Source organism: Dipteris shenzhenensis, chromosome 18, assembly GCF_047967505.1.
Source record: "Dipteris shenzhenensis isolate YYH24624 ecotype China chromosome 18, Dip_SZ_1.0, whole genome shotgun sequence".
In the NCBI taxonomy this organism is placed as follows: domain Eukaryota; kingdom Viridiplantae; phylum Streptophyta; class Polypodiopsida; order Gleicheniales; family Dipteridaceae; genus Dipteris; species Dipteris shenzhenensis.
The window spans coordinates 28,056,915-28,345,272 of NC_141613.1; the positions used below are offsets into that span (position 1 = coordinate 28,056,915).

Here is a 288,358-nt window from a genome sequence, read left to right on the forward strand (position 1 = left end):
CAAGATAGAAGAAAAAGGAACATAAACACAACAGAAATTGAAAGAGAAAGAAAGGCTAGAAGAAGTGAAAGAAAGCAGGAGGATAAAACATAGTAGTACAAGTCTATGAAGGACAACAACTAGGAACACAAAAAAAGTCACTGAAGACGAAGAGCAATGAAGGCGGGAGGGTAGAGGTAGATGAAGAGCATAGGAAGGCTATACATAGGCCGAGTAGAGATTTGTACAGATTGTATAGAATTGTACGGAGAAAATTTGTATAGTCACAGACATAAATCGGTGATGAAAAGCTCTAACGAGATAGCGAGAGACATCAGGAATGCAGATAACCAGTGGCAAACCCAAGCTATACAAAAACCTTAGGGGATCCTCCTGTGCAAGGTTGAAACCCTAGAACAGGCCAAGACAACATGAGGTTGCCATGTCTCGTTGCTCCCCCCCCGCCCCCCACACACACACACAATAATTTTGATTAGTAAATGTATCTCACACACAGACAATTATTTCTTCACACACGCGTGTGCGCGTGCACACACACACACACACACATCCTCACATTGGGAGGAGATATTAAGTAGGCACCTCATTTCTTATGGGGGCATTTCTCGATTAAATGCATTATTATATGACAATGATTGGATAAGTAATATCACATTGTTCATTTTATATGGATGGGGACATCTTGACGTGAGACTAAAACAAGCAGTTATAGCAGAATTTTTGATATATAAGGACATAAGAGAATGGATTATCCTTCCATTGATGAAGATGGAATTGAACATTAGTATGATATAGGAATTATGATCCCCATTAGATAACTAGGAAGATAATCCTAGGTCACCTAAATGAAACATTGACTACAATTAATGCAAAAGGATAGTGGATATATTTATGTCACAGAGAATAGAAATAATGGGGCCACGAGGACCATATATTAGGGACCTTGATTTCCAAATGTAATAGGAGAGTATTGATTAACTTGAAAAATTCCATTACTAAGAAATATAATGGAATTGCCTAGAGAAAAGGATTCATTTACCTTGTATTTACCGAATATGGCTATGGAATGGGAATGGGGTTCCAATAAACCAAGATGGTTATCTAATAATAATAAAAAAGATAGAAGGAAACATACCCGCTCGAGTGTATGAAGTGGGGTTATATTAGGGAGTTATAGATCTAGCTTTCGAGACACCTAGATAGGAGAGGTGAATGGAGACACAATGGGTGATACCATGGGATACCATGATGCATCTAGATATTCTATAAATAAAAAGGAGGGTTGAGGAGATATCTGCACCCAATGACTACGAGTAGAAGATCCATCCATAGGACTTATGGATTTATGAATGTGCGCACACCAAGATCTGAGTGGAGGACAAGGGAGGACCATTGCGGAGTAATACACAACTGAGAGTGGGATGGATGAAAGACTGAATTAAGTAAGAAACGGTGGAGGCCCTAACACAATATTCGGAGATAATGCATCACACTGACTATAGGGCTATGAGCCACAACCAAGAGCAACGGAGTCATGTACTGAGGACATCCTTGGAAAGAGAGTCTCCCTCGCCCCCAAATGAGACGTAGCACCCACAGGAGGTGCGGAGTAGAAGAGACCACGTAAAGCAAGCAACCTTCACATAATTGCACACATAATATGGGTTTCAAGGGAGAATCACGACAAGTAGTCCCACCAGACTTGTTCACAGGCTACGCAATCCAAGGGACGAGCAGAGAGCTCTAGAGACATGCTTGACTACACATGGACCTCCCCCAGGTACCGCTACTATAAGGAGGGGCTTAATGATTTGGGAGCTCAAGGAGGGAGAGGCGGTTATGCCCACCCCGGGAAGCTCTTTGTTAAAAACGTAGGATGATTGTTTGCATGAAGGTTTTGTCTCGTTATTTTTCACTACGCCCTGGTAGAGGAGCAAGGATAGACTAGCCTGATTAGACCAACGAGCTCCGCAGTCATGAACGCAAGGACAGACTGGCTGCATCTCTACCGTTTACGAAGGAGAGACTTCACTGATGGATATATTGGGTATAAGCGGTCTACTTGAGCAGGACATATTAGGGGTCGCCGACTGAGAGCTTTCAAGCATATCTCTCTCGCAAAAATTTCCATATATTCGATAGACATAGGAAGAAATGGTTACTTCACGTTTATTTCGTGGAAGTAATCTAATATATACGATCAAGATGATGAGCATCTTAAAACTGAGCGACGTTCTGAAAGCTAATCTTACGTTTGTTAATGTAGATGCAAGATATACTTTGATTACACTGGAGCAATGATATTGGAGCTACCTCCGTGAGCTCATTGTTTTTGTGAACAACGTACTTCTAACTATCATGAGCAGACTGCCATGAAGATGAAGGGCTCATGCACACGTAATGCGCCCTAGACGATTAGCTATATATATCCACCGAGAGATGGACCTTAGCTAATCGTGGAGAACTCACGGAAGGGCATATAGAGAAATAACGACGCCATTATCATAGATAGCACAATAGATATTCTCTGTCATGAATACACTCGGAGTGATGAGAGGTCATGATGAGAAACTTCTCTATTTACACACAGAACCATTCTTGTAATGTGTAAGATTACTTTCTATGCCTCTTAGCCTCTTTGTCTGGCCCTACACAGAAAGATGAACTCAGAGAATGACCTTTCTTACTCGTTTCCACTTTGTATAGTATACATTTTTCATGATATGTCGGACAACAATAGCATGTTTGGATTAGGAACGGACTCCAGTAGTCAAACGGTCAAGATAGCGATACGGTACCTCTACGGTACTTAATAAGCTAAGATTAACTTTGAGTTCTATATAGCAGATTCCATATACATCAACGGAGCGGTGAAAGGCTTGCTAGCCATAGAGCTCAGGTCGCGTCTTCTCACACCACAATGGATAATATAAATGCTCCAACTAAAAAACTCATGCACTCCGCATGCATGGAGAACTCCATGAAGACACGTGAGCTAGAGAGTCTCGGCTGGAACAATATCGAACCCACATGATTGAGAGCTTATGAAGTGATGGAGAGCTTACGAGACTACAGAGACGATATTATAGAGATCCCATATCCACCTTAGTGAATGCGACTTACACTTGGAAGTATGACATTATGTTCATGGTAATCGTTTGGATAAAGGAGAGGTCCACGACTATGGTAGTGCATAGTTACGAGGTCTCGCTATTGGGTCCATTTAAGGGCATCTCCAAGGAGACAGTAAGACCTTAGATGACACGAGGGGCGAAAGTTCCATGCCCTTACCGTGGCCTGCAATGGCAGTTATAAAGTTAAACTAGGAGCATAATGGATTAACACACATAAGTTAATGTCTACATAGATGCAAGAAGACATGAACCAGTAGAAGGAGACCGTTCATTCATAAGGTCCTTCTCATTGAGTCATATGGCTTTTTATTTAAACTGATTATTGCTATGTGAACATGGGAAGAAGGAATACGGGAGACTATGCTAATAGAGATTTTATCACCACTTGTATATGGGTAGAACCCAGAAAAAAGGACTCACAGGTTTCAATGGTGAGAATAATATATATGATTAGAAGGTTTACTGCCATTTACTGATTTTTTTACACCCTCGTACTATAGTTTCTCAGAGTCCAAGTGCCATAATTTTAATTTTTGCACCACTCAGGATATCTCTATCAATAAAGAAGCATTATTACCATGTACTGAAAATATTTATTATTTTTATTTATCTTTTATTATGTTTAAGAGGTTGAGTGCCAGAATTGAGAATATTGCAAATCAATTTGATGTACTGTAAGTCAAGAAAGAAGTTGTGTATCTCGTAAGGTGATATGGACCCTTTATAATGAATATAATGTTCAGTTGATTATTTTGACTGATATAAGATTTTCATTGTCATTTACATAATTTTTATGACCATTTACTGAAGCTTTTTACTGCCATTTACCTAGTATTCATAGTGACATATACTAAGTACTCTTAAAGTTCAAGTGCCATTATGAGAAGAAACGCAAAACAAGTTGGGTGATAGGGATAATTAACAGTCGTGTGCTGGCATGGAGGCCTGCAGTCCCACATTTAAGGGTCATTGTTCTAACTCTTTTTGTGGATGGATGCAGGTCAGTGGACACACTTCTCAACCAGATTTGTTGATGACGTTTGCTGAAGATGACACTGGCATACTTTATATTACCTGCGGAATGGATAGATGCATATGTTCATCCTATGATAATACTTGATATTTTGGTTACAACTTTTGGATAATACTTAGAATTTTGGGAGTAGATTGTCCGTTGCATGGGTATACTATAAACATGGAATTTTGAGTCAACTCAGTGATCTATAGCTACTGTTGTGACTTACAAGTTTTTGAGCAAGACAATAGTTTTTACCTTACAACCTTCCATTAGATTTGATGGTATGGGATTTTTGGAATGAAGGAGGACTAATAATGAAGAAATTGGAACACCTTGTATTCCCCTTTCAAAATTATATTCAGTTGCTACTAATATTACAGAATCTTTACTTTTAGCAATGCCAATCTATTGATCTATGATATTCTCTAATCCAGTTATATGGGGAACAATAGGACTTGAGATTTAAGGGAATTTGGAAAATTCCATGATAAAAAGGGAGTGTGATTTCTGCAATTAGAAATAGTAGAGTTGAAGTTGTTCAATGAAATAATGAATTGAATGATTCAAAGACATTAAAGTTATATGATTTTGAATGTATCAAGGATGTTGGAATGAGATGTGAAATAGAATAGTAGAAAGGTAGGTTGAAACACACACTAGCCTAACCATTGTGAGGTAAGAAAAATCTCATGACTAATGGTTGGACTTGGTTTTGGTTAGCACGCCTCTTTGTGGCACAAGGATTTGATGGCTCTTGGGTATGTGGATTTACTACATGCACCATCACTTGGATGCCAGGCCATTATGAATATGCTGAATAAAAGAGTCCATGATAGAATCGTTACCATAGATATTCAAGAAATCAAAGAGCACCCTGAATCAAATAAACTATTGGCTATGCAACTGTCCATCAATGATTGGTGCAGAATTTTAGTGATTGGAAAGGGCAATACAGAGAAAATTTTGGAGGTGATCAATCAGTTATCTTTGTCTTTGGACCAATTAATGGAGGAAGATAATATTGCTTTGGTGGATTTTGTAGAGAAGTCTCCTGAAACAATGAGGAACCTCTTCATGTATTCCAATCTCCCTCCTGCAGTGGGACCTTTGTCCCCGGATAGTTTGGGCCTGAAGTGCTTTTCTTTACCAGAAGGGTCCTCTTCCAGCACAACACAACATAGTTTTTGTGATCTTGAGGGTCTATCAAAAGATGTACAAGAGACAATATTCTCAAATCAACTCATGTCTACTGCAGTCACTCCAAAAAAGAGCTCTACATATACATATACTAATCCTTATTTCCCTCCATGAGTATTGGAAGATGAATTGTTGGCATATGATAATAAAGTTTGGGAACTACATGATATGAATTTATTAGCACCATTTGCACTAGAAATGTGGGTTTTCCAGGCTAATCTTGTTGAATCATCTAAAGCATTGAAAATGGAAGCAAAAAGGCAGGCGCAGAGCTTCAATATTAGCATCACACATAACCACCCTCTTTCCAACTTCTGCCCAATGTTAGCATTTGCTACAGGAAGATGCCCTTCCCCCGTGGGTGTTTTCGGGAGGTGTAAGAGCAAGATTTTAGAAACAGAAAGGAGGACTCCTAAGTACTTGAATGATATCTTCAATGTTGGGAGACCTTATATCAAGTGCAGATGTTTGGAAGAAAAGATGGATTGTAGAGCACAACCATTATGGTATGACCATGGGATTTGGTGTATGCTGCACAATTTACTAGCATTCTTTCCAAACAGGCCACTTAAAGCTGCTTTCAACTCCTTCCTTTTATTCATGAAGGCATGTATGATGCATTACCATTTATTGATGCATTTTAGTGCACATAACACAAGAAAATGAAGTTACTAATCATCTTGATTTCTTTATTTATGAAGGCTAGTGATATGGTTATATTCTGCAAAGCTTCTCTCACATTTCACTACATGAGGGAGCTGGTTTTATTAGGTGTGAAAAATCTGGAGAAGAACCCCCTTGCACCTTTGTTACCCCAACCATCACCACAAGTGATGTCATATGGGGAACTCATGCTACGGTCCTCGAAGACACTACTCTCTAGAGCATATGGATCTCGAGCTAGAGGGAGAGCAGTAGGACGCATCGGATATACGAGGGGACGGGGATGCACATCATACTACTCATGTAGAGACCACTATTCCAGTAAGTTAATTGAATGGCAACCCGCTACGGAGAGTTCAGTACATTTGGATAGCTCAGAATCCCAGGTATGGCCATCAAAGATCTTGAGAGGGGGTAAGACCATGTCATACACTGATACAAAGAACAAGAATCTTCCTGTACAGCATCTGCTCTATGATGACAAGGATTTATTGATGGCAGGTATGTGATGTTCAGTTGAGAAGTATCATGCTATTACCACATAATAGGAAAATTCTAATGAGTAAAGGAAAGAAATCTAGCATCTTCATACATGCATTGTTTGATAACCCTCTACTTGAAATGTTTTCAATTAAAAAACTCTTTATAGACTTTCTCTATCACCACCACAAGATGGATAATGTGATTTATTCTATAAAAGAAATTAACATTGCTTGGCAATTCTCTGGTAATTTAGCATCTTTACTTTGTAAACCTGGGACAGTATTCAGAGATGGGTCAGAGATTATGTGTCAGTGTGAAAATAGCACTTTTAGAAAGTTCATTAAAATGGAATGGGGACATGTGTGTACCATTGACAATGAAACTGTGAGGGAGAAGACATTAAAGGAATATTTGGGGAAGGGATTAGGACATATCCCTAGAAAACAGTTGAGCGTTGACATTGAATGTGTTATATATGATCTGGAACCAAATAATCACACTAAGTCCTGACTTGTTGGAAATATTCAACCCAATGGAGAAGGAATTTGGATTATTTTGCAGTAACTATTTGGAAAAACTAGCGGAGAAAAAGAAACTATACATTGAGAGAAGTTGGGATCCCTTAAGGACACCATCTATAACGAAGGAAGTGAGGAGATTAACAAGATCCCTCCTTATTACCTCTACAGATAAGTCAGCTTCGACTCTAGCATATATTTGTAAGAAGTTCATTTATGACCAAGCAATATTAAGGGTATCCAGTAGGGACTTCACGAGAGTGGACAACCCAGACATCTTAGACCGACTGGTCAAAGATATTCAAAACTTTAACTTGAAAATTACTCTAGATTCTCATACTTTGCCATATCTAATGGCTACTTTCAAAGCTCACAAAAACACTTTCAGATGGATTACTAATGCACACCTTTGTATATTCTCGGAATTGGCATCATTAATTACTTTTGCATTACAAGCATGCTTGGATCCCATCATGAAGTCATCTAGGGATCTCCAAGAGAAAATTGAATTGGAGGCCAACATGACAGTAAGTGCTTTTTGGATAGTTAGTTCCATTTACGAGGTGAAATTGAAATATCCAATCTGTCTTCATTGTAGATATAGGTAAATGTTATGAAAATATCCCTTTGGACAGGAAATATGGGTTGAAGAAAGTGATATCAGAAGTCATCAGTATGGCCTATGGAGGTAAGAGAAAGAGATATTTGAACCTAAACTGGAATAGGAAAAAAGCCTCATGGAGTGATAGACGAAGTAAAACTATGATATCCTGGTCAGAGCATGAGTGTATAATGATCAATGTGTGGCTCTTGGAAAACATGCACTTGAGATTGGCATAGCAAGTTTATAAACAAATCTGAGGCATACCCATGGGATTTTCCTGCTCACCCTTATGGTGTAATCTTTATCTATATTGGTTTGAACTTAACTTCATCAAGAAATTGTGGAAGAACAAAGATTGGGAGAGATTATCCCAATTTGAACACCCATTTCGATATATGGATGATATATTGTTAATCAATGTGGATTCCCCAAAGGAGTTTTTCAAATTACAAAAGAATGATGAGATAGACCCACTATGGATTTACCCCCTCCAATTCTTGGAGATAAAAGACACTACTATGGATGTACAAATTGGAGAGGATGGCATTGCTAGAGGAGTAAGAGCTAATTTTTTGAGCATGTCCATTACTGTTGTCAATAAAAGCAACGGGGTAGCAGTGACGAACAAATATGATAAAACTGAGTCCCTGGACTACCCGATATGTAAGTTCATCTGGGCTGATAGTAACCGACCCCTATCATTCTCCGAGAAAGTAATCCTTTCCAAAGTTATGCCCATACTTTATATGGAGAAAGAGGATTTCAATGCCTTTGGGCAGATTAACAAATTGATCGGGAACTTTGAAAGAAATGGGTTTAAGAGGGATAAAAGTAGAAGACTCGTGAGAAGATTTTTGCAGCAAGAGTTCCCTGGACGCGACTTGGACCTTCGAAAATTGAGGAAGTGGCTAGGTAAATACACTTCCACAAGCCACAATTTAATGAAATATTCAAATTGTATACGTACTAACTCATACAAATCTTTAAACTCTATGTATACTTCATGGGCAGTAGTCTGACCCAATCCATAGTGATGGGCGGTCTACTGCCCTCACTAGGATTGTGTTGGACCTACGGGAATATAGAAGGTGGGTCACACACACACACACACACACACACACACACACACACACACACATCCTCACATTGGGAGGAGATATTAAGTAGCACCTCAATTCTTATGGGGGTGTTTCTCAATTTAATGCATTATTATATGACAATGATTGGATAAGTAATATCCCATTGTCCATTTTATATGGATGGGGACATCTTGACATGAGAGTAAAACAAGCAGTTATAGTAGAATTTTTGATATATAAGGACATAAGAGAATGGAATATCCTTCCATTGATGAAGATGGAATTGAACATTTATGATATAGGAATTATGATCCCCATTAGATAACTAGGAAGATAATCCTAGGTCACCTAAATGAAACATTGACTACAGTTAATGTAATAGGATAGTGGATATATTTATGTCACAGAGAATAGGAATAATGGGGCCACGAGGACCATATATTAGGGACCTTGATTTCCAAATGTAATAGGAGAGTATTGATTAACTTGAAAAATTCCATTACTAAGGAATATAATGGAAAAGCCTAGAGAAAAGGATTTATTTACCCTGTGTTTACCAAATATGGCTATGGAATGGGGTTCCAATAAACCAAGATGGTTATCTAATAATAATAAAAAAGATAGAAGGAAATATACCCACTCGAGTGTATAGAGTGGGGTTATATGAGGGAGCTATAGATCTAGATTACGAGACACCTATAGGAGAGGTGAATGGAGACACAATGGGTGATACCATGGGATATCATGAAGCATCTAGATATTCTATGGATAAAAAGGAGGGTTGAGGAGATATCTGCACCCAATGACTACGAGTAGAAGATCCATCCATAGGACTTATGGATTTATGAATGTGCATGCGCCAAGATCTGAGTGGAGGACAAGGGAGGACCGTTGCGGAGTAATACACAACTGAGAGGGGGATGGATGAAAGACTAAATTAAGTAGGAAACGGTGGAGGCCCTGAAACGATATTCGGAGATAATGGATCACACTGACTATAGGGCTGTGAGCCGTAGCCAAGAGTAAAGGAGTCACGTACTGAGGACATCCTTGGATAGAGAGTCTCCCCAGCCCCCTAATGAAACGCAGCACCCACAGGAGGTGCAAAGTAGAAGAGACCAACTAAAGCAAGCAACCTTCACGTAGCTACACACAGAATACGGGTTTCAAGGGAGAATCGTGACAAATAGTCCCACCAGACCTGTCCACAGGCTACGCAATCCAAGGGATGAGCAGAGAGCTCTAGAGACATGCTTGACTACACATGGACCTCCCCAGGTACCACTACCGTAAGGAGGGGCTTAATGGTTTGGGAGCTCGAGGAGGGAGAGGCGGTTATGTCCACCCCGGGAAGCTCTTTGTTAAAATGTAGGATGATTGTTTGCATGAAGGTTTTGTCTCGTTATTTTTCACTATGCCCTGGTAGAGGAGCAAGGATAGACTGGCTTGATTAGACCAGCGAGCTCCTCAGTCGTGAACGCAAGGATAGATGGAACGTATGCGCAAACTAGCACCTTTCATCTTGCTGCACCTCTACCGTTTACGAAGGGGAGACTTCATTTACGGATATACTGGGTATAAGCGGTCTACTCGAGCAGGACATAGATGTGAAATAGAATAGTAGAAATGTAGGTTGAAACACACACACACACACGCACACGCATGCATGCATGCATGCATGCACGCACACGCACGCACACACATGCACACTTCCTATCCCTTTCCCCCTTTACTTTCACTTTGTCCTACCTTTCCCCCCCTCCCCATCTCCACTTATCATTTTCTTAAATTTTTTTTTTGGCTAACCTCCTTTCCCTAACTTCATTTTATTTTCCTAATTCTCTTAAAATTTTCCCACTTCTTTACATTTTTTCCTAATTTTTCCTTTTCCCTACCCATCTCTCCTCTTTTTCCTAATTCCCCCCGATAAAACCTCTCCCTTCCCAACTTCTCCCCGCTACTATCCTAATTTGTCCTAAAAATTTTACTATTTTAATTATCTTGATATCCCTAAATTTCCTAAATCTTCCTTACCTTTTTTCCCAAAATAAATTTCCTATTTTCCCTTGATTTACCTTGTCCCCACTTTTTTACTGTAAATTCCCCTATTATCTCCTATTTTCTCCTATTTTACCTTCCCCCCCCTTTTTTCCATCACCCTTGGATTTTTTCATTCTAATAATATTTCTTCTCTTTCTATTATAATTATCCCTAAATTTTGCCAATTTCTTTTGCTCGCTCCTGTTTTTTGAAAAAAACTTCGTTTTACATTGCTTCCTATTTTTTCCTAATTCTAAGTATTTTTTCATCTCCAAAATGCCCCCCCCGGCCCCTTTTTTCCTATTTTCCTATTTCTCCCCTTCTTACTTTTCCTATTTACCTTTTTCCCCTATTTTTCCTATTCTTTCTCATCCCTCTATTTTTTCTTTTTCCAAAACCTTACATTTCTCCCTCATAAGACTCTCCAAAAACCGCAAATTCTCATACTCTTTTAACACTATGCCTACATCACTAATTTAAGAAATCCCCTACATGTGCCCCCTTAAAAACCCCCCACCCGTGCACTCATTTTAATTGACTACACCATCCCATGCCCCTCCTCATCCTTTATGCCCTCCCTCTCCTTAGCTTCCCTTGACTGCCCACCTTCCAAAAAGTCCAAAAAAAAAACAAAAAAAACCCCACTTCCCTGACCATCCCTTCCCCGACTACCCCGCCCTCTCTCTATATAAATGACCCTCCTCTAAACTATCCTTCCCCACTGCATAACTCCACCGACGAATCCTCCCCTCCCCCTTCAAGTCTCATGCTTGCTACCCTCTATCGGGTTTGCCCAGTTCCCCTGCAATCTCCATCTTCTCCACTACTCCCAATACTTTGTACCCTCTGCGGCTCTGCCCTTGACTCCATGCGTCATGCTCACATTCACCTTTCTGCTATTTGCGACCATCTACCACAGTCCGCAGTCTGCCCAAGCTCTGCATGCTCGCGCACCTTGGTCCTTGCTCCAGTCACCTCTTTCCATACGTGTCCACTACTCTGCAAGATCGCATTCACTAACCCGCATGACTTGTACTTCTTACTGCCTGGTTCCCCCATCATTGCCATTTCGTTCCACCACCCATGTACAATGGACCCCCCCCCCCCCTTTCTTTTCCCTATTTTCTCTCCTTTTCCCTTCCCCCTCTCTTTTTTACATTATTTTCGCTCTATATATATTTCCCCCTTCTTTGTTTATATTTAATTTTACATTATCTTCTCCTCATAGTTAGAATGTTAAATTCCCCCTCTCTATTTACTTTACTTCCCTTCATAGTTAATTTTTAAAACTCCTTACTTTATTCCTCTTTGACTTCTTGTTAATCTATGGTACCTTTATTCCCATTATTTTCTTAAAATTTTTAAATCTAAGGTCCCTCATATGACTCCTCTTAGCTTACATTTATTCCTCTTAGCTTACATTTATTTAGAATTTTACCTCCTTTATTTCTAGCAATTTGTTTTAAAATTACCCCCTGCCTTTCTCTACTAAGATTCATTATTGTCACTCCTTAACCTTTAGACTGATCGTGTTAATTTTTCCCCAGTATTTCTATTAATGTGCATTAATAACTCCCCCCTTTTTTCTACAAAGGTTCATTACTTTTGCTGCTTAAGCTTGATAATCATTTGGCCAAGCATTAATTTTTATTATGACTCTGATAACAAGGGAGGGTTGTTGATGACACCTGTCTTCCCAACTAAAGTTAAAATTGGTTCTTAATATTTTGCTTGTTGGATGATGGCAGGTAGGCAGACTCCCCTCTGCAATAAAAGTGATGCTGTCAACGACTTATCAAAGCTCTACTACTCACATTTCCTCTTTTAGAAAAAACTATTCATCCTCTAGTGATGCTACTTCATTTTTAGTGGATGTTTCTTTCAAAGTTTATCTATTAAACATTTCTCATTCCTACTCTAAATTGTCTACTCTTCACTATGGAAGGGGGTGTTGTAAATGTCTTCTACACACACTCCTCCCCTTGGGGATCGCTGTGATCCTAGGGTGTACATGTCAAGAGCACAGGACTCACATACTATGGTTCCCCACATTGGGATGAGCAAGGAGTCTCTTATGCTTTTGATTATCTCATACACTTGTATTGATGTCTCTTAGGATAATTCTCGGAGGAATGCATGGAGATGTCCACATACTATAGAGAGTGCGTATTGAATGTGAGGCCACTAAAAGGCTTTAGTGCACCTTCCCTTCCCCACCGGCTCCTTGTTTTTAGGGGTGCCTTGGCATGACCGAGGAAAGGGTATAGTATGCTTTTAGTACCCCTATGGAAAGGGTATAGTATGTTTTATATTCTAACTTGATCCTTGCATTCATGTATTGAGGAGGCCAATTGGATGACTCTTGGAAGCATGTGATGACACCACTTCCTGGATTAATGAAATGTCAGATAGTAGACCATATGATAATTGCCACTCGAATGATAGTGGATAGGAGTTTTCTAGTAATGGGAGTATGTGATTCCTCATGATACTTATGGAAGTACTCATAGGTAGGCCCCCAACTTCCCTGAGATGGGATTGGGTTTAGCTACAGTGGACACTTGGATCGGATTACCATTGGGACTGATTACATGTTTATTATTTTAGGACAATATCGACTGCTAAGCCACCATGATATTGACTACTATGACCCATAAGGACCACCATGCTTGTTTGGTGATGAGTCATTTACATTGCATTATGCATATGGTAGGGCAACACTAATAGGAGGTGAGTGGCACCATTTATTCCCACAAGGCAAGGGTTCCACCCTCCGCCCTCGAGCCCTTCCCATTTTTTTAAACCAAGACCTAGATCTATACATTGGATCAACGCCCCTTGCACTGGGATATGAGCAAATTGGATGGCCCCCAAACTGACATACGACCATCGGTGGTGAAGTATTGGATGCGACTACAGACAAGGGGAGCGAGTATCGAGGCTTGATACACCAGCCTTGAAGCTCCGTGGAGGCACAGTTCTCCAGGCGCTAACAACGGGCCAAGGATTGCACAAAGAGAGACCACTTCAACATGTGACATTTGCAAAGTATTGCACAACAAGTAAGCCACTAATACCTGTATGAACTAGAACTCCCGGTGTTATGAAGAACCTCAACACGTTCGGGGCACCCCACTCTGCCATGCCCTTCTTGCATGCATATTCCATGGTGATCCTCTATATAACTAGGAGATGTCTGGCATTGAGAAGAATAGGCATAAGCGTAACATTCTACACTACACTGCCTTAGTCACGAGCATAACATTTTGGATTTCTAACATTACAATTTTCGAGTTCTACTTCGCTGCCGTGGTGCTGCACCCTGTGTGTGCATGTTTATTTGCTAGTGTATGAATGTGTATGTGTGTTGTTATAGCATCGTCACAATTACTATGTGATCTCTATGAAGGCAACCATCTGCCACTTTCACTATCGGCTATGCTTGCAGAAGGTAGTTTTGCATTAGCATAATGCATCAGCTACACGAGACTATTCGAGAGGATGCTCCTAGAGTCTATATCCCCTAGAATGTCATTGATTCGGCACTTGTAATATGTGCCTTAGTCTTTTTATGACAAGGTGCAGGTTAGTAGAGACCGCACAGACTTGAATATGAGAACCCTCTGAGTAATGGTAGAGCACAAGCGACTATTGATTGCCATTTTTCAACAAAAAGCATCTGGAAATATTCATGCTGAGATTCATAGCTCCTGAGTGAAAACTGGGAGGGTCTGAACTTGTTCCAAGTCTCATGCTGAGTGTGTGACCCGCTCCATAAATCTAATCATGGGATCTTCTCTTGGATTCTCGATTAGAGATGCAGCTAGAATTTATTCTCTTAGATTCTTGATTAGAAATGTAGCTACAGTAATTAGATCTCAGTGATTCTCTTTGCTTCACCCTTAAGCATTAACATAAATGTAAACATAGTCATGATGAAACAATGGCTGCGACGGGCCTTTCGAAGCTATGACTAAGAATGTTGAGTAGTGGAGATTTAGATTCCATAAAATAGTAGGTAACACACACACACACACACACACACACACACACACACACACACACACACACACACACACACACACACACACACACACACACACGTGCGTGCGCGCGCGCACACACACACACACACACACACACACATGTATACTTTCCTAACTATGAATTAATGTTTTATTTACCCCCTATGAAATATCCCTTGAGATGGAGACCGTGGACTTTACTTATAGGAGTCATTTTGTCTGCAAAAAGTTGATGTATGTTAGAGAGTCGATGGAGCCTTCATAGGTTTGGGACCTCTACCCTTTTGGGTTAGCATTGGATTTGTCCACTACTTGAGATGGAGACCATGGACTTTACTTAGAGAAGTCACTTTGTCTGCAATTGGTGTAGGTTAGAGAGTCGATGGAGCCTTTATAGGTTTGGGACCTTTGCCCTTTTGGGTTAGCAGAGTGTGGAGAGAGTTACTTTCACTTTTTTGAGTGCAGCCCGAGATTACTTTTTCAATGGATCCTTCCATGTAATACTTTCCATGGCTGGTTCTTTTGCAAAATTACTCTTTATTGAGCTCAGTGCATTGATGACCGATAAAGCTTTTTGCATTGATCATTAAAGTCATATAGATTGACGACCTTTGGTCTCATACCATTGAGCCCTCTAAGTTTGAGCAAATTCTTTCCTTCTGCAATTGGTAGCTATTGTAAGTTGCAGTATAGCCAATGGATAGTTGTAGTAGTAGTGGAAATTCATCTGTGCTTGGATCCTTGAGTTATATACTGCTGATTGACTTACTCATGGTTAGGTTTTTACTAGCATTATCCATTGATCACCATCATCAGATGGTATCTAGCATTGAGCTTGCAGAGACGTTCTCACTATTCTAAGAGATGCACTTATATTATATAAGCATGAGTAGCTAGCATCTACACACTCTCGAACATCCAGTGATCGTCTACCTTTTTTATTTTTCCATAGTTTAAGATATTCGGGGCCGTCCAATGGTGATGACCACCGTATGGGTAGCTTCATATGGTGAGACATGGTGGCCTAGGCAGATTCTTTGCTATGGTCTTATGAGACCCAGCCTATGAAAAATAGAGACCCAAAGAAGTCTCTTAACAGTGGCCTTCACTCCAAGGTAAGAAACTATTATGAAAAGGAGGTCTCTGCAGGTTTAGTAGCTTGCTTTCTCTCATTCCTGGTCTTGTCATTTACTCTAAGTGTGGTTTATAGGCAATGAGACTTTCTACTATCTCCCTTTAGAATGATTATCGATCACTATGCATTAAGAAGTTTGTTCAAAAGCATGGGCCTTCATATGGCTAGGAGAATTCCTCGTAGTGTGGTTCTCTTACAGTTGCATAAGCTTTAATGATTATTTTCATGAAGGATTCCTTTTCAAAATAGCTACTGTAAATTATAGAGTCATTCTATATGCAGTTCCCCATCCTTTTCTAGTCTATTAATCTATTAAGACATGCTATATACAAGGAGACATCCCATTTATCTTGGAAATTATTTTTGGGAGTACTGTCTTTCTTTCTAGATGCTTGAGGGTGCAGGAATAGATATATAACCTCTATCTTGCTCAGTTGATTAACATAGGGGAGTATATTTTAGACATGTTTTCACGTAGACCTTTGCTTATGCATTTATCAGTTTGGACATTACAGTTTTGATACTTTCAGTTATGGTAAATATGGTTGGATTTTGTTTAGAAAAAAAAAAAGGACTCTTGTATGACCATGTATTTGAAAAGCTTTCCTCTAACTTTGAATGAAAATGAATTGCCATTAGAGTCTCATCATATGTTCTTTAAGTGGGGACTTTTAAGCTACTTTCCATTGGGGTTCTACTAGTTTGGATGGCCTTGGGCAATCCCTTTATTTAGTTGGGATGCTGTACATTTTTTGCAGAATTTGACATGACCTTGGTCTAACAAAGCTTGGCAGGATGCAAGAAAAGAAAAATCATATGATTACTGTAGTTTACAAAACTTTTTGGCATATTTTATGTGACATGGCAAAAGAGAGCCTTTCTTGGACATAATTTTGTCCCTTTCAAGGATTCTATCTCACTTTGACTTGTGCATAAACCTTAACTCAATATTGAAAAGTGGAAAATGCCAATGCTTGATTTATTTTAGAATGATAAAATGCCAAGATTTGATTTTTGTTAGTCTAGCTTGTCACTTAACAATTGTGTGCCAGAGCATTGAAGCCTAGCTTCCATAACTCAAATGAATTGTTTTAACTTTTATTTGGTTGTGATGGTGCTAGGTGAGTTGGTATACTTCCCCATTGGATTTGCAAAGTAGAATCTTTGGCATGGTGATATGGGTCAAACAAATGTGGTGGCAACTTTGAGACTTACTTCTTTATGAAAATTTTAATACTATGGAGCTTTTGATCACAATTCATTTTCTTTATTCTAGGGATGCAAATAAATGTTTTGTTTACTTATGTTATCTCCATGCATACCTCCAAGGTTATGTAAATTAAAATACGATATGAAATTGAATCATCATGGCTTGTACTTTTACTTGCAATGAATGGATTGGTGTTGGAATGGGTTTACAATGAATGATGATTATTCTAAGTGGAAGTTGGGGTTAGTAGTTTTTTCTTGAAGTAGGCAATACACACCCTTGTATGATCATCATAAGGTGATAGATACCTTATTATTGATGATTGTACATGTTAGTCTAGGTTTCCACAACCCTCATAGACTTGATAGGGTTGGATATGGGAAACCATCACTAGCTCCATTCATGGCATGCTGGGCCGTAATGATCATTCGGAGAGACATCTGAGGCAATGAGGGGGTACTCTTTTACCCTTTGATTTCTTTGTATTTCTACTTGGATTTCTGGTATAGTTCATGCCTACCACTAGACATTGGTTCTCTATATACGAGACTCACTCATGGAAATTAAAGAATTTATGTCATTTTGGTCAGTAATTATTTTTTTGTTTTGGATGTCTGATACCAATTTATATTCGGAGCATGGTATGCTTGGATATCTTTGCGACCCATAGTAAAGTTGGAGGAATTATATCAGTTTTTATGCATCCATTTATAGAAAATGGAAAGCTGATCAGCTTGACTTAGAATATGGGCCCATAATTCCCTTACACTTCTACTAATGGAGCCTCATTGCCCTATAACAAGGGTTGGTGGACCCATTATACTTTCACACTCTTATACTTGTTTCAAATTTAAGACCTCAAGGGCCAACGATTGTGGTACAATTGGCCTACAACTTTGACACAACTTTAATGAGAATCTATCATTATACTTGACTACTATAGGGAAACACTTCCCACCCACACATGCCCTCCTTATGTGTTGGTGTGGATAGGCCTGTTGTTGAGGGTTGTGGTGTGGTGGGACACACACACACACACACACACACACATCCCCTTGGGGAGTCCTTGGGGTGTATCAATACTTTAATGATAATGATAGTAATGATAATGATGACAATTACTGACACACACGCTCATCCCCTTAGGGAGTGTTGTGTTTTCGAGATGTTGCTAAGACTATAAGAATTTAAACTTGAGTACACTAGATTATGGGACTTTTTTCTACTTATGATAGGTCAACCAAAAGATTTGGGATATACCCTTGATAGCTTTACCATGGTTTGAGATTTACCAAGACTAGTCCCTTGGATTTGTGGGAATCATGCCTCTAACTTTTCAAAGTTACTCTATATCTGAAGGAATCAAAGCTACAGTTAATGAGATGGATGACCACACCTATATTGCGTGGACAATATATGGATGACCATAACTATACAACAATTATACTCATGGCTTGGACAATATTTATTTTTCCACAATGGAATGAATTAATTGGGCGAAAACCTATATGCAAAGATCACATGTGGATATCTGCCATGAATTAGATTATTAGCATGCATTTTTTAAAAAGGTACTCTACATGAGACCAGAAGTGAGATAGATTTTTGTATATATATTTTTTGCACATTACTTGAAAAGGTTTAGATCACTACTTGGAGCTTAGGATTCTTTCTATATGCGTAGATCACGTGTGGATACTTATTTAATTTTTATGGAAGGACATATTGTACTCAAGGCCATTTACAATCCACTTGAAACACCCCATGTGACAATAGACACAAGGAAGTTATTAAGTAGAACATGACATTTGTCACTACTTTAGTAGCCAATTACTAGTGAAAAAAAAATGGAGAGTGGTACAATGGGTACATTTTCCCTCCCCTTCTAACCTTGGTAAACTAATGGTTTGGCGCGCTGTCCCAGTAAGGGAATCCAAGGACGTGAACTCTTTGTATTTCTCCCCTTGCAAGACCATAAAGAACTTAGCTTGAAGCACTATATGGTGTTCGTTCCAATTTCCTCACAAGACTGGCTGTTCACTACTCTGAACTTACTCAGGATCAGCGTCGTGGGTATAGTGTGAATGAATTCCATGGACATTCTTCGAAACTCACGGATCGTGTTGTTACTGCATCGCAGAGTCTCCAAGGTAGTCGTTTCACTTTGTCATTTCATATTGTCTACCACGTCGTTCTACTATGACCGCTCACGTAAATAGCAAACGCCATACCTCCGCCATACCTTCTACTGCCTATGTTTTCTTATCATATTGTCCACTTTGTGTGAGATTAAATGATAGTCTGTTCTCTGTTTTGAGCTAATCCAGCTCGTAGAGATCAAGGCTGCACGCAAGTGACTAGATGGGCTGCCTCTTAGAAGAGAGCTGAGTGAAAAAGAATGGCCATTTTCTGTATTTCACGCATATCCTATGTTTGGGACATATTTTACTATTACTATATCTATTGCCATGAGTGGAGGCCCTAACCGAGAGGTTATATGTCCTATTTCTTGGAAAAATCTAACTAGAAGAGATGCATAAGGATTCTAAGGGTCATATAACGTTTTTGATTCTTTCAGTACGGTTTTTCCTTAAGTATTTCGGAGCACCTAAGAAGGCCACGACCAAAAGGGAATGGAATTTCATATTTCATAGTTATTTCTAGAACTTATTTGTCTAGCCTATTCCAAGTGCATACCTTTTACATATGTCTATTAAATTTTTACTCTTTGTTCATGACTTATTTAGGTATGTCAATCTATATGCAGTTCTAAAGATAAGAAGATACTCTGACTCTTGTGTAATATATAGAGTTCAAGGGGCTCTCGATCATGAGGAGTCACTCATAGGGCCCAAGGGAATCATAGCACTTTACCACTCTTATCCATGCAAAGAAGACCTTTATGTGTGCATGTTGATGCCATAAAATGTTTCCATGGATTCAAATGCCTACTTAGTAGTCAAAGTTCATGTCATGACCATATTTGGGATCTTGGACTTACAGGGCTTACAGGGATCTGAATAGGATTTGAATTTGCTTAACAAGGTTTACTATTCATTTTTGGGATTTCCCTTTGATTGGACACTTTATTATATAAAGAGGAAAGAATGATTCATGACCATGATTGTGTAAATGGTAATTGCCAACATTGGATAGAGACATTGACATTGAAATTCATGACCTTGTGAACAAGGAAGATACCCATGAACCACTATACTATCACTCCTTTACTCCCAAAAAAAAAGAAAACTCTTCAGTAGACTCTTAATGATCATGGGGTACTATTGATCTTTCAAAGTAATGGATATGTTGTTAGTTTATCCTTTATCTTGAATATACTAAAATTTAATTGGATAGTGACTTATGAATATTAGGAAAAATTTTGTTTAATTTCATTATATTCATTCACATTTAGGATGTTCTTGGCATATTTGTATTTTATGAGCATTTCTTTGGATCAAAATAGAGTAGAAATGGTCAGCAGTGTTTTTTACATTGGGTTACATTTGTTGAGAACTTCTCCTAATGTGAATGGGGAGAGAATTACCATTGGAGTCTTCTTTTATCTTATGAGTTATATTATGGAGAGATTTCATATCTAACTGAATTAAGAAACATTCATAGTGTAATTATTAATAGAAGTCAAGAATATAGCATGATTTTAAGTGTGAAATGGTGAAAAGGCCATGTAGCATGAAGTCTGCCCTTCAATTTTGACATTCTTAAGGAACTTATCGCACTTTGATGTGTGCATAAATTTAATTGTGATACTGATAATTGGGAAGTGCCAACAGGAGATCGAGGAAAGGTATAAGTATATTGAGGTGATATTTGGATTTTTTGACCTTGGGAATTCCCTTGGACTTGGTTGGAATACCCAAATTTATGGTTTACTTGAGATTCCCACTTATTACTTGGATTTCACTAACATTTTATATGCATTTCTTCATATCTTTAATTTCCCACCTCTGATTACTATTGAATAGTAAAATGCCAAGATTTGATTATGCTAATCTAGATTGAGTGACACGGATAACAACTGTGTGCCGGCATTGAAGCCTGCAGTCCCACAATTCATAGTGTGCATGTTCTAACATGCTATGTTTGTGGATGGATGCAGGTGAGTTGGCATACCTCTCCATCAGATTTGCATTGAAAATTCAAAGGCATGAAGATGGTATTGGCAACTTCGAAGCGTATTCTACAGCGAATTATCTCCAAGTATTATTAAATAAGATTGAACATTCTATTAGAGACTAGCCATCAATACTGTTGTACTTTTTGCAATGTTCTGACATGAATGTGAGTATAAAAATTGACTTTCACTTTATAACTTTGTGAGAAGGAATAGTATGATATGAATTATTCTCACTTAGGAAGTATTAAGAGATTGGTTAACAATGGATTACTCTCATTAAGTGTTTGAAAAGGGCAAGAGCGCACTACAAGGCATAGGCCATTTTCCGACGAAAATACCGACGCTTTTTACATTAATTTTTTTTTTCACGGGCGCAAACGTTGCTATAAAAGTCGCTAAAAGCGTCGAAAAAAAACCGTCGCTATATAGCGACGATCATAAACGTCGCTATATAGCGACACTGGTAAACGTCGCTATATAGCAACGATTAACAGAACAAAAAAAAAAAAGGATTAGTGGGGCTAAACAAGGCTTGCTATGGCCCTGTTTAGCCCCACTAATCCTTTTTTTTTTTTGGTAATTACAAAACAAAGTTTTTTAATAACAAAAATTCCCTTGCGAAAAGTTTCTTGTAGCAGTTTATAGTTAATCATATAAATCATTGATGGTGTGGTACGGGTTCTACTCTATGCATGATCCATACACACATATGGATCTAGAGAATAATTCCTATCATGCAACTCAATTCTCAAGAGCTTGTCCCTTTCGATTGGAGCTGCTCTCAATAGGCTACTCAATGATCATATTACTATAGTGATGTGAAAGGTAGACAAATTAATCGATACTTCTTCCTTAAGAAATTATGGTGGAAATGTGTAATTAGAATATGCTTCATAGCAAAGCTCTCGGTGCCTCTAAAGAGTTTCTTAAGATGTGTTTTTCTAACCGTGGTCTATTATCTTTTTCTTCAAGCAGTAACATGGAAACCTTACTTGTATTTTTAAATCATTGGTTGATATAAAGAAAAGAAGATTTTTTTTACTTCTATCCTTGTCCTTGAGCCTTCCCAAGTCTCTATCCTACTTCGGTTTTTCTTGAACTGAAATTGCAAAAATTCCTAGACAGCTACTTTGCCTCTTGAATATCTCTTAATCCTTGAGGATTTGTAGGCTGAGTCCAACTGAGAAGTTGTAGATCTATGAACAAGCTACAACTTTTCTTTTGGAAGCAAACCCATCTAAGATCTATAATAAAAGTCATGGTATTGTCAAAATAGCCAAAAGTTTTTTTTGGTACAACCAAGAAAATGCCTTGAAATTGTGGAAATTTTTGGACAGCTAGCTTGCAGCCCGAATATCTCTCAATCTTTGAGGATTTGCAATATGAGTTCAACTTAGAAGTTGTAGATCTACAAATAAGATACAACTTTGCTTTTGGAAGCAAACCCGTCTGACATTTATAACAAAAGTTATGATGCTGCCAAAATAGCCAAATGTTGTTTTTGCTACAGCTATAAAAATTCCTCAAGCTATGCATTATGCTATAAACTCCATATGTCATAGATTAAGCTATGGAGACATTCTACTCATGTTGGATACAATGGATATGTTGAGGATTGCATTTTTAAACATGGGCTATAATTTATAAGGTCAAGCTATAAGTCACTGTTAGAGTTCTTTAATAAGTTTTATGTGAAAGGAGATTTTTTATATGCTTGAAAGAAGTAATATGGTACTAAGAGACTTGTACTTTTTACCTTTTTATGGTGTCGATTTATTTTACTAGCTCCTCATTGATTTGGCCAGGTAGGCCTAATGGTTCTTGTTTGCAGGCCTATCATGATGCAATATCATGATAGGTTGAGAAGTGATCAAAGGACAAGGGGGCCTTTGATTTGTTTATATACTCCTCTAGCAATTGCACTAACATTTTAGAAGCATTTTATTAAATTGTCTAAATGCCAACCTTTGATTATTTCCACATATTGAAATGCCAAGGTTTGATAATGCTAGTCTAGATAGAGTGACATGGATAACAACTGTGTGCCACCATTGAAACCTGGCTACCATAGCTTGAATGAATTTTTCTAACTTTCATTTGGTTGTGATGGTGCCAGGTGACTCAGTATACCTCTCCATCGGATTGGCATTATAAAATCTTTGGCATGATCTGATGGACGTAAAATGCGGCATTGGCAACTTTGAGCAGAACTTTGTGGCAAATTATCTCCATCTATTGTAATATGGGAATGAATTATTTGTTGGAGATTACTTTTTACTCCTTTTGTAGGTTAGAAATTTTATTAATATGAATGTGAGTATTATGATGACTCCCACTTCGATACTTTGTTTGAAAGGGTTGAATTTTAATGGATTACTCTCACTTGTTTTTTGAAAAAAGGACAATGGGGTTGATAATCTACAAAGAAGCCAATATTGATGAACATTAGTAACGTCTCAACAGTATCCAAATTGGTGAGAAAGTCATCTCTAGTACCTATGGCATTGTATACAAAGTGACTGATAGGGTCCAAAAAAACATATACAGGAAACATTGGAGTTCCCATGCGAGAGGCAAGGAAAGAAGCACTAATTAATGTGATTGCAAAAGCCTCAAAATATTGCTTGTGAACCCTCACGTTGTAGGTAGCAATTTGATGCAATTCTTCAAATCCTAAGAATGGCATTGGGTATGTGCTTATGAACCCTCATGTTGTAGGTAGCAATTTGATGCAATTCTTTCAAATCCTAAGAAAGGCATAGGGCATGTTCATGCATCACATCTAGCAAATTGTGAGGGGAGGGGAGCGGCATATTTCATGGCCATGGCACAAGGTAGGTTTTGAAATGCCCTCATGGAGGGATCTCTGCCAAGATCAATTCCTTTTGCCATAATGTGCACCATATTGTACACATTGGTTAGTGGATTAGCAAGGTTGCATCTGGTCCATGGGATGCACATAGACACCTTATAGACTTGCATCCCAACAATATTCTATTTGAACTTCACAAGAAAGTTTCCATGTTGAGAAGGCATCATATACTGGAGGATGGACATGGAGTTCTTAGAGACTCAAAAGCCATTAGAAAACCTGAAGAAGCGGTCTCTATAGCCAACCTCATAGAATGGGTTGGCAAGAAGTGGGAAATGGCTTACTTAGATCCCAAGCTGCAATGTATGGCATTGAATGGGGTCTACTTCTTTATTGATCTAATGTATTTGTGCTAGGATGAATCATGCTTGAGATGATATAATTTTTTGAAGATCCAATGGATTATTTTGATGCCTATCATCACATACTGCATCTGGCCCTCCTCTATCATCACATGCTTGATGGGGTCCTTCTCAAATCCATTCAAACTCATGCATATGAAAAGATGATGCACAAAAATGGTGAGGAGAGAAGATTTCTTGCAAAAATGTTTGACATTTTGAGGAGATCTAGATGCAATGAAATTATCACAATTAGACCCATGGAAGAGATGGAGCTTGCTCTTAGGTTAGCTCATAAATGCTTTTATACATGGTCCGTAAACACATTTTTGGGTAATCAGACATTTATGAAATGTAGTTCACTATTTGACATCTATCAAGATAGATTTATGGTCATGTAGTTCACTATTTGACATTTATCAGGATAGTTTTGTGGCCAATCTATACATTTTCCTAATCAATTCCAAAACAAGATTTTTTTTGGGATGAATGTAAAATTGTGATAGCATTGATTTTTTCCCCTTATTTGTTGTTGCCAAAAGGAGTGTTGGATAAGAGTGGTCCGGCACCCCCTAGTCATGAAAGCCTCCCACATTCTAAAAAGGTCGACAAGGTTGTGAGGACAGCCTACAAATGTTCATTATCTCCAAGACCATTTAAGCCACCACAATTAAAACTTATATGAGACAAAGGTCCCCAAACTTCCATGTGTCCACAAGCCCCTTTATTAGCCTTTTTACATTTCTTTTGACCCATAAGAACTTTTACATTTATTTGGACCCATAAGTCCCCCAAGTGCTTATGAGATGTGAGGCATATTTCAAAGACCCACTCATGTGAGGGACACCAAGGTATAAATGGCACACTGACGTAATCCACCAATGAGAGCTTGGACTTACACAAGCTGTTGAGTAAAAATCACAAGAAGGCTCCAAAAAATGCTACATGTCCATCAACACAAGAGTCCCCAAGTTGAACAATAGTAAATGCATACATGACTACCATGATAGACTATCAATAGGCAGCACCTGCCATGAGCACAATCAATGCATGGTTGTCAGCCAACATCAGCTATATCAAACCCCATGACAACAAACATCTAGAACATGGTGCTCAAAGTAAGGTAATCGACCACACATTGGTCCACAAGTAGGCATAGGTTCAAGATAGTTGCTACTTGTTTCCACAACACTTGTAGGCAAGGCTTTGATACCATGTGAGCACAAGAAGTGGCATGCCAAGAGGAGCCACACTTAGTACGAGGGGTCTCCCATGATCTCAAAAGAGCTGGCGCTATTGTGAGTAGGGTCTACAATATTCCATATATTTAGGTCCATTCAGGCCACCACAATGTATATCATGGGAAAATGTATCGAACACCCACATCTCTACAGGTTGAAATCACAAAACAAGACTGTGGGAATTAAGGGGAACTTGATTCCAGGGTGCTTTTGGCCTTGCTCCAACCTCTATATAATCATGTCCTATGAACTTGCACAACCATGGCCTAGCTAGACCCTATTAACAGACTCTAGGCCTTTGGATGAAAACTAAGTAATATGAACATTCATGACCCTCTTAGACTTAATTAAGGCACTCTAAACCATGCCTTTATGTGACGATAAATGCCTAATTTATGGTGAAAAATTCAAAATGAGACCATTCATAGAATTTAAAGGGGAAAATATACTCTGATGGTGATTTGTCCTTGCACCAATATCGATCCCAACATTTCTTAATTTGTTGCACATTTGTAGCCCAACCAAACTCATTGACCCACTCTATGTGGGGGTTAAAGGTCACTGTGCCTTTACCCCGGTTATGTACAATACTCAAACACATATATAAATGAATGAAAAAGAAGATTAGGGTGGTTCTGCACCCACCAAAACTTGTGTGGCTCTCTGTCTCCTCTCTCTCTCTCTCCTTCTTCCGTTCTTGCTTCCGTTGAGATCACTCTCAACTGGTATCAAAGCCCGGGTGATCTAGCTGAGCGTGCGTTTCTGTCCCATTGCGTTCGAACGCCCAAAAACCCCTACCTGTCAGTTCTTGCGTGATTCAGTGGAGGATTTTCAGAGTTATAGATCCCTGTGTATTCGATTTCGTCTCTCTGTTATGCATTTTTCATTCTAAGGTTTTGAAACCTTAGATTTATGCCACATGGCAGTGGATAAGTGTTGACTCCCATTTTGGTGCCCATGTTTTGAGGCATCTCAAGTTCTATTTTCAGTAGCGGTCATTACCGTGGGACTATGATTTCTTGACCATACCTTATGCAGATCACTCTGGTTGCAGTTTGAGCAGTGTGCGCTCATTCGTGGTATGCATTGGGTTGCAGTGGATGATTTATAGGCCATTTGGAGGCATTACGGTTCTTATTGGATGCGCTGATAGGCCCAAATTGCCTTGTGGGATGCTATTTTTTATGGACGCTTTGCACATGGATGCTATTTTATGCTGAGGGACAGCTTTGACACATTGCAGGTGATGCACTGATAGTGCTATGCTCTCTTGGATGAGATATTATTGATGCATATGCCAGTGGATAGTGTTTATGCTTGAGTCATTTGGCACTTATTGGCATTTTCTTTTGGGCCAGATTTGCTCATATGGATGCATAGTATATGCACATGAGTCAGATCCATCTTTTGATGCTTTGAGCTTTGAGTTTTGGTGATATTTCACTCTATTGTGGCATACACATTTGGGTGCACCTGGTATTTAGTGTGATTCTCTCATGCAGGCACTAGCATTTGGGATTTTGTTTCATTTGCATCATGGCATCCTCTTCCATGTCTGAAAAGGAGTTTTTCAGCATTAAAAAGTTTGATGGGACAAACTTTTCTTTGTGGAAAGAACAAATAAGGGATGTGCTTATTCAAAAGAAGCAGATTAACCCCTTGGCAGGGATTGAAGCTAAGCCTGCAAATATGTCTGAGGATGATTGGAATGAGTTGGATGCATTAGCAAAATCTACTATTAGACTTCATCTTGCAGAGTCAGTTTATTTCACAGTAGTAAATGAGCAGACTACATAAGATTTGTGGAAGAAACTGTGTGCCACTTATGAGAAGGAAACTGCCTCTAATAAAGTTTACCTCATGAAGAGGTTGTTTGAGCTGCAGATGAAGGAAGGGGTCTCCATTGCTTCTCACTTGAATGAATTCAATATTATTTTCAGCCAGCTTCAGGCTCAGAAAATGAATTTTGATGCAGAGACTAAGGCAATATTTCTCTTATGTTCATTGCCATCCTCATGGGATACCTTCCGTACAACTGTCAGTAACTCTGCACCTGGTGGAATACTGAAATTTGATGATGTTGTGGGTAGCTTGTTGGCCGAGGAGATTAGACGGAAGTCTATGGATGGCAACAAGCAGGATGCAGCCTTAAATGTGCAAAGGGGCAGATCACAATTCAGGGGGAAGTCCCAAGAAAGAGGGAAATCACGTAGCAAATCCAGGGCACGGAACATTGAGTGTTACCACTGTGGCAAGAAGGGCCATATGAAAAAGGATTGCTACAAGCTGAAAAGAGAGCAAAAGGATAAGAAAAAGAATGCAAATTGGGGTGCAAATCAAAAGGAAGAGAGTCCAAGGGAGGACAAAGGAAAAGTGAAGATCGAGGAGATCAATGCAGTCACACATGATAGTGACAATGACGTTCTGTTCATGTCTAGTTTATCTGCAGAGTTGCTTACCACTTCAGATGATGCATATTCCCAGGATTGGATTTTGGATTCTGGTGCTTCATTCCATGTTACTCCCCATAGGGAATGGTTCTCCAATTTTGCCCACTTTCAAGTTGTTTCTTTGACACAGATAAGCGCAGCTCGTTAGGGACTACCACACAAAAGGGCCGGTGAAAATTCTTTTTTGGGAGAGAGTAAAAGGGGTTACTTTATTCATAGACATTTGGAAGAATCTTTTGGAAAAAAGTTAAGGACTGTCCATGATGTCCTTTGACCATGGTCTTTGGTATATTCCATTTAACACTTTCCATATGATTATAGCCTATTTTACCATGGAATTTAGGGAGTTTTTTTTAATTTATTGTTTGAAATTTTATTATTGTATTCTATGATCATTGAATTGGATTAGACCTTGGTCTATTTGAAGATCCCTAAGGCTTGGTTGATTGGTGACTTGAATTTCATTATAGTAGCAGGGTCTGGCACCACCATTTTTATGTACTTAGAGCTCTTAGGTAATATTTTACCCTTAGGATGGTGTTGGGTTCCACTTTACACTTTATACTGTGATATGTTACACTTTACACTTTATACTTTGATAAATGGAAAAGACCATCATTTGTCATGAGTCGGTAAATTACCAATAGTGTTTTTAACATTATGTTGCATTTCTTGAGAACTCCTAATGTGACTGAGGAGAGAATTCCCATCGGAGTATTCTTTTATCTTATTAGTTATATTATGGAGAGATTTCCTATCTACTGAATTAAGAAACATTCAAGGTGTAAATATTAATAGAAGTCAAGAATTTAGCATGATTTTAAGTATGAAATGGTGAAAAGGCCATGTAGCATGGAGTCTGTCCTTCAATTTTGAAATTCTCAAGGACTTTATCACACTTTGATGTGTGCATAAATTTAATTGTGATACTGATACTTGGAAAGTGCCAACAGGAGATCGAGGAAAGGTATAAGTATATTGAGGCTATATTGACCTTGGGAATTCCCTTGGACTTGGCTGGAATACCCAAATTTATGGTTTACTTGAGATTCCCACTTATTACTTGGATTTCACTAACATTTTATATGCATTTATTCATATCTTAAATTGCCCACCTCTGATTACTATTGAATAGTAAAATGCCAAGATTTGATTATGCCAAGATTTGATTATGCTAATCTAGATCGAGTGACACAGATAACAACTGTGTGCCGGCATTAAAGCATGCATTCCCACAATTCATAGTGTGCATGTTCTAACGTGCTATGTTTGTGGATGGATGTAGGTGAGTCGGCTTACCTCTCCATCAGATTTGCATTGAAAATTCTAAGGCTTAAAGACGGTGTTGGCAACTTTGAAGTGTACTCTACAACGGATTATCTCCAAGTACTATTAAATAAGATTGAACATTCTATTGAAGACTAGCCATCAATAATGTTGTACTTTTTGCAATGTTCGGACATGAATGTGGGTATAAAAATTGACTTTCACTTTGTAACTTTGTCAAAAGGAATGGTATGATATGAATTATTCTCACTTAGGCAGTATTAAGAGATTGGTTAACAATGGATTACTCTCATTAAGTGTTTGAAAAGGGCAAGAGCGGATGTTTGCAATTGATTTATTTTGACATTGGAAACTCGTCTAGTAGTTTAGTAGGATAGTTGTTTGATAGGACACACACACACACACACACACACACGCACACACACCAAATGATCAATATAATGAATCATAGGATGCATGGCTATAGCATAAAGAATAGTTCTAAGAGGACAAGCCTGGCAAATTGAACAACAGAGTGTCTAAGTTTCAAAAATATCCCTCGACAAGATGCGTGTAGCTTTGCTATCACTATAGAGCCAAAAGATGATATGCTGTAATTTATGACTAAAACCCAAAGCTCATGTGGTCTGAGCTATAAAATTCCATTGGATAGTGTCAAGCTCCTTTGCATATCTACTTGCAATAAGAGAACATCTTGCTTTGCATACGTGGCATACTCAATCCCAACATAGGCATTTGCAATATTGTCAATGATATGCCTACGAGGAATAAAACCAATGGCGCTGGATAAAGGCCATCATGCAAATATTCTTTGATATGATCAACTACCGCCATTTCGGTGGACGATCTTATAAATGATAGGCATAAGAGTGACAGGCCTCCAATCAGCCAAAGAATTATAGATTGGCTTCTTAGGCAAAAGCTTTACAAGCCCTTTCTTCCAAGAATCCGGCATGTATTGATTTTGGCAAGCACTATTTATCATTTGCAGCAAAGGAGAGATAAGGAGATCCCAATATACTAAGAAGAATTCAACAATGAGACCATCCTAGCCGGGAGATTTCCATCTACCACATGATTTAACATCATCACTTAACTCTCTTTCAGTGAAAGGAGTTTCCAAGTCCAAATCTTGGGTTGGTGAGACATGTTGTGATAATTTTTGCCTTGCTGAAATAACCTCCTATGATGGAGAATCTGTGCTTGAGTACAAGTCCAAACACCGTCAGAAAGAAGAGCCCTACAAATACTTTGAGAGTGCCTCTTATAGTGTAAGCCTTTAAAAAAGGCTTTGGGTGAACATTCTTTATCTAAAAAATCCTGCTATCATGCCTGTGTCTCCCATTTAGAGATTTTTCTATTGTCATTGCGTTCAAGACAATGTTTAGCCTAGCATGAAATCTGATTTTCTTCCATAGAACGATTTCTAACATGACCAAGCTCAGTCAAAGATTGACATGTAACTTTAGCATGAGCAACATTCTTTCTCAAGGTCTTCATGTAGTTTTTTCCATAGTTACGTATAACTGCTTGCATCCTAGCAATAAAAGCTTCTCGAGCATAGGCAATGCCAAAGTGAGACTGTGGTGATAGGGGGTGGACTACTTCATAAACCATGGCCTTGTATGCATCATGCTCCAAATAGCTATTATTCACAATGAGTAGCCTTCTTGGTGTAAGTCGACATCAAGCATTTTATGAAGAGAGATCCTCAACCACAAAGGGGCATGATCAAAATGTATAAAGGCATAATCCACCCATAATTGAGCAATGAGATAATCATAGTGCTGAGGATTAACCCTGTACCAATGATCTAGATGGGCGTAATAAGAAGACTGAGTATTATGCTGAAAATAATGGCAACATTGGCTGTGATTCTTTCCAAAGGTCAACAAGACTGAGCTGGAGTAATAGATTTGACCAATGATGGTGCTTAGAAGCCAACATATGAGTATGGCCAGAAGTATTATCACTCTACTGAGGAGCATTATTAAAATCCCTACAAATAAAGGCATGTTGTCTCCAAGGTTAGCCTTGCACATCAGTCCAAATTAAACCTCTATTGCGAGAAGATTGAGGTGCATAAATTGAGGAAAATTCAAAAATTTCTCTCTGAATGAGACACTCTATAATCAACCATCTTCCTTGGCTCTCATTGAGGGCAACAACTGGTTGAAACTCATGTTTCACTAGAAAAACTACACCTGAAAAAGAATGCTCACCTACATAAAATATGTCATACCTAGCAAAATGTCCATAAAGACTAGCATACATATGTCATACCCAGCAAAATGTCCATAAAGACCAGCATACATATGGTTATGCTCTTGCAATGCCACTATGTTAGGCTACAATTGATTGAGATAGCCCCAGACAAGTTTCCATTTCCTCGGATCACATAACCCTTGTACATTGAGAGTCAAACATTTTATATGTGACAACATATGTACAGATGAGAACCAAAAGTATCAAGTCTATATTTCAATCTCAGGATTTGGCTCCCGACCCTTAGAAGATACAAGTGCCTATAGAGAAGACAAAAAGACCCATAATTTCCTCTTCAGGGAAGAGGGGGCAATGACTTGCTGTCACACTAGCCCAAGTAATACCAATTCCTATTTTTTCTTTAGGAGAATGACCATTTGAAGATGAACCATTCCATGTATGAGGAGGGAGAGGTCTTTGTGCTATCACAAATTTTCTTCGACTCTGCCAAGCTTCCTGCAGAGTCTTTCCCTTTACTTTCGATTGAGTGTAGAAGGCATCAAAGAAGAGGCATTTCCATTTGACATAACCAGAGCTTTCCCCTTATCTTGGGCTCCAGTAGCAGGTTTGTTTGGCTTATTTTCTCCTTATTTTTAACCAGCGAAGAGCCAAGAGAATCCTTAGGATGCATTTGAGTAGGCATAGCATCTAGAGGTATTTTGTGTAAAACCAGAGGGCATTGCGAGGCCATGTGCCCAAACTTCTTGCATTCAAAGCAAGCTCCTGCAAATAATCCCCATTTAAGCTTATAAAAAGCACTTCCCATAGCAACATAATTGACATTAACAATGTAAGATTCTGGAGTGGGGTTATCTATATCCCACAAAATAAAAAATCTATTAGAGTTTCCATTTGGCCCTAGTGGACACACCACCTTGCCCAAAGAAGCTGCAATTTTTGGCAACAGGGAAGTCCACTACTTCCACCCACATCAGACATCGATGTTTAATCAAACCTTCATAGTCTCTGGAAGGCAACCATGGGAGAACGCACACCATTTGCTGTCTATAAAAAAGAAGAGAATGTTCCAAGAGCATTTTGCTTATGCTGTTCATCCACCATAATAACTTCAAAGAAGAACCTGGTTGCATAATGCACTTTGTGTACAAGACAACCACCTAAAGTGCGTGTCAACTAGTTACCATCATTAGCTACAACTGGCATCTAGCCTAGAAAGAAAATAATGACTTCATGCTTGGCGTATTCACACACAGGATCCAAATATCATCTACCTCCACCATTATCCCAATAGTGGGAGCAGAGTCTTTCCAGTCCTTGCGAGTGTCTTCAAAACCCTCATGCATCACGCCATAGACCAATTGAGCCTCCACAGAGGCATGCCTAGGGTCATCCTAACCCAAATCCTACTTCTCTTTCTTATGCGTATAAGTTTTATGAAAGCCATTGATTTCATGTATAAACAAAGAATATAAACCCAAAACCCACCAACTAGCCAAGATAGAAGAAAAAGGAACATAAACACAACAGAAATTGAAAGAGAAAGAAAGGCTAGAAGAAGTGAAAGAAAGCAGGAGGATAAAACATAGTAGTACAAGTCTATGAAGGACAACAACTAGGAACACAAAAAAAGTCACTGAAGACGAAGAGCAATGAAGGCGGGAGGGTAGAGGTAGATGAAGAGCGTAGGAAGGCTATACATAGGCCGAGTAGAGATCTGTACAGATTGTATAGAATTGTACGGAGAAAATTTGTATAGTCACAGACATAAATCGGTGATGAAAAGCTCTAACGAGATAGCGAGAGGCATCAGGAATGCAGATAACCAGTGGCAAACCCAAGCTATACAAAAACCTTAGGGGATCCTCCTGTGCAAGGTTGAAACCCTAGAACAGGCCAAGACAACATGAGGTTGCCATGTCTCGTTGCTCCCCCCCCGCCCCCCACACACACACACAATAATTTTGATTAGTAAATGTATCTCACACACAGACAATTATTTCTTCACACACGCGTGTGCGCGTGCACACACACACACACACATCCTCACATTGGGAGGAGATATTAAGTAGGCACCTCATTTCTTATGGGGGCATTTCTCGATTAAATGCATTATTATATGACAATGATTGGATAAGTAATATCACATTGTTCATTTTATATGGATGGGGACATCTTGACGTGAGACTAAAACAAGCAGTTATAGCAGAATTTTTGATATATAAGGACATAAGAGAATGGATTATCCTTCCATTGATGAAGATGGAATTGAACATTAGTATGATATAGGAATTATGATCCCCATTAGATAACTAGGAAGATAATCCTAGGTCACCTAAATGAAACATTGACTACAATTAATGCAAAAGGATAGTGGATATATTTATGTCACAGAGAATAGAAATAATGGGGCCACGAGGACCATATATTAGGGACCTTGATTTCCAAATGTAATAGGAGAGTATTGATTAACTTGAAAAATTCCATTACTAAGAAATATAATGGAATTGCCTAGAGAAAAGGATTCATTTACCTTGTATTTACCGAATATGGCTATGGAATGGGAATGGGGTTCCAATAAACCAAGATGGTTATCTAATAATAATAAAAAAGATAGAAGGAAACATACCCGCTCGAGTGTATGAAGTGGGGTTATATTAGGGAGTTATAGATCTAGCTTTCGAGACACCTAGATAGGAGAGGTGAATGGAGACACAATGGGTGATACCATGGGATACCATGATGCATCTAGATATTCTATAAATAAAAAGGAGGGTTGAGGAGATATCTGCACCCAATGACTACGAGTAGAAGATCCATCCATAGGACTTATGGATTTATGAATGTGCGCACACCAAGATCTGAGTGGAGGACAAGGGAGGACCATTGCGGAGTAATACACAACTGAGAGTGGGATGGATGAAAGACTGAATTAAGTAAGAAACGGTGGAGGCCCTAACACAATATTCGGAGATAATGCATCACACTGACTATAGGGCTATGAGCCACAACCAAGAGCAACGGAGTCATGTACTGAGGACATCCTTGGAAAGAGAGTCTCCCTCGCCCCCAAATGAGACGTAGCACCCACAGGAGGTGCGGAGTAGAAGAGACCACGTAAAGCAAGCAACCTTCACATAATTGCACACATAATATGGGTTTCAAGGGAGAATCACGACAAGTAGTCCCACCAGACTTGTTCACAGGCTACGCAATCCAAGGGACGAGCAGAGAGCTCTAGAGACATGCTTGACTACACATGGACCTCCCCCAGGTACCGCTACTATAAGGAGGGGCTTAATGATTTGGGAGCTCAAGGAGGGAGAGGCGGTTATGCCCACCCCGGGAAGCTCTTTGTTAAAAACGTAGGATGATTGTTTGCATGAAGGTTTTGTCTCGTTATTTTTCACTACGCCCTGGTAGAGGAGCAAGGATAGACTAGCCTGATTAGACCAACGAGCTCCGCAGTCATGAACGCAAGGACAGACTGGCTGCATCTCTACCGTTTACGAAGGAGAGACTTCACTGATGGATATATTGGGTATAAGCGGTCTACTTGAGCAGGACATATTAGGGGTCGCCGACTGAGAGCTTTCAAGCATATCTCTCTCGCAAAAATTTCCATATATTCGATAGACATAGGAAGAAATGGTTACTTCACGTTTATTTCGTGGAAGTAATCTAATATATACGATCAAGATGATGAGCATCTTAAAACTGAGCGACGTTCTGAAAGCTAATCTTACGTTTGTTAATGTAGATGCAAGATATACTTTGATTACACTGGAGCAATGATATTGGAGCTACCTCCGTGAGCTCATTGTTTTTGTGAACAACGTACTTCTAACTATCATGAGCAGACTGCCATGAAGATGAAGGGCTCATGCACACGTAATGCGCCCTAGACGATTAGCTATATATATCCACCGAGAGATGGACCTTAGCTAATCGTGGAGAACTCACGGAAGGGCATATAGAGAAATAACGACGCCATTATCATAGATAGCACAATAGATATTCTCTGTCATGAATACACTCGGAGTGATGAGAGGTCATGATGAGAAACTTCTCTATTTACACACAGAACCATTCTTGTAATGTGTAAGATTACTTTCTATGCCTCTTAGCCTCTTTGTCTGGCCCTACACAGAAAGATGAACTCAGAGAATGACCTTTCTTACTCGTTTCCACTTTGTATAGTATACATTTTTCATGATATGTCGGACAACAATAGCATGTTTGGATTAGGAACGGACTCCAGTAGTCAAACGGTCAAGATAGCGATACGGTACCTCAGGGGGGTCACTCATCATATGTAACCCTGTCATGTGAGTTCAACAGAAGGACATTTTTAATATCTAAATTTTACAAAAGTTAATTTACATAAGGGAGTATTTAAAATAATTTTGGGAAAATTTTACAGATTTGTATAGAAAAAGGGTACATTTTATTAATGAAAATTTTACAAATAAGGGATTTTAGAAATAGGCCTTGAACGCACGTGATATAGAGGGTTTATACATAGTGACCCCCCCGAGTACGGTACTTAATAAGCTAAGATTAACTTTGAGTTCTATATAGCAGATTCCATATACATCAACGGAGCGGTGAAAGGCTTGCTAGCCATAGAGCTCAGGTCGCGTCTTCTCACACCACAATGGATAATATAAATGCTCCAACTAAAAAACTCATGCACTCCGCATGCATGGAGAACTCCATGAAGGCACGTGAGCTAGAGAGTCTCGGCTGGAACAATATCGAACCCACATGATTGAGAGCTTATGAAGTGATGGAGAGCTTACGAGACTACAGAGACGATATTATAGAGATCCCATATCCACCTTAGTGAATGCGACTTACACTTGGAAGTATGACATTATGTTCATGGTAATCGTTTGGATAAAGGAGAGGTCCACGACTATGGTAGTGCATAGTTACGAGGTCTCGCTATTGGGTCCATTTAAGGGCATTTCCAAGGAGACAGTAAGACCTTAGATGACACGAGGGGCGAAAGTTCCATGCCCTTACCGTGGCCTGCAATGGCAGTTATAAAGTTAAACTAGGAGCATAATGGATTAACACACATAAGTTAATGTCTACATAGATGCAAGAAGACATGAACCAGTAGAAGGAGACCGTTCATTCATAAGGTCCTTCTCATTGAGTCATATGGCTTTTTATTTAAACTGATTATTGCTATGTGAACATGGGAAGAAGGAATACGGGAGACTATGCTAATAGAGATTTTATCACCACTTGTATATGGGTAGAACCCAGAAAAAAGGACTCACAGGTTTCAATGGTGAGAATAATATATATGATTAGAAGGTTTACTGCCATTTACTGATTTTTTTACACCCTCGTACTATAGTTTCTCAGAGTCCAAGTGCCATAATTTTAATTTTTGCACCACTCAGGATATCTCTATCAATAAAGAAGCATTATTACCATGTACTGAAAATATTTATTATTTTTATTTATCTTTTATTATGTTTAAGAGGTTGAGTGCCAGAATTGAGAATATTGCAAATCAATTTGATGTCCTGTAAGTCAAGAAAGAAGTTGTGTATCTCGTAAGGTGATATGGACCCTTTATAATGAATATAATGTTCAGTTGATTATTTTGACTGATATAAGATTTTCATTGTCATTTACATAATTTTTATGACCATTTACTGAAGCTTTTTACTGCCATTTACCTAGTATTCATAGTGACATATACTAAGTACTCTTAAAGTTCAAGTGCCATTATGAGAAGAAACGCAAAACAAGTTGGGTGATAGGGATAATTAACAGTCGTGTGCTGGCATGGAGGCCTGCAGTCCCACATTTAAGGGTCATTGTTCTAACTCTTTTTGTGGATGGATGCAGGTCAGTGGACACACTTCTCAACCAGATTTGTTGATGACGTTTGCTGAAGATGACACTGGCATACTTTATATTACCTGCGGAATGGATAGATGCATATGTTCATCCTATGATAATACTTGATATTTTGGTTACAACTTTTGGATAATACTTAGAATTTTGGGAGTAGATTGTCCGTTGCATGGGTATACTATAAACATGGAATTTTGAGTCAACTCAGTGATCTATAGCTACTGCTGTGACTTACAAGTTTTTGAGCAAGACAATAGTTTTTACCTTACAACCTTCCATTAGATTTGATGGTATGGGATTTTTGGAATGAAGGAGGACTAATAATGAAGAAATTGGAACACCTTGTATTCCCCTTTCAAAATTATATTCAGTTGCTACTAATATTACAGAATCTTTACTTTTAGCAATGCCAATCTATTGATCTATGATATTCTCTAATCCAGTTATATGGGGAACAATAGGACTTGAGATTTAAGGGAATTTGGAAAATTCCATGATAAAAAGGGAGTGTGATTTCTACAATTAGAAATAGTAGAGTTGAAGTTGTTCAATGAAATAATGAATTGAATGATTCAAAGACATTAAAGTTATATGATTTTGAATGTATCAAGGATGTTGGAATGAGATGTGAAATAGAATAGTAGAAAGGTAGGTTGAAACACACACTAGCCTAACCATTGTGAGGTAAGAAAAATCTCATGACTAATGGTTGGACTTGGTTTTGGTTAGCACGCCTCTTTGTGGCACAAGGATTTGATGGCTCTTGGGTATGTGGATTTACTACATGCACCATCACTTGGATGCCAGGCCATTATGAATATGCTGAATAAAAGAGTCCATGATAGAATCGTTACCATAGATATTCAAGAAATCAAAGAGCACCCTGAATCAAATAAACTATTGGCTATGCAACTGTCCATCAATGATTGGTGCAGAATTTTAGTGATTGGAAAGGGCAATACAGAGAAAATTTTGGAGGTGATCAATCAGTTATCTTTGTCTTTGGACCAATTAATGGAGGAAGATAATATTGCTTTGGTGGATTTTGTAGAGAAGTCTCCTGAAACAATGAGGAACCTCTTCATGTATTCCAATCTCCCTCCTGCAGTGGGACCTTTGTCCCCGGATAGTTTGGGCCTGAAGTGCTTTTCTTTACCAGAAGGGTCCTCTTCCAGCACAACACAACATAGTTTTTGTGATCTTGAGGGTCTATCAAAAGATGTACAAGAGACAATATTCTCAAATCAACTCATGTCTACTGCAGTCACTCCAAAAAAGAGCTCTACATATACATATACTAATCCTTATTTCCCTCCATGAGTATTGGAAGATGAATTGTTGGCATATGATAATAAAGTTTGGGAACTACATGATATGAATTTATTAGCACCATTTGCACTAGAAATGTGGGTTTTCCAGGCTAATCTTGTTGAATCATCTAAAGCATTGAAAATGGAAGCAAAAAGGCAGGCGCAGAGCTTCAATATTAGCATCACACATAACCACCCTCTTTCCAACTTCTGCCCAATGTTAGCATTTGCTACAGGAAGATGCCCTTCCCCCGTGGGTGTTTTCGGGAGGTGTAAGAGCAAGATTTTAGAAACAGAAAGGAGGACTCCTAAGTACTTGAATGATATCTTCAATGTTGGGAGACCTTATATCAAGTGCAGATGTTTGGAAGAAAAGATGGATTGTAGAGCACAACCATTATGGTATGACCATGGGATTTGGTGTATGCTGCACAATTTACTAGCATTCTTTCCAAACAGGCCACTTAAAGCTGCTTTCAACTCCTTCCTTTTATTCATGAAGGCATGTATGATGGATTACCATTTATTGATGCATTTTAGTGCACATAACACAAGAAAATGAAGTTACTAATCATCTTGATTTCTTTATTTATGAAGGCTAGTGATATGGTTATATTCTGCAAAGCTTCTCTCACATTTCACTACATGAGGGAGCTGGTTTTATTAGGTGTGAAAAATCTGGAGAAGAACCCCCTTGCACCTTTGTTACCCCAACCATCACCACAAGTGATGTCATATGGGGAACTCATGCTACGGTCCTCGAAGACACTACTCTCTAGAGCATATGGATCTCGAGCTAGAGGGAGAGCAGTAGGACGCATCGGATATACGAGGGGACGGGGATGCACATCATACTACTCATGTAGAGACCACTATTCCAGTAAGTTAATTGAATGGCAACCCGCTACGGAGAGTTCAGGACATTTGGATAGCTCAGAATCCCAGGTATGGCCATCAAAGATCTTGAGAGGGGGTAAGACCATGTCATACACTGATACAAAGAACAAGAATCTTCCTGTACAGCATCTGCTCTATGATGACAAGGATTTATTGATGGCAGGTATGTGATGTTCAGTTGAGAAGTATCATGCTATTACCACATAATAGGAAAATTCTAATGAGTAAAGGAAAGAAATCTAGCATCTTCATACATGCATTGTTTGATAACCCTCTACTTGAAATGTTTTCAATTAAAAAACTCTTTATAGACTTTCTCTATCACCACCACAAGATGGATAATGTGATTTATTCTATAAAAGAAATTAACATTGCTTGGCAATTCTCTGGTAATTTAGCATCTTTACTTTGTAAACCTGGGACAGTATTCAGAGATGGGTCAGAGATTATGTGTCAGTGTGAAAATAGCACTTTTAGAAAGTTCATTAAAATGGAATGGGGACATGTGTGTACCATTGACAATGAAACTGTGAGGGAGAAGACATTAAAGGAATATTTGGGGAAGGGATTAGGACATATCCCTAGAAAACAGTTGAGCGTTGACATTGAATGTGTTATATATGATCTGGAACCAAATAATCACACTAAGTCCTGACTTGTTGGAAATATTAAACCCAATGGAGAAGGAATTTGGATTATTTTGCAGTAACTATTTGGAAAAACTAGCGGAGAAAAAGAAACTATACATTGAGAGAAGTTGGGATCCCTTAAGGACACCATCTATAACGAAGGAAGTGAGGAGATTAACAAGATCCCTCCTTATTACCTCTACAGATAAGTCAGCTTCGACTCTAGCATATATTTGTAAGAAGTTCATTTATGACCAAGCAATATTAAGGGTATCCAGTAGGGACTTCATGAGAGTGGACAACCCAGACATCTTAGACCGACTGGTCAAAGATATTCAAAACTTTAACTTGAAAATTACTCTAGATTCTCATACTTTGCCATATCTAATGGCTACTTTCAAAGCTCACAAAAACACTTTCAGATGGATTACTAATGCACACCTTTGTATATTCTCGGAATTGGCATCATTAATTACTTTTGCATTACAAGCATGCTTGGATCCCATCATGAAGTCATCTAGGGATCTCCAAGAGAAAATTGAATTGGAGGCCAACATGACAGTAAGTGCTTTTTGGATAGTTAGTTCCATTTACGAGGTGAAATTGAAATATCCAATCTGTCTTCATTGTAGATATAGGTAAATGTTATGAAAATATCCCTTTGGACAGGAAATATGGGTTGAAGAAAGTGATATCAGAAGTCATCAGTATGGCCTATGGAGGTAAGAGAAAGAGATATTTGAACCTAAACTGGAATAGGAAAAAAGCCTCATGGAGTGATAGACGAAGTAAAACTATGATATCCTGGTCAGAGCATGAGTGTATAATGATCAATGTGTGGCTCTTGGAAAACATGCACTTGAGATTGGCATAGCAAGTTTATAAACAAATCTGAGGCATACCCATGGGATTTTCCTGCTCACCCTTATGGTGTAATCTTTATCTATATTGGTTTGAACTTAACTTCATCAAGAAATTGTGGAAGAACAAAGATTGGGAGAGATTATCCCAATTTGAACACCCATTTCGATATATGGATGATATATTGTTAATCAATGTGGATTCCCCAAAGGAGTTTTTCAAATTACAAAAGAATGATGAGATAGACCCACTATGGATTTACCCCCTCCAATTTTTGGAGATAAAAGACACTACTATGGATGTACAAATTGGAGAGGATGGCATTGCTAGAGGAGTAAGAGCTAATTTTTTGAGCATGTCCATTACTGTTGTCAATAAAAGCAACGGGGTAGCAGTGACGAACAAATATGATAAAACTGAGTCCCTGGACTACCCGATATGTAAGTTCATCTGGGCTGATAGTAACCGACCCCTATCATTCTCCGAGAAAGTAATCCTTTCCAAAGTTATGCCCATACTTTATATGGAGAAAGAGGATTTCAATGCCTTTGGGCAGATTAAGAAATTGATCGGGAACTTTGAAAGAAATGGGTTTAAGAGGGATAAAAGTAGAAGACTTGTGAGAAGATTTTTGCAGCAAGAGTTCCCTGGACGCGACTTGGACCTTCGAAAATTGAGGAAGTGGCTAGGTAAATACACTTCCACAAGCCACAATTTAATGAAATATTCAAATTGTATACGTACTAACTCATACAAATCTTTAAACTCTATGTATACTTCATGGGCAGTAGTCTGACCCAATCCATAGTGATGGGCGGTCTACTGCCCTCACTAGGATTGTGTTGGACCTGCGGGAATATAGAAGGTGGGTCACACACACACACACACACACACACACACACACACACACACACATCCTCACATTGGGAGGAGATATTAAGTAGCACCTCAATTCTTATGGGGGCGTTTCTCAATTTAATGCATTATTATATGACAATGATTGGATAAGTAATATCCCATGGTCCATTTTATATGGATGGGGACATCTTGACATGAGAGTAAAACAAGCAGTTAAAAATGGAGCGATGTTTTGAGAGCTAATCTTACGTTTGTGAGATATACTTTGATTACACTGGAACAATGATATTGGAGCTACCTCCGTGAGCTCGTTGTTTTCATAACTAGACATATTTCTAACTATCATGAGTAGACCGCCATGAAGATGAAGGGCTCATGCGCACGTAATGCACCCTAGATGATTAGCTATATATATCCACCGAGAGATGGACGTTAGCTAATCGTGGAGAACTCGCGGAAGGGCATATAGAGAAATAGCGACGCCATTATCATAGATAGCACAATAGATATTCTCTGTCATGAATGCACTCAAAGTGATGAGAGGCCACGATGAGAAACTTCTCTATTTACACACAGAACCATTCCTTTAATGTGTGAGATTACTTTCTATGCCTCTTAGCCTCTTTGTTCGACCCTACATAGAAAGATCGAACTTAGAGAATGACCTTTCTTACTAGTTTCCACTTTGCATAGTATACATTTTTCACGATATGTCAGACAACAGTAGCATGTTTGGATTAGGAACGGACTCCAGTGGTCAAATGGTCAAGATAGCGATACGGTACTTGATAAGCTAAGATTAACTTTGAGTTCTATATAGCAGATTCCATATACGTCAACAGAGCGGTGAAAGGCTTGCCAGCCATGGAGCTCAGGTCGCGTCTTCTCACACCACAGTGAATAGTATAAATGCTCCAACTAAGAAACTCACGCACTCTGCATGCATGGAGAACTCCGTGAAGGCCCTTGAGCCAGAGAGTTCGAGATTCAGTTGGAACAATATCGAACCCACATGATTGAGGGCTTATGAAGTGACGGAGAGCTTACGAGACTACAGAGAGTCACGATATTATAGAGATCTCATATCCACCTTAGTGAATGAGACTTACACTTGGAAGTATGACATTATGTTCATGCATCTCCAAGGAGACAGTAAGAGCTTGGATGACACAGGGGGCAAAAGTTCCATGCTCTTACCATGGCCTGCAACGGCAGCTATAAAGTTAAACTAGGAGCATAATGGATTAACACACATAAGTTAATGTCTACATAGATGCAAGAAGACATGAACCAATAGGAGACCGTTTGCCCTTCTCATTGAGTCATATGGCTTTTTATTTAAACTGATTATTGCTACGTGGACATGGGAAGAAGGAATACGGGAACCTATGCTAATAGAGATTTTATCACCACTTGCATATGGGTAGAACCTGAAAAAAAGGACATAGGTTTCAGTGGTGTGAATAATATATATGATATTATTTCAGTGGTGTGAATAATATTCAGTGGTGTGAATAATATATATGATCAGAAGGTTTACTGCCATTTACTGATTTTTTTACACCCTCGTACTATAGTTTCTCACAGTTCAAGTGCCATAATTTTAATCTTTGCACCACTCCTATCTCTGTCAATAAAGAAGCATTATTACCATGTACTAAAAATATTTATTATTATTATTTATCTTTTATTATGTTTAAGAGGTTGAGTGCCAGAATTGAGAATATTGCAAGTCAATTTAAACTACTATAAGTCAAGAAAGAAGTTGTGGATCTTGTAAGGTGATATGGACCCTTTATATTGAATATGATGTTCAATTGATTATTTTGGCTGATATAAGATTTTACACTATCATTTATAGAAATTTTATGACCATTTAATAAAGCTTTTTATTGCCATTTACCTAGTATTCATAGTGACATATACTAAGTACTCTTGAAGTTTAAGTGCCATTATGAGAAACGCAAAACAAGTTGGGTGATAGGGATAACAACCGTGTGCTGGCATGGAGGCCTGCAGTCCCACATTTAAGGGTCATTGTTCTAACTTGCCCTTTTTGTGGATGGATGCAGGTGAGTTGGCACACTTCTCAACCAAATTTGTTGATGTCGTTTGCTGAAGATGACATTGGCACACTTTATACTACCGGCAAAATGGATAGATGCATATGTTCATCCTATGATAATACTTGATATTTTGGTTACAACTTTTGGCTAATACTGAGAATTTTGGGAGTAGATTGTCCTTTGTATGGGTATACCATAAACATGGAATTTTAAGTCAACTCAGTGATCTATAGCTACTGCTGTGACTTTACAAGTTTTTGGGCAGGAGAGTAGTTTTGCCCTTACAACCTTCCATTAGATTTGATGGTATGGGATTTTTGGAATGAAGGAGGACTGATAATGAAGGAATTGGGACACCTTGTATTCCCCTTTCGAAATTATATTCAGTTCTAATATTACAAAATTTTTACTTTCAGGAATGCCAATCTATTGATCTATGATATTCTCTGATCCAATTATATGGGGAACATTAGGACTTGAGATCTAAGGGAATTTGAAAAATTCCATGATAAAAAGGGAGTGTGATTCCTGCAATTAGAAACAATAGAGTTGAAGTTGCTCAATGAAATAATGAAATGAATGATTCAGAGACATTAAAGTTATACGATTCTGAATGTATCAAGGATGTTGGAATGAGATGTGAAATAGAATAGTAGAAATGTAGGTTGAAACACACACACACACGCACACGCATGCATGCATGCATGCATGCACGCACACGCACGCACACACATGCACACTTCCTATCCCTTTCCCCCTTTACTTTCACTTTGTCCTACCTTTCCCCCCCTCCCCATCTCCACTTATCATTTTCTTAAAGTTTTTTTTTGGCTAACCTCCTTTCCCTAACTTCATTTTATTTTCCTAATTCTCTTAAAATTTTCCCACTTCTTTACATTTTTTCCTAATTTTTCCTTTTCCCTACCCATCTCTCCTCTTTTTCCTAATTCCCCCCGATAAAACCTCTCCCTTCCCAACTTCTCCCCGCTACTATCCTAATTTGTCCTAAAAATTTTACTATTTTAATTATCTTGATATCCCTAAATTTCCTAAATCTTCCTTACCTTTTTTCCCAAAATAAATTTCCTATTTTCCCTTGATTTACCTTGTCCCCCCTTTTTTACTGTAAATTCCCCTATTATCTCCTATTTTCTCCTATTTTACCTTCCCCCCCCTTTTTTCCATCACCCTTGGATTTTTTCATTCTAATAATATTTCTTCTCTTTCTATTATAATTATCCCTAAATTTTGCCAATTTCTTTTGCTCGCTTCTGTTTTTTGAAAAAAACTTCGTTTTACATTGCTTCCTATTTTTTCCTAATTCTAAGTATTTTTTCATCTCCAAAATGCCCCCCCCGGCCCCTTTTTTCCTATTTTCCTATTTCTCCCCTTCTTACTTTTCCTATTTACCTTTTTCCCCTATTTTTCCTATTCTTTCTCATCCCTCTATTTTTTCTTTTTCCAAAACCTTACATTTCTCCCTCATAAGACTCTCCAAAAATCGCAAATTCTCATACTCTTTTAACACTATGCCTACATCACTAATTTAAGAAATCCCCTACATGTGCCCCCTTAAAAACCCCCCACCCGTGCACTCATTTTAATTGACTACACCATCCCATGCCCCTCCTCATCCTTTATGCCCTCCCTCTCCTTAGCTTCCCTTGACTGCCCACCTTCCAAAAAGTCCAAAAAAAAAACAAAAAAAACCCCACTTCCCTGACCATCCCTTCCCCGACTACCCCGCCCTCTCTCTATATAAATGACCCTCCTCTAAACTATCCTTCCCCACTGCATAACTCCACCGACGAATCCTCCCCTCCCCCTTCAAGTCTCATGCTTGCTACCCTCTATCGGGTTTGCCCAGTTCCCCTGCAATCTCCATCTTCTCCACTACTCCCAATACTTTGTACCCTCTGCGGCTCTGCCCTTGACTCCATGCGTCGTGCTCACATTCACCTTTCTGCTATTTGCGACCATCTACCATAGTCCGCAGTAGTCTGCCCAAGCTCTGCATGCTCGCGCACCTTGGTCCTTGCTCCAGTCACCTCTTTCCATACGTGTCCACTACTCTGCAAGATCGCATTCACTAACCCGCATGACTTGTACTTCTTACTGCCTGGTTCCCCCATCATTGCCATTTCGCTCCACCACCCATGTACAATGGACCCCCCCCCCCCCTTTCTTTTCCCTATTTTCTCTCCTTTTCCCTTCCCCCTCTCTTTTTTACATTATTTTCGCTCTATATATATTTCCCCCTTCTTTGTTTATATTTAATTTTACATTATCTTCTCCTCATAGTTAGAATGTTAAATTCCCCCTCTCTATTTACTTTACTTCCCTTCATAGTTAATTTTTAAAACTCCTTACTTTATTCCTCTTTGACTTCTTGTTAATCTATGGTACCTTTATTCCCATTATTTTCTTAAAATTTTTAAATCTAAGGTCCCTCATATGACTCCTCTTAGCTTACATTTATTCCTCTTAGCTTACATTTATTTAGAATTTTACCTCCTTTATTTCTAGCAATTTGTTTTAAAATTACCCCCTGCCTTTCTCTACTAAGATTCATTATTGTCACTCCTTAACCTTTAGACTGATCGTGTTAATTTTTCCCCAGTATTTCTATTAATGTGCATTAATAACTCCCCCCTTTTTTCTACAAAGGTTCATTACTTTTGCTGCTTAAGCTTGATAATCATTTGGCCAAGCATTAATTTTTATTATGACTCTGATAACAAGGGAGGGTTGTTGATGACACCTGTCTTCCCAACTAAAGTTAAAATTGGTTCTTAATATTTTGCTTGTTGGATGATGGCAGGTAGGCAGACTCCCCTCTGCAATAAAAGTGATGCTGTCAATGACTTATCAAAGCTCTACTACTCACATTTCCTCTTTTAGAAAAAACTATTCATCCTCTAGTGATGCTACTTCATTTTTAGTGGATGTTTCTTTCAAAGTTTATCTATTAAACATTTCTCATTCCTACTCTAAATTGTCTACTCTTCACTATGGAAGGGGGTGTTGTAAATGTCTTCTACACACACTCCTCCCCTTGGGGATCGCTGTGATCCTAGGGTGTACATGTCAAGAGCACAGGACTCACATACTATGGTTCCCCACATTGGGATGAGCAAGGAGTCTCTTATGCTTTTGATTATCTCATACACTTGTATTGATGTCTCTTAGGATAATTCTCGGAGGAATGCATGGAGATGTCCACATACTATAGAGAGTGCGTATTGAATGTGAGGCCACTAAAAGGCTTTAGTGCACCTTCCCTTCCCCACCGGCTCCTTGTTTTTAGGGGTGCCTTGGCATGACCGAGGAAAGGGTATAGTATGCTTTTAGTACCCCTATGGAAAGGGTATAGTATGTTTTATATTCTAACTTGATCCTTGCATTCATGTATTGAGGAGGCCAATTGGATGACTCTTGGAAGCATGTGATGACACCACTTCCTGGATTAATGAAATGTCAGATAGTAGACCATATGATAATTGCCACTCGAATGATAGTGGATAGGAGTTTTCTAGTAATGGGAGTATGTGATTCCTCATGATACTTATGGAAGTACTCATAGGTAGGCCCCCAACTTCCCTGAGATGGGATTGGGTTTAGCTACAGTGGACACTTGGATCGGATTACCATTGGGACTGATTACATGTTTATTATTTTAGGACAATATCGACTGCTAAGCCACCATGATATTGACTACTATGACCCATAAGGACCACCATGCTTGTTTGGTGATGAGTCATTTACATTGCATTATGCATATGGTAGGGCAACACTAATAGGAGGTGAGTGGCACCATTTATTCCCACAAGGCAAGGGTTCCACCCTCCGCCCTCGAGCCCTTCCCATTTTTTTAAACCAAGACCTAGATCTATACATTGGATCAACGCCCCTTGCACTGGGATATGAGCAAATTGGATGGCCCCCAAACTGACATACGACCATTGGTGGTGAAGTATTGGATGCGACTACAGACAAGGGGAGCGAGTATCGAGGCTTGATACACCAGCCTTGAAGCTCCGTGGAGGCACAGTTCTCCAGGCGCTAACAACGGGCCAAGGATTGCACAAAGAGAGACCACTTCAACATGTGACATTTGCAAAGTATTGCACAACAAGTAAGCCACTAATACCTGTATGAACTAGAACTCCCGGTGTTATGAAGAACCTCAACACGTTCGGGGCACCCCACTCTGCCATGCCCTTCTTGCATGCATATTCCATGGTGATCCTCTATATAACTAGGAGATGTCTGGCATTGAGAAGAATAGGCATAAGCGTAACATTCTACACTACACTGCCTTAGTCACGAGCATAACATTTTGGATTTCTAACATTACAATTTTCGAGTTCTACTTCGCTGCCGTGGTGCTGCACCCTGTGTGTGCATGTTTATTTGCTAGTGTATGAATGTGTATGTGTGTTGTTGTAGCATCGTCACAAACTTCTTACTATGTGATCTCTATGAAGGCAACCATCTGCCACTTTCACTATCGGCTATGCTTGCAGAAGGTAGTTCTGCATTAGCATAATGCATCAGCTACACGAGACTATTCGAGAGGATGCTCCTAGAGTCTATATCCCCTAGAATGTCATTGATTCGGCACTTGTAATATGTGCCTTAGTCTTTTTATGACAAGGTGCAGGTTAGTAGAGACCGCACAGACTTGAATATGAGAACCCTCTGAGTAATGGTAGAGCACAAGCGACTATTGATTGCCATTTTTCAACAAAAAGCATCTGGAAATATTCATGCTGAGATTCATAACTCCTGAGTGAAAACTGGGAGGGTCTGAACTTGTTCCAAGTCTCATGCTGAGTGTGTGACCCGCTCCATAAATCTAATCATGGGATCTTCTCTTGGATTCTCGATTAGAGATGCAGCTAGAATTTATTCTCTTAGATTCTTGATTAGAAATGTAGCTACAGTAATTAGATCTCAGTGATTCTCTTTGCTTCACCCTTAAGCATTAACATAAATGTAAACATAGTCATGATGAAACAATGGCTGCGACGGGCCTTTCGAAGCTATGACTAAGAATGTTGAGTAGTGGAGATTTAGATTCCATAAAATAGTAGGTAACACACACACACACACACACACACACACACACACACACACACACGTGCGTGCGCGCGCGCGCGCACACACACACACACACACACACACATGTATACTTCCCTATTTCACGCATATCCTATGTTTGGGACATATTTTACTATTACTATATCTATTGCCATGAGTGGAGGCCCTAACCGAGAGGTTATATGTCCTATTTCTTGGAAAAATCTAACTAGAAGAGATGCATAAGGATTCTAAGGGTCATATAACGTTTTTGATTCTTTCAGTACGGTTTTTCCTTAAGTATTTCGGAGCACCTAAGAAGGCCACGACCAAAAGGGAATGGAATTTCATATTTCATAGTTATTTCTAGAACTTATTTGTCTAGCCTATTCCAAGTGCATACCTTTTACATATGTCTATTAAATTTTTACTCTTTGTTCATGACTTATTTAGGTATGTCAATCTATATGCAGTTCTAAAGATAAGAAGATACTCTGACTCTTGTGTAATATATAGAGTTCAAGGGGCTCTCGATCATGAGGAGTCACTCATAGGGCCCAAGGGAATCATAGCACTTTACCACTCTTATCCATGCAAAGAAGACCTTTATGTGTGCATGTTGATGCCATAAAATGTTTCCATGGATTCAAATGCCTACTTAGTAGTCAAAGTTCATGTCATGACCATATTTGGGATCTTGGACTTACAGGGCTTACAGGGATCTGAATAGGATTTGAATTTGCTTAACAAGGTTTACTATTCATTTTTGGGATTTCCCTTTGATTGGACACTTTATTATATAAAGAGGAAAGAATGATTCATGACCATGATTGTGTAAATGGTAATTGCCAACATTGGATAGAGACATTGACATTGAAATTCATGACCTTGTTTAGAACAAGGAAGATACCCATGAACCACTATACTATCACTCCTTTACTCCCAAAAAAAAAGAAAACTCTTCAGTAGACTCTTAATGATCATGGGGTACTATTGATCTTTCAAAGTAATGGATATGTTGTTAGTTTATCCTTTATCTTGAATATACTAAAATTTAATTGGATAGTGACTTATGAATATTAGGAAAAATTTTGTTTAATTTCATTATATTCATTCACATTTAGGATGTTCTTGGCATATTTGTATTTTATGAGCATTTCTTTGGATCAAAATAGAGTAGAAATGGTCAGCAGTGTTTTTTACATTGGGTTACATTTGTTGAGAACTTCTCCTAATGTGAATGGGGAGAGAATTACCATTGGAGTCTTCTTTTATCTTATGAGTTATATTATGGAGAGATTTCATATCTAACTGAATTAAGAAACATTCATAGTGTAATTATTAATAGAAGTCAAGAATATAGCATGATTTTAAGTGTGAAATGGTGAAAAGGCCATGTAGCATGAAGTCTGTCCTTCAATTTTGACATTCTTAAGGAACTTATCGCACTTTGATGTGTGCATAAATTTAATTGTGATACTGATAATTGGAAAGTGCCAACAGGAGATCGAGGAAAGGTATAAGTATATTGAGGTGATATTTGGATTTTTTGACCTTGGGAATTCCCTTGGACTTGGTTGGAATACCCAAATTTATGGTTTACTTGAGATTCCCACTTATTACTTGGATTTCACTAACATTTTATATGCATTTCTTCATATCTTTAATTTCCCACCTCTGATTACTATTGAATAGTAAAATGCCAAGATTTGATTATGCTAATCTAGATTGAGTGACACGGATAACAACTGTGTGCCGGCATTGAAGCCTGCAGTCCCACAATTCATAGTGTGCATGTTCTAACATGCTATGTTTGTGGATGGATGCAGGTGAGTTGGCATACCTCTCCATTAGATTTGCATTGAAAATTCAAAGGCATGAAGATGGTATTGGCAACTTCGAAGCGTATTCTACAGCGAATTATCTCGAAGTATTATTAAATAAGATTGAACATTCTATTAGAGACTAGCCATCAATACTGTTGTACTTTTTGCAATGTTCTGACATGAATGTGAGTATAAAAATTGACTTTCACTTTATAACTTTGTGAGAAGGAATAGTATGATATGAATTATTCTCACTTAGGAAGTATTAAGAGATTGGTTAACAATGGATTACTCTCATTAAGTGTTTGAAAAGGACAAGAGCGCACTACAAGGCATAGGCCATTTTCCGACGAAAATACCGACGCTTTTTACATTAATTTTTTTTTTCACGGGCGCAAACGTTGCTATAAAAGTCGCTAAAAGCGTCGAAAAAAACCGTCGCTATATAGCGACGATCATAAACGTCGCTATATAGCGACACTGGTAAACGTCGCTATATAGCAACGATTAACAGAACAAAAAAAAAAAAGGATTAGTGGGGCTAAACAAGGCTTGCTATGGCCCTGTTTAGCCCCACTAATCCTTTTTTTTTTTTGGTAATTACAAAACAAAGTTTTTTAATAACAAAAATTCCCTTGCGAAAAGTTTCTTGTAGCAGTTTATAGTTAATCATATAAATCATTGATGGTGTGGTACGGGTTCTACTCTATGCATGATCCATACACACATATGGATCTAGAGAATAATTCCTATCATGCAACTCAATTCTCAAGAGCTTGTCCCTTTCGATTGGAGCTGCTCTCAATAGGCTACTCAATGATCATATTACTATAGTGATGTGAAAGGTAGACAAATTAATCGATACTTCTTCCTTAAGAAATTATGGTGGAAATGTGTAATTAGAATATGCTTCATAGCAAAGCTCTCGGTGCCTCTAAAGAGTTTCTTAAGATGTGTTTTTCTAACCGTGGTCTATTATCTTTTTCTTCAAGCAGTAACATGGAAACCTTACTTGTATTTTTAAATCATTGGTTGATATAAAGAAAAGAAGATTTTTTTTACTTCTATCCTTGTCCCTGAGCCTTCCCAAGTCTCTATCCTACTTCGGTTTTTCTTGAACTGAAATTGCAAAAATTCCTAGACAACTACTTTGCCTCTTGAATATCTCTTAATCCTTGAGGATTTGTAGGCTGAGTCCAACTGAGAAGTTGTAGATCTATGAACAAGCTACAACTTTTCTTTTGGAAGCAAACCCATCTAAGATCTATAATAAAAGTCATGGTATTGTCAAAATAGCCAAAAGTTTTTTTTGGTACAACCAAGAAAATGCCTTGAAATTGTGGAAATTTTTGGACAGCTAGCTTGCAGCCCGAATATCTCTCAATCTTTGAGGATTTGCAATATGAGTTCAACTTAGAAGTTGTAGATCTACAAATAAGATACAACTTTGCTTTTGGAAGCAAACCCGTCTGACATTTATAACAAAAGTTATGATGCTGCCAAAATAGCCAAATGTTGTTTTTGCTACAGCTATAAAAATTCCTCAAGCTATGCATTATGCTATAAACTCCATATGTCATAGATTAAGCTATGGAGACATTCTACTCATGTTGGATACAATGGATATGTTGAGGATTGCATTTTTAAACATGGGCTATAATTTATAAGGTCAAGCTATAAGTCACTGTTAGAGTTCTTTAATAAGTTTTATGTGAAAGGAGATTTTTTATATGCTTGAAAGAAGTAATATGGTACTAAGAGACTTGTACTTTTTACCTTTTTATGGTGTCGATTTATTTTACTAGCTCCTCATTGATTTGGCCAGGTAGGCCTAATGGTTCTTGTTTGCAGGCCTATCATGATGCAATATCATGATAGGTTGAGAAGTGATCAAAGGACAAGGGGGCCTTTGATTTGTTTATATACTCCTCTAGCAATTGCACTAACATTTTAGAAGCATTTTATTAAATTGTCTAAATGCCAACCTTTGATTATTTCCACATATTGAAATGCCAAGGTTTGATAATGCTAGTCTAGATAGAGTGACATGGATAACAACTGTGTGCCACCATTGAAACCTGGCTACCATAGCTTGAATGAATTTTTCTAACTTTCATTTGGTTGTGATGGTGCCAGGTGATTCAGTATACCTCTCCATCGGATTGGCATTATAAAATCTTTGGCATGATCTGATGGACGTAAAATGCGGCATTGGCAACTTTGAGCAGAACTTTGTGGCAAATTATCTCCATCTATTGTAATATGGGAATGAATTATTTGTTGGAGATTACTTTTTACTCTTTTTGTAGGTTAGAAATTTTATTAATATGAATGTGAGTATTATGATGACTCCCACTTCGATACTTTGTTTGAAAGGGTTGAATTTTAATGGATTACTCTCACTTGTTTTTTGAAAAAAGGACAATGGCATTTGTTTGCATTTGGTTTACTCAAACATTGAAGATTGGTCTAGTAGTGTAGTAGGTTAGATTTTTTGATAGGAAACACACAAAGAAAAAATAAAAATAAAAATAAATTTGACTAGTAAATGTATCTCACACACACAAACACTTATTTCTTTACACACACACACACACACACACACACACACACACACACACACACACACACACACACACACACACACACATGAATACTTCCCTAACTATGATTTATTCTTTTATGTGCCCCCGTGAAATCTTCCCTTTACAATTTCTTTTTAACCACCCCACATACCAAGCCCACTAATCATCCCATACCTCCTCTAATCCCTTTTAAATTCATGCACTCATTCACTCCTTACCCCACTTGTGACTTAAACTTCACTTGTGGCTAAACTGTTTTTTAATTATCTAAGAATCCATATGGTTGTATATATTCTGAGATAAAGCGATAACAAGCCGGGGAAAACATGCATTACCTATCTACCCAAACGTAGCTATGATGTTCTTACACCTAGTTTGTTTGGATGGTGGCAGGTAAGTGGACCCTGACCTCGAAACCTGGATTGCCTAAGGATTCGATATCTTTTCTCAATATTATGTTTGCCAAACTCAAAATTATTAAAAATTCTTAATTTTGATTGAAATTTTTGCAACTCTAGTTGCATTTTTCAACTTAGATGTCTCAAACATTTTTTCTTTATATGTTTCTCTTTTTTAACTTTTTATCCAATGGATGGAATTAATTGTGTGGCTCAATTATTGATGGGATTTTTAAATCTAAACACAAACTTTGATTTTCCCCAACTAGCCTTTGGTCGGCACTAGTGGCATACAATCCATTGGATAATTCTTTAGCATGGATAATCCCTAGTCATGCTGTGATCCACCACCTTATTTTTTACTAACTTTATATCTATTTTGTAGAAGTGGATTACGCATTTACTATTGGCATTATTTTTTCATTTTGACACTTATCATATAGTTCCACTTTTATTCACTTATTATCAGCAGGTGGGGAGTAAGTTCCACATGGTGGGCTTACTCCCCACCATGTGGTCTTAACCTTTGGGTTTGGGGTGGGACACACACACACACAAAATTTGATTAGTAAATGTATCTCACACACACAGAAACTTATTTCTTTACACACACACACACACACACACACTTGCCTCCCAAAACGGAAGGGACTAGATCCCAACTGAGACCCTATGGGTGAGACAACTCACCCACATGTGGAGGACCAAATGAAAAATACATACCTGCAAATATTAAAATGGGTTGGGCACGAGAGTTCAGGACTTTTGCAATACCCCATATGAAACCCCTCCGAAAAGAAAACATGAGGGGATAAGGGTTGCTAAGGGTAGGAGCACTTCACACCAAAGAGCACACCTTCCACCTCCTTGCCCACTTGCCTCTCAAAGAGGAAGGGACAGACCTCTCACTCGAAATCCCAAGGATGGAGCATTACATACCCATTTATATAGGATCAACTACAAGTATGTGCACCTATAATTACTGTGGGTGTTTGGCTAGATTATATGAAGCATTTACAAGCCATGTATATTTTCTTAAAGGGAATGAAAAGGTGGAAATATTCGACCTAAATTAAGGGGTGAAAAAGGAACTAAGATATAGGAAGAGCCGAAGAGCCCTTAGCATAGAACCCTCCGCTTGATTTTTTGAATACTAAGGGCCCCTAAATGAATGGGGTACCATTGAACCTTCAGGAAGTGTAGGGTACTAGATGACCCTGGCATGTGCAAACTTAATCTCCTGCCCTCCCACCCTTGGGTGTGGTCCACAACGGCCTCCTGAAGACATAGCTACACGGAGTATCCAAAGTGCATCGAGTCCAATGCCCAAGAGATGCAGCGAGACCTTGGCATTCACTCCCTAAAATATCTTTGACAACTCGATATTCAAGGTTTCTCAAGCTCTAGAGATAAGACAAAGTAGCCTGGCATGATGGCTTAACCCAGACAGAGCACTTGACAGCATCAAAGTAACCTTGAAGGACGTGCCTCCAATGCTACCCTAGACAATGGAGAACACACAGGTGAGTGATACATGATACTCACTCTCCCTCTCTAGCCCAGCCGTAGAATGGAAATGCCTCGTCCTCACCCAGTGCGAGCTGCTTATGCTCCCGCTCATCCAAGGGAGACCATGCAGCCTCAGAGTGCCACTGAAATTGCTCGCAAGAGCATGGTAAAGAAGAACTATGGTGGGTCAACCAGAAAGCTCCCCTCCCTTTGTTAGCAGTCGCTTCATGGTCATTTCCTACGTTTTCTACCCCCTAAGTTTCTATTCAATGGTCCCTTATATTCCAGTATAAGAGCTCCTTCCTGTTGTTGTGTCTCGCATGCGTCTCCACCTTACAAAACAAAAGAGCTACGAGATAAGCTCATGAGTCCCACAATAGGATCAGATAAGCACCAATCGACCATTCGCCATGCTCTCACCCCAGTGAGGGGCCCACGCGACGTGTGCAAATACACGTACTACAAGCCTTACGGGTGTAGGAGCTGAGGACCTACATGAGCCCGGTCAAGCAATGAACTACGACCTGCAGTTGGCTAGTATGCTCTAGCATCATTGTAGAACGAGACTTTTTGGGGCCATGGATCACGTATTGAAGCAGGACCAAAAAGGAATGGAAGCTGCTTCTCCATGCACTCGATGTCTCTCAGTCCAGGCACTCATAGCCCTTCCATTACATGCTTTTATCATTTCTAGTCCATGCCCATACATAGATATTGACCCCACACAGCCCATATAAGGAGAGAAAGAATTGCAGATCATAATATTTTAGAGACTGAGGGCACGCTTGAGCCCTAGAAAGCAATGAATAGCGAATCGTGGTCTGATAATATGCTCACAATCACCCTTTGGCTGGTCAAGCTTTTGGAGCACATAATGTCTAAGCACAGTACTTTAGACACAAATGCATGGCTGGAGTGCTCATAGAGCACAGGGAAAGCATGCAATGAGTAGACCTACACACACCTTAGTAGCTGCGTTAGAACTATGAAGGGAGTTGTTGCGACACAGGCAACAAATAACTTGTTCCTGTGGCTCGTAGCACGATAGGCATTTCAGCGTATTCTCTTGAAGCTGTACCCGTATATGGATAATGGAAGCCTTTTGCAGTTATGAGGAGGGGTGTAAGATTGGATATATCGGTATCATCTAGGCAATGGAAGGGGGATTCTTGTTCAATGAGTGTACCTCTCTCCCCTTGTGAGTTTTTATTGAAAATATTATGGGAGAAGGGCCGTAAAATCATGATTGTATTAGTGATACTTGACGTATATTTCCTAGAACATCTAGAATGCATATTTATGAAAGTGAGACCACTGGTCATAGATAATGGCTACAATAAAATATGCAAATGTTGGACAATAAGGCATGTTTCATTAGTTTTGCTCAGCCAATTTTTGAAAAAGGCAAGCTCTATACTATGGTTGATGAGTTAAACACTTAAACTCCCAGGTTTAACCTCACAGTTAGGATTATATATGTTGTTTTGGCGTGTTCAAACTGTTTGTAGTTCGCATCTTAGCCATAGCTCTTTGCATTTGCATCATAATCCCTCGGACTAAGCCCAAATAGTAGATAATGGTAACACTTTACATTTCTATGGAGAGCCATGTGGTTTGATAGTTTGCTAGGACCTGGCTAATGGCAAGATGATGTACTTGTACCCCTCTTTTCCCTCTTGAACTATCTAGAAAAATAATGATGGAATGGGGCCCCTATTCAAGATTGAAGTATTTATATCCGGCTTATGTTTCCCTCTTGGGCTACCTCCTGAGAAGAATACAGTTGAACTGGTGCTACTGACCATGGAAGGATGCTAGGATATTATGGGAAATTACTAGACTTTGAAACATTCTTGTACTTTACTAAGCTATCAAGGAATTTTATTAATGAGGTTTTCTGCAATTTCTGAGGCAAATTTATTTAATTATTTTTATGGCAATACTATCACCAACTTTCTTTATTGCAGTTGTAAGGAATAACATTGTTGTGAGCTTATGGCAACGTTTTTTAGGAGTCATTTAATGACAAATTGAAAATGTAATGATTATTAATGCCCCTTGAAAATCATCATCATTAGTGTCTCCTTCTTGATTAGAAAATTATTGGGGTTGACAAGGATAACAACTGTGGCTAGGCCGTGAAGGCTATAGTCCCACATAGCATTGTAGGTAACACACACTATTACAAGCTCATCGGGATGACAGAGATCCTAACTTGATGGGTTTGTTTCTGTCTTCCCCAGGCACCTACTTGGTTCACGGACCTTAACAAACTTGGGTATGAGAATCCACTTTCAACCCCCTCACAAGCATGGCAAGACATCATGACCATGTTTTCTCAAAGAGTCCATGAAACTATAATTAGCTTGGACACACAGGAGTTAAAAGAGTAGCCAGACTCCGGTCGGCTGTTAGTAATGCAATTATGTTTCAATGATTAGTGCAGAGTTCTGGTCCTCAGCAAAGGCAAGGTAGATGAGGCAATAACCCTCATTGGACAACTCCATGAATCCTTGGACCAGATTATTCATGAGGATAAAAAAGCTCTTTTGGAGTTTGTAGAATCTTCTCCAAGCACTATGAGGAATCAATTATGAACTTCAATCTTAACCCCCCAGTCAAAGTCTGGCATCCGCGGAGAACATGGGGCTGAAGTGTTTCATCCCCCTACAGAGTCCCCTCTCTCCCCCCAACACAACTTTTGCAATATGGAGGGATTATCTCAGGATGACCAAGACAAGATCTTTTCAGACTTAATGGTGACACCAGTGACCACTACCAAAAGGAGTTCATGCCCCACTTACACAAACCCCTTCTTCCCACCCAGAGTTCTGGAGGCAGAATTGATGGCACATGATAACAAGGTTTGGGGCTTGCATGATCTGAATTTGTTGGCTCCATTTCACATTGACACTTGGCTATTTCTCACTGATCTCCTACAATCTACTAAAAGCCTAAAATTGGAAGCAAAACAAGCAACTCAAAACTTTGACATCCCAATCATTTACAGCCATGCATTGGCTAGCTTTTTCCCCATGGCCATGTTTGCATCGGGCAGATGTGCATCCCCACTAGGGGTATTTGGCAGATGCAAGAGCAAGATCAGTGAGTCAGAAAGGAGGTCCCCAAAATATGTTAATGATATTTTTAATGTGGGGAGACCATATATTAAGTGCAGATGCAATGAAGAGAAAATGGGTTATAAAGCCCAGCCACTTTGGTTTGACCATGCCATATGGTTCATTGTTAACAATCTGATTACCTTCTTTCCAGGGAGACCTCTAAAAGCAGCCTTCAACTCATTCCTATTATTCATGAAGTCCCCCGATATGGTGCTATTTGGAAAGGCCTCTATCACCTTCATGTACATGAGGGAACTGATACTCACAGCAGTACAGAACTTGGAGAAAAGCCCATCTCTACCATTACTCCCATAACCGTCCCCTAGAATATGTTCATACGAAGAAATAATCATAAGAGGACATGATGGTAGCAGCCATAGAGCAGTCAACTCTTCAAAACGAGGTAGATTCCAATCACGTGGTGGAGCAAGATATGGGAGAACCAAAATGATACAACCGGCCCAATCATGCATGCCAAAGCAAATTGAGTGGTAGAATAGTGCAAAGAGCTCAATCCACTTAGACATGGGAGAATCTCAGGTAAGACCTTCGAAGATTATGAGAGGCGGCAAGACAATGTCCTTCACTCAAGATGCCAATAAAAAGCTACCAGTTAAGCACCTCTTGTATGACAACAAGGACTGATATTTTGCAGGTATGCAATGCCCCATCAAAAAACATTGTCTACCTCCCCCATGGGGAGCTTACCTTAACCACTCACCGCTTGAAGAACAATAAGAAAAGATTTATATCTTTAATGTTTAATAACCACCTTCTTCACTATTTCTACACTAAGAAGCTACTTTCACATTTTTGTTTGGTCCATAATTTACCACTAGCTAGTAAACATGTGAATGGCATCGTTATTAGTTGGTTCTTCAAGGATAACATGGGAGCTAAACTAATGAAACTGTGGCTAGTCTTTAGGGATGAAGGTAACATAGCCTGTCATTGCCTTGAACCCAACATGGCCAAGTTCATAGACAAAAATTGGAGCCATGTGATAACAATGGACACAAACATTATTCAGAGTGGACAGCTCCGTAATGAGGTACAAAAAGGCTTGAACCATATCCCAAGGGAGGGAATACAATAAGGAGACACACTCTCTACTTTAATGCAAGCCTGGCATCAATTGATAGGCTTGATGGATAAAATTGAGGGGGACGGCCTTTATAAAGTAAGTAAACACTTTGAAAATTTCACAAGAGATTTTTTGAAACACTTAATTGAATCCAAGACCCCCCCAAAGAGGGGAACCCTTACCCTTTTCCTACTCCTATGAAGTATAAAAGGAAATGGAACCCTGATTACATCTGTAGTCCTGGTCACCTCCATGTATAAATCAGCATCCACTCCGATTTTTATATGCATTGAACTCGCCTTCTCCTTAGCATTTGAGAGACTACAAAGCCCGGACTTCATTCGGATTAAGCATGGGGACTCCCTTGACCTACTAGCCAAGGACATTCTATCATTTCAACAATGTCCACTTATTGAGCACCTTTCATTACCCTACCTAATGTGCACATACAAAGCACACAAGAACTCCTTTAGGTGGATTACGAATGCCCATGCATGTGTATTCTCCGAAATAGTGAGATTCATCTCCTCAGCATTACAAGCATGCTTGGAACCCCTCATGATTGCTAGTGCAAGACTACAAGAATCCATTATGGATGACCTTGGGGTCCCATCGAAGGCCTTCTAGATAATCAAGTCAGTCTATGACGTAAAGATAAATTTACCAAATGCAATAACATGTGTATTCATAGTAGACATTGGCAAATGTTTTGAGAACATCCCTCTACAAGGGGAAATGGGTCTCATCCAAGTAATGGAACATGTGATCTCACTTGCCTTCTCATGTTCAGAGAAAAGTTTCATTGTCCCTCAAAAGCGAGGAGAAGACAAGTGGCGACAGGTGAAACCATGACATACCCCCTCAACATCAAAACAGGAATTGATTGAAATGAATACTTGGCTACTATGCAATATGCACCTATGTTTGGGAGGGGGAACCTATAGACAGGTCTCAGACATCCCCATGGGGTTCTCTTGTTCCCCTCTTTGGTGCAACCTTTACCTATTTTGGTTCGAGTACAACTTCACCTTAAGACTCTGGCACCTAAAGCAGGAGCAAACCTTAAGGAATTTCAGACATTTGGCAAGGTACATGGATGACATTCTCCTGATTAATGTACCAAACCCCAACAATCCATATTGGATTCACCCTCTGGAGTTTCTGGAAATCAAAGAAACAACAGAAGCACACTCCCCCACGATACACAAACAGAAGCCCAAGGTACCAAGGTTTCCTTTTTGAACATGACCATTATGGTCGTACACCCCAAAAATGGAGTGGCGGTTACCAGCAACTTTGATAAACTTGAAGAGCTTAATTACAAAGTATGCCAATACATTCGGCAAGATGGAAACATGCCAAAATAATTCTCAGGAAAAGTTATCATTTCACAAATAATGCCTATTCTCTACACAGAGTGTGGGAATTTCAATGCCTTGATATAGATTGAGAAATTGATCAAGAAGTTTGAAAAGAACGGATTCGATGGAGGTAGGAGCAAAGGGCTGATACTCAAATTCCTGAAAGGCAATTTCCCCAGATGCTCCCTGAATATACATACAATAACTCAATGGATAAATAAGCGCCTTAAACCTTTTTCACATCTCTAAGTATACCTCTATATATACCATATGTAGGGCAACGGTCCAACCCAGTCTATGAGGATGGGTGGACAGCTGCCCACGCATAGACTAATGGGTGGAGACTACTGTGGGAATAAGGCTTGGCGAGACACACACACACACACACACACACACACACACACACACACACACACACACACACACACACTTGCCTCCCAAGAGGGAAGGGACTAGATCCAACTGAGACCCTATGGGTGAGACAACTCACCCACATGTGGAGGACCAAATGAAAAATACATACCCCGCAAATATTAAAATGGGTTGGGCACGAGAGTTCAGGACTTTTGCAATACCCCATATGAAACCCCTCCGAAAAGAAAAAATGAGGGGATAAGGGTTTCTAAGGGGAGGAGCCCTTCACACCAAAGAGCACACCCCCGACCTCCTTGCCCACTTTCCTCTCAAAGAGGAAGGGATGACCTCTCACTCAAAATCCCAAGGATGGAGCATTACATACCCATTTATATAGGATCAACTACAAGTATGTGCACCTATAATTACTGTGGGTGTTTGGCTAGACTATATGAAGCATTTACAAGCCATGTATATTTGCTTAAAGGGAATGAAAAGGCAGAAATATTTGACCTAAATTAAGGGGTGAAAAAGGAACTAAGATATAGGAAGAGCCCAAGATCCCTTAGCATAGAACCCTCCGCTTGATTTTTTGAATACTAAGGGCCCCTAAATGAATGGGGTACTATTGAACCTTCAGGAAGTGCAGGGTACTGGATGACCCTGGCACGTGCGAACTTAATCTCCCACCCTGCCACCCTTGGGCATGGTCCACAATGGCCTCTTGAAGACATAGCTCCAAGGAGTATCCAAAGCACATTGAGCCCAATGCCCAAGAGATGCAACGAGACCCTGGCATTCACTCCCTGAAATAGCTCTGACATCCCAATATTCAAGGTTTCTCAAGCTCTAGAGATAAGACGAAGTAGCCTAGCATGACAGCTCAACCCAGATGGAGCCCTTGATAGCATCAAAGTATCCTTGAAGGACGTGCCTCCAATGCTACCCTAGACGACGGAGAACACACAGGTGAGTGATACATGATACTGACTCTCCCTCTCTAGCCCAGCTACAGAATGGCAATGCCCCATCCTCACCCAGTGCGAGCTGCTTACACTCCTGCTCAACCAAGGGAGACCTTGCAGCCTGAGAGTGCCGTCGAAATCGCTCGCAAGAGCATGGTGAAGAAGCACTATGGCGGGTCGACCAACAAGCTCCGCTCCCTTCATCAGCTTCACGGTCGTTTCTTGCATTTTTTGCCCCCTAAGTTTCTATTCAATTGTCCCTTACATTCTAGTATAGGAGCTCCTCCCTGTCGTTGTTTCCCGCATGCCTTTCCACCTTACGGAATGGAAGAGCTAACAGATAAGCTATTGAGTCTGACAATAGGATCAGACAAGCACCTGTGGACCATCCGCCACACTCTCACCCCACTGAGGAGCCCACGCGACGTGTGCAAATACACGTACTACAAACCTTACGGGCATAGGAGCTGAGGACTCACATGAGCCTGGTGAAGCAATGAACTGCGACCTACAACCGGCTAGTATGTGCTAGCATCATTATAGGAGACTTTTTGGGGCCATGGATCACGTATTGAAGTAGGACCAAAAAGGAATGGAAGTTGCTTCTCCATGCACTCGATGTCTCTCAGTCCAAGCACTCGTAGCTCTTCCATTACACGCTATAATCATTTCTAGTCCATGCCCATACACAGATATCGACCCCACACAGCCCATATAAGGAGAGAGAGAATTGCGGATCGTAATATTTCAAAGACTAAGGGCACGCTTGAGCCCCAGGAAGCAATGAATAGCGAATCGTGGTCTGATAATATGCTCGCAATCACCCTTACACCTATGTTGCATGGTTGGTCAAGCTTTTGGAGCACATAATGTCTAAGCACAGTACTTTAGACACAAATGCATGGCTAGAGTGCTCATAGAGCACGGGGAAAGCATGCAACGAGTAGACCTACACACACCTTAGTAGCCTAGTTAGAACTACAAAGGGAGTTGCTACGACACAGGCAACAAATAACTTGTTCCTGTGGCTCATAGCACGATAGGCATTTCATCGTATTCTCTTGAAGCTGTACCCATATATGGATAATGGAAGCCTTTTGCAGTTACGAGGAGGGGTGTAAGATTGGATATATCAGTATCATCCAGGCAATGGAAGGTGGATTCTTGTTCAATGAGTGTACCTCTCTCCCCTCATGAGTTTTTATTGAAAATATTACGGGAGAAGGGCCGTAAAATCACGACTATATTAGTGATACTTGACGTATATTTCCTAGAGCATCTAGAATGCATATTGATGAAAGTGAGAGCACTGGTCATAGTTAATGGCTACAATAAAATATGCAAATGTTGGACAATAAGGCATGTTTCATTAGTTTTGCTCAGCCAATTTTTTAAAAAGGCAGGCTCTATACTATGGTTGATGAGATAAACACTTAAATTCCCAAGTTTAACCTCGTAGTTAGGATTATATATGTTGTTTTGGCATGTTCAAATTGTATGCAGTTCGCGTCTTAGCCATAGCTCTTTGCATTTGCATCATAATCCCTCAGACTGAGCCCATATAGTAGATAATGGTAACCCTTTACATTTCTACGGAGAGCCATGTGGTTTGATAGTTTGCTGGGACCTGTGGCTGATGGCAAGATGATGTACTTGTACCCCTCTTTTCCCTCTTGAGCTATCTAGAAAAATAATGATGGAATGGGGCCCTTATTCAAGATTGAAGTACTTATATCCGACTTCTGTTTCCCTCTTGGGCTACCTGAGAAGAATACAGCTGAACTGGTGCTACTAAACATGGAAGGATGCTAGGATATTATGGGAAATTACTAGACTTTGAAACATTCTTGTGCTTTACTAAGCTATCAAGGAATTTTATTAATGAGGTTTTCTGCAATTTCTGAGGTAGATTTATTTAATTATTTTTATGGCAATACTATCACCAACTTTCTTTACTGCAGTTGTAAGGAATAACATTGTTGTGAGCTCATGGCAACGTCTTTTAGGAATATTTAATGACAAAATGAAAATGTAATGACAGTAAATAGTCACATGCTTTATGACCTTTAAGGAGTTTGGGTTTGGAAAAAGGTTTTCAATGCCCCTTGACAAGAGAAAGATGATTAATGCCCTTTGAAAATCATCATCATCAGTGTCTCCTTCTTGATCAAAAAATTATTGGGGTTGACAAGGATAACAACTATGGCTAGGCCATGAAGCCTGTAGTCCCACATAGCATTGTGTTCATGTTTTGACATGTTGTGCTTGTGGATGGATGCAGGTGAGTCCAACTACCTACCTCGAATTTCTGATAGAAGGGAAGGAAATTGAAGAGATGCATAAAAATGACTTAGACTAGTTGACAATGGTCTTGGGCTCAAGTACAATGGCCAATGAAGAACACTTTTTGATACCCACCAGGGTTTTTGATAGTTTCTTACAGTTTTTGATATTTAATTAGAGGTTCCATGAAAACAGTATTGATCTGGATAGTTAACTATTCACTGTAACTTGGTTGTTACACAAACTAGACCATTTCAATGGATGTTCATGTCCTTGATCAATCTATACTTTAGACAGATTGGAACTTAAGCTTGAGAAAAATGTAAGAGGGACAATATTTAAATTCTACATCATCATATATATAAATGGTATTAAGGTTTCAAACTATTGAACTGATAATAATGATGCCCCTGCAATAGAATGGTATATTTGCACCAACTTTAAATGTAGGATGCATCACCTTCATGCACCTATTGCAAGATGAAGAGCAATAAAAACATGGGAATGGGGAGGCATTTGGGAAAAAAGGTTTTTTCACATAAGAATCAAGAGGATGTAGTAGGAAAGAAGTAGATTATACTATTTTAGTAGGTAACACACACACACACATGAATACTTTCCTAACTATGACTTATTCTTTTATGTACCCTTGCGAAATGTTTCCTTTAAATTTCTTTTTAACCACCCCACATACCAAGCCCACTAATCATGCCATACCTCCTCTAATCCCTTCTAAACTCATGTACTCATTCGCTCCTTACTCCACTTGTGACTTAAACTTCACTTGTGGCTATACTATTTTTTAAATTATCTAAGAATCCATATGGTTGTCTACATTCCGAGGTAAAGTGATAAAAAGCTGGGGAAAACATGCATTAGCTATCTGCCCAAACATAACTATGATGCTCTAACACCTAGTTTGTTTGGATGGTGGCAGGTAAGTGGACCCCGACCTCGAAACTTGGACTGCCTGAGGATTTGACATCTTTTCTCAATATTATGTTTGCCGAACTCAAAATTATTAAAAATTCTTAATTTTGATCGAAAGTTTTGCAAACTCTAGTTGCATTTTTCAAATTAGATGTCTCAAACATTTTTTCCTTATATGTTTCTCTTTTTTAACTTTTTATGCAATTGATGGAATTAATTGTATCGCTCAATTATTGATGGGACTTTTTAATCTAAACACACACACATCCCACCCCCTTCTCCCTTTTTTCCTACTTGATGTTTCACACTTATAAAACTATAAAATCTCTCCCTCCTCTTTTCTTGTTATTTCGTGTCAATTACAACACAAATTCCCCATCTTTTTTTCCTACCTGGATTATATAATTTAGCCCCAATACACACACTTTTCCTTAAATAGTACTGGTAATATAGGTTTTAATAAATAACTCACCCCTCCTCTTGCCCTCCCCCCCCCTCCCCTATTCTTCTTAATTAGTGATAAAATTTCCCTTGTCAATGGCTGGGGTTGGTGAAAACATGATCCGAATCGTCCGATCTAACTACTTTCCTACCCATAATCCATGATGAAAAACATCACCAGATAAATTACACACTCATACAATTTTCAAACAATGATAAATTAAAAACGCCTTAAAAAGTAATTTCCCATACACAATAACAGAATGAAAGACAACCAAAAATACAAAAAGCGTGATATTTTATTCCATTTTATTAATATTTACAAGCAACCGTATCAATCATTGCACCCCATAGTTCGGAATCACTGGACACTTAAAAATATTTGGAAATTAGATGAGACCAAAAGAAAACATAGAATATTATTAATAAACTACAAGCAACAGTTGCTAAACACTGCTCCATAAAGCACAACGGCAGAACTCCTACCATAGCTCAATCCTAGAGAACAAGTAGCAACAAACAGGACTAATGTTAGATAGCTCCTCCAACAAACCATCATCATTGTTGCCATAGAGAGATCCAAAATCAGCATTAGACAAAGTTTTGTGAACACCACCCAATGTGAGAAGCTTCTACATCTGACAAACCATCACTACCACCCCCACCAACATCAACCAAACCAAGAGACATAATACCACTGGAATAGCATCCAAAATAACACCCATGGAAACACAAACTCCACCAAAAGCACTACCACTTTCATTAGCACCAAAGTTCCCCACACAATGAACAAAAGGAAATCCACCACTCGCAATGGCAGCAGCCATAACTGAGCCAGTACTAACATTGGAAGGTGATCCCTTACCAGCATCAAAAGCTCCTATGAAAACAATCACAATCCCAAAAATAATCAAACAACAATAAACAAAAACAACTAAAATTTAAGAAACAAAACACAATTCAATTAAAAAATCAGTAGACTAATCTATAGTAAGGACAATAGAATTTGAAATTATGGAGGACAGCCAACCATCATTCATAAAGTGAACCTATGCCATAAGGGTTTTCAATGATATACTGAGCATATTTCTCCTATCATATTTCCTATAATTGGAAACCCCCTTATGACCTGTCACAAGTTGTCCTACTTCCCTCGAGGCTTGAGATAAACTCAAGTGAGTGATTGTAGGTGACCGCACAATCTTGTTAGTCCTCCTCATAGCATTATAACACTTAATAGTACCCAACATCGAACAAATGAACTTGCTCAACCCCTTCTCACTGACACGGTTTGTGTTGAACCAAACCTACAAAACAAGAGTATTATCATTTCTTGCATATATGCTCACAACCACCGATACAAAAACATACAATACAAACAACCAAACATATCTCAGTAGAAAAGTTCTCAATTACTTGCAAAAAAAGATGCTTCAAATTAGGGACCCCATCTTGAATAGTAGGCAAATGTCGCACCAACTGCTCATCTCAAAATCACATCAGGCTCACGAACCCAAACTCCTGCATGGAAATCAGTCTTCTGATACCGGTTTATAATCCTCTTTTTGTACCTATAAAACAACACACACACATAAGTACAACAAAAAGACACAATAAACAATCACACAAACAAAAACACAAGCAACAACTTAACATAAGCTCTAAGCTCATCGGAATTGCAAATGAAGTCTGACCTTAGCACACAGTAAAGCTCTTTCCCCCCTCAATACAAAATCTCAAAAGGAAATAATAAGCAAACCTTTTTTGAACTCCAGTGGGTGATAGATACTAAAATCCAGGTCTTCCAAGATTCTCCATTCCTCCCCCACACCAACAACACACCCGCTATCTTTCTCCTCACCAGCACCCTGCTAAATAGATCGGTTCATTGTAGTTTCAAGAGAGACCTGGCTAGATTTGAAGATCGGATTCTTCCTGATATTAAATGGAACCTCAACCACCCCGAAACTGGCTGTTCCTACTCCCTCCTCAACATCCTACCAAAACCTTGGAACATTCCTACCAACATAGATGGCGGATACAACCTACCATCCACCTTAACTACTTGCACAAGAAAACGAGTACGCATGCTATTGAGCTCCTTGTAATCCAAACACTCAAACCTCACCTTTGTATCAAGCCCATTAACCCTCCTACATAGATCTAAACACCTACGAGCCCATTCATCTTTGACAACACTCTAGTTAGACCCCCCTCCTTGATGACCCTCTCCTCATTCTCATCGATAGGCAAAAAAGGCACAATAGAAGAAGAAATGGGAATCCCAACATCCATGCCATCAGAAGCTACAAACTCAAAACCCAAACAATCCTCCACAACCATCACATCGAAAGAACTAGAAACCCCAACTTGAGAAACACCAAAAGAAAAAAAAGGGCCACCCTCCATGCCACCACCACATAGACATCACAACGAACCATGGATATATAAAGACCACCCATCACATCTGCAACACAAGGACTCAACACCCCCTCCCCACATCACAAAGACTCAACCCCCCACCATCGCCAAGAATTCTGTCTACCAAAAGCAACCAAAATAGAACACAGCAACAAACACAAAAGATTCATGCCACCACAACATAGACATCACAACGAACCACTGATATATAAAGACCACCCATCACATCTGCAACACAAGGACTCAACACCAACTCCCCACATCGCAAAGACTCAACCCCCCACCATCGTCAAGAACTCTGTCTACCAAAAGCAACCAAAATAGAATGCAGCAACAAACACAAAAGATTTGAACCAAAACCCCATTCAAATCCAACCATAGATAACAAAAATCGAACGGTCAAAATTAAAAATCCAAAAAACACACCAACAAGCAACCACACATCAACACACACCCACATGCAACACGTGTCATAAAACACACAACCACCATTAAAAAAAAAAACCCGAATGAGCCAAAACCAAAATCCTAAAACCCAACAAACACACCAATAAAATAACTACATGTACCCCAATAAAAAATCAGTAAAAACCAAGCTACAAAACTATGAGTTCTCTGTCAGTCCCTATCCCGCCGACCCAGCAGCTACCCTAACCCTCCAACCAAAGGGATAGCCCCCTATCCCGCCAACTAACACATGTCAGTTACCTAACCCGTCGCCCTTATTAATTTCTGTCAACTAGCTATCCCACCAGTCTGGCGTTGACCTAGTGCAATAAGGCCTTAAGCCATCAACCCAGAGGCATAGCCACGTAACCGACCGACTGGCCCATCCATCTATCCCATTGAAAAAAGTCATACTAATCATCCCACCAACCTGCTATCCTGCCAGGTCGATGCTGTAGCTCTATTCCCTAGGGTCAGTGCTATAATGCTATCCCCCCATCGGTGCTTTAGCTCTATTGTATTGGGTCATTGATGTAGGCCTCTATCCCCCCATCCTGAGGGATAGCTCTGGGAATACAAAAATCAAGAAAAAGCAGCCCTTGACCCCATGTCGAGGTAGGCTCAACATGGAATTAGGAATCAATGGTGCAGATTAACACATGCACTTGAGATTAGTAGGAAGAATCCTGGGAGCTAACTCAAAGCATGAAGATAGTGCCTCAAACAATGTTCTATCTAGTTCCATGTTGAGTTTCACACTATTCAATTAGGATCCTCAATACTTAGTGCCCAGTTAGTGCATGGACCATCCCAAGATGAGTTGTCTAGCTCTGAAGATTCAATGAGCTTTGGGTGAAATTCCAACCTTAGGGGACTTATAGCTCCAAAATCTAGTTTAGTACATCCTCAATAACCTACTCCTTCCATATCATCTTGAATACAATACTCATTTGTAAACATGCTAGGAAGGTTTGGGCTGAGTGACCAACCTGTAGAAATGTTCAACCCATTTGTTGGGCAGAGTAGGGCAATGACAAAGTCTCAAATGCTGGCCCAACCACCAATATCACAAGAATACTTAGGAAAGCAAGTCCCATAATACCTACTAGCACTCAACCCCCATCATTTGAATTCTTTGATGATAGACAGTCCTAATATGGGGATGGATTTGGACCTAGATTCTCACAAGGGTTCCAAATGCTAGAACAAAGGGGGAAGAGTAGTAATCTCGAAGGCCCACAATTAAGACCCTCCACCTCTCCTCCTTGGCAAAAAAACATGGGGGATATTCCCTACCCAACAACTGCCCCTTATAGGCCTATGCCTGCAAGGAACATACCCCTCTCTAGAGGACCTCCAGTCCAATGTGTTAGGGCCAACCCGACCCAAGTTACAATGCAAATGCCTAATGGACCTAGATCCTCCCATCCCAACCTTGTGCCATCTAATCCATGGAGCCCTTCATTAGGAACACCAATGTATGCAACAGGGCCCACCGTTCCACAACCTCCTCTTGTATCTCAAACGGTCCTTATGGATGAAGCTGTGAGAATCCTAGTGCAAGCTCTAGGAAAGGGGGACACGACGCCACCTATAGCTTATCTAGGAAGGGATACCAACCCCTCAAGGAGCAAGCCTGTCACAATCTCCAAGCTAATCACCAAGTTTATAGGAGAAGTAGACCCAGTCTCCCATGTTGAGAGATTTGAAAAAATTTGTGAGACCTTTGGTGATATCAGGGATCTAGACAAGCTCAATGCTTTGGGATTGAGTCTTGATGGCAAGGGGGGACGAGCATTTTCCGAGCGAAATCTTCCGAGTGTCCGAGCGAAGGGAAATTTTTTTTTTTCCAACTATGCAAAAAAAAGGCAAAAATTGGATCGGAAGAAAACATAGTTTCACTTAGAAATATGCAAAGCATTATAGCAATGCCTATTTTATACACAAATATTTACGTGAATCTTTGGGCATGGTGAGAACATAATGGGATAGCTTTTGAAGAATCCCACATCTAGAGTAGACTGCCCTATGAAAATTCCCTTATGATCCTTCTTACAACTTTTACTTTTAATAGGAGGTGACATTGAAAAACCTCTCTCAACCTATCTTCATGAAAGGGTTTCTCCAAAGAAAACTCATTGAAGCACTTTTAAAAGTGACATAACTTTCACATCCAATGTCCAAATATAGTCATTCAACCACTCAAATTGATCGGAAAACCCCATTTGAGTACATCTATGGAGTTATATTTTGGAAAATATTCCATATATAGTATTAAAAATTACATGTATATTATGAGAGTGATATATAAGCCCAAGTTAATACTTACTTATAGTTACTTAAACTTCTTTAGAAACATGTCCATAAATATCTTGTTATTTATGCTTTGAAAACACTAGAAAGATATTGCCATATGATATAAATGTGTTTAATAAGTAATTATATATTATAATATTATTACATTGAGAGTGATTATGAGGGATTTTTCTTAAAGGAGTTATTTTTCAACACTTTTTTAAGGTAATAACAGGGGTACAAAAGGATGTCTATGAATAAGAAAATTTATGTTATGTAAAAATGAATGAGTGACTAGTCTATATATTTTTATGAAAAAGGGATCTATTTCTAGTGAAATAAAAGTGTAAAAACCATGTTTCCTAAAGAAATAAATTTTTTTAAATCTCTTGAAAAACACGCTCGGATAAACATGCTTCTTATATCCCAAACAACCACTGTGCTGGTTTTATTAAATTGTTTTTGTAAATCCCAAATGGTAAAACCCATGCTTGTTTTTAGTATATCCCAACAACCACCATGCTGGTTTCCCATAACGAATCCACACATCCTACTCGTAAAATTGACGCATCCATTGTGGGGTTTGTCCCAGTGGTCTCAAGTGGAGCCCAATTAACTAGCTCTATGAGGTGAAGATGTAGGAGACTGAGTCCTTAAGAGACTATATCAGCAGGATTAAACATCTTCCTTTAGTGGTACTTTCTCAAAAGGTAGCAGCAACAAGCACCTGCATAAGGCAAATGAGGGAACAAGAAGGGACTTAGCCCATGGCCAAGCCACAACACGTAAGGGTGGTCACGGTGAATATCCCAACCCATGGATGGAGAAACAATGTCTCACCAAGGCATAGAAATTGGTACACAAGTGTCAAGAGGAATGTGAGCAGAGGATCAGGAGTGTTGAAACAATTCATTCAAGACATGAGATAACCACTCAAGACATGAGATAACCACTAGAGTATGTTCTACATTGTAATAGTATGTGCTAGTCCTAGGGTGCCAACTCCCTTTAGTAAGAAAACCCATCAAAATATTGAGTATGAGATGAATTTAACAATATGCCATGAATAGAAATTATTCAAATTAATATGCTTCTGTCCTACACTAAAAGAGCTTCAAATATGTCTTTACACCTTGAAATTTGGGTACACATGAAAAAGTTACATTAATTTGAAAGGAGATGGGTTTTCTACCCTCAGTGCGGCCAGTCATGGGATGCCTTCCCGCACTTGCATATAGCCTAATTGGCTGTGTGCCAACTCTATCTGAAGTTGTCCAGCCATCAGGCCACACATGGCTCCCATCTGCTGGTGTCCAAACTAGGACCTACCGAATAACCGAGATACTCAAATGCCTTCTCCTCATATGGGGGGCTTATAAGTAGAGTTAGCTGGTTCCCGCATAGTTACTCGAGAGTGGAGCATTGATATCTAACACCCCCCCTCAATGTCCACCCGTAAGTGAACTACTTTTTCGGCCCAATGAAGATGCCTCTCTAGCAAGTCTCTTCCAAGAGCCTTCGTGAAGATGTCCGCAGCATTCTCTGTAGTTGGACAGTACACCAAGTCGACCTCTCCATCCATGATGAGCTCGCGTATAAAGAGATATTGAATCTCAATGTGTTTTGTGCGAGCATGGAACATAGGGTTCTTTGCAATCGCCATGCAACTCTGATTGTCACATGATAACTGCGTAGGCTTGTTCTGCACTGCACCCATGTCCCCTAAAATCCTCCTCAACCACACTGCCTCACAAGAGGCAAAACATGATGATTTGTACTCAACCTCAGTAGAAGAAAGAGCAACTATGGGTTGCTTCTTGCTGACCCATGACACAGCTCCAGATCCAAGTGAGAAACAGTAACCTATCACTGATCTCCTGCTGTCCACGTCTCCTGCCCAATCCGAGTCACAGAATCCGGTCAAGGTGTTGCCCTTGGTATAGGTGATGCCATAATCAAGTGTGCCTTTGATGTATTTTAGCACCTGCATCCCTGCCCTCCAATGGTTCTCCAAGGGCTTATTGGAAAACCTACTTAGTACACCAATCGCAAAACTGATGTCCGGCCGCATGTTGCACAAGTAAATCAAACTGCCCACAAGCCTTTTGTACTTCGCTTCATCCACAATGGTGATGAATCCTCCTTTGAGAGCTTCACATCAACCTCCATAGGGGTGCCAACTGTCTTGCACTCAGCCATGCCAAATGCCTTCAGTATCTCTCCAGCATACTTCAGCTGTGAGATGAAGATCTATTTTGGCTCTTGCCAAACTTCAATCCCCAAACAGAAATGCATTAGTCCGAGGTCTACTGTCATTTCAAACTCTCTTCCTAGCAACTGCTTTGTCTGCAAGATCTTTTCTTCATGGTTCCTAATTATGACAAGGTCATCCACATAAAGGACCACAATCATACACCTGCCTCCTTCTCTGTAAATATACAAATTTGCATCAGATGGGCTTCTCCTGAACCCATTTTACAGAAAGTAGGCATCAATTCATTGGTACCATGCTCGTGGGGCCTGTGAAGTGCCTTCTTTAGTTTACAGACTTTACCTTAGAAAGGCGGATTTTACATCCATCTGAAACACAGGCCAACTTTCCTGTGCTGCTAAAGCCAAAACACTGCGAATTGTGGTTAGTCGAGCTGTGGGAGCAAAAGTATCATGATAATCAAAACCATGTACCTGTGCGAATCCTTTTGTCATGAGCCGAGCCTTGTACTTATCCAACGTGCCGTCGGACTTATACTTGGTCTTGTATACCCACTTGGTGCTGATTACCTTGCGTTTTGGTGGTTGATCCACAAGGTCCCAGGTGTTGTTCTTCATTATGGAGCCATACTCTGACTGCATAGCCTCCATCCACCTATCATCACCCTGTGCCTCTTCAAGACACTTGGGTTCTTTAGCACGGATCACCTCTGTCATCAAAGCGTAGTTGACCAAGTGTTCCTGTGCCCTTCTTTGCTCCTCTAATCTCTTGGACCGCCGGCGGTGTTCGGATGGTTCCTCCTCAATGGTTGGACGTTCTCTACTGTCTAAAAGCTGCATTACCAACTTCGGGAATGGCCGTTGCCATTGTGGTTTTGCAGTCTCTTCTTCCTCTTCTTTATCTTGAATCCTCCCAAGCACCGTTGGGGGAGTTCAGTCTACTGTTGGTGGTTGTACTGGATGGATATCCTGGTCCTGGTTGTTTGGGAAGGAAGCATCCTCCTCCAATTGATGCGGCTGTTCTGAGAAGACCACATCGCGACTTACTATTACCTTATTGGTAGCAGGATTATAGAGATGGTAACCCTTCGCCTCTTCACTGTAGCCCAAGAAAATACACTTCCGACTCTTCGGTTCCCATTTGGTCCTGTTAGCATCAGGGACATGCACAAAATAGTCACATCCAAAAACTCTAAAATGTGCAGCTGAAGGTTTCTTACCAGAAAAGGCCTACAGTAGAGTCATCCCATTCACAGCCTTCGTGTAGCTACGATTCAGAATGTAAACTGCCGTGTTACATGCTTCAACCCAGAAAGACTTTGGCAAATCTTTCCCTTTCATCATACTCCTGCCCATTTCACAGATGATGGGCATCTTGTGCTCTGCTACTCCATTTTGCTGTGATGTATGTGGCGAGGGTTTCTGCCTCTTGATCCCATGACTTTTGTAGTAACTTTCGAATTCACTTGATGTGAACTCACCACCTCTGTCTGATCTCAACTTCTTCACCTTCCTCCCCGTTTCTTTCTCAACCATTACATGCCATTCTTTGAACTTACTAAAAGCCTCATCTTTAGTCTTTAGGAAGTATATCCATATCCTTCTACTGTAGTCATCGATCAGCGTCATGAAGTAGTAGGAACCACCCAAAGATTCCGTCTCCATCTTTCCGCAGAGGTCCGTGTGAACGAGCTCTAGAGGAGCCTTTGCGTTGTTGGCCTCTTTAGAAAAGGGTTGTCGATGCTGCTTGCCCATCATGCAAGCTTCACATACATCGGGCAGATCTGTAATTTCTGGTAGGTCTGCAATCATTCCACTTTTATGCATCTCTTTTAAAGAACTAAGGTTTAGATGACCAAACCTCTCATGCCACATCTTAGTGTTGCTCACATCGGCTCGAGCACTGAAAGCTGAGAGTTTGTAGATGTTGTTGCGCCGTGTACCTTTACCAATGACCTTCCCTTGAAGATCCTAAATCTGTGTGCCATTCTTATCGAAGTGAACTTTGAGGTCCCGATCCGTGATCGCAACAACGGACAACAAGTTCCTCTTGATATTTGGCACATAAAGAACATCGGATAACTATTTTACAACTCCATTTGACTTGAGAGCAACCGTACCTTTTCCTTTTGCTGGTTTTACCACAATAGTAGCATTCAACATTGCTGTTTGCATTTTGGCCTCTCTGCCATCCACCACGACCTCTTTGGCTCCCCCTGCCTCTAGAGTTACCATGTCCTCCTCCATAGGACTGGTCTTCTTGAGTTTGCTACATATTCTGATTTCTACCACGGCCTCCAGATTGGCCTGCTCTACCTCTGCCTCTACCTCTTCCAGCATTTGAGTAGAAGAGACAGTTTCTTTTGAAGCTCCTCCTGAAGAAGATGCACCACCATTTCTCTGCTCTTCAGAAATTAGAAGAGCAAACAACTCCTCAAAATCAGGAAATTTTTCACAGATGGCAATGGATGTCCGGAATTGTGCATAATCCTTTCCTAGACCATTCAAGGTCACAGAAACTAAATCATCATCTTCCACTGGCGACCCAATGGAAGCAAGTGCATCTGCAATTTTCTTCACCTTCATGTGGTAGTCATTGATGCTCATATTTTCTCTCTGCACATTGTGCAACTCCTGCTTGAGCTGCATTTTCTTGGCTTGCGTATTTGTGCTGTACATTTTTGCCAAAGTATCCCATGCCTCCTTTGGCGTACTTGCATCCTGAATATGCACAATCATAGAATCTGAAATACTGATAGACAACCAGTACATAGCTTTTCTAGCTCTCTCATGCCATCCTTTAAATGCTTGCATTTCCTGTTGATTGGGAACATTAGGAAGAACTGGTTCTTCTTCATTTCCTGTAATGAACTCCCAATAGCCTTTTCCCATAAGGAAATTCGTCATTCTAAACTTCCATGCCTGGAAGTTGTTCTTGTCAAGATTTTCAGTGACAATCTGTGAAAGAGAATCAGACGCCATTACAGAACACTGCAAAATATTCTGTCATTGCAAAAAACACAGTTTCTGCCTCACAAGGGCAAATCTGCAAAACTGACGAAAGTGGTATTTGACCACACAGTCACTTCCTAGTGAGGATTTTGCATGAACAGGCAACAAGGATGATTCTGTAACTCCCAATATCTATGCGCACAGGCATACGATGCAATTTCTACAGCAACTTTTCACCGACCTGCAGAACAGTGGTCGCACAGCAAAAACAGGGCCTTTTTCTCAGTGCTTGCAGAGAACTTCTGCCTCCAAAACGGGCCCCAAAATGGCCTCGAATTAGAAAAATAAAGTAACTGAGAGCTTCGCCTCTACCCGGAGCATGTACTGCCCTCTCGCCATACCGCGAAGGGTGTCTCAAACTAAGACAATGCACTCTTGCACTTTTCGGCTATGCTACCTGTAGAGATTTGCTCCCAAACTCGAAAAAGGAAAGCAACACTAGTCCTCTTACCAGGACACCGCGAACTTGGTTTGCTTTCTTGAGCTCCTTACCACGAACCAGGCTCTGATACCATGTGAAGATCGTGGGAGAGAGGGAAGGAGTCTCACTTACGGCTTTCTCACATACACAATGGGGGAATACACACAAAGGTGGAGGCTGAAAACAGTTTTCCTCTTCTTAGTTGTGAAAGCCAAAAGAAGTCTGATACAAAGAAATAGAAGAACCCTATATGTGGGTCTCAAACCAAACTGAGCTAACTAAGGTGGCATACTAACTGGGCCATGAACTAGAGTACATAAGGATAGCTATCATCTAGCTATTATTCATGGGCGGTGTACCAACTGCATCTGCAGCTAACAAGTCGGTGACATAAATGCACAACGGTCACCCTGGCATATCACGAGTGGAGCTCGATATCTCAGCAGTATGCGCTTAGGATGGTCTTCATCATGAAATTCTAGAGTGGATAGTTAGTGCCATCCAACTTTTCGCTTTCGCCGAATGGTGGGATTCGCAGTCTTGTGGGCTGGGCCATCTCTCACAATCTGCTCGCAAATGAAAACACACTACCAAATATTCTTGCTAGAGCCCAAGCTCTGATACCATGTAAGAAAACAATACAACGTCTGTGCTCAACAGATAACAGGATCTCGTATGCAAGAGAGAAAAGCAAATAGTATGGAGAATCAATAATTTGATTACTGTAAAACTGATACAATAGATGGCGCTGCCTCCCAGCCGTGCGCTCCTGTGAGAAGCTTTGATGGCGTGTTGAAAACAGTAGAGGACAGAGGCTAGATGCTAAGGAATCAGGGTTTCTGTAGCCAGTGATGATGATGGGCTTCACGGGCTTGCTCTTATATAGCCACCAGTCGTAATCGGTTAGACCCAATTGGGAGATCGACCCAGTCGGCCCAAAACAGCCGACTGGAGGTCGATCTCAAAATAGGCCACCGACCACACATTAGAACCGTGATGCAGAATAGAGCAACTAACCTACGGCCCTGTTCGGCCTATCTAGGATCATCTGGGGAAATGCTCTGTCTACCCTCAGTGCGGTCAGTCATGGGATGCCTTCCCGCACTTGCATGTAGCCTAGTCGGCAGTGTGCAACTCTATCTGAAGCCGTCCAAACCAAGACCTACCGGATAACTGAGCTACTCAAATGCCTTCTCCTCATATGGGGGGCTTACAAGTAGAGTTAGCTGGTTCCTGCGTAGTTACTCGAGAGTGGAGCATTGATAATCTAACAATGACTTACACTTTCAAAGTTTTCCTGTAAGGTGATTTTCTACTCATAGCATGAATTTTCCTACCTTTGAAAAAATATAACTACCAACCTTTGAATATTTTTAGAATGTAAGAATGCCAAGGTTTTATTATCGCCAATCTAGATAGAGTGACAAGGGTCACAATTGTGTGCTAGCATTGAAGCCTGGCTTCCACAACTTAAATCCAAATTATTCTAACTTTCATTTTGTTGTGATGGTGCCAGGTGACTTGGGACACTTCTCTATCAGATTTGCAAAGTAGAATAATGGTGTGGCATTGTGGATCATAGTAATGATGCTAGCAACTTGAACATTACACTTGGGTGACCTGCCATGAAGGACCTAATACTCTTAATGCAAATGTTGTGAGGCAAACATTGTCCATGTTTTGCCTCTTGCAGTACTTGTTGATTAGTGTTTGGCAAGAAATGTCAGTGGAGTCATCCTCTAGTTCAAGTAGTTTTTCTTTGCATTTCAAAATGTAGGCCCTCTTATGTTTCTCGTTCGTGTTGATAAATTGGAATCTCTTGTCGATCTGTGTACTAGTGTGGTAACGAGAGAGCAATGAATGATGCAAGTTGTGCGCTCATGTACTGAACGTGGAGAAATGAATTTCCCATTTTACGAAGCCTTTCCTACACCGTGTCCATGCCAAGCATGGGTGCTTTTTTCATATTAGTTTCATTAAGAAGAGAGACTTTTATATTGGTGTTCAAAGTTTGTATGCCTTGATAAAAATAAAGGTTTGAAAAATTTGCCAAAAATTGAAACTTTTATGAGAAAAAAATCAAAGTTTCGCCTGGATTTACAACTTTTTCTTAAAATTCAAAAGAAAATATATAAAATTGTAATATACTCTATAAATATTATGAAACTAAAAAAACTTGCTCGATAAACTTTCGCCAAGATTTTATACTAATATATAAGTATAGCTTCGATAAAAACATCCCTGATGCCAAGTGTTGGCCAAGTAGTTCTACTAGAAGTACAAACCAATCCTAACACAAGTACAAGATTTTAACAACTATAGGTAGAAGCTAATATTGGTATCGTCTAGTAAAAAGTGATTTTGTATAGATAGGATTGACTAAATTGGCTACTTGGACCATTTTTGTGAAAATTTGCTTAACAAAGCGATTTGTGCCATTGGTCCCATCCCCAACCCTCAAAATCGCTTTCTTAGGCATGTTTCTACATGTGTTACTATTTCTAGTTTTTGGATGTTGCTCTCCTCTACAAGGTTCTAAAGGACTGGGGTAGTTATTTGTTGTAAAAAGAGCACAAAATTCACCCAATGATGTATTTTCTTTACATTAATTGTGTGGACTAGTTCTAAGGAAGTGTGCTTAAGAAAGCCGTTTGGGCTATTGGGCCTATCTCCAACCCTCAAAATTGCTTTCTTTAGCACTTTTCTACATTTGTTATTGTTATTTGTTTTTTTTTTCTATTGTTCCTCTACAAGCTCTTGAAGGTAGTTATTTGTTGTAAAAAAAGGAGCAAAAAGTGCACTTATTGATGTATTTGGTTTAAGATTTTGAAATCTGGGAGACCAAATTGATTGTGTGGACTAGTTTTAAGAACATGTCATTAAGAAAGTAATTTGGGCTATTGGGTTAGGCCTCTCCCCAATCCTAAAAATTTCTTCTTAAGCACATTTCTTAATTTGTTGTCTTTTGCATGTTTTTGGGTGATGTTCATTCTCTACAGGTTTGGAATGCAGTAGCAAATTGTTGTTAAAGATGCACAGAATGCACTCATGGATCTATCTGGCTTTAGAATTCTCACACTTTTGATCTATTGGATGAAATTTGTACAAAAGTTGATTGTGTGGGCTTGCTTTGTGGAAGTGTTCTTAAGAAAGAGATTTGGCCTATTGGCCTTATCCCCAACCCTGAAAATTTCTTTCTTACGCATACTTTTATGTTTGTTCTTTCCATCATGTTTTTGGGTGTTATTCTTCCCCTATAGGGTTTGGAAGATAGTTATTGTGAAAGGAGCTCAAAATTCACTCATGGATGATTTTAGTTTAAAATTTTGTGCATTTTTTGTCTGTTGGATGAACTTTGGGTGATATAAATTGATTTTGTGAGCTAGTTATATGGAAATGTGCTCAAGAAAGTCATGTTTCCTATTGGTCTTTTCCTCAACCCACAAAATCTATTTCTTAATCAAATTTCTACATTTGTGGTCTTTTTTCTTGTTTATGGGTGCTATTCTTCCTTTATAGTGTTTGGAAGGTAGTTCATTGTTGTGAAAGGAGCACAAAATGCACTCATGGATGCTTTGGATTTAAGTTTTTTTGCATTTGTAGAAGATCTATTGGATGAAATTGGGGAGCACTTGTGTAATTTAGCTCTTGCTTGTTGCAAGCTAGAAGACAGTCTTGCTGAAGTCTTTCTCATGCATGGCAAGGACAAAATAAATAGCTAAGGTGGTTGCTGAGGGGCCTACCATTGCAAGCTACCACAGCAATGGCTTCCAGTGTCAAGGCTTCTCATAGGAGAAAAGGGAAGTCTATGTATATCCTCCAATAGGAAAAAAATAGAAGATTTACACAAAAGGTGACAATGATAAGGAATGCACAAAAGTCCATGGGATATGCAATTCCAAAGGCTCCCTTTCAAAGGCTTCTGAGGGAGGTCTATGGAAATTGGTATCTAGCATTTTGATGGCATAGGACTACATTATACGCCCCTCTTAGAGGCAGCTGAGGATTGGATGATAAAGTTTTTCCAATATAGCATGCTTGTCCACCATCAAAGAAGCCAAAGGATGAAGGGAAAAAATTACAGGATGCAACACAGCGGGGACGAGCATTTTTCGAGCAAAATCTTTTGAGCATCCGAGCGAAGGAAAAAAAAAGCTTCCAACTATGTAAAAATATGGCAAAAATGGATTGGAAGTAAACATAGTTTCACTTAGAAATATGCAAAGTATTATAGCAATGCCTATTTTATACATGAATCTTTGGGAATGATGAGAATAGAATGGGATGGCTTTTGAAGAAACCCACATGTAGAGTAGACTTCTCCATGAAAATTCCCTTATGATCCTTCTTACAACTTTTACTTAATAGGGGGTGACATTGAAAAACCTCTCTCAACCTATCTTCATGACTTCTCCAAAGAAAACTCATTGAAGCAAGCCATCAAGGTAGTTTCGCTGGTGAAACCCCTTTGAAGTAGTCTTCTAAGGTAGTTTTGCTGGCGAAACTACCTTAGACAGCACTTTTAAAAGTGACATAACTTTCACATCCAATGTCCAAATATAGTCATTCAGCCACTCAAATTGATCGAAAAGCCCCATTTAAGCACATCTATGGGGTTATATTTTGGAAAATATTGCATATATAGTATTAAATATTACATGTATTTTATGAAAGTGATATTTAAGCCCAAGTTAATACTTGTTTATAGTAATTTAAACTTCTTTAAATACATGTCCATAAATATCTTGTTATTAATACTATAAAAACACTAGAAAGATATTGCCATCTAATATAAATGTGTTTAATAAGTAATTATTTATGTATAATATTATTACATTGAGAATGATTATGAGGGATGTTTCTTAAAGGAATTATTTTTCAACACTTTTTTAAGGTAATAACAAGTGTACAAATGGATTTCTATGAATAAAAAGATTTATGTTATGTAAAAATGAATGAGTGACTAGTCTGTATAAAATAAAAGTGAAAATACCATGTTTCCTAAAGAACTATTTTTTAAATGTCTTGAAAAACACGCTCGGATAAACCTGCTCATAGGTTTTTGCTCGTAAAATTGACGCATCCCAACACAACAAAAAGACACAAGGGGCCTAGGTTGCTTGCAAAGAGGCCATAAGAGAGTAGAGGGAGGCTTCCAAGAGGAAATTCATTCAAGAGCTTGTGCTAAGGGATCTTAGCACTTTGCAAAGCCTAAGTCTGCTAGGGTCTCGCTAGGTTCAAGGATTGTCATCAAATTGAGAGATGCCACTCCTATAAGAGATACTCAATTGACCCAAGACTATTTAATAGCTTCCAAGTCACAAACACAGTGGGTTATAGATACAATTAGTTTGTATGTTCTCAAGTAAGCGGTCTTCTTGATTAAGTGATGATATGGGTTGAGTTTCTTGCTTGAGTGAGGATATGGACTAAGTTTCTTATTTAATGCACTGATAGCAATATTTTTACCAGCATATACAAAGCATAGTTAAAAGAGTAGTATCAACTCGAAGTTCATATACTTGATCCTTGGATCTCTCTCTTACTAAGAAATCCAAATATTTTTATAGAAGATCTTGTTAAGTGGTTTAAACACTATGACCTCCTCACCATAATAACTATCATCCTCTTACCTTATCACTCTTAGTAAGTGAATAAGGCATTTTACTTTGTTGTTGTAATATTGAATGTATCTATCTTTTTTTGCAGCAACCATTCGAGCCTATTTGGAATTGATCTTCAACAAAAATAATGTTTTCATATCAATTCCCTCTATCATGGAACACATAAGGAGCTTGATTTGTATGTTTTTTTTACTATAGTCCTATAGATTATGCTCTGAATGGATACTTCAACATTGAGTTTATCTTGCAAAGGGGTGAAAAAGCTATTGTATGTATTTGATCATTGTCATCCACATATAGATTTGCTAGAGTATTTTGAAACCTATGACCTAAGGGTAAAGATAGCTCTTGTTTAACAATTTGTATTTCCTCCTGCATTATAAACCATATCTTAAGGTTGTTATGTTTGTGCAGGTGCCACAACTAGAGGGTGCTTATTCATGTGGGTGGAGGACACAATCCATGCCAAGTATTTGTTAGATAGTTACTTTCTAAAAGCACAATGAGACAGGATAAGTATTTAAATCTGTATATTCATAATGACTCTTGTACAAATTCCATTATGAGACAAAATATAATCTAAACTGTGTTAGTCTTGTTCTTTCTTGTAGCTTATAGAGGATACTTTTACATGAGTCTATGTGGAATGGGATATAGGTCCATTGTCATAGAAAAGCTCCTTAGCTATGCTCATAGAGCATCCCAAGAGAGATGTAGAGAGAGATCCAAAGCTACTGTTTCTAGAATGAAGGACTCCATCAATAAGGAGCCTGCTATCATGGAGCTTCTTACTAAAGTGAATGATCCTCCTGCCACAAGTGGTATAAAAGGGTAGGGGGATGAGGACAATACCAATGTAGAAGCTTCCCGTGATGAGAACCAACATCCATATGATTAGGATCCACCAATGCATGATGATCATCCATATGAGGAGGATCAACCATTTGGAGGTGTCATGGCCATTGTGTTTGAGGGATTGCAACCTCTACCTGATGAGAACCCTTCACATCAATAGCCTTCACAACAACTTCCATAGTAGCCTTTGAATTCTTTTGCATAGGAATAGATCATGTCATCATAGTTTTACTTTAAAATTTAATTATAATGCACAGATTTTTGTATAATTTGATACAATACCTATAATATGAGTTTTGACTTATCTCAACAATCCCATTTGGGATGTCTTTGCTTATGACTCATACATTTTTGTATTGATATAAATGACTTGTAATATGGGTTTTGATTTCTCTCAATAATCCCATTTGGGATGTGTTTACATAGAATTGTGATTTGCATAGTATTGTGCTTTCTCTTCTTTGCGGGTGCTATAACATGTAGTGATATTCGATGGTGTTAATTACAAAGTAGAAAATTTCAAATCAAATTATGAATCAAGGGTACATTCTTGTGAGGCTTTAAATATAGCATATGTGAAATCAATAAAATCAAAAAAGGCCAAGACCTTATCACTTATAAGAACCATAAGCTTTATGTTGTTAATAACTCGTGTACCATTAGGTTCGTGTAGGATTAAAAAAATTGAGTTTTTATTACAACTAAATGCTTCGCCATGGCAATAGTTCAGAGTACAAAGCTAGAAGCTAGACTAGTAGCTAAGCTCTTCTCCTATGTCTCCCAAATAGTTCAAAGTATAGAAACAAAAAGAGGCACTGGAGTAGAATGTCAAAGACAAAAAGTTACAAGAGGAACCGATACACGAGGAGAAGATAGAGGATCATCCAGGTGTATCACATGCTCAGAGTCCTCCAGAGGAGTGTCTAGGTGTAGCAAAAGCTGAAAGTCTACCTCAAAATCCTCCATAGTAGTAACAAATTACATTTAGAGTAGGATCTAGAAAAGCAACTGCCTACAAATGAGGATCAACCTCCTAAGTTGGACAGTAATAGATATTTACACATATACAATTACTAAGATGAGTGGTTGTTGGTTACAAAGAATTGAGAAGTACTATACATGTAAAAATTTATGAGAAGTCATATACCATGTATTATTGAGAATTAATATAAATAGTCCCTTCAGCAATGCTTTTGCATTGAATTGTGCTCTCTCTCCTATGCAATAGTTGTTACAATGTTTTGTTAGTAATGTGTATAACAAATGAAGATAATGAATCATGTAAATGTCACAAGTTGTTGACAATAAATGAGAATTCTTTTAGAATACTGCCCTCTATCTCCACATGAATGTCATGATGCGATTGGGCTAGCATAGACCATTGTCTTATTGAGATTACACTCAGTAGTATTCCATCTTCATAGACCTTGATCTCCAATACTTTGTTTTCAAGGACAAACAAGTTAAGGTCTTGGTCCATTGGAATTAATATATTTGCCAAGCAGTGAACCTACTATGTTTAATAGAAAGCAAATATAAAATTATGGCTTGCAATCATATACTTTAATGGTAATTGTACCTAGCACGACCTCATAATAGACCTTGTTAAAAGTTGATTTATCCCAACCATCATCTAATAAGTCAAGGTTCTCTTCATTTCTAGTATAGCTAAGTATTGTTTTGTAGACCTTGACTAAATTGGCCAATAAAAATAGTGATTGGCATGCATACATTCATGTTTACAATTCTTGTAGCAATGCCTAGCCATAAAGAGTGTTGAACTTCTGCAAGTAGCTTGGCCCTATATGTCTTTATCACACTGCTTGGAGGCACTGTCCAGTCTACTGTGTTCCATGGTAGAAGATCTTGTTTCTTCAACACACCACGAGTGTTTGCTTTGTCCAACAATTTATTAAAATGGTCATAGAAAAAGATACCTATTTAAGCTAATTGAGTTGCAGATCTTTGTTGATATTGTAATTCTCTTATTGCTCCATGCAAGACATCCAAGAATCCCAAAATGCACTCCACTGGCTGCCATTCTTCATATGATGATGGATACATATCTTAAAACCAGAACACAGTTCAGCTTACACAAAAAGTAGGAATGTTTCAAACTACTATTCCAAAACTAAATGGTTTAAGAACTCACGATTAGGCATGTGCCATGGAATATAATATGGATAATCATGAAGCACAAGTTCATTATGCATATATACATGCTCGCCTAGTATTTTCTTAATATCTTTCTTACCATTTATTGTTATCAAATCTTTGACCCTGCCTTTCCAAGAGGCTAGAATTATATTATTTAACTATGTTTTTTCCTCCCTGTTTGTTGCATCAACACCAAAATATCTTTTGACACAACCATATTTTGCCAATGACCATCTGCATTCACCCTATTGGCAAGTTCTGTAGATGATATGCATGATGTAGGTTGCCAAGAAATAACTCTCACCTCTATGTCAAGGTTTTTTGCATTTTGAGTTGGACACTACTTCGCATTGGGATGCCTAAATTGCCTATTGCCATGGATGATTTGTGAAAGAGAACCACACTTGCAAATGGGTGAAGCGTAAGTGCGAGAACTAGTAGGAAAACTAGCAAAATCCTTGACTCATGAAATGCAAGCAAAGAAGCCTGTTCAGATGAGAAAGATGCCCTAGGTGTCCTTGTCATCATGGATGGAACCAAACTTGCAAATGGGTGAAGCGCAAGAATGTAATACCATTATCGCCAAAACTATTGTTGTTGTTACTTTGGGAGTGAAAGAGGCTCTAAAGAAGCACAAATGGCATATTACCGCCCTCGTTTACATTTTACTACAACCATAGGGATCGTTGCACAAGAAACCGTTGAAAAAACTATTGTTACTGTAGTGAAAATGGTTCACAAATGCCCTCATTTAGGATTTACTTCAACCAATGCAACCGTTGTGATTGTTGCACAAGCAATTATTGTAGAAGGACTAAAATGGCTCTAAAATAGGACTACATTTTCCTTAGCTTGGAACTAAAATAGCTCCAAGAACTAGCAGTAGTAGGACTAAAATAGCTTCAAAATAGGAGTATATTTTCCTTGGTTTAGAAGTAAAATAACTCCAATAACCAATAGCGTAGTGGTTTAGAACTATAATAACTCTAATAACCAACGTGGTGGTTGTAAGAAAACTATCATAAATTGCAAATGTCTACATTTTTCTTAGCTTGGAACTAAAATAGCTCCAAGAACCAGTGTGGTGGTTGAGAAATTGTTGCACAAGGAGTAATACGACTAAAATATCTCCAAAATAAGGCTATATTTTCCTTGGTTTAGAACTAAAATAGCTCCAACAACCAACATGGTGGTTGCGAATATGAACCTTGAGGGGTCCCCTTTAGAGATTGACATGCCACGGTGGTCTTCATGCCAACGTGGTGGTCTGTTCATGCCAACATCATTGCTCAAACCAACACGGTGGTCAACACAACAAAAGATTGTGTTGCGCAGTGATAGAATATGGAAGAGCTATGTAATGACAGGTAAGCAGCCAAGCAAGAGGGAGGTAAGTATAATTGTCATGCTCTTCTAAAGATGAAAGGTTTCATTAATGGCAAAGAGGTTGTTATTTTGCATGATGATTGTAGTACACATGATTTCATTTCGGAAAGAACCTTAGCAAAGCTAAACCTAGAGTCTTTCCAATCTAACTATAAGGTCAAAGCTGCTTTTACCAAAACAAAATACAATTGCATTAGAGAAGTCAAGAATCTTGAAATCTCAATCAAACCCTACAAGGATACACGAGACTTTCTAGTGGCACCCCTACAGGGAGTGGACATGTTGACTCTTTCCTACTGCTTTCGTAGGAAGAGCTGGGTATTCTATGTTGCAGGGTTCCGAGGCTTTTTGTCACCTACAGATATATTGGGATTGTCGGTTGTAGTATATGTGTAGCTTAGGACCTCGAGTCGTGTTCCAGTGAGAGACGTAGGCTTAAGTGTGGTAAGAAAACAAAGTGCAAGCATGTGTAAAAGGCACGTAAACCATCTTTGTAGAGGTAATGAAGGCTTTCGCCTTCATTGGGGGTTGTAGGGTTTAGGAAGAGTTTAAGGGTTCAGAAGGAGGTTCCAGGGTTTAGAAAGAGTTCCAAGGTTTAGGAGGAGTTCCAGGGTTCAGAAGGAGGTTCCAGGGTTTAGAAAGAGTTCCCGGGTTCAGAAAGAGTTCCAGGGTTTAGAAGGAGGTTCCAAGGTTTAGAAGGAGTCCAGGGTTAGAGGGAGGATCCAAGGTTCAGAGTAGAGTACATGGTGGAGAACTCGTCTCCCTCATAGATCATGGAGTTTAAGGGTTTAGGAAAGCATAGGAGTGGGAGAGGAAGAAGGTGTAAGAGCATGGGTGAAAGAAGAGAGAGGAGGAAGGAGGAGGAGGGAAGAGGAGGAGGGAGGGGGAGGAGAGAGGAGGAGGAGGAGGAGGGAGGAGGAGGAGGAGGAGGAGGAGGGAGGAGGAGGAGAAGGAGGAAGGAGGAGGAGGGAGGAGGAGAGGGAGAGGGTGGGTTGCAGGGTTGGAGGAGAGGGGAGAAGGGTTGCAAGGTTAGGACATGCTTTTGGACGTGCAGTGCAAGGAAGCATGGACACTTGAGACAAATGCTTGGAATACCAAAGTAGACTCAACACAATGCCCCAAAGAGTGTGGGCTTCATTCCATTATGGGGTATTTATACAAGTTGGAGAGCTTCTCTCTCTGCATGTAACACAAAGTTGTATCACAAAGTTGTAACACAAAGTTGTATCACAAAGTTGTAACACAAAGTTGTAACACATTCTCTCTCTTCATGTAGAAGTTGTAACACAAAGTTGTTACACAAAGTTGTGTCACAAAGTCGTAACACATTCTCTCTCTTCATGTAGACAAACTCGTAACACAAAGTTGTTACACAAAGTCGTAACACAAAGTTGTGTCACAAAGTTGTATCACAAAGTTGTAACACCTTCTCTTTCTTCATAAGTTCATGTTGGCACAGAGTCAACATACTCCCGGATCCATTTTATTACCCGTCCTCGGGTTATGGCTTATTGCGATCACGTACCTGGGTTGCCATGTTTTTAGTCCAGTGGCTGTGGAACTTGTGTCATGCCAGTCGATCCTGCTGTAGAGCCTTAGCACCATACAATTTTTGCGCAGTTTCCAGGTAGCCTCTATCTACCATTTGCTCGAACAGAGATATGTGGAGTGCCTCCAAGAAGATCACTCTTTGATAGAGTCGGCTTGTAATCTGAGCATCAATCCGTTCATTGGGATTAAAGCTGAGTGGAGGCAAATGGGGATCAAGGTAACATGTGACCTCCAGAATTAATTCTAATGTTTTGCAGAATATGGCACTTTGGCGAAGGAAGCGATCAATGTTGCCGCGCATTGTTTGTTCATGCTGCTGAAGTGCTCGGATCATGGTGCCTTGGATATTCCATTCTACACCAGAGTAGGGTTCGATCATTGGCCAATTAATGACTCGATCTTCAGCCAAAGTGTGTATGTTGGCTTCCCATTTTTTACGCCGTGGAACTGCATAGAACTTGGGATGGGTTCTGAGACATGGAGGTGCCCGTAAGTACTCCTTTAAGAAGATTACATCAAAGAGCTTGGGACGGCGCCAATCAGGTTGTGGATCCAATTTGCTAATCCAACCTTCACTTATTTGATGCTGACGAAGGCTGGTAGGAAAGTTACCCAGGGTCCATCCACCGCGAGTTTTCATATCAGGATATTTGCCAAACACTAAGCCTATGCACCAAAAATTTCTTTCTCAATTTTCTAATTGTTTCTTAGAGGATTTACCGCCCAGACTACCATGTTCTCAACCTGAAGATCATACGATAGAAATCCTACCAAGCAATACTCCACCTTGCAAAGCTCCTTATAGAGTCAACCAGCTAGAGCAAAAAGAAATACAAAAGCAAGTGGAGGAACTGATAGAGAGAGGATTGATAAGACCCAGCAGTTCTCCTAATGGAGCACATGTCTTATTAGTCAAAAAGAAAAATGGAACCTACCGAATGTGCATAGACTATCGTGCACTGAACAAAATCACAGTGAAGAATAGATATCCAATCCCTAGGATTGATGATCTTTTGGACAAATTGAAAGGGGCCAAGGTCTTCAGTAAGATAGATCTCAAATCCAGCTATCATCAAGTTCGTATGGTAGAAGAGGATATATACAAGACTGCTTTTAGAACTCAAACGGGACATTATGAGTTCTTAGTCTTTTGGGCTAACTAATGCTCCAGCTACTTTTAGTAGAATGTTGAACCGAATCTTTCTTAAATAGCAAGATCGTGTGGTGGTATTTTTCGATGATATTCTGGTGTTTAGCAAAGATGTTGAGGAGCATAAGGAACATCTGAAGCTAGTCTTTTCACTCTTGAAAGAAAATCAATTGTACATAAATCCTGAAAAGAGCAGTTTCTTTAAAGATCAGATAGAGTATTTGGGTCACATTGTATCCGTCGATGGGATTCGAGTAGATCCAAAGAATATTGAGTGCATAGTCACATGGCCTAAACCCCGAGATATACATGAATTAAGATCATTCTTAGGATTGTGTAGCTTTTACAGAAAGTTTGTCAAGAATTTTGCATACATTGCACATCCATTGACAGACCTTCTTAGAAAAGCTAAGCATTTCTTATGGACTGAGCATCAAGATAAGTCCTTTACAGCTTTGAAAGAAGCTCTCACACAAGCTCCTGTGTTGCAACTACCTGATTTCTCTAGACCATTCTTTGTAGTTGTAACAAATGCTAGTGGATATGGAATTGGAGCCGTACTTATGCAAGATGGACATCCAATAGCATATGAGAGCCGAAAATTAAAACCAGCAGAATGCAATTATAGCACATATGATAAAGAATCAACCGCTGTTGTGCATGCCTTACGAATGTGGAAACATTATTTGATGGGATCCGACTTTCTTATCAAAATCGATCAGCAAAGTATCAAGCATTTGTTGACTTAGCTACTTATATCCGATAGGCACATCAAGTGGGCATCATTTATACAGAGTTTTCAGCCCATGATTCAGTATCAACCTGGAAAGGAGAATGTAGTTGCTGATGCTCTTAGTAGAAAGCCAAGTATTAATCACATAACTGCTGTAGAGACCCAGCCTTTTGAAGGTATGAAAAATTCTTATCAAGGGGATCCGGACTACTCCAATATATGGAACAAATTAGAAAATAACAATTGGAATCCTATGTTGGACTATTCATGCACTGATGGATACCTCTTTTATCAAAAGAAATTATGCATCACTCGACCCTTTGGACAAATTGTAATGGAGGAAATGCACCAACCACCATATATGGGACATAGGGGAGTGATTGCCACTTTACAAGTGATAGTAAGAGAATTCCATTGGCCTACTATAAGAAAAGATGTGGCTAAGTTTGTAGCCGAATGCATCACTTGTCAGAAGATCAAGAGTTACAAAGGCAAGACCCCAGGATTGCTTATGCCTTTGCCTATTCCTATGCAACATTGGAACAAATATCTATGGATTTCATTATAGGTTTTCCTACTATAGCGAATCAAAATGATATGATTTGGACGATAATAGATCGCTTTAGTAAGCAAGCTTATTTCATCCCATGCAAGAAGATTTTAACAGCTCAGCAAGCTGCACATTTATTCATCAAGCATATCTTTGTTCATCATGGCTTGCCAAAGATTATAGTGTCTGATTTGTCTGATTGAGATTCAAAGTTTTGCAGTAACTTCTGGACTGCATTATTTCATAATCTAGGCACTAAATTAGACTTCTCATCAGCTTTTCATCTAGAATCGAATGGACAAACTGAAGTTACAAACAGTACTATTCTGGATATGATAAGAGCTTATGCAAGAAGTCAACCAAAGACTTGGGACAAATACATTCATCTCTTACAGTTTGCTTATAATAATACTCCTCATTCTGCAACTGGAAGAGCACCCTTTGAGATTATCTATGGGAAGGTTTTACCTATTCCTATCACACGATTGACCCATAGAGTGGAAGCAGCAGATGCATTTACCCGTGATTATCAAAATATTCTCAAAGAAGTTTGAGAAGCGATTGCAATAGCTCAAGAGAAGTACACAAAACAAGCTAATAAGAAACGGAAACACATGCTTTTTAAAGAAGGCGATTATGTACTTCTTTGGATTGAGAAAAGAAGATTGAAGAGTGTTGAGAAATGGTCAATAATCAAGATGTCACCATGTTTTTATGGACCATTCAAGGTGATTCAGAAAATCAATGATCTAGCTTATAGGCTTGAATTACCTGATAATTGGAAAATACATAATGCTTTCCATATTAGCCTCTTAAAGCCCTTCAAAGGACCTTTACCTATTCATTCTGTCTATGAAGGGGCCCCATTGATTATTGATGAAGAAGAAATTCTAGAACCCGAATGCATTGTTGATCATCAACAAACCTCGGCCCGAAAAGGAAATGTCTATACTAAATACTTGCTCAAATTTAAGAACCATCCAAGAGAAGATGCTCAGTGGATGCCCGAGCGGTTCTTTTGAACTTTTCTAGACCTCCTTAATTCCTATAATCAAACATGCAACTGAGGTCAGTTGCAATCCAAGCAAGAGGGATGTTACGAAAATTATATTTATGATATATCTTGCTTTGGGACATTATTATTTTTAGTCGAGTGTGACTATGACAAAGTACTCCATAGGAGCGCACCGGACGTGGTGGGGGTCCTAGTGGATACTTTGTGTGGTTAGTTGGGGACGCCTGACTAGCTTGTGTTTTGCCATGCTAGATGATCAGTATTGTGGGTGATTCCATGTTAATACTGATGTCGCTAGTGTTATTGGTATTGTGCTTGATTATTGTGCTTTGAGCACGGTTATGTTGGGATCGGTTGATTCGGTGATTTTTTCAATCGATTGTTAATAACTAATGTAATTGGCGGCTTGAGTACAGGTGATGGAACTCATAGGAAGGATTGGAGTTAGTGCGAGGGTACCGATCGAGGTGTCGCACAGAGCATTATATATGGCCATGGGCCAATTTTGTATTTGTTTTATTATTGCAAGTTTGAGGAATATATATTTCGTTATGGACATAATTCATTTTGGGCCCTAAGATGGCTATGTAAAGCAAATCCCTCATTTTTGGATGAGAGGGATAATTTTGGCTCCTTGGTGCTTTTATGAAATATCATAAAATACTCTAGATGAGGAAGCGTGGGCCACTGATCTAGGGGGGGGAGATTGTACCCATTTTGCTGTCGCTTCCATGGTGTGATTGTGTTCTTCTTCTCCAATTGATTAGGTGGTGAATTTGTGTGAAAAGAATTACCTTTTGGTTTCACTTACATCCATGTACATGCTTGGCATAACCAAAATGATGTCAAAAACCAACGAAGGTGTAGCTTAAATCAATTTAGAGGATCCCATGAAAGTCCTTTTTTTTATCAAGCCATTTTTTGATCAAGTTAAAGAGAAACAATCAGTTCAATCCCCAAATCTACTAGTAGCATGCCCTTGTATGTAGACAATATTTAAAAATCCATGTGGTAGAGCCAATAAGTTCTATGCCTCATGCCATACTAGATTATGCTTTTGGAATTAAAGGAAAAATTAAATCCATAGAGTGTAATGAAGCATGCTCAAATTTTTGAAGTGCAGAAGTTTATATGTGGTGAAAGCCTATGAGTCCATAGGTCATGATATTTTTAATGGGATTTGAATGGAAAGCTTGTGATATAAAATATGAATATTATTTCAATCATGCAACCCCTAAGAGATTGATTCGATCAAATTCTGAGAGCACATACAAAGAATATGGTTGTCATTCTCAATTGGATGGGGTTCACTACATTGACAAGAATATGATGACTTAATTTAAATGATCCTCGCTTATCTCTATTTAGTGCTTATAGCTCATTGCAAGGGGAAGGGAATAGAACCAAGGAGAGCCAAGGAAACATGTGTGCCATAGAATGGTTAACACACTATTCAAAATTTTTGGGCTTTCTCTCCTGGTTTGGACTTTTTTTTGGATCATATCCTCTCCACTCAACTTCACTTAGTGAGCTCAAAAATTGGGTTTTTTAGAGCACTAAATGGGTCACTTATATACAAATATGGCCTTATTAAGCTAAAAAGTCAAGTGGTGACCTCTAATAAAAAAATATATGGCTCAATGAAGCTATAATTCCCAAACTTGTGCATGGTGCCCCCATCCAACAACTATAATAATAATAATAGTAGTCTCCTAACCCTAGTTCAATTTTAACACTATGCTAATAAAGTGAAAATATGACACCATATGAAAAGAGTTTGTTGAATTCAACATATAAGTGGTGTATAGATACACCATTTTTTTGAAAAAAAAGAGTTTGTTGAATTCAATATATAAGTGGTGTATAGATACACCCTTTTTTTGAAAATCAAAGCATACAATACATTATCTTATTGGTGGTGTATAGATACACCATTTGTATGGAAAAAAGCATACAAAACATTATCTTATGCATTTGAATCTCGTTTAGAGTCATCGGATTCATGTAATGTATTTGCGCTTGATGGGTTAAGTCTTGCCAAAGAATCATGGATTGTGATACATTTTTCAACATTGTATCCATGCTTCTTTCTAAAACTTCATGTCCTCGATTTCCAGCAAATTAATAATGCTACTGACTTCCACCTCTGTTAATCCCTCATTATTTGGAACCCATTCACGTTTCTTTTGCAAGCATCCCTCATAGAGTTGTTTTATTGTATATCTTCTCGGGAGATTTTTCAATGGCTTGGGTTCATACCATAAAGCTGTGAATGTTATAGGAGTTCCCTTGTCATCCCTTTCTATCTTAGCAACCTTTGCAACCCAAATTGGGCCACCTTGGTCATCCAACTCTGAACCTAGATCAAATGCCCAAATTGCAACAAATAGACTCTCTTCAATCTCATTAGATGGTATAAACTCTGGTAAGGGTTTGTCTCCCTTCCTGCCAGAATATTTTTGAGGTAAAAAGCATTCCTCTGCTTCCTCCATATCTACTAACATATTTATATCCAAAGGACAACTTGGTGACCTAGCTTGTTCCGGCCAAAAGGATTCACAGTATTCAATGCTCATTAAGTTTTCTTGTCTTTCTAAAGATTGGATAAGTGCTTTAGTTGATTTAATTGTCTCCAAATTCTTAGTTGATTGCTCAGGATATTTCTACATCATACTTTGAAGATGTTTAATGAAGGCTTTCAAGCCTTTCATTTCATCTATGTCAAGTGATTTGTTTTTTGCAAGAACAAATCTAGTTTCCTTCAATGGAATTATTCATTGTAATAAAGCATATGACTCACTCCATAAATGATCTCCATCTACTGAGTAGTGCTTTGCATCACTGGAATAATATTGTTATGCATGTGAAACCGAAAGTAGTGTGGATTTGTGTGTCCTATTAGGGCATCATCTCCTGCTTGTAAATGTGGCTCTATGAATGCTCTCCAATCTACCATCCTCTTTAAGATAGCCACTAATTCTTCCTTACGAGACCCTCCAAAATTTTTTCCAATTCAAAATAGCATATCCTTCATTGTCAAAACATCCATGGACTTCAACTCACCAGAGATAACGCTGAAGATTTGATCTATGTCTTCATGTGTATGGCCGACAAGAAGAAAGCCAACTTCCACTTCTTCAAATATTTTCAAACCAACCAGCATAGAGCATAAAGCAAATATATATTTATTCTTGTTCTCTCTCCAACAATTATCAGCTTGTATTCGCAATGTGTTAGGTAAACATCCGTGAGCATCTCTGACCTTTCTTATTGCTTTCATGATTGATGTAACAACCTGGTTACTATCATGGTCATGCAAACTATCAATCCATACATCACAAAAGATTCAATATCCATGTACTAATACTCCACACAAGTGTGTTTTAGTTCCACGTTTGCCCTCCAATGCCAGTGGGATACGTCTATATCGTGGCAAAGTTGTTGTATTCTGGTCTATGCCATCAATGGTGATGCACATGGACTTATCGACATGTGAAATAGCTTCCTCTCTCCAAGAAGCATTCAACTTTTGACCATCCTGCACATGACATAAATGGATTGATCACCATTTAATATATCTTCCTCATTGCTGCTCACATTAACTATGTTCAATGGCATTTTTTAATTCATCACATGTCTTACATTTTGACATCCTTTGCTTTGTTGGTGTCTTGACATGGCAAAAATCTCTATGCCAAATTTTGTACAAGGTTGACCGTGAAATCATGCTCTCGTCTCTGTCTTGTAAAGCTTTATTGACACTTTCTAGGACAACCTTCTTTGTCATTACCAAAGGAAGATGTTGCTGACATTCGACACATCCATCTAGCATTGTTTGTTGAAGATGAGGTTGTGGTAATGCATGGTCTTCGAGAACTTGCTTTAATGTTGCGGTTGCATTTATAGTGCTTCCATGGCATTTAAGCTTGTAGGTATTTCCACGAATTGTATGAATCACTTTTTCTTTCACCTCTACCCAGATGGTCCAGTATGTGCCATGTGATAGTCTAGTTAACCATTGATATCCTCGATTGCAAATGGGTCTCCCGTTAACCATGGGTTTCAATCTAGGTTTACAGTGTCTTGTGCTCAAATCTTGATCAGTGCCTTGATGAAGAAAGCATGAAAACTCTTGAAGAAGATAGTTATGTCTATTAGGCACTATCTTACTCCAAATACCAAGGCATATGGCTGCACAATCATCTTTCCCAACTTTTCTAATGCAAAGTCTCTTGCAACAAACTCGCATAAGCATCCTTTCCATATTCTCCTCGGATAACATTACATGTCTCTTTGGTTCTGGAATTGATGCCATGATTCTTCACCTCTTCAAACTCACATACTTTCTTTTTGTAAATAGTGTCTTGTGTTTTCCAGTTGTAAGACCATCAAACCTCGAATCCATTTCACTTGAATCTTCATCTCTATAATCAAATGTTGTGTGGGCTTGAGAATTAATATTTGATGCCTTATAATATCTTGGAAATGGCAATCTGATAGACATGTTCATTGATGTCAATTTGTTGCCAATGCCTCTTGAATTTTGTGGTTGAACTCTTTCTCCTTCGTAACTCAAGATTCTCCCATCTATATTCTCTGGCATGCTAGCAACAATATTACGAACAACATGACAAGTCTCAGATTCTTTGCCCCCTTTGCCCTGCATTCGAGTGGTAACATCATGATCATTGTCACAATTCCTGTTATTGCATCACTTATCCCATCGATCTTTGCGTGTATTTTTCTTTGTGGTCCCATCTTATTCTTCTCAACACAAGACAAGTATTCTATATCAGAGCACGTTTGAGTCACTTGCAACACAAGACAAGTCTTCTATCCTAGTGAGCCTGTTCGAGTCACTTGCAACATAGGACAAGTCTTCTATACCAGTGAGCCTGTTTGAGTCACTTGTAACATAAGAAAAGTCTTCTATACCAGTGAGCCTATTTGAGTCACTTGTAACACAATATAAGTCTTCTATACCAATGAGTATATTTGAGTCACTTGCAACACAAGAAACCTTTTTTGCATCAACATCTGTTACTATAATGTCCTCAATACCTGTGAGCATGCCACTATGATACTCTTGATCACTACTATAGCTTCTTATCAATTTGGATCCCATTTGTGTTATAGTCCTTTTCTTATGATAATATTCTGTTGTGTCTTCCATTACATTGAAGGAAATTGTCTTGGGCAAACTTGATTTCAAGAAAGCTAACCCCCATTTACAAGTACTATGAACTTGTAGATGAGACGTAGTGTTATGGATGTCTAGATGTGAAGTACTATCCATTGCATTTTAAATGACACCTGCACTAGTCAACTTAATTATCTCCACTATACAGATAAAACTCTGAGCATAGCCCTTAAAGTTACCAATTGCTAAGACTTCTCCGGAGCAAGATAACATCTCTACTTTTCCCCCCTCAAAATAAGTTTTCTTGATATCTTGAAAGTATGTCTTTGGAACAATTCCTTCTTGGTCCCAGAGCGTTCTATGTGCTTGCATATCAAATATGTCACATTGTAAGATATCTCCCAATGTTTCAAAGTCTCCATGTGGATATTTTAAATGTACTTCAGGATTTACAATGTTGGTGATTATCACTACACATCTTCTCTCACCATAACATTGGAAATGACACACATTCATAGGATCAAGACTATGAATTCGTCCAAAAGCCACCACTTCATTCTTCTTATATAACACCACATCCATAGCCTCTGTTAGGGTGAATACCTATTTTATGTACAAAAATAGATTAACAACTCAAAAAAAGACACAATAAATAATCATTGAGCTTATTATTACTTAATAACTTTTATATCGAAACTAGCAGAGAAGGCATTAAACCTAAACCTCACATCCTAAACTTTAAACAATTAATACCAAAACATCTTAACTACCATAAATCCTAAACTTTAAACATTTAATCCCTAAACCCTAAACCCTAAATCCTAAACTCCTAAACACTAAATCCTAAACCCTAAAACCTAAACCCTAAACTCTAAATCCTAAACCCTAAATCCTTAAACCCTAACCCTAAAATACAACCAAAATTTAATGAATTTTTTTTATTTGTGCAATAGGTTGGGGGGTATATCCAACCTGTTGCACAAATCAAGAATTTTGAGCAACAGGTTGGGGGGTATATCCAACCTGTTGCACAAATCATTTTCTTGATTTGTGCAACAGGTTGGATATACCCCCCAACCTGTTGCTCAAGCAATAGGTTGGGGGTGCATCCCAACCTGTTGCTTGAGCAACAGGTTGGGGGATATATCCAACCTGTTGCACAAGTCATGACTTGTGCAACAGGTTGGATATATCCCCCAACCTGTTGCTCAACCAATAGGTTGGGGGTGCTTCTTGATTTATGCACCCCCAACCTGTTGCTTGAGCAACAGGTTGGGGGATATATCCAACCTGTTGCACAAGTCAAGAATTTTCTCGATTTGTGCAACAGGTTGGATATATCCCCGAACCTGTTGCTTGATATATCCCCCAACCTGTTGCTTGAGCAACAGGTTGGGGGATATATCTAACCTGTTACACAAATCAAGAAAATTTCTTGATTTTTGCAATAGGTTGGGTGCACCATTAACCTGTTCCACTTGCAACAGGTTGGGAGATATATCAAACCTATTGCACAAATTGAAAAAAATCATTAAATTTTGGTTGTATTTTAGGCTTAGGGCTTAGGGTTTAGGGTTTAGTATCTAGGGTTAAGGATCTAGGGCTTAGGATTTAAGATTTAGTGTTTAGGGTTTTGGGTTTATGATTATGGTTTTATGGTTTAGGGTTTAGGGCTAAGGGTTTAGGATTTAGGGTTTAGGGTTTAGGATCTAGGGTTTAGGATTTAGGGTTAAGGATTTAGGATTTTGCATTTAGGTTTAGGGTTTATGATTATTATTTCAGGGTTTAGGATTTAGGGTTTAGGGTTTAAGGTTTAGTATATAAGGTCATGAGCTTAGAGTCTAGAATCTAGGGTTTAGGATCTAGAAATTAGGTTTTAGAATTTAAGCTATAGGGGTTAGGGTTTAATGTTTAAGGTTTAGGGTTTAGGGATTAGAACTGTTATATAAGTTTAAGAGCTTAGATTGTATAACCTAAGATTTAGGAAACTTTAGGATTTTAGATTTAGGGTGTAAGATTTAAGGTATATAGACTATATAAAATATGCATTCCAAAGTATTTAGTTTAGATATATATAGGCTATATGTTATATGCTTTCCAAAGTGTTTTGCTTATATCCAATACTAGGTACGATCCTTTGCAAAGGCTTTACTTTAAGTAGTTATAATTCTACCTAGTCAAAGTATCCTTTTGATTAGAGACAAGCACATAGGCTAAAAGCACACCGATTCATATTTTCTTACATTCATGCTGCATGGTGTATCAGAAGAAATGAAGAAGTATGTGATAAGAAATATTCAGAAGAAATATGTATTCCATATCATGGATTCATACCATGGATATTTGGTGGTTGCCAAAGTAGAAAAATGATATGGATTCAATGATACTGTAGTTTTATGCAAAGCCTTAAACTTTGTTTAAGGCTTTTGCAAAGTATTACATACTGTAACAAAGATAAGCAAGTATGCTAAACCTCTTCTAGATTCTATGGTTTTAAATACCTACCTTACAAATACATTATCTAATTCTTCATTCTTCGACTAAGAAGTATTATACACATGGAAGAAAAGCATACATGCTAAATTTTAATATTTCTTTATTTTTTAAATTAATTCAATTCTTTGATTGACTACCTTTTTAAAATTTAAACATTATTAGTATATAATATACATAATTTTAAATGTTATTAATTTATAATATTAATAATTTAATATTTATTTAAATTTATACAACAATTACATGATATTTATATTAGTTTTTAAGTTAATAATGTATATTTTTATTAAAACTAAAATTTAATATCTAGTTAATAGAAGAATATTGTAGAGATTTTTCATATTAAGAACTACCTTACAAATACATTTACTAATTCTTCATTATTTGAAGAATAAGTATTACATAAAGTACATATGCAAGAAGACCTCCCTTTCAAAAATATTTTTATTATTATATTTTTAAAATTAATGTATATATATATATTTATATAATAATTATATTAATTTATAGATTAACAATATATATTTTTAGCAAAATTATATTTTAACATTAGTTAATAAAAATTTATTATATTATGGAGTAAAAATATTATAAATGGATTTCTCATATTAATAAAGTGTCGTGAAGAGTTTTTGCAGAGATTTATGGTTAAATTTTGTTTTGAAGTTGTTGCGTACGCAATAGGTAGGGAGGTTTGAGTGGTTTTGAGGTTGAGAGAGAAATTTGTAATAGATTGTTTTCTAATTTATTTTTTTGGAAAAATTATTGCGTGCCCAATAGGCTGGGAGAGTTTGAGTTTGAGAGAAATTTGTGACAACAGGTTGTGAGAGTTTGAGGTAAAGAGGAAAATTTTTGGAAAAAAAGATTTAATGCAAAAGATGGTTTTTTGAAGTTGTTGCGTACGCAACAGGTTTTTGAGAAAAGAATCGGATTTGAAAAAAAAATTCAAATTTACAAAAACTTGATTCTTAGAAGTCCTTGTGTACGCAATAGGTTGGAAATGAACTCACCTCTTGCAACATTTTGAAAATTTTGAGAATCTTGCAACAAGTTGATGAGAGGAGAGAAGCATGGTGTGAAAGAATGAACTTTGAATAAAAGAAAGAATGAAGAACGTTCTACTTATAGTGAACCTAAAAGAACTAAAACAATCTAAAAAACTAAAAAAAGCTGACTTGACCTAAAAGCTACCCATTTCCTATAAAACTCTACTTCTCCTCATTCTCTCACACAACTTTCCTCGAGCTCCTCCACTACCTCGCCACCCAGGTACTCCCTCCCTCTCTCCCTCCCTCCCTCCCTCCCTTCCCCTCTCCTCCCTCCCCTCCCTTCCCCTCTCTCTTCCCATCCCCTCTCCTCCCTCCCCTCCCTTCCCCTCTCCTCTCGCCCCTCCCATCCCCTCTGCTCCCTCCTCTCCCTTCGCCTCTCCTCCCGCCCCTCCCATCCCCTCTGCTCCCGCTTCCCATCCCCTCTCCTCCCTCCCCTCCCTTCCCCTCTCCTTCCGCTTCCCATCCCCTCTCCTCCCGCTTCCTCTCTCGCCTCCCTTCCCCTCTCCTCCCGCTTCCCCCCTCCCCTCCCCCCTCCCTCCTTCCGCTTCCCCCTTCCCCTCCCCTCCCTTTCCCTCTCCTCACTTCCCTCCCTTCCCCTCTCCTTCCCCTCCCTTCCTCTCTCCTCCCACTTCCCCCCTCCCCTCCCTTCCTCCCTCCCCTCCCTTCTCCTCTCCTCCCACTTCCCCCTCCCCTCTTCTCGTGCTTCCCCCCTTCGACGACAAATCCTCTCCCTCCTCTCCCTCCCTCCCCTTCCCCTTCCGTATGTCTTTTTTTTTTGGAGGGAGCGGAGAGGCGCTCTGTCTTTTTTTTTGGAGGAGCAGGGAGTGGGTAGGCAGAGGAGAGGTAGAGGGGGAAGCGGGGAGGTGCAGGAGAGGAGGGAGGCGAGAGGCACAGGAGAGGCAGGAAGCGGGAGGCAGAAGGTGGAGGAGAGGAGGCGAGGGCGAGGAGGGAGGCAGAGGAGAGGAGGGGGGAATTAACCCCCCCTTGAACCTGTTGCACGCACAACAGGTTCAGGGGGGGTTAATCCCCTCCCCTAAGCCCCCAAAGGGAGGGCTTGTTGCGTGCGCAATAGGCCGGCCCGCTTTGGGGGCTTAGGGGAGGGGATTAACCCTCCCTTAAGTGGGGGCCCTTTGGGGCTCCAAAAAAAAAAAAGACGAAAAAAAGGACGAAAAAATTAAAATAAAATATATTAAAATAAATAAATTTAATTTAATTTAATTTTTTAAAAATAGAAAATTTAAAAATAAATAAATAAATAAAATCTAAATTTTTTAAGGAAAATTAAATTTAAATTTAAATAAATAAAAATAGAATTTTAGAAAAAATCAAATAAATTTTTAGAAAATTTAAATTAAATTCTTTTATCTATGTTTATAAAATATTTTGAGTTAAATTATTTATGTAAAAAAATAATAGAATAGCATCTAGAAATATAAAAATATATTTGAACTTTTAAACTTTTAATTAGCAAATTTTTAATATTTTGAGCTTGAAAATCATTGTAATTCTCATTTTTTATTTTTGATTGCTTTGCAGAAAACTATGGCTTTGAGTTTTGGTTCCAAGGTGTCTTTCAAATATCTTGAACATGCTTGGTATTTTATCGAGGGCAAATCAAAGTATTTTTTGGTGATCACTACCGAGAATGTGTCAAGCGCAAAATATTCTCGAGAGGCAGTAAGAAATGGTGGCATGGTCTCAACCATCAACATTAAAGAAAATAATTTAATAGAAGTTGTGTGCAAAGGGAAGAATGACGATGTGGCCTACAAGTTATGAGTTACGCACAAGCACTTCTTGAAGCCCTTACCAGATTCAATTGAGGCATCCCAAGAATTACTTAGTGCCTTGGAAGCATTGAAGAAAATGTGGGATGCATTTCCAAGTGGTGGTGTTGTACCTTCAGTAGCAATAAGTATGCCATCTATAACATGTAGCCCTCAAGTTGTATCGCCAATATCTGTGGCGATAACTACAGTATCTTCGACAAGAGTAACTATAATATTTGCGGCAGTAACTACAGTATCTCCAACTGTACCTACACCATCGACTGCTGCAACTATAGGAACAAGAAGGAGTGATCATGGAGCAGATTCAAGTTCCACAGCTATTCCCAGAAAGAGAGCCAAAATAACTCCTACTCCATGTGCAGATCGTTCAAGTGTAGGTTATTTAAAACTAGGCAAAAAATTGGATAGTGATGATCAGGAGGATCCGCAAGAAGAAGATACAAGTCTCGCAGACTTTTCTATAAGTGTGGCAGACTTACATCCTCTAGAGGATGAGGGGTACATTTGGGGATTTTCACAATTCAGCGTGGCCACAATGCTTATTGATCCAGCTTCATTGTTTACAAATCAAAGAAAGCTAGATAAGACATTTGCATGCAAATTGTATGAAGATACGAGGAAAATAAGAACTCTAGTTGCCACTAATATCACTCTTCGTCCTATGGCATTTAAGAGACTTCAAGAAGATGATCCTACATTGCCTGATACCACATTTCAAAAGCGCGTGGACTTTCTTGATGCTTTTGAGAACTTTAGAAGGAGTGACTGCTTTTTTGAACTTTAGAATGAGTTTGGTGGAGAGCATTAAGGTTTGTTCTAGATGCAATAATAGAAGAAGTATGCAAGAAGATCCTAAGCGATGACTGCTTCTTTGGAAAGAAGAGCAAGCATAGCAACTTGGATGAAGTGGTCACCCAAATGATTCAAAGTGAGGCTGCTCTCTCGGCACTATTGTTTTTATTGAAATATGATGATGAGTTAGCTGGCAAGTCAATTGGTGTGGATAAGAAGAAAGCACTTAGCCTAGGTCAACTCCTTGATAAGACATGGGCTAGAAAGTGGTTGGCTTCGATGGATGTAGATGCCACACCAACAAAGGATCTTAGAGCTAAAATGCCAAAGGTTGTTGAGACAGAATATATGGACATCAAGAAAAAGGCCTTGCAGTCCACTGCCCAATGTAGAGCAATTGGTGGTTTAGATGATGGTTCTCCATTTAGCTTCTACTATGATATCCTGCTATCAGAGAATGATACAAATTTTGCACACATTAATGGTATTGATACAGAGCATTTCATAACAATGAGCGGTCATGCTTGGGAGAAGCCATGTGTATTTTTCATAGTTGAATTGCAAGACCTTGTAGTGTCATAGATAGTTGAACTTGTGTGGTTTATCATAGAAGGTCCTATGGTAGATAAGAAAAGATCAACGTTGGTCCTGTTCATTGATAGAATCACAAAGGGATGCCTTGTATGCAAGTTTGACATCTGCATTTGGGTATTTACTTTCAAAAGTATACCATGGTATAGTCCTACGCAATCATATGACTCTGTCTTGGAAGGCACTGCCATTCAAGTCTTGCAGCCTTTCTTGATGTGCTTCTTATCCAGAGGTGGTGGCAATCTAATCAAAATTCCTTTAAGGACTCTCGAGCTTCATTACTTTGAGGACAATAAGGTTAAGCTTGATGCAGCAATGGTGGATTACAAAAAAGCCGATGGATCTTGATATGATCCTAGAGATGACAAAGAATTTACTGAATGATGGGTGGGAAGTAGCATTGTATCGAACGGGTTTTACTGCTAAGAAATTGCTATGCAAGGTAGAAATGTAAATGTCATTGATACCTCCCATCAGATTGAGTTCTTTGACACATATTACAGTTGCACTACCTTCTTTGAAGAGGAAAATGTCAAAGAAGAGGGTAGTGAGGAAAATGTCGAAGACGAGGGTAGTGAGTCTGATGGTGATGATTCTAGCTTAGGTGATGATGAGGATGAAAGCTCTGCATCCGATGATTTACATCGAGAAGAAATCCGCACAAAGAATAAGGGTGATCAATTGTCAACTAGAGCCAATGAGGTTCCACTCATCATACAGGAAGGCCCGTGGCAGCAAGAAGTAGTAGTACAACACGTCATAGGAAAAGGTAAGGCTAAAGAGATGGAAGCACTTCCCTTGAAATTAAAAGTGAGGAAGGCACCCTTGATCTTGGGTGAAGGACATGCAAGTGGATCAAGCAAGGAAGTCTTACCCAAAGAAGGTATGGACAAGGCAAAGCATGACTAGGAGGAGTTACCAAGAGGCATAGATGGTTCTTCAACCATGACCTTACAGACTCCAGAGCAACCTACTAGTTAGGAACCTAGTAGCCATGATCTTACTCAAACCAAGAGCTTGATCATGAGACTCTAGAGCAGCCTACTAGTCAGGTGCTTGGAACTGAAGAGCAAACTATTGAGGACCTTGCTATTGAGACTCCAGTATTAGAGTAGCCTATTAGTCAGGACCCTGGTAGTCAAGGGTGCATTGGAGACATTGGTACTGTCTTAGAGCAGCCTATTAGTCAGTCAAGGGCCTGGCATTGAGGACATTGGTACTGAGGAACATCATGGCTGATGGCTTTGTAATCACAAGTTTTGAACTTCACAAGTTTTGAACTTCTATGTAAAGCGAATATCTAATAAAAAGTTAACTAACTTTTTGATTTCTTTACTCTCATTATTATGTATAAAGATTGTTTATGAGGTCTATTTTATACTTAATGGTGTATTTTAAACTTTATGTCAATGTATTTTTATAGTTAAGGGTGTTTTTTAATACCAAGTGAGGTGTATATGTACACCACTTACACATAAAAGGATTTATGTATACTACCTTTCTAAGGGGTTTATGTACACCACCTTTCTAAAAGAAATGGTCATAAAGGTGTGTGCACACCACTTATACATAAAGGTGTTTATTTACACCACCTTTCTAAGAGAATTGGTCATCTATTGATGTTCTTAGGTGATAGTAGCTCAATTTATAAGAAGTTATGAAGATGTTTATGTAGACCACCTTTGTAAGAGATTTGGTTATGCATTGATGTTCTTAGTACTTAATCACAAAATCTTTTGTTTTGAGTTGTCAAATCTAGTTCAAAGAACAACATTACTAGTATATTAAAAAAATTTGGACTGTTTTTTAGTCCATTTCTCAAATTGGACTTTACACAAGTCCAAAAATTTTGAATAGTGTGCTGGTTTTTAATGTTTTAACTGACAAATTGTTGATGTGTTCCATGAAAGAGTCTTTCAATCAACTAGTGCATGCCTTTCTTTTAATAAAAAGGAAAGTATTTAGAGACCGATTCAATAGCTAGTTATATTTCTTATGTAAACTAACTTGAATAGATTTTGGACTTGAATGAGGGATCTAGGTTTATGCCTTGTGCAATCATGATATGTATTGATGAAATGTATGGGATCAAATAATGGCATCTAGTGGGCATCTAGGTGTATTGTGCTCTGAGATTGTGCTCAAGCTGTTGGTCCTTGTGCAAAGGCTTGCAAATGATGAGTTTTTATTGATGTACTGAAAGACGATCAAAATGTGCACATTTTGAAATATGAATATTTTGTATCCCTAGAACTTGTCCTTGGTGTTCAAGTTTTCCATGAAAGCTTGACTGAGCTCCCTCAAGTGGCTTATAAAATATTTTAATGCATGAGTCATTAAATTTTGGAAAATACATAAAGTGTCAATGCAATTAATAGTTCATGTGATTGGACTCTATGTGTCTCCATTCATAAAATATGAATGCAACTAAGAGTTCATGTTATTGGGCTATGTGTGTGTATGTTTTAAGTGCGCACATGCTCTTCATGTGCTCTCTCTCTCTCTCTCTCTCTCTCTCACACACACACACACACAGTGACACACACATGCGCATATACAATGCACATGTGTGCATGTGATCATTTGTGTGCACGTGTGCAAAGAAGAGTATAAAGGTAATTGTTCATTGCAAGCACAGTATGCTTTCATTAGAAAGGTCGTGAAGTTGTAACATGCTCTTGGCTTGCCAGGTTGAATTGTAAGCACTCCGTCTACATTTGGTGTGACGATGCTAAAGGAAGATCACCTCGGCCCCAAAAGTGCATCTAAATTGGCGCTAAGTATCACCACCAAGGTAGCATTTCATGAGTTTTTCCTGGAGGAAACAAGCAAAACTAAGAGCAATGAAGACCAAAGATCATAATTGAAGACCCAAGAACCCATAATGCCAAGGTAGAAGTGTTCAATAAAAACATTTTTCTCAACAAATTGCAAAACTTGGGGTTTCAAAGTTTAAAGGTTTTTCTCAAGAATTTGCTGATTTTTAGGCTAAAATATAAATAAATTGCCTAAAATTTTGCAGATTTTACAGAATGGAGAAAATATTTTTTATGGGTGAATGTAAAAATGTTACAGGTTCATTGTATATGGTTTGCAAGTTTTCGGTGAACACTGCAAGGTGGCACGCTTCTTAGGGCCTTTTCTGCACGTGGTTCAGGCCACTAAGTGCCCAAACGGATCTCGGAGGCCTCTAGGGATTGATATTCACACCAGAGCCCAAAGGCGCCCGCACAAGTGAACCGGTGAGGTGTCACAACAGCTGCCTCCATGCACGCATGCACATGGGCTGTATGCGAACAGGCCCTTAGAGGGTCTAGCTGGATGGCGCAGTCAGCACACCTCACTAAGAAAAGATCGCCCACAGCTAAGGTGGAGATCAACTGTTGAATCGGCAGTTTCTATGTCAAATCGTATCATTTTGTCGATGCAGATGATTTTAGTATATACACCCAGTGCATAGTTTTATTAACGGCCTACTGTTTGATGTCGAATCTGTAACAAGATCAAAGAACATGAAAGCAGGACAACGAGTTTAAAATATGCAATGTGGATGTTGGAGCATGGCGATGTTGAAAGGGAGCAAGAAACTGAGAAGGAGATCGGACGGAAGTTTCTCTCCTTCCAGCTATCTAAATTCTGATCTACGTGCACCGTGGAGCTTGCATTTACTGTTCTTAACGCTATTCCGGATTGTGAAAGATGCAACGTGCAAATAACATCAGAAATAAAAGTAGCAGCAATTGTGTCTTGGCAATTGTGAAAGATGCGACTTGCAACTAGCACGAGAAACAAAAGGAGAAGCAATTATATGGCAAGAGGAGCATGGAAGAAGAAGAAGAGAGGGAGGACAGCGTAGAGGCGGCCAATCGAACCAGCTGGAAGTGGAGGAACGCAGTGATGGTTGGGTACAAGCTCATCAAACGTGATGAGAGGCCGCAACTGCAGCTACATTGGAAGAAGCGCAGTAGCTTTAGAAAAATTCTGTCAGCGAGGAGCTAGTGGGTTCGGCGTGAGCAAATCCGTATCATGGGACTCGACACTGGAGTGCGTCGGTTGCAGCAGCGGTTGCATGTCCATCGATCATCGATAATATTGCACTGCAGACTGCAGCCATAGCCACACCTGCTCGATGGCATCACATGCTTCAGATCTTTCTAGTGCGCTCCATGTTGTGGATTCGACAGCAATCAGCTTCATCCTTCGATTGCTCCACCGCTCGCTCGGACCTCAATATAGATCCATCGACTTCAGCCTTCACCCTCATTGCTCCCCAGATGCTAGCTCTCTCCACGTCCTTACATCGCGTATCCTTCGTCTTCTTTTGCCGTCCATAACCCCACCTCATGCTCCTCACCCCTGCAGCTCAGCTCCTCCGCATCCTCCCTTCCACGTTACCTTCCGCCACTGTGCCTGCTTGGTTTAATGTACAAGTCTCCTTTCTTGCTTTCCGTGCGAGATTCCCTCTGTGGGCTCTCTGGACCCTCTCGGCCATTTCGATCAGCTCATCTCTCTGAGATGCTCCCTTCGAAATGGCAAACCTATCAATATGCAGTCACAGCTCCACCGGTTAGATCTGTGACCATCTAGAACGCTATATTCTTGATCGTCTTCTTCTCTTAAGAAAAAGTATCTATTTCGGAATTCGGGCGGACATGGACAACGAAGTATCTATTTCCGTGGGTAGCACGGGTACCCTCATATCTCTTATTGGCAAAGAAATGGAGGTACGACATGCTGCTGCTCTAAGGAGATCCCCTCCAGTGAGGAAGCTCAACACTAGCATTAAGAAGGGGCCGCCACCAGGGAAAGATCAAGAGATTAATATGAGTCCCCAGCATTTATCGCAAGATGCAACTGAATATGTGAAGGCTGGAGCGAGTTCGGATAGCATCGTCCCTATAGATGAACTAAATGCAGCTAACCAAACTCCAGAGATCACAAGTGAGTCCACGAAAATAGAACGGCCGCCTCAGCATTCACTCAACCATTTTGGCCGACACGATATAGTAGGTGCTGCAACAACGGAAACCTCTGCGATACTCTGGAAAGGGAGCATCTACATCCCTCCAAGAGGAAAGCAATACGCTCAACGAAGTCAGTCACCCGGTCGAAGACCCGTTGCTTATGACCTGCTGTCTGTTATCAAGGATCCAAGTCAAAGAGCTAGAATCCCTGGAAAGAGAAGAGAATCTGTCGACGACTGGGATGCCAGCTTGAGCCCCATGCTAAGATCAAAACGGGAAGAACATGATGTATCAAGCGCACACAGACGACCCAGAGCTCACAGGAACAAATCCAGAGCAGTCGAGGTGGTAGATCTGAACTGCTCTTACCGTGACAGTAGCAGAATGTTAGCAAGTACCTTCTGCAGTAGAATAAAGAGGATGAATTTCCATCGACTTTCAATCTCTTGAAATCGGTGCTTTGAGTTACTGCTGCAAGGCCTTTTGCAAAAAAATTCTCAGTGCTTACAGCAAGTAGCTGAATGATCAAAACCTCAACCCAAGAATTGTAATGTCTGTGATGGAAAGCAACTGTTGAAAGCTTGTGAATATACGTATGGTGAAAATCAGTGATGCAAGTAAGCTCCTGTTAAATTGGCGCACCTTCGATTCTGGCTGTGATGATTAGTGCATAGCTTATGCTCCGTTTATTTGAGATCTTGAAAGTTGCTGTTAATGATAAGGGCATCCTTAACAGTGTAACTGGAGAGTGTAATTAAATCTCAGTGCAGTTCTTGCATTTCTCCAATAGTGGATAGAGATTTCTTACTGACTTCGGCTCTATCCAATTTCCCCATAATGCAAATACCTTGCAGTTCTACTCATTTGTGAAAAAAGTGATGGATAGTTATGCTGCAGCTGGAAGTGACCAAGGCCTGAATTTTGATGCATTACCAAGATCTCTATAAGATGTTTTTTAGATAGCACTTACAAGGCAAATGGTAATTCTTTCCAACTTTTTAGCTTGCCTATAATTGAAAAGAATTAGAAATGCATTAATAAGTGGAAAAGGGAGGAGGAGAGTTTATGAAGGTCCCCCCTCACATGTATGATGGATGATAAGAATTATACTCTATTTTTAAAACCATCTTATAGTGTTTAAAGCCTTAATAGAGTTTATAATAGATGGCTTCTCCCCTTTACAAGAAATTTGGAAGCTATCCCTTTGGCTTCTTAGGTGGAGTACTCTATATTTTCAAAATTACACCTAAGAAATCAATTGAACTCCCCAATAAGGTCCTTTTGATCTAGCTGGCAATGGTGGCCCATTGTTTGTGAGTTCACAACAGAAGCGGAAGACGAGAGAGTGAGAGCCAGAAAGAAACACACAGATTTGTGGGTGCTGAGCCACCTTTAGCTTCTATGTTATTCATATATATATATTGAGTATTGTGTTTTAAGACATAGTGCCTTTAATCCCCACAACCTCCCACTCAAAAGACAATGTGTCTTTAAGGGAGAATAATCAGTAGACATACTATCCAATGCCCATCAAGGCACGACAATACTCAAACCGTTGATTAGGTAGACTCTTCATTAGCATATCTTGAGGGTTATCATCTGTTTAACCTTAACAAGCTCTATGCACTTGTCCTTAAGTACCACCCTGATGAAATGGTACCTGACCTCAATGTGTTTGGTCTTTGCATGAAAGATCAGATTCCGTGCTATCTGAATAGCATTCATGGAATCACTATGCAATGTTGGTATACATGTATGAATCCTCAAGTTTGGATCCCACTAGCCGATCAAGCCATAAAGCCTCCTTACAACCCTCTATGGATGCAACATACTCAACTTCTATGGTAGACAAAGCAACGTACTTTTGCACGTGAGACATCCACGACATTGCACTACTTGCAAAGGTGAACACATAACTAGAGGTGGATCTCCTGCTATCCACATGCCCTGCATAGTCTGAATCTATGTACCCAAGTACACGCATCTCTCCTCTACCAAAGCAGACATCTCCTTGGTACCCTTCATGTACCTCATGATGCACTTAACTGCCTCCCAATGCCTCTTTCCTGGATTAGCCATATACTGGCTAACAACTCCCAAGCTACGAATACAATGTCCAGTCTAGTAGCTATCATAGCATACATAAGACTTCCAATTGCTGATGCATAAGGAACCTTGGCCATCATGGCACTCTCCTCATCTGATTTGGGACTATCTGTTTGACTTAGTTTTACATGCGGAGGTAGTGGAATACTTACTACCTCCCCCTCTCCATATTGAAATGCTGTAATATTTTGTAACATACTCCTTTTGTGAAAGCCAAAGGAGTTTCCTACTCCAGTCATGTCTAATGCGTAGACCAAGAATATGACCTGCAAGTCCCAAATCATTCATGTCAAAGGCCTCATGCAACTTGTCCTTTAATGCATCCAGATCATAGTTGTTCTCCTAGCCAATAGCATATCATCAACATAAAGTGCTAGGAGTATCATACTATTATCCTTAGCCCTTTTAGTGTAGAGGCAGTGATTAATTTCACTCCTTCTGAAAGTCTGGGACCAAATGAAAGCATCAAACTTCTGATATCATTCTCTAGGTGCTTGCTTAAGGCCATGATGGATTCTTTTTCAGCTTGCAAACCAAATGTTCTTTGCCCTTTTCTTCAAAGCCTTCCAACTGCACCATGCAAATTTCCTCATGCAGATCCCCATGCAAGAAAGTTATCTTGACATCCATCTGCATAAGCTGCATATCCTCTACTACCATAAGTCCAAGTACACGTCTAAGTGTGGTCATCTTCACATTCGGAGAGAAGATCGCATCAAAGTCCTACAGCTTGGGCACATCATCACCTGTGACCTTCACCTTGTAGACCCATTTACATGGCACTGCTTTCTTTCCATGTGGCAAAGAAACCAAGTCCTAAGTCTTATTCTTTATGAATGAACTCATCTTTGATTGCATAGCATACTCCCACTTGCGCTGATCCTCGTGCATCATAGCCTCTCAGTAGTAAGAAGGTTCCCCACAATCAATCTTGGGGGATTCACTTCAAAAAAATTTAGTGTACCATGTGCATTCAAAGGAGGTGTATTTTAATTCAACTTTTTTAAAAATTTAACGAGACTACAATAACAGGTTGGGTCTTTTAATATAACTTAAGAAAAAAAGCACTTAGCTCATAAGTAAAGAGGGGTGTTTTTATTTGTAGGAAAATTTTAGTTGAGGGGTTTTTAAATACCCTTTGAATGCACGTGATACATACAATTTCTTAGTAGTGCACCGCTCAAGCAATCAATAAGCATCACATAGTCTGCCCCTGGAACAAACCTATCAGGCGGTCTAGACACTGTAGCTGATCTTCTCAAGGGCATTTCAGCTTGCTATCCCTCCTACATATAAGCCACATTTGGCTCATCATTTCCACTGTTAGATGATCCATCATCTGCCCTTGATTGTGTACCTACATGGGAGTACCTAGTGGCAACATTTCTTGTACATTCGGTGCATGGACAGCTTGTTGTCTATATACTCTCTATATATGCATGTGAATTCACATCCTAGAAAGTGATTCTTCTCATTTTCAATGTTTTTATCGAAGTTATGATTATATATTAATATAAAATCTTGGCAAAAGTTTTCAAGGTCATTCTTTTAGTTTCACAATATTAGGAATGTAGTACTTTTTTATATATTTTCATTTGAATTTTGAAGGAAAAAATATAAATCCTAGCGAAACTTTAACTTTTTTGCATAAAAGTTTCAAATCTTGGTGAATGCTTCATACATTTATTATTATTAGGGCATATAAACTTTGGATGCCAATATAAAAGTTTAGCTTATCAAAATGAAACTATCTTGAAAAAATCATCCATGATTTCCACATCCTCATGGGTGTCTTATGCATCTTCTTCTCATTGAAGACCACATCATGGCTTCGTATGATCTTCTTTGCTTCTAGAACCCAGAGATGATAGCCCATCTCTCCACTTTCACCATACCCAAAAAGAAGCATTCCTTAGACTTAGGATCTAGCTTCTTCTGAATCTCTTTTGGCACATGTGCATATGCCTCACACCCAAATATACAAAAAAAAGAGTAAGATGGCTTCTTGCCACTCCATGCCTCTTCAGGAATACCACCATCGAAACCTCTTACTAGGTGATCTATTGATCACATGCACTGCAGTCTTCATTGCCTCAGCCCAAAAACCACCAAAAAGACTTGTATTAGAAAGCATACATTACAACCTTTCCTGAATGATGCAGTTCATCTTTTCTGCAACTGGATTTTTCTCTAGAGTATGAGGGGACGTGAGCTCCCTCTTGATCCCATGTGTATCACATAAATGCTAAAAGTGATGAGAGAGATACTCTCCATCATTGTCAGTTTGTAGGCCTTTAAGCATTATACCTGACCGATTTTTGACCAAAGCCAACCATTTTTGAAATACCTGGAACACGTCACTCTTCCAAGCCATAGCATAAGCCCACACTTTTGTAGTTGCATCATTAATGAATGTCACATAGTATTCAACCCTGCCTAATGACCATGTAGGCATGGGAGCACATACGTCTGAATGTATCAAATCAATCTTTTCAAGCTCTTCCCCCTTCTTCTATGGGCTGATTTAGTTTTCTTCCCATAGAGACAATGCTCACAAAATTCAAAGTAAGTAAAAAAAAGTCAAATGTGGTACATAACCCAAATGACATAAGAGTTTCATTCCATTTTGGTACATATGGCCCAACCAGCAATGCCACAAATAAGTACTTGGCTGCTCAATTATTTCAACAACATGATCAGACACCCCTGATACATCTAAGGGATACAGAGTCCCACACTTGGCACCCTTGGCCAAAAGCATAGAGCCTTCTAAAATTTTCAACTCCCAAAACCAAAGATGGTCTAAAACTAGCTGACTCTCTGAAATGAGACTCTTGGCCAGCTTAGGCAAATGTCTCACATTTTTTAAAACAAAATCAATCCCATTTGCAAAAGAAAACTTTGTCAGCTGCTCACACTATATCACATGCATAGTTATTTCCAAGATGCACATAAATTTTCTTTCCACTGTCATAAGTGAAGAACCATTCCCTATGAGGAGTAACATGGAATGAAGCACCAGAATCCCAAATCCAATCCTAGGAATATGCATCATCTAAAGCGATAAGCAACTATGCAGGTAGACTAGACATGAAGAGAATGTCATAGTCACTATCATCAATGACTGCATTGATCTCCTCAATCTTCACTTTTTCTTTGACCTCCCTTGGACTCTCTTCCTTCTTATTTGCACCCCAATTTGCATTATTTTTCTTATCCTTTTCCTCTCTTTTCAGCTTGTAGTAATCCTTTTTCATGTGGCCCTTCTTGCCACAATGGTAACACTCAATGTTCCGTGCCTTGGATTTGCTACGAGACTGAAGCCCTCTTTCTTGGGATTTCCCCCCGAACTGTGATCTGCCCTTTTGCACATCTAAAGCTGCATCATACTTGTTGCCATCCATAGACTTCCATCTAATCTCCTCAGCCAACAAGCTATCCACAACATCATGAAACTTCAGTACTCCACCAAGTGCAGAGTTACTGATAGCTATATGGAAGGTATCCCATGAGAATGGCAATGAACATAAGACAAATATTCCCCTAGTCTCCGCATCTTCTGAGCTTGAAGCCAGCTGAAATAATATTGAATTCTTTCAAGTGAGAAGCAATGGAGACCCTTAAGGCTTCCTTCATGTGTACTTCAAACAACCTCTTTGTGAGGTAAACTTTACTAGAGAAAAATTTCTTCTCATAAGGTGCACATAATTTCTTCCACAAATCTTTCATAGCCTTCTCATTTACTATTGTGAAATAAACTCACTCTACATGATGAAGTCTAACAATAGATTTTTCTAATGCATCTACCTCATTCCATACATCATCAGACATAGCTACAAGCATAGCTGCAATCCCTTCCAAGGGTCTAATTTGCTTCTTTTGAATAAGCACATCCCTTATCTATTCTTTCCACAAAGAAAATTTTGTCCCATCAAACTTTTTAATGCTAAAAACCTCCTTTTTAAACATGGAAGAGGATGCCATGATGCAAAAAAAGAAAAATCCCAAATGCTAGTGCCTACAAGAAAGAATCACACCAAATACCAGGTGCACCCAAATGTGTATGCGATAATAGAGTGCAATATCATCAAAAATCAAAGCATAAAGCATCAAAATGCAATTGACTCATGTGCATATGCTATGCATCCCTATGAGCAAATTTGGCCCAAAAGAAAATGTCAACTGCAATGGCAATCCAAATGCCAATAAAAGCCAAATGCCTCAAGCATATACACCATCCACGGGCATATGCATCAACAATATCTCATCCAAGAGAGCATAGCACTATTAGTGCATCAATTGCAATGTGTCAAAAGCATCAAATAGCATCCATGTGCAAAGTGTCCATCAAAATTCCCACAAGGCACTTTTGGGCCTATTAATGCATCCAACAAGGACCATAATGCATCTAAATGGACTATAAATCATCCACTATGACCCAATGCAAACCACGAATGAGTGCACATGGCTCAAACTATGACCAGAGTTATCTGCACAAGGTATGCCCAAAATCATGGTCTCATAAAAATGACCGATGCTATAAAATAAATCATGAGATGCCTTAAAACATGAATGTTACTGCATATCTGGACTCGTAATGCAATCTGCACATTTCTCCTTTCTGGCGCAGCTCCAAAATCTTATCCAGTGAGGGAGTAAAAGCCAACCCTTGCAGTTGACTTGAAATTAAATCTTTGAACGATTTTTTGACAAAGAGAACAATGGAAGGCGATTTGATGTCTAGAGTGACAATACTTCTCCAAATCTCCATGGGATCGCACAAGAATTGATAGGTAGGGGTTTTTGGGCCTCCGAAACACAATGGAACAGATGGTTTTGGAAACCGTGGTCCCAATCACCAGGTCCAACAAATTGACCAAAAAGAGTTTTAGCAAATATATCTTTTTGTATATAGCACCAAAATTTAAATGATGAGAAACATAGAGGTTTTAGAACCTTGAGTCCACCAGAACTGATAGATCTAAGAATGGTTGCTTCAAACTCAAGTTTCAACAAATTTGGACTTGCTATCCCAAAACAAATCAACCCTATTGTATGCAAAATAGAGACGTGTAAACATTATAGAATGCAATCTATAACTACTTGGATGTATAGAGCTTGATGTGCTCTCTGATCTGAGCACTAAAATCCCAAATCTGATATCGATGCAAAAGTTACAGTGAGAACGGTGAAGGGTTGTCAAGCTGCCATTTTTGTGCGACTTCTGTAGAGAAGCTTCTTCACCTCCAAGATAGCTCACAAATCCAAGAATGGCTCTGCCTCTTGTGGATAAGAAGGGATTCACACACCAAGAAATATCCTCTAATGGTCGATCCAAGATCAATCTCTGCCATGTGTCTATGGCAGCCCCATACACCTCAAGAAGTGCCTCGATCCAAAGCTCCTCTCCTACGTACACACCACAGGCTCGATGCCATGGTGCTTTGGTACTCGTTGTGAGTTCACAATGGACACAGAAGATAAGAGAGAGTGAGAGACAGAGAGGAACACACAGATTTGTGGGTACTGAACTAACAAAGTGCAGATCGTACTAGCCTAGTGCATACAAGATCAATGAAAGAACTAAGCAGGTTCAAAGCACACTAAATAAGACATGTGAGGGAGATAGCAAATCTATATCTCTTGCACTGTGTGTTCTATCAACAATACATGATAAGCCTCTTATATAGAGAGTACCCTTTGAATAGTCAACCATGTGGGATCCTCTTGTCCACATCTCTCCTTGTGGATATCCTTGATCCACATCTCCACATAATGTAGTCCACATCCTAGGGTGGCTACTTTAATTATTTCCTATACCATACCTTAGCCTATAATCTATGTGCTCATGGCGCCATATCTCAACACCTCCCCTTGGTGCCATGATCCATTGGCTGCCGCAAGGGGGTCAGATGTGAGTTTACATTCCATCACCTCCCCTTAGTGCATGCATTGCTACTTAAGGTGGTCAAGTGTGGTTTTTACATGTCAATACCTCCCCGGGGTGCTTTCATAGCTACTCTCAGGTGGTCAGGCTTGATTTACAAAACATGTGGGCTGAAGGTGGCAAGGTTGTTGCTTCTCAATGCTTGATGTCGATGGCATTCGCTGCTTTGCTTGATGTAGCTTGATGCATGATGCTTTGTTCTTCCATGTTCCTTAATGCTTTATGTGTGGATGCCATGTTCTATGCTATGGTCATCTCATGTACTTGTGCTTTTGGAATGCTTATGATGGTGATGTGTGCATTCATGCTTTGATTTGTCATTTGTTGCAAAGGCCTTACCAATTGATTTCTTTCAATATTGGCAGTGTTTAATTGCTAACAATGATGTTGATATGACAGGCATATAGAGCTTGAAAAGGTGATCACTTTTCCTTTTTGGAACGTGTCCAAATTCTTCCTGGATTGGAAGTTACGGCTTGTCAAAGTTTTTCTGAAGAAGAGGGCTTTTGATGATGTGGCAGAGTTTGTTCATATGTTGCAGTCCAAACTATGCTTGGCACGGGCTATGTGCTTATATGGCCCTGTGCCATGTGGCAGTCTTTTAACCCCAATTGCATTAACCAAATATTTAACCAAACTTAACCATAGTAAATCTAATCTTGCCATGTGTCAATTCGTTGACCACTGAGCAAATGATAACCCTTAGTCTAACCATAGTCCTAACCTAAGGTGAGTGTGGCTTATCTGCCACGTGTCATTTCTTTGGGAAAACCTTAGAAGAAAGAAAATGAGCCTTGGGAAGCAGTGTCCTTTACAGAGTGGGATCACTAAGCTACATCCGTCGAACACAAGAGTGGCAATCTATACCTGCAATATCCACCTCATCAACTATGTGCACAAGCAAGTGGACTTGAATTGTCATAATGCTCGAGGGAAAGTGCTTCTCAAGCAAGCATACGGCTTCGATGGATTCCACCCTAGCTTTCTCGATGCTCGATATGGAGATCTCTTTTTGAGATATCCCCTATTTCACATGCCCATGTAAGATATTTTCATAATCAGTCTACAAATTATTCAGCTTAAATTGAAGAAAATGCAATTTATTGTAATTGGGAGGATGAACTATCAAAGCAACAAAGAAGTCATGTCAACAATATAACATAATCATAATTATGCTAACACATCATGATTATCGGTACACTAATTCTACAGCTTAGAATACTTGTAAGACCTTGTGCCAATCATGGGACTTGAGCCCACTAAGCTTATTGTCCTTTGAAAATGCTCCTTTCAAGCAATGCATATACCCTGTCAGTGTTTGAAAAGAGGCAATGTCTGCCTTGACCGCTGCCTCCTCCCTTGTAGAGAGGATCCATGTTGCTTTTGGGAGGATAACTTTTCCTGAAGCATGCACTTGGGGCCACAAACGAGACATCCTATTCATATCATCACGCAAGTCTTCTCACACTCCTCTCGAGCCTTTGGAACCAACCAAGTGTGCCCAAATAGTAACCCCCACATTCTTGAAGATATGCATGGGATCCAAGAGATGATTGATTTGTAACTGACCCCAATAAGGAAGCTCGTGAAAGATCGATAGACTCTTCATACTAGGAGGACGTTCCTCTCCATTTTCCCTCCAAGCTTGAATCCAATCACTCTCTTCCCCTCTCTTCCCTCTTCTTTCCCTCTTTTCTCCTCTTCCTTCTCTTCTTTTTCCCCTCTTTCAATCTCTTTTCCCCTCTTCTTTTTCCCCCTCTTTCAATCTCTTTTTCCCTCCTTTCCTTCTCTTCTTTTTTTCCTCTTTCAATCTCTTTACCCCTCTTCTTTTTTTCCCCTCTTTCAATCTCTTTTTCCCTCCTTTCCTTCTCCTTCTCCTTTAATCTTTCAATCTCTTTCCCCCTCTTCCAATCTCGTTTCCTTTCCCTCTTCTTCTCTCTTTCCCCCCCTCTTTCCCCTCTTCCAATCTCTTTTCCTTTCCCTCTTCTTCTCTCTTCCCCCCCCTCTTTTTCCTCTTTCCCCTCTTTCAATCTCTTTTCCTTTCCCTCTTCTTCCTCTTTTCCTCCCTCTTTTCCCCCCTCTTTCCCCTCTTTCATGCATAAGCATATGTCTCCTTCTCTTATGCTCATGCATAAGCAAAAGCATGAGAATATGTCTCCTTCTCTTATGCCTATGCCTATGCCTATGCTTTATGTTTGTTTTTTGTTTTTTGTTTTTGTGTTTGTGTCTATGTTAGACATGGGATCACGTTGCATGTCTGATGAGTATGGATAGCCTCGCAAGAGGAGACATCATGATCTCTATGCTCCAGAGGACTTTGATTCCTCTCAGGCGACACCTCAAGGGACTGCCCCTGGTCTCCTCTCGGACGTAGCACTGCGACTACCCCTCGGGGAACTCCTTTGCTAGCAGCCCATGGCTTTTTCAGGAGTCTCGATGAGTTTGTAGCATAGATGACCGATGAGGAGGCAGCAAGATTCTTCTCTCTGCTATATCAGAGGACCTCAGCAATTCCCTCTCCTACACCGACGGCTGGACCTCCTACCTAGCCATCTCCTCATGCCCCTTTGATCGAGGGGTCATCACCTGCGCATGCCTATCATAAGGAAAGGAAGAGTAGGAGGGGCCACTTATGTTGTGATGACTCGGGAGATGTAGACGAGTCCTCGACGAGTCAGCACACTCACATCCCTACAGGTCTCCACTTGGTCCCGAGACACAGTATCAGTCAGGTCCCTTGCCCTCTCCTACTCCCACTGCTACTCCTCGCTCCGGAAGCACTCGTACAGCTTCCACCCACTCTGACTCTGCCACTACCATCAGTCCTCCTTACCCAGTCGAGGACCTCTCCTATCAAGTCACGGCTGTCGGAGAGATAATAGAAGATAGAAAGGGCAAAGCAGTGATGGCCACCATGAGGCAGTTGATGAGCCATCACTTCAAGAGCGGCATTGCTACCGATTGGCAGTATCAAGATGACCCTCGGGGGGGTCACTCATCATATGTAACCCTATCACGTGAGTTCAACAAAAGGATATTTTTTATTTCTAAAATTTACAGAAATAAATATACATAAGGGACTATTTAAAATAGTTTTGGAAAAAATTTACAGATTTGTATAGAAAAGGGGTACATTTTATTAATGAAAAATTTACACAGATAAGGGATTTTAGAAATATGCCTTGAACGCACGTGGTATAGAGGGTTTATACATAGTGACCCCCCCGAGAGATGACCAAAAGAAGCAGGCGGTCATCGATGAATTAAAACAAAAATACCCTAACCCACCACATTGGGAGTTTAATGAGAATTATATGCGAGAGCACATGGGTTTGGTCTTGAAGCATCGTAGATCAACCTTGCGTACTTCCATCGCAAAGGGGATGGCTAAACCCAGCTGGGCAGACAAAGCTAATTGGAAGTTCTTCAAGAAGCAGAATAGGGACCATTTTGAAATGTTCGAGGGTCAGAGGAGGGCTGTAGGAGACGACTGGACACCGTAGGTACTTCGCACTTTGGTGCAGGTGGACGGTTGGTGTTCGAGGCAACCGTGGTAAGTCTACTTCTTCTCATTTAATGTATTGTTCTATTTGTTTTACTACATATTACATGCACTTTATCTAACTCGTAAATTGGATCCACAGCAAGCTGCGATGGGTCGTCTTCCTACAGATGCAGAGACGTGACGTGCGTTTCGCATAGGAACAAAGCCGTGGTTTATTGAGCAAGAGGCAATGGGAGCAACAGTCGATTGGGCTGAGGTGGCTGATTGCATGGTATAAGTCTACTCCTACTTGTAATCTCACTTTTTAAATTGTTTTATTCTCTAAGTTCCAATCTAATTTTCAATTTATATGGTTTCACTCTTAGGGTCAAAGATCGAGCGTCCCATCACCGAAGGCGAGCGATCACCAGGGCCAGGGATCAGACGCACGTGATGAGGGTCAACGGAGCAGGTGCAGCTCACCAGGACCAAGGATCAAGCCAACAAGACGAGGACGACGACGATGACGATGATTTGAATGAGGAGTAGTATAGTAGAAGTAGCAGTTTGCATATACTTCGCCATGTATGTCATTTTTTATATCGACTCGTTTGAATGATTTTGTATCACCCTTTTCGAAAGGGTAATTTTGTAATAGACAATGTTGTATATGCTCGACATGTATATGCTTTTGTTGCTCGATCATTTCATTGGAGCGATTTTGTATCACCCTTTTCGCAAGGGAAATTTTGTAATAAAAAACTTTTTTTTGTAATTACCAAAAAAAAAAACATTAGTGGGACAAAACAGGGCTTGCTATGGCCCTGTTTAGCCCCACTTTTTAAGCTTTGTTAATCGTTGCTATATAGCGACATTTATCAGTGTCGCTATATAGCAACGATTATCAATGTCGCTATATAGCAGCGTTTATTAGTGTCGCTATATAGCGACCGTTCTTTTCTGATGCTTTTAACGACATTAATGACGACGTTTGTGCCCATAAATTTTTTTTTTAAAATGTAAAAAGCATTGGTATTTCCATCGGAAAAGGGCCTGTGCCTTGTAGTGAATGTCTGTTAGGTAAAGAAGAGAAAAAAGGGAGAACAATCTTCTATGGAGGATGGATTTCTTTGATAACAACTGCATGAAGAGCACTTAAGATGGACAAAAGCATTTGTTTAAAATGGTATACCATTCAATGTCATGAGAGATAACACGTTTCATAATGCCTTGAAATCATGTGCTAGACCAAGATTTATTTTGCTAGATTGTAATAAAATGCGTGCGGATCATCTTGATAGAGTCAAACAAACTGTGATGGTTTGCTTGAAAAAAAAGATATTGGATTTTATTCCTACATATGGGTGCACTCTTGCATTTGATGGATGGACTAGCAAGCAGGCCAGACCCTTGATAAATGTAATGTGCATTACTCCCAAGGGCACTATGTTTTTGGACAATATTGATACATCTCTAAAAGAAAAAACTTCGGCATATATTGTAAAAATATACGAAAGAGCAACTCGCAAAGTTGGTGGCACTGAGAATGTTATTGCATTAGTAACAGATAATGCATCGAATTACAAGACCGCAGGTGAGATGGTCATGGCAAAGTATCCCACTCTGACATGGGTGCCATGTGGCACTCAGACTCTTAAATTTTTGTTGAAGGATAGTGGACAATTGCCATTTGTGCAACCAGTACTGCAAGATGCTAATGCCGTAGTGAGTTTTATAAAGAGTCATCAATACTTGCATTCAGTATTCAGAGAGCACTCTGTGAAGCAACTCAGGCAATTTTGCCAAACTAGCTTTCCCACTTCTTTTTTAGTTCTTGCTAGATTGTTGGAAGTGCGTCAAGCTTTAGTCGAGACTATTGCTGATAGATGATGGGCGAATTGGCTAGAGAAAAAGACGCAGTATGCAATACCAAGCTCTAAATGTGTGCATCTTGTTCAATTATCTCTATTTTGGAAAAATGTCAAGAGAATAAAAGGTGTAGAGCCATTTGTAATAGTATTGAGAATGGTTGATGCTGATGCCTTTGTTATGGGTAAAGTATATTGGAAGATGTCGAAAGCAATACGACAAGTTAAAGAATTTGTGCGCTTTGCCCCTAGGGAGAAGCAACAAGTGGTATATTTGGCCGATAAGAGATGGGAGCAAATGCACACCCCTTTGCATGGAGCTGCATTTGCAGTACATCCACAATATCAAATGCATGCTCAATCACAGAATCCTAAAGTCATAAGTAACTTTCGAGAGGTTTGTAAAAACTTACTTCCGAGAGATCAAGGAACACTGGCCTGCCAGCAATGAGTGAGGTATACGAATCGCGAAGGCTCTTTTGGAATTCCTTGGAATCTTGATGCTATTAAGATGACTATTGCACCTACTTGGTGGAAGGAATATGGTGGAGAGACATTGGAGTTGCAACATGTTGCAACTCATGTGCTGTTTGTTGCTGCATCATCGGGTGCATGTGAGTGAAATTGGAGTGCATACGATTTTATTCATTCTAAGAGACACAATCGCTTAAAGCCATCAAGACCTGCAGATTTGGTATTTTGCTTTGGAAATCTACGATTGTTGAAAGGGTTTAATGTTGTGGCTAGGGCAGTAAGCGAAGCCGCTGTAATGAGAATTGCTAGACAACGATTGACTACAGAATTAGTTGTTGAGGGTGCATTCAGCGAAGAGGAAGACGAGCTTCAGCTACTTAGTGACAACAGTGAAGTGGAAGAGATAGATGATATTGTACCTGTGTTGAATGCAATATAGAGTGATAGAAGAATATGATAGGTGATAGAAGTGGTGGATGAAGCTCTAATTATATTGGATATAATGTTGTATGCGAGGGGATGGATGGAAGAATATGTCAAGCGATGGGAGAGCACATATGCTCGTATCCATCTTGTCTCCTTTTGTACTTGAAAGCTAGAACCTTGTGGGCTACAAGTGATGTGTTGTAATTATTGAGATTGTGGATGATTTTGGTATCCATAATAGTCAGAGACAACCTTATGACTTGCAAATACTTTCAAGGCAACATCGAAGGGAACATCAAAAAGAATATTTGAATATGCACTTGATCAAAATTTATATTTTCAAGTCTCAAGGGTTGATCTAGCTATTATGTGCACTAATTCACATCGATATATTTTAATATTTCTACATTAACTTTACAAGTCCACCTGATCCATAGAAAACCACGTAAATCAATTATACCACTTAGTTCACTTAGATCACTTTAATCACTTAAGTCACTTAAATTACCTAGTCCACTGAGATCACTTATACCACTTAAATCACTTAATAGTCCACTTAAATCACTTATACCACTTAATTCACTTAGATCACTTAAATCACTTAGTCCACTTAAATCACCTAGTCTACTTAGATTACTTATACCACTTAAATCACTTAGTCCACTTAAATTACTTATACCACTTAATTCACTTAGATCACTTAAATCACTTAGATCACTTAAATCACTTAGTCCACTTAAATCACTTAAATCACTTATACCACTTAGTTCACTTAGATCACTTAAATCACTTAGTCCACTTAAATCACTTAAGTCACTTAAATTACTTATATTACTTAGTCCAATTAAATCACCAAGTCCACTTAGTCCACTTAGTCCAGTTAGTCCACTTAAATCACTTAAGTTACTTATATTACTTGGTCCACTTGAATCACTTAACTCACTTATATCACTTGAACCATCATTGTAGAAGAAGAGTATTATAAAGTAGCTCTCGGTATGGGCGATTTGATGCGGAGGCTGAGAGAACAATAAGAGTCTCACAAAGAAATTATAAAGAAACAATCTGTGACTACTTGAATTTCTTCCTTGCATGTAATTATGTTGAGGATACAGATGTGGAGGCAGTGGAAGATTGGGTTATTGAGAAGATAAGAGAGACCAATGATGAGATCTTCTAGACTTTTCTTTACAACAAGCAGATATTAGAATTGCTAATACAGTTTGTTTAGATTATCTTGTATTCTCTGCAACAAGCCTAGTAGGGATGAGCATTGCTAATACAATTTGTTTAGATTATCTTGTATTCTCTGCAAGAAGCCATGTAGGGCTGAGCTAATGTAAGGTGTTTTTTGACACCATATGGCTTTGAGTTGTATGATAAACTTCTTTTAAAAATGTGATGTCCTCTTTTTTTAATGTACTCTAGTTTTAATAACATCTCACATCATTTTTTCTAATTTTATTTTTTTAATCTTACTTTTTGTCTCTTTTAACAATGTGATGTCCTCTTTTTTTAATATACTCTAGTTTTAATAACATGTCAAGTCATTTTTTCTAATTTAATTTTTTTAAATCTTCCTTTTTGACTCAATGTTTTGTTTTAGAAGAGCCTCTTTTTTTTTCATGTTTCATCCAAAATTATCTCACAAAACGAATTTGGATAGTGTACCAGTCTAAAATTAATGAAATAGGTGTTTATGGTGGAATGTAGATAAGATAATTCTTTTAGAGAAGTAGTTTGTTGTTAGAACTTTTGGCCAAGGTCCCATCCTACACACTTTTAGAAGAAAATATTACTTAGCTACACAACATATGGCTTGATGAGCTGGATCAATGATCCCAAAATGCTAAGTAATTATGGTAAAAGGGAGCTTCAATAGCCAACATCTTCTCCAACACCAAATTTGAGAGATGTTGGAGAGCCTCTCATTGGGTGCACTACTAAGAAACCCTATGTATCACCTGCATTCAAAGGGTACTAGAATTTCTCACACAATAAAAACACCCCTCTTTACTTATGAACTAAGTGAAATCTTCCAAAACTTGAATTAAGAAACCCCTCCTATTAGTGTAATTCTGTTAAATTTCTTTGAAAAGTTGGATTAACATAACCCTCCTTTAGAATGCACATGGTACACTAAATTTTTTTTAGGTGACCCCCCCGAGGAGAGCCTTCAAAAGCTGCAGAGCCTTCTTCAAAAAGGCCAAGGCTATGTCTATGATGTGTGGCTTTTGTATTGGTGTCCAAAATCTATATTGACTTCTGTATTGCATTTTTAAATAAAATTCTGATGTGTTCTATCAAAATTATTAATCTTAAAAAATGAACTCAATAAAATTTTGCTAGGATTTTACCTTAACATATAAGTATAACTTTAATAAGACATCCTTGATGTAATGTGTCTGAGGATTAGTATTTTTATTTCATGTAGATTCTTGTGGCATCATGTAAGAAAACAATACAACATCTGTGCTCAACAGATAACAGGATCTCGTATGTAAGAGAGAAAAATAGATAGTATGGAGAATCAAAAATTTGATTACTATAAAACTGATATAATAGATGGCGCTGCCTCCCAGCCGTGCGCTCCTGTGTGAGAAGCTTCGATGGCATACTGGAAACAGTAGAGGACGAAGGCTGGATGCTAAGGAATTAGGGTTGCTGTAGCCAGTGATGAATATGGGCTTCACGGGCTTGCTCTTATACAACCACTAGTCGTAGTCGGCTAGACCCAATTGAGAGACCGACCCAGTCAGCCCAAAATAGCCGACTGGAGGTTTGGTCCCAAAATAGGCCACCGACCACATGTTAGAACCATGGCGCAGAATAGAGCAACTCACCTATGGTTTCTGTTCGGCCTAGAGCCGTCCGGGATCATCTGGGGCTCCAAACGTGCCCCGTAGCCTGAGAGTGGGGTGCCTCGGGAAAAGCTCCATCTACCCTCAGTGCAGTCAGTCATGGGATACCTTCCCACACTTGCATGTAGCCTAGTTGGCAGTGTGCCAACTCTATCTGAAGCTGTCCAACCATCAGGCCACTCATGGCCCCCATCTGGTATCCAAACCAGGACCTACCGGATAACCAAGCTACTCAAATTCCTTCTCCTCATATGGGGGGCTTACAAGTAGAGTTAGCTGGTTCCCGCATAGTTACACGAGAGTGGAGCATTGATATCTAACACATCACTTCATGTCTTTGTCCGAGGGGCCACTATGCAGAAACCCCATATAGAACATGTGATCAAGGGGTATTAAAAATGTAGTATTTTTATTTCATGTAGATTCTTGTGACATCACTCCATGTCTTTATCCAGGGGGCCAGTATGCAGAAACCCCATATAGCACGTGTGATCAAGGGGTATTAAAAATACCCCCTACCTATGGAATTTTAAAACCTATATACACCCCTTCTGTAATTTCTAGAATGATTGAAGTATCCTTATATATGAAATTTTTTGCTTTTTGAATTACAAAACCCCTTATGTATGTATCATTTATATAAATCCATAAAAAATATAAAACCCCTTATGTTAATCGCACGTTCTAGCTTACATATATCTTAGTGCCCCCCCCCACCACCACCACCCTCGTGTCTTTCGGTAACTTCTGTGTATGGACATCATTGCTCGCACATTATCTTTGCATATCTTTGCTAGAGTCCCAATGTAGCAAAGAAAGCTTGCTATCAAATAAGACTACCCACCCCAGTTGAAAGATTTGCACACACACCATTGAGAGGTGGATATGTTTGGTCATATGAAAGTAGATGGACATGTCAAATCATATGAAAGCAGAATGAGAAGGCTGGGATCAATGTAATCCCTCCCTATTTAAATGCACTGGAGACACCACTAAGAACCCATTTTGAAATCAAGCCCTGACCTCTGTATACCAATCCATCTACTACAAATCTATGGCATACCCACAAGACTTTGGAATGATCATGTTCTATCTGATAGCACTTCTGGATAACCTCCATGTACAACCAGACCTAGAGAAGAGGGAGGATAATAGCTACATGGAGGACATGCTTTGCAATCAGATGCATGAGTTGGAGTTGGCACAGATGGTGAACATTAATTTCCCTAGCTATCATTTTTCCTATTCTTTTAAGGTACTTGTCAAGATCATGATGTAGGTTTTTTTGGGCAGGACATGATGGAGGCACGAAGATGTATAGAGTGCCAAGTCTAGGATGAAGAGGACCTCGAGCGAAAGAAGGAGTTACTATGGGCATACAAGTTAGTAGAGAAAAGATGTCTATGATAGTGCAATGGACTGACCTCAAGATCTAACGGATGGTTGCTTCAGAGAGAAATTGATAAGATAGTCGAGAGTTTGGAATTTCCCTAATCTCGCAAAATTTTGTTGTATTTTTGTTTTAATAAAAATATTTCACGCATTTTGTGGACTTGTGGACTCCTTAGACTACCATCATCCATGATCTATGTTGCTCTACTCAGTATGTAATACATGATTTTGTGTCGACCTGCTTCCATGTTAATACTTTGATGTCTCCAGAAAGACAGCCAGTTTTTGTGTCAATAATACGTAAGCATAATATTTTGTGAGCATACATGAATTATCTGAGGTTTTCTCGAGTAAACTGTTACACGATGTTATTTTATTCGACCAAAGTACACTTGGATCTCGATTTGATACGCGACTGCTATTTGAATCTGACTTCATAAGCTGAAATGTATGCTACTTTGCATGCCATTACCCCTAAGTATTAAAAACCATGGTGGTAAGGCAAAACTATTAGTGCATGTGTCAAAAACATACCTTGATGCTAAATCAAGGGTATGTGCATATGGTGTCGTGATACCACAGTCTAGACATCAATTTCTTTTTCAAAACAGAAGTGACATGGAAATGAAGGACAATGAGATGGATGAAGTGATGAAATAGGACTAATCTAATGTATATTAAGTAGAAAATATTAAGTGCTTTTATTTACGAGCCTAAGCTTCACACACCTGTGTATCAAGAAATTCCATTACAAAAGATTCCAAAGCTTTATGTATAAAAGTATCCAAAATGTCAGTTACAAAGATATCCAGATTGATATTTTCAAAGTATGTATCCTTGGATACATCATGGTTAAGCTGTCCATAGAACAATGTTGGTTTACTTTCATAGTGCCATCCATAGGTTTATAGGAGTTGTTTATAAGCATTTGCAAGCTTTGGATTTACAACAACTAGATGCCCCTTTGTGCTCATCTTCAGATGCCTTTCCTACATGTCTGACTTCTTTCTTGCCTCCTACTACTAATATAGGGTCAACATCAACATCATCCATGCCTCCACTTTGTGCTACACCATTCAAATCTCTTGTGTTGTTTTTGGACATTGTTTCCCTACCTACACATACAAATAAGAATAATATTAGCATTAGACTAAGGTATCTGATCTCCATCTGCACATTGACATTCACCTTTTCTAGTCTTCTTCTTCTTCTTGGTGGTCTTCCCCAGTTTGTCTTGGGATGTGTTCTTCCTCTTCTTCCGAGCAATATGTTCTAGTGTCTCATTATGGTCACCTATATGAATCAGAAACAATGTCAAATTAGGCTCTCAAAGCAAGGCAATTTGCATGTGTCTCCAACTATAAAGGCAAGTCTAACTCCATGTGTTCAAGGGAGGCCATTGATCCAAGAACCCTCTCTTTAGTTTCCTTTGCCACCAATCATATGGAATGTGTTAATGGGATTCTCCCTAAGTTTCTCTAGCCTAGTTTTTCTAGTCAATGCATGAATGAGATGCCGAACGCAATCTGGAAATAAGATGTTAAATTTGAATTAGAAATGTGGAGCCAAAGATCAACTAATCCAATATCCCTTTCATTGGGGTTGGAGTGTGGCTCTTGAAGGGTGTAGCCTCCTTACACATGGCTATTGGTTTTCCTTCTTATGGAGAGTCAAGGCTTTTGCTGGTAGGCCATCATCACCAATGGACCCCTCTAAAGTATATGTATTTGCATTTATTCGGATTATCATGCGTCGTTCGGGTGATGCCTCCTTTTGTGAGGAAGCAAAAGCACTTGCCAAAGCATACAATTTGCATAATAAGCTTACACCAGACCATCTAATCCTACAAGAAATCGGTACCATGGCATACACTCAACACTACCTGCAAATAAATTAATCTGAGGAGGATCTAAAAATGTTGCAGTCCCACATGCCTGTGTTGGAATTGATTCTGACAATATCATACACTCAGCACTACCTACAAATAAATTAATCTGAGGAGAATCTTAAAATGTTGCAGCCCCACATACATGTGCTGGAATTGATTATGACAATATCATATCAAAGGAGAAAAGGTCACTATAGGGAGATATTGTTATTTTAGTGACTTGTTAATGTCTTCTATTTGCATTATTAGTGATGTTAACAATATATTAGTGGTTTCATACCAGTAGATACCACTTCATACCAATAGAAAATAAGCACTAGTTTCCATCTAGTATTTGATTCAATAGTGGTATTAATAATAGAATAGTAGTGCAAAAGTCTAATACCAGAACTACACTAAGCATAATAGTACTTTCCATCACATATACGAGTTGATCAACAAACAAAAAGCACTACCTTCCAACATATGCATAGGTAGTGGTGTTAATAATTTAAAAGTGGTATTATCTGGTATGATACTACTTCATACCAATAGAAAATAAGCAATGCTTTCCAACATCTTGTATTTGATTTGATAAAGGAATAAATAATATAGTAGTAGTGCTAGGAGTAAAACGCCGGTATTACACTAAGCATAATGGTACTACTTTCCAACATCTTGTTTATCCTAAGTTTAATAGTAGTTTCTTTCACAAATACCACTTCATACCAATAGAAAATATCCAAAAAGATTTAATAGTGAGATTAAGAACATAAATATGATGTCATTAGTACAATATAGGTATTACAATAGGCTTCATATGATGAAATAGTAAATAAGGTAGCTCTTCAAGTTTGATAGGGATGGATACCACTTTATACCTCTACACAATATCCACCATATTGAAATGTAGCTCTCCAAAGTTCAACAGGGATAGATCCCACTTTATAGACTACAGAACATATAATTAAAAGGTAGCTCTCCAAGATTAATAGGGATAGACACCACTTTATATCATACACATAATATCCAACATTATTCAATCCCCGATTGTACTAGCATTAATATCAAACCAAGGATAGATCTCCCTTATCTTCTAGAAACCATCTCTTTTGCAAAATGAGGAATCTCCTGGCTACATTTATTTTTTAGACAATCATCTTGAGAAAGACATGCATGTGTGAAGAAGAACATGTGAAGATAGTGGGAGAGAAGGAAGGAGTCTCACTTGCGGCTTTCTCACATACACAATGGGGGAATACTCACAAAGGTGGAGGCTGAAAATAGTTTTCCTCTTCTTAGTTGTGAAAGCCAAAAGAACTCTAGTACAAAGAAATAGAAGAACCCTATATGTGGGTCTCAAACCAAACTCAGCTAGCTAAGGTGGCATACTAACTAAGCCACGAACTAGAGTACATAAGCATAGCTGTCATCCAGCTATTATTCATGGGCGGTGTACCAACCGCATTGTACCAACCGCATCTGCAGCTAACAAGTCGATGACATAAATGCACAACGGTCACCCTGGCATATCATGAGTGGAGCTTGATATCTCAACACTCCCCCTTGAGCTCAATCCCAATTTCTGCACACCAAGCAGGTCTCTGAACTTGCGCAGCTTCTCTGTGCCCCATGCCTTCATGAATACGTCAGCTACCTGATCCTCTGTGCTGACATAAACTAGATCAATAAGACCTAGTAAAACCTTCTCCTGCACATAGTGATAATGCACCTCAATGTGCTTTGTTCTAGCATGATAGACTGGGTTATTTGCCAAGTGTATACTGCTCATGTTGTCACAATAAATGACAACTGGCCCATCTGTAGACTGATGCATAACATAAAGTAGCTTATGCAACCAAGCTACCTCACATGCAACCATTGCTGCACCCTTGTACTCAACCTCTGTGCTCGACAAGTCAACTGTAGGCTATTTCTTGCTGCTCCAAGTGACTGTAGCACTCCCAAAAGAGAACACATATCCACTGGTAGATCGTCTATGAGAAATACTACTAGCCCAATCAGCATCAGTGTATCCATGCAACTGTATCTGAACCCCAGCCTCATAAAATAGTCCATACTGCAATGTGGACTTCACATACCTGAGTATGCGTCTAGCCGCATCCAAATGCGGTTTCCTTGGAGCCTGCATAAACTGACTTACCAATCCAACAGCATAGCTCAAATCTGGCTTGGTAATAGTCATATAAATCAAACTTCCTACTATGCGTCTATACATAGTAGGGTCTTCCAAAAGCTCACCTGCATCTGCGCTTAGCTTCACATTCTGCTCCAAAGGAATTGAAATAGTCTTACAGCCTGTCATCCCATATTTGGACAACATGTCCAATCCATACTGCCTCTGCAGGAGCCATATCCCACTTGGTGATCTAATCACCTCAATGCCCAAGAAATAATGCAACTCTCCCAAATCCTTCATCTCAAACTTCAGCTTCAATAGCATTTTCACATGAAGGATATCTTCATCACTATCACCTGTGATGATCAAATCATCAACATAAATGACAAGCAGCATAATACCTTTCTCTATTTTTCTCACATAAAGTGAGAAATCTGCCTTGGAAATCTGAAAGCCAATAGTGACAAGATACTGTCCTATCTTGTTAGACCATGCTCTAGGTGCTTGCTTCAAGCCATACAAGGCTTTCTTCAACCTGCAAACAAACTCAGGATGAACAGCATGAACATAACCTAGTGGCTGCTCCATAAAGACCTCTTCTTGCAAATCACCATGCAAGAAGGCATTCTTTACATCCATTTGATGTAAATACCATCCCTTTGATGCATCCATAGCAATGACTACTCTTACGGTTGCCATCCTTGCAACCGGACTGAATGTTTCTTCATAATCAATGCCATATGTCTGTGCATACCCCTTGACAACTAATCTTACCTTGTATCTGTTCACAGAACCATCTACATTGTGCTTCACCTTATAAACCCACTTACAACCAATTGCATTCTTGTCTTTAGGCAAAGGCACCAATTCCCATGTAGCATTTGCTTCCAAGGCATCCATTTCTTCATCCATGGCTTTCTCCCATTTTTCTTTTCCCATGGCTTGCTCAAAAGAAGTGGGTTCTAGTTCTTGTATCACTTTGACCATATAGGCATAGTGAGTGGCTATAAATCCATCATATTTCAGCCTATCCATAGGATACCTAGCTCTGCTAGACCTGGTGCTCTCAAAACATCCCTAGTCTTCCTTACTCCAGGTGTAACAATAGAAGGAATACCCAACTCATCATCAATGCTTTGTTCTGAGCCACTGGACTCACCATCCACATAAGAGTGACCTGCATTCACATCAAACATGGGTTGATCTACCTTCTCTTTTCCTTTTCGTGATACTTGCATACCACTATCTGCATTGCTTTGAGGAGATTCTCCTTATCTTAATCTGCCTGTCCATGGCAAAGTATGTGAACCGCTGCTAGAGGACACTACAGGTCCACTAATATTTTGTGATTGCTGCTGTGAATTCTATGCAACATTACCATTTTGTGAATCTACATCATCAATCACATTTACTGGTTTATACTAGCTGCTCATCTCATCAAAAACAACATCTCTGCTCACTGTAAACTTACGAGTAGAAGGGTTATAGCATCTATACCCTTTCTGCTGTAGAGAATAACCAATAAAGATGCACTTCTCAGCTTTTGGATCCAACTTGGACCTCAACTCATCTGGCACATGAACATAGGCAATGCAACCAAAAATTTTCAAATGAGAAATATCTAGTTTCCTACCAGTATACATCTCCTCTGGCGTCATGCCATGTATTGCTACAGTGGGAGTCCTGTTCATTATGTAAACTGCTATAGCAACTGCTTCAGCCCAATAATAATATGGTAGACCTTTTTCATTTAGCATGGCCCGAGATACCTCTCCAATACGCCTATTTTTCCTTTCTGCAAGTCCATTTTGCTGTGGGGTATGACCGCATGAATATTGCTGCTTTATGCCATGCTCTTGCAGGAACCTCGCAAACTCATTTGAGAGGTACTCTCCCCCTCCATCTGACCTTAGGCATTTTATTTGCAGACCTGTTTCTTTTTCAACCATAGCTTTAAAAGCTTTGAAATGCCCAAACACTTCAATTTTCTTTTTCATAAAATGCACCCAAACTTTTTTGCTGTAGTCATCAATAAAAGTGATAAAATAATGACAGCCTCCAATAGATGCAGCTTTAGTAGTCCACACATCAGAGTGGATTAATTACAATGGCTTCTTACTCTCTTGAACATGTCTAGGAAATGGTTTCCTTGCCTGTTTTCCAAATTAACAGGCTTCACATACCTTATGCATTTCTGCAACCTTGAATTTAGGTAATCCTGCAACAATGTTTTGGGACTGCATTGATTTTAGTCGTTGTACATTAACATGACCAATGCGTTTATGCTAGATATCAATATCTGCAACTACAATGGTCCCATGTGCAAACATTGCTACACTCAATTTAGGCATGTCCGCATCCAACATAAACATCTTGCCCTTCTTCTTTCCTTTTGCTATTAAGCGACCATTATTTTTCATATCCTCAACAAAGCATCCATGAGGATTAAATCTGACCTGCAAGCCCTGCTCAACCATTTGACCAACTGAAACCAGGTTCTTGGTGATATTCGGGATATGAAATACATCATACAGGTATTTCTTTTTCCCATCCTGCATAGACAAAGGAATTTTACCAATCTACACAATAGGATGTGCAGTATCATCACCAGTCTCCACAAATCCTAGTCTTTCCATTTTCCTTGCATCCTGCATCCATTCTGCATGACCTGTCATGTGGTTTGATGCACCTGAGTCAACATACCACACATCATTGCTTTCTTTTGCACTTGTCACAGAATTGGTCATGTGCTGCACCATAAACAGATGCTCATTTCTGTCATCACCCTGTCTACTAGAAGATGCATAATTCCCTTGCTACAATTTTCCATTCATGATGTCATTCTACTTTTTATAGCAGTCTTTAGCCATATAACCCATTTTACCACAGTAGTAGCATTCAACATTGCTGTTTGCATTTTGGCCTCTCTGCCATCCACCACGACCTCTTTGGCTCCCCCTGCCTCTAGAGTTACCATGTCCTCCTCTATAGGACTGGTTTTCTTGAGTTTGCTGCATATTCTGATTTCTACCACGGCCTCCAAATCGGCCTGCTCTACCTCTGCCTCTACCTCTTCCAGCATTTGAGTAGAAGACAGTTTCTTTTGAAGTTCCTCCTGAAGAAGATGCACCACCATTTCTCTGCTCTTCAGAAATTAGAAGAGCAAACAACTCCTCAAAATCAAGAAATTTTTCACGGACGGCAATCAATGTTCGGAACTGTGCATAATCCTTTCCTAGACCATTCAAGGTCACAGAAACTAAATCATCATCTTCCACTGGAGACCCAATGGAAGCAAGTGCATCTGCAATTTTCTTCACCTTCATGTGGTAGTCATTGATGCTCATATTTTCTGTCTGCACATTGTGCAACTCCTGCTTGAGCTGCATTTTCCTGGCTTGCGTATTTGTGCTGTACATTTTTGCCAAAGTATCCCATGCCTCCTTTGGAGTACTTGCATCCTGAATATGCACAATCATAGAATCTGAAATACTGATACAGCCAGTACATAACTTTCCTGGCTCTCTCATGCCATCCTTTAAATGCCTGCATTTCCTATTGATTGGGAACATTAGGAAGAGCTGGTTCTTCTTCATTTCCTGTAATGAACTCCCAATAGCCTTTTCCCATAAGGAAATTCGTCAATCTAAACTTCCATGCTTGGAAGTTGTTCTTGTCAAGCTTTTCAGTGACAATTTGTGAAAGAGAATCAGATGCCATTATAGAACACTGCGAATTATTCTGTCACTGCAAAACACACAGCTTCTGCCTCACAAGGGAAAATCTGCAAAACTGAAGAAAGTGTTATTTGACGACACAGTCACTTTCTAGTGACGATTTTGCATCAACAGGCAATAAGGATGATTCTGTAGCTCCCAATATCTCTGCGCATAGGCATACGATGCAATTTCTGTGGCAACTTTTCAGCGACCTGCAGAGCAGTGGTCACACAGCAAAAACAGGGCCTTTTTCTCAGTGCCTATGAAAATCTTCCACCACCAAAAAGGGCATCTCAATCTGAGACAATGCACTCTTGCACTTTCCGGATGTGCTACTTGCAGAGATTTGCTCCCAAACTCGAAAAAGGAAAGCAACACTGGTCCTCTTACCAGGACACCGCGAATTTGGTTTGCTTTCTTGAGCTCCTTACCACGAACCAGGCTTTGATACCATGTGAAGATAGTGGGAGAGAAGGAAGGAGTCTCACTTGCAGCTTTCTCACATACACAGTGGAGGAATACACACAAAGGTGGAGGTTGAAAACAATTTTCCTCTTCTTAGTTGTGAAAGCCAAAAGAACTCTAGTACAAAGAAATAGAAGAACCCTATATGTGGGTCTCAAACCAAACTCAGCTAACTAAGGTGGCATACTAACTAAGCCACGAACTAGAGTACATAAGGATAGCTGTCATCCAGCTATTATTCATGGGTGGTGTACCAACCGCATCTGCAGCTAACAAGTCGATGACATAAATGCACAACGGTCACCCTAGCATATCACGAGTGGAGCTCCATATCTCAACAGAACAAGTGGTATAGGTGTTTGTAGGGAAAAATGGAAAGATTTAGCATGTCATCATCCTCAGATAAGGGCATACTACAAGCAATGCAAATGTCAATGATGATGAGTACACAAAACTCTTTGTGCAACTTTGGCAATCATGGAAACAATGAAATACTTCCCCTTTGATGAATCACCTGTTCAATAAATGCAGCTTGCAATCTCATTTGTTCCAATTTTGTGGTCTTCTCCATGTAAGATGTACATGAGAAAAAGTAATGCAGCGAGAAATTGTGAGAGGTCTAGGGTGCATGTAAATAAATCCTAAATTTTCCAAGAAGATAGATCTCAAGAACAATTAGTCAATATAGTCATGACCCATGCTTCCTTTAACGAGGTCTACAGGTTGCCATCACATGTGCTTCCTTTAACGAGGTCTCCAAAATGTCATATGATTCCACACTAGAAGGATTCGTGTACTGCAATGCTGTTCGTAAGCTTGCCACTTCATCTTCGAGCTGCTTTAGAACAATAGAATTAGTCATTGAAACAACAGTTTTTCCTTTTTCCAAGGCCTTCTCTGATGTACATAGCCTTTCCCTAAGGCTTGCCATCAATCTGTTGGATAGTCCCTCATTTCCATGTAGCTTGCACTTTGCACTCTCCACATTCCCAAGCCATGGATCCATAGACAACATGGCCTTCTACAATTTTGTTGCACCAACTCTAGGATACTTACCAATAAAGATTAAGCTACATCGCCAGGTTGGGCTTCCAAAATCTACTCACTGAATTTTTATGGGCTTGGAGTACATGCAATGTCAATGGATGCTCTAGTAGTGCTACTGAGGAGGCCACTGATTGGTTCACTAGTTTCATGGGACCACTTTTGTAGCTTTTTGAGAAAGCCATCTTCTGCACTTAGTTTACTCACAACACTCTCTCCAAACTCTACCCAATTAATTGGCCCTTCACACACTTCAAATACAAATCCTCTTGCAAATACAAGACTAACTTCAAAATTTGGCGGAGGCTCGTAATAACATTGTTTGTAAAATGTACAAGTGGGAACTTCAACTATAGAAAGGGGATTGCCCAAAATTATCCTTGCTATAGAACAAAGTAACAAAATGCCAATGGCAAATACTTGAACACACTTCTAAGTGTAAGACAAGGTAATAAAATTCCAATGGCTATTTATTAATTATTTAAGCTCAAAGAAATGTTATGAAAATATATCTCCCCTGAATTAAGGGGACAAATATCATGTCAACTTATTATGGGGGCCTCTCATAGTCATCTCCTCATCCTGAGACAACAAATTCCTCTCAAATGAGAATGTACAAGGAAATCGAAAGTGTAGAAGAGTAAAAATGTAAGTACACCAGCAACCCCTTCATTCTAATCACCCACTAGATTTTTTATGGTTTAATCCCTTATGATTATGAATGATTGGGTGTTGCTTGGTTTCATTTGGTGCTCACAAGAAAGTGTATTCTAAGGCACTCCTTATAGGCATTTTCTTTGCCACTATTGATATGTTACAAGACCCTTCTCTTCTACCTCGTTTGTCACCCTTCAATTCGGCCACCTTGCTCTTGTTATTTTCCCTCATTGCCTTCTTCCTTTCATTGTACACTCGCTGCCCACTAGTGCCAAGCATAATCCATTGGCAAGACATGCTTGGTTGATTACTCTCTTAGACGTAAAGTTTTGGCCACCTTTACTCTTCATCTTCGGTGCCCAGCACCTGTGATCTTCGTGGTCTTCTCTCCACCTTAGTCTTCTTCATGGTCTTCTCTTCATGGCGGTCACCTCCTACAAGTTCTTCATCATGGGCCATCAGCTACAATTTTTTCTCATGGCAGAGGGGCTCATGACAGCCCACTTGCCTCACTACACTCCTTTATTCACAAACTTATGCTTTTGCTCTCTCTTTGGTTCACTAGTTACGTGCTTGAGTGGGGAGCCTCTGGCCGCTCAATTCATTTTTTATCTTATGTGAATAATGGGGCGCTCGATCTTTTCAAGGCTCCTTCAACTCTTGTGGCTGTCACAATCTTGTGGCCTCTAATTGAATTCATTCAAGTGAGAAGAAATGGAGACCCCTTCCTTCATCTGCAGCTCAAACAACCTCTTCATGAGGTAAACTTTATTAGAGGTAGTTTCCTTCTCATAAGTGGCACACAGTTTCTTCCACAAATCTTTCGTAGTCTGCTCATTTACTACTGTGAAATAAACTAACTCTGCAAGATGAAGTCTAATAGTAGACTTTGCTAATGCATCCAACTCATTCCAATCATCCTCAGACATATTTGCAGGCTTAGCTTCAATCCCTACCAAGGGTTTAATCTGCTTCTTTTGAATAAGCACGTCCCTTATCTGTTCTTTCCACAAAGAAAAGTTTGTCCCATCAAACTTTTTAATATTGAAAAACTCCTTTTCAGACATGGAAGAGGACGCCATGATGCAAATAAAGCAAAATCCCAAATGCTAGTGCCTGTAAGAGAGAATCGCACCAAATACCAGGTGCACCCAAATGTGTATGCCACAATAGACTGAAATATCACCAAAACTCAAAGCTCAAAGCATCAAAAGATGCAGCTAACTCATGTGCATGTACTATGCATCCATATGAGCAAATCTGGCCCAAAAGAGAATGCCAACTGCAATGGCAATCCAAAATGCCAATAGGTGCCAAATGGCTCAAGCATAAACACCATCCATGGGCATATGCATCAATAATATCTCATCCAAGAGAGCATAACACTATCAGTGCATCACCTCCAATGTGTCAAAGCTGTCCCTCAACATAATATAGCATCCATGTGCAAAGCATCCCATAAAAATAGCATCCCACAAGGCAATGTAGGCCTATCAGCACATCCAATAAGGATCGCAATGTTAGAACATGAAGTCAAGTTGAGTGTTCCAGTGTTTGTGTGAGAGTGTCACGTGTCATATTGGGAGTTATCCCATATACACTAGGTACTTTAGTTTGTGTGCACACTCTATAAGAGTGTTGTACTTCCTTGTGTCAAATCAGAGGAGTCAACATCTACATCAGGCTTTCCATCATGTGAGTACTTTGGTTATCTATGCTTTGCTCTAGCATTTTCATTATGTCTTTCCATTCCATTCTTGCACCTTCATGTGGTATCAGAGCCAGCTCCCCTTCCTCCTTGCCTTACAAGGAATTGAGTTGAGAGAGGCCAGAAAGAGAAGCTTCTCTCTCTCTCTCTCCTTGGAAGGCTTCCCTTCCCGTACCCCTTCATGTGGAGCTGGAGCTTCCCTGTGGTCTTCATCAACATGTAGCTGCCCACGATTTCCCTCTTCATTTGCCATATTCTCCTCCAAATCTGGCCGCTCCCCTCGTGTTTGCTGCCCGCCACCTCTTCTCACTTACCTCGCCATTCTCTTGCTGCTGCTCGCCTCTACATCATGTCGCTCCTATTTGTCCCTGATGCTGCTCCAAATCTGGCCGCACCTCTTCCAGCCATCTTCTTCCCGCCATATCTCTAATTCTCCTTGCCAAGGCTGCCTCGATTTCTGTCCACCATTATCAGTTTCTGCCCGCTCCTGTTGCTGCCCCACATTAGGCTACCACGTCTTATTTTCAGCATCGCCACATTGCTGAATCTTCCCAGCCCCTGTTTCCTGCACGTGCTACATTTGGTCGCTCCTATTTTCTGCAAGTGCTGCGCATTTTATGGCTGCCCCATCTCTGAAGCTGCCCGTCATCTTCTTCAACGAATTCATTACCAAAATCAGCACACTTCTTTGGTGAATATCTATCCACGATTTGGCCAACATATGTGATTCCTCACGATGATGAACACCCACGCTGCCATTGAAAAATTCAATGGCCAAGGATTTCACACTTGGCAAATGAAGATCAAGTTCCACTTGATGAAGTACAATCTGTGGAATCTGGTCAAGGGAACTTCTTCATCAAAAGAGAGGGAAAAGGAACCTCAACGTCTCGAGCAAGCATTCGCAATAATTGCATTGGGTCTTGGAGACAATTATTTGCATCACATTGCCAATCTTGAAGATCCTGCTAAAGCTTGGGCTGTGCTTGACCACTTATTTGGTGCAAGTAGCAAGCATTCTAAGGTGTCACTGAAGATTGAGTTCTTTGAGTTAGAGCTGACATCTGGAGCACCTCTTGATGCTCACATCAACAAAATGAGAAGTCTCATGAACCAGTTGGCTTCGGTTGATTCACCGGTGACAGAAGATGTGTTGAGAGTTCACGCTCAACATCATGTGATCATGTGTGCATAGCACCATCACGTGATCATATGTGCATAGCACTAACCTTATAGAGTGCTATAAAGGAAAGGGTTAGATCCCCTAACCCTAACCCTAAAAGGGTTTGTATATATTCTATTTTTTCAACTAATTCTAGTGTACAGTTAGTCATTTGTGGTGTGCTCTCTAGCTGTGCCCTCTCTCCTCATCTCCACTCTTCTCCTCTCCCCTCTTCATATTTTGTCATGGTATCAGAGCTACCTTGTCTTCTGCTGAGACATTGCGATTCTTGAGAGTGTGACAGAGATTGAGAGATTGAGAGTTTGTGTTCATTCTTTCATTTCCGTTGAGTGATAGAATTTCCGTCCATGTGAGAGAGATTTCTGCCCATTCATTCTCCGAGAGAGAGAGAGAAAGATAGGTATTTGTCTTGAGAGATTTGTGACAGCATACAAGGAGAAATTTCTAAGATATAGGGAGAGATTTGTTTTCTTTTTGAGAGACACTTCTGTTCCTCGAGAACTGGGAAGAGAGAGCTCTCATGCAAAGCAAAGCAGAGATGCAACAGTGCGTTGAGACTCCAAAGCCTCTCCATCGACTATAAGGCTCAAAGCTCTCCTATTTACAACAGCCCCGCGACCTCAGTCTAGCAAGCAGCAGACGGCTGCCTCTTGCTCGCAACAACCAACGTGCCTCCAAGCCTTCCAAGCGTGAGGCAACGCATCTACTCCATCGACATACTACAGGATCCAACCATGCTCCAGTGCTTAGGTGCTTCAATGCGGCTGGATGACCACTGGCTCAACGAGCTACTCCACAGACTCCAGTGCCTCCGTGAGCTCTAGCGCAATAGGCAGTCGCCTCCATCAAAGTAACGCTACAACATCAAAGTAGCGCGGTGGACTTCAACGACCTATGTCTTCAAACGACTCTCGCATGCATCAAATGACCAACGATTGCACCTTCGACAAGTCCAACAGAGCCCATGCACAAGCAACTACTAGGCGGGTGACTCCTGAACGACCTTAACCTGTAGACCAAAGAGTAGTGCTCTGGCCCAGCCTCTCCTCCACGGACCCTGCCGGAATCCGAAAGCATGAGGAAGAACTCTTTGCTTTGATTGCTGGCACTGCAGTTCTTCTCCCTGCGAAGAATTCCGCGCTGTGGAGGCATGGATTTTCTTCTGCTATCGAAGAATTCTGGCGTTTGCTTTGGATCATGTAGTGCGTATCATCTGTTCCCCTAGGATTGCATCCTTTGATCTGGTGCTGTGCGAGGTCTCTGTCGACTCAACCGACCTCTACGACCTCTTGCTAGCCTCTCCTCCACGGGCTCCAACGGCCTCCAGCAAGCCAACGGACTGCGTCGCCTCCAGCCCACCGATGGCTCCTTAGCACAATCTCCATCAACGGCCCCCTACAAGCCTCCATCCGAACGACTAGAGCAGCCCGCAACGATATCCTCCAACGGAGACATCCTCTTCAACAGAGTTCCAACGAAGGAGACAGAATCTTCATGGATTCCATCAGAATCTTCATAAGATTCCGGTCTCCCTCCTTGAGACACGTGGCCTTATCACCAACCTTATCCTCAGGGTCACCACACCAGGGCTTGGTCAAGGACCAACCACGTGGCAGACCTTATCTACCACGTCACCCCTGCCAGCTCATCCTACCACGTCATCCTGACACGTCATCCTGCCACATCATCTACCACGTCACCTATGCCATGTCATCAGTGCCCCGTCAGCATTGCCATATCACCCTGCTGACATCATCTATGCCACCTCAGCACTGCCACCTCAGTAGTCCAGTCAGCACTGACCCCTGCAGGCACAGTCTCTTGCCAGGCACACTGTGCACACACTACATGTGCACACTCCTGCCACCTCCGCACAGAGCTTCACTGGCACACCTCTTGCTAAGCACAGTGCCACATCATCACTGCATGTGACTCACAGTGACACATCATCATTGAGCACCATTTGCACTCCTTTTGCCCCTCCACCTAGATCAAGTCATATCTCTTGATCCAGGAAGAATTTGAGGGTGCTCCAAAAAGGAAAGTCGCTCGATTTTTCGTGCTCTATGCGCTCGTTACATCACACGCACATTTTGGCATAAGTTACACTCACATTTGTGTCTTGCCGACAAAACCACTTCCTTCACGCATATTTGCCTCTACATCGACGCATCTGACCCAGCACTTAAAAAGAACAAAAGAAAATGAATTATTTGCTACTCTTTCATCGATCGACGGTTGGTTTAGATCTAGATCAGAGTAGACTAGATCGCCATAGAGGGAACGCTTTGAATTCCCCAAGTTGCCAATCTAAGCCATGCCCGAAATTCCCGACTAGTACCTACTCGGAGTCAGTCCATACGCTCACATCCGATTTCACATCATTACATTACCTGAAACCTTACGTTCATCACTTCAGTGAGCAGACTTCAGAGTTCAGAGGCATTGCAGATTGATTCAGTGGGTAGATAGCACTTGATTTCACACACACATGCCACTATTGTAAAGCCTATTTGGCTATCTCACGGCATCGTGCACATCATTTTTTCAGCCTTGTAAAGCCTCTTGGCTATTCCCGGCATCATTGCCACAAGCCTTGTAACACAGATTAGATCTTATATACTGCAATTCTATCTTCACCGATGGTACAGAGATCTCACTTGGCATCTTCAGTGTATTTGCAGTTGATTCATACAGAGTTTTTTAGGACACTTTTGAGTACATTGTTTGCACCATGTCGACTAGCAACCTCAATCTGGAGGCATCTGCTAAGTTAGACAACTCCAATTACGGTACATGGAAATACCGAATGGAGACCATTCTTGTGCTTCAGGACAAATGGGAGTATGTCGATGGATCCATACCTAGACCATTGGCCGATCCAGCCACCAGTAGCTCTACTCCATCTGTTGTCACAGCACCAGCAACAGGATCTACATCGGGATCTACATCTACACAAACAGTTTCTACACCAGTAGCAGATCCCGCCATTGCCCGAGCTCAAGCAGAATGGGATAAGAAAGACAAGTATGCCTATCACCTGATCAAGCAGAATGTGCAAGATGTCATGCTAGGACAGCTCAACACAGTCAAGACATCAAAAGAAGCATGGGATATGTTCGCAGCTCTCTACGAGTCCAAGAACACATCCAGATTCTCACCCTGAGAAACCAGATCAACCAGAGTTTCCGCAATAGCAGTGAAACCGGTCATGCTTATGTACTCCGCATCAAAGACTACAACAATCAACTTGCAGCAGCAGGAGAGACTATGAATCCCGCAGAAATGGTTCAAGTAATCCTGAATGGACTAGGAGAAGGATATGAGAATCTAGTCCAGAGTATTGCCATCCAACGGCAAATTCCAACACTGGAAGAACTTCAGTCAGTTCTACTTGGTGAAGAACTCAGGACTCAGGCCATTCATGCACGTAAAGGTCATTCTAATGATCAGGCATTCACAGCTTCAGACAGAAGCAGAGGCAAAAGCAGAAACAGAGGTAGATCATATCAGAAAAGTGGTCATCATCAACAAAATCAAAGTCAGAATCAGCATCAGCATCAGCAGCATCCTCAGCAACATCAAAATCAGCAAAGAGGAAATCATTCCAACCGAGGAAGATTCCAAGGACGAGGGAATGCATCCACCAATGTGTCAAACATTCAATGCAACTATTGTCACAAGTTTGGACACTATGAAAGAGATTGCCGCAAGAAGCAGTATGACCAAGGCGGTCAATCCAGCAATAATCGACGGAATTCCCGAGGAAGAGGAAATCATCATGGTGGACATTCTAGTCACAGTCATTTTGCAAATGAACATGGAAATATGTTTCTTGCAAGTGAGGAATTGCATCAATAGACTGATACAATGCACCTAGACACTGATTTCAATCCCAAAGAGGATTTCAGCTATCAAGTCGACCAAGTGGAACAGGATCCTTGGTACATCGACAGCGGTGCATCATCTCATATGACAAATCATCAGGAATGGTTCACAGAAATGAAGCCATTAGAAGGTCAAAAGAATGTCATCTACACAATAGACAATACACCGAATCCGGTTCAAGGGACAGGTGTTATCCCTATGAACAATTTCACTGGTACAAAAGGATTAGTCAAAGATGTGCTCTATGTTCCGAAGCTCAGCAAGAACCTTTTGTCAGTAGGTCAAATGATGGAACACAACTATAAAGTCATCTTCGACGGTGATGAATGCACTATCAGAGACAAATCCAAAAGAGGTCAGCTAGTAGCAAAAGGTGTCAAGGAAGGACGCTTATACAGGATGCTAGCTACAGTACCAGATAAGCATGCCATGTCAGCTCAAATGCAACAGATGCCACTATCTGCAAAATGGCACAAGAGATATGGTCATGTCAACTTCAAGTACTTGTTAGATCTCAGGAATCAAAATATGGCAATTGGGATTCCGAAGCTACAATTTCTTGGAAAAGTTTGTGAAGCATGTTGCTTCGGCAAACAAAAGCGAACCAACTTTGTCAGAAGTACCTCTCGTGCACGAGGTATTCTTGATTTGATTCATACAGATGTATGGGGTTATGCCCAGACCCGCAGCATCAATGGTTCACTTTATTACTTGACCTTCAACGACGACTACAGCAGATATTGTTGGGTCTACTTTCTGAAAGAGAAATCTGAAGTGTTTGCCAGATTTCAAGAATTCAAAGCCATGGTAGAAAACCAAACAGGCAGAAAGATCAAGGTCATGAGATCAGACAGAGGAGGTGAATACATGTCTTCAGCCTTCATGAACTTTTGCAAAAATCACGGCATTCGAAGACAATTCACATGTGCAGATACTCCTCAGCAAAATGCAAGAGCTGAAAGGAAGAATGGGACTTTAGCAGACAGTGCTAGAGCAATGCTTAGTGAAAAGCATCTTCCGAATCAGTATTGGGCAGAAGCAATAGCTACAGCTAACTACTTGCTTAATCGGCTTCCTACCGAACCGATACAAGGTATGACTCCTTATGAAGCATTCACTGGACACAAGCCACGCATTGGGCATCTCCGCATCTTTGGTTGCATAGCATATGCCCACATACATGATGATCATTGCAGGAAATTGGATGCGAAGTCACGCAAATGCATCATGGTTGGCTACAGTGAAGAAAGCAAAGCATACAAATTGTATGATCCCATCAACCGCAAAGTCATTATCTCCAGAGATGTAATCTTCGATGAGGAATCAGAATGGAAAACCTCACCTACACAGGAGATAGAAGCATCGACTTCACAGTCATCTACAGAACAGGTTGATGAAGAAGAGCAAGAATTGCCAGCAACACCCCAAGCAGCATCACAGCAGCTCAGACGGTCTACTAGGGAAAGCAGACCACCAGCCAGATTGACATATGCTCAGAAAGGCAAAGCAATTCAGGTGGAAACCATCAACTATGCTCTTATGACTACCATCATGGCTATTGAAGAGCCAGTGTACTTCGAAGACGCAGTAGATAAGCCAGAATGGCAAACTGCTATGAATGAAGAAATGGATGCTTTGTATAAAAATAACACTTGGGAATTATGCAACCTTCCACCAGGAAAGAAGGCCATAGCCAACAAATGGGTATACAAAGTGAAGTACAATCCAAATGGCAGTATTCAGAGATACAAAGCCAGATTAGTTGCAAAAGGATTTGCACAACAATATGGCCAAGATTATGATGAGACTTATGCTCCAGTAGCAAAGATGGATTCCATACGGTTCTTGATATCACTAGCGACACTCAGTAAATGGAATGTGTATCAGCTCGATGTCAAGAATGCATTTCTCAATGGTTATCTAGACGAGGAAGTCTACATGCAACAACCAGCAGGTTATGTTGAACCAGGAAAGGAGAACAAGGTTTGCCATCTCAAGAAAAGTCTCTATGGCTTAAAGCAAGCACCCAGAAGTTGGTACAGCAGAATTGACAAGTATTTTGCTGATCTGGGATACATGAAGTCCAATGCAGATCATACTCTCTACTACAAAGTTCAAGGGGAAGATATTACTATTGCACTTTTGTACGTAGATGATCTGATTGTGACAGGAAGCAAGGATAGCTTCATCAGAAAATTAAAACAAGACTTATCTGCAGAGTTCGACATGAAAGATCTTGGACTTATGCACTATTGTCTTGGAATTGAGTTCTGGAGAGATTCAGATAGCACATTCATGAGTCAGCTCAAGTATGTTGACAGTCTCCTGAAGAAGTTTCATATGGCAGATTGCAAGATTGCAGCCACTCCCATGGAACAGAGTTTGAAACTTACTAAAGATTCAGAAAAGCCTACAGTCAATGACAGATACTACAGGCAACTCATTGGATCTCTTATATATCTGACAATCACACGGCCAGAGATTTGTTATGCAGTAAGCTCACTAGCACAGTTTATGGCAAATCCAAAACAGTCTCACTGGAATGCAGCCAAAAGAGTCTTGAGATACATCAGAGGTACAAGACAGTTTGGGATAGAATACAGAGGAAGTCATCCACGGTTGCATGGATACTGTGACAGTGACTATGCTGGAGATCATGAGACCAGGAGATCGACACAGGGATATGCATTTTTCCTTGGTCAAGGTGCTATATCATGGTTGTCAAACAAACAACCAACTGTTTCTTTGTCTTCGACTGAAGCAGAATATAGAGCACTCACTACAGGTGCATGTGAGGCTATATGGCTCAGAAGACTATTGTCAGAAACAGATTACTTTGATGAGTCAAAGCCAACAACAATATATTGTGATAATCAATCGGCTCAAGCATTGGCCAAAAATCCAGTATATCACTCCAGAACAAAGCACATTGATGTCAGAGAGCACTTCATCAGAGAAAGAGTGTTACTTGGTGACATCACACTGCAGCATTGTGATAGCAAAGAAAATGTTGCATACATCTTTACCAAACCACTCGGTAAAGAGCTATTTGAGAAACACCGACTAGCTCTTGGTTTGATGCAGAGGAAGGACATTCCCATTAAAGGGGTGTGATGGAATGTAATGCTCAGTCCTTCTTCGATTCCCCAGAATCATCATCTTGAGGGAAGGCCTACTTCATGATGTTGATCTTGAGGGAAGGTGTTGAGAGTTCACGCTCAACATCATGTGATCATGTGTGCATAGCACCATCACGTGATCATATGTGCATAGCACTAACCTTATAGAGTGCTATAAAGGAAAGGGTTAGATCCCCTAACCCTAACCCTAAAAGGGTTTGTATATATTCTATTTTTTCAACTAATTCTAGTGTACAGTTAGTCATTTGTGGTGTGCTCTCTAGCTGTGCCCTCTCTCCTCATCTCCACTCTTCTCCTCTCCCCTCTTCATATTTTGTCAAGATGATTCTATGGCAGTGCTTCTCAAAAGCATGCTTGAAGAATATGACAACTTGGTCACAACACTGAAATATGGTCCCGATCCTTCATTTGAAGGGATCATAAGTGCATTGCAAGAAGATGAAAGGAAGCGGGAGAAGCGAAAGGATCACCAAGTGGAGGGAGAACAAGCTTTGGCAACCAAGTTCAAAAGGATGAATTTTAAAGCTTGTAGACATTGTGGCAAAAACAATCATGATGAGAAAGATTGTTTTCGCATCAAGCCATGTGGGATTTGTGGCAAGAATGGCCACTCTGAAAGTAACTGTTTCTCAAAGAAAAATTCAGCAAATATGGTGGACACAAGTGATGAAAAAGCATATATGGTAGATGATAAAGATTTTTGTTTCTAGGGTTCCTTGCCTGGATCATGTTTCCAAAAAGGATTTTGTAAACCTGTTGCAACCGCTATGAGTATGCAAAGGTATCTTGTCTTAATCTGTTTGACCTCTTAGAGGTATCTATTATGTTTTGTGTGTTTATCCTGGTATATCCCATATTATGTACCTACCCAAGGATGTCCAACTTGCATGAGAGACTAGAGCCGTGGATTTATCCTTGACCAGAGACCCTGGCATGAGAGACCATGAGCCTATGATTTATCCGTGCAGTATGAGGCATTTCCTTGAGGGGGGATTTGTTGGGAATATCAAGGAACTGCATTTTTTTATGGACTCATGCTATCACTCACCTTTCCTTCATGGGGGGGTGTTAGAACATGAAGTCAAGTTGAGTGTTCCAGTGTTTGTGTGAGAGTGCCACGTGTCATATACACTAGGTACTTTAGTTTGTGTGTGCACTCTATAAGAGTGTTGTACTTCCTTGTGTCAAATCAGAGGAGTCAACATCTACATCAAGCTTTCCATCATGTGAGTACTTTGGTTATCTATGCTTTGCTCTAGCATTTTCATTATGTCTTTCCATTCCATTCTTGCACCTTCACGCAATGCATCCAAATGGCCTATAAATCATCCACTGCAACCCAATGCACACCTAGCTCAAACTGCAACCAGAGTGATCGCATAAGGTATGCTCAAGAAATCATGATCCCACGGAAAAGACCGCTACTGAAAATAGAACCTGAAATGCCTCAAAACACTCCCCCATGTCCCCACCTGCAAGCTCCTCCTCTTCTATGTCACTTGGGGTTTCGATGGGGTCCAAGTGGCCACCCTAAGAATGAAACAATTTTTAAAAGGAGATTACAGCTTAGTTATAAGATCAATGGTATGATCAAACATGCTTGAGAACAATGATGATTGGAGTAGACTTACATGATGAGCGGCCACCGCATCCCAATTGATGTTGTATGCTTGATGCTTCATCTCTTTGAAAATTGCCCTAACTCCTACTTTCCATGTGTATCTATAATCCTTCTCTATAGGATGATGGCCAATCATAGATTCTTGTGGATCCAAATTAAGAGAGTTAGATGAAGTGACATATATGGGTAATTAAACAAATAAAACAATAAATTATAAGAGAAATAGATGTGCCAATGATTCCTCGTAGTCTGTCCTTCTGCCACTCCGGAGGTGCAAAGCACCTATGGTATCGAGACATCTCCTAGGCCACCCTCTTTTGACTCTCCCACTTGTCTGGAATTTCTTTGAGCTCTTTCTTGGCAAGCTTGCAATCCTCTTTGTCTTAAATATTTCATGAAAATAACATTGTCACTCGCAATATGCACAAAATTTTTAAAACTTTTAATAAATAGAAAAAAGACATGATGCCATAAGACCCAAGTTTTGTATTGAACCAAAGAGGTATAACAGAAATTATAGCTATTATTATATGATTACATTGAGAGACGTTGCTCTCAGCTAGAGTCTTTATATCCAAAATGATATAGATTGAACATATGTTTACAATTTAAATTGTTGCTCTTAAAGAGCCTCAATTCGTGCCATCTGCATAATTTGACTCCCCATTGTCTTATTGCTCAATGTCATGACAGTCCCTTGCCAGGTGCGATCTGCATAATTTGACTCCCACTTGTCTTGCCAAGCCTTGCCCCTTGGGTGCATTGACTCCCCATTGTCTTATTGCTCAATGCGATAGTCCCTTGCCAGGTGCCATCTGCATTAACTCCCTATTGTCTTGCCAAGCCTTGACCCTTGGGTGACATCCAGTGCAAAATACAGGTGCCATCTGCATTAACTCCCACAAGTTATCTTGCCAAGCCTTGCCCCTTGGGTGCATTGACTCCCCATTGTCTTATTGCTCAATGTGATAGTCCCTTACCAGGTGCCATCTGCATTAACTCCCTATTGTCTTGGCAAGCCTTGACCCTTGGGTGACATCCAGTGCATATTTTGACTCTCATTTGACATAGGAGGTGATGACTCTGATTATAATTGTCTTGGATTGGCTTCTTGCCTAGTACCCAAATAAAATCCTTCAATGGACTTCAATATACAAAGCTTTAATCATGGACATTCTTCATTTGCGTTGTCTCCTTCTACTTCCTCCATGGTGAGCATCCTTAAAAATTTGTGTATATGCAAAATAGTTTGCTGTGGTATTTTTATTTTTCCTTCTACCTCATATCCCATGCGCTTCTTTGATTTCTTTGCCCTTGAATGCCAAGACACTATGATTGTCCCCGTCGAAACTTGAGAGACTGCTTCATCATTTGGGACCCACTCCTTCATTATACAATTAGTATACAATGTGTTGTTATCCATATTCTCCTTCCTGCCCTTTGGCTCATACCATACCGCTGTAAATGTTGTAGCTCTCCCTTGGTCATCTCTTTGCACATCAACTACTTTTGCAACCCAAAACTTCACATTCTCATATTCATCATCCGATGGCCGAACCACAACAAAACAATCAACCTCTATATCTACTTGTGGCATAAACTCTCTCTTCTTCGGTCCACAATATGGACGTGGGAGTAATGATACAAATTCATTTTCAAAGACTAGAGCTGGGCGCAAATCGTTATGAACATTTGGCCAAAACATATTGCATTCTTCCTTGACATCCTTTGAGCCTCGCATTCTCTCAAGGTCCTTTATTAAATTTCGTGTCTTGTTAATTACAGTGGTAGTGTGTTCTCTCCAAGTAGGCTTCGAATCAAGATATCTCTAGAGCATTTCCTCTTTGTATGTAATAAATGCTTTTAGTCCTTCTATTTCACAGTTAGACCTCTCATTGAATTCTTGTATAGGAGCCCATGTTGGATACCTTTACTTGCTGGGAATTGAAGTTAAGAGACTATAAGGTTCTTCAGGTTCCCATTTTGTATCATGAGAATACTGTTGCCATTGCATTACGGGTTTTTCATCTTTAAAAAAAAAACGAAAGTAGTGTGGATTGGTATGACCTGCCAATGCATCACCACCCGTTTGTATGAAAGGTAGAATGAAGCTCTTCCAATCATACATTCTTTCGAGCCTCTCACATACTATACTTTCCTTACGACCACCAACTTGCCTGCCACATCTTCTTACCAAGTCATCTATTGTCTCCACATCCTTGCATTTAAGCTCCCTTGAGACTGTGCTAAAAACCTGATCGATATCCTCATGTGTATGCCCAACATATAAAAATCCACATTCGACCTCATTGAAGATTCGATGAGCAACTAGCATGGAGCAGAATGTAAACATGAGTACATTCTTATTTTCTCGCCAGCAATTATCAGCTTGTATTCTCAAAGTCGGTGGTAGGCGACCTTTTTCTACATGTACATTGCGAATTGCCTTCATAATAGATGTTACAACTTGATTGCTATCATGTAGATGCAAGGAATCAATCCATATATCTGCAAAGAACTTAATTCCATGCACTAACACTCCACATAGATGTGTCTTTAGAAAGTGCTTTCCTTGTAATTTAGGTGGAGTGGCAACAAAACGAGCCAATGTTGTTGTATTCTGATCCATGCCATCTACAATAAGGCACATGTAGTCATCGGGATGCGAAATAGCTTGCTCCTTCCAAAATGCATATTTTTGTCTGGAATGTCAAATAAGATCATGATGAGATTTTTGGTTTTTTTTTTATAATTCCCTTTGATTTGGACATGTTGCACTCTCAATCACTCGCTTTAAATCATCACAGACATTGCACTTTGACATTTTTTGCCTCCTTGGGACTTTAACATATCCAAAGTTCTTCTTCCAAAGAGTATACAAAGTATGAGAAGAAGCTACGGCATCCCCTCTTTGCCTTTGCTTTTCTGCAATAGAGTCAAATACTTCGAGCTTTGTCAAGCCCATTGGAAGGTGCATTTTAGTGATCGCATCACCGTTAGGGAGTTTGGTAGATATATGGGGTTGAGGTAAAGCATTTTCATGTATGAAGTCTTGCAAAATTGCTGCTGCCTTGACAGTTGAGATTCTTGATTTGGACCTTCCTCTATTACCGTGAATGCTAAATTTGTTGCCGCCCTTTGCCTTGGTGACTAAATCCCAATATGTACCATGGGATAATCCAATAATATTGCGATATGCCTTATTGCAAATCCTTTTTCCATTTACGAGAGGTTTTACCTTTTGTCTTGAACTTATCCTTTTATTTCCATTCTGAAGAAAGCAAGAGAGACTTGTGAGAAGGTATCATTTCTTTCGCTTCCTCTTCTTTGCCACACGTGTCCTCTACATTCCCTGATGTCTGCAAGATCAATGAAGCGCATACATCTTCGCTTGCAACATAGATATCCCAATGCATTTAACATGTTCTCCTCCTTCATTACTCTCTTCCTCTTTGGTTGCTTTTGTGGATCTTCCTGGATTCGCTTTCTCTTCATGCATATGTATGACCGTTTTCGTTCCTCATGCACGTTGTTATCTGTATTTATGCACTTCTTCTCCTCACATTTGTTTGTAACCAAGCATCCATGATTGGTCATTGCATCCTTGTCCATATCACAATAAAAGTTAAATATTGAATAATCCTTTGTTGATCTCATCCTCGTTTTTAACATACTCTTAGGACCATTCAATGAATTCAATATTCTACGAGAGTATTGAGAACCTTGAAACTCTTCCACTCCTGAGAGAACATCACTCATTGGGACATCTTGCATGGCTTTCACAAATCCACAAGCTTGATTGACACCAGGTTTGTTAATATGCATGAACTCATCCACACTTGACAAGACATCGCTATTGAAACCTTTGCCCTTCTCACTGTGCAAGAATTCATCCACCCCAGATAAGGCTTCGCTTCTAAAATCATTTTGTTTCTCGGAACCAATGAACTCATCCACTCCAAATAAGATGTCACTTCTATAATTGAGTATATTGAAATCATCCACATTTAAAATGATAGAGCCTGGCACATGGGCACACTTTTTAGGTCCTTTGATATTGTAGTATACCTTGTCTTTATCATTGAAAACCACGTGCCTCTTTCTCATGTTTAAAAATTGCATGCTCCATCTCATATTCTTGCCTACCTCATAGTAGGGATCACATAAGGATGTTATGTTATCAACCATACCATCATCAGTGACTTTTAGAATCCTCATCTGTGCAAATGACCATTGCTCCACTTGTTCGAATCCCAATACTTCACCTTCTACTACAGTCTTATTTGCAAATGATCTCATTTGTAAAATGTCCCCTATAGTAAAATCCAAGGTGGTGCACTTTGTATTCTTGATAATGTCTGTTGCATTCGTCTCATCTTTGTCCCATGCTATAAATGATTTGTTGGATGTATTGTAGGGCATAACATCTCAAACATTTATACTTTAGCTCAACATGTGCGCTAAGAACCTTTGATACAGTAACTGCCACCTTATCTTCGCCAAGTCTTCAAAAGTGGCAAACTGAATTGGGATCACTATCATGGATTGTAGCAAATGCAACTACTTATCTTTTGCTACATAAAATCACATCCATCCCTGGAACAAAATCTATAGCCATCTCCTTTGTGAGAGTCCTTTGTAAGCAAGCTGCAGTAGCAACAATTACATAAATATTAGTCTCTTTTTAATAATCTACTCATTTATTATAATTTTTAATTAGTACTTAATTTATTGGTGGGAGAAGTTATCTGATTAAGTACTCATCAGATGGACATGCTAAGTTATCCTTTGCATGGTCGATCGAGCATTAAATACTATTTTTGCTCTAGTGTCATGCACATCCGTAAAAAAACACGAGCCTGCTAGGTATGTTATCCAATCAAGCACTTTGGGATGGGTGTGCCACTTTGCATGTAAGTCAATTCCACCTAGTTGAAGGTGTGTTCAAAGTATTGTGCCCATCGGATATGCTTTGCATTGTCGATCAACCATAAAACACCGTTTTTGCCTTAGTGTCATGCACAACCATGAAAAAACACGGTCCTAAGTGTGTTAATCAAACAAGTACTTATTGGATGGGGGCTCCACTTTTCACGGAAGTCCGTTTCAACTAGGTTGAGATGCGTGCAAAGTATTGTCACCATCGGATATGCTCTGCATGGTTGATTACGCATTATACAACGTTCTTCCCGTAGTGATATGCACATCTGCAAAAAAACACGCCCTTAGGTATGTTATCTAACCAAGTACTTATCGGATGGGTGTGCCTCTTTGACAAAATTTCAATACCACCTAGATTAAGACGTAGGAAAAGTATTGTTCCCATCGGATATGCTTTGCATGGTCGATCGAGCATTAAATACTATTTTTGCTCTAGTGTCATGCACATCCGTAAAAAAAACATGCTGCTAGGTGTGTTATCCGATCAAGTACTTATGCGATGGGAATGCCACTTTGCATGTAAGTCAATTCCACCTGGTTGAAGGTGTGTGTGCCTCTTTGAGAACATTCCCATACCACCAAGGTTGAGGCGTATGAAAAGTGTTGTACCCATCGGATATCCTTTGCATGATCGATCGAGCAATAAATACTATTTTTGCTCTAGTGTCATGCACATCCGTAAAAAAACACGCTCCTAGGTATGTTATCCGATCAAGCACTTATGGGATGGGAGTGCCACTTTGCATGTAAGTCAATTCCACCTAGTTCAAGGTGTGTGCAAAGTATTGTGCCCATCGTATATGCTTTGCATTGTCGATTAAGCATAAAACAACGTTTTTGCCTTAGTGTCACGCACAACCATGAAAAAACACGGTCCTAGGTGTGTTAATCAAACAAGTACTTATCGGATGGGGGCTCCACTTTGCACGCAAGTCCGTTTCAGCTACTAAAAGTGTTGTGCCCATCGGATATCCTTTGCATGGTCGATCGAGCATTAAATACTATTTTTGCTCGTGTCATGCACATCCGTAAAAAAACACGCTGCTAGGTATGTTATCCGATCAAGCACTTATGGGATGGGTGTGCCACTTTGCATGTAAGTCAATTCCACCTAGTTGAAGGTGTGTGCAAAGTATTGTGCCCATCGGATATGATTTGCATTGTCGATCAAGCATAAAACACCGTTTTTGCCTTAGTGTCATGCACAACAATGAAAAAACACGGTCCTAGGTGTGTTATTCAACCAAGTACTTATCGGATGGGGGCTCCCCTTTGCATGCAAGTCCGTTTAAACTATGTTGAGGTGCGTGCAAAGTATTGTCACCATCAGATATGCTTTGCATGGTCGATCACGCCTTATACACCATTTTTTCTCTAGTGATATGCACATCCGCAAAAAAACACGCCCTTAGGTGTGTTATCTGACCAAGTACTTATCGGATGGGTGTGCCTCTTTGAGAACATTTCAATACCACCTAGGTTGAGGTGTATGAAAAGTGTTGTGCCCATCGGATATCCTTTGCATGATCGATCGAGCAATAAATACTATTTTTGCTCTAGTGTCATGCACATCCGTAAGAAAACATGCTGCTAGGTATGTTATCCGATCAAGAACTTATGGGATGGGAGTGCCACTTTGCATGTAAGTCAATTCCACCTAGTTGAAGATGTGTGCAAAGTATTGTGCCCATCAGATATGCTTTGCATTGTCGATCAAGCATAAAACACCGTTTTTGCCTTAGTGTCATGCACAACCATGAAAAAGCACGGTCCTAAGTGTGTTAATCAAACAAGTACTTATCGGATGGGGGCTCCAGTTTGCACGCAAGTCCGTTTCAACTAGGTTGAGATGCGTGCAAATTATTGTCACCATCGGATATGCTTTGCATGGTCGATTACGCATTATACAACGTTTTTCCCGTAGTGATATGCACATCCGCAAAAAACATGCCCTTAGGTATGTTATCTGACCAAGTACTCATCGGATGGGTGTGCCTCTTTGAGAACATTTCAATACCACCTAGATAAAGGTGTAGGAAAAGTATTGTGCCCATCTGATATGCTTTGCATGGTCGATCGAGCATTAAATACCATTTTTACCTTAGTGTCATGCACATCCGTAAAAAAACATGCTGCTAGGTGTGTTATCCGATCAAGTACTTATGGGCTGGGAATGCCACTTTGCATGTAAGTCAATTCCACCTAGTTGAAGGTGTGTGCAAAGTATTGTGCCCATCGGATATGCTTTGCATTGTCGATCAAGCATAAAACACCGTTTTTGCCTTTGTGTCATGCACAACCATATAAAAACACGGCCGTAGGTGTGTTATTCAAATAAGTACTTATCGGATGGGGGATCCACTTTGCACGCAAGTCCATTTCAACTACGTTGAGGTGCGTGCAAAGTATTGTCATCATCGGATATGCTTTGCATGGTCGATCATGCATTATACACCATTTTTTCCCTAGTGATATGGACATCCGCAAAAAAACACGCCATTAGGTGTGTTATCTAACCAAGTACTTATCGGATGGGTGTGCCTCATTGATAACATTTCAATACCACCTAGGTTGAGGTGTACGAAAAGTTTTGTGCCCATCGGATATCCTTTTCATGGTCGATCGAGCATTAAATACTATTTTTACTCTAGTGTCATGCACATCCGTAAAAAAACACGCTGCTAGGTATGTTATCCGATCAAGCACTTATGGGATGGGCGTGCCACTTTGAACATAAGTCAATTCCACCTATTTGAAGGTGTGTGCAAAGTATTGTCCCCATCGGATATGCTTTGCATTGTCGATCAAGCATAAAACACCATTTTTGCCTTAGTGTCATGCACAACCATGAAAAAACACGGTCCTAGGTGTGTTATTCAAACAAGTACTTATCGGATGGGGGCTCCACTTTGCACTCAAGTCCGTTTCAACTATATTGAGGTGTGTGCAAAGTATTGTCACCATCAGATATGATTTGCATGGTCGATCACGCATTATACACCGTTTTTTCCCTAGTGGTATGCACATCCGCAAAAAAACACGCCCTTAGGTGTATTATCTGACCAAGTACTTATCGGATGGGTGTGCCTCTTTGAGAACATTTCAATACCACCTAGGTTGCAGTGTAGGAAAAGTATTGTGCCCATCGGATATCCTTTGCATGGTCGATCGAGCATTAAATACCATTTTTTTGCTCTAGTGTCATGCACATCCATAAAAAAAACACGCTGCTAGGTATGTTATCCGATCAAGCACTTATGGGATGGGTGTGCCACATTGCATGTAAGTCAATTCCACCTAGTTGAAGGTGTGTGCAAAGTATTGTGCCCATCGGATATGCTTTGCATTGTCGATCAAGCATAAAACACCGTTTTTGCCTTAGTGTCATGCACAACCATGAAAAAACATGGTCCTAAGTGTGTTAATCAAACAAGTACTTATCGAATGGGGGCTCCAGTTTGCACGCAAGTCTGTATATGCTTGGCATTGTCGATCAAGCATAAAACACGAGTAGGGAGGGAGAGGGAGAGAGAGAGAGAGAGAGAAGAGAGGAGGGAGACTTAGGGAGAGAGAAAGAGAGAGAGGGAGAGAGGGAGAGAGAGAGAGAGAGAGAGAGAGAGAGAGAAGAGAGGAGGGAGACTTAGGGAGAGAGAGATAAAGAGAGAGGGAGAGAGAATGAAACTTCTAGCAGCCGTGGCCGCCAAGAGAGGGAGGTAGAGAGAGAGAGAGAGAGAGAGAGAGAGAGAGAGACTTCTCGCAGCCGTGGCCACCAAGGGAGGGAGGGAGGGAGGGAGGGAGGAAGGCTGAGAGAGATTAAGAGAGAGAATTCAGAGAGAGAGAGAGACATAGAGAGGGAAAGAATGACAAATCCTAGCGGCCAAGAGGATAGAGGTAGGGAGGTAGAGAGGGTAAGAGAGAGAGAGAGGGAGAGAGAGAGAAGAGGGGGGAGAGAGAGAGAGAGAGGAGAGAGATGGAGAGAGAGAGAAATAATTACAAATCCTAGGGAGAGAGAGAGAGATAAAGAGAGAGAATGAAAAATCTTAGCCGCCATGGGAGGGAGAGAAAGAGAGAGTTGAGATAAACTAAGAGAGAGAATGAGTGGGATGAGGACAGAGAGGGAAACACATAAGAGTTGTCAGAGAGAGAGAGAGAGAGAGAGATTAAGAGAGAGAATGAGGTGTCTTGACTATGGCTACAGAGAGATTTAGGAGTCGAGAGAGAGAGAGAGAAAGTAAAGAAGGTTTTATATATTTACATGTTTTATATTATACTTTTAAAAAATTATAAAAGAGTGAATCTATGGTTTGTTTTGAAGGTGAGATAATATTTATATATATATTCATCTTTTAAATTGAAAAATGTTAACTTTTCTTTAGATACTTGTTCTTCATTTATCTCACATGCAGGTTTAGCCTCTACATCAAAACCCCTTCTTTTGCATATTTAAGCCTCTTAAGCCCTAGCACATTAAAATGAACACAGAAAAAGAAATTATTTATTTCTTTTCTTTGTTTCGATGGTTGGTTTAGCATAGTTTAGCATAGATTAGATTGCCTTAGAGGAGAGACAATTCTCCAAGTTGCCAATCGAAGCCATGCTCAAATTTTTCTAACTAGTTCCTAATCGTTGTCAGTCCCTTCGCTCACTTGCGGTTTAACACTCATAACATGCTATTAAATAAGACCTTTTACCATTTACCAAGAAGTTTATCAGTGGGCAGATTGCATGAGCAGATATCAGTGGACAGATTACATATATCAGTGGACAGATTACATGTCATGGGACATATTGGAGCTCGATGATTATTGGTTATTTTTATTGCATTTGTATAAATATTTAAGCTCCTTTATTGTCATAAAAAACCTTGTAAAGCCTTCTATGCTATTTTTTACATTTATTGTCATATGAAGCGCCTTGTAATAAACCGGACCATCTCGACCATTCACTATTTAACGAGTATCAGTGGGATGCATAAGTGGATATCATGTGGGCTATATAAGTGGATATCAATGGAACAGTTTTTAGTGGGTAGATTGCATCAATTGGGTATCAGTGCACAGATATCAATGGATGGACAGATTACATGTCATCACGAAGATTGAAGCTTTATGACTAGAGGGCAAATCAATGGATGGACAGATTACATGTCTTCACAAAGATTGAAGCTTTATCACTAGACGACATTTTATATTACTGTAAGGCTTTATTGGCTAATTTTTTTACATTTGTACAAATATTTAAGCCTTGTAAAGCCTTCTAGGCTATTTCCCACATTTATTGCCATATGAAGCCTTGTAAAGCCTTTTGGGCTATTTCCCACATTTATTTATCAAGGGTTGTATATTGTACTTTACTTGTATGTATCTGAATTCTTCATTATCTTTTCTTGTAGGATTATGGAGCAATCAACTAATGTGGTGGCTATCCTAAATGACTCTGAGATCAGAGAATGGGTTTCTGATGTCACTTTGAATTTCAAAGGAAAGGAATATAGCCCCAATGGCTTTGGTAGGTGGACTCGATATCACATGGGCAAAAGAGCTTAGTTTCTTCATCAAAAGGAAAAGAGACTCTTTCTACTTATGTCAAAAAGGAAGTTCAATGGTGTTGAAGATCCATGGGATGCTACTTTCTTCAAAAAAGATATGACTTCAAGCCTTGTGGTAGGCATAATGATAGAGCCAAAAGAGACCTTTGTGGATATTTTTACAAAGAGTTCAGATCCTGAAGTTGGTGGTATTCATATTGTTGTGTCAAGGAGAGACTCAAAGACCTTTGTAATGCCTCCTCCTCAACCATCAAAGTTTCTAGAGCTGCAAAGTGCATTGGAGAATCTTTCATATACTTGGGAGCAATTTCCTAATATGGTGGCAAAAAGGATGCATGCAAAGATAATGTTTGAGTACTTTCAGGATGCACAATATGCTCCTCATATTCAAGGATCTTCACATGAAGGAGATCAAAAAGCTCAGACTTCGATGCAGGGACAAGAAGAACAGGCACACTGTCACAAACATGTAGAACATGAGCGCAAACTTCTAGAGCAAGAAATGGTGGATGTAACTAAGGATGATGAAACACAAGCCTTGAGTGCACGGGAATTTAAAAAAATTGAAGAAGATCAAGGTCGATCCACTGCAGTTATGCTAGAAGCTCTTGCTAGCAAACCACGACATGAAATGCAAAAGGCTAGTACTGCAAGAGCCACAGTTCCAAGTAGTAAAAAAAGACATCGTCCCACTATAGAGAGAGATAATGTGGATGAAAAACGGTTAAAAGAAGAGAAAGATGAAGAAGACTCAGAACCTGAGGCTGAAGATGATCTATAGTAGTGTTTATGCAGCAAAGAGAGGCAAGAGAGAATGTGGCATAGCGATTCAATCTCTTGAATCATTCTTTTTGTGTATGCGGAGTCCCAACCCTGATCACTCCTTACAAAAGAACATAAGAGGGAATCCAAATAATTTGAAATTGATGCTAGAAGAGCAAGATATTCCCAGGTCCATACATTATCAAAAAAACAACTATGGAAGTCCTACAAAAAGTGGGAGTCTCTTGCTTACCATGATGGAGAATTTGCTACCGGCAGGTTGGGAGGTCACCTTGTGCAGGATGGGATATTTATTTGAGGATCTCCTCAGAAAAGGCAACTCCACAAATATTATTGAAAATAAGCATTTCATGGTTTATTTTCAGCTTCAAGCAGATCTAACCACAGGCTATGAAAAAGAGATAGACCATAAGGACACTGATGACATGGATGATTACCTTGAAGAGCATAATGTCCCAGTTGATGATGATGAAAAGATGGACTTACATGACCCATTCAGAGAGAGGTTGGTGGATGAAGACAAACATGATGATGCCTTCTTTGATAATTATGGCTCGCAGGGTTATGAAAAAAGGCCACTATGACAATACTTAGCGGTATGAACTCTATTTCTCAACTAAATACAATTTTTTAAATAAGATTTAAATTTAAAGATAATGAATCTAATCTCTCATATTTGTTTACAAGCAATAGAGGGAGAAGAAATGGATGAAGTCAATATGGAGGCACTCCCTTCTACTTCAACAATGCAACCACCTCTAAATTTGATTGAAGAATCCCATGAGCACAAGAGCTTTAAAGACACCATGGAAAAGCAGAATGACCCCAAACATAGAATACAAGCTATGACAGAGACCCATTCTGCAAATTTAGCTGCATTGGATAAAATGGAGAGCTCATTTGAAGTTAGGATCGTTTTGAAACGAGAACCTCAGTATTTGAGCTTTGATAGAGAGGAGGTTTCAATCCTCTCCAATCCTTTAAAAGAGGTTAATGACAATGTTATCTTGGCCATTCTTAGGTAACGTTTGTTTATTTGTTGCTACTTCAATGAGCTAACATTTGTTTATTTATTCACACTATAGTTATATATCAGTTTCCTAGTGCAGAATGCAAATCAATTCTATGAGCTAACGTTTGTTTATTTCTTGGTACAGTGTAGTTATTTCTCAGCTTCCTAGTGCAGTGCAACATCGTGTCTACATGCTCGATGCTCTCCTTTCTTCTATTCTTAGCTCTCCTCAAAAGACTATAGAAGATGTTTGTACCTGGTTAAGCCCTTTGAATTTAGATGGGGTGCTAGTCATCTTAATGCCTTATCATGAGGCATAAGTATCAACTCTAACCTTATTTTTACTATTTCTTTGGCAAGTTTGTGTAAAACAATAATCATTTTTATTCTAGTCGTGTAGCTCACATTGGAGTCTGATCGTCTGGGACCTTGAACTCAACCGTTTGTGGTTTGTGAATTCAATGGAAGGCTATCATGCCAACTCCCCAAGGTAATTATTCTCTTAATATTTTTGATACTTTCTTATTTTGTATCTTATGATCATGACATATTAATATATTTAATATGTCATGATGGATAGTGCTGCATATCGGCTTATCTGCTGTCAGAACAACCACGGAGCAACAAGATCAAGTAGAATTCAAAAGACGTCTGCCAATGGAGCAAAAATATGGGCACAGCTATGGGTGGAGAGTTGCCTACAACTGCATGTTGTTTCTTAGAGAGATTTTTTATTTGGAGTTACCAGTCAAAATGGAATCATATACAGAAGCTGATCTGCTAGCATTTTGGGCTGAGAGTATTCAGCGTCTAATTACTACCATTGGGAAACAACCTGAAAATATGACTACATTGTAACATGTATAAAACCTTATCTTTATACTTGTATGCTTGTTCAAGCCTTTAATTGGGATGTGTAAATCTCATAACTTTTTTATATTTTCCTCCAAGAGGAGAAGAGACTGAGTCTAATGAAAGCATGCTATCTTTATACTTCTATGATTATTTAAACCTTTATTTTTATATAGGATGTGTAGATCTCATAACTTTTTAAATTTTTCCTCCAAGAGGAGGAGAGACTCACTCTAATGAAAGCATGTATGAAACCTTACTTTTTAAATTTTTGCTCCAAGCGGAGGAGAGACTCACTCTAATGAAAGCATGTATGAAACCTTATCTACTTGTTTAAGCCTTTATTTGGGATGTGTACATCGCATAACTTTTTTATATTTTTATAGCAGAAGGAGGATGTAGAAGACATAGCAAGTGAAGAAGAATATGATGTAGACTACTCTCTCAATAAGATGAGTCATGAAAATATGAATCTATTGGAGTAGATTGGAAGTTCATTCACTGCTATGTTGTTAATTCAACAACAACCTCATTTTTTTGAATTTGGTGAAGAAGAGATTTCAATCCTCTTGAATCCTAAGAAAGAGGTTAATGTCAAAGTCATTACAACCATCCTCAGGTTTGATGTAGCCTTTTCCTTGGCTTTATACTTTGCTTAATTTGATTAAACCCAAGAAGCTAATACTTTTTTTTAAATATAGTAATGTTATAGCAAATTTTTTGCAAAATATACAAAGCCTTTCATATATGCTCAATCCTCGTATTTCGAAAGTGCTTAGCAACAAAGAAGAAACCATAGAGGATGTTTGCAAGTGGTTGAAGCACGTTCCTATGAATGACGCACGAGTTATTTTTACAGCATATTATGAGAAGTAAGCATCAAACCCTACTTGTTTTTTCTATTGCATTGCTAGAATTGTCTCAAACACAGTAATTATTCTTTATTGATAATGCAGCTCACATTGGAGTTTGGTAGTCATGGACATCTTTGCGAAGAAGTCCTTCTTTGCCAACTCAATGACATCCATCCATGGCACTGTGTTAGAGTAAGTATAGACTACACTTGTTGTCACTTCTTGACATGTAGATTGATATGCAATGCACATATTCACTGTTGTTATATGTTTTGATGTGCATATCAGCTCGAAAGTTAGTAGGCGCTATCGACACAGTAATGCGGCAATGTGACTTGGCACAACAAATAGAGTATATAACATGTCAGGTATCACATCAAGAGAATAGCCACATCTATAATTGTGGATGGAGGGTGGGCTACAATTGCTTTTTGGTACTTGGTCAAATTTTTGAGATACAAAATGACACCACACTGTCAACATATACGGATTTGCATCTCTATGCATTTATAACATGTACCATTCGAGCAATCATTAAGGGCGACATTATAAACCCTCCCACAAGGCAAATAGATAATGGCTCAGAGGAGTGCGAAATGAATGCCATCAAAGAGTCAAAGGGGATAGAAGACCTCAACTCTACAAACATGGCTTCATTGGAAGAATTGGGAAGCTCTTTTAATGTCAGGGTTATGATTCAACATAGACCTCAGTATCTTGAATTTGGGGGAGAGGAGATTTCAATCCTCTCTAGAGCTTCAAATGAGGTCAATAACAACGTTATGATGGCCATTCTTAGGTTTGATACAAACTTTTTCTCTACTTGATAATTCAATATTTTGATTAAATCTAATAAGCTAATATTCATTTATTTGTTGGTGCAGTATAGTTATCTCACGATTTGGTAGAGCCGTACAAAACCGTGTGTATATGTTGGATTCCCTCCTTTCTCCTATACTTAGCGATAGCAGAAAGACAATAGCCGATGTTTGTAAATGGTTACAGCCTTTACATTTACATGGCGTGCGAGTCCTATTTATGGCATATCATGAGATGTAAGTATCATGGCAACCTTTATTTTCATCTTATACTGGCAACATTGTGTTAAATAATAATGGTTCTTAATTATTCGTGTAGGGAACATTGGAGTCTGGTGGTTTGGGACGTTGAAGACAACTATTGTTGGTTTGTTAACTCGATTGCAGGCTTTCATGGCTCAGTGCAAACGTAAGTATTCTATTAATCTGTTGTTACTTCTATATTATGTACCTTATGTAATAGACACACTAAGTTTTTTTAATATGTCATGATGAGCAGGTTGATTGAGAAGTTGGTATCTGCTATCAGAGAAACAAGACAGTACAAAGACTCAGTAGACTTCCAAAAGCATTTAGTAGTAGAGCAGGAAGATGGGCATAGTTGTGGGTGGAGAGTTGCCTACAACTGCATGTTGATTTTCAAAGAAATTTTCTCACTTAAGCCACAGATCTCATCGGAAGACTCTTTGGAGCTCAAATATTCAGAGGAGGATATACAAGTGTTTAGGGCTAAAATCATTCGAGACCTAATTGCTGCCATTAGAATACAACATGCAACTGAAGCAATATCAGAGCTTGCATTTAAAGAAGAGGAGACTGAGTCTACTGTGAAAGCACTACACACTACAGAGGAAGTAGAGACTCAGTGTACACCACAGCCTCCACTGGAAGCATAAGAAGAGTTGCCACAACCTCCGCTTGCATTTAAGGAAGAGGATACTGAGTCTACTCCGAAAGCACTACATACTATAGAAAGAAGTAGAGACTGAGTACATCTAGAGCACCACAGCCTCCATTGGAAGCATCAGAAGAGTTGCCACAGTCTCCACTAGAAGCATCAAAAGAGTTGTGATGCATGTATGATGTTGTCTTTGTATATATGCATGAGGAGCATATTCTCATGATGTTGTTTACTCCATGAATATTATGGTTGACATTTATTTGTTGCAATGTATGAATCATGATGTAGTTTTTGTTGATTATACACCAATTTCTGACTTATTACTTAAGTGGCATTTAGTCATGATATTTATATATTTATTTCATGCACACAATTTTATGATATGAATGTGTGATGATGTGATTATTAGGAAATATAACCTTTTATGATGAGAATTTTGATATGAATATGTGATGATGCAATATTTGTAATATATTTCATGGCAAAGTATCAATTCCCAATGCTCCACTCACTTAAAGTACAGCATTCCCAATGCTCTGCAAAATTTTATTCAGTTGGACAGTCTCCACTCACTTAAAGTAGAGCATTTCCAATGCTTCTCTCACTTTATTCCAACCCTTATCCTTATCATAACGAACACATCGTGCCTTAGTGCACTTGTAATCTTCCATCGTAGTCCTTCCACAAACACTCTCTTATTTCTTACATCCTAGTCCTTCTGATTAACTTGTATTCATCTTTCAGTTTACGTCTTCCCTCACTTTCTATCACTCTTGAAGGAGTGGCAGCTCGCTGTGCATCCCTCGCTATTGCTCCCTCACTCTCCTTCTCCCACTTTCCCTCTAAGACAATGACTAGTTACTACCCGACTTCATTTACTGAACTCAAATTCTGTCTTAGATCTTTTTTGTATGGACCAATGAAGGGAAAATCATTCGAGGAGGATATGTTACGCACATGGCTGCTTGATTTGAACTCAGTAGAAGAGGTGAATATCCTTAGCTTTCTTTTTTGCTTCTTTTAATCACGTACTTCTTATGCGAACGAGTTAAATTTTCGTACAGGATATGGCGGTGGCTAGAAGCTGTATTGAAAAAAATGGTGAAGATGAGGAAAGCCAAGAGAGAAAAGAAGAGTTGTTGAATGCTTACAAGTCGGCAGAAGATTTGAAACAAGTTGTGAGGAGAGTCTGTGAGGAGATTTGCGATGCCAGCCCTGGTTACGCATGGCCTGCAAGTTTAAAGTCTGCTTGTTTTCATGAAGCCAATGCCATAGTAGGCACTTTTGAGGACATATGCTCTCTCTAATGACTTAATAGTCAAGTGATGGAAATTTAATTCCATATAAATTTAAAGTAACTGTGAAATTTAATTCCATAGACTTATGTGTTTTCTAAAGTAATTGTAATAGACAAGAAAGACAAAGATGACATCTTCTAGGCTGAGCTAATGGAAGGTGTTTTTTAACACCATATGGCTTTGAGTTATATGATCTACTTCTTGTACAAATGTGTCATGCTTTTTTTTAAATGTACTCTAGTTTTTTAAATGATTTGATTTTTTAAAATCTTACTTTTTGTCTCTTTTAACCACATGAAGTCCTCTTTTTTTAATGTACTCTAGTTTTAATAACATGTCTCATCATTTTTTCTAATTTGCTTTTTTAAAATCTTACTTTTTGACTCAAAGTTTTGTTTTATAAGAGCCTCTTTTTTTGAAATGCTTTATCCAAAATTATCTCACAAAATGAATTTGGACAATGCACTAGTCCAAAATTAATGAAATAGGTGTTTTATCACTTTCTCCTTGATGTAGTGATAGTGGACTTCTATATGTTTTTTCCTTGCATGGTAAATGAGATTCCTGAATAGCATGATAGTGCTTATGTTTTCATAGTAGATCACTATTGGACCATCAATGCATACTCCCAACTCGAAAAGAAGCAATCTCAGCCAAGTTTCTTCATGCACTGCTATAGCAACCACCCTTTACTCCACTTCTATGCTAGACAAAGCAACGGTGGGTTGTTTCTTGCTGCTTCAACTAATGGCATTGCTCTGAAGAGAGAATGCATACCCATTAGTTGATCTTTTGTCATCATTTCTGCCAGTCCAATCTGCATTTATATAACCATGCAAGGATATTCATCCTTCCTTGGCATAAAACCAACCAACATGTATTGTGGCTTTCACATATCTGAGTATTCTTCTCACCACATTAAGGTGGCTCTTGCAAGGCTTTTGCATAAATTGACTCACCACACCAAAAGTATAACTCAAGTTCGGTCACGTGATGATGAGATATATGAGACTTCCAACCATCAAAAGATAATGACATACTGCAAGTAGTACCCATCATCAACCATCTTAGCATTTTACTCAAGTGGTGTTTCAATCGGTTTACATGTTGTCATACCATATTTTTCCAGTATGTCCAAAGCATATTGCCTTTGTAGCATCTAAATACCATGTAGTGAATCAATTAGCTCAATCCCAAGGAAGTAACTTAGCTATGTCATGGAGAAAGAGGTATTGTTCTCCATCGACAAGAAGGGGAGCAAGAAACCATATCACTGTTGCAGGGTCAACAGACGTGGTGCCCGAGGTGGATGGAATTTGAGAAGTAGAATGGGGATCAGGAGGTCGCTGGAGCACTTCCAGGGCCAATGCAGCTTCCCACTCCTCAACTTCTTCATCTATGGGCTCTTCATTGTAGATGTTGGGCTCATCTACAAAAATAAGAGGATCAAAAAGGGCAGGGGTAGGGTCAGGGCTTGAGGTCGAGGCCTCCTCTTCCATTTGTCCCTCCTGGAGAAGGAAAATAAAGGTCATTTCCTAGGATAGGAACCTATTTCTTGTGTTTCCGATGACTCCGCATGCTAATCATGAGGCTATGAGATAGCAGGCTGAGGCTCTTGCTCAGCTTGTACTAGAGGCTCCTCATATCTAATAATATCGAGGCATAGAGGGTTGATGGTGCTCTTTCGTGTAGTATGCTTGGTTGGAGGATTGGGGCCAAGGTTCATTATATTTGTGAGCCTGCCAGATACTTCCTCTTGTTGTGGCCCCTGTAATCTCTCCATCTCCTTTCTTTGCCTTTCTTGCTCCTCTTGTTGGTCTAGATGCTCCATGCCAAGACCCCACGGAGGAGGGAGGGGCAGTTGATCACGATTGACTTGACTATTTTGCCCCTCTTGGGAGACCTCTCTACTTCCACAGTTAGTTGTATAAAAGGACTGAGAGGACCTCTGATCGTGCTTGGATCCTTCATCATGCTGGTATTCCTCATGGTGATGAGATCCCTGGGATCCCCCATGAGAATTGGATGGTGGGGACTCGCGTTGCTTGGACTCCTGAAATGATGATGAGAACCGCCTTCAGATCCTTGCTGATCATTGCCCTCTTGGCCACTGGGGCTTATGGTGTGTTCAGAGGCCATGGAGTTATGAGGAGGAGAATGGGTAGCGTCTAAACGGCATGTCTAAACGGCATCCAACAGGTCTAGCAATTTGTTTAACTCGTGCCATAGAAATGAGGGATTTTAGGGTTTTGAAGTACTTTATATAGTCTTTTTTAAAGCACTTTAGGGTATTTCTTTTAAATTAGGGTTTTTTGAGTGCACCCCCTCGCCCCCCAGTCTTTTGTCGCCAATTCGGTAATACTTAATCTTGACCATCCTCCCTCCCAACCCACTCACCCCTCCGCCTTGCCATGTCACACATGCAATTCTGTAATTTCCAAATGAATCTATAATTGACTCAAAATAGTATTAACTTTATTCATCAAACATTTTACATTTGGGGCTCTCTTAGGACCCAACGCCTCCCCTGTCTGACTCTACATTGCAACCAAAGTGCAACCCCTTGGCTCCCTATTGAGGACTTCCAAGTAGCACATCTCCTTGTCTTCTTGACATGTTGAACCACTTTTGCAAGACTTGAGACCTCTACCTTATCGCGCTTGAGAGTCTTGGCCTATAGACATCTATAAAACCAATCAAACATTTCGTGTAGTGCATTGCTTTGTGCGATACCAACCCCATGCCTTGTATTCTTAAAGTATGCTGCCTTTGCTCTGTAGTGCAATTTCTCCATTCCTTGAGTATTTTAAATGGCAGAGGGCCCCATTGCTCCACAAACCATGGTGCATGTGCGTAAAGAATATGCTGTGAAGAAAAACATTGTATTAGAAACATAAACTGACTCAAGTTTAAAGAACAAAATTTCAACGTAAGGAGGTTTACCATGTAATGTGTAATATGTGACTCCCCCCATGCTTCCACCATCAATGATATGAATTCTCCCAATGCTGTCCTGAATCTCTCATAATAAAGGTCATCTATTTCACCTTGTCTAGGAAACTTTATAAATGCATCAAGCTTTGTACACAGTTTTTCTCTCAAAGTAGCAATTCGCAGATGTGAAGCTTGATTTGTAGTGCACTCACACAAAGCTTTCCATTACTCCCAACCTAGGGTGCTTTGAGCCAATGTATGTTTTTCTTTATCAGCATCGTGGTTGGACAAGAACCTCCTTGCCTTTCCTCCACCCATGGACACTTTAGCAGGAACATTTTGTGTCTTTCTTGATTGTTTCTTGTCCTACTTAAGCTTCACATTGCCTCTATGAAGTCCCATTAGTGAGAGTAGTTCTTCAGCTTTTGCAATGCATTGTGCAAATACTGACAAAATATGAAGAGGGGAGAGGAGAAGAGTGGAGATGAGGAGAGAGGGCACAGCTAGAGAGCACACCACAAATGACTAACTGTACACTAGAATTAGTTGAAAAAATAGAATATATACAAACCCTTTTAGGGTTAGGGTTAGGGGATCTAACCCTTTCCTTTATAGCACTCTATAAGGTTAGTGCTATGCACATATGATCACGTGATGGTGCTATGCACACATGATCACATGATGTTGAGCGTGAACTCTCAACACCTTCCCTCAAGATCAACATCATGAAGTAGGCCTTCCCTCAAGATGATGATTCTGGGGAATCGAAGAAGGACTGAGCATTACATTCCATCACACCCCTTTAATGGGAATGTCCTTCCTCTGCATCAAACCAAGAGCTAGTCGGTGTTTCTCGAATAGCTCTTTACCGAGTGGTTTGGTAAAGATGTCTGCAACATTTTCTTTGCTATCACAATGCTGCAGTGTGATGTCACCAAGTAACACTCTTTCTCTGATGAAGTGCTCTCTGACATCAATGTGCTTTGTTCTGGAGTGATATACTGGATTTTTGGCTAATGCTTGAGCCGATTGATTATCACAGTATATTGTTGTTGGCTTTGACTCATCAAAGTAATCTATTTCTGACAATAGTCTTCTGAGCCATATAGCCTCACATGCACCTGTAGTGAGTGCTCTATATTCTGCTTCAGTTGAAGACAAAGAAACAGTTGGTTGTTTATTGGACAACCATGATATAGCACCTTGACCAAGGAAAAATGCATATCCCTGTGTCGATCTCCTGGTCTCATGATCTCCAGCATAGTCACTATCACAGTATCCATGCAACCGTGGATGACTTCCTCTGTATTCTATCCCAAATTGTCTTGTACCTCTGATGTATCTCAAGACTCTTTTGGCTGCATTCTAGTGAGTCTGTGGATTTGCCATAAACTGTGCTAGTGAGCTTACTGCATAACAAATATCTGGCCGTGTGATTGTCAGATATATAAGAGATCCAATGAGTTGCCTGTAGTATCTGTCATTGATTGTAGGCTTTTCTGAATCTTTAGTAAGTTTCAAACTCTGTTCCATGGGAGTGGCTGCAATCTTGCAATCTGCCATATGAAACTTCTTCAGGAGATTGTCAACATATTTGAGCTGACTCATGAATGTGCTATATGAATCTCTCCAGAACTCAATTCCAAGACAATAGTGCATAAGTCCAAGATCTTTCATGTCGAACTCTGCAGATAAGTCTTGTTTTAATTTTCTGATGAAGCTATCCTTGCTTCCTGTCACAATGAGATCATCTACGTACAAAAGTGCAATAGTAATATCTTCCCCTTGAACTTTGTAGTAGAGAGTATGATCTGCATTGGACTTCATGTATCCCAGATCAGCAAAATACTTGTCAATTCTGTTGTACCAACTTCTGGGGGCTTGCTTTGAGCCGTAGAGACTTTTCTTGAGATGGCAAACCTTGTTCTCTTTTCCTGGTTCAACATAACCGGTTGGTTGTTGCATGTAGACTTCCTCATCTAGATAACCATTGAGAAATGCATTCTTGACATCGAGCTGATACACATTCCATTTACTGAGTGTCGCTAGTGATATCAAGAACTGTATGGAATCCATCTTTGTTACTGGAGCATAAGTCTCATCATAATCTTGGCCATATTGTTGTGCAAATCCTTTTGCAACTAATCTGGCTTTGTATCTCTGAATACTGCCATCTGGATTGTACTTCACTTTGTATACCCATTTGTTGGCTATGGCCTTCTTTCCTGGTGGAAGGTCGCATAATTCCCAAGTGTTATTTTTATACAAAGCATCCATTTCTTCATTCATAGCAGTTTGCCATTCTGGCTTATCTACTGCGTCTTCGAAGTACACTGGCTCTTCTGTAGCCATGATGGTAGTCATAAGAGCATAGTTGGTGGTTTCCACCTGAATTGCTTTGCCTTTCTGAGCATATGTCAATCTGGCTGGTGGTCTGCTTTCCCTAGTAGACCGTCTGAGCTGCTGTGGCGCTGCTTGGGGTGTTGCTGGCAATTCTTGCTCTTCTTCATCAACTTGTTCTGTAGGTGACTGTGAAGTCGATGCTTCTATCTCCTGTGTAGGTGAGGTTTTCCATTCTGATTCCTCATCGAAGATTACATCTCTGGAGATAATGACTTTGCGGTTGATGGGATCATACAATTTGTATGCTTTGCTTTCTTCACTGTAGCCAACCATGATGCATTTGCGTGACTTCGCATCCAATTTCCAGCGATGATCATCATGTATGTGGGCATATGCTATGCAACCAAATATGCAGAGATGCCCAATGCGTGGCTTGTGTCCAGTGAATGCTTCATAAGGAGTCATACCTTGTATCGGTTCGGTAGGAAGCCGATTAAGCAAGTAGTTAGCTGTAGCTATTGCTTCTGCCCAATACTGATTCGGAAGATGCTTTTCACTAAGCATTGCTCTAGCACTGTCTGCTAAAGTCCCATTCTTCCTTTCAGCTCTTGCATTTTGCTGAGGAGTATCTGCACATGTGAATTGTCTTCGAATACCGTGAGTTTTGCAAAAATTCATGAATGCTGAAGACATGTATTCACCTCCTTTGTCTGATCTCATGACCTTGATCTTTCTGCCTGTTTGGTTTTCTACCATGGCTTTGAATTCTTGAAATCTGGTAAACACTTCAGATTTTTCTTTCAGAAAGTAGACCCAACAATATCTACTGTAGTCGTCGATGAAGGTCAAGTAATAAAGTGAACCATTGATGCTGCGGGTCTGGGCATAACCCCATACATCTGTATGAATCAAATCAAGAATACCTCGTGCACGAGAGGTACTTCTGACAAAGTTGGTTCGCTTTTGTTTGCCGAAGCAGCATGCTTCACAAACCTTTCCAAGAAACTGTAGCTTCGGAATCCCAATTGCCATATTTTGATTCCGGAGATCTAACAAGTACTTGAAGTTGACATGACCATATCTCTTGTGCCATTTTGCAGATAGTGGCATCTGTTGCATTTGAGCTGACATGGCATGCTTATCTGGTACTGTAGCTAGCATCCAGTATAAGCATCCTTCCTTGACACCTTTTGCTACTAGCTGACCTCTTTTGGATTTGTCTCTGATAGTGCATTCATCACCGTCGAAGATGACTTTGTAGTTGTGTTCCGTCATTTGACCTACTGACAAAAGGTTCTTGCTGAGCTTCAGAACATAGAGCACATCTTTGACTAATCCTTTTGTACCAGTGAAATTGTTCATAGGGATAACACCTGTCCCTTGAACCGGATTCGGTGTATTGTCTGCTGTGTAGATGACATTCTTTTGACCTTCTAATGGCTTCATTTATGTGAACCATTCCTGATGATTTGTCATATGAGATGATGCACCGCTGTCGATGTACCAAGGATCCTATTCCACTTGGTCGACTTGATAGCTGAAATCCTCTTTAGGATTGAAATCAGTGTCTTGGTGCATTGTATCAGTTTGATGCAATTCCTCATTTGCAAGAAACATATTTCCATGTTCATTTGCAAAATGACTGACTAGAATGTCCACCACGATGATTTCCTCTTCCTCGGGAATTCCCTCGATTACTGCTGGATTGACCACCTTGGTCATACTGCTTCTTGCGGCAATCTCTTTCATAGTGTCCAAACTTGTGACAGTAGTTGCATTGAATGTTTGACACATTGGTGGATGCATTCCCTCGTCCTTGGAATCTTCCTCGATTGGAATGATTTCCTCTTTGCTAATTCTGATGTTGCTAAGGATGATGCTGATGCTGATGCTGATTCTGACTTTGATTTTGTTGATGATGACCACTTTTCTGATATGATCTACCTCTGTTTCTGCCTTTGCCTCTGCTTCTGTCTGAAGCTATGAATGCCTGATCATTAGAATGACCTTTACGTGCTTGAATGGCCTGAGTCCTGAGTTCTTCATCAAGTAGAACTGACTGAAGTTCTTCTAGTGTTGGAATTTGCCGTTCGATGGCAATACTCTAGACTAGATTCTCATATCCTTCTCCTAGTCCATTCAGGATTACTTGAACCATTTCTGCGGGATTCATAGTCTCTCCTGCTGCTGCAAGTTGATTGTTGTAGTCTTTGATGCGGAGTACATAAGCATGACCAGTTTCACTGCTATTGCGGAAACTCTGGTTGATCTGGTTTCTCAGGGTGAGAATCCTGGATGTGTTCTTGGACTCGTAAAGAGCTGCGAACATATCCCATGCTTCTTTTGATGTCTTGACTGTGTTGAGCTGTCCTAGCATGACATCTTGCACATTCTGCTTGATCAAGTGATAGGCATACTTGTCTTTCTTATCCCATTCTGCTTGAGCTCGGGCAATGGCAGGATCTGCTACTGGTGCAGAAACTGTTTGTGTAGATGTAGATCCCGATGTAGATCCCGTTGCTGGTGCTGTGTGACAACAGATGGAGTAGAGCTACTGGTGGCTGGATCGGCCAATGGTCTAGGTATGGATCCATCGACATACTCCCATTTGTCCTGAAGCACAAGAATGGTCTCCATTCGGTATTTCCATGTACCGTTATTGGAGTTGTCTAACTTAGCAGATGCCTCCAGATTGAGGTTGCTAGTCGACATGGTGTAAACAATGTACTCAAAAGTGTCCTGAAAAACTCTGTATGAATCAACTGCAAATACACTGAAGATGCCAAGTGAAATCTCTGTACCGTCGGTGAAGATAGAAGTGCAGTAAATAAGATCTGACCTGTGTTACAAGGCTTGTGGCAATGATGCCGGGAATAGCCAAGAGGCTTTACAAGGCTGAAAAAATGATGTGCACGATGCCGTGAGATAGCCAAATAGGCTTTACAATGGTGGCATGTGTGTGTGAAATCAAGTGCTATCTGCCCACTGAATCAATCTGCAATGCCTCTGAACTCTGAAGTCTGCTCACTGAACTGATGAACGTAAGGTTTCAGGTAATGTAATGATGTGAAATCGGATGTGAGCGTATGGACTGACTCCCAGTAGGTACTAGTCGGGAATTTCGAGCATGGCTTAGATTGGCAACTTGGGGAATTCAAAGCGTCCCCTCTATGGCGATCTAGTCTACTCTGATCTAGATCTAAACCAACCGTCGATCGATGAAAGAGCAGCAAATAATTCCTTTTCTTTTGTTCTTTTTAAGTGCTGGGTCAGATGCGTCGATGTAGAGGCAAATGTGCGTGAAGGAAGTGGTTTTATCGGCGAGGCTCAAATGTGAGTGTAACTTGTGCCGAAATGTGCGCGTGATATAACAAGCGCGTAGAGCACGAAAAAACGAGCGACTTTCCTTTTTGGAGCACCCTCAAATTCTTCCTGGATCAAGAGATATGACTTGATCTAGGTGGAGGGGCAAAAGGAGTGCAAATGGTGCTCAATGATGATGTGTCACTGTGAGTCACATGCAATGATGATGTGGCACTGTGCTTAGCAAGAGGTGTGCCAGTGAAGCTCTGTGCTGAGGTGGCAGGAGTGTGCACATGCAGTGTGTGCACAGTGTGCCTGGCAAGAGACTGTGTCTGCAGGGGTCAGTGCTGACTGAACTGCTGAGGTGGCACAATGGGCTGGCACTGCCATGTGTCACATGAGGTGGCAGTAGTGAAGGGTTAACTGTGGTTAAGGCTAACCAACCCTGGGAGGATAACCCAACCTCTGGTTATCGTAAGCTAACCCAAGTGAAAGGCTATCTGCCGCGTGTCAGCTAGTGGTGAGGTGAGAGAATGTAGAGAGAGAATAATTATGGCTCTCTGACGTCCACGGCGAGAAGGCGACGGAGTCGGTCGTTTCGCAGGAGTCTGTCGTTGCGGAGGTGAGCGTTGCAGCTACAGGTTGGCGATGGCGAGACGGATTAGAGAGCTTAGCGTTGCGCTGAAGACGACAGTAGGGGGCATCGTTGGAGGAGCTACGAGCGTTGCGGACCTGCAGTCCATTTCTCCGCATGGCTTCAGAACTTCTTCTTCGCAACGAACTGGTTGGGCGTGCCTTCAAGTTCGCGGGGGCGACGGTGTTGGTTATTCCATGGAGTCCAGAGTTTAGCATCGACGAGTTCCTGTTTCACGAATGCCCGGTTTGAATCGATTTTCTTAATCTACCTTCTGTGCTTGGCGAATCAGTGGAACGACTGGCTGCGACTCTGGGAAGAGTTTTGGTGGTACCGACCTCTTACCTGCGAAGAGTTTGGATCCTATGGGATAGGAGCCAAGAAACTCCGGACTACATCCGCATCGAACTCTCTGGGGGAGCCCCGTTTGCCCAACAAGTCCGATTTGGAGCATTCCCGGACGCTTGCCTCCAAGGATCCGCCCCAACGGCCATCACCGCAGGAGAAGAGTGCCGCGACTCCTCGAAGCTCTGGGTAGTTCGATGAGAGGGCAGGCTTGCAGGAACCAGACCTTTGGAAAGTGGTGGGGCGCAAAGGAAAAGCAAAGATTGCCCAGATGCCAACAACAAGAAGCGCGCCTTGGAAGAGTCGGTTTCGGAGGCGGGCTGTTGAAGCCGTTGAAGGAGCGTCGCTTGCTTCGTAGCCTTGCTTGCTTGGCTCTAAGCTAGCTCGTGAGGACTCGTTGAGAGGCGTTGAAGGAGCACTGCTAGCTATGGAGCTCGTCGTGGAGCTTTGGTGAAGCTAGGAGCCTACTTGGAGAAGCTTGCTGTGCCGGGCGTTGTGAGCAAGGAGTTGTTTCTCTGCTGTTCTGGGAGATGCTGCGAGTCATTGTGCATGCGCGTTGCCTTGCTTTGTAGCTGACTTGAAGGAGCTCGTAATGACGAAGCTCTCACAAAGATCTATTTCCCTAAGTTCTCTCAGGAACAAAAGACTCTCACTTGAATTCTTATGAGCATCTCTATCAACCAAACATCTCACAATGGAACTTTCTCTCAAAGGATCTCTCTCTCACACACAATGAAATCTCTCAAAGAACTCACTAAGTCTCTCGAAGAAGATCACTCTCTCACAGAAGAAGGATTAGAAACTCAAAGAGAATACCTCTCATGGACGGAAATTTCTCTCAAATGGATGGAAATTTCTCTCAACGGAAGTGAAGGGAAGGATCTCACAATCACTCAAGAGAACTCTCAATCTCACAATCTCTCTCACACTCTCAAGAATCACAATGCCTCAGCGGAAGGCAAGGGAGCTCTGATACCATGACAAAATATGAAGAGGGGAGAGGAGAAGAGTGGAGATGAGGAGAGAGGGCACAGCTAGAGAGCACACCACAAATGACTAACTGTACACTAGAATTAGTTGAAAAAATAGAATATATACAAACCCTTTTAGGGTTAGGGTTAGGGGATCTAACCCTTTCCTTTATAGCACTCTATAAGGTTAGTGCTATGCACATATGATCACGTGATGGTGCTATGCACACATGATCACATGATGTTGAGCGTGAACTCTCAACAAATACTTGCTGTGGCCTCAAATTCCAAGCATAAACTAGATGGAGATAGAGTCACTTATCAAGTATACGCAGTTCAGCATGCAAAGTACATGCATGTACCCGCTCTAATGGAATTGGTAGAATGGGATCCCACTTAGGATCCTTTTTGTGTGACGATCAGGGGTTGCACTTTGGTTGCAAGAAAGGATGCCATTTTCCCACTGTAGGCTTCCCTTTTGCATCTTCTGAGAGTGGGTGATATAAGCATGTCCATTTTGCATCTGCACCTGTATCACAACCATACAAGCACTTGAGGGTCTTCAAGTCACTAGCTAGATGTCATTCAACTTGAAACATTCCATGCCCATCCACTATTAATGTTTGCCTTGCCTCTTGTCTTCAAATAATCGACGGAATGCCGGTTCTCTCCAAAACCCACTTCAATGTCTCGTGGCACTCCTTTGGGATCTCAAAGGCTACAAGCCACCATATGTCCTTCTCAGATTGGACTGAGAAGCCCTGCTCAACTTCCTCATCCCCTTGAGCAAAATGCAAGGCATCATTCATAATACAAATGCTCACCCTCTCTAGCTTGTGCTCTTTTACCAACTAAGCTTCATCCATTTTAATAACAAATACTAGCCATCTGTACAATGAAAGAGAAATACAGTAAGGATATAGAAATGAGAAGAAATAAAGTTGAATGCGAAGAGGGAATTTCTCTTACCTTCTTCTCTCATCCCATAGAATTTGACCATGGCTCTCTGCAAATTCTTGGCATCCACGTAAACATTATTGAAAGCATTCATCTCAAATGTTTGGATGCCAGATTTCTTTTTACTCTTCCAAGTCATTGTGCCACTTACACAATGGTATCCTCCAAGCTTTTCTCTAGCACATTGGTTTATTTCTTGACATGCAAGACTTATAGACCATGGTGTTGGCAATGGCATCGTAGATATCTTATACTTTTCCTCCATAGTAGACTTGAAAATTTTAAAAACACAGTTGTAAGCTTCACGACTTACACCAGCAGCATCACAAGCTCCAAGCACCTCCTTTGCTTGCATGAGGCCCTTGAAATCCTTCATTACCTCTCTAGCAACTTGTTCACGTAGCCCTTTTTGTCTGGGGTCCTTCAACACTTCCATGACATCACTTGGCTTTATTAAACTTCTTAGAATATATGAAGGATCACTATCATCCATTTCCATTGTTCCCATCACATCCTCCATGAAAATCCTAAAGTAGAGTACAAATGAGTCTTAGTAGAAACAATGCAACACCATGAATATTTTGGAGTAAGAAATTTCATTAAAAATTTGGGGAACTAACCTTGCAACCCGTATTCTCCTCTTTCGGGCATCACTATTGGTTGACAATGCATCCATAGATTGCAATTGTCTTTTCCTCTCCTTCAATCCCAAAGGTGTTCCCTTCAACTTTTGTACTCGTTCTATTGACTTCTCTCGTTCCTTCTCCACAGCACATTGAACTTGGCCATAGATAGACCTTTCCAAATCTTGTTTGCTTTTAGCAAGCTTCTGGATTGATTCTTCCAATTCATGTCACTCCAAGTCCAGTGCATGTGCTTTGTCACTGAGTTCTTTGTTTTGCAATTGGAGATCCTGCATACTATTATGCATTGCCACAATAGTAATATTTCCGAAATGTGCAAGTTCTTCTGCTTGGGCTCTTTGTACCTCGCTTGCTTGCATAGCCAATGTCTGAGAATGGTTCAATTGATTGTAATAACTAAACAATCTAGCATTCCCTTGCCAACAAACTGAACAACATCATGCACTATATGAAAAGGAGGACTCTTTTGGGTGGCAAGGTCTAAAGGATACAAGTTTCCATCCACCCAAAGGTTAAGATGCTTCTTCCCTTGCAATCGAAGACTATGGAGCACACTTTGAAGAGTTCCACTATATCCCAAGCAGCGTGTTCTTGCATATTCTAGCTCCAGTTGTAGGTTCACATGGTACTTGTTAGATATGTCCTCGAATAGTGCCATGAGTACTCAAAGAGAGGTATCAGTGATGTAGGTTAAAATGTAGGGGAGAGTTGGCAAAGATGGAGCAATGAGAGGGAGAGAGTAGCAAGGAAGAGGGAGGAGGAGAAGCAGATGAGGGCAAGAGGAAGAGGAGGAGGAGAGTAGGGCGACAGGTGTAGAAGGGAGGGAAGGAGTTGCTGCAGAAGGGAGGAGGAGGGGAGAGATGCTACAGGAGGGAGGAGGAGGGGAGAGATTCTGCAGGAGGGAGGAGTAGAGGAGAGGGAGCCTGGGTGGTTGGAGAAGGAGGGGAGAGGAAGGAGGGAGGAGGAGCCAGAAGGAGGGGAGAGATTCTGTAGGAGGGAGGAGCAGAGGAGAGGGAGCATGGGCGGTTGGAGAAGGAGGGGAGAGGAGGGAGGGAGGAGGAGCCAGAAGGAGGAGGAGGGGAGAGGGAGGAGGGAGGAGGAGGAGCAAGATGGAGGAGGGGAGAGGAGGGAGGGGGAGGGAGGGAGAGGGAGAGGGAGAGGGAGGAGGAGGGAGGGAGGGAGCGAGGGAGGGAGGAGGGGGAGGGAGAGAGAGAGAGGGAGGGAGGGAGAGAGAGAGAGGGAGGGAGGGAGGGAGATTCGAAATTTGAAATTCAAATTTCAAGAAGTGGCCCCCTCCCCTCATTGATGGGGGGAGAGGTGGGCTCAAATGTGGGCTTAACCCACCTAGGTTGGGATGGTTAGGCCTCTATGGGACCCTTCAAGCCCCTTGCATTAGCCCACTAAGCATTCCCTAATCCATTCCTTATGAGGCCCTTTTGAGACCCCAATTCTCCCCTTGAATATGGTTGTTTGTGGATATCATTTCCTTCTCTACCTCCACTGCCAATCTCGATCACCTTCACCGATCATCGTTAACCACTGCATGTGTTTAGGTCCATTGCATAGGTACCCCTCCAGAGCGTCGACCACCATCTCCTTCTCCACCTCCACCACTTACCTACTAATAGCTCCTACTGCCTACCTTTGTCAACCACTGTGGGTACCCCTCCAAAGTGTCGACCAACATCTCTTGTTGAGGGACCATCTCAACATCATGTGTTATCATATGTGCATAGCACTAACACATAGAGTGCTAAAAAGGAAAGGGTTGGAAACCCTAACCCTAACCCTAACTTTAACCATGAAGGGGTTTGTCTATATTCATTATTTTCAACTAATACTAGTGTACAATTAGTCATTTGTGGTGTGCTCTCTAGCTATGCCCTCTCGCCTCATCTCCACTCTTCTCCTCTCCTCTCTCCATATTTGTTCATGGTAGTAGAGCTCCCTTGCCTTTTGCTGAGGCAACACGATCCACATGAGAGTGATTCAGAGATTGAAAGCAATTGAGTGTTTTTTTATTCCGTTGATTAAAGATTTCATTCTCTTCCATTGAGAGAATTTCATCCATTTGTTTGAAAAATTTCCGTTCATTGTTTGAGTTCTTTGTTGTGAGGATTCTTGTAAGAGATTATACTCTACTTTCCGACGAAAGAGTTTCGAGAGATTCATTATTTCTTGAGTGATCCTTGAGTTGAGAAAGCTTTCATTCATGCTGTTTGAGAGAAGGAAAGATCTCTTTGAGAAATTGAAATAGAGAGATGCTTTGAGGAAGCCTCGACTATGATTTATGTATCTTGTGAGACTTTGTGTGAGAAAGAGCTTTGGAGCAAAGCTACAACAAATTCGACTAGCAAACAAGCAAAGACTTGGCTCTTTCAACTAGTGCATGCATTAACAAGGCGGTTAATTGGCAAAGTCACTCATTCAACAACTACAAAGCTGCAGCAGCAATGACTACAACTATGGGCCTCAATGACCTAGCAAGCAAACACCGAAACAAGTTTGATGCCCAACCGCCTCAACCACAAGCAATGCCTAGGATGCTTCCACAGCCAACAGACTAGACTACTTTCACAGCCAGTAGACTAGGTTGCTACTCTATCAGTGCTGTGGGGGTTAAAGGTCACTGTGCCTTAACCCCAGTTATGTACAATACTCAAACACATATATAAATGAATGAAAAAGAAGATTAGGGTGGTTCTGCACCCACCAAAACTTGTGTGGCTCTCTGTCTCTCTCTCTCGCTCTCTCTCCCTCTTCCGTTCTTGCTTCCGTTGAGAGCACTCTCAACTGGTATCAGAGCCCGGGTGATCTAGCTGAGCGTGCGTGAATGCTTGAAGCTCAGCAGCTCTGTGGGAGGAAGGAGAAGCTTTGTGGAAAGCTTTGTGGGTGACTTTACTTGCATCCGAGTGTGCAGAGACCTTGGAGGAACCTTTGGAAAAGTCACTTTGGCTTTGCGAAGTGGTTTTGAGAGCCTGTTAAGAGCTTTCAAAGAAAAAGTCGTTTTTTGAGCTTTTCCCTGTTCCGTTCGATGACAGAGACTCCGTATTGACTTGTGGAGGCAACTATTGCTTGCTTTTGGTGTCCACATTACTTCAGGAGCTTGGAAACACCTTCATTCTTGAATCTGGGATCATTTCAGTGGATTTCTGACTCACTGTGTCAGTTCCTGCGTTTTTTGCCCGGGTGTTGGAACTCAAGTTTGGAGCAACCATTTGCAGATCTGTCAGTTCCGGTGGACTCAGGAGGTCCTAAAACTTCTATGTTGCTCATCATTCGCACTCCGGTGGAGTTTACAGATAGCTCTGTTTCCAAAAACGTTTTTCAGTCCGTGTGTTGGACCCAGTGATTGAGGCCACGGTTTCCAAAACCGTCTGTCCCATTGCGTTCCAGACGCCCAAAAACCCTTACCTATCAGTTCTTGCGTGATTCGGTGGAGGATTTTCAGAGTTATAAATCTCTGTGTATTCGATTTCGTCTCTCTGTTATGCATTTTTCATACTAAGGTTTTGAAACCTTAGATTTATGCCACATGGTAGTGGATAAGTATTGACTCCCATTTCTCACTCATCGGTTGGGATTTTGGAGTTCTGGCAGAAGAGAGATATTTGCAGATTTTCTTGCTGAGTCCAATTATGCGATGGTGCCCATGTTTTGAAGCATCTCAGGTCCTATTTTCAGTAGCGCTCATTACCGTGGGACTATGATTTCTTGAGCATACCTTATGCAGATCACTCTGGTTGCAGTTTGAGCAGTGTGCGCTCATTCGTGGTGTGCATTGGGTTGCAGTGGATGATTTATAGGCCATTTGGATGCATTGCGGTCCTTGTTAGATGCGCTGATAGGCCCAAATTGCCTTGTGGGATGCTATTTTTTATGGACGCTTTGCACATGGATGCTATTTTAAGCTGAGGGACAGCTTTGACACATTGCAGGTGATGCACTGATAGTGCTATGCTCTCTTGGATGAGACATTATTGATGCATATGCCAGTGGACAGTGTTTATGCTTGAGTCATTTGGCACTTATTGGCATTTTCTTTTGGGCCAGATTTGCTCATATGGATGCATAGTATATGCACATGAGTCAGATGCATCTTTTGATGCTTTGAGTTTTGAGTTTTGGTGATATTTCACTCTATTGTGGCATACACATTTGGGTGCACCTGGTATTTGGTGTGATTCTCTCTTGCAGGCACTAGCATTTGGGATTTTGCTTTATTTGCATCATGGCATCCTCTTCCATGCCTGAAAAGGAGTTTTTCAGCATTAAAAAGTTTGATGGGACAAACTTTTCTTTGTGGAAAGAACAGATAAGGGATGTGCTTATTCAAAAGAAGCAGATTAAACCCTTGGCAGGGATTGAAGCTAAGCCTGCAAATATGTCTGAGGATGATTGGAATGAGTTGGATGCATTAGCAAAGTCTACTATTAGGCTTCATCTTGCAGAGTCAGTTTATTTCACAGTAGTGAATGAGCAAACTACGGAAGATTTGTGGAAGAAACTGTGTGCCACTTATGAGAAGGAAACTGCCTCTAATAAAGTTTACCTCATGAAGAGGTTGTTTGAGCTGCAAATGAAGGAAGGGGTCTCCATTGCTTCTCACTTGAATGAATTCAATATTATTTTCAGCCAGCTTCAGGCTCAGAAGATGAATTTTGATGCGGAGACTAAGGCAATATTTATCTTATGTTCATTGCCATCCTCATGGGATACCTTCCGTACAGCTGTCAGTAACTCTGCACCTGGTGGAGTACTGAAATTTGATGATGTTGTGGGTAGCTTGTTGGCCGAGGAGATTAGACGGAAGTCTATGGATGGCAACAAGCAGGATGCAGCCTTAAATGTGCAAAGGGGCAGATCACAGTTCAGGGGGAAGTCCCAAGAAAGAGGGAAGTCTCGTAGCAAATCCAGGGCACGGAACATTGAGTGTTACCATTGTGGCAAGAAGGGCCATATGAAAAAGGATTGATACAAGCTGAAAAGAGAGCAAAAGGATAAGAAAAAGAATGCAAATTGGGGTGCAAATCAAAAGGAAGAGAGTCCAAGGGAGGACAAAGGAAAAGTGAAGATCGAGGAGATCAATGCAGTCACACGTGATAGTGACAATGATGTTCTCTTCATGTCTACTTTATCTGCAGAGTTGCTTACCACTTCAGATGATGCATATTCCCAGGATTAGATTTTGGATTCTGGTCCTTCATTCCATGTTACTCCCCATAGGGAATGGTTCTCCACTTATGATAGTGGAAAGACAGGTTGTGTGCATCTTGGAAATGACTATGCATGTGACATAGTGGGAGCAGGTGACATAAAGTTTTCTTTTGCAAATGGGTCTGCATTTGTTTTGAAACATGTGAGACATGTGCCTAAGTTGACCAAGAGTCTTATTTCAGTGGGTCAGCTAGATGATGCTGGTTTTCACACCACTTTTGGCTTTCAGAGTTGGAAAATTCAAAAGGGCTCTATGCTTTTGGCCAGGGGTGCCAAGTGTGGGACTTTGTATCCCTTACATGTATCAGGGGTATTTGATCATGTTGTTGCAATAACCGAGAAGCCAAGCACTTCTTTGTGGCATTGCAGGTTGGGGCACATGAGCCAAAATGGAATGAAACTCTTATGCCGTTTGGGTTATGTACCGCATTTGAGTTTCTCTGATTTTGAATTTTGTGAGCACTGTCTCTATGGGAAGCAGACTAAATCAGCCCATAAAAGAAGGGGAAAGAAAGAGTTTGAAATGCTTGATTTGGTGCATTCAGACGTATGTGGTCCCATGCCTACACGGTCATTAGGCGGGGCTGAATACTATGTGACATTCATTGATGATGCAACTAGGAAAGTGTGGGCTTATGCTATAGCTCGGAAGAGTGATGTGTTCCAGGTATTTCAGAAATGGCTGGCCTTGGTTGAGAATCAGTCAGCTAGAACGCTTAAATGCCTACGGACTGACAATGGTGGAGAGTATCTCTCTCATGACTTTCAGCATTTCTGTGATACACGTGGGATTAAGAGGGAGCTCACATCCCCTCGTACTCCAGAGCAAAATCCAGTTGCAAAAAAGATGAACCGTACCATTCAAGAAAGGTTGCAATGCATGCTTTCCAATGCAAGTCTTTCTGGTGGTTTTTGGGCTAAGGCAATGAAGACTGCAGTGCACGTGATCAATAGATCACCTAGCAAGAGTTTGGATGGTGGTATTCCTGAAGAGGCATGGAGTGGCAAGAAGCCCTCTTACTCTCATTTGCGTATATTTGGGTGTGAGGCATATGCACATGTGCCAAAAGAGCTTCGAAAGAAGCTAGATCCTAAGTCTAGGAAATGCATCTTTCTAGGTTATGGTGAAAGTGGAGAGATGGGCTATCGTCTCTGGGATCCAGAAGCAAAGAAGATCATACGCAGCCATGATGTGGTCTTCAATGAGAAGAAGATGCATAAGGCACCCATGAGGGATGTGGAAATGAGGAGAATCACTTTCCAGGATGTGAATCCACCTGCATATGTTGATAGACAGCAAGCTGTCCATGCACCAAATGTGCAAGAAATGGTACAACCAAGTACTCCCACAGGTATACAATCAAGGGTAGATGATGGATCATCTATTAGTGGAAATGATGAGCCAAATGTGGCTAATATGCAAGTGGGACAGCAAGCTGAAATGCCATTGAGAAGATCATCTAGAGTGTCTAGACCGCCTGATAGGTTTGTTCCAGGGGTAGACTATGTGATGCTTACTGATTGCGGGGAGCCTTCTTGCTATAGAGAGGCTATGATGCGTGAGGATCAACGCAAGTGGGAGTATGCTATGCAATCAGAGATGAGTTCACTTATGAAGAATAAGACTTGGGACTTGGTTTCTTTGCCACATGGAAAGAAAGCATTGCCATGTAAATGGGTCTACAAAATGAAGGTCACAGGTGATGATGTGCCTAGGTACAAGGCCCGTTTGGTTGCTAAAGGGTTCAAGCAAGAGAAAGGTGTGGACTTTGATGAGATATTCTCTCCGGTTGTGAAGATGACCACACTTAGATGCATGCTTGGACTAGTGGCATCAGAGGATATGGAGCTTATGCAGATGGATGTCAAGACAGCTTTCTTGCATGGGGATTTGCATGAGGAAATTTACATGGTGCAGCCGGAAGGCTTTGAAGAAAAGGGCAAAGAGCATTTAGTTTGCAAGCTGAAGAAGAGTCTCTATGGTCTTAAGCAAGCACCTAGAGAATGGTATCAGAAGTTTGATGCTTTCATTCGGTCCCAAGGTTTTAGAAGGAGTGAAATTGATCACTGCCTCTACACTAAAAGGGCTAAGGATAGTAGCCTGATAATCCTGGCACTATATGTGGATGATATGCTATTGGCTAGCAAGAATACTTATGAGCTAGATGCATTAAAGGCCAAGTTGCATGAGGCCTTTGATATGAAGGATTTGGGATTTGCAGGTCATATTCTTGGTATGCGCATCACGCGTGATCGGAGTAGGAAACTCCTTTGGCTTTCACAAAAAGAGTATGTTACAAAAGTATTACAGCGTTTCAATATGGAGGGGGGGAAGGCAGTGAGTACTCCATTGCCTCCATATGTGAAACTGAGTCATACAGATAGTCCCAAATCAGATGAGGAGAGGGCCATGATGGCCAAGGTTCCTTATGCATCAGCAGTTGGGAGTCTTATGTATGCTATGATAGCTACTAGACCAGACATTGCATTTGCAGTGGGAGTTGTTAGCCGGTATATGGCTAATCCAGGAAAGAGGCATTGGGAGGCAGTTAAGTGCATCATGAGGTACATGAAGGGTACCAAGGAGATGTGCATTTGCTTTGGTAAAGGAGACATGCGTGTACTTGGGTACACAGATTTAGACTATGCAGGGCATGTGGATAGTAGGAGATCCACTTCTGGTTATGTGTTCACCTTTGTAGGTGGTGCAGTGTCGTGGATGTCTCGTGCACAGAAGTGCGTGGCTTTGTCTACCACAGAGGCTGAGTATGTTGCAGCCACAGAGGGTTGCAAGGAGGCTATATGGCTTGATCGGCTAGTGGGAGATTTGGGGATTCATACAGGTGTACCGACATTGCATAGTGATTCCATGAGTGCTATTCAGCTAGCACGGAATCCGGTCTTTCATGCAAAGACCAAACACATTGAGGTCAGGTACCATTTCATCAGGGAGGTACTTGAGGACAAGCGCATAGAGCTTGTCAAGGTTCATACAGATGATAACCCTGCAGATATGCTAACGAAGAGTCTACCTAGTCAGCGGTTTGAGTATTGTCGTGTATTGATGGGCATTGGATAGTATGCTCACTAGTTATTCTCCCTTAAAGGCACATTGTCCTTTAAGTGGGAGGTTGTGGGGGTTAAAGGTCACTGTGCCTTAACCCCAGTTATGTACAATACTCAAACACATATATAAATGAATGAAAAAGAAGATTAGGGTGGTTCTGCACCCACCAAAACTTGTGTGGCTCTCTGTCTCTCTCTCTCGCTCTCTCTCCCTCTTCCGTTCTTGCTTCCGTTGAGAGCACTCTCAAGTGCCACAGGCTTAAAGCATAGCAACGATGCTCCGCCATCCAACTTGGACCACGAGCATCGAAGCGGCCGGACTGGCAGCAAAAAACATATGGAAGTCTACAAAGCTACAAACTCGACAGCTCGTTCAGTAGTTCTTATGCGACATGGAAAACACGCTAGCCTCTAGAACAATGATCGTCATCTCCTATGACTCTATCTAGCAGCAACTCAACCATGGATGTTTTTATCAATGCTATGCTTATATATTAATATAAAATCTTGGCAAAAGTTTATCTAGCTCATTATTTTAGTTTCACAATATTGGTAGAATCTAGTACTATTTTATGTATTGTCTTTTGAATTTTGAAGGACAAAATGTAAATCTTGGCAAAACTCTACTTTTTTTCCTATAAAAGTTTCAAATCCGGGTGAATGTTTCAAACATTTATTTTTATTAGGGCATACAAACTTTCAATGCTAATATAAAAGTTTAGCTTATTAATGAAACTAACTTGGAAAACTCATCAGGCGACCTACCCTTATCCACAACAGTGCCTCCACAATGGCGCCACACAAGCCCATGCAATAAGCAATTCATGGGCAACGAACAATGTTTAATGAGTGAAACCATCGCCAAGGACTTCCCAAGCAAGCTCATGGCCCAAACATCGCCTTCAACAGGCGATTCCTCTGCCATAGCCTGAGCAGCTCTAGCACTCAATCTCGCATGTCCATCAGCTCACAGATACCAAGCTCCAAACACATCGCACTCAGCATGACTCACAGACTCCAAAGCTCATGGCCTAACACCACACACAACAAGCTCTCACGCACCCTCAATGAGCTAGCAACAATAGACACACACGCAACTCTTGAGTTGCTCGATGCAAATCTATCACATAGATGAAAATGACCCACAACAAAATCCCTAACAGAAGTTTCTTGACTTTGCCAGAATCTTTCTTTGATTCCTTAGCACCCCCACGAGTGACACGTGGCACCCACATGGGGTTCACCTTATCTTCATCCCTTGGGCTTGGTCTTGAAGTTGCCACATGGCATCACCTTATTTGCCATGTCATCACCATCGAGAGTGCCACATCAGCTTGACATGTGCCCATCGACTACCACATTATCATCCGAGTTAGTAGGCCACATCATCAGGGCCATGCCATTGATGCCATCAACATCTTGTTTGCCAACTTAGCAATCACATATTTGTACCATGTCATCATTACCACACCATTTACCACATCATCCATTTGACACGTCTCCTCTGATTGCCACATCAACACATCCAGTTAGCATTGCCACATCAGCACCAACTGCCACGTCATCAATGCCATGTGGCACAGCCCCCTATCAACATCTTGTTTGCCAACTTAGCAATCACATATTTGTACCATGTCATCATTACCACACCATTTACCACATCATCCATTTGACATGTCTCCTCTGATTGCCACATCAACACATCCAGTTAGCATTGCCACATCAGCACCAACTGCCACGTCATCAATGCCATGTGGCACAGCCCCCTATCAAGCACTACTACATATGAACCCACTTGCTGCCTCATCAGTGCTCCACTGGTGCACCTCCCCTCTTGCCACATCATCATTTTCACCTTTTTTGCCCCTTCACCTTGATCAAGCTATATCTCTTAATCCAGGAAGAATTTGAGGGTGCCCCAAAAATGAAAAAATGAGCATTTTTCATGCTCTACACGCTCGTCACATCACACGAACATTTTGGCACAAGTATCACATACTTTTTAGCCTCAGTATTAAATCCTCTTCTTGCACACACAAGCCTCTACATCGACACATCTGACCCAACACCTAAAAAGAACAAAAGAAAAGGAATTATTTGCTTCTTTTCACCATTGGTCGATGGTTGGTCTAGATCTAGATCAGAGCAGCGTAGTTCATCCATAGAGGAGAGAACTCCAAATCAGCCAATCAATGCCATGCCCAAAAATTTCCAAATAGTTTCGTACTCTCACATGCGGTTTCACATCATCACATGTTCTGAAACTCGATCTTCCACAACTCAGTGAGAAGATTTCAGAGTTTTTAGAGGCATTGGTTGATTGATCAGTGGGCAGATTGCACATCATTTCATTTTGCACTCACATGCCTTCATTGTAAAGCCTATTGGCTATTTTCTAGCATAATGCACATTATATCAAGCCTTGGAAAGTCTCTTGGCTATTCCCGACATCATTTGCCACAAGCCTTGCAATAGAAGGGATATATATATGTATGAAAAAGTAGTTGTTGCATTAGAAAAAGTAATATCGAACATGGGTCTCCATGGAGGAGATGTTTATATCATAATCTCCAGAGTTGAAGATAGTTTGCATTTGTCATGATATCCACATCAATGCAACCTTTTGTTACTCACTGTATTCGTTAATGACGGGGGAGGTTTTTCTGGTTAATGTGCTCTTTTTTAAGGTTTTAAAAAATCTCGTGTCAACCATCGTGGTGGCAAGCATGCTCATGTTTTTAGTATTTGCATTAAGGGAGTAAAGGGATTTCTAATTTGCACTTGTGATTTTTGGGAACAATTCTTGTCCCTGTGTTCTCGCCAAACTGATCATTGTGTCTCAAACTGGTAGCCTTGGGAGGGTGATGATTTCTTAATTTTGATCCTTGAGTGGAGATCAGTCAACCAGTGCACCATCCTATGTGAAAGGAACTGTCTGCTGTACCTGTTCTGCAGAAAGGTGTTTTTTAAAACCACGTTTAACAAGAGCTTGATGTAAAAGCCCATGTAAGATCTTGATGTAAAAGATTCAGTCTTGGTCTGCCCTAATGTTACGAGGAGCTATGTAATAAAGGCTAAGATTGGGCCAAGTCAGTACTAAATGAGGGGTTGCTTGGGCCTAGAGAGGGTTAGTACTAACTTATCTAAGTTAGTGGGGGTAGATTTTAGTTGATACAATAGGTGCTTTGCAGTTGATGCAAAAAATGATTTTCACACGCAGTTTGAGTACAATCTTGCTCCATGTCTACCACTAGCAACCTCAAAATGGAGGCATCTGCTAAGTTAAACAATTCAAATTATGGCACATGGAGATACTAAATGGATTTTATTCTTGTACTCCAAGACAAATGGCAGTATGCCTATGGGTCTACCATCGGATGGTTCAGTAGCAACTCCGACCATTGCCGTAGCACAAGCAGAAGGTTCTACACCTACGTTAATGGTGTCCACATGTGCAATAGATCCTAATATTGCCCGAGAATAAGAAGAATGTGGGACAAGAAACACAAATATGCATTCATGTAATCAAGCAAAATGTGCAAGACCTCATGCTTGGACAACTCAACACAGTGAAGACATCCAAAGAAGCATAGAATATGTTTGCAACTCTTTATGAGTCTAAGAATACATCCATGATTCTCACACTGAGAAACTAGATCCAACCAAAGTTTTTGCAATAGCAATGAAACTGGTCATGCTTACATACTCTTCCCAAAGCATGTAGATTTTGAATGCTAGGGTTGGAAGTGGAGAGAGAGAGAGAGAGAGAGAGAGAGAGAGAGAGAGAGAGAAGGGGGGGGAGGTGTTTGAAGACAAAATGGCTTCCAAAATTTGCAATACAAGAAAGTGTACACCAGCATGTGATTTGGGGGGTTGGGCTCTTTCCAAGAGCCCAAATCAAATTCTATTGCACACTTTATTGTATTGCAAAATTTGGAGGAAACAATATGCCAGAGAAATAAACAAAGCATGGGAGGGGGAGAGAGAGGGAGAGAGAGAGAGAGAGAGAGAGAGAGAGAGAGAGAGAGAGAGAGAGAGACTTAGCCATTCTCTATTATGTTCTTCAATGTACAGTAGTAGTTAAGCATCTATATCAATGGCAAAGACGAAGAGTACAACAAGGAGGAAAGACTTCGGTCACCAATTACAAAAATGGTTGTAGCCCCATCCAAAGGACGAGCTGCTCATCGAAGGAAAGGGAAACCTATGCATCTTCTCAAACAAGGAAGAAAGAGGAGGTTCAAACAGAATGTCACAGTATTAAGAGAGATAAAAAAACCTCAAAAGCTATGAGATTTTGTATTACTAAAGGACCTTTCCAGAGGCTAGTCAAGGAAGTTTGTGACAATTGAGCCTTGGCTTAAGGTGGCAGAGAACAATAATAGGGGAAATCCAAGAGGCTGCAGAAGATTTTGTAGTAGAATTCTTCCAAGATACAATGCTTCTTGCTACCCATAGCCATATGAACAGGACAGGAATACCCTAAAAATGGTGAGGTGAAGATACGACAAGCTTGTTCAAGCTATAGAATGGTTTGATATAAAGATGAGGGATATTCGGCTTGTACCACTTGCAAGAATGTGGATGAGGTGAAGGTAGAAGAACTGACACACAACGTAGGAACTAGAGCAAAGATAGCCTTTGAGGAATCAAGAAGGGATAAAATGAAGGAGCACATGTCTCCTCCCAGCTCTACCCTCATTGCAAAAACTGCAAGCTTAGAAATGCAAGTTTTACATAGGCCAAATAAACTAGGAACAACTATACTTATTAGTCTTGAGGATGCAAATTTAGTTAGAGATTTTAAGCTTACAAAGGATTGTATAAAAGCACTAAGTACTAGGGAAGGACAAGTGATAGACACAATCCCCCTGGCAGGACTCTGGTAAGTTTTAATTTTTATGCTTGCCTTAAGATTTTATATCATTCCAAACAAGTTCATTCTCAACTATTTTTATATCATTCTAAACAAGCTCATTGATTTTCAGGATACTCAAGAAAACCTTGGATGAGTCTACTCAACATTTTGTACACCCAATGACCTCCTTCAAACATAGGAATCATAGAGAACCACTCGACCTGATTGCCAAATGGTTTATGTTTTGCAGTCTCCAACCAAATCCCTTGTGATCATCCCCTACAATTTAAATTAAGTGATTAATAAATTATGCAGCACTTCATCTACCATCTCATGAGAGTGCTTCTCTTTCAACTCCATTCAAAATACTAATAGGAAAATCAACCTGCAAGTGGTTCTCCATCGCCTACAAGAAGTATCTTAAGTTTTAAGCTCAATAGATGGTTTATTTTAGTAGAAATCTTCTAATAAGATTTATATAATTTGCAATGTTCTAAAAAGACTATTTAGTGCATTGGATCATTGCCCACAAAATATCATTAAGTTGGGTGTAGTTGATCGATTGCACATGAAGGTAAGATTGGAAATCCTTTCTCCTATGAACATTCAGTTTGAAATTTATCCCGGGAGATTTAAGTTAACTAAATATCTTCTTCAAGGCTTATAGACACCACAACAAATGGATGCACATTCTTACGGGTGGAGGGTTCTCATGAGGTTCTCATCAATACCAAGTATATTTCTAATAGATTTCAAAGATAGTGCACCATCAACTAAAGATCTTCTTCAGGGCTTATAGACACCACAACAAATGGATGCACATGCTTGCGGGTGGAGGGTTCTCATGAGGTTCTCATCAATACCAAGTATATTTTTGATAGATTTCAAAGATAGTGCACCATCAACTATAAGTGTATGTAAGATCCAAAACACTATTGCAGATGAAGTGATAACTATTTCATAGGAATGAGAACTAAATTGAATATTCCTTTTTATACCGTTATAATTTTTTGAATCCTTTTTGAAAACATGGCTTACAATCATAAGTCCCCCCAAAAAAAAACAGTGAAAAAAAGGAATTCTTAACTTGACTAGAATTGTATGAAAACATAAAATTGGGCACATTCTCCATTAAACCAATGCACACACAAGGAAAAAAGTTAACATAATTGCAATTTTTAAGACACCATCATATGAAAATGAAACAAGAGGGTGTCCATGATACAAAAGATCTTACAAATCATCATGTATTGCATCCTCATCTATATCCACACCCCTAAGTTTGTCATATTAGCATCAACATCACTAAAAGATGAAGTTGATGATCCATCCTCCTCAACACTATCAACAATCACATTATCCTCATACCTATACAATCCTAATGTTGCATCTGATTGTCCTTGAGTAACTGTAGAAGAGGGTCTAGCTTTATCAATGCATTTCTTTGGGGGAAGCTTTTGTTTAATGATGCCAATTGTCTCCTTGCAAAGATGTCCATCATTGGTCAATCGGAAGTCATAAATGAGAATGTCAACCTCATCAAGAACAAGCACACTGACATGTGGTTAATCTTTTGACCCTCTTTGCTTTCCCCTACCACGAGCATTTGCAACCATTTCAGGGGTGTACTTTCCATTGTACGCATCATGACTCTTGACTCTTGGTTCTAAACCAATGCAGTTGAAGGGAAATAATATCTCTAGATTCAAATTTGATCAAACCAATCACCTTTTCAATCCAAAATAAATGGCCAAGAGGATCATCCTATACAAGTATTGCAACCATGGAGTCCACCTTTATATCCTGCACACTTCCACTCCACATTTCTATAAGTTGCTTTTGTCTTTTATGAGACCTCCGGCACCCAAATACATTTCTCTTGGATGTGCATTAATCATACCTTGCAATTGTGTATGAAGAGAAGTTGTTGCATTTTCAACTGGAATTGCATGAACTAATGGAAAATAGAAAAGAACATTTAGAGTGACATCATTATGTCAAACCTGGAAAGAATCTAGGATTGATCTTAAAAGAACTTATTCCACCATCTTGTGTCCTCATCCCTTGCATATGTGTGGGCCTTCTCAATGAGATCATTCTTTTCTTGAAGGCATCTATGGTAACCAATGTCTCTCTTTTGGCTTTGAGCCCATTGGACTTCTGATAAAACTTCGAGTGGACCTTGTAAAGAAGCACAAATCATACGATCAGGATTGAAAGATGGAAATAGCAATCCATTCTCTAGTAGGCATGTTGAAGATGAAGAGTATTGCTTGCCATCCATATATGTTTTTCCATCTCTTATCTTTATGTGAAATTGATGCTGAAAGCTTAGATCATTTAGCTGTTGAATACATGTGTTGGATGAATTTGAACCATTCAAAAAATTTGTAAAGTCAAATGTCTCAAGTGTAGCACATGAGGATGTGGTGTATATGCTTCAGTTTATAAGTGAAGTCATTGTTGTCAAAGTGAAGGCATCATGTCGCGCTAGCCTCTTTGAGAATGTGCTAGACATCTGATTAATTTAATCATGTGTGTGACCAAACAAGAGGAACCCAAGTTTGATTTTAGTGAAGATACCTTTTTGCACCAACATATTCAAAAATGCAAGCAAAGTTTGATTCTTTTTCTGTCTAGCTAGGTTGTCCAATTGCAAATATAAAACCAAAGAAAGAGGCCCAGCCCATGTTGTAATTATATGATGAAGAATGGTGATTGTTAGATTGGCATCATAATGGACATTTGGATATGTCAAAAATGCTTTTGATAAAAGCTGGTTGTTATATATGAGACATCCAACAAGATGCATATGCACAAAAGAATCCTCCTTCAAATCCTTTGGTACCCTAACAAAATGTGGGAGGTTGGTCTTTTTTTGGTTCGTGCCATCAATAACAATCCCCAAGTATTTGTTTGGATTCTTTAGGAACTTCTTCCTATGCTTTGGAAGCTTTGCACGTTCCGATTCTTACTATTCTCTATGCACCTTCAGAGCTCCATTTACTTGATCTAAAAGCACAATTTTGGTATTGAGAAGAATAAAACACTTGATATACAGTAGATGGACAATACATGAAATATTGAGCATGGAGGAGTACCTCTTTCATTCTTCAATTTTGCATTTTGCCTCCTACTCTTTAACTTTGCACATATGCTACATATCCCCATTCTAACCTTTCTTGGAATCGTCACATTGTTGAAGTAATTTTTCCATAACCTTGTGAAATGGCAGTAGCTCGTGTGGTGCTCATTATTGTTTAACATCTCATCTTTGTATATTGACAATACTTCAAATCTTGTGTAGTTTTTAGTTAAGTGTAGTTTGCCAGTGGTTGGCATTACCTTTTCATGTTCCTTAAAACAACTTTCCATCCATGATACAAAAAAACTTTCACAAGGTCCAATAGACTTTCCATAATAGGGATCGCCCCATAGACCATCCTTCAAAGATGCAGATTGAATCCATTGCAATCTATTATTGCCAAGAGTGAGTGCATGCTTTAATGCTCCTCTAAAAACTAAAATATATGGTCAAGGTAGTATTCAAACACATCTTTTGTAGCTCGCATGATTGATTGACATAGATAAGCTTTTTGCTCTTCATCAGGATCAAGACTAAGATAGTCAAATCTAATGGACTTGATCTTCCCAACTCCTAGATGTCTCAAGCAACCCTTATGGAAACAATATATCTTAGATGTCTCAAAGAGTTGACATACAGATAACAAGAATTTCCTTCTCCTCCTACCATAGCTGGAATGTCTTCTATTGATGTATAGAGGTAGTTCCTGCTGTACAACCATGTGATCATCAAGGATGATTTTTTCATGTTAGTTGTGTTAAGAAGTGAAACTTTTATATTGGTGTCAAAAGTTTGTATGCCCTAATAAATATAAGAGTTTGAGACATTTGCCAGGATTTGAAACTTTTATATGAAAAAATTGAAAGTTTCACTAGGATCTAAAGGTTTTACTAAAGAAAATATATTAAATACTATGTTCTACCAATATTGTGAAACTTAAAAAACTACATCAATAAACTTTTGCCAAGATTTTATATTGATATATAAGTATAGCTTCTTAAAGAACATCCATGGTGATCATCATCCCCCTTGTGCTTCGTTGACATGTTTCACTAGCTGGTTGTGGATCCCTAGATGTCATATGACCTCCACATTGCTAGACAAATGGAGGCTTACCACAAGTGGGAAGTCAATATCCTTGAGTATATGTGGCTCCAATGATTCAACATATGATTCTAATGATGACTCTAAGAGTAAGAAACCCTCGTTATTATTTGCCATAGAGTAGGGAGACTCAATATATTATTCCAATGATGACTCTTGCTTAAAACAATGATCATTATTAATTGCCCTATGCACACGGGATTCCACATCAGGTGCCATGAAGTTGGATTGGACATGGATCACCACATTTTGTGGTGAAGGAGACTCAATATATGTGTCTAGCGAAGACCCGTCCTTTTGAGTTGAGGTTGATGGAGAAGTAGAATGGTAGGCCGAAAGAGAACTAATGATCCTAGTCATTTATTCTTGGGGTGACAAATGAGGAGAATTAAAGAATGGAGGACAATGCACATAACTTAAATGTGCAAAAAAGTAAAGGAGCATTGTTTGGGACATCTTAACCCTAAACCCTAATTTTAGAAGCCCTGAAATCCAAAGTTTCAAAAACCAAAAATTCAAGCAATGCATTGTTTGGGATGTGAAGAAGAAGAGAATGGTTGGGTATGCATTTTGTTCACATATTTTGTTTATCAATGGAAAGAAATCTACATAATGCTGATGAAGTTATGACAATAGTTGATAACATCATCAACTTGAGTCATAACTTATGAAGAAACTCCATAACATCATCGAGTTGTGTCATGAATTATAATAAAACTCGATAACATCATCGAGTTGTGTCATGTGTTATTTATGAACTCAATGCTATTATGTACAAGAAATGATAAAACTTGATAATATCATCGAGTAGGTGTGGAAAACATAGGAAGTATGTTTGTGGAAATTCGAATTTGATCTCTGTCCCATGGCAAAGGAATCTATATGTCTTAATAATAGCATCAAGTGAACTCATGACTCATGATAAAGGTTGATGATAATATCAAGTTTGAAACAAAATAGCAATGAGCTATAATATGAGTTGGAATGGGAAATCACAGCTATATTTATGCTAGGATTATGGCTTAGCTCTTGTAGGGTATGTGTGTTGGTTAGATGGATTTCCTTCTAAAAGGAATTTTGTAGTAGGTAATTACAACCTAACTTTGCACCCAATTTTTTAGTGCCTTATGCTTCAAATTTGAACAAACTGTCGGGGCCAAATGATTTAATGCATGATTTTGGCGTTGTAGCACTGCTCATGCTCTAAATTTTGTGCCCCAAAATAGAATCCTAGTTCAAAAGTTATGGCCATTTTACTATTTCTACATTTGTTATGATAAAATTTGATGATGTTATAAAATTTTAATATTTCTTACTGTACTGTGTTATAAAAATCTTTAATCAAACTCGATGATGCTATCAAATTTTGTCTATGTTATGATAAAATTCGATGGTGTTATCGAGATTCATCATAAATTATGACAAAACTTGATGATGTTATCAAGTTATATAATAAGTTATGACTTTATTTGATAACATCATCGAGTTGGGTCTTGCTTTCCCTGAATTGTTATTAAAAATTCAATGATGTACTGGTATGTCTTCCTTTGACCCAAGCTACTAATTCTTTATGTAGCCAACAACCTTCTCTCAAGTTAAAATTGAAAAAGTCTTCCATGACTAGGGATAAAGCCAAATCACCAGAGCCTGACAGCCCGGTTCTAACAAAGCGTCCATCTTCTCAAAAATTTAATCAAGGAAGGCAGCCTTGCGATGAGTTTCACTCACCACTTGGTGACAAGAGTATGAAGGGAAGGGCCCAAAAGAAGACTGAGGACATTGAGTCACCTCTTGTTGGGAGAGGAAAATATCAAGGACAAAGGAGGCAGCATGCAGCAAGGCTATGTTGAGGAAGATCTAATGCCTCCTCCCAAGAATAGTGGGGCTCATCAAATTATCCTATAGTATGATTCGCAAGAGGAACTATCTCCTATACCTAAAATGAAAAGATAAAAAAGGCAATTGGAGTCATCATTAGAAGCAACTTCTCCTCACAGGGACATGGGAAAGAGTATACCTATTGCAAACTCATTTGTGAGGTACTCTCCCCCTCCATCTGACCTTAGGCATTTTATTTGCAAGCCTGTTTCTTTTTCAACCATAGCTTTAAAAGCTTTGAAATGCCCAAACACTTCACTTTTCTTTTTCATGAAGTACACCCAAACTTTTCTGTTGTAGTCATCAATAAAAGTGACAAAATAATGACAGCCTCCAATAGATGCAGCTTTAGTAGTCCACACATCAGAGTGGATTAATTCCAATGGCCTCTTACTCTCTTGAACATGTCTAGGAAATGGTTTCCTTTCCTATTTTCCAAATTGATAGGCTTCACATACCTTATCCATTTCTGCAACCTTGAACTTAGGCAATCCTAAAACAATATTTTGGGCTGCATTAATTTAAGTCCTATACATTAACATGACAAATGCATTTATGCCAGATATCAATATCTGCAACTACACCGGTCCCATGTGCAAACATTGTTGCACTCAATTCAAGCATGTCCGCATCCAATGTAAACATCATGCCCTTCTTCTTCCCTTTTGCTATCAAGCGACCTTTATTTTTCATATCCTCAACAAAGCATCCATGAGGATTAAATCTGACCTACAAGCCCTGCTCAATCATTTGACCAATAGAAACCAGGTTCTTGGTGATATTCGGGACATGAAATACATCAGACATGTATTTCTTTTTCCCATCTTGCATAGACAAAGGAATTTTATCAATCTGCACAATAGGATGTGCAGTATCATCACCAGTCTCCACAAATCCTGGTCTTTCCATTTTCCTTGCATCATCCTGCATCCATTCTGCATGACCTGTCATGTGGTTTGATGCACTTGAGTCAACATACCACACATCATTGCTTTCTTCTGCACTTGTCACAGAATTGGTCATGTGCTACACCATAAAAAAATGCTCATTTCTGTCATCACCCTATCTACTAGAGGATGCATAATTGCCTTGCTGTAATTTTCCAGTCATGATGTCATTCTGCTTTTTATAGCAGTCTTTAACCATATGAACCATTTTACCACAGTAGTAGCATTCAACATTGCTGTTTGCATTTTGGCCTCTCTACCATCCACCACGACCTATTTGGCTCCCCCTGCCTCTAAAGTTACCATGTCCTCCTCCATAGGACTGGTTTTCTTGAATTTGCTGCATATTCTGATCCTTGCCATGGCCTCCAAATCGACCTGCTCTACCTCTACCTCTACCTCTTCCAGCATTTGAGTAGAAGACAGCTTCTTTTGAAGTTCCTTCTGAAGAAGATGCACCACCATTTCTCTGCTCTTCAGAAATTAGAAGAGCAATCAACTCCTCAAAATCAGGAAAATTCTCACGGACGGCAATGGATGTCCGGAATTGTGCATAATCCTTTCCTAGACCATTCAAGGTCACAGAAACTAAATCATCATCTTCCACTGGCGAGTGCATCTACAATCTTCTTCACCTTCATGTGGTAGTGGTAGTCATTGATGCTCATATTTTCTCTCTGCACATTATGCAACTCTTGCTTGAGATGCATTTTCCTGGCTTGCGTATTTGTGCTATACATTTTTGTCAAAGTATCCAATGCCTCCTTCGTCGTGTTTGCATCCTAAATATGTACGATCATAGAATCTGAAATACTGATAGATAGCCAATACATAACTTTTCTGGCTCTCTCATGCCAGCCTGCAACTCCTGTTTATTGGGAACATTAGGAATAACTGGTTCTTGTTCAGCTCCAATAATGAACTCCCAATAGCCTTTTCCCTTAAGGAAATTCGTCATTCTAAACTTCCATGCTTGGAAAATGTTCTTGTCAAGCTTTTCAATGACAATCTATGAAAGAGCATCAGACGCCATTACAAAACACTGTGAAATATTCTATCGCTGCAAAAAAACACAACTTTTGTCTCACAAGGGCAAATCTGCAAAACTGATGAGAGTGGTATTTGACCACACAGTCACTTCCTAGTGATGATTTTGCATCAACAAGCAATAAGAATGATCCTGTCACTCCCGATATCTTTATGCACAGGCATACGATGCAATTTCTACGATAACTTTTCACTGACCTGCAGAACAGTGGTCGCACAGCAAAAACAAGGCGCTTTTCTAAGTGCCTGCGAAAAACTTCCACCACCAAAATGGGCTCCGAAGGGCGTCCCAATCTGAGACAGTGCACTCTTGCACTTTTCGACTGTGCTACCTACAGAGATTTGCTCCCAAACTCAAAAAAGGAAAGCAACACTAATCCTCTTACCAAGACACTGCAAACTTGGTTTGTTTTCTTGAGCTCCTTACCACAAACCGAGATCTGATACCATGTGAAGAGAGTGGGAGAGAAGGAAGGAGTCTCACTTGTGGCTTTCTCACATACACAATGGGGGAATACACACAAAGGTGGAGGCTGATAATAGTTTTCCTCTTCTTAGTTCTGTAAGCCAAAAGAACTCTCTAAGTACAAAAGGAATAGGTGAACCCTATATGTGGATCTCAAACCAAACTCAGCTAACCTAGGTAGCATACTAACTGAGCCACTAACTAGAGTACATAAAGATAACTGTCATCCAGGTATTATTCATGGGCGGTGTACCAACTGCATCTTCAGCTAACAAGTCGGTGACATAAATGCACAACGGTCACCCTGGCATATCACGAGTGGAGCTTGATATCTCAACAACCTATGGATTTTTATAACCTATATATAACTTTTTTATAAATTTTCAAATGATTTAAGTATCCCCCATGTATGAAAAATTTCCCTTTTTGAATTAGAAAACCCCTAATGTATGTATATTTTCTGTAACTCCATATAGAACTATAAAACCCCTTCTGTCGATTGCACATGCTAGATGAAATATTTCTTAATGACCTTTTGAGCAATGATATTATTTATTTTTTGTGATTTTTTCTATTAGTTATGCTTGTTTCATAACATTCCACCCCCAAGATGTTGAGTTCCAGCAACTAATTTGTAAAATGTTTCCTGAATGTGTTTTCTTTCAGAACAATTTTCAAGTGCAATTGTCCAAAATGCTAGAATGAAGAATGATGTGAAAGAGGTGTACCCACCTATATTAAATAAACTAAATTCATAGATCACAAGTTGCTTGTAACTGTTGGCTACTTGACAAGACTTTTCTAGGCAATTTCCTAGGTACTAATGTTGCACAACAAAAGAAGTGGGAAGATCAAGAACATTTTTTATTAGGGACATGGGAAGATGGAGTAGAATTTGTAGCAAAGACGCCTAGTATAAAGGGAAGTAGCATAGACTCTAGGGCCTCACCAAAGAAGGAAACTCAAAAGTTACGAAAGGAAACACCTCAAAGAAAGAAATTGGAGATGAAGGTGTCAAAAAAGATATAGACAAAGTGTGATACAAAAATGTATCTACTCAATACAAACAAAACTTAATTAAAAACGTATCTACTTAATATAGACAAAACTTTCAAGGTGAAACCACTTCATTACGTGGAAAGTATGTGTTCCTTCTTCTGGAGTTGACTCTCTATGCTTCAAAAAGGTAGAGAAAGAGTCGAAAATGATAGAACGCCTATTTTTTTCACTCCTTCCAAGAAGATTTAGGTCGCAACTTCTGGAGCTGACTCTCTATACTCCAAAAAGGTAGGGAAAGAACCAAAAATGAGAGAAGACCTATTTTTCTCACTCCTTCCAAGCAGATTTAGGTAGCAACTTTGGTTTCTAAGAGATTGAAATAAGTAGAGAGTGAATGGAAGAGAAGAGGGATGAACTGAGCTTGGGCAGAAGTTTCTCTGAGAGATTTTTGAATGTGGAGAAAAATGTGAGCAAAGAGGAGAGAGAATTACTAATCAAGAGTAGAATGAAGATATTTTGAAACTACTAGAAAATGGCAAGAATGAATGTTTGAAACGTATTGGAAGAGAGAGAATAGTGAGAGAGTTGGTTAGGAAGTCAAAATTTGGGCCAAATGGTTGATTCAAATGGAAAAGTATGTCCACAGCATTCTCTGTAGTCAGACAGTACACCAAGTTGACCTCTCCATCCATGATGAGCTCGCGTACAAAGTGATATTGAATCTCAATGTGTTTTTTGCGAGCATGGAACACCGGGTTCTTTGCAATCGCTATGCAACTCTGATTGTCACATGATAACTACGTAGGCTTGTTCTGTACTGCACCCATGTCCCCCAAAGTCCTTCTCAACCACACTGCCTTGCAAGAAGCAAAGCATGCAGATTTGTACTCAGCCTCGGTAGAAGAAAGAGCAACTGTGGGTTGCTTCTTGCTGACCCATCACACAACTCCAGATCCAAGTGAGAAACAGTACTGTGTCACTGATCTCCTGCTGTCCACGTCTCCTGCCCAATCCGAGTCATAGAATCTGGTCAAGATGTTGCCCTTGGTATAGGTGATACCATAATCAAGTGTACCTTTGATGTATTTCAGCACCCAACACCCGTATCCCTGCCCTCCAATGGTTCTCCCGGGGCTTATTGGAAAACTTGCTTAGTACACCAGTCACAAAACTGATGTCTGGCTGTGTGCTGCACAGGTAAATCAAGCTGCCCATAAGCCTTTTGTACTTCGCTTCATCCACCAGTGGTGATGAATCCTCGTTTGAGAGCTTCGCGTCAACCTCCATAGGGGTACCAACTGTCTTGCACTCAGCCATGCCAAATGCCTTCAGTATCTCTCCAGCATACTACTGCGAAATGAAGATCTGTTTTGGCTCCTACCAAACTTCAATCCCCAAACAGAAATGCATCAGTCCGAGGTTTATCATTTCAAACTCTCTTCCTAGCAAATGCTTCGTCTGCGAGATCTTCTCTTCATGGTTCCCTGTTATGACAAGGTCGTCCACATAAAGGACCACGATCATACACCTGCCTCCTTCTTTGAAGATATACAAATTTGCATTAGATGGGCTCCTCCTGAACCTGTTTTGTAGAAAATAGGCATCAATTCATTGGCACCATGCTCGTGGGGCCTGTTTCAGCCCGTAAAGTGCCTTCTTCAGTTTGCAGACTTTACCTTTTGAACCGGGGATCTCAAAACCTGGTGGTTGTTCCATGTATACCTCCTCCTTGAGATCTCCATTCAGAAAGGCAGATTTCACATCCATTTGAAACACGGGCCAACTTCCCTAGGTAGCTAAAGCCAAAACACTGCGAATTGTGGTTAGTCGAGCTGTGGGAGCAAAAGTATCTTGATAATCAAAACCATGTACCTGTGCAAATCTTTTTGCCATGAGCCAAGCCTTGTACTTATCCAACGTGCCATCGGGACTTGTACTTGGTCTTGTACACCCACTTGGTGCCGATTACCTTGGATTTTGGTGGACAATCCACAAGGTCCCAAGTGTTATTCTTCATTATGGAGCCATACTTCGACTGCATAGCCTCCATCCACCTATCATCGCCCTGTGCCTCTTCATCAAGACACTTGGGTTCATTAGCATGGATCACTTCTGTCATCAAAGCATAATTGACCAAGTGTTCCTGCGCCCTTCTTTACTCCTCTAATCTCTTGGACCGGCGGTGTTCGGATGGTTCCTCCTCAATGGTTGGAGGTTCTCTGCCATCCAAAAGTTGCTTTACCCACTTCGGGAATGGTCGTTGCTGTTGTGGTTCTGCAGGCTCTTCTTTATCTTCTTTGTCTTGAATCCTCCCAAGCACTGTTAGGGGAGTTCGGTTTGCTATTGGTGGTGGTACTGGATGGATATCCTGGTCCTGGTTGTCTGGGAAGGAAGCATCCTCCTCCAATTGATGCAGCTATTCTGAGAAGACCACATCGCGACTTACAATTACCTTCTTGGTAATAGGGTTATAGAGATGGTAACCCTTTGCCTCTTCACTGTAGCCCAAGAAAATACACTTTCGACTCTTCGGTTCCCATTTGGTCCTGGTAGCTACAGGGACATGCACAAAACAGTCACATCCAAAAACTCTGAAATGTGCAGCTGAAGGTTTCTTACCAGAAAAGGCTTGCAGTGGAGTCATCCCATTCACAGCCTTCGTGTAGCTACGATTCAGGATGTAAACTGCAGTGTTACATGCTTCAGCCCAGAAAGTCTTTGGCAAATCTTTCCCTTTCATCATACTCCGGCCCATTTCGCAGATGACGCGCATCTTGCATTCTGCTACTCCATTTTGCTGTGATGTATGTGGCGGGGGTTTTTGCCTCTTGATTCCATGACTTTTGCAGTAACTTTCGAATTTAGTTGATGTGAACTCTCCACCTCTGTCTGATCTCAACTTCTTCACCTTCCTCCCCATTTCTTTCTCGACCATTACATGCCATTCCTTGAACCTACTAAAAGCCTCGTCTTTAGTCTTCAGGAAGTATATCCATATCCTTCTACTGTAGTCGTCGATCAGCATCATGAAGTAGTAGGAACCACCCAAAGCTTCTGTCTCCATCTTTCCGCAAGGGTCCGTGTGAATGAGCTCTAGAGGAGCCTTTGCCCTACTGGCCTCTTTAGGAAAGGGATGCCGATGCTGCTTGCCCATACTGCAAGCTTCACATACATCGAGCAGATCTGAAATTTCTTGTAGGTCTGCAATCATTCCACTTTTATGCATCTCCTTCAAAGAACTAAGGTTTAGATGACCAAACCTCTCATGCCATAGCTTAGTGTTCTTCACATCCGCTCGAGCACTGAAAGCTGAGAGTTTGTAGATGTTGTTGCGCCGTGTACCTTTACCAATGACCTTTCCTTGAAGATCCAGGATCTATGCACCATTCTTATCGAATTGAACTTTGAGGTCCCGATCCGTGATCGTAGAAATGGACAACAAGTTCCTCTTGATATCTAGCACATAAAGAACATTGGACAACTATTTTACAACTCCATCTGACTTGAGAGCAATCGTACCTTTTCCTTTTGCTGGACATTTTGCATCATTGCTGACTGCTACCAGGATGTCATTCCCTACCGGCTGTAGAGAGGTATACCAATCCTTCCGACTGGTCGTGGCGTGATGTACCACTATCAATGATCCAAGGTTCATCTGCAGGTACATGAACTGCCTCCATGCAAATCTCCTCAATTGCTACAAACAGCTCTATTGGTGTTGTCTGCATGCTGTTGCTAGACTCTTTCTTTACTCCATTCTTCTCATCTGCAATCTTCTTTTGGCACTCATTCTGCTTGTGCCCTGCCTTGTTGCAATAGAAGCACTTGATCTTCTTCTTTCTCTTTTTATCATCAGAAGAAGATGGGTTACTAGAGTCCTTGCCCTTACCTTTCTTTGATCCGGTCCTATCTTTATACTTCTATGCTTGTTTAAGCCTTTATTTGGGATGTGTAAATCTCATAACTTATTTATATTTTCCTCCAAGAGGAGAAGAGACTCTGTCTAATGAAAGCATGTATGAAACCTTATCTTTATACTTCTATGCTTCTTTAAGCCTTTATTTGGGATGTTTAAATATCATAACTTTTTTATATTTTCCTCTAAGAGGAGAAGAGACTCTGTCTAATGAACCATGTTATCTTTATACTTCTATGCTTATTTAAGCCTTTATTTGGGATATGTAAATCTCATAACTTTTTAAATTTTTCCTCCAAGAGGAGAAGAGACTCAATCTAATGAAAGCATGTATGAAACCTTATCTTTATACTTCTATGTAGTCTAATGAAAAAACAATTATTAACATTGCGGAACAACTTGAAAATATGGCTACATTATAGCATGTATGAAATCTTAGCTTTATATTTCTATGCTTGTTTAAGCCTTACACATCATAATTTTTTTATATTTTTATAGCAGAAGGAGAATGTAGAAGACATAGCAAGAGAAGAAGAATCGATGTAGACCACTCTCTCAATAAGATGAGTCATGAAAATATGACTCTATTGCAGTAGATTGGAAGTTCATTCAACGCTATGTTAATTCGACAACAACCTCATACTTTTGAATTTGGTAAAGACGAGATTTTAATCCTCTTGAATCCTAAGAAAGAGGTCAATGTCAAAGTCATTATAGCCATCCTCAGGTTTGATGCAACCTTTTCCTTGGCTTTATACTTTTGTATTGTGATTAAACCCAACAAGATGCATGCAACCTTTTTCTTGGCTTTATACTTTCATATTTTGATTATACCCAACAAGCTAATACTCTTTTTTTTTTTTGTAGTAATGTTATAGCAAATTTTCCTCAAAATATACAAAGAGATTCATATATGCTCAATCCTCTTATTTCTCAAGTGCTTAGCAACAAAAAATATACCATAGAGGATGTTTGCAAGTGGTTGAAGCATGTTCCTATGAATGATGCACGAGTTATCTTTGCAGCGTATTATGAGAAGTAAGCAGCAAACCCTACTTGTTTTTTCTCTTGCATTGCTAGAATTGTCGCAAACATAATAATTATTCTTTGTTGATAATGCAGCTCACATTGGAGTTTGGTGTTCATGGACATCTTTGCCGAGAAGTGCTTCTTTTCTAACTCAATGGCAGCCATCCATGGCACTGTGTCAGAGTAAGTATAGACTACACTTGTTGTCACTTCTTCACATGTAGATTGATATGCAATGCACATATTCACTCTTGTTATATGTTTTGATGTGCAGATCGGCTCAAAAGTTGGTAGGTGCTATCGATATAGTAATGCGGCAAGGTGACTTGGCATAGCAAATAGAGTATATAACATGTCAAGTATCACATCAAAAGGATAGCCACATCTACAATTGTGGATGGAGGGTGGGCTACAATTGCTTTTTGGTACTTGGGTCAAATTTTTGAGATACAGAATGACACTACACTATCAACATATATGGACTTGCATCTCTATGCATTTATAACATGTACCATTCGAGCAATCATTAAGGGTAACATTATGGACCCTCCCACAAGTAAAATAGATAATGGCTCAGAAGACTGTGAAATGAATGTCGTCAAAGAGTTAAAGGGGATAGAAGACCTCAACTCTACAAATGTGGATGCATTGGAAGAATTGGGAAGCTCTTTTAATGTTAGGGTTATGATTCAACATAGACCTCAGTATCTTGAATTTGGTGGAGAGGAGATTTCAATCCTCTCTGTTCCTTCAAATGAGGTCAATAACAACATTATGATGGCCATTCTCAGGTTTGATACAAACTTTTTCTCTGCTTGATAATTTAATATTTTGATTAAATCTAATAAGCTAATATTCATATATTTATTGGTGTAGTAAAGTTATCTCACAATTTTCTAGATCAGTACAAAATCATGTGTATATGTTGGATTACCTTCTTTCTCCTATACTTAGCAATAGCAGAAAGACGATAGCTGATGTTTGTAAATGGTTATAGCCTTTACATTTAGATGGCATACGAGTCCTATTTATGGCATATCACGAGATGTAAGTATCATCACAACCTTATTTTTCATCTTCTACTGGCAACATTGTGTTAAATAATAATGGTTCTTAATTATTCATGAAGGGCACATTGGAGTCTGGTGGTTTGAGATCTTGAAGACAACTATTGTTGGTTTGTTAACTCGATTGCAGGCTTTCATGGCTCAGTGCAAACGTAAGTATTCTATTAATCTATTGTTACTTCTATATTATGTATGTTATGTAATAGACACACTAAGATTTTTTAATATGTCATGATGAGCAGGTCGATTGAGAAGTTGGTATCTGCTATCAGAGAAATAGGACAGTACAAAGACTCGGTAGACTTCCAAAAGCGTTTAGTAGTAGAGCAAGAAGATGGGCATAGTTGTGGGTGGAGAGTTGCCTACAACTGCATGTTGATTTTCAAAGAAATTTTCTCACTTAAGCCACAGATCTCATCGGCAGACTCTTTGGAGCTCAAATATTCAGAGGAGGATATACGATTGTTTAGGGCTAAAATCATTCGAGACCTAATTGCTGCCATTAAAATACAACGTGCAACTAAAGCAATATCAGAGCTTGCATTTAAGGAAGAGGAGACTAAGTCTACTGTGAAAGCACTGCACACTACAGAGGAAGTAGAGACTCAGTGTACACCTAGAGCACCACAACCTCCACTGGAAGCATTAGAAGAATTGCCACAATCTCTGCTTGCATTTAAGGAAGAGGAGACTGAGTCTACTTTAAAAGCACTACACACTACAAAAGAAGTAGAGACTCAGTGTACACCTAGAGCACCACAGCCTCCACTGAAAGCATCAAAAGAGTTGCCACAGCCTCCACTAGAAGCATCAGAAGAGTTGTGATGCATGTATGATGTTGTTTTTGTATATATGCATGAGGAGCATATTCTCATGATGTTGTTTATTCCATGAGTATTATGGTTAACATTTATTTGTTGCAATGTATTCAATCATGATGTTATTTTTGTTGATTATACACCAATTTGTGACTTATTACTTAAGTGGCATTTACTCATGATCTTTGTATCATTATTTCATGCATACAGTCCTAGTCCTTCCACAAACACTTTCTTCTTTCTTTCATCCTAGTGCTTCTCATTAACTTGTATTCTTCCATCCTAGTCCTTCCAGAAACACTCTCTTCTTTCTTCCATCCTAGTCCATCTCTCTTTCTTTATCATCTCCCCACCCATGGATGTCCTTAGCATCTTTGAAGACGTGGAGTCTGGAATTAACAGTCTCAAATAATGGATTGTTGACCAAGAGAGGTCAGAATTCGACAAGGCTCTCCATTAACATGGATGGAGAGAGAGGAATTTGATGCACAGAAGCGCGCAAAGAGGGAGGAGACTCTCAATATACCAAAGAGCGAAAGAATTTTAAGAAATATTATAAAATCATGACAAGATCTCTTAGACTTCTTAAGTAACCTTTGTTACAATATACATAATTATGCAGTAGGATCCACATCTACCATTCCCTAAGTGCTTGGTCTTGCTCCCTGTGAATCTATATTAGTGAGGTCCTCAAAATAAAAAATATTGATATCCTCAGCTGCATCCAAATCTCCAAAGGATTGTTTGTAGCATGCAAGCTCAGACTGCAACTTCTCTATGCATGCTTGTAGGTCCTCGATCTCTTTGGCTTGTGATGCAATGCGATTTTGTAACTCCTTAGCAGTAACACCTTGTTGATGGAGAGGTATGGCAGATGTGGCCAAGTCAACAAGATCACTTTGTGCCTGGGGAGTTAGCACACGAGGTCTCTGAGACACGAGCTCTCTGTTCTCTGTCCTTGCTCGCTTGCGCTCTACAAAACGTCCCTTTCATGTTCCTGACAAGTGATGCTTGTCATTCCAATCCATGCATCGATGCAAGACGTCATAGACATACACCTGTTGGATGAAATACATGGGTATTTGCTGGTCATTGGAGATGCTTCCTTCCACCTCTATGAATCGTTGGAGAAGGATGTGGGCTAGGGTTTTGTGCCACAAGTCTGACAACTTGGGCTATCCATATTTATTCCTAGCACTTCCTGAATGAAGAAACAAGGTGTTTCTTACAAACTTTGATGGGCATAGTCTCTGTACTTGTCGAAGAGAGACTGGGTCGCCTTGCATGGTATCGTCATCCACTGGACCACAGCAGCAAAAATACCTAGCCCCAGCATCCCTCTTTGTGCTTGTAAGATAGCCTGAGCCTCGGCGTGATTTAGTTGGTTTGCTAAATCAGCCTCTTGAGGCACAAAAGCGCCTTGTGGGCCCTCTTGGACTGGAGGTTGCTTTGGTTGGGGAGGATCCTGTGGGAGAATGTTATTTAAGTTCTCTCCCTCCAGGCTCATACTTAGCCTAAAAAATGACAACAAGATAAGGAATTCCCGAGGCAGAGGAAATCATCGTGGTGGACATTCTAGTCATAGTCATTTAACAAAAGAACATGGAAATATGTTTCTTGCAAGCAAGAAATTGCATCAGACTGACACAGTGTACTCAGTGTACTCAGACAGTGTACTCAGACACTGATTTCAATCCCAAAGAGGATTTCAGTTATCAAGTCGACCAAGTAAAACAGGATCCTTAGTACATCGACAACGGTGCATCATCTCACATGACAAATCATCAAGAATGGTTCACAGAAATGAAACCATTAGAAGGACAGAAAAATGTCAGCTACACAGTAGATAATAGATAATACACCAAATCTAGTTCAAGGGACAGGTGTTATCCCTATGAACAATTTCACTGGTATGAAAGGATTAGTCAAAGATGTGCTCTATGTTTTGAAGCTCAGCAAGAACCTTTTGTCAGTAGGTCAAATGACGGAACACAATTACAAAGTCATCTTCGACGGTGATGAATGCACTATCAGAGACAAATCCAAAAGATGTCAGCTAGTAGCAAAAGGTGTCAAGGAAGGACGCTTATACAAAATGCTAGCAACAGTACCAGATAAGCATGCCATGTCAGCTCAAATGCAACAGATGCCACTATCTGCAAAATGGCACAAGAGATATGGTCATGTCAACTTCAAGTACTTGTTAGATCTCAGGAATCAAAATATGGCAATTGGGATTCCGAAGCTACAATTTCTTGGAAAGGTTTGTGAAGCATGCTGCTTCAACAAACAAAAGCAAACCAACTTTGTCAAAAGTACCTCTCGTGCACGAGGTATTCTTGATTTGATTCATACAAATGTATGGGGTTATGCCCAGACCCACAACATCAATGGTTCACTTGATTACTTGACCTCCATCGATGACTACAATAGATATTGTTGGGTCTACTTTCTAAAAGAGAAATCTGAAGTGTTTTCCAGATTTCAAGAATTTAAAGCCATGGTAGAAAACCAGACAGGCAGAAATATCAAGGTCATGAGATCAAACAGAGGAGCTGAATACATGTCTTCAGCATTCATGAACTTTTGCAAAAATCACGGCATACGAAGACAATTCACATGTGCAGATACTCCTCAATAGAATGCAAGAGCTGAAAGGAAGAATGGGGCTTTAGCAGACAGTGCTAGAGCAATGCTTAGTGAAAAGCATCTTCCAAATCAATATTGGGTAGAAGCAATAGCTACAGCTAACTACTTGCTTAATCGGCTTCCTACCGAACCGATACAAGGTATGACTCCTTATGAAGCATTCATTGGACACAAGCCACACATTGGGCATCTTCGCATATTAGGTTACATAGCATATGCTCACATACATGATGATCATACCAGGAAATTGGATGCGAAGTCACGCAAATGCATCATGGTTGGCTACAGTGAAGAAAGCAAAGCATGCAAATTGTATGATCCCATCAACCGCAAAGTCATTATCTCCAAAGATTAATTTTTTTATGAGGAATTAGAATGGAAAACCTCACCTACACAGGAGATAGAAGCATCGACTTCACAGTCATCGACAGAACAAGTTGATGAAGAAGAGCAAGAATTGCCAGAAACACCCCAAGCAGAGCCACAGCAGCTCAGACAGTCTACTAGGGAAAGCAGACCTCCAGCCAGATTGACATATGCTCAAAAAGGCAAAGCAATTCAGGTGGAAACCACCAACTATGCTCTTATGACTACCATCATGGCTACAGAAGAGCCAGTGTACTTCCAAGATGCAGTAGACAAGCCAGAATGGCAAACTACAATGAATGAAGAAATGGATGCTTTGTATAAAAATAACACTTGGGAATTATGCGACCTTCCACTAGGAAAGAAGGCCATAGCAAGCAAATGGGTATACAAACTGAAGTACAATCCAGATGGCAGTATTCAGAGATACAAAGCCAGACTAGTTGCAAAAGAATTTGCACAACAATAGGTCAGGACTATGATGAGACTTATGCTCCAGTAGAAAAGATGGATTCCATATGGTTCTTGATATCACTAGTGACACTCAGCAAATGGAATGTGTACCAGCTCGATGTCAAGAGTGTATTTCTCAATGGTTATCTAGACAAGGAAGTCTACATGCAACAACCAGCAGGTTATGTTAAACCAAGAAAGGAGAATAAGGTTTGCCATCTCAAGAAAAGTCTCTATAGCTTAAAGCAAGCACCCAAAAGTTGGTATAGCAGAATTGACAAGTATTTTGCTGATTTGGGATACATGAAATCATAGATGATGATTGTGACAGGAAGCAAGGATAGCTTCATCTCCAAAGTAGGAGAGAAAGATGCACTTGCAATTCTCCTTAAAAGCATGCCTGCAGAGTATAGTGCATTGACAACCACTTTGAAGAATTTGCCAGTTCCAAAGTTTGAAGAATGTGTATCCTCTCTTCTCGAAAAAGAAAGAGAGTTGAAGGCATCGACATCGACATCAACACTCAATAGCTATAATGAAGAACAAGCACTATTCAGTAAAACATCAGTGAAATGCTACCATTGCGGAAGGATGGGTCACTATCAAAGTGACTGCAGATTGAAGAACAAACCAAAGTGTCACCATTGCAAGAAGCTGGGACACAAGGAAGAAGATTGCAGATTGAAGAATCAACAAGTCAACTACGTGGAGTCGTCATCAAGCCATGAGCCAAAAGGTGACATCAATGGAATGTATTGAGAAACAAAAACCTTGCCAACCTTGCCCATATGTTTTGTAAATCAAACCTGACCACCTGAGAGTAGCTATGAAAGCACCCAGGGGAGGTATTGACATGTAAAATCCACACTTGACCACCTTAAGTAGCAAAGTATGCACTAAGGGGAGGTGATGGAATGTAACTCACATCTGACCGCCTTGCAGTAGCCAAAGGATCATGGCATCAAGGGGAGGTGTTGAGAGTTGTGGTGCCATGAGCACATAATTAAAGGCTAAGGTATGGTATAGGAAAGAATTAAAGTAGCCACCCTAAGATGTGGACTACAAGATGTGGAGACTCTGGATTGAGGATATCCACAAGGAGAGATGTGGATGAGAGGATCCCACATGGTTTGACTATTCTAAAGGCTCTCTCTATATAAGAAGCCTATCATGTATTGTTGAGAACACACATTACAATAGATTGAGTGTTTGCTACCCTATGTCTCTCTTGTGGTGCTTTGATCCTCCTTGATCCCTCACTTTGACACAACCAGCAGGTTATGTTGAACCAAGAAAGGAGAATAAGGTTTGCCATCTCAAGAAAAGTCTCTATAGCTTAAAGCAAGCACCCAAAAGTTGGTATAGCAGAATTGACAAGTATTTTGCTGATTTGGGATACATGAAATCGTAGATGATCTGATTGTGACAGGAAGCAAGGATAGCTTCATCAAAAAATTGAAACAAGACTTATCTACAGAGTTCGACATGAAAAATCTTGGACTTATGCACTATTGTCTTGGAATTGAGTTCTAGAGAGATTCAGATAGCACATTCATGAGTTAGCTCAAGTATGTTGACAGTCTCCTGAAGAAGTTTCATATGGTAGATTGCAAGATTGCAGCCACTCCTATGGAACAGAGTTTGAAACTTACTAAAGATTCAGAAAAGCCTACTGTCAATGACAAATACTACAAGTAGCTCATCGGATCTCTTATATATCTGACAATCACATGGCCAGATATTTGTTATGCAGTAAGCTCACTAACATAGTTTATGGCAAATCCAAAATAGTTTCACTGGAATGCAGCCAAAAGAGTCATGAGATACATCAGAGGTACAAGACAGTTTGGGATAGAATACAGAGGAAGTCATCCACGGTTGCATGGATACTGTGATAGTGACTATGCCAGGGATCATGAGACTAGGAGATTGACACAGGGATATGCATTTTTCCTTGGTCAAGGTGCTATATCATGGTTGTCAAACAAACAGCCAAATGTTTCTTTGTCTTCGACTGAAGCAGAATATAGAGCACTCACTACAGGTACATGTGAGGCTATATGGCTCAAAAGACTATTGTTAGAAACAGATTACTTTGATGAGTCAAAGCCAACAACAATATACTGTGATAATCAATCGGCTCAAGCATTGGCCAAAAATCCAGTATATCACTCCAGGACAATGCACATTGATGTTAGAGAGCACTTCATCAGAGAACGAGTGTTACTTGGTGACATCACACTACAACATTGTGATTCCTCCCTCCTCCCACATGCATCCTCCTTCTCCACCCCTGTTGCTTTTTCTTGCTCCTCCTCCTCCCTCATGCTCATCCATTCTCATCTTCCCTCATGTTCATGCCTACTCCTCCTTCGTTCTACTCATGCAAGCTCCTCTTGACTCCTCATGCTCACGCTTGCTCGTGTTGCTTCTACTCCTCCTACTCATGCATATTCGTCTGCCTTCGTCCTCACACCTAGTCCTCCACTTGCTTCTCCTCCCTCGTAATCATTCATGGTCTTTCTCATCCCTCCTCAAACCTCACCTATGGTACCATGTGACCTACGTGATCCATTCCAATGTGTTGTACATGAGATTATAAGAACTTACGAGTTGAATGTGAGATTCCAAATAGCATAGCAGTCTTTCTAAGGACTAAGTTGAGGATTCAAAGACCCTATTATTGGTGTATTAGAGTTGAAGAAGAAGAGAAATAGGCTATGAAGCCTCTTTGTAATACAATTTGAAATACAAACACCTATTTCTAATAATATTCCCTTGAAATTAGGAAACACTAATTGGAGGCCCTTTTGAGACCCCAATTCTCCCCTAATGCATGGTTGACTATTCAAAGGGCACTCTCTATATAAGAGACCTATCATGTATTGTTGATAGAACACACATTGCAAGAGATATAGATTTGCTATCTCCCTCTCATGTCTTATTTAGTGTGCTTTGTGACAAAATATGAAGAGGGGAGAGGAGAAGAGTGGAGATGAGGAGAGAGGGCATAGCTAGAGAGCACACCACAAATGACTAACTGTACACTAGATTTAGTTGAAAAAATAGAATATATACAAACCCTTTAAGGGTTAGGGTTAGGGGATCTAACCCTTTCCTTTATAGCACTCTATAAGGTTAGTGCTATGCACATATGATCACGTGATGGTGCTATGCACACATGATCACATGATGTTGAGTGTGAACTCTCAACACCTTCCCTCAAGATCAACATCATGAAGTAGGCCTTCCCTCAAGATGATGATTCTGGGGAATTGAAGAAGGACTGAGCATTACATTCCATCACACCCCTTTAATGGGAATGTCCTTCCTCTATGTCAAACCAAGAGCTAGTCGGTGTTTCTCGAATAGCTCTTTACCGAGTGGTTTGGTAAAGATGTCTGCAACATTTTCTTTGAAAAAGCAGCAGGGGGAGGAGGAGGATGCATGTGGGAGGAGGGAGGAGGAGGCATGTGGACAAAGGGAGGAGGAGGGGGGGAGGGAGGTAGTGGGAGGGAGGAGGAGGAGGAGGAGGAGGAGGAATGGGACATGTGGAAGAGCAGAAGGGAGGAGGGAGACAAGAAGGAGGATGGGGGGAGGAGGGAATTCAAATTCAAAATTCAAAATTCAAAAGTTTGACTTTGGAGGATGGGGGGAGGAGGGAGAGAGGGAATTCAAATTCGAAATTCAAAATTTTGACTTTGGGAAAAGTGCCCCTCCTTGGTGTAAGAGGTGGCCCCCTCCTAAGTGTAAGAGGTGGGATCGACTGGGCTTAACCCACCTAGGTAGGGGGGGTTAGGACTCCCTTGGACCCCACAAGAGGACTTGCATTAGGCCTAATCCATTTCTTAACCCATTCCTTATGAGGCCCTTTTGAGACCCCAATTCTCCCCTAATGTGGGATCGTCTTATCCACATCTCTCCTCGTGGATATCCTTGATTCACATCTCCACTGACGTAAAAGAGGGAGAGAGTAGGAGTTTGGGAGTGAGGAGAGGAGACACACCCACAGTAGACACCAATAGGTGGGGATAAACAATGAGTGGTACCTCCCCAAGTACACACAGTAGTATATATATCTTTGGATAAGGCTAGGACCACTAGGCACTAAGTACAATGCATACTTAGTGTACTTAGCAGTACTAGACTAAAAACTGTTACATAGGGTGGCCAGTGCCTTTACCCCAACAACCTCCCACTTAAAGGCAATGTGCCCTCAAGAGAAAGAAAAGAAAGAATAGCATATACATCATAATGTACAAGACCAGTAGACTAGCCTTAACCTATACCCATTAGCCATCTGCAATGTGCAAACCGCTCAGCAGCCAATCCTTTGGTCAACAGATCTGCTGGATTGTCATCAGTGTGAACTTTCACAAGCTGAAGTTGCTTGTTCTCAAGCACCTCCCTGATAAAATGATACTTCACGTCGATGTGCTTCGTCTTTGCATGAAAAATAGGATTTCGTGCCAACTGTATGGCACTCTGACTGTCACAATGCAACAATGGAGTATCACTAGAGTAGCCCAAATCTGCCACTAGCCGAGATAGCCATATAGCTTCCTTGCATGCCTCAGTGGCTGCAATATATTCAGCTTTTGTAGTAGACAGAGCAATGCACTGCTGCATTCTAGATACCCACGACACTGCACCTCCAGTGAAAGTGAAAACATATCCGGTAGTAGACTTCCGGGTATCAGGGTGACCGGCATAATCAGAGTCTGTATAACCCTGCACTTTTGCATCTTGACTGCCGAAACATATACACAAATCTTGTGTACCCTTTAGGTATCTCATGACACCTTTCACTGCATTCCAATGCTTCTTGCCGGGGTTTGCCATGTATCTACTAACCACTCCCACTGCAAACGCAATATCAGGCCTGGTTGCAACCATAGCATACATAAGACTGCCACAAGCTAATGCATACAGAATCTTTGACATCTCAGCTCTTTCAGCATCTGAATGAGGGCTGTCCAAAGCACTGATTTTCACATAAGGAGGCAATGGATTACCAATACTCTTCCCCCCTTCCATGTGAAATCTCTGCAAGACCTTGCCAATGTATTCCTTCTAAGACAAGTATAGCAACCGCTTTTCCCTATCCCGAAGTATCCGCATGCCCAATATATGGTTGGCATCACCAAGATCCTTCATATCAAAGGTCTGATGCAATCTCTTTTTTAAGGCATTCATCTCTTTATGAGATTTTCCAGCAATTAACATGTCATCCACATACAAAATGAGGATCAGTAAACTGCCATCTGAAGCTTTCTTGGTATACAAGCAGTGATCAATGTCACTTCTCCTATAACCTTGGGTTCGCATGAATGTATCAAACTTATGATACCATTCTCTGGGTGCCTGCTTAAGACCATAAAGACTTTTCTTCAGTCTGCACACAAGCTTCTCCTTTCCCTTCACTGTAAAACCTTCTGGCTGCTGCATAAAAATCTGTTCATGTAAATCACCATGAAGAAATGCCGTCTTGACATCCATTTGGACCAAGTTCATATTTGCATGTGCAACCAATGCTAATACAGTTCTGAGAGTTGTCATCTTAACGACAGGAGAGAATATCTCATCAAAGTCAACACCATATTCCTGCTTGAACCCCTTGGCAACCAGTCTGGCTTTATGCCTTGGCTTTTCACCAGGTGTGACTTTAAGTCGATAAACCCATTTGCATGGCAGTACTTTCTTACTAGTAGGCAAGGGTACCAATTCCCAAGTGCCATTTTTGTGAAGACTGTCCATTTCAGACTTCATGGCAAGATCCCATTGAACCTTGTCTGCCCTCTGCCTAGCCTCTCTGTAGCATGAAGGCTCTCCACAATTAGTGAGCATTAGATAATCAAAGCCAGGAATAAATCTGTCTGGCTGCCGTGTCGGTCTGGTTGACCTTCTAACCTGATGACCATCATCATGAGGTGGCTGTCCAGCCTCCAGTTCTGGCTGCATTATTTGCATGTCAGGAAGATCATCTAACTGTGGTACATCCATTGGGATATCATCTGCCATATCTGGCTGTCCATTTGGACCTGCTGCAGCATCATTTAATGGCTGATTATGCTGCTGTTGTGGCTACAGTCGGTCTGTGTTGCCCATGATGCCTGTCATCATCAATAGTTACTTTTAAAGGTCCCTGTTGTACAACAGGTTCCTTGAACATGATGGTTTCATCAAACACGACATCATTGCTGCGTATAAGTTTTCTGTTTGTGGGATCCCATAGTCTGTAGCCCATCTCACCTTTGTTACCATACCCTAAGAAAATGCATTTCAGAGACTTTGGATCCAATTTAGTCCTGTCTTCCCTGCGTACATGCACATACGCGACACAACCAAAGACCCGTAGGTGTTTGTAAGACGGAGGCTTACCCGTCCATGCCTCTTCAGGCACACCACCACATAATCTCTTATTCGGTGACCTATTTATAAGGTGCACAGCTATCTTTACAGCTTCAGCCCAAAAAATGTGGGGCAATGCAGCATGTGACAACATAGATCTGACCTTTTCTTGAATGGTCCTGAACATTTTCTCAGCGGTACCATTCTGTGGAGGATCATACGGTGCAGATAACATCCTTTGAATGCCCTTTGTCTCACAGAATTCTTGGAACTCTTTGGACAAATACTCTCCACCATTGTCAGACCTCAAAGCTTTCAGTTTCTTGCCTGTCTCATTTTCGACCAGTGCAACAAATTTAGTGAAAGCAGTAAAGGTATCACTCTTTCTTTTAAGAGTGTAAACCCACACTTTGCGGGTGGCATCATCTATAAATGACAAAATGTACTTTGCTCCTCCTAAAGATACAGTAGGCATCTCACATACATCGGTATGGACAAGCTCCAAGAGCTGTAATTTCTGATTTGATGCCCTCTTATGAGGAATCTGTACTTGACGACCGTAGAGACAAAATTCACATTTCTTTAAATCTGAAAATTTTAGACTCGGCAAGTAACCAAAATGAGCCAGTTGCTCCATTCCCTTAACACTCATATGGCCAAGCCGGCTATGCCACAATGAAATCTTTGGCAGCTCGGCAGCATTTACATCGGAATGCGGACAATGTCCTACATGAAGTGAATACAAAGTATCAAGTTTAGGACCTCTAGCTATAGCCATTGCCCCTTTGCTGATTTTCCACTTCTGATTACCAAAGGTGGTATGATAACCATCGTCATCCAACAACCCTGTGGAAATCAAGTTCTTCTTCACCTCAGGAACATGCCTGACCCCTTTGAGCATTAACTGCTGGCCATTTTCAAGAACAAGCCTACATTCTCCACGCAGTAGGTTCATCTCTGATGCCTACAACCAGTGAATCAACAACTGTAAGCATTATGGTTGACATGGCCAAGTTGTCCATCTTCTCCCACTGCTCATCAGTAATGTTGGAGGGCTTAACACCCTTCTCCTTTATAGGTTTGTACTGGTCCTTCTGCATCAACACATTGTAGCACTGTGTCCTCCATATGTCGTAGTTTTTAGCTCCTTCGAGCTTCTTTATCTGAAACAAGGACGACACGTCGCTGCTAGAACTCATGGTAAAGAAAGAAGAGTTTATTCCTCAATGGAACTGCCTAACTCCCTAAATGTATGTGCAGTGAAGCACAAATAAAAGATCTCTCCCGCAAGCGGAAGCTTCAATGAAAAGAACTCTATTTTTGTGGCATAAACCACTCTTCCCCCGTGCTGCAGAAACAGTACAGCAGCCTGTTTTTGTCGTCCAGAGCGTACAAAAAATAGTACAGCTGTAATAAAACAGCCTTCGAACAGTCCAGCAACTTTATGGATTATTTTGGAGGCAAATGACACTGTTATAACAGTGATTACAGAACTGATTTGACTGTCATAACAGTCCCAAAATTGTCATTTAATATTCAGACCTGCATTATGGCACGGTTGCCCAAAAAAAAACTGCTGTAAAGTGACCCGTATTGACTTGGAACAGTCCTTCTACTGCAATTATACAGTATAGGACTGGAAGCCAACAAAAGCCCCTTGTTTGAACAGGGATTTTGAGGGATTTTGTCACAATTTTAGAAATGCATGGGTTCCAATGTAGAATGAGAAGAGCATTAGCTTCCCCCCAAACAGTAATACACTGGAGCAGGTGCAAAGCCCCAAATTTTAGAGTGCTGCTGTGCTCTAGAATGGCATTTTTTACAACATTTTGTAGACTGCCTGCATTTACTGCATGTGTGGGTAACACCCCTGACTAATGCATCTGTCTCTGTCAACGAATAAGCATACACACTGCAAGTGACAATGCATACACCGCATCAAGATGGCATAGACTTCTGCTCAGGTATTCTGCTCAGGTAATAGGCATACACACTGCAAATCTGTCAATGCATACGCTGTGTAACCCTTCACTGGCCAAGTGAATAACCTGTCTCAACTCTGTTTGCGGCATAAGCTAAGCCTCAGAGTTGAGTGATGCCCTGCTATTGTAGAACACCTGTACATGCCTTTGCAGTACAAGATGCGTATTGAAATGACAGAACATCACAGGATACAGTGCATAAGAAAGCAAAATACCTGGCAGTTACAAAATAGGGCTTGCACAATAGTGCGTCCCTCTTTTCAAGAGTAGTGAAGATAACTTGCAATTTTCAGCTTGACAAAACTTGTGTAAAACAGGAAAAGTACAGCAAGTACAGTTGTACCTGCGTACCTTGCTGCGTCGCAAAATTTTCTGCACAAGAAAGCGTGCCAAGTGCTGAAATAAACAGGAAATTGCTGTTGTAGAAGCACAACAGTGTGTCCACTGGAAAACACAGGAATAGGTGCCTATGGGCACTCAATGTTGAAGTTGTGGCGTTGTACTTGCACAATTTGCGTGCACGCTGCACCTGTACCTACGTAATGTGCCTGTTGCACGTTTTCCAAGGAAAAGTACAGCTGAAGCTGCTGTAGCTGCTCCAAAAGTATGTGGAAACGGGTACGGTTGTACTTTCGTGATGTTCTGCTGCTGCACGTTGGCTGGCTGAGAACAAGCATGACCCGTGAGGATGGAGGGGATCGGGAGAGAAGTAGTAGAGCAGTGGCTCTGATACCAGTTGACGTAAAAGAGGGAGAGAGTAGGAGTTTGGGAGTGAGGAGAGGAGACACACCCACAGTAGACACCAATAGGTGGGGATAAACAATGAGTGGTACCTCCCCAAGTACACACAGTAGTATATATATCTTTGGATAAGGCTAGGACCACTAGGCACTAAGTACAATGCATACTTAGTGTACTTAGCAGTACTAGACTAAAAACTGCTACATAGGGTGGCTAGTGCCTTTACCCCAACATCCACATCATGTAGTCCACATCCTAGGGTGGCTGCTTTAATTCTTTCCTATACTATACCTTAGCCTTTAATCTATTTGCTCATGGCACCATATCTCAACATGAACCACCCTTATCTTGTATGTCATTCATATATCTATGTCGAGTATTGTGTACATAACCGGGGTTAAGGAACAGTGGTCTTTAATCCCCACATTGTTTGTGCTCATCAATCATGTTTCCAGGAAAGCTCTCAAGGGTCTCTTTGAGGAAGATTTCTCTAAATCTATTAATTTGAACAAGGTACACACTAGCAATAATAATCTTATGCCTCTTTGTTTTTGTTTCAGTGTAGAAATGGATACCGGATGTTGTTGTAAGATGTTAGCTACTTAAGTGTATGTGTCTCTGCATACGACCCCTATAGTACAAGAGTGAGGGAGCTGTTCTTGACAACTGTTTTGCATGGAAAATCAGTTGTAACGCTACATCCATTAGGATCTCCGCACATGAATCTCACTATCACATGGAAAGATGTATCAGGAGAAGGAGCTTTAACGATTGTCACTACCTCCTCCATTGAAACAACGTGGAAATTCAATTTCTTCTATAATTTCTATCATGCAACTCTGAATACTAGGCAATTGTAGTTGGTCCCAATAGATATTATGTTGATGCTTGATCTATAGTCTTTAAGTTGCCTGGAACATCTTTAAGGTCCGTCTACGTATTCTTTAATAGGATTGATAAATGGTGGATGGCAGCACTGTCTTTTGCTTTGAACGAGAAATTGTGAAGATGATTGCAGTTTGCACGGGTGCTAATTTCTAGGTTTCAGAGGTGTCTTCAAATCGGGGACCGTTGATTGGGGAGGAAGATTGCAAAGTAGTGCGGCATGCTTGTGCATACGTTTTGATTAGGTTTTATCGACCGCAAGCCATGTTTGATGGGAAGGTACAATGTTTGATCTAGCTCTTTCTCTGCTTTGCATCTTTGTTCTCTCAAAAATGTAGAAAGCCAACTTAGAGTCGCCCATGGGCAAAAAAGAGAACATAGATTTTATTTTTTCTCTTTTTAAGAAGCGAGCTAGAAGAATTCTTGATGAGAGCAAGAAGCTCCAACACTTCCATCTTCAGCATTGCAGACCTATATTTGCCTTGGTACTCATGGCTACAAAATCCCTCCAGGCTTCATTGTAGACAAAAGAATTTTTCTCAAAAACAAGACAGGAGAGAGAGAGAGACAGATGCAAAAAAGAAGAAAAAATCTCGACCTTACAAAGGAAGGAGAGAATGAAGTCACAAACTTTTGATTTTCTCCTCAGTACTATCATTTACTGCATCCACTGAGACATGACATTCCTTTTCTTCTATTAAAAGTATCAATACACTCATTAGGAACACTTCAAGGAAGTCCCTCAAGTAATCCTTGAATGTTGTGATCATCAACCGTTGGAATGAGGTTGGGGAATTGGATAGCACGAAGATCATCACCCTTGATGTGAACATTCCCCACTATGTGTTGAATGCTATCTTATGTTAGTCTTTTGGGTCTATAGACACTTGATTGTATCCTAAGAATCCATCAAGGAAGTTGTATGCCTCCTTGCCTGTGACCCGTTCTAGCACATGCTCCGTAAAAGGGAGTGGGTAGTGATCACTACGTGTTGCCGCATTGATCTTTTTGAGATCTACGCAGACTTGTATTTTCTTATTCTTTTTTATGACGATCACTATGGGTGAAACCCAATCTATGTGCTCAATTTCATAGATGAATCCCGCATCTATCAATTTTTGGAGCTCTTCCTTGACTAAGGCAAAATACTTGGGATTCATAGGGTATGGTCATTGGCAAACTAGTTTGGCATCTTCCTTTAGAGGAATGGTGTGTTGCACCACTTCTGGCGGCACACCCTTCATGTTTGTGTACTTCAAAGCGAAGACGTCCTTGAATTCCTTTAGGAGGGAAATCAGTTGCTCCTCTTATTCCGAGGATACTCTCCTTCTTGGGCCAGGTCTACCTCCTTAATAGTTGCTGGATCATCAAAACCATGTGATTTGTCTTCATCCGCTGACCTCTTGGCTTGTTCGAACATGATCTTGCAATCTTCGACCGTGTAAGCCTTGAAGTGGGGAGGGACTTGACGAAGGTCTTCTTCCTTTTTAGACTCCTTTTCATTGTGGTTGATGCCTTCGTGGGAGAAGGCTGTCATTTTGGGTTGTGTTTTTTAGCAAAGTGGTATGCGATCATTCCGTCTCTTGGGCAATAACCGAACCCATTGATACTAGCACTCTGTTCATACTGGTTCCCCAACCAAGAGAAATCTCATGGTGGGTAAGGGTGGCACCAATATGTTTCAACCAATGCAAGTCCAATTTTACCCTGATAACTCCTCTGCTGCTCTTGGATCTCTGGAAACTCCTCAGCACATTCATCATTCTCAGAGGTGCTACCATGTGTTGAGATTCTAGCTTGGGGGTCATGATTTGGGTTCCCCTTTTCTCTGGCAAGTCTATGGTTGCTAGTAGATGCATCCAATTATGGGAGAATTCAAGTTCAGGCAATGGTGCATACCATGCCTCATCCTCATTCTCTATCTCTCATCGGTTTGCTCAGGTTATAGGGTTTTTAATGGAGCTGATCCTTCTAAAGGTTTCCTAGCGGCGGTATCAAACTCTACGGCAAACAAGTGGCCGCTCATCAGGTGAGCTTTCTAGGTCCTCATGTCCACTCTTGCGACTTGGCCATCCTTTCGTAAGTAAATGCTATTTGCTAGCCAATCGTGGACCAATCCCGCACCGTGCATAAATGGGTGTCCGAAAATGATCTCATATGAATTATTATGGTTGTGGAAATCCATCACTATTGCAAACGAGACTCTGTAAGTGAATCCAAAGGTTTTCACCTTGAGGTCCTTTATCACTCCCATGCGATGAGTTGTGTTCCCATCTGTGAGCTTGACTACTAGGGATGTGGGTTCCAGAGGAGGTTTACCCCATCATGTTAACCCCAAGGGATTAACAAGAGCAGCCTACTGACATAAGGAGTAAGGAGCAAGCACAAAGAAGACCTTGGTGTCCATTTTTGCTCACTACATTCAATTTAAAAGTTGAAAAGCCATGGCTTCCATTGCTCCTCCGTGAATTAGCCCTAAATCCCAAAATCCATGGCTTGCATTGCTCCTCCATCAATAGCTATTATCATAAATTGCTTGTATATAGTACTATACCCATGGTTTTTTCAGTATTTTTGTAATTCTGCAATTTTATATATTTAGCTTTCTTTTCTTGTTTGTGTTTGCATTTTATTTATTCAACATGGATTCACAACATATTGTTGAGAGTTGTGGTGCCATGAGCACATAATTAAAGGCTAAGGTATGGTATAGGAAATAATTAAAGTAGCCACCCTAGGATGTGGACTACATAATGTGGAGATGTGGATTGAGGATATCCACAAGGAGAGATGTGGATGAGAGGATCCCACATGGTTTGACTATTCTAAAGGCTCTCTCTATATAAGAAGCCTATCATGTATTGTTGATCATATAGATTGAAATAGATCGAGTGTTTCCCATTTGGTTTCTCTCTCCTCATGTTTTTCATTATATGCTTTGAGCCTCCGTAGTCCTTACATCGATCTTATGTACACTAGGCTTAGCATGATCCCACTTTCTTGTCATGGTATCAGAGCAGGTTTAGCTAAGTCTAGATTAGCTTTAGATAGAGTTGAGAATACTTTGTGAGAGTTCTTGAGTGATTTTCATTCATGTTGGCTTGCTAGTTTCCGTCATTCTTCCACTATGTTCTACATTGAGAGATGAGAGGTGTGAGAGTCTAGTTAGAGCTTCAACAAAAGCTTCTACAAGCTTATGAGATCCCGTGTGCCTCCACCTTCAACGTCTGCTATGCCATGACTCCATCAATCGGCTGCGACCTCTACATAATAGGCAACGGTGCAGGGAGGGGCTTAGAAGATGCAGAAGAAGGGTGATGAGAACCCGTAAAAACAGTCCAAACAAAGCTCAACGCAGCTCCAAGTCCCACGGCTCTCTATGGAGGATAAGTGGCTCCAAGGTGACTCTCAAGTGTTCAATCGAGAGGTGTTCAATCGAGAGCAGCTTCTTCACTCCGACAGCCACGGGCTATAGCTCTATCCGTAATTGAGAGCTAGAGTTCGTCCGACGAGCAGGCTCCATGCAATACAAATCCTCCTATGCCGTCACTCAAGCTATGCGATTACAACCACAACAGCCAGCAGCGCAACGACCTAGCATGTGGCCGACCTCCAAAGCCTCCTCAGCGCCAGAGTCCCGCAACGAGCTCCCACAACACACAAGCTCTTCCACGACTCTCCTAGCTCCAATAGCCTTGCAGTACCAAGTCTCTAGAGCATACGGTTGCGCCGGCTCTACACAGCATGAACGCCATACGGGCCTCCTTCTCCAACGACTCTGAAGCTAAGCGCAACAGCAGCGTCAACAAGTGCTCAGCAGCCCAGCGACTCTCTCGGGCCAACACCGAACGTCTCCAACTGCCTGCTCCTGCTTCAAGCTTTCCAAAAAGCCCAACAGTCGTCCAACTGCAAGCCAAGTCCTCTCTGTAGCTAGCTCCAGCACCGACAGCAGCAACAAGCGCCTTCTACACGGCCTTTTCTCTATCTCCATCGCCGCTTCCTCGCATCTCTGACTCCATCATCAAACACCATCGACTGTGACGCCGTTGTCGCCTTCTCTACTTAGAATTCCTTCCACGAGATTTCCTAAGTTTCCTACAATTTTGACACGTGGTAGATCACAAGTAACCTTGGTTGAGTTCAGTTAACTCACTGGTCAAGTAATTGTGGTTAAGATGCACCATGGTTAGTTTTTTGGTCAAAAATAACTATGGTAAAGGTTCAGTATGGTTAGTGTCAAACTAACTATGGTTTAAACCATGGTTAAATGCTTAGGGTTAAGTTAATGCCACATCATCTACAGTGCCACCTAAGCACAGTTTGTAAGCAGCATGTGAATCCCTATGCCACATCATCAAGGCCCCCTCTTCTTCATAGAATCTTTGACAAGCCATAACTTCCAATCCAGGAAGAATTTGCACACGCTCCAAAAAGGAAAAGTGATCGTCTTTTCGAGCTCTACGTGCCTGTCATGTCAGAATCATTGTATGCAATTAGACACTGCCAGATTTGAAAGTATCATCAACTGGTAAGACCTTTGCTATGGCAATCCGCACACCAACTGTTGAGAAGTTCACCGGGGAAGGATTTCACACATGGTCTACACAAATGAGATATCTCCTGATGCACCAAAAGCTTTGGAAGATTGTAAAAGAAGACATACCCACTGCACAAAATGATGCTTGGAAGGAAAAAGATGAAGCAGCACTATCACTCATCGGATTGCACTTAGGTCCAAACATAATTCATCATATAGACTCTAAAGATCATGCCAAGGATGCATGGGATGAGTTGAACACAGTGTTTGGTGCAAAAGCCAAAAACCAAGAAATCCATCTTAAAATTGAATTCTATGGTATGCACATGGGCTTCAATGAATCCATGGCACAATTTGTCAACAAAATCAAAAGCATTATGACTCAACTAGAGGGCATAAATGCAAAAGTAGGAGAGAAAGATGCACTTGCAATTCTCCTTAAAAGCATGCCTGCAGAGTATAGTGCATTGACAACCACTTTGAAGAATTTGCCAGATCCAAAGTTTGAAGAATGTGTATCCTCTCTTCTTGAAAAAGAAAGAGAGTTGAAGGCATCGACATCAACATCGACATCAACACTCAACAGCTATAATGAAGAACAAGCACTATTTAGTAAAACATCAGTGAAATGCTACCATTGCGGAAGGATGGGTCACTATCAAAGTGACTGCAGATTGAAGAACAAACCAAAGTGTCACCATTGCAAGAAGCTGGGACACAAGGAAGAAGATTGCAGATTGAAGCACCAACAAGTCAACTACGTGGAGTCATCATCAAGCCATGAGCCAAAAGGTGACATCAATGGAATGTATTGAGAAACCAAAACCCTTGCCAACCTTGCCTATGTTTTGTAATCAAGCCTGACCACCTGAGAGTAGCTATGAAAGCACCCAGGGGAGGTATTGACATGTAAAAGCCACACTTGACCACCTTAAGTAGCAGGCTTGCACTAAGGGGAGGTGATGGAATGTAACTCACATCTGACCACCTTGTAGTAGCCAAAGGATCATGGCACCAAGGGGAGGTGTTGAGAGTTGTGGTGCCATGAGCACATAATTAAAGGCTAAGGTATGGTATAGGAAATAATTAAAGTAGCCACCCTAGGATGTGGACTACATAATGTGGAGATGTGGATTGAGGATATCCACAAGGAGAGATGTGGATGAGAGGATCCCACATGGTTTGACTATTCTAAAGGCTCTCTCTATATAATTAGCCTATCATGTATTGTTGATCATATAGATTGAAATAGATCGAGTGTTTCCCATTTGGTTTCTCTCTCATGTTTTTCATTATATGCTTTGAGCCTCCGTAGTCCTTACATCGATCTTATGTACACTAGGCTTAGCATGATCCCACTTTCTTGTCACATATATGTTCCACTTTAGAGTAGTCAAGCCATTCAAGGGGAGGCCATAGACTGCTGAGTCCAAAGGACTTTGTCTCGTAGATGAGCCCAACCATCCTGGAGAGATATCAGTCTCTTATCCATTCTTGGATTGCATCATTCCATGCCTCTCCTACTGCATCCTCTCCCTAGTTTAGGATTGTTAGCATTTTCTACTCGATAGGGGTCACCTATCACATTTAGTCAGGCATCATCGCATGGGCATTGGTGGTGTTCCTCAATGAAGAGTAAGAAGGGTAGATGTTGTGGTTCAGGTGCAACCTGCAAATGTGGATAAGATGGCCAAGCTTGCCATTGTCCCCTTGTCCACCCCTGTCAAAGGGTGCTTTGCCACCCTCGCTCCACCACCCTTAGATACACCCCTGGCTCTAGGAAGAGTTAGGACGAGGTCTTATTGTGTTGAGGTGCAAGTGAATCTATAGATGAATCTACATATTCTTGCCTCCCCACCTATGATTCATGAGACATAGCTTGCTCTACTAGCCCTATGCCCACCTTCTGTGCATTACCCCTAGCTCCAAATCCACCCCTTCTTGATGTGTAGATGTTGTATGCATGGATGTAGAGAGTGGTATACAGATGATGATGTGGTTTCTTGAAAGTAGGAGTGTGAAGAGATTTTAGGAGACTCTTATACATGAAGATAGATGAGTGTATTGGAGGTGTTATGTCTATCTCTCTCTCCCTCATAATAGATCAAGTATTTCCATGAGCATAGACTTTTGTGTTCTCTTACACATGTTTACTTTGAATGAGCAAGTACCCTTTGGAAATAGTTCAGTCAGATATTTGGGGCCCTACGGACCATGAAACACTCGGGGGAACAACATACTATATCACTTTTATAAAATGATTATATAGCAGGGTGACATGGGTTTATTTATTAAAAGAAAAAAGTGATGTCCTTCAAGGGTTTGTCAATTTAAAAGAATGATAGAGGAGATTGGGTGTTATATAAAGTTATTTCATGTGGGCAATGGTGGAGAATACATGTCCTATGAATTTGATGTTTTCCTATATGGCCAAGGAATTAAGAGATGGGTCACTTGTAGATACACTCCCCAATAAAACTCCATTGTGGGAAGGAAGAATAGGTGATTGGAGACATGGATAGAGCCATGATGGATGAGATGAATATTCCATTGATGTTTTGGGATGAAGCGATACATATGGATGTGTATATCATGAATAGGACACCCACATATGCCATACATGGGTTGAGACCCTTTTGAAAGGCTTTATGGGTAAAAGCCAACCTTGTCTTATTTGAAGGTGTTTGGCTACATTGGTTATGTGCATATGTCAAATGAGATAAGGAAGAAGTTGGAGCCAAGGGTTTTGTAACATGTGTGTTTTGGGGATACTCAGCTAAGAGAAAGGGATATAAATGCTATGATCCCATCACTAGACATGTATATGAGAGCCAAGATGTGAAGTTTAGTGAGCATGAAGTGTGGTATCATCCCCAACCAATTGTTGTAGTGGATGAGCATATGAAAAAGGGTGAAAAGATGAAACTATAGCAAGCTAGACCCTCGGGGGGTTCACTATGTATAAACCCTCTATATCACATGCATTCAAGGCCTATTTGTAAAATCCCTTATCGGTAAACTTTTTCTTAATTAAAATTACCCTTTCTCTATACAAATTTGTAATTTTTTTCCAAAATTACTTTAAATACTCCCTTATGTAAATTAACTTTTGTAAAATTTAGGGATTAAAAATAACCCGCTATTAAACTCATGTGATAGGGTTACATATAATGAGTGACCCCCCCGAGGCTAGACCCTCAAGTAAAGTGATTTCAATAACATCACAACATGAGGAAAGTGTTGCTAGTGTAAGCCCATGGAGTGGTAGATTAAGGGGGAGCAAGCATGTGGACAAATGCAAGAAAAAAGATGAAGTTGAAGAGAGTCTTCAGGATGCAAATAGTGATGAAGAGAGTGATTTACAGCTTGTTAATGCTCAAGAGACAAAGGATGTCCCAAAGTATGTGCCACCACATGCTACAAACCAAAACAGCAAGTAAACAACCCTTAAGAAGATCGAAAAGGGTGAGACACCCCATGGATAGATTACTTACAACAGATATATCAAGATGCCCTATCCATACATGGTTAGAAAAGTACAACATGTTGAGCGCTCAAGTTTTGAGGAGGCTTAAAAAATTTAGATTGAATGGATTCCATGGATCAAGAAATGGATGCCTTGGATAAGAAAAACACTTGGACACTTGTCAAACTTCTAAAAGGAAAGAAATCTACTGGCTGCAAATGGGTTTCTAAAGTGAAGTGCAAATCAGATGGAAGTGTGGAGAGATACAAGGAAAAGTTAGTGGAAAAAAGGTATGCCCAAACATTTGGGCTAGACTTTGATGATACATTTAGCCCGATGGCAAGGATGACCACCATATGGACCGCGATTGCTTTGGTAAGCATGATGAGTGGAAGCTATGTGAAATGGATGTCGAAAATTCTTTATTGAATGGTAACTTAATGAGGAATTTTATATGCATCATACCAAGGGCTACTACATTCGAGTTATCCTATGGATGTGTGCAAGTTAAGGAAAGGCTTGTACGGATTGAAGCAAGCTCTAAGAGCTTGGTGTGAGAGAATGAGTAAAACCTTGCTGAATTTGCTTTTCAAGCAATCTAAAAATGATATATCACTATGTGTGAAGCAAGAGGGAGTGCAAATGGTGATTGTGATCATATATGTGGATGGTTTAATCATCATGGGGAGTCTTGATGCAGAAATTACAGCAACTAAGAAGACATTGTCATGTGAAATCTGTGTCCACCTCCCTAAACCCTAGGGTGTGAGCTGGGGCTGAGCTGGGGCTCGAAAGCGATCTAAACGCTTCACGAACTTGGGTTCTTGATTGAACAAGTACTTCAAATAATCAATTGGGACCCATCTTTTTGTAGACTCATCAAGTTGATATGCAAAACTCGCAATGTGGTCTTCCATGTACTTGATGAGGTCTTCAAAATCATCTCGGGCTCCCAAGTAGGTGCCTAGGACATCTATGCTCTTATCAAAGACTGGAAATAACTCCTCCTCTTTATCAATTAATGGAGTAAGGGAGATGAAATCATGGAAGGCAGACCCAATAGAATCCATGGTAGTTTGGTAGCTAGGAGAACTATGGCTATGATAGTGAAACTTTGAAACTAAAGTAACTTTATAACCTATATACACCCAAATGTTCTAAATATTAAAAATAAAAAAAATTATAAATTTTTTGGGAAAAACTTGACATTGACATGAAACAAAACCATTCAAAACATCAAAATTGATTGCACCACTATTAATTGGAAAATGTCAAAATCCACAATTGTTCCACCCCACATTGTTTACAATCTTCAATATTGCAGGAGGGATAAAAGTGGCACTATGCATGAGCTTCTCTACACACTTTCCTACCTTTTCACCATTAATGATAAAGTGAAAGGAGTCAGACATGCCATCCTCCATGACTAATAGGTGTTCCTGCACATCCCTGAGAGTCCATTGTGATGTGACATTCACATTCTTGACATCTCCTAAATGAGAACCAATACATAAACTTACCCCTATATTATCATCGTCGTCGTTAGAGTCAAAGGGGAGCCAATTGTCACCTGTTTTCTTCTAGCACCTATATTGGAAAGAAAAATATAACATTTGGTGGGAGATGTGGTACTTGACAACCACATTGTCCTTACATACATGGCATTGAAACAGATCACCCTTTTGTTCACTTGACCTGCTTCCCCAATTCACCCCAAGCAATTCCTCAAGGGCATTCTCATGTAGGCACTTGCATGACCAAATGGTTTTTGTTGTGTGCATCTGGATATTCTGAAAACAAGAAGCAAAAATGTGCAGAGGCATAAACCAAGACAACCTTACCCATTTAGAGCCAAATGTAAACTTCATGGCCATGCCCACATCCTTTGAAATCTTTTCCTTGTATGATTGCATTGTTCTTGTGTCCACCATGCTGTAATCCATGTCTTCAAGTTGTGGTGTTGCAATGCATTGAGGATGGCCATAGCTTAATGCCATCCTTAGAATAATGTACTCGGCATTATACCAATAGATATTTCTTTGTTTCAAAGCAAAGGACTTCTCTCCAGCATGCATTTGCCTTCCTAAATCCTCATGAATGGCAGTAAACTTACCTAAGAAGCACTCGACTGGTTCCCACTCCTCAAAGTCTGAAGGAAATACATCTGCTATGCACAAGTGCTATTTCAAAATACAATTTCAAACTGACTCATTACACTGGTTCTATTTCAAAATACAATTTCAAACTGACTCATTACACTTCAAAATCTTACACAAAATGCAAACTTACAATGCGATGGTATTGTCGATTGATTGCTTGACGGAGGAAGGCGCATGTCCTTCCCCATGTAGATGTGTTGCACCTTTGCAAGCCATCCTTTCTTCCCAAGCTTGAACTTCATGATGCAGCCCTTCCATTCATGCAAAAGATCACCTCTTTTGCTCTTGGGAAGCTTATGTGGACCCTTGGCAGATCCTCTCATGACTATCCAATCATTCAAGCTGTAGGTGCAAGGCACCCATTCACCCAATGCATTTTTTCTCCTGTGGGACACAGAGTACATGTATGGTCTCCTCACCATGCTTGTACAGAGGTCACAACAGCAATAGTGGACTAGAAAGTGCATCTTGGAGGGAGAGAGCAGCTCCGATAGAGGAAGAGAGAGGGAGAAGGTATAGAGGGTGCAACTGAAGGTTGAGAGAAGCTCCAAGAGGTGCTGTAGCTAGGAATGGAAGGAGAAAGAGCAGAGGGGGATGAGCAACTGCTCCAGGAGGTGTTGTAGCTAGGAATGGAGGGAGAAAGAGCAGAGGGGGATGAGCAGCCACTACAAGAGGTACTGTAGCTAGGAATGGAGGAAGAAAGAGTAGAGGGGGATGAGTAGCTGCTGCTATAGCTAGGAATGGAGAGAGAATGAGCAGCTGCTATAGGAGGTGCTGGAGAGGGAGAAAGACAATGGACCAAAGCAGGAGGAGGTAGAGAAGATGCCAAATGAGTTCCCACGTTTAAAAAATGGAGGGAGAATGGAGCTGGACCAAAGAAGAGGAGGGGGCAGACTTGTAACAAGCTAAGAGGGGGGAAAATTTTGCCCAGAAGGGCCCGCCGCCTCTTGAATGACTTGTAGGTTTGTTTGGGGGAGGTGCATATGGGAGAAGGGTCAAGCATGGGTTGAGGGGGGGAGGGGATGGTTTGAGTGGTCCCCAGTGTAAGAGGAGTAGCCAATAGAGGCTGTTTGTAGGTCTGCCCACCCTCCACCTCAACATGGCATTGCCCCACAAAAAGGAGCACTCCCATTGGTACACCTCAAATACCTCACTAATCCCTTGAAATTAGGAAACACTAATTGGGGGCCCTTTGGAGACCCCATTTCTCCCCTAATATTATTTAGTCGCTAACTCTTGGAACACGTACTCCATCTTGGAAATCATTGGTGGCAACTGTGGCCACATGTCTTTATTTAGGGTGAGTAGGTAGGCTCATGTGCGTGTATTCATGTCCCCTCACCTAGAGCCTCATGCCCTCATATAAACTATAACCCCCCTCACCCGCATGCCTCCCTTCCTATGGCCTACCCTCGCTTGCCCTAATTGTCCATGAGCCTCCGTCCTCGAAGCATTCCTTTGTGCTCTGTCATCCTATGCATGCCCCCCTCACCGCGCCCGACCTTCGATGATGGCAAGTCTCTACCCTCGTCCACGACACCCCTCATCAACATTTGTGTTCGGCTCCTACGAGTACCATGAAGAAAGGAACATAGACAGGTGCAAGGAGAAGATGGATAGCTCAGACAAAGGTAAGCCACCTCTCACACATCACTACATGTAGATCTAGAGAGAGAGAGAGAGAGACCATTTTTGCATGCAATAAAATGAGCAGCAGCTCATTTTACCTGTAGATGCAACATCTCAAGAATGCGAACGAGACGTCAGAGGAAGGGTACAAGATCATTGATATGCTGAAATTAGAGAATGAACAACTCAAAAAGGAAATTGCAGCTTTGCAAACAACGGTACATGGGAAACACGCTGAGTTCACACAACAAATTACGAAAGGGAAGGCTGATATGCTTGCATGGAAAGATGTACTTAAGAAAGACACAACACCAAATAAAATGGAACTCATTTTTTAAACAATTGAGGAAGAGAAACGACGAGACAGCAAGAGTTTGAATGTGCTGGTCAGAGGCCTAACGGTAGGTGATAGCCCCATGTCAGATGCCAAAATCCTCATTGACAAGATGGGAGTAAACCTCACTTGTGAATCAGCAAGGAGAGTGGGTAAAACAGATGCACCAACAAGGCCCTTGGTTGTAAAGCTGCGAATAGCAACAGTTAGATCCACCCTTATGAGTACACGGGCAGCATTGAAGGGGACCAAGATCTTTCTAAATGAAGATCTCACACTCCTACAACAAGAACACAGAAGGGAAGGAATGGTGCGGGTGATGGCTGCAAGACAAGAGGGGAAATGGGCAGTTTACAAAGATAGTAGGGTAATCATTCGAGAGAAGGTAGAAAAAGAAGTACGAGATGCAGCATGAGAAGGGGACAGCAAATGACGGTGTCTAAATGATGGAGTGAGTATGAAAAACAAATTGAGGATGGCAGTGTGGAATTGTAATGGCACCCTATGGTCCAACCCAGGGGGGTTCTTAGAGACATACCATAACAGAGATGTGATCTTCTACACCGAGACACATGAGAGCCCAGAGAGAGGGCTACCCACAGTGGTAGGATACGCATGGGAGTCTTCCCACAGGAAGGAACTGAGGGATAGTGGGGTATGAGGATCCCGAGGTGTGGCTGTTCTTTTCAAATCACATTTGAGGCCACTCCTTTCTATGATACGAAAGGAGGAGCATGCACGACACATGTGGATTCGGGTCCGGTTACCAGACACACAGCCCACCTTCATTGTAGTATGTTACTTTCCCCCAAACACATCATCCTATGCACGAGAAGTCACCCCACTAACGGGCACAACCCATATGAGACTATTCATGATGATATCACAGAGTTCTCCAAACACGGGGACACTCTCCTCCTTGGTGACTTCAATGCACGTACTGGGAATAGACGAGTGGGCCTATTAGATTTCGGTGAGGATTCCCTCATAGTACCGGAGATGGATGCAGTAGAGTTGGGGATCGTGAGGCAATCAGCAGATGCAGATGCACCAGTGACAGCGTATGGGAGACATTTACTTGAGCTAGAGGCTATACATGACTTCATCATATATAGCCGTCTCCGAAGATAGCCATCATCTGGCGGACTCACCTGTTTCCCACATGGAGGGGGGAGTAGTACAGTAGACTACCTGCTCGGTCCACTAGCACTGGCCCCACAGATACATGACTTTATTGTGCCACCCCCCCCACTCGGAGCGACCACTCATATCTCACTTTTTGTATATCAGTTGCCATGCCAGCCACCATGAGGAGGGCCCCCCCACCACCCACTCGTGTTCAGATCCATTTTGACCGTGCTCTTAACCCGGTGTACGTGAGCCACCTAGCTTTTGAGCTTACAGTACTACTTGGTGATGGGATGGACCTCGCACATGCATCAGACACTCTTATATCAGTGATACAAGATGTTGCCACCAGATCCTTCCCCACGACACCATATGCATGTGTTCTAGATGGGAAGATGCCCCAAAATCCATGGTTTCATTATGAATGCAAAGAGATGAGAGCCCACCTTACATGTGAGATAGCATTGGGACATTTGACTCTGCTAGAGGCACACTGGATCTCATGCCGAGTGACACGGCGTAAGAAACGGGCTTTCCTCATGCACAGGATGATGAGGTGATCAGCTCTTTTCACAGAGGAGATCCTACCACGGGATGGGGACTCCTATTAGAAGGGAAGTCACCCATTCCCATCACAAATCCCACAATCTGGCACACATATGCTTGCTCTCTGTATGATGTCCTAGGTCAGGCACCACCTGATATGTCCTCTATGCCCAAACCCACCACATGTCATCTGTTTACTTCGCAGAATGTACGAGCTGCCCTTCTTTGGCTTCATAATCGACAATCACCAGATCATGAGAGACTACGCACTGAGCATTTTGTGCATGGGCAAGAGATCCTAGCCCCGATATTAGCACAGCTGTTCAATCATGCCGTATGCCATGGCTTCCCACCTACCTGGAGCACCACCACCATAGTACCGATACACAAGGCAAGTGATCCCATGGACACTAGGAATTACCGTACTCTTATGATTGGCAACACTTTGGCTAAGATATGTGGATCAGTCCTAGAGAGGGAGATCAGCAGCCCCATAGAGGGTCATGGACAGCGGGCACTTGGGCAGGCAGGATTTCGGAGATAGCACTCCACCCTGGATCACATTCTCACCCTGAGGGCTATTATTGAGGATGCGAAGTCGAGGCGTCAGCATGGCTACACTTGCTTCGTAGATTTTTTTAAGGCATTTGACATTGTCCCACAATCTCGCCTGATCAGGAGGCTACAAGAGTTACGGCTCCCAAATATCATGATTTGGGGGGTCATGAGTCTATATGAGTCTGTCAGAGGAAGGATACATGGCCCAGGAGGCTTATCAGACTGGATTGAGAGCACCATCGGAGTTAAGCAAGGTTGTCCCCTATCACCAACTCTCTTCATGCTCTATATTGAGACGAGATCACTTCTTTTGTCGATCGACTAGGCGGAGAGGGTTTGCTCCTAGCTGACCTGATGGTGCAGATATTGTTGTATGCCGATGGCATAGTCCTCATATCATCTTCAACAGGAGGGTTGTTCTGAAAGGAGAGAGATTTGACAGTTAACCTTGGGAAGACCAAGGTTATGGTCTTCAACACCTCGCGAGCAGCATCCTGTCATCATAGTTTCACATATCGTGGTGGCGAGCCTATGGAGATAGTGCAGTCCCACACATATTTGGGGATAGTGTTCACTGGACCAGGTTTCACGATGATCCATATGGGTACGACACGACTCACACGAGGACGGGGTGCTCTCTAGCCCCGACTAGAGAGGAGATGCTTCCAAGCACACTTCCAGGACCCCCCGATGAAGGGTTGGCTCTTTGACACGCTGGTGAGACCGACTGCCATGTACACAGAACCTTTTTAGGGGAGTGATATTTCAGCGACGGAGTGGAAGAGATTTGGGAGATTGCAGGTGACCATGGGATCCAGGATGATTCAGAGTAAACCCTTAGTCCCGCATCAGATTATACAGGCATTGATGCCATCTTTCAGACAGTGACATTCCTCCTTACACTTGGACCTTACCCTAGGGGAGATGACCGAGGTTAGCACTTAAGTCCTCCAGGTGACTAGCAAAGAGTGGTGTTGATACGACATGGTACGCATGGATATCCACATGGTTTGGTAGTCACAACATTCACATGGACAGACTTCCCCCCTTTCAGTACAGCCTGAGATGATCCCACGAGCTGAGATCAACCGTATCATACGTTTGGACCTCCTCTAGCTTCATACATCTAGGGCTCGGGGGGGAGAGGATCTCTCCACCAAGCTCCAGTTCTACCATGATCACTTCCTGAGGGTCTCAGAGCACGGTCTTGTCATGAGACCTCAGTATCTTGAGGACAAGAGAGTTTCACATGCACTGAGGATCGCCATTGGTTAGACACGAGTCTCATCACATCAACTGCTGCTACGGATTGAGATAGGGAGAGTTGCAGCCATACCAAGAGAGTAGAGGACTTGCACACTACGCCAGATGGGGGAGATTGAGACGAAGGAGCATTTTCTCTGTGTCTGTCCGGTCTACTATGAGATCCGAGGATGATATCACTGTCTCTTTCAAAAGGGGCATGGCTTTGATCCACTCACACGGTCAATACATTTTCATGATCAGGTCTGTGTTGGGCTCTACCTGCTTGAGATGCGCTGACAGAGACATACTGAGGCAACAGGCCAGAGAGTAGCATGGACTGATGCCACTGGTCACCATCGACAGATCACAGACTTGTGCCACAGACTTCTATGCATCGGAGTCAACTGCCAATGTAAGGGAGAGGAGCTTGATGAGATGAGAGCATCATGGATCAGTAGCAGGACTATCCACCAGGATGCGGTCAGACGAGTGACACTCTCCACATACGACACGGAGAGAACCCAAAGTACGAAGGATCGAGGTCCGGCCTATCTCATCCCTTCTCCTAGGCGACCGCCATAGACGAGGCATCACCCTTGACGTAGCCCACCCCCCACGTCGCGAGACAGCTCGACAGACACAGATACGAGAGCTTCTCACATCTCGTTAGAGTGCCACCAGGTTACCTAGATATATGGAACCTAAGCACGTACTAGGAGTGCTAGCCCTGAGCGCCTAACACGCTTTGCTACTCTAGTGTTTTGCTTTGCTCACTAGCTGAGCATATTAGCATGTTAGCTTTTGCTTTCAATTTTTCAGTTTTTCAGTTTTCAGTTCTCAGCAAGGGTCTTAGTGAACCCTTTGCTTCAGCCCTCAGTGGCTTGTATGAGGTACTTCTTGGGTTCGCACTTTATCTCATAGGCCCGCGAGGCCTCTCGCAGACGTTAATATCTCTCTCTCTCTCTCTCTCTCTCTCTCTCCATCCCAGCTTTGTTTCCAAACCTTTCCAACCCTCCAAATCGCATTCTGTTGCACACTTTTTTGTAATGTAAGTTTTGTAGGTAACAGAAGAATACAAACCTTGAGAGAGAGGGGGGGGGGAGGTGATTGGATAAAATGGGAGGTAGATAGGCTTGCACAAACGTTAGGGAGAGGAGTTGTGTGAAACGAAATGGGGGTTGGAGAGCATGGGGGGCTAGCTGAAGGGAATTGAGGAGTGGAGAGGTTTTCCAATAACAGACTATTAGGGGTGAGAAAACATAGGTGGCAAGGATGCCAACTAAGTGAAGGGAATGGGGATGTTAATCAAAGGGCGAATCTCTCTCTCTCTCTCTCTCTCTCTCTCTCTCCCTCGCCCCCCCCTCCCATCCATGCTTTGTTTATTTCTCTGGCATATCCTTTCCTCTAAAATTAGCAATATACAGAAATAGTGCAATAAGAATCCAATTTGGGGGCTTGGGAACAGCCCAACCCCCCTCTCAAATTAGCATATACAGAAACAGTGCAATAAGAATCCAATTTGGGGGCTTGGGAACAACCCAACCCCCCAACCGGATTCTAGTATACACTTTCTTGTATTGCAAGTTTTGGAGGCCATTTTGTCTCCAAACACCCCTCTCTCCCTCTCTCTCTCTTTCTCTTTCATGCTTTATTTCCTTCTCTGGCTAACCTGGCACTCAAAATTTGCAAAACAAGGAAGTGTGCAATAGAATGTGATTTGGGGGGTTGGGAAAATCCAAACCCTAAATAGACTACATATAAATGAATAAATAAACCTAAGCATATGTTCTCATCATTGCCCAAGCATAAACTGCCTTTGGGTTTTGAAAGATTCAAGAACCTCTTGGAGCATCTCCTTATTCGGTTCTCCTATTAAAAATACAATGCATACGCACTTTGGGTCAATCATATGATGCTCCATTCTGGCGTCCTTTAACCAAAGCACGTCATAGCTCCCCATTGAAAGACCTGAGGAGTGAAATTTGGGGGGGGGTGAGAGCAGAGCATGTACGGCTCCACTATGCCTTCAATACTAGCATGCAGCACGCATAAGGTACACAATTGTATGCAGAAAACCAGTGAACTACATTATTGCCAATTAATTAATTAGGCATAAGCAGGAAACAAGCCCAAAGATGCAATCCCCTATGATACCTGGTATTTGAAAAAGAGGTATCCTTAATTTATCTAGCACAAAATTACAAAGTTAAAAGAGCCCTAAAAGACATTAAAGCTTCAAATTATAAATATGCTCTGAACCAGTCCCCAGCCACAGTCATTTATAGTTAGAAGTCCTCTGCATGCAACACAAAATCCCATCCAACTCAAGCTAAAGATATGGAATCTACAATCCAAGAGTTTCTATGGCTTCCTCAGAAAATCTCTCTTCCTAATTCATAATGATGTGAAGGTCTTGAACGTATGTCTGTGCAACCCTTGTCTCCCGATCATCAAGACTTCCAAGGCAGTTAGGACCAGATTACGCAAGCTGCAATTGCACCTCATAGGTTTAACTGAGGCCTTGTTAAAATTGACCAGGCCTAAGAAGAGTTGCAAACCTAGCTGAATAAAGTTATCTTGCAAATCACTATGCCATTGAGTTGTCTTTAAAAACAACCGCAGAAATTATACAAAAATGCATGACGCAGCCTTGCAGGCAGGCTTATAAAATTGAGAGGCTAAGCCTTGCCGGTGGGCATACAAGACTCAACCATCAAGAATGCATTTCAGCCTATGAATGAGGTAGCACTGTATCCTTAAGTCCTGTGCCAGAATAAAGAAGGAAACAACAATTTGAAGGAAGTACGCTTCTGAGACAGTGAAGATAATATTCGCATTATTTACACAAGCACATGCTATAACTGTATGGAATGTCTTTTCAACTTGAGCAAAGACCCAAAGCAACAGCATAAATCACTCACTTTCGCCAGCATAAAGCAAACATTGTAAAACAAAATAGTTGGTAGCTCTCTGGACAATAATCTCATATGAGATTTTCTGCCACTTTGGCTTCATATGAGTCCGAGACAATGCTTCACACTATCCACTTTAAAAAATGATTAGCTACAACGTCATCCTCCTCATCGATGCCCAAAAAAGGCAAGTTTAGCATCAGACCACACTCCCAATTCATGTCATCCATATGTCATCAATGTCCATAAGTAAGCCCAGGTCACATGTATTAACTTAAACCACAGAAAGGTACGTGGAGAGTTTTCAATTCCACAGGTGCCCCAGGAAAACAAAATAAGCACCAAAAAGGAACTTTAACCAGCTGCACTGCCTACGATCTTAGTCAACCAGACCTATTGCATGGGGAACATACTTGACATATTCAAACTTGCTCCAAAGAAAGCATCATCCATGTGAGACAAAGGGCCAATAAATGATAATCCCTCCAGGAAACAGAGACAGCATGCATGCATCATAGCCAGAGAAAAGTAAAAATATGCATGTTGCTAGAACAATAAACCTCAGTTGTCATTAAAGCAGTTCTCATGGAGCCCTGTCCTAAAGAAGATCAGAGCTAAATTTTAAATTTTACAGTGGCGCCATATCACAGAGGTCAAGGAAACACCACATACGTAGCCACATTTGTTGCTGGTGACTAGCAGTAATAAGAGGTATTGAGAGACATGGTCAAGTGACAAGCATGCAACACCGCAAAGGTTATGTAGTCACAAAGCTGGTCATGTAGGATTTCATTCTGCTCATTCTTAGCATCGGCATCCTTTGCGAAAGACTTCTGCCTGCTGTCTTTTACTATATCTGCCTTGCCTTCCAATTCGTAATCTCTTTCTTCTGCATTTTTAAAGGCTGCAGCTAATTCTAAGCATTTTCTTGTTGTGTCTGCATGTTGCTTACTAAACTTCCAGTATTGTGAACCCAAAACTCTTGCCATTCCAAAGATCCAGCCTTGCACTTGGGACTCCTGCAAACCTTGATATGATTAAGTACGAGTTGCTGTAACCTGTTTTCTCGAGTCAATTACGTTTCCATTCATAATGATGCCGGCGTACAACATCTCATCTCAGTCAAATGAGACACTGGCTCATGATTGAGTTCCACCACACCAGCAGAGGTTTGAACTTTGCTTCCACCCTGCTATTCTTGCATCCGCATCCTTGATGCAGCACCATTGACGTCATATCCTTTCATACCCGACGCATTCCTATATTCATTTTGAACATCTGTACATTTACCAGATCCATATAAAGAGAACCCTCCAAGTTGCTCTTCAATCAACGCGTTATGCTCCTCTTCATTTACACTTATTACAAGCGATTCAGAGACAACATCATTGCTAAGACGATAACCGTCGATGCAGTCGGGCAACTTACTTCCAGCGGTCCTTCTCTGTGCCATTGGACTGCTTGTAAGATCCAAATCCGCTCCTGATCCCAGCATCCCGTCACGAGCTCGTTGGAACTCAGAAATCGAAGCGCTACGTGAAACCAGAGCCGCACAGGGTTCCCCATCGAAGGTGGAGGGATGGCACGGCTCAAATATAAGAAACGAAGGATCGAGTTGACCGATGGATGAACTTGATTGGAAAGGAAATTCTATGTCTTGGACAGCCAAGGTGGGGTCCATATATCCCGAAGCTGTTGAGATGAGATGTCCCACTGGACTGCCGGGGTCGAGATGATACGAAGGCGGCACGTAACGTGCAGGCGTGTCGCTAAGGGAAGAGAAGGCGGAAGCAGAGAGAGGAGAGACGGTTCCGCGAGCGGCCGCCGATTTTGCCTGGAGGGAGGAGGCGATGAGCTGGGCGAAGGGAACGTCAGGGGAAGAAGGAGTGGTGAGCTCGGGGGGGGGGGTGAAGGGGGCAGTGGAGGGTTCAGTGGTGATGGTGGAGGAGAAGACGGGGGGGGAGACGAGCTGTGTTTCATGAGAATAAGGACCGATGACGAACATGGTATTGATAGGGCCTGGAGAGCAGATGTTGGCGGAGGCAACGGACAAGGACAAGGTGAAGCTAGAGGGAGATTGAACGGAAGAATTGACGAAGGAAGCGGGTGAAGATGGAGGAGCCAAAGCGAGAGAGGCTTGTGCAGGGCCTGTTGCTCCTGCTCCTGCTCCTGCACTCCATCGCCAAGCTGTTGAGATTGTTGCTTCATCTCCCCTCGATGACGACGGTGCAATCCGTTTCTCCCTCTTCTGCCATCCAAAACACCAGTACCTCGTCCAGTAGCCTTTCCACCTCCTCTGCCACCACCACACACACACAATCCCTTGCCTTTCAGGAATTCCTCACCCCCCCAAACTACACAGATTTTCTACCGAAAACGCACCGAGACTTTCTCTTGTGTGCCAGATTTCAAGCATCACACGCAAGAAACCTGTCGGGAATTCCTCACACACCGAAACGACACAGATTTCTTCCGAAAACGCAACGAGATTTTCCTGTTGAGTGCCAGATTTCAAGCATCACACGCAAGAAACCTGTCGGGAATTCCTCTCACACCGAAACGACACAGATTTCTTCCGAAAACGCAACGAGATTTTCCTGTTGAGTGCCAGATTTCAAGCATCAAACGCAAGAAACCTGTCGGGACTTCACCGAAACGACACAGATTTCTCCGAAAACGCAACGAAATTTTCCTGTTGTGTGCCAGATCCCAAGCGAAAAACGCAAGAGATTTCAGTTATCTGCCTGTCACGCACCGAACTGACACTGATTTCAAGCAAAAAAACCGCATGCGAAACCTCTTTCGTTTTTCGCTAGAAATCTCTTCTGCGCCACTCCGGTTGCTTGTCGAGAATTCCTAACGCCGAAACGACGGAGAAAAAAATGCAACGGATTTCGACTGAAGCTAAAGAAATTTCTTCTTCTTCGATGCCTTTCCAACCTCCTCTACGCCAATCCGGTGTCTGTCAAGGATTGCTCACACGTAAACGGCAAAAGATTTCTCCCGAAAACGCAAGAGAAAGAGATTTCTTTGCTTCCCGGCACAGATCCGAACGCCAAAGTTCGATCGCATCCACGTTCTACAAAAAATCCGCGAGGAAGGCACACGAAAACCGTTCCTTTGGGGAGAAAATTTGCAGCAAAGAGGGGAGAGGGAGAGGGGGAGAGAGAGAGAGAGAGAGAGAGAGAGAGAGAGAGAGAAAACCTGTTCGGGGGCGCGGTAACGAGGATCTGAGGAGGAAATGGCAGCTGCAGCTGCGGTGATTGCTGCAGCAGTGGTTCTGGAATGACTCGCCATAGTAGTGAGGTGTCACAAACACAGGCGAAGTGAAGAATGTTCAAGGAGATCGTCCGCCATAGCTGAGCTCCGTTAGGCTGTGGAGCATTGGTCCGCCATAGCTGAGCTTGGTGCAGGAGAAAAACAGCATTTTTGTCAAACAAAATATGAAAGAGAGACAGTCTTAAGTCAATCATCAAAAAGTTAACGTTAAGCCTTTTAAAGGGTTTCCTTTTCTTTTTTTCCCCCCTTTTTCTAAATAAAAGAACGTCCTCTATTAAGATGGGTGAGAGGTCCTCCCTAGTGCCGGTGCCGGTGCCGGTGCCGGTGCCGGTGCCGGGGCCGATTGGACTGCTAGCCTCGCTTTGTGGATTTTCCATATTTCTAGCCGAGCTTTCGACTTCTCAACCGACTCCAGCTCAAGTGCCCTTTCAATGCTAAAAGACCTGCCTCCGCACCCTCTCCAGCACGATTGGCTCAACCAATTCCAGAAGATGCAACTAGGACTAGCAGATTGTTGGGCGTTTTGTAGGTACGACACGTAAGGACATGATTCGCCCTGTCGTGTCCTAGTCGACCGTATCCCTAGAGCCATCCCCGTTGCAATGCGCATTCTCCCAACGGAGGACTAGGAAGCCGCTTGCTGCCTAGCATATGTGCCCCTTGTAGATGGCCATGTGTGTGTGGGTGTGGGAAGAAGCCTCACAATCGCCATTCCCACAACAACACTAACGTAGCAATGTTGGAAGGAAGGGGAGTGTTCCCTTGTGTCTCAAACAACCTCCAGAGAGAAAAGTTTCGGGCCTCAAAAGGATAATGTGTCAAGAAACGACACTACATAGAGGAATGTGAATGGCTGAGTAATCCTGGAGGAGTGGCTATTTTTTGGCCTAACATCAAAGTTTTTGTGATTTTACTGGGTGCTTATGTACTTGCACACTGAGCAAGGCAAACTTACAAGAGAGCCTTCTAGTAGTTTTGGCATTTCGTAAATTCATCTTCGTGGGAATGCCCTTAAGTAAATTGTTGTCAAAATGCCTCCAAGATGAAGGTTCATGGCATAACATATCCACAGTCGAAGATCAGGTCTATGAGTGAGTAACTTAAGCCACTTGATGGCATAACATATCCAGTGTCAAAGGTCCACAATTAAAGGTCTATAAGTGAGTAACGTAAGCCACTTTCCCCCCAAACAACTCTTGTAGATCTATCAAAGTTCACCTCCCTCTTGCCCATGAAAGCTCACCTTTGCCACATAGCACTCCACATTAACACACACAACCAACCATACCAAGTATGTCCCATATGTCACCAAAAGTTGGGAAATTCCCTATATGTACCAATATATAAGTTAAGATTGGATGTGAGAGGTCGATGAAGAGGAGAGGACAAGGATGATGGGCAGATTAGTGCATTATAAGAGGCCTCTTAATGAGGAGGATTCATTAAGGTTATGGGGAAACCTTTTAATGAGAAGCTTATTAAGGATGTGATTATTGGTGGGGAGATAATTGCATTACATGAGGCCTTTTAATGAGGGAGTGGAGGATTCAACCTCTATTGTCTTAAGGTCCTTTGATGAGGGAGAGGAGGATTCACCCTCTATGGTCTAAGGTCTTAAAGTGCGAGGGCGAGGGCTTCAACATCTATGGTCTGACTATCCACCAACTAAGCAACTAAGCAACAATCTATCTCCTCTCTTGCAACTAAGCAACATCCCTCCACTCACTTTGCCTCAATGTGCCTCGCCGTCATCTTCCTACAAAGCTCAGCATCACCTCAAGTTGGGCTCAAGCCTCACAATTACTCCTAGCCTTTTTCTTCACTCCTATCATATTTCCCTATTAAACACCCTTGTTCTTGGCATTCTGTGTACCTCCCTCCCTAGCCCCACTGTATATTTCTCACTAGTTCATGCTATCACCTCCCTCAATTGGTAGACATGTGCAGCACAATTAGTTGTGTGCTCCGGATGGGGACCACAATTAGGTTTTTGATTTGTGTATGTTCATCCTATATCTCTACCATTTCTCCTTTTCAATGCAAGCCAAAGTCAACCATAACAAATGAAGGCAAATCTAGAGTCCATTATAAACTTTTTCAAAAAACCCTTTACAAGATTGAGAAAAAGGATTCCATTCCTGCATAAGTTGTCCAATTGCCAACTTCATCCATATCTCCCATATTGTTATGCCAATGATATCATTCTGCAAACCGGACTGAGAAGTGCACAGACTCACCTAGCACCTGCACACCACAATGAAAGTTAAAACTATTCACTTATGTTGTGGAAACTAGGATTCAATGCCAACACATAGTTGTTATCCTTGTCACTCAATCTAGGTTAACAATATTCAAATCTTAGCATCTTTTACTTAAGATATTTTTGTGTTGGCATTCTCAGCGTTTCAATGTTTATACTAAGCCTTAAGAAAATGAAGAGAATGTTTTAATATTCCAATCATTTTATTAATGTTTAAAAATGAAGAAATAAAATAGAGTTCTTAAAAGGATCAAATTCTTGCCCTTTACCCAATAATCCTCATGACATCATACAATTAGGTAGTGTTTAACATGTAGTAATGTCTATGTAACCCCTCTTTTTTCTCATTATATCAAGTCTTTTTCTGGACAAAGGCCATTATCAATATTAAGAGACAGTGTCCATGCACACTTGTGCACTCTATCATCAAGAGCAGCATGCCATATAGCTTTTTCATGGAAAGAGATTCAAATGTCTAAATTTCATTACACACAAATATAAATTTGTTTGAACAATTTTTTATTTCATTGACAACAATGTCTTCACAAATACATGAAAATGCCTCTTCCACTTTTTGTCCAGAAGACATTGACATCCAAAAACAAACTATTCTTCAAGAGCTAGATCCTTGTCTCCCGGCTTCTAATGGCTGTAAATATCTCTTGGATGCATGTCCAATTGCGTATGATCTATTATAACCAAGTTCTAATGCTTTAAGTATAGCTTCGGTGCCACTCATCCACTGAAGAGGTCTCATTTCTCTCAATATTTTAAGTTTCACTTCTATCAATTGTACTGGTGGATCAAGTTTCTGATTCCTCTGTTGCTCTACAATGGGTACTTTAGTTCTCTTTGTTTGAATTCTTGTGTACAACGTTGTTGGCTCTCGTGATCCTTAACATGCTCCCTGTTGTATATCTTCTGTCAATTGTATTGGTGGATCGAGTTTCTCATTATAGCTCTACTATGGGTACTTTAGTGCTCTTCGTTGGACTTCTTATGTATAGCACTATTGGCTCTTGGGATCTTTGACAAGCTCTCTGGTGTTGTTCTTTTTGGCATTGTCTTGCAGTGTTTGGATTATTCTGTGTAGAGTGTCCAGAGTCTTCTTATGATGAACTTTCAGTACTTGTGCTATTTGGCTGCATCCTTATGACATGTTGAAAGTGTTCCCAAAATGGATGTTGTCCATATCTTGTTGATTTGATGATGTGCCTAACATCACAAAATTGTTTCAATTTCAATAAATAGGGTAAAATCTTTGTCATGAGCTTATCATTTGCGATTGCACCTCTGAATGGATTCAAGAACAAGCAATTTCTTAGATCATTGAGAGAGCCCTTGTATGGTATATCATCTATAAAGATGGTGTTTCTCTTTTTACAAATATTTTAATATTATGCACATGCCCAAGATAGGGGCTTAAAGTGTGCTTCCACATAACGATTGTTCCAAAAGAAACAAGGAATTGAATTCTTTACACAATCTTCTTGTCCCCAAGTCATGAAGAAATATTTTTTTTTCTTGCTACGTGATCCAAAAGCTTGATCATTGGAAGAACCTTCCACTTCAAAGCACATGACCACACTCCAACATTAAAGTTATGGTAGCAGATAGCACTTACAAATTCAATGCAACCTGCATGCAACGCAACCCTTTCTTGCCCAACAACATATGTTTGAAGGTTGGTTGAACTGGTAGATTCACACATCAAGAGTCCATCAAGATCTATTATGACTGTGTGCAAGTATTCAGACACCTTCTCAATTAGGAACTCTTCCATGGAATCTTCCTGGATGTCCATTGAACTTGGAAATTCAATGCATTCCTCAAGCATAATGTGTTCAATAAACTCAGCTTCTTTTTCATTTGTATTTCTTGTGACAAGATTTGTACATAGCATTGGTAGCCAAACTTTTTGATTAGTAAGCACACATGCAAATTATTGTTCACAAAGAAAACTCTTACCAACCTCACATGGTGAATGTCTAAGTAGTTTATACCCCCAAAAACATGTGTTTGTATCAAGATTACATAAACTCATATTAATTTTCACCTTGTGGTGGTTCCTCTTGGTCATCAGATACATGGTGTGTTACACTACACTCTGCATTTTCCAATTTAATGTTTTTCCAAAGTCCACACACTTGCCCAATGAGATTGTTAACTTCTATAGCATCCGTGATAGTGAGCAGAATATGAAAATCTCCCAACGATTGTATAGGCATTGCAAATTTCACACCTGCAAACTGAGCTAGTGATGGATTTATCTCAATTATTTGAGCCACAGTTGCCTCTAAGGCATCCTTCTCCATCTCGTTCAACACCATTGTGATTGATTTTCTTCCACCGAGAAGGGCTTCCTTTTGAGCGACTCCCCCACCAAACAAATCCACCACATATTGGTTCTCCAAACAGAACGTGTGCATGAGTTGCGCAGTGTAGCCTTCATCCCTAAAGTTATGCACATCACGAATCCCAATCTTTGTAGGTGATGGATTTTCAAGGTGGTTGTCTTCTTCATCATCCTCCAAAGACATGGTCAATGAATCAAGCATGAGGTCATGAAATGCTACAAACTGTCGATCCTTGCTGCTGATAAAAGCCACCGTGGTTACCATTTTGTAGGAACCAATCATGAGGCTTTTCTCTCCTCGAGACTTGTAATATCCTACCTCACATTGAAAGCATACCTTAATGTACCCCAAAGCGGAAAATAGGTTTCCAATGAGCTCAAATCCCATGAATGCCACCAAAACGAGCTCATTAGTCCCATTGAGGTTTTGAACATGTGAGATAAAACTTTTAAAGTGCTCCTTTGACCATGCCCCTGATATATTTTTGTGCGATTCCACAACTACAATGACCAGACCAATTGGAATTTGCCCAACAAATCTTGTAGCAACATTTGCCACCCTCTCAAGATGTGGTCTGACAGTAACAATTGTCCAAGGGTAGCTACTAGTGCCTGAGAATCCTTTAGCCTTTATATACAATGAGTGCATGTAGGTCCTCACCATGGCAGGTAGTTTTGGAGTCTAGACCAATTCATAGCTTCTTTCAACTAATCTCGCGACCATGTATATATCCTCTCATGCTCAGTCTCCCCTATACCATATATGTCATGCAATTGTTCCCATTTATTGTTCTCATCGCCTATGTATTCATTCAGACATGCCACAATAGCCCCTATTAGAGCTTTGTCACCTTTCATCTTCCTACATAATTCCTCCATGTCCATAATTGCTGACACACCTTTTTCTCACTTTATCATCACGTTTTTATTTAGAAGCTCTTGTTGCAAATTCCAAACTTGCTCAGCCTCCAACCCTTGCACATATCAAAACAATGTGGCATTGAGGCTTGTTGTGTTAAGCACTTGCTTCAACCTCCCAATTTGTTGCTTTCCTTTTGCAACCTTGTTCTCCTCTAGGTCCTCCTTAAGACCCCTTATATTCAAAAGATTACCAGAGACATACTTTTTCATTATGTCAACCCATGTGTCAAAAATTTCATCTTGGGATGTGACCATGTGAATGTCATGCTTCTGGAATCCCTTTGCATCTTGCACTCTATAGTCTTCACAAAGTCGTCCCAAGCTGTGGTAGTTTATCAATTCTCTTCACACCGGCCTTTGGCCTCTCTAGTCTATTGAAGGCCACCCATTGACCTCGCACTTGCCTTACTGCTCCATGAAGGTCTCTTTCTGCACCACATTTGCAACCATCAGATTGGCATCCTTTGATATCAGCGTGCTATCTTTGATGGGATAGTTAATTAGAATCCTTGCTTTCTGGGTCTTATAAAGCTATGCTATGGCTTTTGATTTCAATTTCGAAAGACTCTGCAACAACTTTGTTGGTGTGCATGCCAAATGGGTAGTAAGGCCTCCACTTTTCAAACACTAGGATCCCTTCATCTGATCCGACATGCTTTCCACCCTCCAAGGTTGCATATAGCATTGCATGAACATTGTTGTCATATGTTTCCACTTCCATGTTTTGGAGCACAACCACAACTCCATTGTAGTATCTTGTTTTTTGTTATCATTTGAAGCCCAAACACCACTCCTTTTTCTTTTTGACACTCCCCTTTTTCTCTTGTGTTCACTCCACCATCCTTATTTGCATTGGAACATGCAAAATTTTTTTTCACACTGCCAAAGCTATTGATAATGTCTTGCATTTCCCTAATTCTTACATCCTCAAGGCTGTTGAAGCAAAGCAAACCCCATCCTAGGTTCTTCATCAATTTATCCATGTTATTCTTGCTTGCTTTCATGTCCCCAACTTGGTATGCTTGGAATGGAAGGTTGTACTGCATATAGTCCAAACTTTTTGTAACTCCAACAACCACTCTAAGGCAAGGAGTAGCATGGTTACCTTGCACTTCTAACACATTCCAAACGATCCCCATATCCTTGTATGCTTTACCCTTGGTGGAGACATGGAGATGCACATCCCTTTGTATGACCTGGAGTAATCATATGTTTCAATGAACAAAGAAATCGGCTTCAGGTTTTCATCATAAGAATCCACCAAGCATGGATGTTTTTATCGAGGCTATACTTATATATTAATATAAAATACTAGCGAATGTTTACTATCAAGCTAATTTTTTTAGTTTCACAATATTGATAGAGCATGGTAGAATTTTATATATTTTCTTTTGAATTTTAAAGTAAAAAATGTAAATCCTGGCAAAACTTTGAATTTTTTCTAATAAAAGTTCAAATCCTGGTGCATATTTCAAATGTTTATTTGTATTAGGGTATAAAAACTCTTTCAAAACCAATATAAAAGTTTCGCTTCTTAATGATACTAACATGAAAAAATTGTCCGTGCCAGCAAGTATACTTCTTTTGTCACGACAAATTGATGTGGCTTGTATTTTCTCTTCTCGATTAATGAATCTTCCATAGCAGTGGACTGCATTTGTTTCGATTTTTCCATGGCACCTACAAAACAAAAATATTCATGGAAAATTGAATGCGATCTTCATCATCACACAGTGGCTAAAGAATTCATCAAGTCACAATTCCTATACTAACAATCTACAAATAGAAGCTTGTGCACATGAAATTCTTTGTAGGTTTGAGCATGCCACATAGCTAATTTAAAAAGATGTTACCAAATTCAAAACATGTTGCATGCTCAACAAACTTAAGTTCGAGCATGCAAAAACCACATATACTCAAGCCCCCCTTTTACCTCACCCTTCATGGAATGAGACCTTGGACGTACTATGTTGCATAATGCATAAAACATTGAAAAGTGGATGGCAAAACATTTTATTTTAGCAAGACGCTCACATATAAGTTGCAGCATTCTCAAGCCGAAGTTGCAAAGATATCAATGTAGATGCTCAACTACAAATTCATCATCTCACAATGGTTACAAAATTCCTATTCTCAACAAGAGCATGCTCAAACTTAAGTTTGAGCTTATTCTATTCAGACAGTGTTGAGGAAGAAAGATGTCACCAATGACCACGCTCACGCCTCCCTTCCATGACCCTCCTTATGCTACCACATGCTCGAACTTAAGTTCAAGCATTCTCCTAACTACTTCACAACGATGTCAATACAAATGCTAAAGTTCAAAAGTTCTAGTACTGTAACTACCTTACTATATGCCTAATATAGTGAAGTCAATTCATACACCCCATCATTCAAGTTATCACTAATTTATAGGAGTTGTAATATTTAGTATGTTATACTAAATGTATAGTTTTTTAATGGGTTTTGTAGAAGCTTAATAGTGGAATATAGTTATTAGTAGTAATATTTTTAAAAAGTGTAGCATGATTATTTATGATGCAAACAAACTATACAAGTTGTGGAGGTCAAGGAGAAAGTGGGTCTGACCCATTGGCAAAAGGCGTGATAAGCCAAAATCAGAAACTTTAAGCGTCAGTTCTTTATCCAAAAGGATGTTGGATGATTTGATGTCCCTCTGAAAGATTGGTGTAGAGACACTTGAATGAAGGTATGCCAAGGCCTGAGAACTTTCAAGGGTGATTAACACACGTGTTTCCTAGCTAAGAAATCGCCCATCTTTTGCTTGTAAATGCTCCAAGAGTGTCCCGTTTGAGACATACTCATAGATAAGCGCAGGAACAGGGGTCTCAAGGCAGCAGCCGAGCAACTTCACAATGTTGCGATGGTTGATTTGAGACAGGATGATCACTTCGTTAGTAGTAGTTGAGTTCAAAAGTGCCGCATGATTTTAGATGGATCCAAATGGACTACACACATATGAGCAACAAAAGAAGGTCGATTGCTTATCAACGTCTTGCGCACTTTCATAAGATTTTTTAGGGAAGCAAATCACAATCCTTTCAGAGTTACAAATCTAAGGATACACATTAGTAGTGGTGACATTGAAGTAGCCTATATATGAGATAATAGTATAGTTGATTCACATATATGTATTAAATTATACCTTGAAGCTCAACCAAAATCCATTACTCCATTACTTTAATAGAATCTAGCAAAATCTACCTTTCACTTTCCCTTCATCTCCAGAGTTGTCTTCGATTTGTCCTCTAAATTGCAAAGTGCAAGTTGCACTGGGGTAGTCATAGGGGTCATCTCCATCACCCACTTTAAAGAGGTCGTAATACTATGAATGTAGGTTCTAAACATGCGCTCCCTGTCAGTGTAGGTGGCATAGTCCATTGAAAACCTGAGGGGATGTGCAATGCAAGGGTAAGCGAGTTCGTGTAGAGAGTGGGTAGGAACTGTTGACATATCGAGCTCCACTCGTGATATGCCAGGGTGACCGTTGTGCATTTATGTCACCGACTTGTTAGCTACAGATGCGGTTGGTACACTGCCCATGAATAATAGCTGGATGACAGCTATCCTTATCTACTCTAGTTCGTGGCTCAGTTAGTGTGCCACCTTAGTTAGTTGAGTTTGGTTTTGAGACCCACATATAGGGTTCTTCTATTTCTTTGTACTAGAGTTCTTTTGGCTTTCATAACTAAGAAGAGGAAAACTGTTTTCAGCCTCCACTTGTGTGTGTATTCCCCCATTGTGCATGTGAGAAAGCCGCAAGTGAGACTCCTTCCCTCTCTCCCACTATCTTCACATGGTATCAAAGCCTTGTTCGTGGTAAGGAGCTCAAGAAAGCAAACCAAGTTCGTGGTGTCCTGGTAAGAGGACCAGTGTCGCTTTCCTATTTCGAGTTTGGGAGCAAATCTCTGCAAGTAGCACAGCGAGAAGTGCAAGAGTGCACTGTCTCAGATTGAGACGCTCTTCGTGGTGTGGCGAGAGCGCAGTATATGCTGCAGGGCCATTTTGGGGCCCGTTTTAAAGGCGGAAGTTCTTCGCAGGCACTCAGAAAAAGGCCCTGTTTTTGCTGTGCGACCACTGCTCGACTGGTCGGTCAAAAGTTGCCGCAGAAATTGCATCGTATGCCTGTGTGCAGAGATATTGGGAGTTGCAGAATCATGCTTGTTGCCTGTTGATGCAAAATCGTCACTAGGAAGTGACTGTGTGGTCAAATACTACTTTCGTCAGTTTTGCAGATCTGCCCGTGTGAGGCAAAAGCTGTGTTTTTCGCAATGACAGAATATTTTGCAGTGTTCTATAATGGCGTCTGATTCTCTTTCATAGATTGTCACAGAAAAGCTTGACAAGAACAACTTCCAGGCATGGAAGTTTAGAATGACGAATTTCCTTATGGGAAAAGGTTATTGGGAGTTCATTATAGGAAATGAAGAAGAACCAGTTCTTCCTAATGTTCCCAATCAACGAGAAATGCAGGCATTTAAAGGATGGCATGAGAGAGCTAGAAAATTCATATACTGGCTGTCTATCAGTATTTCAGATTCTATGATTGTGCATATTCAGGATGCAAGTACGCCAAAGGAGGCATGGGATACTTTGGCAAAAATGTACAGCACAAATACGCAAGCTAAGAAAATGCAGCTCAAACAGGAGTTGCACAATGTGCAGAGAGAAAATCTGAGCATAAATGACTACCACATGAAGGTGAAGAAAATTGCAGATGCACTTGCTTCCATTAGGTCACCAGTGGAAGATGATGATCTAGTTTCTGTGACCTTAAATGGTCTAGAAAGGATTATGCACAGTTTCGGACATCCATTGCCGTCCGTGAAAAATTTCCTGATTTTGAAGAGTTGTTTGCTCTTCTAATTTCTGAAGAGCAGAGAAATGGGGGTGCATCTTCTTTAAGAGGAACTTCAAAAGAAACTGTCTTCTACTCAAATGCTGGAAGAGGCAGAGGCAGAGGTAGAGGAGGCTGATCCACAGGCCGTGGTAGAAATCAGAATATGCAACAAACTCAAGAAAACCAGTCCTATGCAGGAGGACGTGGTAACTCTAGAGGCAGGGGGGACCAAAGAGGTCATGGTGGATGGCAGAGAGGCCAAAATGCAAACAACAATGTTGAATGCTACTACTGTGGTAAAATGGGTCATATGGCTAAGGACTGCTACAAAAAGGAGAATGACATTATGAATGGAAAATTGTAGCAAGGCAATTATGCATCTTCTAGTAGACAAGGTGACGATAGAAATGAGCATCTATTTATGGTGCAGCATATGACCAATTCTTTGACAAGTGCAGAAGAACGAAATGATGTGTGGTATGTTGACTCAGGTGCGTCAAACCACATGACAGGTCATGCAGAATGGATACAGGATGCAAGGAAAATGGAAAAACCAGGATTTGTGGAGACTGGTGATGATACTACACATCCTATTATGCAGATTGGTAAAATTCCTCTGTCTATGCAGGATGGGAAAAAGAAATACCTGTCTGATGTATTTCATGTCCCGAACATCACCAAAAACCCGGTTTCTGTTGGTCAAATGGTTGAGCAGGGTTTGCAGGTCAGATTTAATCCTCATGGATGCTTTGTTGAGGATATGAAAAATAACGGTCGCTTGATAGCAAAAGGAAAGAAGAAGGGCAGGATGTTTACGTTAGATGCGGACATGCCTGAATTGAGTGCAGCAATGTTTGCACATGGGACCGGTGTAGTTGCAGATATTGATATCTGGCATAAACGCATTGGTCATGTTAATATACAGCGACTTAAATTAATGCAAGCCAAAATATTGTTGCAGGATTGCCTAAATTCAAGCTTGCAGAAATGCATAAGGTTTGTGAAGCCTGTCAATTTGGAAAAAAGGTAAGGAAACCATTTCCTAGGCATGTTCAAGAGAGTAAAAAGCCATTGGAATTAATCCACTCTGATGTGTGGACTACTAAAGCTACATCTATTGGAGGCTGTCACTATTTTGTCACTTTTATTGATGACTTTAGTAGAAAAGTTTGGGTGTATTTTATGAAAAAGAAAAGTGGTGTTTGGGCACTTCAAAGCTTTTAAAGCTATGGTTGAAAAAGAAACAAGCCTGCAAATAAAATGCCTAAGGTCAGATGGAGGGGGAGAGTACCTCTCAAATGAGTTTGCAAGGTTCCTGCAGGAGCATGGCATAAAGCAGCAATATTCATGCAGTCATACCCCACAGCAAAATGGAATTGCAGAAAGGAAAAACAGGCATATTGGAGAGGTATCTAGGGCCATGCTAAATGAGAAAGATCTACCAGATTATTATTGGGCTGAAGCAGTTGCTACAGCAGTTTACATAATGAACAGGACTCCCACTATAGCAATACATGGCATGATGCCAGAGGAGATGTATACTAGTAGGAAACCAGATATTTCTCATTTGAAAATTTTTTGTTGCATTGCCTATGTTCATGTGCCAGATGAGTTGAGGTCCAAGTTGGATCCAAAAGCTGAGAAGTGCATCTTTATTGGTTATTCTCTGCAGCAGAAAGGGTATAGATGCTATAACCCTTCTACTCGTAAGTTTACAGTGAGCAGAGATGTTGTTTTTGATGAGATGAGCAGCTGGTATAAACCAATAAATGTGATGATTGATGTAGATGCACAAAATGGTAATGCTGCACAGAATTCAATGCAGCAGTCACAAAATATCAATGGACCTCCAGTGTCCTCTAGCAGTGGTTCACATACTTCACCATGGACAGGCAGATTGAGATCAGGAGAATCTCCTCAAAGCAATGCAAATAGTGGTATGCAGGTATCACAAAAAGGAAAAAAGAAGTAGATCAGCCCATGTTTGATGTGAATGCAGGTCACTCTTATGTGGATAGTGAATCCAGTGGCTCAGAACAGAGCATTGATGATGAGTTGGGTATTCCTTCTATTGTTACACCTGGAGTAAGGAAGTCCAGGAATGTTTTGAGAGCACCTAGAAGTGAGCCTATTTTGCATAGGTCTACCAGAGCTAGGTATCCTGTGGATAGGCTGAAATATGATGGATTTACAGCCATTCACTATGCCTATATGGTCAAAGTGATACAGGAACCAGAACCCACTTCTTTTGAGAAGGCCATGGGAAATGAAAAATGGGAGAAAGCCATGGATGAAGAAATGGATGCCTTGGAAGCAAATGCTACATGGGAATTGGTGCCTTTGCCTAAAGATAAGAATGTAATTGGCTGTAAGTGGGTTTATAAGATCAAGCATAATGCAGATGGTTCTGTGAATAGATACAAGGCAAGATTAGTTATCAAGGGGTATGCACAGACATATGGCATTGATTATGAAGAAACATTCATTCCGATTGCAAGGATGGCAACTGTAAGAGCAGTCATTGCTATGGCTGCATCAAAGGGATGGTCTTTACATCAGATGGATGCAAAGAATGCCTTCTTGCATGGTGATTTGCAAGAAGAGGTCTTTATGGAGCAGCCAGTAGGTTATGTTCATGCTATTCATCCTGAGTTTGTTTGCAAGTTGAAGAAAGCCTTGTATGGCTTGAAGCAAGCACCTAGAGCATGGTCTGACAAGATAGGACAATATCTTATCACTATTGGCTTTCAGATTTCCAAGGCAGATTTCTCACTCTATGTGAGAAAAACAGAGAAAGGGATTATGCTGCTTGTCATTTATGTTGATGATTTGATCATCACAGGTGATAGTGATGAAGATATCCTTCATGTGAAAATGCTATTGAAGTAGAAGTTCGAGATGAAGGATTTGGGAGAGCTGCATTATTTCTTGGGCATTGAGGTGATTAGATCACCAAGTGGGATACCGCTCTTGCAGAGGCAGTATGGATTGGACATGCTGTCCAAATATGGGATGATAGGCTGTAAGCCTATTTCAGTTCCTTTGGAGCAGAATGTGAAGCTGAGCACAGGTGCACGTGAGCTTCTGGAAGACCCTACTATGTACAGACGCATAGTAGGAAGTTTGATTTATATGACTATTACCAGGCCAGATTTAAGCTATGCTGTTGGATTGGTAAGTCAGTTTATGCAGGCTCCAAGGAAACTGGATTTGGATGCGGCTAGATGCATACTCAGGTATGTGAAGTCCACATTGCAGTATGGACTATTTTATGAGGCTGGGGTTCATATAGAGTTGCATGGATACACTGATGTTGATTGGGCTAGTAGTATTTCTGATAGACGATCTGCCAGTGGATATGTGTTCTCTTTTGGGAGTGCTGCAATCACCTAGAGCAGCAAGAAACAGCCTACAGTTGCCTTGTCGAGCACAGAGGCTGAGTACAGGGGTGCAACAATGGCTGCATGTGAGGTAGCTTGGTTGCATAAGCTACTTTATGATATGCATCAGTCTACAGATGGGCCAGTTGTCATTTATTGTGACAACATGAGCAATATACACTTGGCAAATAACCCAGTCTATCATGCTAGAACAAAGCACATTGAGGTGCATTATCACTATGTGCGGGAGAAGGTTTTACTAGGTCTTATTGATCTAGTTTATGTCAGCACAGAGGATCAGGTAGCTGACATATTCACGAAGGCATTGGGCGCAGAGAAGCTGTGCAAGTTCAAAGACTTGCTTGGTGTGCAAGAATTGGGATTGAGCTCGAGGGGGAGTGTTGAGATATCGAGCTCCACTCGTGATATGCCAGGGTGACTGTTGTGCATTTATGTCACCGACTTGTTAGCTGCAGATGCAGTTGGTACACCGCCCATGAATAATAGCTGGATGACAGCTATCCTTATCTACTCTAGTTCGTGGCTCAATTAGTATGCCACCTTAGTTAGTTGAGTTTGGTTTTGAGACCCACATATAGGGTTCTTCTATTTCTTTGTACTAGAGTTCTTTTGGCTTTCACAACTAAGAAGAGGAAAACTGTTTTCATCCTCCACCTGTGTGTGTATTCCCCCATTGTGCATGTGAGAAAGCCACAAGTGAGACTCCTTCCCTCTCTCCCACTATCTTCACAGGAACTACATTGCATGTTGCCACTTTCTAAGATTTCTAATCACGAGATGATTGTGATAGCCCCTATGGTCAAGATGCGTTTATGTGTGCTGAAACATGGGCAATCGGCCCATGCAGGTTACACAAATCTAGATTCACAAGACTCGAGTGTGACAGCATGCGGGTAGTTTAAGAATAATCGAGCGTGCACTATAAATGCATCTCAAGTGTTTGGGATATCACATTGTACTGAAAGTGTAGGCCAAAAGGTTAGAGGTGCGATGAGTCGTTTTACAAAATTCTTTAGCATTGGAACTTGTGGGGGAGCACCTTAAGATTTGCAATGATGATGGGAAGTTTCCCCCAAAAAAACAAGAACCCAGGGTGTCAATGGAGGCCACTAATAAGTAAATAACAAGATTCACGGGAGTGTGATAGCATGTGGGCAAATTGTGAGCAATCAATTGTGTTTCAGTGACCATTATAAATGCATCTCAGCTATTGCAACTGAAAACTGCGTTGAGATTTAATTGCCTCATCCAATCATGTCTTTGATGTCCCATCGTTTGGAAACCACACTTGGCTATTGTGATTGAAAATGCACGTTGAGAATAATTGCCTCATCCATTCATGTCATTGATATCCCTTCATTTAGAAACCAAAGTGTGGCCAGTGCCTTCATAGATGCATTTATATGGGTCACAATCATGCACCCACATAAGCATCTCCACGTGTTTGATTTGTTTAGGGTAGATTTTTGGGCTTTTGGCCTACCATTTGTGAAGGTTCTACTTTAAGATGCCAAAAATAATTTCAAGCATTCTCCTCGCACCGTCGCTACTGCTACCCATTACATAGGAAAAAGCTTGAATTCTCAAGCAAACTCTCTATACCTCCTCAGTTTTTAAATGGCCAGCATGGACAATGACTCGGATGAATTCCTTGGTTACCTTGACTCCCATACCAACTTGGAGAGGATTGAGCATGTTCAAAACATGTGCCAGTAGTATTTCAATCTCAAGAATGGCTAGGATGTGGACCTTTGTGACATCCCTGGGGTAGCTCTTATTCCAATAAACAAAGGATAGCTTGACTTAAATCCATATGAAGAAGGAAAGACCGAGAGGTAGATTTTGGAGGACTCCATTGAAGACATGGCAGAGTTGATATTAGGTGAAGAGGGGACACTGCTATGAATCCACCCCAAATAGCATAGGCTCCAAAAGAGCATCCTGCTATCATAGCAGAGTGCAATCGGGTAGAGATGCCACCAAAGAGGCCGAAAGCTAAGGCCCCCAAAACATCAAAGTGATGTAGAAGAAGTTGAGTATGAAATGTTTGTAGGTTCTATTGCACTATGGGCATGGTGCAGGTTGTAAGGTCTTTTTTGAGGGCTGACCACTATTTCGATGTAAGCCGACTTTATTTGGGCATCTATGTAAACTTAAATCACTTTAAAATTTTTGAATTGTATTTCCATGTGTGGTTTTAGTAAGAATGTTTCAAAGATGTCATGTTTGAAGAAAGTGTTAAAAGAAAATGTCTATTTCATAGAGTGACATTTACACTCAAACCAAAGAACAATCTGTGGATCCAAAGAATTTTTTTTTCACAAAAGCTAATGCACAAATGATCACATGCTCGAACTGTGATCATGCTCCAACCAAATTCACAAAGATGTCAGCAATCACATATGTTCATGTTCAAGGAAGATCTTGCAGGCAAAACCTTAAACTCTATTCAAGCATTCTGGAGGGAATTTGACAAAGATGTCGCGAGTCACCGAAGCTCATGGTCAAAGCACATTTTGATGACAGAAGCTAATGTAATAACTATCATATGCTCAAACTTAAGTTCGAGCAAACTCCTTTGAGCATGCTCCTTCGAGAACACACTTATCTAGCCTCAAATTGAGCAAACATATATAGACTTTTGTCACTAATACTCTCTCCAAATCATTCGTTGAATTCCTGAGAGTATCGATTGTCTCACATGGATTCTTGGCTTTTGTTTCTGTTAGCATCATCTAAGGTTCACCTTCCTTTGTCAACCTCATATCATAAAACAATAGCTTTCTGGCAAAAAGTTTCCCAATCCAAGATTAGACTACCTTTTACAAGAAAGTTGTCATTTTGAGAATAAGATGAGCGGCAAGGAGGAACCAAAGGAGTTCAGAGGGAAGGAGGAGTAGTGGGTTCCTAGGAAGAGGAGGAGGAGGAGAGAGAAGGAGGAGGCAGGGGAAAGGAGGAGGAGTGGGATAACATCCTACCTTTTTGCCTCAACACTTTCTAGATAGAATAAGTTCAAACTTAAGTTCAAGCATGCCCTTGTTGAGAATTTGGCTTGAGAATGCTTAACCTACTACTTTTCAACATTGTGTGCAATGACTAAATTGCTGCCAAATGGACTAAGAAATGTAAACATCATAACACATGGGGAGGATAGCCACCGGGAGCTTATAGTGGCGAAGCGGAAGATTATTCCTGAGTGGCATAATGGAAGATTATTTTTTAGGTCCAAATCATGTAGAGAGATCCTACTCTCGTTAGGCTCCAAACACCAAATCGCAAGCCATTTTTCAGCCCCTTCTCCCCTACTAGGACATGATGGAAGAGGAGTTGAGCCTGAGAGAGCCACTACCAGAGTGGCATGATAAAAATTGTAGTCCCAAAATACGTGATAGTGGTTTTCCAATCCTACCCTACAAAATGTGAGGGTTGCCATTTTTGTTTGAGCTTTCGGGTATAATATATATACATATATGTATATATACTATACTACTATATCATTTATAGAATGTTGTAATGTGTATCCTCTCCTCTAAATGTAGGGAGGGGAGATGAGGCAGGCATCATCTCTCTCTCTCTCTCTCTAGATCTACATCTGATGACCCTGTGAGGGCTCTGCCTTGTGGCTTGATGTTAAAAAATTCTAATCCTCCTCCTCCTCCCCCCCTCCTCTCTCTCTCTCTCTCTTTCTCTCTCTCTCTCTCTCTCTCTCTCTCTCTATGTAGAAAAACAAAGAATAAACGAAACTATGTGATGTCTTGTTAAAGAGCATGAGGACGGCACAGTTGCAAAAGTGGGAGAGAAGTGGAATAGTGTAGCAGCACTATCTATGGAGGGTAGATTTGGAAGACCATGTGGGCACTTGCTCCACAGATGGATGGACTGTAGCATGCCAATTAGTGGTCCTAGAGGGAGGTGCAATGGAACAAGGTGCTGGAAGGGTGGTGCTATGGAATTAGAGAGATGGAACGTAGCAACAAAAGACTGTCAATGATAAGACTCTGGAAGTACCATTTCCCCCCAAAATGTATTGACTTTTGAAATGACTGATATGGGGCTCTCTCTCTCTCTCTAGACTCAATGATTGAGCCTTAGGAAACTCAAGGGAATATTAAGGGATTAAATTATCCAAGTTCTTAAAAATTATACAATTATCTAGATTTATAACTAAAATCTGTAAAATCTATCCCTTAAAATTAAAGGCAACCTTTAATTGCAATCCAAACTTTTATATTTCAACCCTGAAATTTATAATATGATTCTATTTTTGTGAGCACTTGTGAGCTTTAAAAAAACATTTGTGAGGCTTTTAAATTAAACATTTTTTTAGGTTTTCTTATGTCATGCTTTTAGACTCTTGTTATGTGAAATGAGCAGGATTATTAAAAAACAATGTTGAGGATTTATTTTACCTTTAACATGTGTGAGGTTAACATAGAAGAGACTCATGACATGTATATTTTGATACAATATGAAAGAGCATTGAAATGGATTAAATAAAAGTTACATTAATATATGGCCCTCTCTCTCTCTCTCTCTCTCTCTCTCTCGCTCTCTCTCTCGTCTCAATGATTTAGCCTTTAAAATTCAAGGGAATAATAAGGAAAGACATGCATATTAGTTAAGCAGCAACCCAATCCTCTGCTTCATGCATCTCTTCATATGTAATATACTTACAACTACACAAGACAAGCAAGGAATTTGAGATTCATTCTTGCAAAGCTTTTTGTTGCCTTGGTCCCATGTCAAGCTTAATATGCCACTTTCAATGTTGTGGTGAGAGAAGGTGTGTGTTAAAAAATCACCAAGGTGATTTGCCCTAAGTAGATTTAAAGTATACACAAGGAGACTTTGAAACACAGGTTGTTGATTTATTACAATGTCAAATTCTTGACATAGTACAAGCACAAAGAATCCTTTGGGATTGGGGGACAAAATCATTCCAAAGGCACTTCTTCATAATATTACATGTCAAACCTTTTTTGATGGAGAAAAGTTGGATATTTTATCTTGGACATTAATATAATATAATACATATTTAATATATTATATTATACTTATATAATATATATACACAATTATATTAGACACCTAGGCATCATGACATTGTAGGGATCATGATTTTATCAAAGCGCTTGATGACCAAGACTGATTTTACCTTTCACATGTGTGAGGAATCTGAATTTGTGCCGTTGTGAATGCGTGCATGTGCACACACACACACACAAATCTCTCTCTCTCTCTCTCTCTCTCTCTCTCTTTGATTTAGCCTTTAAAATTCAAGGGAATATTACTGGATTGAATTATACAAGTCCCTTAAAAATATACAATTATCCAGATTGCATCAACAACAACATTTCCTATATGATTTGATCATACAAATTTGAACATTCTCTCTCTCTCTCTCTCTCTCTCTCTCTCTCTCTCTCTCTCTCTCTCTCTCTCACACGCACACACACACACACACCTAAATTATAAAATTTGCCCCACTGTCTCTTCTTAAGCACAATTTATTAATACACATACACACATGCACACATACCCCGTACCCCATACCTAGGCCCCTACCTTACTCCCTAAACCCCTTCATGTTTCTAAATATTTTTTATTCTTTTAGATATTGTCCCCCCTTGGCCCCCTAATCTTTTATTATTGTTATGCTACTAACTCCCCTTCCCCCCGTTATACACTGATTAATTATATGAACCTCCCTTGCTCCCTAAAACCTCTTACTTTTTCTAAATATTTTAACCTTTTTTTGGGAAGAAAAATTCCCCCCCTTTTCCCCTTATTTTTATATTATTTCTATTCTTTTTTATTAAGGATCTTCCCCTTTGGGCACTTCTTCCTCATTGATCTTCTCCAAGGAGGATATCTGAGATGCAGGCACTTCTCTAGAGGTGACCTCTGGACCTTCTAACATTATGGTCTCCTTTGATCTCCACTGAGATCGCAAGGAATAGTGGGATCCAAGTCTACTACTGAACTCCATCTGCAGAGAGAGAGAGAACCATTGTACTACTGTCATATCATATTTTTGTAATGTTGTTCCTCTTTTTGATATATTGCACTTATAATTCAGAATGAGCCATACAAAATCAGAAGGCACCATATAAAATCATAATGAGACATATAGAATCAGTCATATGAAATTACAGAGCCCAAATGGCTTGGATACAATAGCTTTGCACTGCACTCCACACACCCCAATATACAACCCGGTCAGGCTTGGATACATACAACAGCTCTATATCGCTACACTCCACACACCCCAATATACTATGTTCTAGGAAGGAAAGACCCTCAAACGTAGGAGTTTTTGGCCCTTCTTCCTCAGCATCCTCATTAGTAGCCGAACCCGAGGGACTGTCGTCTCAGACATCCAAAGTTGCTATTTCTTTTGGGCCGTACCCTACATCTGTAAGGTCTTTGAAGATGTTATCAGCCCATTTTGCAATTCCATCCTGTAGGAGCAAAAGAGTGTACAGCTCTATTACACATTGATGGATCTGTAATGCTAGTCAAAAACAACCAACTGTATGAGCACCATAACAGACATGACACATGATTCCTTAGCTTAGACCTCACTAACAGTTAGTATTATCTGTATGGTTGAGAAAAAAATACCATAAAAGATAACATATAAAAAAGGACCATATATTTTATTGCATCGACATTAGCTATTATGCACTAGTTAAAACAATGGCTCACCTAGTACTTTTATCAGCAAACACTAGTACCATTTAATAGCACCAATACCATGTAAGAACACCAGTACATTTATCAACTCACCATTAATTTTATCAGCAAAGTCTGTATTACAAAGTAACCAGTACAAGTTTGTATTTAGAAAGTAACAACATCTGTATTCATCAATGTATAAGTCCTTTGCAATCTGGCCTTCAAGGCCTAGTGTATGGTGGGCATTGGTTTACATAAGGATTATTCCTAAGAATTTGTTTAGCACATCTCATGTGGAAGGTCTGCTATTCTTTGTTGGATGATAAACCAGTCTGTGGACTTTGGATCTTCAGTTAACAGTGAAACAACAGCATCAACACACCCCATGTCAGCATAATCTGCAGAAAAGACTTCAACGAATAATTTGGCGAGATGCTCACCACGGGCAGCTGTAATGCGCTCAATCACATGGCCTTCATAAGGGTATCTCATTGTAAACGCAGAAATACATTCTCTGGCATTTGCTAAATCTAATAAGTATGAGAGCAACTGATTTGATAGCTCATCATTCATTAGGATCTCTGTCATAGGTGAAAGGAGTTATGTAGGAACCAAGTGGATTTAATGTTGCTTTCAAAGGAGTGTCATCAACCAGGAGTGTGTTCATGGGATCATAGTCAATGTCATGCACAGCCAATGCACTGATCTGCTGATAGCTCATCATCATTAGGATCTCTGTCATAGGCGAAAGGAGTTATGTAGGAACCGGGTGGATTTAATGCTACTTTCAAAGGAGTGTCATCAACCAGGAGTGTGTTCATGGGATCATAGTCAATGCAATGCACTAAATGGCTTAAGCAGACACATCTCATCCAGCCGTGTTGGGTGGCAGAATTCTTCCCTTGTACAACAATCCTCCTGTGCAAAGTTGAATAGGAACTTGAACTCCCTAAACTCATCATATCCCAATTTGCTTTCTATCGAAGACACTATGGGACTGACATTTCTCCTTGTCATACTACTCCTGTAGTGATCTCAAAATGCTCCCACAAAGATTTCATGGAATTGATCAACTGTGGCTACAAAGAGACGACATGGTTGCCTAATTTATGAACATCACCACCTTGGGCCATTTCAAAAGCAGTCCGCCACCACCTCTTTAACAATATTCCATTCAAATCAAATATAAACAACTTTTTTTGAGGCAAAACATCTCTGGAGCCACCTAGAAGCAACAATAACACATATACAAATCCATCATACTTGAGTTTATGAATTGCAAAAAGAATTTCATATCAACTTACAAGAAGATAAATTGCAAAAAGAATTTCATTTAAAAAACAAGGAAGATAAATTGCAAAATTAATTTCATTCAAAAAACAAGAAGATAAATTGTAAAAAGAGTTTCATTTAAGACTTGTGAGACCATCTCTCATACAATGTCATTTCATAGACGATCTGGTCCTAACATTTGGGGTTGGGCATTTGCTACTAGGATCAATCAAATACGACTTAGTTTGACTAAATTTCCCCTTCTTTGTCCCCACAGGGAGAAGGCTACCTAGTACTATGTCATCCTCCATTTGCTCTCCATCAAAGCTATCATGTAGTTTAGGCTTTAGCCCTGATATAATCTCAGCTACCTCAACTACCCTCTCACCCCTTTCTGTGTCAAGCTTTTCACCACTATCCGTGTGTTCACCCTTGCTGTTCTTTCCAGTCAACTCCCCACCACCACCTATGTCTTCGTCCTTGCTGTGGTTTCTTGGCAAGTCATGCATGTCCAATCTTGCTATTGCTTCCTCTTTAATCTTATCTAGTTGCTACAGATTTTCTTCATCCAAGTTCAGCAAATCATCTTCATCCAAGTGCTGATCATCTTCGATGTCTCTAGTTAAATTGTCTACAAAGAAATAAAGTCAGATCAGAAATGTGTTTGAGGTGCTGTACTAACTAGAAACTAGAAGCCCCTAGATGCACGATCATGCCGGTCCCATGCTAAGGGTCACTTGCTATTTGAGTGCTAGCTGCTTATGACTCTTAGCACACTTCAAGAGTGGGCTAGTAGTAATTGTCCTAGCTATACTAACTAGGCACTACTATCCCTTAGGGTCACTTAAACTACATGTACTACTAACCACTACCTTGTCTCCTAGTTTCCTAACCACCCCCTAGGAGCAATGCCACACTACATTATTATTGGTGCAACATTTCCTCCCCCTTGAAAAGAGTAGGCATCCTTGGCAACAATATCAGAAAACTAACTTTTAAGTTTTCTCACACTTTCCCAAGTAACTATCTTCTTGACCATCTTTCCAATTTAGTGAGTATTCTTGAATACTTTTGGCACATCATATTTCTTTAACATCAAGATTTCTTTTTGGTTCATATAGATATTCCATCAAGTCCATGAGAATCTTTGCTCGTACCAAACTATTATCTTTCAATAGTCATTCTTTTAATGACTTTACATCCTTCTAGTAAGACTAAATTGCAAGGCTAATTTGTAAGCAAGCTCGCAAACCTCTAAAGCATTGTGAAGGGTACAATTTTTCAAAACAAAAATAAAGGCCTTCACTAGGCTTTAGAGTTTTAGGAGACTCAAATACTCTTATATAAATTCTCATCTTCTTTAAATTAAACTATAAATTCCCATAACTTTTAGCTCTATCTTAAATATGTTCTATGCTCTTTGTTGAAATCCACACATCAACATGAATAAACTTTAGCCTATTGTTGAATGCTTTAATCTATTACTAGGCATGCTCTAAAAATTGGAAGATAGTCTATTCACTTTATCTGCCTTTTACTTGCATATGGATGAAGCATGTGTTTTAAGTTTTGATTAGCACATTTTATCTAACCATATAACTGGGGATAATCAGATGTGCCCATATTCAACATTGTTCCTAGCTTTTTTAGAGATATTTTGTTTCCAACTTATGTCAAACAACCCTTTAAAAGTGAGTATCAAAATTGATATCCCAGTTACTAGAAATACATCTATACATTTTTTCTAGTTGAAATAAAATGAGCCATCTTGGTCAATCTGTCAACGATTATTATCTAGACAAAGCCATGTCTTCTATGTATTCTACATAAATCAACAATAAAAACCATGAATGTGTCCCAAGATTGTAATGAAAGAGATATGGGTAAGGACCAGAATGAGCACTGGTATGTTCCACTGCCAGAGCCTAAATTTCCCAGAATTGGATGCATGTCCTGGCAACCATGGACATGGTCGAAAGAACAGGAACCAAGATGGTGACTTATGATTCCAACGGGATGGGTATGGTAGGCCCCAAGTGAGGGTCAAGGGGTAAGGAAAGTGAGGACAGATTTTCATTAGCATGGGAAGTGCTATAGGTACCCCTAACCCTTACGATTGCTTCAGTTTGGGCAATCAATGGTCAACTCTTAAGTACATTAGAGTGTGTAGACTTGAAACTAATGGTTGTCTGCTAGGAGGTAGAGATTTAATTTTATGTCTTCCCATAGACACGATCGACAAACAACTGATATTGGGAAGGACCTGGTGCTATGCCGTGAACTGCCAAATTGATTGGAGAGCTAGAACCGCAACTCTCACATACAGGGGGGAATTGTAGTAATTCCACTTTGTCAAGTTCATTCATATTCCCCCACAATACAAACACCCACAAGAGGCAAGGAAATTGTAAACAAAGGTAATTTAAAATCTCCAAAAGCCTCCAGTGCCCCCTATCCGATCTTTAGAAGGAAATCCATACAAATGCAACTCGAAGTCATAATCTCAATAATGCAAACATGTGTTGCAAACTACTCTCCCACCCCTACTTTCCATGCCCAAAGCTAGGGGCCCGTCGACCCAGAAATTCCATGAACAACAAGTGCACAAAGCCATCCTTTGTGCACAATAGAGGACAACAGCCCTAGAAGACCAAAGCCATGGAAGGGTTTCTGACCCCTTCTTGTCCTGTGCCAAGTCGGCCAATCCCATCAAAGAGCGGAGCTCGATGTCGCCAATTTCTTTGCCTGCAAGGACAAATTCCCAACACCCCATGGGAAAAAATTGCACAAGCATTAGGTTGCGCAAGGCTCTTAGAAGCTCAGGGCTACTATCAAGGTGAGCGATATGTTTGGGCTCCAAAGCTTCCAATGACACCGAATACATGACCTCAACTCATTGGGATTCATAAGGTAGTAACACAAGAACCTACGTCAACTCCTGATGCAGTCCCACAAGAATGTACCTTCGAGCCTAGCATGATGAACAATTTTGTGAGATTAAGGAGTGTCATGATTCCGTGCATTGTGCAATTCAATGAGAAAGCCGCTAAGGTCATCGAGGAAGCAACACAAGAACCGACCCCTAAAAGTGGGGTAGTTACACAAGAACCTTCCTCCAAGCCCGTGCACACACCATCAAAAGTCAGCTCTCACTCAAGGGAGCACCCGCAATGTCACTCAGACCTACCCCGCCTATCAAATCAAAGGTCATAGTACCACAAGAACCTATCTCTGCTTTGATTACATCCATACAAGAACCTGCATGCCTTATTTCAAGAGAGTTCCATCAAAATGAATGCCGTAGCACCAATACACACCTGACAACCAGGATAATGCACAAACCCAACACATGCTCTACTTGGCTAATGATGAGGTATGATGTTGTTTGGCCTTCAACTCCAGTGCATTCAACATAATCATCACGTCCAAGTCTAGGTGAGTCTGTACGGTAGTCATATCACCCACATGCACCAATAGCTCACAAGTCCTTGGTATTCCAATGCACCCACTCGCATTATGATCAGCATTAGGTGAATACAACAATACAATTTTGTGCATTTTCTTCATATTTTTCATCTTGGCATGCTAACGTTTCCCCTTTCCCCTCTCAACAATTCTAACAACTGTCAACTCAACAACCCGTCGCCTTATAGCTATCCCACTAGATCATCCCCTTATAGCTATCCCACCAGATTGTTGCCTTACAACTATCCCATCAAATTGTTTTCTTACAGCTATCCCGCCAGATTGTCACCTTCCTCCTATCCCACTGGATCATCACCTTACAACTATCCCATTGGATCATTGTCTTACAGCTATCCGGATCGTCACCTTATAGCTATCTTGCCGGATTGTTGCCTTCCTCCAATCCAATCACCCATCGTCTTATGCTATCCCCCCAGATGTTGGGATACCAAAAATGATAAAAGGGCACCCTATCCCTACGGATCATCACCTTACCAAAAATAGAAAAACTCTACCAAATTTGGCCCCTTGCTTTCTATACTACCTTCTAGCCACCCTTTAGATGTCCTCGACCTTGTCCTCCTCCACTAACTCATTTATCACCCACCTGCCTTCTTTCTTCCCCATGGATCCTGACAACGAGTTTTTTGAATTCGAAATGGACCTCAACCTCCACTCCCCAAATCCACTATCCATTGGCCCTTCTGAATCCCAAAGCACACCCTCAGGGACTATCAGAATGCCATCATACATCCCAACAGAGGAGCTTTAAACAGAAGAGGAGATTTCAACCCAACAAGCCTCCCAAGCATAACCAGTAGGGCAGCTACAACCACTCCCCCAAAATCATCAAGAAAGTGCATGCTAGCTCCAACACAAGGGGAGTACAAGGTTGTGAGGTCCCTGACACACTCACCACTTGAGGAAACATTGCTCCAACAACTTGATGGCTGCATGATCCACTCGAAGTGTGTATGAGGGGAATGATTATACCCTCTACTACCACTCGAGGAAACATTTCTCCAACAACTTAATAGCTGACACACTCACCAGTCGAAGTGTGTATGATAGGAATGATTATACCCTCTACTACAACCCAAGGAAACATTGCTCCAACAACCTAACGGCTGACATACTCACCACTCAAAGTGTGTACGAGGAGAATGTGAGGTCCCTGACACACTCACCACTCTAGGAGACATTGCTCCAACAAGTTAATGGCAGCTACATGATAGTGTGTATGAGGGGAATGATTATACCCTCTACTACCATAACTCAATCTATCAAGGAGCCAAAAGGACAAGCATCCTTGGCAATGACAGGCCTCAAGCCCCCGTTGCAGACCATCTGCCATGTCACCTTGACATGAAGCTACTCGGAGAATTCATCAGTGCCTACAACTCAAACTCTAATGGTAGAATTCTCTGTGATGCAGCAAGGACCCCCACTTCCACCACCTCAATGTGGACGTGGTGTGCTCTTCCTTCAGCCACCCTGTCATTGCAGACAAGTACTCACAAAGAAATACCTACACGAGGCCCTCGGCAAGATCTGCAAATAGACAAGAAGAAGAGCAAGGCCGAGTCCACTTCTCCAAGATAACAAAGCCTGTGCTCGAGAAATCGACAAGAGTGCTCCAGTGGTTGACCCAAGTCAAACACACAAACCACCATCAGTCAATTGTGCTGAACATCCTCACAAGGTTGGTAAAGCCATAGGTCACCAACTGGGCTGATTACTTATGCACGCAGATCAGGGAAGGCCTCAAGACACACAAATATGTCTTGGGCAATCCGATGCTGTACATGCCCGCTGTGCTTTACCATTTGTTGGAGCAACAGCCGCCCATCAGATATGGGTTGGCCGACAAGGCAGCCACAAGAGCCATTCCAAAAGATGAAGAGGCGACAGTGGTGGCTGACCCCAAATAGCTGAGAAGCATTCCAAGCCCCACCCCCCTCCAGTCATCCTGGTCAACAACCACTTGATAATCATTTATGGGAACAATACGAAGATCGTGAAGTGCAAGAATTCCTGAGGAGACGACGACTCCTCGAGGACTTCATTCGACACCGTAAAGCCAAGGCCACCATTCTAGACCCCATTGATGTGGAAGAGTTTCACGGGGACGACAGTGTAAATATTGGTATCCACCCCACGGCAGCAAGCATTCCCCCCACCCCCTTTGCACCCCCACTATATCCATTATCCCAAGGCAACCCCAAGAGCCCGCTTGCTTCATCATAGGCTCTTCCTCTTCTCCATGGGTTGGGCTCACAAAATCCCTACAATTTTGTAGTGCAACATAGTACCAAACACCTGGAGGTTACAATGCCATGCTAGGCTGAACAACTCTCACATGCAGACCACATGGAGCTCCAACTACTGGATGCAATGGCCCAGCTCCCTCAGGTGGCATGCACAATTTTGTAGCACAGGCAAGAGCATGCCTCCCAACTGTCCTCCTCTATTCTACAAGCACAACTCAACACATGTGATAGCCACACTCTCATGGTCACCACACAAGCTACGGGGCAAACCACCCTCAATAGAGCAAAGGAGTGTTGAGCAAAGGTCAAAGAGCTGGAAGTCACTCTCACAAAGCTCAAGGATGAGCTCTCTGCCAAGGAATTCCTGGTTCAAACCATAATGGATCAATTGGACAATGCAGAATCCAGCCTCCGTATCATGAAAGAATGAAGGGCACACCGAGGACTAGTACGCTAGGCTTAGGGAGGGATCCGACCAACAAAATCCAAATTGCAAAAGTACAAAGGGCATAGGTTGAGGACCAGTACACTAGGCTTAGGGAGGGATCCGACCAACAAAATCCAAACCCTTTAGGATCTCCTCACATAGGAGTGAGCCCTCACCATCACCATGAAGCAGAGAACAAGAACATTCACACCTCTAGCCACCCAGAGGAATCTACGTTGGAAGACAGAGAGCAACAAGATGTCTTGATGTACAGGGAGGTCTCCGTATAAGACACCACCTACACCCTCACCCCATGCACCATCTCCCAAACACTTCAAATGCACTTCAATGCACTCCACACACAACATCTCATCTTCCACATTGATCTCACCACCCGTTTCTGAGAGATCTCAACAATAGAAGCAGAATGGAGAAGGTGAGAGAGAGAGAGAGGGAGAGCCAAAAGAGAGAGTCACACAAGTTTTGGTGGATGCAGAACACCCTAATCTTCTATGTCATCCATATATATGTGTGTTTGAGTATTCTACACAACCGGGTTTAAGGTACAGTGGCCTTTAACCCCCACAACCTCCCACTTAAAGGCCAATGTGCCTTTAAGGCATAACAACCAATGAGCATACTATCCAATGCCCATTAATACACAACAATACTCAAACCACTGACTAGGTAGACTCTTCATTAACATCTCTGCAAGGTTATCATCTGTATGAACCTTAACAAGATTTATGCGCTTGTCCTCAAGTACCTCCCTGATAAAGTGGTACCTGACCTCAATGTGTTTGGTCTTTGCATCAAAGACCGGATTTCGTGCTAGGTGAATAGCAGTCATGGAATCACTATGCAATGTCGGTACACCTGTATGAATCCCCAAATCTCCCACTAGCCAATCAAGCCATATAACCTCCTTGCAACCCTCTGTGGCTACAACATACTTAGCCTCTATGGTAGACAAAGCAATGCACTTATGTGCGCGAGACATCCACGACACTGTACCACCTGCAAAGGTAAACACATAACCAAAAGTGGATCTCATGCTATCCACATGCCCTACATAGTCTAAATCTAGGTACCCAAATACACACATCTCTCCTCTACCAAAGTAGATACACACCTCCTTGGTACCCTTCATGTACCTCATGATGCAATTAACTACCTCGCAATGCCTCTTTCCTAGATTAGCCATATACCGGCTAACAATTCCCACTGCAAATGCAATGTTTGGTCTAGTAGCTATCATAGCTTACATAAGACTCCCAACCGTTGATGCATAAGGAACCTTCACCATCATGACCCTCTCCTCATCTGATTTGGGACTATCTGCTTGACTCAGTTTCACATATGGAGGAAATGGAGTACTTTACTGCCTTCCCCCCCTCCATATTGAAATGCTGCAACACTTTTGTAACATACTTCTTCTATGAAATCCAAAGGAGTTTCCTACTCCAATCATACGTGATGCACGCATACCAAGAATATGACCTACAGGTCCCAAATTCTTCATGTCAAAGGCCTCATGCAGCTTGGCCTTCAATGCATTAAGCTCATAAGTATTCTTGCTAGCCAATAACATATCATCCACATAAAGTGCCAAGAGTATCAAGCTATTATCCTTAGCCCTTTTAGTGTAGAGGCAGTGATCAATCTCACTTATTCTGAAACCTTGGGACCGAATGAAAGCATCAAACTTGTGATACCATTCTCTAGGCACTTGCTTAAGGCCATAGAGACTCTTTTTCAACTTGCAAACCAAATGCTCTTTGCCCTTTCCTTCAAAGCCTTCCAGTTGTACCATGTAAATTTCCTCATGCAAATCCCCATGCAAGAAAGCTGTCTTGACATCCATTTGCATAAGCTCCTTATCTTCTGTTGCCACAAGTCCAAGTACACATCTAAGTTCGGTCATCTTCACAACTAGAGAGAATATCTCATCAAAGTCCATACCCTTCTCTTGCTTGAACCCTTTAGCAAAACCAAATGGGCCTTATTCTTAGGCACATCATCACCCATGACCATCTTGTAGACCCATTTACATGGCAATGCTTTCCTTCCATGTGGCAAAGGAACCAAGTCCCAAGTCTTATTCTTTATAAGCGAACTCATCTCTGATTGCATAGCATACTCCCACTTGCACTGATCCTCATGCATCATAGCCTCTTTGTAGCAAGAAGGCTCCCCGCAATCAATAAGCATCACATAGTCTACCCCTGCAACAAATCTCTCAAGTGGTCTAGACACTCTAGATGTTCTTCTCAAGGGCATTTCAACTTGCTATCCTGCCTACATATTAGTGACATTTGGTTCATCATTGCCACCAATAGATGATCCATCATCTGCCCTTAATTATGTACCTATGGGAGTACCTGGTGTCACCATTTTATGCACATTCGGTGCATGGACAGCTTGTTGTCTATCAACATATGCGAGTGGATTCACATCTTGGAAAGTGATTGTCCTCATTTCCACATCCCTCATGGGTGTCTTATGCATCTTCTTCTCATTGAAGACCACATCGTGGCTTTGTATGATTTCCTTTGCTTCTAGATCCCAGAGATGATAGCCCATCTCTCCACTTTCACCATAACCCAGAAAGATGCATTTCCTAGACTTAGGATCCAGCTTCTTCTAAAGCTCTTTTGGCACATGTGTGTGAAGATAGTGGGAGAGAGGGAAGGAGTCTCACTTGCGGCTTTCTCACATACACAATGGGGGAATACACACACAGGTGGAGGTTGAAAATAGTTTTCCTCTTCTTAGTTGTGAAAGCCAAAAAGAACTCAAGTACAAAGAAAAAGAAGAACCCTATATGTGGTTCTCAAACCAAACTCAACTAACTAAAGTGGCATACTAACTGAGCCACAAACTAGAGTAGATAAGGATAGCTATCATCCAGCTATTATTCGTGGGCCGTGTACCAACCACATCTGTAGCTAACAAGTCGGTGACATAAATGCACAATGGTCACCTTGGCATATCATGAGTGAAGCTCGATATCTCAACACTCCCCCTCGAGCTCAATCCCAATTCTTGCACACCAAGCAAGTCTCTGAACTTGCGCAGCTTCTCTGTGCCCAATGCCTTCGTGAATATGTTAGCTACCTGATCCTCTGTGCTGACATAAACTAGATCAATAAGACCTAGTAAAGCCTTCTCCCACACATAGTGATAATGCACCTCAATGTGCTTTGTTCTAGCATGATAGACTGGGTTATTTGCCAAGTGCATACTGCTCATGTTGTCACAATAAATGACAATTGGCCCATCTGTAGACTGATGCATATCATAAAGTAGCTTATGCAACCAAGCTACCTCACATGCAGCCATTGCTGCACCCCTGTACTCAGCCTTTGTGCTTGACAAGGCAACTGTAGGCTGTTTCTTACTGCTCCAGGTGACTGCAGCACTCCCAAAAGAGAACACATATCCACTGGTAGATCGTCTATCAGAAATACTACCAGCCCAATCAGCATCAGTGTATCCATGCAATTGTATCTGAACCCTAGCCTCATAAAATAGTCCATATTGCAATGTGGACTTCACGTACCTGAGTATGTATCTAGCCGCATCCAAATGCGGTTTCCTTGGAGCCTGCATAAACTGACTTACCAATCCAACAGCATAGCTTAAATCTGGCCTGGTAATAGTCATATAAATCAAACTTCCTACTATGCGTCTGTACATAGTAGGGTCTTCCAGAAGCTCACCTGCATCTATGCTCAGCTTCACATTCTGCTCCAAAGGAACTGAAATAGGCTTACAGCCTGTCATCCCATATTTGGACAGCATGTCCAATCCATACTACCTCTGCAAGAGCTGTATCCCACTTGGTGATCTAATCACCTCAATGCCCAAGAAATAACACAGCTCTCCCAAATCCTTCATCTCAAACTTCTACTTTAATAGCATTTTCACATGTAGGATATCTTCATCATTATCACCTGTGATGATCAAATCATCAACATAAATGACAAGAAGCATAATCCCTTTCTCTATTTTTCTCACATAGAGTGAGAAATTTGCCTTGGAAATCTGAAAGCCAATACTGACAAGATATTGTCCTATCTTGTCAGACCATGCTCTAGGTGCTTGCTTCAAGCCATACAAGGCTTTCTTCAACCTGCAAACAAACTCAGGATGAATAGCATGAACATAACCTGCTGGCTGCTCCATAAAGACCTCTTCTTACAAATCACCATGCAAGAAGGCATTCTTTACATCCATCTAATGTAAAGACCATCCCTTTGATGCAGCCATAGCAATGACTGCTCTTACAGTTGCCATCCTTGTAACCGGACTGAATGTTTCTTCATAATCAATGCCATATGTCTGTGCATACCCCTTGACAACTAATCTTGCCTTGTATCTATTCACAGAACCATATGCATTGTGCTTGATCTTATAAACCCACTTACAGCCAATTGCATTCTTGTTTTTAGGCAAAAGCACCAATTCCCATGTAGCATTTACTTCCAAGGCATCCATTTCTTCATCCATGGCTTTCTCCCATTTTTCATTTCCCATGGCTTGCTCAAAAGAAGTGGGTTCTGGTTCCTGTATCACTTTGACCATATAGGCATAGTGAATGGCTATAAATCCATCATATTTCAACCTATCCACAGGATACCTAGCTCTGGTAGACCTGCGCAAAATAGGCTCACTTCCAGGTGCTCTCAAAACATCCCTGGTCTTCCTTACTCTAGGTGTAACAATAGAAGGAATACCCAACTCATCATCAATGCTCTATTCTGAGCCACTAAATTCACCATCCACATAAGAGTGACCTGCATTCACATCAAACACGGGCTGATCTACCTTCTCTTTTCCTTTTCGTGATACCTGCATACCAGTATCTGCATTGCTTTGAGGAGATTCTCCTGATCTCAATCTACCTATCCATGTTGAAGTATGTGATCCACTGCTAGAGGACACTGCAGGTCCACTAATATTTTGTGATTGCTACTGTGAATTCTGTGCAGCATTACCATTTTGTGCATCTACATCAATCATCACATTTACTGGTTTATACCAGCTACTCATCTCATCAAAAACATCTCTGCTCATTGTAAACTTACGAGTAGAAGGGTTATAGCATCTATACCCTTTCTGCTGCAGAGAATAACCAATAAAGACGCACTTCTCAGTTTTTGGATCCAACTTGGACCTCAACTCATCTGGCACATGAACATAGGCAATGCGACCAAAAATTTTCAAATGAGAAATGTCTGGTTTCCTACCAGTATACATCTCCTCTGGCGTCATGCCATGTATCGCTGTAGTGGGAGTCCTGTTCATTATGTAAACTACTGTAGCAATAGCTTCAGCCCAATAATAATCTGGTAGATCTTTTTCATTTAGCATGGCCTGAGATACCTCTCCAATATGCCTATTTTTCCTTTCTGCAAGTCCATTTTGCTATGGCGTATGACTGCATGAATATTGCTGCTTTATGCCATGCTCCTGCAGGATCCTTGCAAACTCATTTGAGAGGTACTCTCCCCCTCCATCTGACCTTAGGCATTTTATTTGCTGGCCTGTTTCTTTTTCAACCATAGCTTTAAAAGCTTTGAAGTGCCCAAACACTTCACTTTTCTTTTTCATAAAATACACCCAAACTTTTCTACTGAAGTCATCAATAAAAGTGACAAAATAGTGACAGCCTCCAATAGATGCTGCTTTAGTAGTCCACACATCAGAGTGGATTAATTCCAATGGCTTTTTACTCTCTTGAACATGCCCAGGAAATGGTTTCCTTGCCTATTTTCCAAATTGACAGGCTTCACAAACCTTATGCATTTCTGCAACCTTGAATTTAGGCAATCCTGCAACAATATTTTAGGCTTGCATTGATTTAAGTCATTGTATATTAACATGACCAATGCGTTTATGCCAGATATCAATATCTACAACTACACCGGTCCCATGTGCAAACATTGCCGCACTCAATTCAGGCATGTCTGCATCCAACGTAAACATCCTGCCCTTCTTCTTTCCTTTTGCTATCAAGCGACCGTTATTTTTCATATCCTCAACAAAGCATCCATGAGGATTAAATCTGACCTACAAGCCCTGCTCAACCATTTGACCAACAGAAACCAGGCTCTTGGTGATGTTCAGGACATGAAATACATCAGACAGCTATTTCTTTCTCCCATCCTTCATAGACAAAGGAATTTTACCAATCTGCACAATAGGATGTGTAGTATCATCACCAGTCTCCACAAATCCTAGTTTTTCCATTTTCCTTGCATCCTGCATCCACTCTGCATGACCTGTCATGTGGTTTGATGCACCTGAGTCAACATACCACACATCATTTCATTCTTCTGCACTTGTCACAGAATTGGTCATATGCTGCACCATAAATAGATGCTCATTTCTGTCACCACCTTGTCTACTAGAAGATGCATAATTACCTTGCTGCAATTTCCCATTCATAATGTCATTCTCCTTTTTGTAGCAGTCCTTAGCCATATGACCCATTTTACCACAGTAGTAGCATTCAACATTGTTGTTTGCATTTTGGCCTCTCTGCCATCCACCACGGCCTCTTTGGCTCCCCTTGCCTCTAGAGTTACCACGTCCTCCTCCATAGGATTGGTTTTCTTGAGTTTGCTGCATATTCTGATTTCTACCACGGCCTGCAGATTGGCCTCCTCTACCTCTACCTCTACCTCTTCTAGCATTTGAGTAGAAGACAGTTTCTTTTGAAGTTCCTCCTGAAGAAAATGCACCCCCATTTCTCTGCTCTTCAGAAATTAGAAGAGCAAACAACTCTTCTTCACGGACGGCAATGGATGTCCGAAACTGTGCATAATCCTTTCCTAGACCATTCAAGGTCACAGAAACTAGATCATCATCTTCCACTGGCGACCCAATGGAAGCAAGTGCATCTGCAATTTTCTTCACCTTCATGTGGTAGTCATTTATGCTCAAATTTTCTCTCTGCACATTGTGCAACTCCTGTTTGAGCTGCATTTTCCTGGCTTGCGTATTTGTGCTATACATTTTTGCCAAAGTATCCCATGCCTCCTTTGGTGTACTTGCATCCTGAATATGCACAATCATAGAATCCGAAATACTGATAGACAACCAATACATAACTTTTCTAACTCTCTCATGCCATCCTTTAAATGCTTGCATTTCCTGTTGATTGGGAACATTAGGAAGAACTGGTTCTTCTTCATTTCCTGTAATAAACTCCCAATAGTCTTTTCCCATAAGGAAATTTGTCATTCTAAACTTCCATGCCTGGAAGTTGTTCTTGTCAAGCTTTTCTGTGACAATCTGTGAAAGAGAATCAAACGCCATTACAGAACACTGCAAAATATTCTGTCACTACGAAAAACACAGCTTTTGCCTCACACGAGCAGATCTGCAAAACTGACAAAAGTGGTATTTAACCACACAGTCACTTCCTAGTGATGATTTTGCATCAACAGGCAACAAGCATGATTCTACAACCAATATCTCTGCACACAGGCATACGATGCAATTTTTGCGGTAACTTTTCACCGACCAGCCGAGCAGTGGTCGCACAGCAAAAATAGGGCCTTTTTCTGAGTGCCTGCGAAGAACTTCCGCCTTCAAAACGGGCCCCGAAATGGCCTCGAATCAGAAAAATAAAGTCACCGAGGGCCTCGCCCTTGCCCGTAGCATATACTGCCCTCTTGCCACACCGTGAAGGGCCTCAATCTGAGACAGTGCACTCTTGCACTTCTGCCTGTGCTACCTGCAGAGATTTGCTCCCAAACTCGAAAAAGGAAAGCAACACTGGTCCTCTTACTAGGACACCACGAACTTGGTTTGCTTCTTGAGCTCCTTACCACGAACAAGGCTCTGATACCATGTGAAGATAGTGGGAGAGAGGGAAGGAATCTCACTTGCGGCTTTCTCACATACACAATGGGGGAATACACACATAGGTGGAGGTTGAAAACAGTTTTCCTCTTCTTAGTTGTGAAAGCCAAAAAGAACTCAAGTACAAAGAAATAGAAGAACCCTATATGTGGGTCTCAAACCAAACTCAACTAACTAAAGTGGCATACTAACTGAGCCACAAACTAGAGTAGATAAGGATAGTTGTCATCCAGCTATTATTCGTGGCCTGTGTACCAACCGCATCTGCAGCTAACAAGTCGGTGACATAAATGCACAACGGTCACCCTGGCATATCATGAGTGGAGCTCGATATCCCAACAATGTGCATATGCCTTAGACCCAAATATAAATAAATGAGAGGAAGAGGGCTTCTTGCCCCTCCATGCCCCTTCAGGACTACCACCATCCAAACTCTTGCTAGGTGATCTACGGATCGCATGCACTACAGTCTTCATTGCCTCAGCCCAAAAACCACCAAAAAGACTTACATTGGAAAGCATACATTGCAACCTTTCTTGAATGGTGTGGTTCATCGATTCTGCAACTAGATTTTGCTCTGGAGTATGAGGGGATGTGAGCTCCCTCTTGATCCCATATGTATCGCAGAAATGCTAAAAGTCATGAGAGATATTCTCTCCACCATTATCAGTCCGTAGGCATTTAAGCATTCTACCTGACTGATTTTCAGCCAAAGCCAACCATTTTTGAAATACTTGGAACACATCGCTTTTCCGAGCTATAGCATAAGCCCACACTTTCCTAGTTGCATCATCAATGAATGTCACATAGTATTCAGCCCCACCTAATGACCTTGTAGGCATGGGACCACATACATCTAAATGCACCAAATCAAGTTTTTCAAGCTCTTTCTTTCCCCTTCTTTTATGGGCTGATTTAGTCTGCTTCCCATCGAGACAATGCTCACAAAATTCAAAGTCGAAAAGACTTAAATGCGATACATAACCCAAATGGCATAAGAGTTTCATTCCATTGTGGCTCATCTGCCCCAACCTTCAATACCACAAAGAAGTACTTGGCTGCTCGCTTATTGCAACAACATGATCAGACACCCTTGATACATGTAAGGGATACAAATTCCCACATTTGGCACCCCTGGCTAAAACCATAGAGCCCTTTTGAATTTTCCAACTCTGAAAGCCAAACATGGTCTGAAAACTAGCATCATCTAGCTGACCTGCTGAAAACATGTCTCACATTTTTCAAAACAAATGCAGACCCATTTGCAAAAGAAAACTTTATGTCACCTACTCCCACTATGTCGCATGCATAGTTATTTCCAGGATGCACACAACTTGACTTTCCATTGTTATAAGTGGAGAACCATTCCCTATGGGGAGTAACATGGAATGAAGCACTAGAATCCAAAATCCAATCCTGGGAATATGCATCATTTGAAGTGGTAAGCAAGTCTGCAGATAGACTAGACATGAAGAGAATGTCATTGTCACTATCATCAATGACTACATTAATCTCCTCGATCTTCATCTTTCCTTTGTCCTCCCTTGGACTCTCTTCTTTCTTATTTGCACCCCAATTTGCATTCTTTTTCTTATCCTTTTTCTCTCTTTCCAGCTTCTAGCAATCCTTTTTCATGTGGCCCTTCTTGCCACAGTGTGGTAATACTCGATGTTCCGTGCCCTGGATTTGCTACGAAACTTCCCTCTTTCTTGGGACTTCCCCCTGAACTATGATCTGCCCCTTTGCACATTTAAGGCCGCATCTTGCTTGTTGCCATCCATAGACTTCCGTCTAATCTCCTTGTCCAACAAGCTACCCACAACATCATCAAACTTAAGTACTCCACCAGGTGTAGAGTTATTGACATCTGTACGGAAGGCATCCCATGAGGATAGCAATGAACATAAGATAAATATTGCCTTAGTCTCCGCATCAAAATTCATTTTTTGAGCCTGAAGCTGGCTGAAAAAATAATATTGAATTCATTCAAGTGAGAATCAATGGAGACCCCTTCCTTCATCTTCTGCAGCTCAAATAACCTCTTCATGAGGTAAACTTTATTAGAGGCAGTTTTCTTCTCAAAAGTGGCACACAATTTCTTCCACAAATTTTCTATATTTTGCTCATTCACTAGTGTGAAATAAACTGACTCTACAAGATGAAGTCTTATAGTAGACTTTGCTAATGCATCCAACTCATTCCAATCATCCTCAGACATATCTGCACGCTTAGCTTCAATCCCTACCAAGGGTTTAATCTACTTCTTTTGAATAAGCACATCCCTTATCTATTCTTTTCATAAAGAAAAGTTTGTCCCATCAAACTTTTTAATGCTTAAAATCTCCTTTTCAAACATGAAAGAGTCTTTAGGTATCTACCTCTAGCTAAGCCACCCCAATGATTAAATTGCAATGGAAAAAATAGAAGGAATGGGACATCCTTGTTTAATAGACCTTCGAGGATGACAAAGATCCATTGATGTAGAACTTAGCACTAGCAGTAATAAGATGCATTTTTATAAAGTTGATGAAACCATATCCCAAATGCATTGGATAAAAAAGACTAATCAATCCTATCATAGGATTTCAAAGTATGCTTATTATAAACAAATATCTTGCTAAGCAAATTTTGCATATTTTCTTTTTTTGTGAAAAGTGACTATTTATATTACTTTGAAAAGAAAGATATTACAATCTAGCTCTACTTCTACGTTGGGAAAATTCATCAAGATTTAGGTCTTTTCTATGGGGAGGGGACACAGTTAAGAGAAGTATAGATAAGGTCAGATGGACTTTTTGTACCAAGAGGGAGGGTTAGGTGTTGTTGACATCCAATGGTCTGCCTTTACACTTGTTGCTCACTTCATTACTAAGGCTATACTAAAAGCTCAGGAGGACTGGGCTCAATCTCTTTTAAGAATTTTTTCCCATGTGCAAACCTGTGAGAGAACCCAGGCGGAAACATGATCCTAGGTTAGTAGCTCTCTTTATCCCAGAGCCTTGTACCTCCAAGGGCAATCCCTTATGGAGATCTTTGTGGAAGCCTTTGGGGTAGTAACATTTAAAAATGACTATCTTAACTGAAGTGATTTTTCAAAGGTAGCCTTATTGCATAAGAAAGGATTACAATGCTAGGGTCAATTGTGAAGACCGTATTAGATAATTCGAGAAAAACATAATTCCCAGAATGTCAGTTTTGGAAGAAATTGTAGCCTTTCTCCATTAAAAAATAGGAGGAATATGTGAAAATACACTAGATTGCCATTCATGAAGTATGTAATATCTACTACATTCTCAAATAATAAATAGAATATCAGTGTCTAAACTGTGTTATCATCAAGAAAATAATAAACTTCGAAATCCATTTGAGTGAGATTCATCTCGTGAGCCATAATGGTGTTCAAAAACACCTTCATAATAGCTCTCTAGAATTTCCATTGATATTGAAACTCGCTTTGTTGTGAGCATTCTCATTTGAAAATCTCCAAAACAACGTTTAAAATGCAAAGAGTGTAATTAATAACCATGAATATTGCAATGACAACATACAGGCTCTTTAACTTGACCAAGTGTTTTTAGAGGACATGTATTTGATGTAAAATCAATGGGCAATGACAAGCATTTAATGTAAAATTAGGTGGCAATGACAATCATTTATCGTGCACTTTCAATGTTTAGACTGGCTAGCATGATTGTAAAAGGATAACTTTACATGTCATGTTTATTACTCATTGCAAAGGAAAAAATACACTTTAGGATGAAAACATAACAGCTTGTTGATGCACCATTGAAAGCCTTGAAATAAATCATGATTACAAAGAAACTCTCAATTTCTAGCCCCGGCGGGGAGAATGGCACCAATGCCAACTCCACACAATCCATTGGAAAGAATGGCATGAGGGACACTCCGTCAAACTCCATTATGAATGTAGTTATGAACATGTTTGCATATTATTCACACACAACAATTACGCACCAATTTACACAGCTAGAAAGAAAGTAGTAATTTCCATAAGTAATGATTACACAAAGAAATACAATGTTATTATTCAAAACTCATAGTCTGCAAATAGCTCCTCTCCTACATGTATATCATCTATGGATTCAATACAAATATGACCATATTCTACAATATCTATGTTCATCATGGGGTCATACCAAGGTGGAAAGTTAGGAGAAAATACATAACTAACATTTGGCTTTGCATACGGTATTTCCATTGCTATTAATAAACCTTGCCACATTGCCATATGGAACATCACCAACAATATGCACCATATCTTTCATAGGGATAATAGGGTCCTCTTGGATGGAGTACTTCTTTAGCCTTGGATGAACTCGACACAATTCCTTCCAGTCTCTGTAGGAGTACTTGTCACCTCCATAATGGAGAATAGTAGTCCCTATCTTGATGAAGTCATGCACAAACAAGCCCAAGCTAGCACCTATAATGGTTGACTCATGCACCTCGAAAGTCACATTTTTTATCCAGACACTTCGTTGATAGGGATAGGTAACTTTGGTGGTCAGTTATATAGACTTGAGATAAAATGAAAAAACACTTTGACATATGTACCTACATGGAAATTATGCATTCTGTATTTGGTTTATGTAGGCTTTAGGAATGTGTTTCTTGATATAGAGACCTTTGTACCCTAGGTCTATAGCCAATTGAGAAACTTGCATAACATTCATGCTATAGAGTTGTGGAGCATTCCTTAAAAGTCTTATTTGGGATGCATTGAGTTCAAGCACCTGGCCATCACCACCATGGGTTGACTAGTGTGTACACCCTTTGGTTTGGTATTTTCACCTATAGCCCTCTCTCTTAGTTGATCTGCAAGAGGAAGATTTCTTGTTTTATATTCCATTCTTGACCATGCATGACTTTCCTCCATTCATCAATTACTTTCTGGACAAGGTTGAAATCCTTATGCCCCTCCATCACAGGTAATTGTCCATAGCGATTTGTCTCGATCATGCTGCGCACATCTTTAGCCTCATTGAGTTATAGTAAGTAAGGCATCAACTCTCCTAGTAGAGTATTATCATCCTTGTCTTGTACATCAAACGTTGAATAAAATATGCAATTTGACAGAGGGCTAACGCAAGCCTTGTATGGGGAATCATCAACAAGGATTGTCTTTCTTGCATCACATCCAAATGCCTTTGAGATTTTTGCTAAGGGTCTGAACATTGCCTCAACACCAACCTTGTCGGGCCTATTTATCCTCGTCTTACTATAAGTGTAGCATCCTTGCTGAGACCATATAACAAATAAAGGGAGGCTCTCATTTGCATAATTTTGCAGTCCTACCATATCAAGTACGTTATGCTCCATTGCAGTTGACCAGATACATACATTAAATCTTTGTAGCAGGATTCTAAGGAATTCTATGCACCCAAGATGAACAACCATATAAATAATTTTGTCATGCATAATAGATGGATGTATTGGCAACTTGAATAGGTAGTGACTCAATAGCAAGCCATTTAAGTCTAATGTGATTGTTATTCTTGGCATATCCAAAGAAATTGTATGTGGATGTAGATCCAAATTCTCCTTGAAGTTGCTAGCTTTTGACTCATCCAAATTGTTAGGTGCTACATTTTCATACATGTTTGCAACAACAATAAGATTATCTAGTCTTATCCCCAATGTTGAGATAGTATGTTCATCCATGTTCTCTTCTAAAAGTATAGGATTAATGATATTCCTTGCAATTGTCTCCATTTTTTGTGTTATGTTTTCTTCTATACCCCCTATATCGATCGCATCATTAATAGTCCCCATTTTGGATGGTATGTTGTCCTCTACATTTGTTGTCCTCTACATTGATAGTCCCCATTTTGGGTGGTATGTTGTCTGCTACAATAGCACCTGATGCACTCCTTGATGATGCCATGCTTCACAACCGCCTCTTCTTCATACTCATCATACTCATCCTCATCCTCATCCATTGGTGTTATTCTCCAATTATTCGCATGAGGTTGTGGACAATGGCACCAGTGCCATTCATTACATGGATTGAAGAGAATTGCACTAGTGCCATTCCCCATTCTCCATGTGATGAATGTCAATAGTTCCATTCTACCCACCATAATTTGATTATTTGGAGAATGGCACCAGTGCTAAACTCACAACTTCTTATGATCTTTTGGAGAATGGCACTAAAGTCATCCTACATGTAGACTTTTCACCAGATGTCAATAGCACTAATGCTAATGTTCATGTGAGTTTGTAGAGAGTGGCATTGATGCCATTATTCAGATGCCAAGGTTGTCACGTGAGATTTTTCTCATAAAAAATTTGGAGGAACCTTAATAAATGATTATTAGAGATTGGTACTCGTTCCATTCCCCACAACTGGCACCAGTGCCATTCTCCACAACATCATATGATTATTTGAAGAATGTTACAAGTGTTATTCTCTATTCTCCATGTGATGAATGACACTGGTACCATTGTCAACAACACCATATGATTATTCAGATAATGGCACAAGTGACATTCATCACATGGATTTTTTACGATGGCACCAATGCCATCCTCCATCCTCCATGTGATGAATGGCACCAATGTCATTCTCTAAGTAACCACATGATGTTTTGGACAATGGCACCAGTGCCATTATCCTCAAATTCATTTGAGCACTAATGCCAATCTCAATGGGAGTTTGTAGCCATACTCCATGAGAGTATGTGAAGAATCCTGCATGAGCGTTTGTGGATAGTGGAATTGGTGCCATCCTCCATGATGTTGGTTCCATAATCCACAACAATTCTATTCTCCACAGCACATGATGGTTAGAGAATGGCACCAGTGCCATTCTCCACAATATCATATGATTATTTGGAGAATATCACCAGTGCTATTCTGTGCTCTCCATGTGATGAATGGCACTAATGTCATTCTCAACCACATCATATGATTATTTGGTGAATTGCACTAGTACCATTTCCCACAACACCATCAGACTTTTTGGAGAATGGCACCACTGACATTCATCACATGGATTGTGGAGGATGGGACCAATGCCATTCTCCATTCTCCATGTGATGAATGGATTTGATGCCATTCTCCAAGTAAGCTCATGATGTTTTGGAAAATGGCACCAATGCCAATATCCTCATATTCATCTGTGAAATAATGCTGATCTAAATGGGAGTTTGTGGAGAATGGCACCCATGCCATACTCCATGAGAGCTCGTGGAGATCGGCAGTGGTGTCATCCTACATGACCTCGTGGATAATGACACTAGTGCCATTCATCCCATGGATTTCCAAGAATGGAACAAGCTCCATTCTCTAGATATCAAAGTTATCCTACTAGTGGAACACAAAACATGATATCAGGGTTATCACATTAGAGTCTTCACAAATAATATGTATAGGAACCTGACACATGATGACTATAGAATGGTACTAGTGCCATTGGTGACAACACTTTATGATTATTTGGAAAATGGCACCAGTGACGTTCATCACATGGATTGTGGAGGATGGAACCAATGCCATTCTCCATTCTCCATGTGATGAATGGAACTCGTGCCATTCCCCAAATATTCATATAGTGTTGTGAACAATGGCACCAGTGCCATTCTCTAAAACTACATTTGATCTTTTGGTGATAATGGTCTAGTGTCATTTTCCAAAAAATCATTTGATGTTGTGTAGAATGCCCATTATCATGCTAGTGGAACATAACACATGATGGTTGGAGAATGGCACTGGTGCCATTGTCCAAAAAATCATATGATATTATGGAGAATGGCACCGATGGCATTCATCACATGGATTGTGGAGAATGGCACCAATGACAATATTCATGCTCCATGTCATGAATGTCACTAACATCAATCTCCATTAGATCATATGACTCTTTGAAGAATTGGAACTAGTTCCATTCTCCACAATTTCATCTGATGATCCTTGAGAGAATGCCAGAACAACATATCTCCATGTGAGTTTGTGGAACCAGTGACAATTACCACATGGATTGTGGAGAGAGTATGTGGAGAACCATGCATGAGCATTTGTGGATAGTGGAATTGGTTCCATCCTACATGATGTTGGTTCCATTCTCCACAACACATGATGGTTGGAGATGGTTGGAGAATGGCAGTGGTGCCATTCTCCACAACATCATATGATTATGTTGAGAATGTCACTAGTGCTATTCTCTATTCTCCATGTGTTGAATGGCAATGATGCTATTCTCAACCACATCATATGATTATTTGGTGAATGACACTAGTCCCATTGTCCACAACACCATCTGATTATTTGGAGAATGGCACCAGTAACATTCATGACATGCATTGTGGAGGATGGAACTGATTCTATTCTCCATTCTCCATGTGATGAATGGCAATGGTGTCATTCCCCAAATATTCATATAGTGTTATGGACAATGGCACCAGTACCATTCTCTAAAACTACATCTAATGGTAGGATAATAGTACTAGTTTCATTTTCCAAATAATCATCTGATGTTGTGTAGAATGTTCATGATCCTACTAGTGGAACATAACACATGATGTGAGGTTATCACATTAGAGTCTTCCCAAATAATATGTATAGGAACCTAATACATGACGACTATAAAATGGTGTTGGTGCCATTGTCCACAACACCATCTAATTATTTGGAGAATGGCACCAGTGCCATTCATCACATGGATTGTGGAGGATGGAACATGCCATTCTCCATTCTCCATTTGATTAATGGTAGTGGTGCCATTCTCCTCAAATTCATCTAACCATAATGCCAATCTCAATCGGAGTTTGTGAATAATGGCACCGGTTCCATACTCCACGGGAGTATGTGGAGAATCCTGCATGAGAGTTTGTAGATAGTGGAATTGGTGCCATCCTCCATGATGTTCTCAAGAATGGCACCAGGCTCATTCAACTATGGATTTAAGAGGATGGCACTAGTGTCATTCTCCAGGTGCCAACATTGACACATGAGAGCTTTCTCATAGGAAATTTGAGAGGAACCTAACACATGATGGTTGGAAAATGGTAGCAGTTCCATTCTCCACAATAGAGCTATTCTCCACAACACATGATCATTCGAGAATGGCACCGGTGCCATTCTCTAAAACATCATATGACTATTTGGAGAATGTTACCAGTGCTATTCTCTGTTCTCCCTATGATGATGCCATTCTCAATCACATCATATGATTATTTGGTCAATGGCACTGGTACCATTGCCCACACAAGACACTGAATGTTACTTTGGCTGGAGTTCTTGATACGGGCCAAGATCATCATGCTAAGGAGATACTCCATGAGAGCTTCTGGAGATTGCCAGTGGTGCCATCCTACATGACGTTGTGCAGAATGACACTAGTGCTATTCATCACATGGATTGCTGAGAATAGCACAAGTTCCATTCTTCAGATGTCAAAGTTATTCTACCAGTGGAACACAAAACATGATGTTAGGGTTATCACATTAGAGTCCTCCCAACTACTATGTATAAGAACCTAACACATGATGACTATAGAATCGGTACTAATGCCATTGTCCATTACTCTTTGTGATTATTTGGAGAATGGAACCAGTACCATTAATCACATGGATTGTGGAGGGTGGAACCAATGCCATTCTCCATTCTCCATGTGATCAATGGTACTAGTGCCATGTCCCAAATATTCATATATTGTTGTGGGGACAATGGCACCAGTGCCATTCTCTAAAACTAAATTTGATCTTTTGGTGATAATGGTTCTAACTTGTAAGAAAATAATACAACGTCTGTGCTCAACAGATAACAGGATCTCATACGCAAGAGAGAAAACAAGATAGTATGGAGAATCAAAATTTTGATTACTGTAAAATTGGTACAATAGATGGCGCTACCTCCCAGCCGTGCGCTCCTATGAAAGAAGCTTCGATGGCGTGTTGGAAACAGTAGAAGACGGAGGCTGAATGCTAAGGAATCAAGGTTGCTGTAGCCAGTGATGAA

At 40.5% G+C, this 288,358-nt stretch overlaps 1 protein-coding gene and 1 long non-coding RNA gene across 3 annotated transcripts; one reads left to right on the forward strand and one right to left on the reverse strand.

Moving 5' to 3' along the window:
* Positions 1–19,006: 19,006 nt before the first annotated feature.
* Positions 19,007–21,439, forward strand: LOC147891048 (uncharacterized). Its single transcript, XR_015542547.1, has 2 exons — positions 19,007–19,256; positions 21,227–21,439. It is a non-coding gene; the product is annotated as an uncharacterized LOC147891048 (long non-coding RNA).
* Positions 21,440–239,865: 218,426 nt separating this feature from the next.
* Positions 239,866–242,761, reverse strand: LOC147891049 (uncharacterized protein At1g76660-like). 2 transcript variants are annotated; one of them, XM_087389682.1, is made up of 3 exons: positions 242,520–242,761; positions 240,744–241,611; positions 239,866–240,593 (listed from the first exon to the last, which is right to left on the reverse strand). In XM_087389682.1, the coding sequence occupies exons 1-3, from the start codon at positions 242,610–242,612 to the stop codon at positions 240,508–240,510; spliced, it is 1,047 nt and encodes a 348-aa protein (XP_087245808.1). In that variant the 5' UTR covers positions 242,613–242,761; the 3' UTR covers positions 239,866–240,507. The 2 variants fall into 2 exon arrangements, with proteins under 2 accessions (XP_087245808.1, XP_087245807.1); XM_087389681.1 differs by having other exon boundaries at positions 239,866–241,611.
* Between the last annotated feature and the right edge of the window lie 45,597 nt (positions 242,762–288,358).

What these genes read in the sequence shown, in the direction of transcription:
- LOC147891049 (XM_087389681.1), bottom strand. Translation starts at nt 242,612, where the DNA reads ATGGCGAGTCATTCCAGAACCACTGCTGCAGCAATCACCGCAGCTGCA. An exon ending in GTTACCGCGCCCCCGAACAG is followed by an intron (nt 241,612 to 242,519) that starts GTTTTCTCTCTC and finishes TGGTGGTGGCAG; the next exon opens with AGGAGGTGGAAAGGCTACTG.